At 41.4% G+C, this 280,562-nt stretch overlaps 9 protein-coding genes and 1 long non-coding RNA gene across 15 annotated transcripts; 6 read left to right on the top strand and 4 right to left on the bottom strand.

Moving 5' to 3' along the window:
- Positions 1 to 21,047: 21,047 nt before the first annotated feature.
- Positions 21,048 to 24,758, top strand: ADRB3 (adrenoceptor beta 3). The gene has a single exon (XM_039332956.1). It carries the CDS (start codon positions 21,080 to 21,082, stop codon positions 22,802 to 22,804), a length of 1,725 nt encoding a protein of 574 aa, XP_039188890.1. The 5' UTR covers positions 21,048 to 21,079; the 3' UTR covers positions 22,805 to 24,758.
- Positions 24,759 to 44,004: 19,246 nt separating this feature from the next.
- On the top strand, positions 44,005 to 51,935 carry LOC120303435 (nucleoplasmin-like). 2 transcript variants are annotated; one of them, XM_039332963.1, is made up of 6 exons: positions 44,005 to 44,071; positions 44,684 to 44,766; positions 46,386 to 46,505; positions 46,994 to 47,087; positions 49,803 to 49,915; positions 51,523 to 51,935. In XM_039332963.1, the coding sequence occupies exons 1-6, from the start codon at positions 44,005 to 44,007 to the stop codon at positions 51,547 to 51,549; spliced, it is 504 nt and encodes a 167-aa protein (XP_039188897.1). In that variant the 3' UTR covers positions 51,550 to 51,935. The 2 variants fall into 2 exon arrangements, 1 of the variants encoding a protein (XP_039188897.1); XR_005555461.1 differs by lacking the exons at positions 44,005 to 44,071; positions 44,684 to 44,766; positions 46,386 to 46,505; positions 46,994 to 47,087 and having other exon boundaries at positions 49,556 to 49,924; positions 51,523 to 51,544.
- A 2,208-nt stretch (positions 51,936 to 54,143) lies between these two features.
- Positions 54,144 to 69,733, top strand: GOT1L1 (glutamic-oxaloacetic transaminase 1 like 1). The gene is made up of 9 exons (XM_039332958.1): positions 54,144 to 54,278; positions 56,312 to 56,496; positions 57,588 to 57,711; positions 58,564 to 58,676; positions 59,863 to 59,955; positions 61,936 to 62,086; positions 65,083 to 65,248; positions 66,775 to 66,917; positions 69,390 to 69,733. The coding sequence occupies exons 1-9, from the start codon at positions 54,167 to 54,169 to the stop codon at positions 69,605 to 69,607; spliced, it is 1,305 nt and encodes a 434-aa protein (XP_039188892.1). The 5' UTR covers positions 54,144 to 54,166; the 3' UTR covers positions 69,608 to 69,733.
- Positions 69,734 to 82,305: 12,572 nt separating this feature from the next.
- On the top strand, positions 82,306 to 99,512 carry LOC120303434 (prolactin-releasing peptide receptor-like). Of its 3 annotated transcripts, none has more exons than XM_039332959.1 (4): positions 82,306 to 82,419; positions 85,424 to 86,479; positions 92,383 to 92,936; positions 99,332 to 99,512. In XM_039332959.1, the coding sequence occupies exons 2-4, from the start codon at positions 86,061 to 86,063 to the stop codon at positions 99,484 to 99,486; spliced, it is 1,128 nt and encodes a 375-aa protein (XP_039188893.1). In that variant the 5' UTR covers positions 82,306 to 82,419; positions 85,424 to 86,060; the 3' UTR covers positions 99,487 to 99,512. The 3 variants fall into 3 exon arrangements, with proteins under 3 accessions (XP_039188893.1, XP_039188896.1, XP_039188895.1); XM_039332962.1 differs by having other exon boundaries at positions 92,383 to 93,041; positions 99,332 to 99,464; XM_039332961.1 differs by lacking the exon at positions 99,332 to 99,512 and having other exon boundaries at positions 92,383 to 96,992.
- Positions 99,383 to 106,207, bottom strand: LOC120303436. The gene is made up of 3 exons (XR_005555462.1): positions 105,939 to 106,207; positions 102,417 to 102,484; positions 99,383 to 99,513 (listed from the first exon to the last, which is right to left on the bottom strand). It is a non-coding gene; the product is annotated as an uncharacterized LOC120303436 (long non-coding RNA).
- Positions 106,208 to 106,439: 232 nt separating this feature from the next.
- RAB11FIP1 (RAB11 family interacting protein 1) lies at positions 106,440 to 123,886 on the top strand. Of its 3 annotated transcripts, none has more exons than XM_039332946.1 (6): positions 106,440 to 106,957; positions 113,494 to 113,939; positions 114,236 to 115,067; positions 116,307 to 118,220; positions 118,758 to 118,863; positions 119,524 to 123,886. In XM_039332946.1, exons 1-6 carry the CDS (start codon positions 106,560 to 106,562, stop codon positions 119,740 to 119,742), a joined length of 3,915 nt encoding a protein of 1,304 aa, XP_039188880.1. In that variant the 5' UTR covers positions 106,440 to 106,559; the 3' UTR covers positions 119,743 to 123,886. The 3 variants fall into 3 exon arrangements, with proteins under 3 accessions (XP_039188880.1, XP_039188882.1, XP_039188881.1); XM_039332947.1 differs by lacking the exon at positions 106,440 to 106,957 and adding an exon at positions 109,456 to 111,428; XM_039332948.1 differs by lacking the exon at positions 116,307 to 118,220 and having other exon boundaries at positions 106,441 to 106,957.
- A 3,317-nt stretch (positions 123,887 to 127,203) lies between these two features.
- Positions 127,204 to 133,157, top strand: BRF2 (BRF2 RNA polymerase III transcription initiation factor subunit). The gene is made up of 5 exons (XM_039332950.1): positions 127,204 to 127,332; positions 128,426 to 128,588; positions 128,808 to 128,867; positions 129,414 to 129,735; positions 130,967 to 133,157. The coding sequence occupies exons 2-5, from the start codon at positions 128,435 to 128,437 to the stop codon at positions 131,664 to 131,666; spliced, it is 1,236 nt and encodes a 411-aa protein (XP_039188884.1). The 5' UTR covers positions 127,204 to 127,332; positions 128,426 to 128,434; the 3' UTR covers positions 131,667 to 133,157.
- ADGRA2 (adhesion G protein-coupled receptor A2) lies at positions 132,863 to 221,677 on the bottom strand. Its single transcript, XM_039332949.1, has 19 exons — positions 220,669 to 221,677; positions 190,874 to 190,945; positions 156,748 to 156,819; positions 155,934 to 156,005; positions 154,424 to 154,495; positions 153,905 to 154,068; positions 152,318 to 152,531; positions 150,485 to 150,649; positions 147,035 to 147,230; positions 145,984 to 146,133; positions 145,553 to 145,714; positions 144,676 to 144,882; positions 143,765 to 143,969; positions 142,711 to 142,919; positions 141,677 to 141,804; positions 141,247 to 141,370; positions 139,929 to 140,074; positions 139,341 to 139,430; positions 132,863 to 138,413 (listed from the first exon to the last, which is right to left on the bottom strand). The coding sequence occupies exons 1-19, from the start codon at positions 220,899 to 220,901 to the stop codon at positions 137,180 to 137,182; spliced, it is 3,915 nt and encodes a 1,304-aa protein (XP_039188883.1). The 5' UTR covers positions 220,902 to 221,677; the 3' UTR covers positions 132,863 to 137,179.
- Positions 221,678 to 229,313: 7,636 nt separating this feature from the next.
- Positions 229,314 to 237,517, bottom strand: LOC120303428 (pyridoxal phosphate binding protein). The gene is made up of 8 exons (XM_039332955.1): positions 237,357 to 237,517; positions 235,549 to 235,656; positions 234,759 to 234,794; positions 234,210 to 234,285; positions 233,172 to 233,306; positions 232,556 to 232,698; positions 232,357 to 232,455; positions 229,314 to 231,247 (listed from the first exon to the last, which is right to left on the bottom strand). The coding sequence occupies exons 1-8, from the start codon at positions 237,450 to 237,452 to the stop codon at positions 231,110 to 231,112; spliced, it is 831 nt and encodes a 276-aa protein (XP_039188889.1). The 5' UTR covers positions 237,453 to 237,517; the 3' UTR covers positions 229,314 to 231,109.
- Positions 237,518 to 240,069: 2,552 nt separating this feature from the next.
- Positions 240,070 to 263,074, bottom strand: ERLIN2 (ER lipid raft associated 2). Its single transcript, XM_039332945.1, has 12 exons — positions 262,974 to 263,074; positions 259,266 to 259,388; positions 258,398 to 258,479; positions 256,445 to 256,491; positions 254,187 to 254,248; positions 253,888 to 254,013; positions 252,609 to 252,682; positions 251,913 to 251,971; positions 251,165 to 251,256; positions 250,030 to 250,119; positions 246,331 to 246,410; positions 240,070 to 245,364 (listed from the first exon to the last, which is right to left on the bottom strand). The coding sequence occupies exons 2-12, from the start codon at positions 259,370 to 259,372 to the stop codon at positions 245,176 to 245,178; spliced, it is 1,008 nt and encodes a 335-aa protein (XP_039188879.1). The 5' UTR covers positions 259,373 to 259,388; positions 262,974 to 263,074; the 3' UTR covers positions 240,070 to 245,175.
- Between the last annotated feature and the right edge of the window lie 17,488 nt (positions 263,075 to 280,562).

Raw genomic sequence — 280,562 nt, 5'->3', positions numbered from 1 at the left:
CATTCCTGTACCTGCCTGCCTTTGCTATGAGCTAAACTTTTACAAGATTCCTTTTTCTTATAAATAAATGGGAAGCTACATTTTACAGATGAGCAAAGAAAGTTTGTAAAGCCATTAGCTTCTCACTTATAAAAGGTCAGTCCCTCAATGGGCCTGAAAGGACCAAAATGGATGCCATTCAGTGTGTATCCACAAGGGAAGGGAAGGTCTGATAGTAAAGAAATAGAGCTGAGAATTATGGGAAGCAAATAGCCTTTATTAGTATAGTTATGTTCTACGTCTGCAACATGCTGTCAACATTTCCAATACGTTCATGGTCAAGTGCTTTGCTCAAACCTGTTGCATAAAATTCAGACATCTTGAAGGCTAACTGTTGGTGCCCAATGTTTCTTAGAACTTGGCCTTCAGCACGGGAGTCAAAAACTGTCAGGGAATTGTGCAGTTGGTGTCCAAATGGAGTCAGAGACACTGACACAAACTTGTTGTTTTAAATAAATAAATATATTTTACAATTATATATACAGCAAACTAGTTAGTCGGGCAAACAGGAGCATCATCAGGTAAATCAACATAGCAGGAAGATCATGAGATAAATTTCATGAGGTAAATTTCAGATCACACAGGGCACATAAAGGAAAAAAGGGAAATTCCCTATCCACATCCATAGCAACCAATCACAGATCAGATTGCTTCGTGCAGAAGCCAGCACTCTGGTGTCAATCTGTTGTCAACTGTGCATTCTGGCTCATTACATAACCCCACTGCATAACCCCACTGCCCCAGCTACTAAATTTAAATATCTTAACAAAAACTTTCCTCGCATTCAACTTACCCTTCCCTATTGTTGCTTGCAGAAGTGCCTTGCAATCCGCATATTTGTAGACTTAGCCTCAAAGTTCCCAGCTGCCCCATGTTCTTATCTGCTGCTGTTTTTTTTCCCCGTGGAATTGTGTTTATCTTCATCAGGATTAAAAGAAGAACACATGCCAACTGGGGAGATTGGCTCAGGAGTCTGGGTCTGTCTCTGAATGCCCTTGGAAATATAAATGTTTTGGGGAAACTCTGCTAAAGATAGGCTGAGTTCATTCTTTGACAAAGGCTGGCACTTCTTGAAGCCAACTCTGTGTTACTGAAGAGGCAGATAAACAAATGTAGAGGAGACAAATTGAAACAAAATCCCAATACATCAACTACATGCGTATGCTGACACAGAGACACATTCCCATATTACATATGGTGTTCAAATGAACTTGGAAACTGCCTTGTCTTCATATCTCCATTATAGTAAGCGACATCCTTAGAGAGAGACTGTGGTTCAGAGGTAGTCCAGCATATGCTTGATGTGTAAAAAGTTGTTAATTCAAGCCTCAGCATCCCCAGGTGAAAGGGACCAGGTAACAGGATGCGCCCCTACAAGTAGTTTATGACTTACAACCATTTGTTTAGTGATCATTCAAAGTCATAAGGCAGATAGATGTCACCGTGGCTGGCTGAGGGATTCTGGGAGTTGACATCTACAAGTCTCGCCAGGTTTGTAAACTTCTGAATTAGAGTATCGTATTTTTAATTTCTGCTTTTTATTTTGGGCTTGTTAGCAGTCTCGAGCACATATCTGAACAGAGAGATGGGGCAACAAATCCTTGTGGGATATTTAAATCAGATTCTTTCATATCCTCTTCCTTTCTCACCATAGTGCATAACAAAAATCAGGAATGGCAAGAAAGGGGAAAAGATAGGAAACACTAGCACAGCAATTTTGGGGTAAACAGGCACACGAAACTCTGCTTGGACGTAAAGAGTTTTCCCCAAGGGTAGGGTTGAAGACAAAGCCAGGTCTACCATGTTCAAGTGCAACAGAAATACATGACGTTAATAGCTGTATGATTCCAGGACCTTAAGCAGTCTTCCCTCTTGGCAGCTGCAATAAGTGACTAACAACTTCTTGGCAATTGTGTAAACAGCTGCTGCCATGGCATCAGCCACAAGAAAGTACTCTGTGATGGAAGTACATTCTCAAGGAAATTCAGGGATTCTTGACATCTTGAGATAACTGCTTTGGCTGAGAAGAACAGAGAAGAGAAGCATTAGATCTGATGGGGTTACCTCATCACTGCATTGGTTTTGGTAAAAGGAGCTTTGCCCAGAGCTTGGATTCTGGGAATGAAGCACCTACTTGGCTAAATAATGACAACTCTTGATAACACTAAGAGGTGGAAATGCAAAAGTGGAAACATATGCAAGACTTGTGGCTTTCTAAAGCCTGTAGGATTCTGGGATTGCATCCAATGCCTTCTTCACTCCTAGTAGAAAAGCCTGTTAGGAGAAGCTCAATGATTTGTCTCTCCTAGACTAAAGAACATTGCTTAAGACCTAAGACTTTACAACAGAGCATTGTCAATGGATCCAGGCACATGTGCAGGGCACTGCTGGAGAGTGCAAAGATTCAATCGTAGGTGTAGGAGGAGGCACAAATCTTTATATTATTTCAGTGTGCTAATGCCAACTCATAAGTGAACATTTGAAGGTACTACGATGATTAATTTTCCATTCCAGTCAGAAGAAACCATTTTAAATTCTTATTATTTCCAAGGAAGTGGAAACATATGCAACCAGAAGTCCTGTGGAATCTTAAATACATACATATATAATAATAATAATAATAATAATAATAATAATAATAATAACAACAACAACAACAACAACAACAACAACAGCAACAACAACTTTCTGGTCACTTTGAATGTACACCAATAGGCATACATAAAAATGAAATTTCGTTGCATACAGCTCTCAAAGGGCCACCACCTTCGATACACATTCCTTGTATGTGGCCAGCTCAAGTTTCAGATCATCCATTTTAGTCTCTAGGGAGTGAACAATGCAAACAGGACAGATGGAAATGGAGCTCCGTGTGGATTAACCCTCAAATTAGCTTGTATTCCTGCATGACAACCTCGCCTCCTTTCCTTCTCCTGATCCTGTCTCTTCCACCCTTTCCTTAAAGAGGCCTTGCTTCTTTTCACCCCTGGAACACACTGCCGCCACCACCAACTCCTCCAAAAGCCTCTTTCCCTTCCTCTGGGCCTCATCCAGTCCTTTGCTCCATTAGCCCCGGGACCTCTTCTCCTCTGCGTCCTTTGGAAACACCCCTGATTTGCAATAGATCTTGCTGCTAGCAGAACAATTTCAAACAGCGCAAATGACTTTTAACAGTCTCACCAACAGTTCTGAAACAGCTAAAAACTCGCCATGCCAGCAAAGATTGTCGTTCATATGTTAGCTTAGTCCCACGTTGCTCAAACACATTAAAACCTTCCCAATCATGTGGCCTATATCCCTTATATCCTCCAAAACCTTTTCACCTTTGAGAGCCAATGCAGCTGCAACTGATCCAGGTGCCACCATCTTAGAAATACACACACACACACACACACATTGTGAATACCAGTCCACATTTGTCAGCTCTTCCAGATAGACTAGACAAGAAAACAGAACTATGAGTATTAATGCTACATTTATTTTAAGATAATAGTAATAGAATCTCGCAATCTGAAAATGTCTTTCCCCACCCGTTCTTTTCTCTTTCAAAGAACAAGGGAGAGCCAATGTTTCTGCACCCCCATTCCTGCTTTGCACTCAATTTTCTCTTATCAGACTGGTGTCTAGAATGCAGCCCTTCATCCTGTCTCCCAAGTTCATTCCCACAGCCCATTATAATGATCATCCTTGATTTTTCGTCTTTGTGCATCTAGTAATCTCGCTGCATTCATCAGATACTGGAATAATCTTCCTTGACTATTTCCTAACTGCAATCCACCAGTCCTAAAAGAAAACGTCTGTTTTCAATGAAATAATAATCCTTAAAAGCCTCTGTATCAACATGTGTATTTGAATCCATTATTTTTAGCTTTTTTTGCATGTTCACCAAGCATAATAAAATATCTCTTCCTGTTCTTTGCATTTCCAACATACACCTGGAATGTCTTTATGCATTATAGGTAATTTATCTGGCATCAGGTAGAGAACAGTGGAATAATTTCTCATTAGATCCAGTCCTGGATAAGATATTTGGCCCTGAAATTAGAATCAGTTATTGAGGGCATTATAATTAGGCTGAGACCAAGGTGTTAGGCGAAGAGTTCTCAGTTGCTGTCTCTAAACAGTCTAGCCCCATGACCTGCCCCTATAGGTCCCATCCCCTATTCTGCCATGCCCTGCTCCTCTTTCCCCAGCAGGAAGACCTGGCAACCTTCATTCTTCAGAGTTGCATTGTTCCTTCATATCTCAAACCGGAGATCAGCTCGCTAATACCCAATCTGTTTCCTTGCCAAGGTATTTCCTGCTGTTTTTCTGTATATCCCCTTGATGTTTGCCAGGGGCGGCTGATGGCATTGCTGTGGAGGGACTTCTTGGCGTGAGAAGATGCTTTCCCTCCAACCTCTTCAGACCCAGGGTGGGACTGTCCTCTTCTGCGCAAAGAGACTCAGGGTGGACAGTGACAGGCAACAAGGGGAAGTTCCTGCTTGCCAATGTGAAGTTATCTTCAGAACTTCCACCAATACTAACTGGGCTGTTAATGAAAAGCCAGCTTGCCCGAGACAGGAAAAAAATAAAGCAAGGAGAGGATAAACTTCCTTGCTTCCATAAACAGCAAGCAGAGATAGAGACGGGGAGGGAAGAGATTATATATCCTCTCTGTGGTGTGGCTGGAATGTGCTCCTTTGGGAACTAAGCTGTTGCCATCTCTTCAAAGACAGTGAATGGCCTCCACTGCCCTGCACTCATTTGGGTCCTGTTCTGGACACAGAACAAATGTCTGTGTTCCTTGAGTGTGCAAGGAAAGCCTTGTGCAAGGCTTTCTCGTGTGCCTTTATGCATCATGTGACATGGTTTGGCTCGATCCTAATCCTTCAATATAGAAAAAAATAATTTGGTTGCTAAGGATCATTGCAGCTGCCAAAAAGGCCAACACAGCACTAGGCTGCATTAACAGAAGGATAGAATCAAGATCATGTGAAGTATTAATACCACTTTACAATGCCTTGGTAAGGGCACACTTGGAATACTGCATCCCGTTTTGGTCACCACAATGTAAAAAAGATGTTGAGACGCTAGAAAGAGTACAGCGAAGAGCGACAAAGATGATTAGGGGACTGGAGGCTAAAGCATATAAGGAACGGCTGCTGGAATTGGGTGTGTCTAGTTTAATGAAGAGAAGAATGAGGGGGGACATGATAGCAATGTTTCAGTATCTCAGGGGCTGCCACAAAGAAGAGGGAGTCAAGCTATTCTCCAAAGCATTTGAAGGCAGGACAAGAACCAACAGAGGGAAACTAATCAAGGAGAGAAGCAATCTAGAACTAAGGAGAAACTTCCTGACAGTAGAACAATTAACCAGTGGAACAACCTGCCTCCAGAAGCGGTGAATGCTCCAATACTGGAAGTTTTTAAGAAGAGACTGGACAGCCATTTGTCTGAAATGCTATAGGGTTTCCTGCCTGAGCAGGGGGTTGGACTAGATAACCTCCAAGGTCCCTTCCAACTTTACTACTACTACTACTACTACTACTACTACTACTACTACTACTACTACTACTACTATTATTATTATTATTATTATTATTATTATTATTACACAGAAGCTTAGAAAATGTCAGATTCTAATAACAGAGAAGTACAGATAGTAATTGCAAGAAGTACAGTTGTGCTTGAAATTTAGGTCACTGAGCCAAATGATCATTAAGTAAATTATCCTGTGACCAGACCCAATTTTAAGACTGTTTTTACCATGGTCATGAAGTGAATCTCCATGATTGTTAAGTGAATCCAGTTTCCTCAACTGACCCATTAATTTAACACCAATAAATTCAGAAGGAATACCACTAGAAAAAATGGAAAGGATCACGCACCTCGGTTCTAATTTACATGAAAGCTGGGACAGGACCACTGAAGTAAAGATGAGGATAGAGAAAGCCCAAACAGCATTCTTCAAAATGAAAAAGGTCTTCTGCAGTCATGACATAAGCCTAAGACTGAAAATCAGGCTTGTCAGATGCTATATTTTTTCTATCCTGCTCTATGGAGTAGAGAGTTGGTCTCTGACAGAAGGCCATCTGAAGAGACTAGAAGCATTAGAAATGTGGATTTACAGGCGGCTGTTACGTATAAGCTGGGTTGACAAGATCAGAAATGAGGAGGTGATAAGCCTCCTGGGAAAGCCAAGGGAACTCATCAAAACAATTAAAAAACGAAAATTAGAATATTTTGGATATGTGATGCGACACCCAGAAAAATATGACATACTCCATTTAATCCTCCAGGGAAAGATTGAAGGCAAACGAGGTCCAGGCAGAAGAAGAACATTGTGGCTTCAAAATCTAAGGGACTGGTTTGGACAAAACTCAGCAGCATTTTTTCATGTGGCTGCTGATAAAAACAGGATCGCCAACATGATCACCAACGTCCGATAACGGATATGGCACAAGAAGAAGAAGAAGTAAGTTGTCAAAAACCAGCTGATAAAGTTGCAAGTCGCAATCATGTGATTGCAAAATGCTGCAACTGTTGTAAATACTAGCTAGTTGTTAGCTAACTGCCCAGTGCCCAAATTGCAGTCATATGACCATGGGGGTGACATGACAGTTGTAATGTTGAAGACAGGTTGTAAATGGCCTTTTTCTGAAGCCATTGTGACTTTGAACCATCCTTAAACGAACAAGCCAAAGACTACTTGTACTGCCCTTGTACAATGTCCAAGCCACTGTTTCTCAATCATTTTTGAAGTGCTCACGTCCCTAATAGATTCTTGACACTGGCCTATGACAAAGTCTTCTCGTAATCTGAGGAACATCAGATGAGATACTCCTTTGTGACTTGGCACAGAGTCATCTTAGATTAGGGGTCCCCAGCCCCCAATCCTTGGACCGGTACCGGGCTGTGGCATGCCAGCAACCAGTCCGCACAAACAAGCAAAGCCCCATCTGTGAGATGCAGGCAGCACACAAAACTACACACTCTCTGGTCCGCAGAAAAACCTCTCTCCACAGAACCGTCCCCTAGTGCCCAAAAGTTGGAGACCTCTGCCTTAGATGATTCAGAGAGGTAACACTGATGTGTTCCTATGTCACAATGGGATTACCCTTTAAATCTTGGCAAATGCATCTTAGCTCTAACTAGAAGTCCCAAAGCTAACTGATGCACATCAAGAATCTGCAGTAACTGGCAAGGCTCCTAGCCTAAGTCTAGAAGCAGGTTTTCTTTTAATCTAGGAGAGATTGGGCTATATGAAGGGGAAAATGCATCTCAGATGTGCTCACGGTGCTAGAATGGAATGAGATGGGTCACGGATAAGAAGAGAACAGAGCTGTTGCAGTCCCTTTTTTCTGCACAGGAAAAGAGAAGGGGGGAAAAAGTCTGTTCTTGGCCATCTTCCAAATGCATCGTCTTCATTCAAACATTTGTTGGTGACAAGTTGATGTGGATGATATCCAAATATCTTGGAGGTCCTGGCAGCCTCTATTCTAGCCTTTCAAAGAATAGAATGGCCTTCTCTTTGTGATGTCAGCATGATGAGGCACTTCAAAACCTCTGCCATGTTTACATTCCTCTCTGCTTGCCAGCCATGATAACATCCAAGCTGGCCCATTCTGCTAGTCAGCCAGCACTTGGCATGGAGATTAACAAATGCCCAAACAAACAAACGGAACCTGCTCTTGGGAAGCTCCCACCCATGAAGTCAGCCTCCACCTGAGCTGCCAAAAAAAATCTAAGGAAGCCAGACATCCTTACTGGAGGTGGGATGTTCCAGCAGATGCCACCAGCCCTTACTCCAGGCAGCAATTGCTTGTCTCGCTGGATACATTCCATCCAGAAATAGCATGGAGCAGTCTAGCTTGTCTTTATAAATGGAGTGGCAGAGGAGATAGAAGACAATAGCAAAAATACTCACTGCTATATCTCAAACACACGAAAAACTTCCTGTGTTGAATGTCTGCCCATTAATCTATTTGAGACACAAGTAAGTACCTTAGACATTCAAAAACTCTTTGGATGAAAGGTGGCTTGTTCTGTTTCATGCCACCTCACTTTTCTGTTAAGTCGTTCGAAGAGGTGGTCACATCTTTGTTCTACAGCACAGATACGTTTTTTTATGTATCTCACAACACTTGTGTGAAGTAGGTTAAGCTAAGAGAATGCAATTGGCATAAAATTATCTCGGGAGTTTCATAGTTGGGCAGAGTGACATCCAGCGAACATCCACAGACGTCAGTTCATGAAATTAATGTCTCTACTTGCTATGTCTAAGAGTCCCAAATAGGGAGTGGACCAGTTAAAAATAGTCCTGGCATGGGAAAGCTAATGGAGAAGGAAGGTCTCCTATCGCCACTACCACTATTGCATAAACAATTATTTCAGCAAAAAGTAAACAACTGAAGTCCTGTTATTCTCCTTTTCCTCACTTTGGGGCTTTAAAATCAAAGAAAGAACTTCCCCCACCCTTCTCTGCCAGTTCTATAGGAGGGGAGCAATTGTATTCTTTTTCTGGCATCTAGAATGTACTGGGACACAGGAATGTAACCAGAAGGAACAATAGCATTGCCCGTCTTCTTCTGTTCTTGGCTCCTGGCTGGAACAAGGAGGCATTTTTTGAGAGACAATCTTCCTCAACCTGGCACTCCCAGGCATTTAGAATATAGCTCTTATAATTTCTTCCATTGGTAACTTATCAGAGATGAAGAAACTAGATAAAACTCAGCTTCGCTTTGCTTTTCTCCTTCCTTCCTTCCTTCCTTCCTTCCTTCCTTCCTTCCTTCCTTCCTTCCTTCCTTCCTTCCTTCCTTCCTTCCTTCCTTCCTTCCTTTCTTTCTTTCTTTCTTTCTTTCTTTCTTTCTTTCTTTCTTTCTTTCTTTCTTTCTTGTATTTTATCAATGGATTGATTAATTATGTGCCATCAAGTTGCTTAGATAGATTTTTTTCCCCCTTGGTGATCCATCTCTAACTTGTTTTTTCAGGTCTCCTAATGATGCACTCATTGGCACTATGACTGAAAGTAAACTAGATATACACACAGGGTAACAAGGACCAGCATTTCTTACGATCCAGCAAGCACAGCCAAGTGCTGCTGCTTGCTGTCTTTTGTCTCATTAGTTCATCAGAAGCAGTATTATTCAAGGTTTTCCTTCTGTAATTAAGTCCACCTCTTTGTTGATATGTCACTGTTGATATAGCTCTATGTTTGGTGCTTTTAATGGCATTAGATAGAGGTCAGCTTGTAACAATGTTCCAGGGACATTCAGTATCCAGTGGGTTAAAACGTTGCACTCTTTTTTTTATCATTATTTTAATTTTAATGGGCTGATGGGGAAATGTGACAGATCATTCCAAACAACTTCAAAGGAAGATACAGAGAGGCCAACATGGAAACTATTCCTAAGGCCCAACTCATAAAGCCAGAACAATTATCATCAGCCCTTCCTCCAGAAACATTAAAGTAGAAGCTCAATGTCGGTGCCAAAATTCTAGATTTTGGTTGGCCTAAAGCCTGTTGACATCAGACCACATGGCATACCTAATCTCTCATCACCCATATAATTTATCAAACAGCCCAAGAGGATTTGCGGCTAAATTTGGAAATGGGTGTTTTGAAACAAGGAATCACAAACTGCTGTATTTTCTGAAGTCCAGCACATGTAGAAAGTCTTGAATTAAAGAAGTTTCAGAAGCTTCTGTGCTGGCCTGTTGCGTCCAGTGTTGAATTAACCTCTACTTACCATTTGAAGTATCGTTATACTGTGCATCAAACTATTTTCCTACTCCTTTTCGTAAAATCACTAGATAAACCAATGAAGAAAGAAAGAAAGAAAGAAAGAAAGAAAGAAAGAAAGAAAGAAAGAAAGAAAGAAAGAAAGAAAGGAAGGAAGGAAGGAAGGACGGAAGGAAGGAAGGACGGACCTTACTATCATGCCAATATCTTCAGCTATAGGGAGATGGACCTTATTTGGAGGAGGAGGAGGAGGAGGAGGAGGAGGAGGAGGAGGAGAAGAAGAAGGAGAAGGAGAAGGAGAAGGAGAATCCATTCAGTCATGTCCAACCCTTGACGATGCTCTGGGCCAGGTTTCTCCACATTTTCTGATCTTTGAGTTTTTCTATGCTCTGCCTGGTGTCAACTTTGATGGTGTTCAGCCATCATGTTCTTTGATGGCCTGGTTTCCTTTAATTGCTAACTTTTCTTAATGTAATTGGTTTCTCCATGAATTCCCTTGCATGACATAGCCAAAATAAATGAGATGCAGTTTTAAGATTTTCCCAGATATATTTATATGGTGCCAATTATTATCTCCCAGAAAGTGGTTCTCAACCTTTTCTTCAATAGGATCCCCTTTAAATATCTTCTGTGGCCACAGACTATGACCATACACCCCCCCCCCCAAGACTTAACTCAAGATTTAAATCATAACATTTCTTCAAGCCTTCGCGGATCCCCTGTGATGACATCGCAACCCCCCCAGGGGTTGGTGCACCATAGGTTGAGAACCACTGTCCCAGAAGTTTGTTCAAAATGAATCAAGATCAGAGGCTGGCATAATAGGGCACCTGCTCTGTTCTATCTCCCAGCTATATTGCATCTAATTTAGCCTCCAGACTCAACCTCATAGTGCCCAGAGCATTCCTGGGAATGAGCCAGCTAAGCTAAGCAATTAAAACGCAAACCCTGAAATATTTGGGATCTGACAAAGTTTGCTCTGTGCTTGATGAAACCAACCTTTTGACCGATCGCATGATTCAGATGGATATTTAAGGACCGAATCTAAAAGTGGTCCTGGGCAAGAATGAGACTGAGGAATATGGAACAATAGCCTAGAATGGGCTGCCTACGTTCCGACTCATAATAGCACAGCCATCACTTGACACTTGTCACTCACTTGTCACTCTGGTGGTGTTGAACTTACCTTTGATTCCCAGCAGGAATATTTTCCATTGCTTGTTCTGGCTTAGGGGCAGATGTGAGCAGTTTATTACTGTAAGTCTGAAGAAAGATTCTTTTAAATCACCTCTCACATCACAGCAATACTGAATCTTGATTGAAATTTGGCTTAAGAGTTTAATGGCACCATAACAAGCAATAACGAGATCATAGGCTAATGTGGTAGGCTTGAGAGACTGCTGTAGTGGAATTTTTAGGTTTCCAATATTTATATATGCATGTCTGTATTTATTTATTTACTTAAATCTATAGGTTCGCTGCACTGTCACCTCTGGGAAGCCACGCCCCTATTTATTTATTTAATTATTCATTATTTAATTTATTATTTATTACCTAGCATATGCCACTTGTGCATTGAGAGCCAGGGAGCCTACAATGTTACTACAGAGTAGTTTGGCTGTTTTGTTTGGTTGCTTCAGAAAACATAAAAAGACAAAGCACAAAGATAGTTATAATACAAATATTTATTTGTTTTATAAATATTTGTATTGCAAAGAAAACAAAAACCTCTGCATCAAAAGTGTTTAAAAATGACAAAAGAGAGAGAGAGAAAAAAATCAAAGGATAATACTTTTTTTAAAGACATGTTTTTACAATAACCTATTCTTAACCAAGTTTGGCGAAAAGTAATGGAGGATATAAAACAGGACTGTGGGACAAAAACTAAAATTTTCAGAGGTGACTCAGTATGATCTGGGGGTTAAGGCACCAGGCAAGAAACCAGGAGATTGTAAATTCTAATCCTGTTTTAGGCACGAAAGCCAACTGGATAATTTTGGATCAGTCCTCCCTTTCAACACAACAACACACAGAGTTCTTGGTCTTAACAAATCCGAACAATCAATCCATCTTTAGAAACTAAATGAGAGCACAAGAATGTTTTATATTTAAGAAAGGGGAAACATTGTAGATTTCTTTGGAAGGGAGAATGGTATACAGAAGAACAGAATTGGAAGGGACCCTGGAGGTCATCTAGTCCAACCCCCTGCACAGGCAGGAATCCCTATATCATTTCAGACAAACAGTTGTCCAATCTCTTCTTTAAAATTTCCAGTGTTAAGAGCATCCACAATTTCTGGAGGCAAGTTGTTCCACTGGTTAATTGTTCTCACTGTCAGGAAATTTCTCCTTAGTTCTAGGTTGCTTCTCTCCTTGATTAGTTTCCATCCGTTGCTTCTTGTCCTGCCTTCAGGTGCCTTGGAGAATAGCTTGACTCTCTCTTCTTTGTGGCAGCCACTTTGATATAGGAAGACCATTATGTCACCCCTACTCCTTCTTTTCGTTAAACTAGACATATCCAATTCCTGCAACTGCTCTTTGTAGGTATACAATATGTAGTGATACATTAATAGTAGCAATAAGGCAAGTTGTCAATGAATGTCCATTATGAGAGGAGAAAAAGAAAACTCTGTCATTGCTAAAGTCTACAGGTTGCTAACTCTGATGAATCAAAGTAATTCATTTTACAAATTCTGGGATTCTTCTGAATTTGGGATCAATGAAACCAGGATATTTCTGGTCTGAATTATCTGTTATAAAAAGCCTTGTTGTGCCCTTAATGCATCTCTGAATAAACGGTAACAGTTTTTGCTTTTTACTTTAATATGGATGATATGAACTCAAAGGAAACACGAAATCTATTTTGAATTTGAACTTTGCTGTAGGAGAACATTGTCTTTTAGCAGATGTTAACTTTAGGAGATTTTAGGACCATAATAGAGAAAGAAGTGGTTATGTTCCCTCTCTCTGGTTGGCTTGATTATTTTTGTTTCAGTTAACTTGCAAAGACTTAGTGTTTCATTTGATTGTAAGCCAAAAACGGATAATATTTTTGAAGCTAGTGGAGATATATTGAGAATCTCTCTCTCTCTCTCTCTCTCTCTCTCTCTCTCTCTCTCTCTCTCTCTCTCTCTCTCTGCGTGCGTGTGCGTGCGCATGTGCAAGTCTATCTGTCTTTCTCTTGGAATGGCATGGAGCTCTAATTTTGTTTTGTCTAAAATAAAATAAAATAAGCATGTTAGGTCTATAAGAGGATTAACCCAGCTTTGATACTGTTTACTTTTTAAAAAAAATAATTTTAAAAATATTTTGCTAAAATTCAGAAATCAGCTACTGAATTTCAGTGGAATGATATTAGACACTGGGAGCTGCAAAGCTATTGGACTTCTGTGGCCCTGACTTGTCCTAGGTAGGGGAGAAAAACCCAGCCAACTTGTGCTACCTTTGCCAGCCTTAGTGGTGCATTAAATGCCCTTGGAATGCATACATTTGTTAAATGAATGTCAGTCAGAAATTAGATTTGAATCTTCAACAGTCGGATTGTTCAGGCTGCTTTTCATCCTTGAGGAACTGCGTGCTGACTCTACCACTCAGCAACTATGGGTATTTATCTTTTTACAATTTACTTTAATCGTATGAAAACAATTGGAAAGTTGCAGACAGGACTTGTAGTTGGCTAAAATGACCTTATCACTAGAGTTACCCCAGTCTGAAAGGCAGGTGATATTTTATATGCCACCCATACCTAAAAATATCCAGTTCCTGGCCAGATGATCTTTAAACTCTGGGCAATCCAGCGTTGGAATTTTTCTACCCTAGATATATCAGGAGTACTTAATCTACTCAATTGTCATGTTGTGTAAGCACAACCTAGGCCTTCTTTTGGGATAACTTTATATTACTTCCCTAAATAGAATGTCTGAGATGACTCCAAGCATTATACAATATTAATTGGAACGCTGAAATGGACATCATGAAGATACTAGTCTATAGAAAGCCATTTCGGTATTGATGCTTGATCATTCTGAAAAATCATAAAACCATCTTTCTTCTTTCATCCTTCATTTCATGCACTTGTGCTAAAGGCAGCATGTGAGAGCTTATTTTTGACTTGGCCTGTTATACAAAATCAACCGTTGTCCAATCTAGGCTGTTGTGTTTGGAGAAATAATTGCTTAGTTTGATGTGTGACAAGGCCACACAGAGGTGGCTCAATTCCTACAGAATTTTTCATTTTATCTGAAAAATTTTCTTTTCTTTAGTTTCCATGTAAACTAAGGTTGTGCTGTAAATGTCTCTGCCTTTCCCCTTACCCCCATAACGTTCTCAATAAGGTCCTCTCTTTACAGTTTGCTTTATCGACGTTTCCCACGCTTTAGTTATATCTGAAGACCTTTTGAAGGAACTCTTCCCATGGGGTTTTTTTTAGGCCAGGAAGTGAGGGCAGCCAGGGAAGGTGCAGACTGATGGAGAAATGTGGAGCAGAAAAACAGCCAGCCAAAATAGTGAAATCAACTCACACACAAAAAAACCCCACACACACCCTACCAAAAGAAATTCTAAAGAATTCAAAACACGCTAAAGATTTGGCTGATATAGTCCTGGCAATAAAACTCCAGGATGGTCTTTGTGTGCCAATTTTGTTTTTCTTCAGTTTATTCTTTTAAAAATTATAACCTGTTAGCCGTTCTGGAAGTATTTTCAATGCGACCTTCTGACAAACAAAGTCAATGGGGAAGCCGGATTCACTTAACAACTATGTTGCTAACTTAACAACTGCAGTTTTCTTGCAGTGGCAAGAAAAGTCGTAAAATGAGGCAAAACTCACTTAACAAACCTCTCACTTAGCAACTGAAATTTTGGGGTCAATTGTGGTCATTCGTCAAGGATTATCTATACTACATTCATCCTCTAAGTAGGAGCTATGGTTTCCTCATGATATCCTCCAGATACATTGACCTGCAGACATAGCCTTTCCTTTCCTTTCCTTTCCTTTCCTTTCCTTTCCTTTCCTTTCCTTTCCTTTCCTTTCCTTTCCATTCCATTCCATTCCATTCCAGATACAGTAGTTATAGCTGAAAATTGTGCATGCCAAGGGTAATGCACCCAGAAGACTGAGCATTGGCTGTTCTAGAGATTAGACGCCATGCATTAAAAAAAAAAAAACGCTCAAAGTGCAACCAGCAAAATTAAAAAGGTCTGTTTTGGAAGAAGTAGGCCACAGAAATATGCAGGACAGGAATGTGAGTCCATTGTTTTGTTTGTGTTTTGTGCTGTCCTGGTGTCATGCATGTATTAACAAACAGAGCAATCAAAGAAGTGAGAAATTGTGCTTGGCAGAAGCCCATCTAAAGCAAACAAGTCCAATTCACAGGGTGCAGCCTATCATCTCTGGTGAAGGCTGTCTTCTGTTCTGGGAGTGAGAAAAGCCACAGAGAGTTGTATATTGCTATACATTCTGTAGATCTGTTTCCTTTATGCATCCTTTATTTTTTCTTGTTCTTTCTTCTCAGTCCTTCTTTTTTTGTCGTGCCTATCTCCTCTAATATTCCACTTCCCTAACCTACCTACCTACCTTCCTTCCTTCCTTCTCTTCTCTTCTCTTCTCTTCTCTTCTCTTCTCTTCTCTTCTCTTCTCTTCTCTTCTCTTCTTTTCTCTCTTTCTGATTGAAGTCCGGTGGAGAGCAGCTCAAGCACCCCACCAGTAATCTGTATTTATTCTGAGTAAATACATTGCAAATGGAGTGAATAAATGCTGCAAATAAATTCCTGGTTCCATATGGCCTTCAAGCAGGTCCATCACCTGCTTGAATCATACAATTGCATCTAGTTATGTATTCGATCACCATCAAGGATGACACTGGACTGTTCATAGAACAACTCAAAGAAGCAGTGCAAGATCGGAAGATGGGGAGAGACCTGGCCCATAGAATCGCCAAGAGTCAGACACAACTGAATGGATAACATCATCATCATCACCATCATCATGTATTTGATTACACTGGTTTGCTGCACAAGAACCATTATGGATTTTCCAAAAAACATCCTTACAGTATTTCATTTCCCCTTCTTTTCTCTTTGATGCTTAAGCAAGGCTTCTTTCTTTTTCTCAGCTGACTCTGTTCACAGACAGTATGGGAAAATATGTACAGCATTCCCAGTTTATTCATAATTATAAACAGAGACATTTCAGAGTTTTTGACTATCACCAAGGCCACCGTTCTACGTTTCCCACTTTGCTTGCAAATAACTCTCATTGAACTCCGTAAGGTTTACTTCCATGAAGAGGATCACAAAATCGAAGCAGACTTTTTGGGTTTTTAAAAATATCTTTACTTCCATAGCACTGCTGAACATGGAATTCAGAGGCTTTAGAACGATCCTGGACAAGGACAGAACATGTTGTCCCCATACAAAGAGAAGTACACATATATACAAAAACAGTTTCTCAAGGGGAAAAATGCTCCATCATGGGAAAATCAGATACAATAAATGCATAATGTTTATACAAGAGCTTGGATTGTGGTATTGGCTGCTTGCAAAATGGTAACACATAATAATACTAATATTACTAATAATATTACCAACAACAACAACAATAATAATAGTACTTTAACAGTTCTTAAATCCTTAGTTAGGACTTGAATTGTTAAACTTTTACCAGTCCGTGACTGTAAATCAAATTGAAGATTAAATCTTAAATAACTGTAGTAGTAGTAGTAGTAGTAGTTGTAGTAGTAGTAGTAATACATCAGAATAGAAATGTGCTATTGTTGTGCCAAAATGTGCCTTCCAATTCCAGAGTGAGGGGTTTTTTTCCCTCCCATGAAAGACACTTCTGTTTATTCACCTCATTTTCATGATGGCTTTGAATGTCTTCAGCTCATTTCTTAGAGCTTATTTTATTGTTGTAAGATTTCAGAATATGTCACCCCTGTCTTGCCTCTTCCATTATTTTCATTATCTGCCCTCTGTCTGGTTGTTTCTGTTTTTTAATGGAGAGAAGGAAGGAAGGGAGGAAAGGAAGGAAGGGAGGAAAGGAAGGAAGGAAGGAAGGAAGGAAGGAAGGAAGGATATATCCAAACAAAATTTTGAAAAAGTTTTAACTACCATTTTGCTTTTGAAATAATGACATTCAAAATCTTTTGGAGATTTTGGAGGCCAAAAATATTTTTTTAAAAAAATATAGACAACTTCATTAACAACAAAGTCATCCCACAACTAATGAAGAATAGATAAATAGATGGGTAGATAGATATTTGCCATCTCCTGTTTCTCTATTTGTTATGTCTTTAATGCAATGGCTCTGGAGAAATAAGGCCATTATAACACAGAAGCATTCCAAATAATTAGCAAAGCAAGGAGAAAAAGAAAATCTGTCAAACAAGTTTATTGGGCTGCATATTTCTGACTGCAGACGTTCCACTTGTAAAAACCATTTGAATTTAAGCAAAAGAGCTTTTGTGAGCCTCTAGCTTTAAAGCGAAATGTTATCGGTCTCACAAGGGAATGACAAACATTCATAGGGAAAAATCCCATCCAGGAAGAATGCATTGAATCTAGCCTCTGCTTAAGTGTTACTCTTATATTGTAGACCCATTAAATAAGTAATGGTCTCAAACAATAATAACACTTGGAAATTTCATTATTATTAGGTCATTCTTTTGCCAGCAGTTTAGAAAGCCTGTCGTTTATTTTGCTGATAATGCTTTTTCCCCGATTTAAACCCATCAACTCAACATACACTTAGAGGAGACTTTATAGAACAAATGCATAATACTACAATGTGAAGAGTCCAGAAAGCTTTAAGTGAATGGCTATATTTAGAAAATGTTTGACTGCTAAGCCTGTCCATTGAAAGAAAGCAATGGACAGAAAATATATTCATTATGGCCAGAATAAACAAATTTTGTGTGTCCACGTGCTTGCTTAAAAAAAGCATCCTCTCAAAGCAAAACTAAATGATAAGGGGGTCTGTGTACCCAGAGCTATGACGTGTCCTAATGAGCAATAAAAATATAATTTTGGAGATACAAAATAAGTTATTTCAGAGTTCAAGCAAAATTCATTTAAGGATAACTGAGAATACATTAATGAATCAGAATGGGGTTGTGCATATCTGAAAAGCCCATATTACAATTAATGCTATACCAGGATCTAGTTTTTTCAGGATTTTTGCCTCTCTGGAAAAGGGGGGTCTATTATTCTCGAGGTGCTTGAATATTTCTATCAAACTTCTCTTCATGGTGTTTTTGAGCTGATTTTCTGAAGGAGAAGGAGGGTGCTACAATTGCTGTTCCCGATCTTTCCATCACTCCAAAGTCTCCCTGGTTACCTACATTTTTTTCCCATGGCAGGATGTTCTCCATGAAATCTACTTCAAAAGTTTAATTAAAAAGTAAGATGCCAACTGTGGAGTGATGACCGTACAGAGAAAGTGATGACATTTTACACATCCCATGACTTTAATGAGAATTGGTAGAAAAACATGTAGGTGTTTGTTTGTTTGTCTTGCATTGCATTGCATTGGTTACAACCTTTGTGTTCAGTTTCTCCAAACTAGAGAGAGACTCAAAAGCTCCTACTGGTAGTTTTAATTATGGTGGAGAAAGACTGCAAGAGAAGTAGTTTCAAAGTCTTTGTTGACCAACAAGCAAATTCCTGCTACAGTATCTTATTCATTCATTCCTATATTTATTACAAACACATTTTCAAGTCTTCAGCTGCGATTAGCTACTGCGGTCATAAAAACATCGGAGCCTCCTGATGCTCTGGCATTCTCCAAGAACATAACATTTGTTCTGTAAAGATACCCTAACGAGCCTGGAATGCTTATCCTGCAACAGAGCATGAATCCCTCAGAATAAGCCTCTGCCCTTTATTTTCATGTCCTTATTTGATGATTCCTTTTCCAACCCGCCTTGTCCAGGAGCACTCGCAAACTTGTTAAAAGGAGTTGAGTCATGTTATTTGTAGATGTTCTTTCCAACTAATCTGGAGGTTTCCTGCCCTGACCCTCATCATGCATGAAACAAAAGAGCCTTGGGTCCACCATCAAAACATCTCAGTTTGCAAGAGCCAGGTCCTTCGTGCAAGTTGAGTTGTTGTTCAGTTGCTAAGTCATGCCGGAGACGCTTCATGACCCCATGGACCACATCACACCAGGGCCCCATGTCCTCCACTCTCTCCCACAGCCTGCTCAAACTCATGTTTGCTGCATTAATCTAACCATCTCATCCTCCACTGTCCCCTTCTCTCTTTCCCAGGATGAGGGTCTTTTCCAGTGATTCCTCTCTTCTCATTTGGTGGCCAAATTATCTGAGTTTCAGTATCTACCCTTCAAAGGACAGTCAGGGTTTATTTCCTTTAGGATTGGCAATCTTAGCAATCTCCTGAACTTTCTTTCTGTTAAAACCGGTCCACAGACAGCAGGCAGAGACCATACTAGACATTCATTTGAAGGTGTCACTGTTTCTCCACCAACCCTTCTAGAACAGGTTTCCTAAAACTGGTCCCCTCCAGTTTTGAGGGGACTACAGCTCCCGGAATTTCTTGCTGGAAAAGAAGGTGTTGGCATTTGCATTCCTAGCATTTCAGGATCATGCCAGGTTGAGCACCATCTGGAAAGTGTGGACCCAGTATGGAGATGGTCCTCTGCACCTTAATCCCATTTGAGATCAGGTTCCTTGTTCCTCACCCCCAAAAAATGTGATGAGGAGATGAAAGAATCTGTATTGGGACAGTTGTGTGCATCCACGGAGGGGAGAAAAGATCACATCTTCTTCTTTTCAGCAGGTGTGACCACTGACTGACCTTGGATCCCCTACGCTTAACATGAGGTTTAAGGGGGGGGTTGGGGGGGGTGGGGAGAAAAATGCAGCTGCCAAAAACTAAAGGTCTTTTCTCTGGATGTGTTCTAGCGACTAGGGACTAACCTGCATTCAACTGCTGCATTAGGACGTGACCGTAAGTTTGATTGTTTTGTTTTGGGACTGCACGGAAAAATTGGTTTCTCTCCCTAAGAGAAAAGGGGGGACAGGGCAAAGCTGCCCCCAGGGTGTTTTCATCTCCTACTACTCTATTGAACCCAGTGATTCTCCCTATTGCTTGGGTTTTGCGCATGGATTTGGGAGAAAAACAGAGCTTGCCAGCTCAACCAAGTCAGTTAAATCTGCAGCAGTGGCTGAACTCGTATAACATTTCTGCGCCTCGGCGCGGGGCGTAAACTGAGGATCAAGTTAGTCTGGTGCGATTATGCTTCGAGCACTGAATAAACTCAGCCAATGGTACCATTCAGTAGCCAGCAGAATCATGCGGGGCGTTCAGAGAGCCAGAGAAAGGAACTGCCCCCCCCCCGTCTTTGCTTGGTCACGGACAGGTGACCCCGGTGGAATCTCGCTGCAGCTTCGGTGGAATCTCCCCACGCATTGAAACTTCCGATTTTATCGGAAGGTGAGGAGGGGGGAGAAAGACAGAAAAAGGCAATTGATCCGGCGGGGGGGGGGGAGAGCAGAACGGGAGGGATGGCGCGGAGTTAGAGGTGACACCAGACGCTTCCAGCTAGTGCGGTAACTTGAGCTGGGGAAGCCGGTGGGCCTGAAGTGGGAAGTTCTGCGGGGATGCCCTGTTCACATCCCAGCCCTTAATGCCGCCGCATTTTCCACTGTACGAGAATCATGAAGGGCAAACGGTAGAAGGCCCTGGCACGGACACTTCCTTTTCTCCCCCCCCCACCCCCCAGTCAGTGCCATGCTCCCCACACCCAACCCTAAATGTGTTGGACGACCACTCCAAAAGGGAGCGGAGGAGAGACCACGAGGGCGGCCAAGCTACACCCTTCCACCTTCATCCCCAGCCCACCTGGCCTTTCATGGGAGCCGTCATCGAAGGCTGGCTTCGCGCTAATTGCGCGCCGAAGAGAGTCATAAGTACCCAAACGAATTTTCAGGGCTCGGGAAGATGGTTTTGCTGAGCGGCGGACCTCGGTTGCCAAAAGGCCGTGTGAAGGCTGCCGCTCTTCCTTCTCCCTCTCCCTCCACCCCCGTCCTTGGGAAGGTGTCGGGAAGCCCAGGGACCGAGGACTGTCGCGGGGCTTGGTGGAAGAAAGGGACGACCGCGGCCAATGTCATTGCTTTGGACGGCGCGGTGGGTTCAGATGGGCTGGAGAGGCTAAAGCGAGGCGTAACTTAGTTCTGCCATTGGACCTTCATCCTTCAGTCGCCCAGAAAAGTGAGCCTCAACCTTTAATGCCAAGGAAAGGGGGAGGCAGGGAGGGAGGGGGAGAAGAGTTCTGCAGACGGGGAGGGTACGGACGGGATGGGTCCATTCTTTGCCCAGGATGAAAGGGGCTTTGCACGGAGCAAGTCAAAAGCTCTGGCGAGGCTGCGAAGCCAGTGGCTTTCCTGCTGCGGAGGAGAGGACGGAGGCCAGGGAGACCCAGAGACCAACGCCCGCGTCCCGCCTCTGGGTCCTGCGCCTTTAAGAACTCCTCCTCTGAGCAGTGCCCACCGAGGGCAGGGCGGCGCTGTCCCTCCGAGGCGCCTTCAGTCTTCCCCCGAGCAGGGGCTGGGCTGCGGAGCCTTCAGCAGCGGCGGCGACGGCCGGGGGTCCCGTGCGCCTGGAGAGCGCACTCCCTTCCCGCGGAGGGCAGCTTTGGTGGACTCCAGGCGTCCAGAGGGCGGCAAGCCAGGTTCGTTCCCCTTCCAGCCTGCCCTCTCTGCCATGGCTCCCCCGTGGCCCCCCAACGAGACCTGGCCGGGGTCGGCGGAGCAAGCGGGGCTGGGGGGCAACGGCACCAATTGTTCTGGGACGGAAAGCAGCCTCAGCCGGCAGGGGGCGCTCGGAGCTGCCCTCAGCCTGGCGGTGCTGGTGACGGTGGCCGGCAACCTGCTGGTGGTGGTGGCCATTGCTAAGACCCCTCGCCTGCAGACCATGACCAACGTCTTCATCACTTCTCTAGCCTGCGCTGATCTCATCATGGGGCTTTTGGTGGTGCCTCCAGGGGCCACCCTGGTTCTGAGCGGCCACTGGTTGTATGGCACTATTGTCTGTGAGCTGTGGACCTCGCTGGATGTGCTGTGTGTGACGGCCAGCATCGAGACCCTGTGTGTCATTGCAGTGGACCGATACTTGGCTATCACAGCCCCACTGAAGTATGAGATGCTGATGACCAAGAGCCGAGCACGGGGTGTGGTCTGCCTGGTGTGGGCCGTGGCTGCCTTCATCTCCTTCTTGCCCATCATGAACCACTGGTGGCGGGATGTAGCTGACGAGGAAGCCTTGCGCTGTTACCAGGATCCTCAGTGCTGTGACTTTGTCACCAACAAGCCCTATGCCATCTTGTCTTCCATCATCTCTTTCTACGTGCCTCTGTTGGTCATGATTTTTGTCTATGCCCGGGTCTTTGCCATCGCTACCAGGCAACTTCATGTCATCGAAAAGGACAAGGGCAGGTTCCTTCAGGATGCATCCAAAGGCTTCCGCCGTAGGAGGCCCTCCCGTCTCCTGCTTGCCATCAAAGAGCACAAAGCCCTGAAGACTTTGGGCATCATCATTGGTGTCTTCACTCTCTGTTGGCTGCCCTTCTTTGTGGCCAACATCATCAAGGTCTTTGCAAGATCCTTTGTCCCTGACCCACTTTTCCGCTTCTTCAACTGGCTAGGCTACGTCAATTCAGCTTTCAACCCCATCATCTACTGCCGCAGTCCTGACTTCAGGTGTGCCTTCAGAAAACTCTTGTGTTGCCCTTGGAGATCGGATTCCCAGCTTCATGCTTTCTCCAAGGACCTGCAGAGATGCCTCCGTGCCTTCAGCTCCCGGGAGAGCAAGTCCATTGCTACAGTTTCCAGAGAGGAGGAAGAGGAAGAGGAGGAAGAGGAGGACTTGGGCACTGGTAGCACCAGCAGTGGCTCCAGTAACAGGACCGAGGAAACAAAGCATTTGTATCTGCCCAGCAACGGGCACAGTTGTACACAGCGTTTTCTGGGGGAAATCCAACTCCAAGGCACCCAGATCACTTTGTGTCCACAACTGGAAGAGTAGGTGTTGGGAATGGTAGTGGGGATGGAAAGAGAGTTGACTGGAGACTGAATGGCATCTGGGGAACAGGGAGAGTCCAAAATTGTTTTTGGAAGGGTCTACATTTCTTGCCCTCTAACGTGCTACGAGGAAACTGGAAGGGTTGTGAAGATGTGTCCTATCAGAATCCTTTACATAGTTGCTTGAAAGCAAGTCTGAGCTATTCTCACTGAAACTTGCTCTCTAGTAAGTGTGTTCAGAAGAGGATTTGTAACTACGGTAGTACATTAATGAGCAATGAATCCTGTGGTAGCTATTTCAGTTCCTGGACTGTGAACAAAGCTGATTATAACTCAGGTGTAAAACATGCCCTGTATGCTGGAGCCAGAATCAGGTGGCTGGTGATAGGACATCCTAGAGCAGGGGTCCTCAAACCTGGCCACTTTAAGACTTGTGGACTTCAACTCCCAGAATTCCCCAGCTGTCCTAGGGCTATCAGAACTGGGCTGCAGAATTCCAGATGCCTACTAGAGGCTGAAAAGAGATACAGAACACCCAACTCCTTGCTGCTATGCAGTGGGGTTTCTGTTTTATTTTTATTTCAGAGTTATGACAACACTAGTAAATCCTTCCTTTTGACCATTAACTGTCAGTCCTGATGATGCTGGCTTAGGCAGATAATCTAACCCACTATATAGTAGTTTTTGTTACTGTGTCTCTGTTGCGGCTGCAAACTTTGTTTGATTTCTTTTTCAGAAATGGACTGACAGTTTTCAGGCACTGAACTGGAGCTCATTCTTTAGTTTCTCCTTCTCTAGGTGAAATATTGAGCAGTTAGGAAGCCCATGTCCAGAAATGGCTGTCCCTCTTTGCTGGCTTCTGCAGAAAAATGTCCCAACAATTCAGAATCCAAATATCCTAACGGTAAAATATAGGGGCACCACCTTGCTCTGGCTTGAAGGCTGGGGTGTGGGGCATGTTAGAAGATGCACTTCTCCTTTCTTTGGTGTTAGATTGACATGCATTTTTGATTTAAGTGCTGGAATTTGCTAACATGCTAAGCACCATATCCAAGAGAAAGATGAATTTACCTCCACTTTGGTGGTGATCATTTTGGTGGACCATGAGAGCAGAAGGGTAAAGGAGAGTTGGGGGAATAGCTGGAGTGGGTTGAAGGAGACAGATGGCAGCAGATATGAAGGTTGGCATAAGGAACAGTTGTGCCAGGTACAAAGGATCAGGACTGTGTGTTAAGTTGCAATTCAGAAGATTTATTGCTCAAGCCTATGCACAATAATCTAGTCAACTAAAGTTCAGTGCTAAATTGGCACCAGATAAGAGTCAATGGAATTTAAGAGCGGTTTGGCTTGGATCATTTGTGGCAATGTAATGACTCAAAGCTGATGATGCGCTTAACTCCGACCCCTAGTTCCACCTGCTCTTCTCCTACCAGTTGGGGGAACAGCTGGAGTGGATTGGGGGAGGCAGATGGCAGCAGACCTGAAGACTGGCATACTTCAGCCTTCTGCAACTGCTATCCTCCAGATATATATATAAAGTTCTTTTTGTTACCATTGGGCTGCATTGCTAGTGACCCTGCCGTTTAAAAGCAATCCATTCATTTAACAGACTGAATCTTGAAAGGAAAACCTTATCAGAAGAACAGGGGGAATAATATTCTTTGTATTCATTTTATTACTAGCAACTGTCAACCTCCTATCAAGAGGTCAAGAGAGATGGTAGGATCAAATTTTAGTACACAATTCATATACTAGATTCCAAATGTCCCTTTTTTTCCCCAAAGGCAAAACCCCCAACAACTTAGGATATAAAAGGCAGCATGCCATCAGCTTTTATTTGTAATAATAATAAAGTTGGAAGGGACCTTGGAGGTCATTGAGTCCAACCCCCTGCTCAGGCAGGAAACCCTATACCATTTTGGACAAATGGCTGTACAGTCTCTTCTTAAAAACTTCCAGTGTTGGAGCATTCACCACTTCTGGAGGCAGGTTGTTCCACTGGTTAATTGTTCTAACAGTCAGGAAGTTTCTCCTTAGTTCTAGGTTGCTTCTCTCTTTAGTTAGTTTCCATTGGTTGCTTCTTGTCCTGCCTTCCAGAGCTTTGGAGAATAGCTTGACTCCCTCTTCTATGGGGCAGCCCCTGAGATATTGGAATACTGCTATCATGTCCCCCCTCGTCCTTCTCTTCATTAGACTAGACAGACCCAATTCCAGCAACCGTTCACTTCCCCCCTGCTAATTTGGGTGAATAGCCTTTCCCAGAGACAGGGACACGCAGCTTGTGAAATTCCCAGCAACCCAACAGCTTTGGAGGTTGGGGAAGGCTGGCTCTTGGTCCAGTGTCCCACAGGGATGATTGGGATCTGTGTCTTTCGGGAAGGAAGAATAGTTTGCCCATCTTTACAGATAACTAGTTGCGCTGTTCCTTCACCCCACTTTTGGGAGGCGGAGAAGTGACCTACCACGGCTGTCAGCCTTGGGCTTCTTTTCCATCTTCTTTCACTGCCTAAACCAGATTGGGAAGTAGAAAATCCAAGTTTTTCTGGCAACTTCTGTTCACAACAAGTCTGTCTGCTGCTATGGTGTTTCTCAAAGGCAGCTGCCGCTTAGCCCAGCCTAGCAGCCATTGGGCTCCTTGCATTTTGCCCCTTTTTCTGGATGGGCAAATGTTGCTCATTGAGTGGAAGACCAAATGTGTGTCTGTCTGCTTTTATTTCATGTGCAGAAGAAGAAGGTGGCTGAAGTTGCCTTCAACTATTGCAGTCTATGTGTTCTCATATTTGGTGTTCTAGCCAGCTACATGCCCTTTTTCAGGATACTCTAATCCCTTCTAGTTTTCCTTTGATTTTTTTCTGATTTGTTGTCCTTAGCATTCAATTAGCGTCCCACTATCGTTGCTTCCCCCTTTACTTGCTTGATAAATTTACAGCCAGCGACACGATACAACAGTCCAGAAGAAGAAGCTGCTTACAGAAAGAAAGTAGTGATGAGATTCTAGCAACCCTCTGTAAAAATGGAATAAAAATAAAGAGGGAAAAATGTAGAAGGTTAGCACTCTTAACAGCAAACCTGGAATCTACTCACTGCGATTGCAATTGAGCAAAACTTTGCTATAATCCTGGAAATTTCAGCAGAGACGTCAGCAAGTAAGAAAGAAATTTTAGTTTCAAACCTGGCTGCACCGTGAAGTAAAATATGATTTACCGATTTCAGTTGTGGAGTTGGAATAAATGCAAAAATGTCCTGCATGATGGATGTTTTGTATAAGCCTTTTTATGATCTTAAGCCAGCCTTTATACATAAAATGCATAAAAGAGATGTTATTATACCTCTCCTTGATCAGTACTGACATTGCTATTAAACATTGTCAACCCAGACTGCAATTTTTCAGAGGATCTTTGTTGACTTTAATATAACCTTTAAAGATTTGTGTTTCCCCCCCCCACAAACTTTGGTGCTCTACATATTTATTTATGTGCAGTTTTTGGCTACTGTTTTGGCTAGTTAAGGATCTACCTTTGTCTAAAAGGCAGCCTAATTCTTAATTAAATGATTCAGAAGCCAAATATGTAACATTTCAAACTAATTCCTGGAGGCATCCAGTTAGCTAAAACAACACTCAGGATAAAATGGATTTTCAAAGGAGCCTTTTTTTTTTTTTTTTTTTAAAAATGTTTTGCATCATAAGAATTTATACTGCCCATATTGACTAGATTTGCACATTACATTAGATTGTGGTTTACTGAACCATGGTTTGTCTGATAAGTCATGGTTGGTTGTGGCTGAATTCAAACTTGCTAAATTAAAGCCAAAAGCTTAATGTGATCTTAACAAAGGGCGCTAGAGTCCTTTTGTCTGCAGAAGCGTCTACGTTTTTCTTCGTTGGCTTTTCCTGCTCAGAGACTAAAAGTAAAATCCTCAAAAGTAGAACAGACTGAGCTAGGTGGAGGAGTGTGAACTGGGATAGATGTTTTTTCCTATCTTCTTCAGCTGGAGAATCCCACCATCCCCAACCAGGAGAGATCTGCCTGACCTAATGCAGTACAAATCTGCTCCATGTTCTGCATCTGAAGGCATCTTTCTGACAACCTTTCATCCTCTCTCTTCCTCACTAAGCAAAATTTGCCCTTTCCAGCATTTTTTTTTTCATTTGGTTTGGGTTCCAGTATGGATGTTTATAAAGGAAATTGAAGCCTGCACGAGTCATATCAGTTTTGCATTTCCTTCTGAAGTGTACATCTCTGCTCTATTCAAGTTCAATGGTGAATTTTATTAAAAATTGTCCATTTCCCCAGTTCAGATTTTATTAAATCTATAATGGCAGTAAGGTGAGTTATGTGTAGCATTTCATTTCATGCAACAATTGCCATCAAGTGACTATTTCTAGAAAATGTGACCGATCCAATAAACCATGGTTAACAAAACTCACATAGCATAGGGTATGCGTTCTGTCTACAAAGTGGTGTCTTCTTCCAGGTCTGTCCGTTTAGTCCAGTCTTGTATGTCACTTCATTGCAAGATTTCTTGAGGGTTCAGATTGAAGGGAATGTATCAAAATTAAGGAACTGGGCAGGCAAAAAAGATTCTCTACTAATTCTGCAAGTTAAATCACCACCATCCAAGATTAGATGTGTCCAAGTGATACAAAGATTCAGAGTTCTCTTAGGAGTAAACTGTAAATGTCATGCAGGAGACTTGAGTGTAGATTTACTTGATCGATAGTGCTGTTTCGCCACAAACTTAAGCATCTTACACGAGGGTCTCCCTCCATTTTTCATCCACACAACAGGAAGGCTGAGAAGAAAGTTGAGTTGAGAGTGACTAGCTCAAAACCAACCAGCCAATTTTCATGGCTGAGTGAAGATTTAAATCCAGATCTCCTTCACCCTATTCCAATACCTAAATTTCTGCATTTCACTGGTCCTGACAAATATATGAACAGTAGGCTCCCTGCTTTTTTTGTATATATTTGTGTATTTGGTAAATTCCCCCCACCTGTTGATCTTTTTTTCGTGCCAAACTTCACCATTTGGGAGTTTCTAATCTCACTGTACTTTAGTCCAATATATGAATCTTGCCAATGTAACTCAGAATGATGGGTGAATCAGAGTGTCATTATTGGTTTAATGTTTGCTCCACTCTTTTAAACTTGGTTTCTTTAGCCCCCAAGAGATTTTAATGCTGACTGTTGAATTATTCACACAGTGGCCGTGTTATTTTAATGTTACAGTTTGTTTTAAATGGTGTAATCTGTTTTCCTAATCTTGTTCTGGCCTAGTCTACCAAGTAACAGATGTGAGCTGAAGCCTCTTTATGGGAAAGTCAAACCTAAGTTGGAATGAAATTGCCTATGTTTCTCTGAAAAGAGCTTTCTTTTACAGTACTGTATTCCATGAAAATGTGTGTGGACTTCTCAAAGTATTTTCTTTAGATTCAAAATCACCCACTGTACCTTTAGCAAATGTGCTATTCCGTATCTTCTAAGACACGCACCCTATTATACAGTACATTACAGTACATTACAATATTTTTTTTAATTGAAAAGTTTTATAAAAGTTACACCCCAAAACCCACCCACCCCTAACCTCCCCTTTCCCTCCCCCACTTCCCAGAGCTGAGTACAGGGTTACAAATATAACAATCATACTCTAACTAACATTAACAACTATATAAATAACCAAGTCCATAATGCGCTTTAACTCCCCTTTAACATAAAGATAAACAAATTAAAAATAAACATAATAATATAAACAAGTTAATATCCTAATTATTAAACAATACAATATCCAAATTGTTAAACAATACTAATACTAAAAATAATAATAAAACTAATAAAAATTCCACTATAATAAACTATTAATAATAATAATACTCTAAAATTTACTCATAAACTAGATGGAACTTTTTAGTCCCATATTTATTCTGAATATAATCTATCCATCTTCTCCAGACCAAAATGTATCTTTCTTGTGAGTGATCCTTCAAATAAGCAGAAATCTTAGCCATTTCTGCTAAATTTGACACTTTAAGCATCCATTACAGTACATTACAATATTACTCCCTATAAATGTCTGGTGTATGATAGTTGAAAATAGCATTCCAAAGCCACTTGAAGTGCATTATCTGGAAACACCCAGCACTAAATGGCAGGTATGCAAAGCCTGTCCCCTAGTCCTCTGAGCTACAAGTGACACATATGTGAACTCCATGACACACATCATCAAGCATTTCCTCCTGGTGTAATAAAAGACTGAGATGCTTGTAGATTTTGCAACACTCTGATAATCATCTCATTTTTTTCTCTCTCTCTCTGAAGAAACAAATTAGGAGAAGGGGCTTGGGAGAGGAGGTGGGAGAAGGTCATGAAGTCAACCATGATCAGGTTCTGCCAAAAAGAATTAATAGTGAAGATAAACCAGGTCTTCCCATAAATGTAACAGTATTCAAGCAACAGCAGCAGCAACAACAAAGACACAGGAGGAAGGGAAACATAGAAAAAAGGAAGATGGAAAAAAGCAGACGGGATGGTGGTCAGGATCAAACTGTTTGAATAAAAGCATGTCAGGCAAATAATCCCCACACACTAAAGGTTAAAACTAGCAATTCTCAGAGTGTTTTAGTTTTAAGATAAACAAGCTAGTAACTTCATTTGCAAAATATGCCAAGTTAAATTCTTGAGTTTATTTTGGTACCTAAAATTCTCAGCTGATCCCTGAGAACTGAGGCAGTTAAGCCTGAGCTCAATTGTCCATATTCTGTAGCTTCCAGATTAGACTTCTTTAATCTGCTAAATGCAGAACAGTTTTGGATGACTGATCTTGGATTGCAATATATCTTTGGGACTGCAAAGTTAGACTAGGCATCATGATTATATTATCCTGGTGCTTCTCCAATTAAATTAGCTATTAAGAGTTCTGCCACAATGTGCACATTTTGTCATCAATGGTCTGGTTTGGAAGTCCCCTCCCCCTCAAATTATTCTTTAACTCAAATTTATTTTTTTACAAATGAGCAAAAGTATCTTGCAAGCCCAAAAAGTAGAGTTGTGTATACTTTGAAAAGGGTTTAGTAAAAAGTGATAAGATTTGTGGGGGCATGTTGCTTCTTTAGTATTTGTTAAAACAAGCCCTTCTTTTTTTCCAGGCTTCTGTGGAACTGAAAAAAAAGATGCTGCTGGTTTAATGAATCTGATCATTAAAACATCCTGTTTTTAATTCAACTGCTGCCTCTTTTTAATCTACTGAGAACATCTGCCTGAAATAATAGATTTTCCTGGCTTCCACGAAAAAGATGAATAATCAGAATGAATTATTGTAGTCACCACTTTAACTATGCACATCAAATAAAACTGGAGCTAATTTTTCTCTCATTTTTCTCCAGAAATCCAGCTGATAACATCCTTAGATGGGGAGGGAGAAGCAAAAATGGAACAACTGTGTAAAAGAAAAAGAGAGAGAGACAGGCAGACTGGAAAAAATTAACTTTTTTAAAAAAGCTGGAGTTTGACATATTTGAATGCCACTGTAAGCTTACATTCTTAGTGTGAAGTTTGGTTACTCCAAGAGAGTGTTGGAATACACAAAAACATTTCTTCCACCCAACAACACCTCATCCTTTCTGTAAAACACAGAGGCAGCATGTACACTGAAAATATCAAGACAGCTTTCTGTCTCCATGCTTGCACCAAGAATGTTATCTCTAAAGTTTATCCTGGTAATCTTGCTTACGCTCCCAAGATCCAGCTGCCATATTTGGAATTTGGAAGAGTAGCATCACTTTGGCCTGAAATTCTCTTGGTCCCTATTACACAATTCAGTCCTCCCCACCCCGCCTCCTTTCTAAATAGTCTGTGCCAGGTTCTTCCTGCCCTATTTAGGATAGAAAAAGAACCTCATTATTGCCTGTGCCTTTTTCTATTGTCCAAATAGTGCTGAATTTAAGCAACAGTTCAGAATCTTCCACTGGCAGAAAATGCTGACTTCTAGGTGTAGATGACCTCAAGAGTTTTGTAAAGTGTTTCAAAAAGCACAGGTCCCATATGGAGTCCATTGGTGTTTGGATCCAGTTCAAGGGATAGTTTGCAATGGAATTCCATCCTCATTCATCTTGAAGGAGGTGTTCAAGTCCCAGACAGTTTAAGGGTTTTCAAACACACTGAGACCCAAATATCTCCTTCAGTGTGAGCCACTAGTGGCTCTACTAAAGCTGTAGTTCTGGTCCTTGGAACACATGAGGACCACTTCCAGGAAGAAGCTTTCTGAAATACACATGGAAAGCTTTGCCTTCCAACTGCTGATATCCTTATTAGCCCATCCATCTCAATTCTAGCCAATGCATAGCTGGTATCCATGGGAAAGTCTTATTACGCACATAGAGACAGAGGTGGGGCTACTTTGACCTTTCAGATGTTCTTGAACAACTCTCAGCGTCCATCATCACTGGCTATGTTGGCTGCTATGAATCAAGATTTGGCAACGTTTGGAGAGCCACAGCTTCCTTCACAAAGTGATAAATCCTGTTTGTGGTGAGTTCAGGAAAGCATCAGCATGATCTGAGCTTTTGCTGGCCAATTGGAAATGGAAGAGCGAAGGACATGGAAGTGGAGATGGGCAGCCCACCTAGGACACAGTCAGCCGTGACTGATGAATAAATAACCATTGATAACTTGCAGGAAAAGAGGAGGACTTAGAGCCTGCACAAGGAGTAAGGCGTTTGAGAGATCGGCAGCTGACTTGGACCATAAGTGCAAGGCTTTTAGAACAGGATATTAAGCTTGGTATCTACTTATATTTGACCCCAGCACAGTTTTCCTGTGACAGCACCAATTCCCTTGTCCCCATAACAACCCTTGCCTGCACCCTAGTTCACAAATCATTAAGATGTTATTGGCTGTCCTGATATTAAAGCAAAATCTTCCCCTTATTCCTTGATGGTCAACATTTAACATGCTTTATCACACTTTAATTTGAAGATGAAGTAAGAGGATCCTAAGGAGTGTGATGTTCTTGGCAAATGTTAGGCTAGATCAGGGGTGTCAAACTGCCAGCCCGTGGGCTGGATGCATCATAGTAAAACCGCACCAAGCCCATTGCCAGCAATGGCAAAAAAGTTGCAATACGTCACAACACGTCACATGACATTGCGAGTTTGACACCCCTGGGCTAGATGGACCTGCTTCTCTGCTTGTTGGCCAGCTTTTCTTCCCTACATTGTTTCTTTCCATGCTCAATTTTTCTTTCTATCCTTTCTGCTTTTGACACCCACTTCTCCCCAGGCTTCCAAGGGGCAAGGAGAAGACAACACACTTTCCCTCTTTTACCTGTGAAGGAGGAAGGAGTCGGTTTGCACCTTTCCACACTACAACGTCCATGAAAATAATGAAAATAGTGCTTTCCCTCTTATCGTCAATTTCAATCCACCACTTCTTGAAGTGTAGATAGTCCTCATTCAGTGACAACCATTGGAACTGATAATTTGGTCATTAAGGAAGCAGTTGCTAAGCAAAGCCACAACTGTGCTTATGATCTTCCCTCAGCTTTCTTTTGCTTTTTGGACCCGTGAAGGTCAGAAATGTGAGGATTGGTCACAAAGTTACTTTTTCATCTTCATCCTAATTGGAAAAAAGGACTACTTGTAAGAATCTCTTTGCCCAAGAACTCAACAGTTTCAGTTTGCTGGTTCTACACAGAAGAATCCCCAGATCCAAGCTAGTTTCAGTCACGACAGGGTCTGCCCTCTTTCTCCCTGAGCCTGTTTCTTCCCTTCTGTTATCTTATTTTAACTTGGGAAATGCCCAAGTAGGGCAGACAAATGAGACAGGAAGAAGGTGGAAATGAGACGCACCCATTTCTGCTGCAAAGCCTTGATTGGTGGATCTTCTGGGGCTGCTGACAATTGACAGGGGACCACGGGAGAACCCGTGGGGAAAACCAAGGCAGTTGACTCAGAACCGATGCAACAGAATGTCAATCCTTTGAGGCAGACTACCGGAGATTAGGAAGCCAAAGTTGTGACTGCTAAAACAACTTTTATTACAAGATTACAGTAACAGAAACTAGTAGATCTGAGCATGATTCTCCCCCCTCCTTCCTTTCTTTTCACGATAGTAGAGAGGGTCAAGACTGAAACTCTTCCTCGAGTTACAATTTTGCTTTGGACTCACATTACTGTTTTCTAACTGTGGTCCTGGATGTAGTTCTTCCACCTGTTCCTCAAGGTTATTGCTGCTTCCCATTGCACAGAGGCAGGACAGAGATGGGATTTCCCCCCCCCCTCCATCATTATGATGGGAATGAGTGGATAATACATCAATTCAGTTTTGGGGAGATACCTTCAGGTGATTAGAAACAAGAGGAGTATGAGGGCGAAGGTTCGTTCTCCGAGCTTGTGGGTTGGTTTCTGAATGTTTCGTTACCAGGCTAGATAACATCTAGGTAACAAGAGGAGTATCTAATCTAGTTATTCCAAGGACAAAAAGGATTTCTTCAAGCTGCCCTTGCTGACTGATATCTAGTAGGGAAAAAATGTCCATTTTTTTCATTCAGGATCCTATCCCCATCGAAACAGCTAAGAAGGGTGTCCCCTTTCAGACTGGATGGATGACCACACACAATCCAGGGAGTGTCACTCACACAAAATGGCATGAGGGCTTGTCCACATAAATGTATTTCTTACGGGGATCTGATGACATATCTCAGCTAAATAAATTTCTCTCAGATAGAGCCAAAATTGTGAAATGCCTTTCCAAGAGGAATTACCTATCTTTGCCATGATGTGTCTTTCCAAAGGCAATCCTTCAGAATGTTCCTTCTCCTTGGAATTTTACTAATTGATTTACTAGATCCAAACACTCATGTCTGGCCTAGATGGAAAAGTGTCCTGAGGAGAAGGGAAAGCAGAGAAAAGTTGCTTAATTACTTCCCTTTCTCGCATTTATTCCACAAAACTATCCTCTTCAATTGCATGGTCTCTGCTCAGAAAAAGTATGCCATAAGTTCTTTTTTTTTTTTTTTTTTAACAGTGGAAAGGGAGCCAAGAAGGAACTTTTCCAACCAGAAAACATGCAGGAGAAAAAGGATTAAATCAGATTTCTTAATAAGCACAGAAAAGTTACTCCTCTGATTGTCTCTCTAGCTTATTAGGAACTGGCAGAACAGAAATAAGTTTGCTTCTTTTTAAATTTATTTACTAGGCTTTATATGCCATTCCTTTCCAGAGGAACTTTGAACATTTTATATTCTTTTCTTTTAAGAGGAACATTAATATAGTAAATCAATATAACAAAAGAGGAATAGAGTGGAGTGGAGTGGAATGGAATGGAATGGAATGGAATGGAATGGAATGGAATGGAATAGAATAGAATAGAATAGAATAGAATAGAATAGAATAGAATAGAATAGAATAGAATAGGGGATAGAATAGAATAGAATAGAATAGAATAGAATAGAATAGAAGAGAAGAGAAGAGAAGAGAAGAGAAGAGAAGAGAAGAGAAGAGAAGAGAAGAGAAGAGAGGAATAGAATAGCATAGAGTAGAATAGAATAGAATAGAATAGAAAATAGAAGAGAATAGGGAAGAGAAGAGAAGAGAAGAGAAGAGAAGAGAAGAGAAGAGAAGAGAATACTTTATTTGACCAGGTGTGATTAGACACACAAGGATTAGTCCCTTCAGTTTTCTTGACAAGATTTCTGAAGCAACTTACCTTTGCTGCCTTCTTCCTACACTGAGAGAGAAGGTCCGGCCCAAGGTCACCCAGCTGGCTTCATGCCTAAGTAAAACTAGAACTCACAGTCTCCTGGTTTCTAGGCAAATGCCTTAACCACTACCCAAACTGGCTCACTTTTTAAAAAAATTAATCTTAAATAATAGCGACATTTAACCGAACAACAGAATATAAATGAGAATAAGCAAATAAAATGCTGGGGAGAGATTGAGACTGGATTAACTGTTCTTCTTTCCCCCTTTTGTAGCTTCAGGTGCAGATTTTGGAATGAAAAGTAATAGGCCTTTCCTGGATATTTAGTCTTTATGGGTCCTTAACGAATGCCTGCCCTTTGTGGCCGAGGCTTCTGTTGACTTGTGCTCCTTTGGCATAATGCCTTTGGAGAACTGGATTTCTCCTTCCTTTGTTGGCTCCCCGATTCTGCGTCTCCACAGGTATGTCAACATTTAGCCAGAATGAGTTAAAGTCAAGTGTGGGTCACTTCTTCAATTGCTGTTTTTGGCTTGATTCGTTCACTTGTGAAAGGGAGAAAACAAGAAAACTTTGTTTCCGTCATCCACTGAGAAGCTCAGAAGAACCAGTTCTGCACACTTTCTGATTGATTCCTGACCTGTGTGCATATTTGCCTTCTTGAAACTTAAGCTTCAGATTGTTTATCACCGGGAGACTAATTTGCTGTGTTTGAGGCCCTTCAGACTTTGATAAAATGGCTAGTCAGTGGCAAACTTTCCCCACCCTACATGGAAATGATTTCTTTATTTCTCCTTTCATTCAGGGCAACCAAAGCTCTCCTGGGGTGGCCTCACTTCTTAACTTTTGGCTAAGCCTGTTTGGCTTCTCAGATAATACTCACTGATTTCACATTATTCTGAACATCTTTGGCTCTTCCGAAGGGGCAGGGGGAAGCAGCAACTCTTAGTCCCACTTCAACTCTTTTTCATGTTTCCAGTTGGGATCAGCTGCAGACCCTGTATATTCAGAAGAAGTGAACAGGGTAGGTGTCCTAGAGGTGGATCTGTTGATGTAAGGGGGACAGAAATATTATTTTGAATTCCCTGAATTTTCAGAGCTACCCTATTATTTATATTATGCCAATCCCATGCTAGCTACTATGCAGTCTTCCTGTAACCAAATCCTGCCCTCTCCTGAGCATTCAACGTTTCTGCCAGGTTTTAAGATGGAGCTGTCACTGAGAGTGTATAAGCCCTTTGTTAGTCATCTAATCACTACATGATTAGGTACTTGACAAGTATGAAACTGACTCAGGTATTTCAAAATGCACTTTAATGTCACCCTGGAATAAAGCACAGCAAAATAGAATTGGCATCCTCAAACTATCTCAGAGGTGCTTTTTCCAAAAGGCAATTGGACTTTCTTGGGTTTTTTCTTTCTTTCTTTGAAAATGTTTCACTTCCCATCCAAAAAGCTTCTTTGCTTCTCTTGGATGAGAAGTAAAATGTTTCCAAAGGGGGGGGGGGAGTGGAAGCAGGAAAGTCCAGTCACCTTTTAGGAAAACATCCTTGGGGAACTCCACGACATGGATGATTGAAAATCTCCATAGACATCCTCAAGATAGCTACAGGATTTAAGAGAGTTGAAAATGGTTGAGGATATTCTTGAAAACAGCTGCATCTCCCTGAGAAGGCAAATATAAACAAGGCAGAGATGAGGCACCATTTGTCCAACACTGGTCCTAGTTAGCATCTTTTAACCCAGACATGTCAAACACAAAGCCAGGGGGCCGGATGCAGCCCACAAAGTGGTTTCATGCGGCCCGCGAAGCCATCCTGGAAACAGTGAGGGAACGGCCCCCGCTGCCTTGGCCCTGGCCCAGGCCGGCCGGGAGCCAATGTACAATTTTGTGGTGGCCATCTATGCTGAAACGCATTCAGTCTTAGCTCCACAAGGCCGTCTGGAAACAGAGAGGAACCAGGAGAACCTTGAGCAGCAGCCTTGAGGAAGTGGGGCTGGGCTTGATGCCGCGGGTGCTCGAGGGCCAGGTTGGGCATTTGACCTCTGCTGCCCAGGGCTCCGGGCAGCCCACACCACCATCCAGTCCCCCCCCGCATGGCCTGAGAGGAACAGTGAAGCTCCTCCAGTGGACCATGCCTTGGCACTTGCCCCAGTCCCACCCCCTTCTGCCAGAGACCCTCAGATCTATCCCACTCCTGCCCAGGCCCCCACAGGCACCCTTGACGCGAACGATGTAGAGCTGGCCACACCTACCCAGTAGGCCACACCCACCCCATCCACACCCACCCAGTAGGCCACACCCACCTTGACCACACCCACCCAGCTCCCTGAGGGCAACCGCAATGCTGATGTGGCCCCCAATGAAATTGAGTTTGACAACCCTGTTTTAACTCTTTTTAAATTAGTTTGTAATATAAAATACAAAAAAATGCAAAAAAAAATTAGTGGGAAAGTAAGGGAGGGAGAAGGAAAGGAAAAGTGTGGGGAAAAGGGGAAAAGAAAGAAAAGGCCTTTGACTTCCAACTCCCTTTGGTGCGGTGGAATTAAAATAATAGCATCAAACCTCAGTTTTTTACTTTCACCTAGTTAATATAAAGTAGCCGGTTCTATAACAACAAACCTATCTAATCAGTAAAACCTCAAATCAAAGCTTCTTTTTTTTCCCACCTCAAGCATAAAGTCCAGAAGCCGTTGTCAAGTAGAAACTAAAGTAATTGTGTTTTTTTCTTTAATCAAAGCAGTCGATTTAGCCATCTCTGCTAGCTCCATCAACTTCTACAGCCATTCATCCATTGTAGTGTGGTCAATATCAAGGCGTGACGGGAAACTTAATTTAAGCAAGTGCCTTAGTCCAGCCACCCCAGGCAGCATTATTCCAAGATTCCAGGCAGCTTTCCTTTCTCCTGCTACCTGCAGACGCTAGAGATTGAACCTGGCATTTTCTGCATGACGAAATATGAGTTCCATCTGAGGCCACAGCTCTTCTTCTTCCCCTGCTTTGCTGGTAAAATAAAGAAAAGGGCAACTTTTTCAAGATTGCCTTTGATATGGCTTAACAGGAATCTGGAAACATATCTCTAAGAGTTCTTTTCCTTCTGGAATCAAATACATGGACAAAAGAATATCCCAAATTCTCAAGAAGAAAATAGAAAAGGAATTTTGTTGCCATTTTTTTTTCCTAGCATAGCTCCTTTGTCTTCAATACCCATATGTCTGGCAGAAGTTCAACCCGCATAGTGAGTGAATCTTGAAGTTTTTTTTTTAAAGGCCTCTCGTCCTTAGTAGTTGGATTTAGACCCCTGCAAATATCTTCATGTTCATGGATTAGCTTGCCTGTTGTTAAATGGACAATGCATTGCTGCCCAACCAACATGTCAAAGCACAATTCCTTCCTACAACTACCAGTCATAAATCACATTCTCCAATTAGTTTGAAATGCTGGCTTTCCACCCAGTTCTTCTATTCTGCCATTCCTTATCAGCTCTTATTGCAATATTGTATGTCTAACTCCCATCACAATCCTTCCCCTCCCCCTGTATCATCTAATGCTAAGAGTAAAGCAACAGAAAGAAAAAGGCTGCATCTCCATATGTTGTCAAAGCAAGAACATCCAATGTTAGCAGCGTTGACATCTGCTTCATTGAAAGTAGTTTGAGGGGTCCTTGGTGTGCTCTGAGCTTGGCGGCTTCCTTGCAAGAAAGCAATCTCAGAAAGCACCAAGAGCCCCTCATTTGAACCTTGAGCTGCAAATATTCTCCTTTAAAGAGTCGTTTGCACACCCATGTCCCTAAATGCAGAAGGTGCCAGATACAGTCTTCACCAAGTCCACTTAATGATTGGGTAATAATTTTGAAGAAAATCTCAGACTCTGGGAGTCTGGCCCCAATTGGGATCAACACTGGGTTGGAATCAAAAGTATTTTATTGTTCAGATCTGTTAATTTTTAAAGGGTAACAGGAAGCCATCTTGCTGCAAAGTAAAGCACCACCCTCAAATATAACCTGCATTTCTAACAGGGACTCCAGGCCCCTCAGTTAAATGAGTTACAACGACGCCTACTGAAGTATGACTGTGAATGCTCACCATGAACGTTTAATTTGAGCCATAAAAGAATCATTTGTTTTGACTGTTGGTCCAGGGACCATGAAGAAGTCAGTAATCTTCCAGACCAGCTCTGTTTCCTGTATGGATTATCTACCTCAAAAGCCAGAACTTTGAAGCCAGCTAAAGTAGAGCTTCACATCCTTTCCCCCATTTCCTTCCTTCTCCATTTTTAAGTGTTCATATATGTGTACATCTGGGGAACAATTACCCAGGATATTCTGTGTATATCTTAGGCAGCCCCCATTGTTTCTCCCCCCCCCCAATTTAATAAGTGGACAATCATGATGATCCAATGTGTGAAAATCCATTGTTTCATTGTGTTCAAGGTGGTTTATTGGCAATATTTTGCTTGTTGAAGACATTGGTCCCAACCAAGTTTCAGTGATGTCAAACTCCGAAAATAGAATTTCAGAAGTAGGTTCAGACTCTTGATTGATGATAAGCTATTATTTGGATGGTATGAAGTTTCCTTGGTTGTTTAAACCCAGCAAACTGTGGTTAATGAGGTCTTAGCAGATATACAACCCAGATGGTGACTTGGTTTACTCATTGCACAAAACTTGTACAATGTTGACATCATTATGGCTGTGTTCACACAACATGCTTGGGCATAGACTTTTGGTTCTGGAGCATAATTATTGGTCTTAGATAAAACACTAAGCCAAAATCAAATAACCATGTTTTGTTTTTACAAAAATGCTGGTGCAGCCTTGCAAATGGTCCTGGTTTATTTGTCCATCATGACTCCATTTAGCTCTAGCCAACATGGAGAGGAATGTAGTCCAAAATGTCCAGAAGGCATTTAATTAGCGAAAGCTATTGTAAAATAAGGCCAAAATAGCTCAGACATCAATATGTTTATGAAAGTTGTAGAGATAAGCAGTACAAATGAAGAACTACCAGCTCCTTCACTTTTGATTATATGGAACTGGGGTGATCACAAATTGAGGGCTGTGGCAGTCTCCAATAGTGGAATTTTTTTTCACCTGTTTTGTCTTTGTTTTTAAAGGATGCACTGAAGGTTGGGTGGACTGAAGAAGCTTCTTGGATGAAAAGTGAAACATCAAGGAAAAATCAAGAAAGTCCAGTTGCCTTTTGAAAGAACACATTTGAAACAACCGTGAAACAATTGAGAATCACTATAGCCGAATGTATAGGGCTGCATCTTCAGACATTTGCATCCTTAATAACAAAACAAAAATCTCACAGAACTTTAAAAACAAATTTATTAGGGCAAAGGCTTCTTTTAACACCATGGACAATATGGACAATGTAACAACACGGACTATCCATGACATGCAGCCCTTCAAATGATTATACACTTTCCTGACAAGCTAGATTTACTGCCGACAGCCAAAGCTTCAGTTGGTTGCCGACATCTGTCAAAAACAATTTATTTCATTTGTTGTTAAATCCTGGAATTGAAGCATGTTTTTCTATTTCAGCTTCATTTATAAAATCAGAACTAGTTTCTTTTAGTTTTCTCCTAAGTATAAAAAACAAAAAGATTTGCTGTATTTGGTTGACTTTAATTGGAAAAGGTGCTCTAGGTTGAAGACTCAATTACAAATCTCTTGCTGCCCTCTGCTGGACCGAGTTGTCATTCATGTTACTGGAAGAAAAAGATGCAATAGCTATTTTTTGTGTGTTCCCTCTGCAAATCCAAGAACGTGAAGAGTGGTTGAACATTTGAATTTTACTAACCCTTGACCTTGCAGCTGTGGTGAGCTATAATTTCCAGCACCCGGAGCCAGAATGAACTATAGTGACTTGTTGGGAACTGTAGTTTATTAATAACCAGAGAGTCAGAAGTGTTTTTTTCCTCTCCTTCCATTCAATTGTGTTCATTCCTGGAGACTTACCTGAACAATTCCATGTAGTTTTCTTGCAAAGTTTTTCAGAAGTAGTTTGCCATTACCTTCTTCCTAGGGCTTAAAAAATTGGTTGGCCTGAGGTCACTCAGATGGGGTTTTGTTCCAAACTCAAATATTCCTAGTTTCTAGTGATGCCTTAACCGCTACACCAAACTAGCTCTTATTCAGCCTAAAATATAAATGATTACCACCAAGAAACTTTTTAAACCTTCACATGTCTGACTTTACAGTGTTCACTCGTGTGTGCTCTGGTTTTCCAAACAAACACACCTAGGATTAACGTGTGAAAGTTAAAATGTCTACACCACATGCTGTATAAATCAGGGCCAGCTTGAAATATTAGATCAGAAAATCTCTCTTTCAATAAAAGGCACAGTTGCAGAGTAATCTAGAGCACTGGTTCACAGGAGAATAAAAAGCCTTCCCAGTAAAAACACACTCACTTTTTTTCTATCTTTCACCCACCCTTGAAATCATTGCCTTCTTCAAAAGAACAGGACACCTGATGACCGTAGATGTTTCTGAACTACACGGCATAGATCCTTCCCCAATTAGCTATGCCAGTTGAGATTCCCGGGAATTGCAGTTTAATAGCACCTGGGAAGTCATAGCTTTCCAACTGGGTGCAGAGAAACTTGCATGAAACGGCAAGCAGATGAGGCTCATCCTGACAATAATAGAGCTAGACTCTGGCAAACAGAGATTAACTTGTAAGCCAAGTGTGTTTTAAGCAGACACTTTCATTCATGCTACTGATTCTAAGTAAACAAGAGGAAGTAAAGTTACTCAGCTCTGTGGAGGGGGAATTTAAAGCTACAGGCCTCTAACACCTGGGGTGTGGCTCCACATCTTAGAACAGATAAAAGGTGGAGCATAAAATCCATTTGCATAAAGTTTTCAAGTTTTTAGTGCTCCGTTAATTCTGTAAGTAGCTTGCTATGGCTGATACATTGCGAAGTGTGTGGTTTTCTAAAATGCTGGATGTATGTTTGTTGTAGCTTGGTTTGTGTTTGGTGTCAATCCCGTCCAAAGAAGTTATTCTATGAGATAATACTAGGAGAATGTATTCAATGCACAATTTGGTGAAGAACTATGATTATATTTGTGTTTGGATTTGTTTAGCAATTCACGCCCTGTGTATGTTAAGAGTGACAGCATACATACAATTAACATCCTAAACTCATACTTGCTTAGGTTTAAAAGTGTCTTATTTTTCTGTACTGTGTGCCTAGACCTTAAGTAACTTTCTGTAAGATTTTGCTTGGTCTCAGCTGTGTTCATATGACATACTGAATCCATACTGAACATTTCCAATTAGTGTATATTGGAGAAACCCAGTTTCTGCACAGTTCGTAGTTCAGTGTGCGGTGTGAATCTAGAAAAAGGAGTTGAATACACTAAACGTTTAGTTGTAGGTTGTCATGCAAAATACAGAACATGATAGATTTTCTTCTTTTTTTGCACTTTTGCTGCAGTCTCCTTTAAGGAGGATTTTTTTTTTTTAAATTCTCCTCTGAAAACAGTTTAGAAAATAACCAGGCTGTGAAAAATAAGGTGAAAACTTTATCTCTGTAACTATGATATCCCTTTTATTTCAAAATATGGTAATATTCTACTAATAACCAAAATATAACCAAAATATTGGTTATTAGTAGAATATTAAGTATATGTCTAGTCACTTTAAGACACTCCTGTTCTTGTCAGTGCTACTCACTATTATAGTCTTGCAATACATTTAATTGGATTATTTGATTACCTCATTACTGAATTAACACAGCACCAGGATCACATAATATGCTTTGGTAGATGAAATCAGGCTGCATTTGGACAATATGTTAAGCTGGATTAGTGCTAATTTTGTGTAAGTGTGTGATTGTATCTTGACATGTTCTAAGTACTCAGTTATTTGATTCACAGTTCAGGGTGTTTTGAGAACCCATAAAGTGGGTGAATTCAGTACCATGCTTAATGGCATAGTGTGATTAGGTAACAAACTGATTCTTAAATATATGAACAGGATTGGTTTTGCACAACTTTCTGTCTCCCAGAAAGCCAAGTTTAAAACTAGAGCTGTTCAGCATTTTGTCTGAATGCAGCTACTAATCAACTGTGTAAACAGTTGTGATCCTTACTATACCCTTTTAAGATACACACTACTTTTAAGGTAGCAATTAGAAGCATTCAGTTTCTACTCCTCTGGTATTGATGTCTGTTTATGAATTAAAACAAGCAAGCAAACATCTAGTTAAAAGTGGTAGGGAGACACAGACTAGATTCATACTGATACAATGTGGTTTGCTGATTCTGGCTTAGAAACCCTTTGAATCCATTCATTGTCACAGAGAACATTTTCTGCTTTTATCCACTGTGATGAAGGCACCAAAGAATGGCTTATTGATGAACCAGGTTATACGAACCATGGTTCTTTGCCTCCAGATGACTTTCCTACAGCCAAGCTTTCCAATTTCACACAGGAGATGATGCAAGTGCATACTAGGGTCTTTAATTGTCAGCTCTCAGCCAGCGCTGCAGATTCACAATTACAATTTGCCAGTTGTTGGTCAAGCAATCATTGTGTAGCTATTAGGCAACAACCGGGAGGCTCACCACTCAATTTCTCACCACAAACCCAAACCCAAAGTAAATTGCAAAAACTCCTGCCTGCTTTCCCTTGGTGGCATACCTCCTGCCAAGTCAATTCTGTATGATAACCCCTTCACAGAGCCATGCCATCCATCCCCAGTGGGAGGCTGGTGAACTGGGCATTCTCTCCAGCAGCTGCAGAAACTGTCCTAAGAAAGTCTATTTTTGAGCAAGACAAGTTGTTTCCAAATGGAAGATTCCTATTAGCCTAAACCTCGGGCTATATAGCAGAAGACAGAAATGTCCTGGTAAGTGTCCAACAATGGCATTAATGGAATCACCAGAAGGCCCAGTGCCTTTTCTAAGTGGACTTGAATCTACATCTGATAATGTTTTGAATGCAGCATGTGAAGCTGATATTATAATACAGCTATTATTCTGCAAGAAGAATAAGCAGACCTGAAAATGGATTGAGTCTGCCTAATACATTGAAAATACGTGCTACGGATATGCAAAGCAGTGTTGCTCTGATGAGGCCCTCTCTCTTCCCGGTGGCTTGGGTGAGGGTCAGTCTGCCTCAATCAGCCTGTCACTTTGGTGAATAAGGCTTTTGAGCAAGCCAGGGACCTACTTTGCTCAAACTTCAAAGCATTTTGAAGAGGCACTTCAATCAAAGTCTTCAAAGATCTGTACACACTATTATTTGCACAAAAGAGCTTGGGGAATGAATAGGGTAAAAGTTGATAACATTAATTGACCTGTTTCTCTCCAGATATGTTGAGACTACAATTCTTTAAATTCTCCTGGATTTCTAAAAGCCGGACCTTCGACCTATCTGGAGGGCAACAGATTGGGAAAAACTCATCATGTTCTGATATTTTCAAATCTTCTCCTCCTCCTTCTCCTTGACATTGTTGGCCATTCTTATTCCAGATTCACCTAAACAAGATGGCCTCATTTTCCTCAAATTCAGATTCATCTTCTAATGAAGGAAATCATGTGTCTGTGTTTTGGGGTAAGATGTGTTGGGGGGCTAGTAAAATAAACATCCTTTTATTATTAAATCTTGGGTCTTTTTTTTAACGAATTGAGATTATTGGTAACCAAGCTGTTAGATTAGACTGGTCAAATCCCTTCCTGACTAATATCCATTTGGAGCATCTCAAATCATTGTAGATTACACTGTAGTAATGCAGCAAACAAATGCTGGTGAGTGCAATTTCTCACCTCTTCCCCCCCCAAAGAGATAAAGTAGATTGAATAATTTCATAATATCTCATATCTCCCTGTGGCAATTTGCAGAATTGTAAGAAATCTGGAAGACTGCAGAATATTGGAGAGAGATGTCCAATTACTGACTTCAGTCATCTCTTAACTAAGATGGAGGGCAAAACTCCATCTCTTAAAAAGAAGGGTTTCATGATTTTTTTTCTCTTCCTTTTTTGCGTGAGTGGGGGAAGAAAGAGGGGGAATCCACCAGATTGAGTAAAAAAAACTCAGGAAAACACGCAAAATACATTTTTAGCTTAGCTCAGGTATATAGCTTTTGGCAAATGTTATCCTTTTCTATTTTTTCTTTCTTTCTTTTTTTCTGTTTTCCATATGATTTACTGGTATTTCTGTATAGGTTGTGAATTGAATGCCACCACCCGGAGATGTGTCGTGAAAGAAGATGATGACTTATTAGAACACTTGGTATATTTGAGGACGGTGAGTTTCAGTAGAAAAGAATCTCTGTAGGTCAAGGTTGAAGTTGGTGCCCTCTGAGCTTGGATGTTTGCTTACAGCCATTTCATTACCTGACTAGGTAACGTCATCAGTGTTAATACCGTAGCTCTGGGATCAGATAAGCCCCCAAGTGGCCTCAAGAGCTCTCAAGAAGAGTACTAAGACCAGATGACAGCAAAGAAATATGATCCTTCCAACTCCCCCACCCCAATCCTGTCAGAACTAATCTCTCCACAGCCCCCACCATCCTACCAGAACCGATGAAGCTTCTTGGATGTCTATGGAGATTTTCAGTCTTCCAGTTCATTGTTGACCCAAAGGTGCTTTTTGAAAAGAACTGAAGAAGCTTCTTGGATGAGAAGCGAAAGGTCTTCAAGGAAAAGTAAATAAAGTCCAGTTGCCTTTTGAAAACACACCTTTGGGACTAGCTTCTTGGATGAGAAGTAAAACATCTTCCTTGAGAAAAAAACAGTCTGGTTGCCTTTTGAAAGAGCACTTTTGGGATAGCTAACCCTTGGATGACTGAGAATCTACCCAGTGACTGTGTTTTTTTTTTCTTCCTGTTTACATATGGATAATAAAAACAGCTGCAAGGAAGCAAGCTTGGAGAGCATCAAGATTTCCAACAGTAACTTTCCAATACTGATGCAACCTCTAGACATAATTGTTCACATTTTTTTGGAAAGCATTCTTTTTCATAAACTAATGTTGGGGAATATGTGCCCTTCTAGATTTTCATAGATACTAGTTCCTACCCTCTCTAACCAACATAGCCAATTGCCAAAAATGATGGGAGCTACAATCCAACAATGTTTGTGGGTGGCCCTACAATGCCTTAAACAATACCTCTGTTTAAAATGTTCCTTGTTCTACACATTCTGGAGAAGGGTATAGGCGCAGATGTTCAGGAAGGTTTGTGAAGGCTTTAGATCAGGGGTCTTCAAACTTGGCCTTTTTATGACTTGTGGACTTCAACTCCCAAAATTCCTCAGCCAGGCAGTTGAGTACAAAGAAGAGCAACAAAGATGATTAGGGGACTGGAGGCTAAAACATATAAGGAACAGTTGCTGGAATTGGGTATGTCTAGTTTAACGAAGAGATGGACAAGGAGGGACAATGATAGCAGTGTTCCAATATCTCAGGGGCTGCCCCAAAGAAGAGGGAGTCAAGCTATTCTCCAAGGCGCCTGAAAGCAGGACGAGAAGCAATGGATGGAAACTGATCAAGGAGAGAAGCAACTTAGAACTAAGGAGAAACTTCCTGACAGTTAGAGCAATTAACCAGTGGAATAACCTGCCTCCAGAAGCGGTGAATGCTCCAACACTGGAAGTTTTTAAGAAGAGACTGGACAGCCATTTGTCTGAAATGGTGTAGGGTTCCTGCCTGAGCAGGGGGTTGGACTCCAAGGTCTCTTCCAACTTTATTATTATTATTATTATTATTATTATTATTATTATTATTATTATTAAGTCCACAAGTCATAAAAGGGCCAAGTTTGAAGACCCCTGCTTTAGATTCAGCCCTGTATGAAGGTCAGTAAAGGATTCTATGTAAATACTCAGAAAAGGCCACTGATTGTTTTTTGTTTCTTACCGCTCAAGGTCGCCCTGGGTGAAGATGCTGATGATGAGACCCATGTGGTGGCTGTTGAATCAAGAAATATGGCCAGTGTTCCTGAGCCAGTACCGATTGTATCGTTGAAACATTCTGTCTTACCAATGGTAATGCACAGAGGCATGCAATGGGGGGGGGTGTTGTCTTATGCTATTTCTAATTTGTATTAAATAACCGATGCTATTTTAATTTATATCTGTGCATGCTTTACAAATGGTTCAGAAGTCTTCCTAACTAACAAATTGGACATGCCTGAGAGAGGTAATTTCCTAGGTATTCATATCTTAAAGTGCATTAGGAAGCTATCGACTAGGCAACATCTGATATAAAATTATTTGGATATGTCCTAGCTAATAATGTAGAGGAGTTGAATAGAGCAGAGCAGGGCAGGGCAGGGCAGGGCAGAACAGGGCAGAACAGAACAGAACACTTTATTGACCAAGTGTAATTGGACACCAAAGGAATTTGTCTCCAGTGCAGAAATTCTCAGTGTACATGCAAACATACAATATATTCATCCTACATGTATTGTAGGAGAATGAGAAGAGCAGCATTCTGAAACACGGCATCTGTTTTTTTAAAAAATATATTACAGGTTTGTCTTGAAGGCATTGAATTACTTCCCCCAGTTTCTTTTATCCTAAAATCAGGAATGGGTCCAGTATATCTCAACGGGCAGCACCTGATCTGTAAGTAGAAGCCATGGCTCTTAAATGCATGCATGAAAAGCAACTGGGAAGTAATGAGTAGATAATTAGACCAGGAGATGTGACCTGGAGTTGTATATAGAAATTCATTTGCCAAACCATCATGAGCTGTAGATAAATGAATCTATATACCTAGATAACAACCAGGAATTAATGGGGGGGTTTATTTCATGTAAAAAATATACAATATATGGGGAAAATATGTTTGTTTCTTCGGAAAGTATATGTAGCAGCAGCTAAAACACCATGCAATTCTTGCTATCAATGAATTATTGTTAAATGTAACATTGGCAGTAGCTCCATACTGCCTCCAGATACCAATAAAGGAATGGATTGGGAAATCAAAGTGTGATTGACATCATTGATATATGAATCTATGATGGCTTTTTAAAATCATACATATCAACCTTCCCCAACCTGAGTGATGCTCCTCAAGTGGAACAATCCATCATCACAAGAAAGTTATTATTCATGTTTTAGTCTAGACAAAAAAAAAAGGCTGGTAAGTATTCTATCAAGGGTTATTAACTGTAATTGTGTCGTGAAATATCACTATCTAGATGTTTGTTTTCTTATTTTAGAAAGAAAGCAGAGGTTTTCTTGGGGGGGGGGTGAGGGAAGAGAAGATTATCAGTTGAAGTGACAGGCAAGAGAAGAGGTGTCTAATCTTTTCCAAAGTTTGGGCTTTTTCAATTTTTTTTAAAAAAAACCTCTTTGTAAACTGCTTCTTCACCTTAACTGCCACAGACAAATAGAGGCGTGCTGAATTGATGAGTATGAAAGAATGATTAAAAATCCCCTATGTGGTCTAATTTCTTCAGCTAACTTTGATTTTTTTTTAAAGAGAGAGAAAAATGGAAAATGGAAAAATCATTATTTAATTTACTTTCTTGCAGGCATCTGTTGCTTTTTTTCTCTCTCCCTTCTTCAGGGAAGTGTAATATTTTATTCTTTATCCTGTTTACAAACCACTTTTAAACTTCCTATTGAAAGCAGTGCATAGCTAAACCAATAATCAAAAAGGTATTGAAACTTAATGTCTTTTATGGCTAAGGAAAATGACCTACATGCTCAGATTTTTAGTTATTAAATGTTAACAGCTGTACAAACTGTAATATTTAAAAGAATGAAAAAAATTAACAATTTTACAAGCAATACCCACATATCATACCATCCAGAAATCAATCTTTTTTCTCTTCCTCAACTGGTTTCAATTTATATGTTAATTTTTCCAACTTTACTTAGATCTCCATTTTAAGTACTCCATGATTTTGTTCTTATTGACTAATAATAAAAACATTAACAGCACCTTTGCACATTGGTATAAAAGAACAAGTTAGGTATATTTATACACTTATCTATAAAACAAAACAAAGTACTCTTGCATTTTTTAATCTGAATTTTTTAGTCTATTCAAAGAAGGTTAAAATATAAAATACCAAAATATTTTTTAAAAGAAAAAAAAAGACATACTATAAAGAAGACATTAAAAAAGTGTATTAAAAAGGAAAAAAAGACTAACACTCTTGCATTTTTATATATGGATTTACTGTAATATTTGGTCAACCGGAAATGTTGCTAGGTAAAGACAGACCGTGTATTAAAAATATAATGAAAAGAATTAAAACAATATTGAAGCTATTATTGAGAGATCCTGCTGTGCAAATAAAACCAAGAGTGGATTGAAAGGCATCCTAAACAATCCTTAAGATATGAGTCCAAAATAAATAGTTTAAAATTCAATTCGTGAAGCTTGATAGTCTTACACAGATTTATTCTTGGGCTTCAGTGTCTAATGTCTGAGGCTACTCCTATGAAGCAGAACCCAACGAAACATCCAATCAGAGTAATTTGGCCAATGACTACAAGCTCTGACCCATGTCTAGAAGTTGTAGGTGCTCCAACACTGGAGGTTTCTAAGAAGAGATTGGACAACCATTTATTAGGGGCCTGGAGGCTAAACCATATGCAGAACGGTTGCAGGAATTGGGTAAGTCTAGTCTAGTGAAAAGAAGGAATAGGGCTGACATGATAGCAGTGTTCCAATATTTGAGGGGCTGCCACAAAGAAGAGGAGGGTCAGCCTATTTTCCAAAGCACCAGGAGGCAAGACAAGAAACAATGGAAACTAATCAAGGAGAGAAGCAACCTGGAATTAAGGAGAAACTTTCTGACAGTGAGAACAATTAACCAGTGGAATGGCTTGCCTTCAGAAATTGTGGGTGCTCCATCACTTTTAAGAAGCGACTGGACAGCCACTTGTCTGGAATGGGATAGGGTCTCCTGCTTGAGCAAGGGGTTGGACTAGAAGACCTCCAAGGTCCCTTCCAGCAATGTTCTTCTGTTATTCTCTGCTTTCCATCCAGCATTGAAAAAAAAAAAGCAGCTTTTGCTGCCTTTGTGACATCACCTGCTGCTCTGGCTTCCATTCTGTTCTTCCTCCCTATGGATTCATTTTAACTGTCACAGAACTCTTGTTGGTGCTGAGGACAGTGGCTGAGCTAACAGGGGGGGATCAGAGGAGGATTTACCAGCTGCCTCCTTCAGCGCACCACTAGGCAAGCTTCTTCCAGACGTCTCTTGCTGGTGGTCCAAAGCTTTATTTGGGGTTCTAAGGGAAAGGAGGTGATGCTCTTCAAAGGGGCCCAGTGGTGGTGGATTTTATGTTTAGTACTGCCTTGCAATTCTTTCCTGCAAGTGGAGGATGACTCCGACTACGAGCCGACGGATGATGAAATTCCAGATGATGCTGATGTTGATGACAACAGCTTTGATGACGAAGAAGAACTACCAAGTCCGGAGATGCCAGCTGTGAGTTTGGTCAATTTTATGGATGATGGGTTTTTTCCCCCCATAGCTGGGGGTGGGTAGATGGATAACGTTTCTTACTTTTCCAGACTTTTCTACCACCTTAAAAAAAAAAAGAAAATCTAAACTCTTATCAGCCTGTATTATTCCCAGTCCAGAGTGATGTACGGGTAGTCCTTGACTTACAACAGTTCATTTAGTGACCGTTCAAAGTTACAATCGCACGGAAAAAAGGGGTTTAGGACCATTTTTCACTCTTATGACCTTTCCAGCATCCCCATGGTCACGTGATCAAAATTCAGATGCTTGGCAACTGATTCATACTTATGACTATTGCTGAGTCCCAAGGTCACGTGATCCCCTTTTGCAAACTTTTGACAAGCGAAATCAACGGGGAAGCCAAATTCACTTAACAACCGAGTTACTAACTTATCAACTGCCGTGTTTCACTTAACAACTGAAGCAAGAAAGGTTGTAAATTGGGGCAAAACCCACTGAACAAATGTCTCACTTAACAACAGAAATTTTAGGCTCAATTGTGGTCTTAAGTGGAGGATTACCTGTTTTTAAGATAGGCGGCTATATATGCATTTTTTAAAATAAATAAATCCTATTCCTTTGATATCTTAATGACTGCCTCCTGATGCTTGCAATTGCTTAACTGCTCTCCATCTGCATAAAGGACTCATCGCCGCCATCTCTCTAATTGGCCTTAGGGTGCTATTTAGTTCAGCATAGTAAACCATAAGGATATCATTGCAAACGGCAAGACAGGGCATCTTACATACTGATTGCTAATCAGGAGACAGAAAAAGTGCATGTAATTCCCCATATGCTAGTTGAAAGGAAAAGACAGAAGTTAGCGTAGCATAGAATATACAATATGGTGGCCATAGCCAGGCTCCCTATTTCTTCTGGCTTTAGGTTTTTGCTTAAAAATATGTTTTGGGTTAAAAACAATAGCGAATTCTCAGTAGCTTGCTGAGAAATAATAAATCGGTATTCAGCATCCTCTTTATTTCTAAAAAGGTCTTTAGATGTTGTGTGGGTTCCATAGGCTTTCTTAATAAATAAAGCTGGGGGTGGTTTTCAAGACCATTGCCAAAAAGCGTTCCTTTGCTTAAGGAAAAAAAACTAAGAAGGGTAGTAGATTTGGTCCCACTGGTTTAGCAGAATGCAACTGGGGGAGATAGGGACAATTGAATATAAACATGGATAAGCCATGTTCAGCATAGAAATGATTCTATGACCAAGGAAACAAATTTTCAAGATTAGTTTCAGATTTTCCTCTGGTAGAGCATGCTTTTTCCTTTGCTGTCTTCTTTGAGATGGAAAATGGATGTTCTTCTGTGTACAGACCATGAAGTTCCATTTGGATATAGGTAACATCCTAACTGAGACTCCAGCTTGATGTAGTATTAAGGCCTCAGGCTAGAATCTGGGAGACTGAGAGTTCTAGTCCTGCTTTATTTATTTTCATACTGCCTATATTATTTTTATCAATAATTCAAGGCACCAAACATGCCTAATTCTCCATCCTCCTCCTATTTTCTCCACAAGAACCCTGTAATGTGGGTTGTGTGAGTGACCTTTGGGTTTCTTCTCCACAGAAAGAGACATCGAATCAAATTTCCTAACTGCATCTGAAGGAGACCTGCCAAAGAATCGAGTTTGGATTGGTTCCTGCCAATGGATTATTCTAAAGAAGCCTGATTAAAAATGTATTGCAGTAAAAGCTGTTGTTTGCTTGTGGGTCTACCACAGTCTCCTTTTTGGATGGGTGGTTGGGAAAGGGAGATGCTAAAATTGTCACCAATGACCTGGGGTTTTTTTTTTTTTTAATAGTGTGACTCAAGCATATGTTATTTATCAGATTCAAGCAAGCATGCTGTGGAACTGGGTAACACTTTTCATTGTCCACATTCATGGACAATGGTGGTCATCATCAAGGTTGTGATGGGATAGAGGTCTAGGATCTCACTTGGCAAAATGGGTTGGACAGTCCTAATTGCAGCAGGACATGCTCAAGCTACAGATGATCAACCTATGTTATTTTAGATTATCTTCTGAGCGAATTGAAGGAAAACGTTTATAACTGAAATAAAAGGTGTCTTTAAAAAAAAATAAGTCCATGATTATATCCTTGTCAATTGCCAATGCTCCTCCTGTGCTATTGGTCTGAACAGATCCTAAGCACAGATCTAATATTTGGATAGGATATACTATATGATATAAGTTAAGTAAAGTTGCTACATTCTCAAGCATGGCTCCTAAACTCCAGTTGTCCAGCTCATGCAACTGGACCACACAGATTTTAGCAAGGTATCTTTAATGCTAGTTAGAGGTTAATACACAATGTTGGAAACTGCCAGAGAAAACTTGCTTGCTTGCTTGCTTGCTTGCTTGCTTCCTTCCTTCCTGCCTGCCTGCCTGCCTGCCTGCCTGCCTGCCTGCCTGCCTGCCTCCTTCCTTCCTTCCTTCCTTCCTTCCTTCCTTCCTTCCTTCCTTCCTTCCTTCCTTCCTTCCTTCCTTCCTTCCTTCCCTCCTCATCTCTTCTTGGAATGAGTTGAAATACTTCTTCCCATGATTCTATGCCAATAGGACCAAAGTGCCATTTAGGAGAAAACGTATCAATTTGTCTGCTACCTATTCATTGTTTGTCTATTCTTCTTCATCATTTCTCATCCAAAGCTAGGTTTATCCCAGGAATGCACAACCTGAGATTCTATAGGTAATTAAAAATGGTAATTAAACATCTTTCATTAGATCAAAAGGAATTTTCCCCCTTTTATTGATCCTAGCAGATTAAGAACCTTGTGGGATTAAAAGCCTAAAGTTCTGTTCCCACGTAACCTATTAAATACTTCTAAAAGCACATCTTTAATTTTGGCATATTCCAGAGATTGGCATTTAACTGGGTGCTGGCCACTTGATCATGGAGGCAAGAAACTGACATTTGTCCAATAAAAACTGTTAGTTTCATTATGAACAAATTATTAATTCCCATCTAACATTAAATCCATCTGCATTAGTAATATATTATGAACAGCATGTTGGTTTAAAACAGAAGAATTCTGAAAGTCCAATCTAATGTAGTCCAATCTATATTTTCATTGTGGTAGGGCGGTGATGGCGAACCTTTTAGAGACTGAGTGCCCAAACTGCAACCCAAAACCCACTTATGCATCGTCAAGTGCCGGGTGGATGTGTCCCATTGGCTGGGTGTGTCCCATTGGCTGGGTGTGGCCAATTGGATGGGCATTGCCAATTGGGTGGGCGTGGCTGCAGTGGTAACGGCAGACTGGGTGGGACTAAAAAGTTCAATCAATTCCAACTTTGCAAGATCTTTTTTTTTCCACGAGAAGTTGAAATTGACTGATTGATTGAACTTTTTTTTTTTTTTTTTGCACACGGCGGAGGCCTAAAGCAAAAAGGTTTTATAAAACCCAGCTGAAGGCCTAGGATTGGGGCGATGGCACGCGTGCCCACAGAGAAAGCTCTGAGTGCCGCCTCTGGCACCCGTGCCATAGGTTCGCCACCACTGTGGTAGGATGTCTGTAGCTTCATTTCTGCTTGCCAATGCTTTGGCTAGGGAATCACTTGAATTTGTCTTTCAAAATATGTCTTTCAAAAATGTGGAAGCTTCTCTGTCATTGGCTAATTATAAGCTTCTCATAAGCAGAGTGCTGGGTAGATATGATTTGGATTCCTCTTCCTCTAAGCATTTGGATCCAGCAGCTTTGAGAGTTTGTGATGTTGTAATCCCAGTCGCTTGTTAATGTGTCAGTTCTGAGAAGGTCATCAAAGGAGATGGAGCTTAAAGATGGTACTAAGGGATAATCCATGTCTTCCAAAGTATATGGGTTGGGCTCATACCAGCTTCTGTACCAAAAAGCAATTAAACCATGTGATGGTTGAACACAATTTGTGAACAAGGCATTGTTTTAAATCTAAAGCTAGTGCTTTGACATATGTGGAGCCAGGAGTATATACATGGTCTCTGGCATTGCCAGTCAGCCTTTTGGTACAAATGAATAAGTATATGTCCATTTTTGCAGGATAACATGACTGATAGCCATCTGATGCTGCTTCATCCTTCACTTAGTTCAGAATGTTGAAAGGCAAATATATTTGGTTTCCCAGGAAACGGTTGCCTTAGGAACTCTGCAAGCTATACTAGAACTTGATGGACCAGTTTTTCAACAGAACAATAGTCTGTCTGAAAAATCATCTTAGCCTTAGCTGAAGTGTGCTATGACAACTCTTTCTGTCTTCTTGGATGTTCCCTTGGCTACGGCAGTAGATTTTCCCTTAGATGTCTACAGGGAAGATCCCTCACCCCAAAAAGTGTGCCTTGGACATGCAGGTAAAACTAATTCTTTTTCAGACACGAATAGCCCTGTTTACATTGCATGCCAACTTGAAAGAAATCTCCATTGACAAACATGTATATGCTGCCCTCTTAGATACTGCAGTAACTGAGGTTTGTGGTTTACTGTATTGTCCAAATCTGAAGCAGCCCTATTTTGATTCTCTGATGTGGGAGATCAGGAGATAATAGTTCTGCCTTAGGCATAAAGCCAGCTGGGTGACCTTGAAAAAGTCACTTTCAGCCTTAGGAAGAAGAAGGTAAGAGCAAACCACTTCCAAAAAGTCTTGCCAAAAAACCTGCAGGAATTTGTTGAGAGAATTCCCAAGGCCCAGTATTGAGTAACACGTATCAGGATTTGTAATCCACAACAAGCTTTGATGGTAAGATTGGGTTTCCTGTGAGAAGAATTAATCAGGAGTGGTTTGCCTAAAGAAGCTGTAGGTATTCCATCACTGGAGGTTTTCAAGAAGAGATTGGACAACCATTTGTCTGAAATGGTATAGGGTATCCTGCTCAAGCAAAGGGTTAGACAAGAACAGGGGTAGGCAACCTTGGCTCTTCTGGGAGTTGAAGTCCACGAGTCATAAAAGAGCCAAGGTTGCCTAGAAGAACTCCAAGGTTCCTTCCAACCCTCTTATTTTATGTTCTATGTTCTATTTCAGATATTTTTTTTTAATCTCTAAACCAGACATGTCAAACACAAGGCCCGGGGGCTGGATGCAGCCCACAAAGTGGTTTCATGTGGCCCACGATGCCATCCTGGAAACAGTGAGGGAACGGCCCCCTCTGCCTTGGCCCTGGCCAGCCGGGAGCCAATGTACAATTTTGTGGTGGCCCTCTATGCTGAAACGCATTCAGCTCCATAAGCCCCCCCCCGCATGGCCTGAGAGGAACAGTGAGGCTCCTCCAGTGGACTATGCCTCGCCACTTGCCCTGGTCCCACCCCCTTCTGCCAGAGACCCTCAGATCTATCCCACTCCTGCCCAGGCAACCACAGGCATCCTTGACGCGAACGATGTAGAGCTGGCCACACCCACCCTAGGCCACACCCCTCCATCCATGCCCACCCAGTAGGCCACACCTACCCTGGCCACACCCACCCGACCCCCTGAGGGCAACCACAATGCTGATGCAGCCCTCAATGAAATTGAGTTTGACGCCCCTGCTCTAAACAGTACAGTCCCCCCACAAGTTGGAGTATTTCCCTGGGAAATCTTATGAGAATGGCAGTCTTTCAGAATCACGATGAGTATCCAACAAATGTTTAGCCTTTAGGATAGAACAGAAGGTATGAAGGCATGGGGACAGTGTTGTACTTCAGTGTCTGCAATAGACATCTTCACATCCAATGAAGAACATCGTATAGAACCAACATAGAAAACAGCAGATAAAATGAAAAAATACGAAGTACTAACTGAAATAGCAAAATGAGAATTTCAACCAGTAAAGACTATAACCTAGGTACTGAATAGATATCTGTGGGAAGGTCATTCAACTGAAAAAGCCCGTTTTGTGATCACATGAGATTAATATATATTTTTGACTTGCTGAAAACTGGTGTTTACTTCTGCAAAATGGTTGTAAAATCAGGCACGGTCACAGGGGGACCTCCTTAATGGCCAGCACTCCTCACAACCACAATTCTGGGTTCAGTTATGGTTATAAGTCAAGGACTGCCTGTATTCAGAGTCTGGTTAGGTGGATTCAGTCCAGTTTCCCTTAAGCTCTCAGAGAGATACAGATATTAATATCATATCATATATGCAGGGTTTTGGATGACATCCAGACTTGAAGGGGGAGAGTTCTCTATTTTTACACCGTGTAAATCCTGTGTGGCATTTCCAGCTAGTGACCATCAGGAGGCACCCACACTACCATTGTCATCCTTGTTATGAATCTTTAGATGCAAGGAGCCAGATGTTATTCTATGGAGTAGCCATGAGCCTTAGTATAAAAATAACAGTGTGTTGACAGTTTTCATCCCTAAAGCATTGGCAGTTATGTCTTAGTTATGTTGCTTCCCCTAGGATGCCACACTGATAATGCTGATGAAATCTGGATCCCACCAGTTGTAAAAAAAATTCTGTGGCAAATCCCTCAAGATCCCACTCTGGATCATGAATACATCAGAGAACTGGGCATCGTGGAGTTCACCAAAACAGCCATGGAACTGGTCATTGGCAAGAACAATCAGGCTGTCTTAGACAACAGGGTATGTGGATATTTATATGAGTATGGCCCTATGCCAGTGATGGCGAACCTTTTAGAGACCAAGTGCCCAAACTGCAACCCAAAACCCACTTATGCATCATTGAGTGCCGGGTGGCTATGGCCCATTGAGTGGGCGTGGCCCATTGGGTGGGCGTGGCTGCAGTGGTAATGGCAGACGGGGTGGGACTAAAAAGTTCAATCAATCAATATTCAATCAATCAAGATCTTTTTTTCCCACGAGAAGTTGAAATTGACTGATTGATTGAACCTTTTTTTTTGTGTACATGGTGACGGAGACCTAAAGCGAAAAGGTTTTATAAAACCCAGCTGAAGGCCTAGGACTGGGGCGACGGCGCGCATGCCCACAGAGAGGGCGCTGAGTGCCGCCTCTGGCACCCGTGCCATAGGTTTGCCACCACTGCCCTATGCTTAGGAGATAGAGATATGAAAGGAACAAATAGACATTTTCCCTTATTGATTACATTCAAAAGCTTCTATGGAGTCCCATTGGAAACAATGGTGCTGTAACATCTTTTTTCTTGTTCATTATGACAATTTATTTTGTTGCCATGGCAAGGGAGGAAAGAATGTTTAAGGCCATTAGCAGCTTGGGAATAATCATGCAAAAAATAAAATAAAGTGCTGTTGCTCTTGTCAAAGAAAGCTGTGATTTGGCCCAGATTTGAGAACCCTTTCTCCAATGAAAGAAAAAAGGGATGCTTAAATCTTGCAGAGGATTAATAAGCTGAGAAGTAATCACAAACACTAACCCATGCCTGTTGGCCTAGAACCAATTTTTAAATTGCCTGTTGAAATAGGGTAGCTAAATTCTTCTTCTGCCTTTCCTACTTTCTGCCTGCATTCAACTTTGATTCTAAGCAGTGATTTATTTAACCACGACTTATTAAACCCTCCTTAGTTGAGTTTGCATGACATGTTAGCTGGAGAATTCTGGGACTTAAAGTCCGTACATCTCAAAATTGCCCAGACTGAGAAACACTGGCCATGAAAATTAATCTTTTGAAATGTTGAGTTGACAATTCTATGTGCTTGTTTGATAAAAAAATAAAAATCTTCTTTTTCTCTAAACAGGCAGGTGGTGTTCACACAATAGGTGGGACAGGTGCTGTGTGGATCGGAGCTGAATTTTTGCACCGTTGGTATCGATTCAACCATTCAACTTCAGCAATTATATATATTGCTGAACCACAACTGGGTAGCTAGTATATATATATATATATATATATATATATAGTCTCTGTTTTGACCTAGTCTTACAGTTAAAACCATTAAAACCATTAAAGCCATTAGAAACATTGCTGGGAAAGAAAATCAGACATGACAACAACAAATCAAGGGATTGGAAGGTTATGTGGCCTTCATCTCCCATCTAGGTGGTCATAATATAACACAGTGGTTCTTACCCTTTTGTTCATCATGGACCTCCTCAAAATACCTTTTGTGGCCACAGACCTCCATGACTTAACTTGAGATTTAAATCATAACATTTCTTTAAATCTTTGCAGACCCCCTCTGATGACATCATGGCCCCCCAGGGGTCTGCCAGCTGCAAGTTGAGAACCACTGATATAGCAGAAATGATCTTATGCCTCTGATTAATGATGTACCTGTGTAGAACTACACATGAATGAGACTTGGTTTTATCATGAGGGCTTCACCCTAATAGCAATAAAATTCTTCCTGCCATAAAGTGGCACTCAAACCATGGGTTTGTGTTTTACAGCATTGGGAGATTGAGAACACACCTGTCACTTGTCCCCAGTCATCTCCTATTTCATAAACCACCACAACAACAATGAAGCTATTATACACCCTTGATTCATTTAGCGTAATGTTTTCATCTTGCCTATGAAATAGATCTCAATAGACTTAAATTGAGTTACCTGATGATTTTTAATTGAATATTGAATTTAAGACCTTCTGAAGGTAAATCATACACTCAATCACTGAATTATGAGTCTCATCTCATAATTTATTATGAGTGTGCTGTTTAATCCAAGTTAAAAAAAAATAATGTGACACAAAACGGGTGTCCCTGTCTTTGCAGGAACTCTTGGTTGCATATTCCACGTTGCTGGCTTTACAGATATTCGTTCTTACCATTACTGGGATCCCATCAAGCTGTCGGTTGACATGGAAATGTTTGTGGCAGAACTGCAGGTATCAGGAAGCAACAATTTACATGTCTTCTTAAAACAACAGAATCAGGGCCATACGTTCAGTTGCAGTTAAGATTTATTGCTCAATCCTATATACAAGTATCCAGTCAATTATTGTTCAGCATTAAACTGGCACTAGATACAAGGGTAGGAAAATCAGTTATGGAAGACTACAGAAATGGAAGACCACATTGATTCCTACAACGGAGGAATGGTTACAAAAACTGATGGAGCTAGCAGAGATCGCTAAACTGACTGTACTGATTTAAAAAAAAATACGAATACTTTTATTGCTATGTGGAAACTGCTTCTAGATTTTGTGCTTGAGGTGGGAAAAAACGGACATTCTGATTGTGGGCTTTACCAATTTGATAGATCTGATGTTATTGAAATGGCTAGTTTATATTATTTTGTAAAAATAAAAAGTTGAGGTTTGAAGTCGATACTCTATTGCATCAAAGGAAGTCGGAAGTCAATGCTTTTTTTTTCTTTTTTTCCTCTCCCTTACCTCACTTTTCCCTTCCTCATCTTTTCCGCTATTTACTTTGTAGTTCGATTGTATCGTATATTATAAACTAATAAAACTTTGTAAAAAAGAAAGAAAGAAAATCAGTTACAGATCCTTTGTTTACTTCTGAAACCAAATGGCTATCCTACCCCTCTCATTTTAGCCACAGTAGGTTTAGATGTTGCTTCCTCTATGAAAAAATAATGCATACTATTAATACTTTACCAAAAAAAAAAGGAAAAAAAAACAACTTTCGGGGAATAGTCATGGTTTTAAGAAAGTGGGAATTTGACCTATATCACATTAGATTATTTGTCAATTTTGCTACTTCAGTTGGTAAGAGTTAAAAAAGATTAACTTCTTCTCCATTACATACTGTCTTCCAACACTTTAATAGGCTATGCATGGATATGAATTTAGGAGAGTTTTCAGGAGAAAAAAAATGAACATGTCCCCTATCCTGGATCTATAATTGTGCCCCATTCTGTTATGCATCATGGAGGCAAATACTTGTGTATACTGTTTCTAGCATTTTAGAATCAACTGTGCTGTTTCCAAAACTGCTAGTAATTATGGTAAATAACCCTTTGCTTCCAGTTGTGTCTTAGAAGCCTTCTGCCCTACTGTCAAAGTCCTTGCCCACCAAAACTGATGGCTATTCTATTGAATGTCCTTGCAGAATGCCCAAGAGGGCTCCATTATATTCTTGCATGCTCCTGAAGAAATTGGTTTCAAGCCCTCTGAATGGAGAAGAGTTGCCTCAATTATGAAGGTAAGTGATACCTTCAGGAGATGTATGACTAGACAGGCCACAATATGTAGAGAGAAATACTTGCAAACGATATCATGCAAAATGACATCTGTTAACATAGTGGTTCTCAACCTTTTTAATGCCGCGACCCCCAACCGGTTGTAAGTCGAGGACCACTCAACCGGTCGTAAGTCAAGGACTACTCAACTGGTGCAGCACCGTTTGCAGAATGGGACTTTTGGCAGGCTCAGCAGGGCAGAGACAGCCTGGACAATTCCTATTGGCTTTTGAAAGCCAATAGAATTAGACTCTATTCAAGAGAGTCTATTCTATTGGCTTTCAAAAGCCAATAGAATAAAAGGGAGTAGCACAGCTAAGGAAAAGGGGGAAAAAATGGCGGACTGCGTTGTTTGGCGACCCCCGTGAAATGGTCGTTCGACCCCAAATGGGGTCCCGACCCACAGGTTGAGAACCACTGTGTTAACACCATGCCTGTGTGGCATTAAGACCTTGCTCTTGACTCGCAGTGAGTTAGCTTAGGCTGAACGGCAAGGCCTGTGAAGTTTAAGAACTTTCCGATTTAATTCCTCTGTGACGTGGCCACAGTGAGGATTCTTTTCTTTGACCGGCATTCAAATTATAACCGAATGATGTCTATAGAAAATATGTATGCACTGAACCTGAATCAGAACAATAGATACTACAGGTATTCATCAATTTATGACCACAATGGAGCCTGCCCATTAGAGACATACGTCATTATGGCTGTAAAATAATGAATGCAGAAGCCATAAAGTGAACTCTGTGGTCATTAATCAATCATCAGATACATTAAGTTAACCCATAATGTCAAGAGTGAAAATTTGGCAGCTACGTGCCTCTCTCTTTTCATCTTGTCATTAAAGTGGGGGGAGGTGTTGTTTTCGAATGGGTTAATTAGAGAAACAAAACCTTTCCAGATCTACAGAAGCTTGCTGTCAATCGACAATGTGGAAACCTTTCAAGGACATTCTAGCAGGTGTAAAGAAGATAGCAGATGGGTCTCATAGCAAAGAGAATTTGTTCACATGAGCTACATGGACATCTGGGGAGGGGGGTTGGCTAGGAATGTTATTGCTATATGCTATGGTTTGATGCCTTGGGATTTTAGAGTTAGTTTTACCTCGCCTTTACCAGGCCATGTATTCAATAAATAGTAAGTTTTTCAGAAATGAAAATAATCCTGGACTTTTATTTGGAGTCTTGAGCTGGAAGATGACACATAGTTGGCTATGGGGCATTTTTTTTGCCGCAAACCAGAAGTAAACACTAGTTTTCAGCACAAACATCATAAATCATGGCCCCAGGATTGCAGGATGCTGTAAATGGCCATATACACAGGCTAGTTGTTGAGTCTCCAAAATGCAGTCACATGTCCACATGGATGGGTGGCCATCAGAACTGGGTTACACGTACTTTTGGGATGGTTCATCATAATTTTCAAGCGATCACTAAGCAATGGCTCATAAGTCAAAGACTAATGCAAAAACATCCTTCTCTCATTTCCAGTGATTGAGATATCCTAGAAGAAAGTGACTGGGTTTATTTTCCTTTGAATGGAGTCACAGAGGACAGTTAAGTTGCCTCTGTGTCAGATCTCAGACATTATTCATGCATTGTTTTTAGACAATACACATACAAAATTACTTGATATACATATAATGGGTACTGTCAAAGACTTGATATACATATACTGGGTACTGTCAAAGTGAATGTTAGATGTACCTTTTTCCCCCTCTGTCAGCCCACGTAATTTCTGTACTTGATATCAAGGCTATAATCTCTGCTGTTTTGCTTGCAGAAGTTCCACAGCCTCAGTGAATAGCCATTTCTAAGCTAAACACAAGGCAGCATTGAGGCCAAATTGTACTATTAAACTCATTCGTCATAACAAATGAACTATATCTACAAGAAGACCTCTGCAGTCTTTCCCTTCCTTCTTCTTTTCCATTGTTTCCCCAGAGAAGGCATCTTTTCCCCTTTTTTGATGTCGCAGCTCAAGGACTGGCCTCAGGAGACCTGGACAGAGATGTTTGGGCAGTACGTCTGTTTGTAAACAAAGGTTTTGAGATGCTATGTGCTCAGTCCTTTTCTAAAAACTTTGGCTTATATGGTAAGTCTTTGCATTCTCGACCCTCTTTGCCACATGTCTGGCAACTGGGGCCCATTGAATGTTATTTGGGAATCCCTGCACAAATTGGAAGTACGCGTGCCTTAAAACCTGGTTTGGCAGCTGGCTTCTGGCCCCAGTGGGGACACTCTTTGCTGGTGTGAGGGTAAAAAGGCCTCGCCCCTTGTGCCATCCATCCCTTGGTCTTAGTTTTTTTGTACCTCTTTTACATTTGTAATTGTTTTTATAATGATCTTTTTACCATTTGTAACTTGCCCAGAGTCATCTTATCAGTGAGATGGGCAGCATATACATTTAATAAATAAATAATAAATGTGGGGTAGGAGCTAGCTAGCTCCAGCTTCTATCCATAGTGGCACAGTGGTTAAACTGCGGTATTGCAGACAAACTCTGCCCACTGCCTGGAGTTTGATCCTGACGGGGCTCAGAGTTGACTCAGCCTTCCATTCTTCCGAGATTGGTAAAATGAGGACCCAGATGGTTGGGGGCAATATGCAAATAATGCTTCTTCATTGCAAACCACACAGAGAGTGCTGTAAAGCACTTTGGGGTGGTATATAAACCTAAATGCTACTGCTATTGCTATAGCACATGCATCAATTATCTTTTCTTGAGTACATGAAGAAGTTGGATGCACTTCTGATTCTTCCCATTAGAAGAGTCCTAGATCTGATTCTAGAAGTGGCATATAGCTATGAAACAGCCAGTCATAATTTGTCTGCCCTTTTTGGAAGTAGTAACCATCAGCAAGTCCATCATTATGTGCCTTGATGCATAGGTATTGCAACCCAGATAAGGAAGATTATTTTTTCGGTGGCTAAACATATTTATCAGGAAAACATCTGAACTGCATTTTCAGTTTGTTTTCAACAGTGCACAGATACATAGTCGCACCAGTTTTCATCAAGATTACTTTCAAGCCCATTTCTGTATTTGCTGTCAACTATCTTCATTATTTTCTGCATGACTGGATATATTTGTCATTACCATCCACTTTAATCAGTACTTGTACAATCTCAAAGGTTCACTTTTACAGATCCTGATAGATCTCAAAATTACTACCTGACTAATGATAGCTCTCCAAAGTCTCAAGAAGAGTCATCAAGTTTCCATCATCTGTTCTCTTTCTTTAGAGTGATATAAAGAACGAATTTGAGCCTTGTATATTGAAAACACAGGGCCTGTGGCTAAAATATTATCTTTTCTGCCAAAATAGCCATGGAAATAATTGGATATCAATGCATAATTAATTTAAGTGCAGATGCATTCTGGTTCTTAAAATAAATGCTCTCTGAAAAAATATTATACAGTTTGTATGTCCAAACACTAGAGGTCTCTAAGTACAAGAAAAAAGAAATTATGTTCTTGAATTTTCAGGACTTAAATGTTCACCTTAAAGCTTAACTGTTCCTTTTTTGACAATAATTCCAAGCTTTCCTTTGCTATATTGATGCTCGGTGTCTAGATTATTTATGGTTTGGATTGTTTTATCCAAAGATAAAGACAAGACAAAGACTGTGAGCTATGGGTGCCATTCTAATGTGTCATAAGTTAGGCTTTACAAAATTGCTTTGTGATGTCAAAGAACAACTCATGTTACTTAATAGATTTAGAAAGCTTGTGGGCATGTCACAAACGCAAGTATTGATGGCCCAGTTCTTAGACCAGGAATTATTGATATATATTTTTTTAAATAGGACTTGTGCATCACACCTAGTGCTTCTCACACTAGTCTGGATATAGGGTGACTTGAGCATATCCAAAGCATTGTTTTCAAAGAGCTATTTGGACCCAGGTCTTTTTGGATGTTGTCCAATCCTCATATCACTATATCAATTTCCCCCTCAATGGACAACATGGCAAATGAAAAAGGCTGAACAATAATGAAACCTTCATTATTCCCATTAAACTCTTTTTATCTTTCCAAGCTATTTGGCTCAATTCCTCAATTCCTCCTTATAACAGGAAAGCAGAGGAGCTGTCCATCATAAAAAGAAATAGTCGTAAGCAAAGAGGTTGAATTAGGAAGGGAGCTGTCCAGCGAAAGAATCCAACAAGGACTTAGATATAAAGGTAGCCACAACAACAGCCACAGTAATGAAATCATTTGAAGCTGTTCTTATTATCACATCGTTTCCTAGAGCACATATTCTTGCTCCTGTCTCTTAAACAGGTTTGTATTGTGTTAAGGATAAATTTGTATTGTCAAGGATAAAAATGCAAGGCCTATCAAAAGGCATTGGTTCCTAGGAGAAAGGAGGAACATAGAACATAGAATAATCAGAGGCATTCCAGTCCAACCCCGTCTGAGCAGGAGACCCTATGCCACTTCAGACAAATGGCTGTCCAGTCTCTTTTTGAAAGCCTCCAGTGATGGAGCCTCCACAACTTCTGGAGAAGGTCTTACAATTAGAAGTTCAGTTATCATCTCTAGTAGGTTTCATGAAGTTACCTATCTAGACATTGATTTGTCTTACCAAAGTCTGATGGATTTAATGTCAAAAAACAGAGATAAGCTAGAAAATTTTCAGCCCCAAAATCAGACAGATCCTAGGCTAATTCAAAAATCTTCCTTGAACATCGGTTCACATCTCTGACAAGAGAAATCTGACTCTGATTCTCCTGGCATTTGTGAGGGGAGGATGAAAGAAAACAGCCCATCCATATCTCCTCATCATCTGGATTCATCTGGATTGGATGTCTCTGATTAATATATTATCCTCAAGGAAAGGTAAACTCCTCTCCAAGACCCCATCCCTAAAATAAGGTTTATGGGAACTCTTCTTTTAGTAATTGGTGAAGTATAGAAAGAGTGAATCAGAATAAGTTTCTGTATTTGATGGGATGACAAGAACCCTAATATTAAGAGGCTTGGGGGAGGAAGGAATATTTGGAGGAAACTAGTTTCATAGAAATACAGGCACAACTACAATATACTAAGTACTGCAGCATTGTGTCTCTTTGGCTATCTCATGCAGATGAACGTGTGGGGAACCTCATTGTGGTGACAACAGACAATCAAACCCTGATCCGAATCCACTCACAGATAGCTCAACTAATAGCCATGACATGGTTTGGACCCACCAGCTTGGGGGCACGGGTGATTACAATCGTATTGACCAGCCCTGCTCATTTCTATGAATGGTAAGAAGGAAGACAAGTAATCAGATAGCCTGAAGTTACATTAGCCATGAGATCATCTCTCTGTATTACCATCTTGGGACTATTATGATCCATCTGCTATAGTAAAGTATCCAAGAATATACTTTAAGATATAAACTTTTTGCTTTTTGAGGGAAGACAAAGAAAAAAGGCAATAAAGGCGTTCTTCAGATGGAGGTTCTGCCATCTTCAGTGTCCTCATCTAAATAAAACAAGAATAAGGATTCTTGAAAACACTTGGTGAGCTAGTACGGATAGGTCATTAGGATTGTATTCTGGTTCCATACAATTTAGTTTGGCCAACTGAGTGGCATTTGAATTCAATCTTCAAAATTCCCAACATTTCTATCCTGAAACTTCTAACTGACGAGTCGAGTGAAGCTTTGTTTTTTTATTGGAAGTAGAAGACAACGTAGTTACCTTGAACAGTGCTTATTAGCACAGTGTGACTCTCTGGCCATTGATGTATGTAGAAATGGTTTCTAGGAATGATTTCTTTGTACTGCCTTTAACCAATTATTTCTTCAATGTCTTTTAAAATTCTAGGAAGTTCTAAATTGCAGAACTGATGGTCAGTCATCTTTGTACGTGCATTTCAAAAGCACATAGTTATCTTTCCCAATGCAATGCCCTTTTGAATTATTTGACTATAGCTTCTAAAATTCCTGCTCAACAATGTCACTAATGAAGGCAAATATACATGTCCCAGGATAATGCTACAAAATCCTATTTAGTCGGTCATTGGGACCAGAGATTTACCCTTCCAAGCTTTCAGTCTTGTGCTGTAGCCCATCCTCTGGGAACTTCTCTCTAGCAGAATATGTGCTTGGGGCAGAGGTAGGCAACCAAGGCTCTTTTATGACTCGTGGACTTCAACTCCCAGAATTCCTGATTCCAGCATGGCTGGCTCAGGAATTCTGGGAGTTGAAGTCCACGAGTCATAAAAGAGCCAAGGTTGCCTACCCCTGGTTTGGGGCCTTTCTGTGAGTCGTATTTATGTGGTGCTTTCCTACTAGTTGATTGATATATTGATGGTTGGCGATTGTCAGCAAAAGGAAACAACAGCTAATCGCCATCTATCATCTATCTACCAATCAAGCAATAGGAAAGCACCATGCAAATACGACTCACAGAAAGGCCCAAAGCACATATTCTGCTGGAGAGAAGTTCCCGGAGGATGGGCTACAGCACAAGACTGAAAACTTGGAAGGTAAATCTCTGGTCCTGGTGACCGACCCAGATTCAGTTTTGCAGTAATGTCACTATCCGTTATTTACCAAGTCTATGGAGGATGTACATCAGCACATTAGCATGGCATCATGTTGAAGAAAGCTAATATGCCAGATCGATCCAGTATCATTTTAGAACTGCTCTTTTTGGCAATAACACACTCTTCCCAGCCTTGGTACGTTAACTAAATGCTGCATTAAGAGAGAAAACTCTTGATTTTAATTCAGTTCTATATAGGCATGATCAATTTTGTTTTTTCTGAACTCCAACCTCCTTAGGAAACAAAGTCTTCAGACACTAGTGAAGAGGATTATGTTGATTAGAGAAAAGTTGAAAGAGAAGTTGCGGCTTCTGGGAACACCCGGTTGCTGGGAGCATCTGACAAGGCAGTTGGGAGTCCATAGCTTTATTGGATTGAATTGTAAGTATTCAATGAATACTGTGACTAGTTTGTTGACAAACCAAGGATAGCTCTTCCTAACTACTGGCTGATGAAACCTCAACTGCTATATGGCTTCTTTTTTCATTTCTGCATCAAGGCATGTTGAAACTATGGAACTCCTTCATGATAAACTCAGTAGGAGTTAGGGAGAAAAGTGTTGCGCTTGGGAGACATTGGGTAAGTTTGGGCCACTCCCTATTTCTCAGTCCAAACTATAAATATTTTCCATGGAGGTCGTGAAAGTCAATGTTGATCCAATCAAAATCTTGGTTCAATCCAATTCAAGGATTGATGACAATTTGTAACTTTTGATTTTGAACAATTTGATTTTGGGAAAAAAAATCAGCTATTGCACATTTGCTAAAATCCCTTCCAAACGATCAGGTGGATTTGAAAAAAGACATTTTACAGATTCATGCAAACTTCCAGTTTGATTAACAAGGTTAATCTGATCTGAAAATTCACACAAATCAGCTTGGACTCCTATTTTTAAACTGAAGCTTTGCATCAAAAAATTATTTGTTTATTTGTTTATTTATTTATTTAATTATTTATAAGATTTATTAACCAGGTATCAAAAAAAAAAAATCAAAAAGCTTTTGGAAACAAATAGGGTTCCCCATATTTCCATGTGGTTACGGTGTAATTACTCACCCAGTTAATTAACTCTAGAACGGTTGATTGCATTCAGAGGGTGATGGGACAAGACAAATACTCCAAAGACCCTCTAAGTCAATGTTGGTGAACCTGTGGCATGGGTGCCAGAGGCGGCATTCAGAGCCCTCTCTGTGGGCACGAGCGCCGTCACCCCTGTCCTAGGCTTTCAGCTGGGTTTTATAAAACCTTTTTGCTTTAGGCCTCCACCACCGTGTGCAAAAAAAAAAAAAAAAGAGGTTCAATTTCAACTTCTCACGGGAAAAAAAAAGATCTTGCAAAGTTGGAATTGATTGATTGAACTTTTTAGTCCCACCCAGTCTGCCACTACCACCGCAGCCACGCCCAGCCAATAGGCCATGCCCACCCAATGGGCCACACCCACCCGGCACCCGACGATGCATAAGTGGGTTTTGGATTGCAGTTTGGGCACTCGGTCTAGGTTCACCATCACTGCTCTAAGTAAATGAATACATTTAATTTATTCATACTACATTTTGGCTACAAAAATTAGATGACTGTTGGAGGTTTCCATATCTCTTGGCTGAACATCTGGGGCCATTCAGGTTTTTGCAGTCCAAATCCGGTATGCCTACATTGATCCAGGAACGGGCATCCTTTCAATAGCCAGCAATGGATTTAATGCAGATTGCAAAAGCCGCAGTGGGCGTACGAATCATGCAAAAGGCTGAGTTATGAATGTGACTGGGATCTGGATGCTCTGCTCTTTTATTGCTCTAATTGCTCTTTGGGAAGGCAAATTGAAGTTTTTCTATAAAGTATGTTCTACCCATTGCAGGTTTTTTAAATTAGTTTTCTTGTGTTTGCCCTCCCCCCTCCTCTGAATGTTGGGAAAATCTGGCTGGTTTTGGCAGCTGTCTGGAGACGGCTTGGGATGTGGGCTGAAAAGGTGCCTCCGAGATCAAAATGCTTTCTCCTCTACTAAATAATGGAAGGGAGGTTAGCTAGAGGTCTCAAAGGTGCTTTTTTTCAAGAGGCAACTGATGTTTTAATTTGAAGGTTTCACTTCTCATCCAGGAAACTTCTTTAGCTCTGACTGGGTGGAGGGGAATGGATGGATTTATATCCCTTACAGGCAGCTGGTCATTTGCATTCTTTCCGAGAGTCATTGAGGCCACTTGGAGGTTTATCTGTGTCCTCAGGGACAAGATTCAGCAGTCCATCTGCATTAAAAGACCAAGGCCACTCTTTTGAAGACAGCAAAGTCCACATTTTGGACAGAGAAGACTGCTGGTTTGAGAGGGGGGGGGATGAAAGAGGCCATCTGTGTCAAAATTGAACCACTCTCTCTCAACAGAGGGGGAGGGATATGGCATCATCTATCTCCAGTCTACAACACAGTCCTTTCAGCAGTTCCAGAAGGCTCCACTCCCATTTGCATCACTCAGGTGACCCTGAGGACACAGATAAACCTCCAAGGGGCCTCAATGACTCCCTCAATGAATGCAACTGATCAATTATCTGCCAGGAATATAAATCCTTCCATCCCTCACCATCCAATCAGAGCTGAAGAAGCTTCTTGGATGAGAAGCGAAACATCTTCAAAGAAAAACGAGAAAGTCCAGTTGCCTCTTGAAAAAAGCACCTTTGGTAGAACCATGATCTGGATGACTGAGAATCTCCATCAGCAGATTTCCTAGATATTTGCCAGTCTTCCGGCATAAAATCCACCGCCACTCATGAAAACCAGATGCACACATTGTTCCTATTTAAGCTAAGTTTTTCTTCTTAGCTGGAGATCTCTCAAAGTGAAAAGCATTTCTTTTTCCCCGCCAGCTTCCCAAATGGAGTTCCTAGAGAAGCACAAACATATCTACCTTCTTGCCAATGGGCAGATCAACATTTGCAGCATTAACTCCAAGAACTTGGGCTATATCGCACAAAGCATCCACGAAGCCATCTTGGTCACCACCTGTCAAAATCCCAGCTACCTCCGCATGACGGCTGATCAAGAAGCCAAGAAGAGCTCTATAGATTTATCAGATTCTCCTTAAATCAAGAGTGTTCTAGTAAAACTGTATTTTGGAAACTCTTGACCTGGTCAATGTATATATGTTTCTTGAAACTGATCATAATCATGATCTCCAGTTTCCAGATGTTGTGTCTATGTACTCAGTAATCATTAAAATGATCTCTGACGTGAATCTTTGTGAAGTAGAGTGCTCCTTTGGAAAGACACCAAAGTCTACTTTTTCCAGTATATAACTGCTGTTTACTCTTTGTCCAAGAGATTGCTTTCTTCTCAGGCACATATACATGGAGTACATGCTCACTGACTGTCCTTCTGGTAGGATGTAGTTAGCTAAATCAATCTCCTTTCAGTTATAGGTTATTTTATTTTATTTTAGTTATAGGTAGAAAACTTACTGCACTAATCAATGTTCAGGTCAGATTACCTGTTCCCAGAAATGCTAACCTCCAACACAAAGAAGGGCAGAATCTGGAATTGAGTAATGTGGTTAGAGTCATATAAACAATCTCTTTCTTCTTTTAAAGGTTGGTTGAAGGAAGTTTCAATTGGAATTCAGTCCCCATAAGCTTTCTGTCAGATATAGTACAATATGTGTATACTGTATGAGACAGATAGTGGGTTCAGGTTAGGATTAGGGTTAGGGTTAGGGCAGGGGTAGGCAACCTTGGCTCTTTTATGACTGGTGGACTTCAATTCCCAGAATTCCTGAGCCAGCATGGGCTGGCTCAGGAATTCTGGGAGTTGAAGTCCATGAGTCATAAAAGAGCCAAGGTTGCCTACTTCTGGGTTAGGACATTCTCCAAATTGGTGCTTTCTAGATATTTGGAGATTACAGTTCCCCAAAATATTTGAAATGGGTCTCAGTTTCCAGCTCTAAATGTTTAGTTGGCATTTCTTGACCTTTAGCCAGACTTGTCTCTTTGGAATTGTGATTGGTTTGTGTTTGTTGGTTTTTAGGACTTATTTGAATCTGGTTGTGATGTGTGCTAGGATGGGTTAACTCAGTGGTATCTATGGTAACCGCACTGGGTTGTCCTTGATGCAGACACCCAGAAGGTTAATCAACAAAAAGGAGACAAACAAAGGACTGAAATTCATTATAGCAGGAAGCATGAGATGTCCAAGGAACTGTTCATGAAAGTGATAGCCATAAATGAAAAGCATTAAAGGCTCAGCTGAAAAAGGACAATATATACATGTTTTAACAATCAGGCATGAATTAATAGCTGGTTGGATAGTTTATTTTTAGTTTGCAAGGAAAAGAACTGACAAATCTTTATGGAACAAATTAGATGTGTTGTTCTAAGGAACATCCTTTTCTAAACAAAAAGTACAGAACATTGTCAAGAAAGCAGAGCAATATGCGTATTTCTACCAACCAAGTAAACGAAAAAAAATTGTTTGTTACATTTCTCCTTATTTTAAGAGAAGGGGTGGGAACCAGTAAACCAAAATGCAAAGAAACCAAGCAAAATACAAACTGTTATTCTCTCTGCAACCAAATGGGCATCAAATCTTGTCTTTGCAAATCTAAAACATTGTCCGTTCTCCAGACAGGAAACACAATTAGGTGAACTAATTCTACTTTATCGTAAGGCTACATTAATAGAATCTTGCAAGTCTGAAAGTAGAAACTTGCTGCTGCCATTTTTAAATGTTGAATCCATTAAGGTGGTCTTCTTAAGTATCTTCTTCTGATAGTTAAGCCTCTCTTCTCAGATTGTTTCCTAGACTCATCCCCCATCCCCCAAGGTCATGCACAACTTCCATTACAAGAGTGTTATAGGAATTTCACTTCAGTTGTGCCTGACTTTGTCAAAAGGGCTATGAATCTTGATGCTGATGTTCTCTAGATGAGGAAAAAAATCGATATTCGAACGACAGAAGAGTCTGCTCCAAGACTTTTTAAAATAATGGGCTTGCAGAAAATAACAGCGTCAGGTGGAAATGTATAATTTTGTCTAATAGCCAAAATGGGAGGGCAGGGGCAGGATGTTTCCAAAAAAAGCCATTTCTTATGAGTTCTTTGCATTTAGCATCTTATTTCTTCAAAAGAGAACTATGGCATTTTGTCCTCATATAAGTTATAAATGGATCAACAATGATTGTTTGAGATTTTTCAAGGCTATTGAAAGCTTCTGCTTGTGTAAAGAATAAGCCTGCTTTGAATAACTTTTGTTCGTTTATTCGTTTAACAATTCACATTAACAATGCATTTCTTTTCCATTGCACAATAATTAGTTAGATCCTGTCCCTTCTGCAGAGGTAGGTTTTCTATAACTGGTTCCTTCTAATGTGAAAGAAATGAGGGAGAAATGAAAGGGAACCCGTTTTAGGAAACAGAAGCAGCTGCTATGCTAGCTGGGGAATTCTGGGAGTTGAAGTCCATACATCTTAAAGTTGCCAAGCTTAAGAAACACTGTTCTAATTAGGCCAAGGAAGGGGATGTGGGAAGTCAGCCCCCCCCCCCAGAGAAGAAAATATTAAAAGGGCAGAAAAATGTATTTTCCTCAAAGGATCTTAAAGAGGCAGAAAAGCATGCCCAGTTTTCTTAATAGCCTCAAGTCTCCCTCTCCCAAGCAGAAACCAGCTCTGTAGAAATGCAGATGTATATAATCCAGGAAGGTTGGACCATCAGCTAGAAGATTAAGAAGACACCTAGAATCTACATACCCCACCCAAACTCTAAGATAGGGCATAATAGGATTAACCCACAGATACCAAAGGGCACACTCAGACTCATGTCAAAGTTCATGCCACAGGAACAACTTCAAACAAAAGGCTCCAGAGGGTATAAAAACCCACTCCCTACACATGCTTGCTCTTTTTTCTTCCAGAGCCATCTTCTTGTCTGGCTCTCCTCTTCAATAAACTGCAACCTTCTTTCTAAAGCAGTCGCTATGTTGTTTATTCCCGGCTTGGACTGAATCATGATGAAGACTTTTCCTTCAACAGGGATGGAGGAATTGTATTCACCTTCAGTCCTCTGCAGTTGCCTTCCCTGTTCACACAATCAGGATTGCACAGGAATGCCTTGTTTCGTTCTCACTAGAAGAAGCAATCTTTCTGGTTTGAAAAGTTGTAAGGATTTGTCCATCGTAGCTTAGTCAGGAACTAACAATTTGACAGGCCAATACTTAGCACACTGCACACCCTTCCAGTAATCATTACAATGGCCTTTTTGCTACTGGAGAACTGAAGAAATTCTTAGATGAGAAGTGAAATGTTTCCAAGGGGAAAAAAACAAACAAGAAAGTCCAGTTGCCTTTTGGAAAAGCATCTTTGGGACTACTGGAGACTTGAGCAAAAAACATCATGGGAGAAAGCAGTTGCAAACCACTCCCACAATTTTGAGACAGGTGCAGGAATTGAGTGAGACATGAAGTCACTGATACCCATTCTTGTGTTCTTGGTTCTTCCTTACAGATGTCTTTAGAAAAACTGGGTTTTGACCCTCTAAGGAAGCCAAAAATACGAAAGCAAGCAAGATAAAGATAATAAACGCAGAAATCTTCAGGGCCTGATTTGGATACTTCTCTAGTAGGTGCCTCCATAGCTGGCACCAGATGTGTATCTGACAATTAATTTTCTTCATGTCGTATTTTCTTCTCTCTTCGGTAGCAGTAACAAAAAAATAAAGCTATTTTTTGTAACCTTTCCTTTTGACTATTTGCCTCATTCTGAAGATAGGCAGTATCAAAATGACAGCAAATTAGATAATTTGCATACTTTATTCATCCTTCATTGAATTGAATTGCAATTAGACATAATTTACAATTATGCCTGGAGTTGAATTTTTTGCTTAGTGCAAAAAAATATAGCTTCTTCACAGCTCAACAGCAAAATTATACGGTATGCAGATGCTAAAACTTTATTGCAATTGCCCTTGATAATATCCAATATGGCTAACATACGCAGATCTTAGCATATGTTAGCCAAAAACAAGGAAAAACAGGGTTTTGCTCATTGTGGCTTCATTTCTCCTCCACTCCCCCACCTTATGATCAACACCATGGATGAAAATATCCACCCAGATGTGATTGAAGATGCAGATGCTTCAAAATTTCCCCAAATGCGCTCTTTGAATATGCATCGTTTATTTCAAACATTATTACAAAGAGTGCTGCTCACAGCCTTAAGAATATACCTTCCCGATGGCTAAATACATTATTGTGTTATAATTTCTTAAACATAGCACAGAGGGCTGCTTCACTTGCAAAGATAAGCCATAAACCAACACTAGTGAGAATACAGAATAACAGAGTTGAAAGGGACACTGAAGGTCTTCTGGTCCAACCCCCTGCTCAGGCAGGAGACCAGACAAGTGGCTGTCCCATCTCTTCTTAAAAGCCTCCAGTGATAGAGCACCCACAATTTCTGAAGGCAAACCGTTCCATTCGTTAATTGTTCTCACTGTTAGGATGTTTCTCCTTAGTTCTAGATTGCTTCTTGGAAACTAATCAAGGAGAGAAGCAACCTAAAACTAAGGAGAAACTTCTGAACTGAAACATCTACTGAATTGAAACAGAACAGACTTCATTAGGGGTTTGCATGATGTGTGAAACCCAGAGCTTACTTGGACCAGAAGCTTGAAGATCGTTAACCAAGTAGGAACCTCTAGCCTGGAAGATAATGGACAGACTGAAGGGAACGTGTCTATGTCCCTAAGCAAAAAGGGAATGGCCGAAGCAGCAGAAGGAATAACGAAGAAACCTTCATTACTCCCATGTGACATCTGTCATCTCGGTTGTTCATTGTGTTAGACGGTACAGAAAAACTTGACCATGTCATATGGAAGAGCTCTTGGTTATGTTGACTCTAGGAGAAGTAATCATTCTGCAGATAACAAAGAAATTAACTCTGAAAAACACGGCTGAAAGATCACACTGTCTTTTCTCCAGAAAACATTGTAGGAAAGATGAGAACCTTTGTATGGTATCCTCATAGTGCATTTTGCAGAGTCCATCATAGTTCACTGAAAATAAGGATAATTGCAAATATAAGAGGGAAGAGCCTTTGTATGTCCATTAAGGGATTCATTAACGCCATAACAAATGTATTGGGTAATGCCCATTGTGTTCACAATGAGATTAATTAAGCAAAGCTACTGCTGGGTCACTGTATTCAGAAACACACACTCTTATGCAGAAAGCTGCCTATAACCACTCCTTATTATTTGTGTAATAATCTAGTTCAGTTGGGCCTCTTCAAAATTATAAAAAAGGGTAAAGGGTTTTTAAAGCCTAGCTCAACCTTAGTGGTTCAATGAACACGTCTTTGTTTTGTTTTTTCTTGGCAGCACTATAGAAATGGGTTGCCATGCATGGAAAGCCAATATTCTAATCCTGAAGTATGAGTCTCACTGAAAAATTGGCACTCTCCCCATTCATCTGAGTAGGAACAGCAGCAGCTGAGTTAATCCAATATGGACATCTTTCCGTTCTGCTGTCCTCCAAGGGGCATTAGATTGTTTCAGGTGCTATTCACAAATGGATGTATTCTTTCAATTCCCTTAGTGCAGTCTTGACTTACTTAAGACTGATCAGCACTTTGATAGCCCATCTTGACTGACTGGGAACTGTTGCTGCCATCAACTTTCCATTACCTGGGACATTCAAATATGAAAGTGTAGGTGCTCCATCACTGGAAGTTTTCAAGAAGTGAAATATTATTTTATTGTATATATTATAATAGTGAGTTCATTGGTACACCAGTGAAGAATAATATGTATAAAGTCTAAGACAGAGTTTTCTCTTTTCTTTTTTAATTTGTATCTTTAGTTTGTATTTTTTAATTTTAGATTCTGTTTTTGTAAGCTTAAAGATTATTTTATTATAAAAAGAAAGATGTTTAAAAAAATAAAAAGTGAGATTAATAATTTGAGAGGAAAGCTCACTTTGTATTGAACATTCCTCTAGGTAAAAACAAACCATTAAAATTGAATTAAAAATGAACGTAGTTTGGATGTACCTGAGGCTTTCAAACAGAAATCTAGCAGGAAATGTTTTATATAAAGCATAATTTGAATGGAGACACAAATTTAGAGAGACTATACCAAGATAATAACAAATATTGTATGATTTTAAAGATATTAATTTGTGGATTTGACTAAACTCGGTCTTTGTACTTCCTGTACCACAGTAACAGTCTCTTTAGCTTCCCAGCTGCTCACAAAATAAGAGCAGAACACTGAAATGTCCACATCAAACAACTGAGAGATCAAAGTTAACGTACAGCATTATCTATGCTGCATAAATAATACTGAATATTTATCGAACGAATTCAATGAAATGCAGAAAAAGTCTCTCTTGGGTATTCAAGACAGCACTATTCAAATTAGCACCACCAAAAATGCAAATCAAGTGTGCATTTGGAAAGCTTATGACATCCGATGGGACTGCTATTTTTTCAAGTTAATTTGCATCTAGTTTCTCTTCCCAACTTTTTCAGATTGATCTGCCCAAACATGCCTCCAAGTCACATTCCCTACAACATGGAATTTAATTTCAATTAAATGCCTTAATGCTCAGCTAGGTGACAGCATCTACATCACCTTATCCAATGTTAAAAACCTAAGTAGAGATCTGATTGGAAACGTTTGGATATACATTATCCCATTATATGTGGGCAAGCATTGCTGAATAACATGGTCCAGCACCAGAGAGATCAGGAGATCCAGGCAGTTCAAATGAGTATAAAGTTGTATTGCAAGCTTAAGCTCTCTAAAAGAATCTGACCAACTAACAGTCAAGGGAAATAAGCAGGAGATAAGCGAGGCATTCATGGTGGACTGGACTTAGATATCTTGCAGGCACGTAGGGATTCGTGACTTATGACACGTTTGACCCATCCCTCAGGCTCATCTCATACAATCATAGTGTCTTTAGCCTATAGTTGTGTCTAATCAAACTCAGCTTATATAAGTGGACTTCTTGGATGATAGCATACTAGGATTGTAGGCTAAACTGAATAGTAAAAAAAAATAAAATAAAACCTAGATGAGGGATTTGGCAAACCATTTTCATCCAGATGCCAAGAAAACTACATTAAGTCCCACAGAATCGAGCTTGTAGGAGGCATAGCTTAACTTTCTTAATGGAATACATCTGGTATTTTTTTGCCTTTCTTCTTTCTGCCTTATCTCTTTAAAAAAAATTATATCTGCAATTAAATGCTGGGAAAGTAATATCCCCTCTTTTGCTCCTCCAGAATTTCTGAGTCAGTCTTTTTAACGACTTCCCAGAGGAATGAAATTAAATAACATCTATTTGTTTCTTTCTCACAAACCTATATTTTTTCTTCTGCCACAAAGATACTATTCACAGACCCCATTTAACCTGGCATGCAGGAGTCAGGTAGTGTTATTGAGATGACATTTCTCATCATCATCTGATGCCTACATACACTTCTGTTTCATCTCCTGATAACTAAGATGGAATTCACTGGAGTTAGAAGGCTTCTACATCAGCTTTTACTCTATCTTGCTCTGCCCACTTTATTTGTCTGTTTATTACTTTTATCTGTTGCATTTCTCCTAGAGATGCATTTTAAAAAGGCAACTGAACTGTTTTTCCTTGCAGACGTGTTGCTTCTCATCCAAGAATTTTCTTCAGTTCAGAACTGAAGAAGCTTCTTGAATGAGAAGTGAAACATCTTCAAGGGAAAACCAAGAAAGTCCAGTTGCCTTTTGAAAAAGCACCTTTGGAACAATAATGACCTGGATGATTGAGGATATCCATAGACATGTTGCATTTTTATTTTCCTCTTCAAGCAGTAAGAAAGCAAAAGGATTCCTACCTACAGTTATAGCAAGTATTCTAAGTTTAGTTTTGTACTGAATGTACATGGAATATTCTCCAAAGCCAATCTGCCTTTGCAATTAATCAAAGAATAAAAGACTCCTGACTGAATTACTGAAGTTCAAAAAATGGCTCCGTCTTCCTGACTGAAGACAATCATTCCACAATCTTATTCTCTCCAGTTGTATTAATTTTGTTAAGGCAGGTCACTGGCCATCTCCCAGCCAACAGACAGAGGGTCTTCTTTTGGGTCTTCCATTGTTAAAAAAGGATACCAAGAACTTGTTTGCAGTGATGGTGGAAAATAGCTTCTAGGTATACATCTAGGGCAAACCACTAGATGGAAGCACAGAGATACGACAAACTCTTTGTTGCCATCTAGTGGTCTTATGGAGTTTTTTTTAAAAAAAATCCCAGTCCTCCTTGCCTTCATACTGATGCAACTTGCTAGCCTTGTTCCAAGACTTTGATCCACCAGTTCCGCTATTTGTCACTGACAGTGACTTTTGCATGCAAGCTCTGGGCAGAACAGATGTGTTCTCCCCAATGTAGCCATGAGCTCTTCAAGTGATGACTAATGCTGGTATAAGGAGTTCCCATCTGCAAAGTGCCCCTTTGGCCCCAGCCCGCACTCCTTATGGTTCCCCCTGCAGCTCTCAGCCAATGCCTAGATAAAATCCCATTAAGAGGTAAAAATTTGTTCTGCTGTTTCACGGCAGGAAAGTAGGGGTGTTAATAACTGAGCACAAATTGACAGTCATTATTGTCCCCAACAGCAGGTGGGTAGAAAATCATTAAGATTTTGTGAATCTTTCTTCCTGGATGTAGCATTCCATCAGAACTGAAAAGTATATTCATTTTGCAAAATTTTATAAGCTCGAGCAATCAGATTCCGGTAACCTTTCTTTTATTACAAAAAGGAAGAAACAAAGTCTAAGGCTATTAAGTAGGGTGGTGCAACTAAGTAATTCATTTTCTTCTTTTGATTGCTTTCCATTTAAAATTAGCTTCACAGTCTAGCTTTGCACCCTTCGAGAAAGGGAACAAACGAAAGGGAAAGGATCACACAATATTGAATCTGCCTTTTTATTATTATATAGACTTTTCTGCACTGGAACTCACTTGCTCGGAGGCAGGTTCAACTTCAAAAGAAATACAGCTTGGAGAGGAAAAAAAAACCCTACTTGTTTGCAAACCACATATACGTAGTCCTTGACTTATGACCGTAATTGAGCATGAAATTACGATTGTAAGTCATGTTGGTATTTAAGTGAGTCATCACATGACCAATCCAATTTTCTGATTTTTTTTTTTTGTGTTGGTTTTTAAGCAAATGCTGCAGCCATTAATGAATATCAGTCATTAAGCAAACCCATTATCAGCAATGGGTGGGTTTTTTTTGCTCAAAACCAAAGGTAAACATGGATTTGGGGCAAAAGAATTCATAAATTATGATCATGTGACCACATGAACTTAGCCATAAATGCAGAGCATTGCTAAGCACCTAAAATGCAATCCCCATGAGAGTCTGAAGTTGGAACTTCAAATTTGGGTTATAAGTACCTTTTTTGGAGTCTCTCCTAACTTCAAATGTTTACTAAGTGACTGGTTGTTAAATGAGGACAACTTATATGCATCTGAGATAAAATAACTACTGCTAAATAGTTATGGGGGTTACAGAACTGTTTAATCTTTTGTTTGTTTGAGTCTGATAGCTTATCTAAAGCAACTTTCATAAGATATGGTTGTAATTGAGAGGTCCAATAGATACTATTCATGTCCCAAGAAAGTCCCCAATTCAATACTGGCATCTCCAAATGAAGAATTTAGATCCCAACCGACTTTGGCTGAACCTGAAAGAGCTAATCAGAATTACGTCTTGGTTAGAACTTTGGTGAGAGATTACAAGGATAGTATATTAGATGGATTCTGAAAAAAAGAAAGCAACAGCAAAACACTTCTGAGAAAGTAGCACTTCCATCTGCACGTAGCCACTATGAACCAATCTTTCCAAACTTGGGCACCCCCAAATGTTTTGGACCACAATTTTCATCTTCTCCAAAGACTTGAAGGCAGGACAAGAAGCAACGGATGGAAGCTAATCAAGGAGAGAACCAACCTAGAAACAAGGAGAAATTTCCTGACAGTGAGAACAATTGATCAGTGGAATAGCTTGCCTTCAGAAGTTGTGGCTGGGGGTTTTAAAGAAGAGATTGGACAACCACTTGTCTGAAATGGTGCAGGGTTTTCTGCTTGAGCAAGGGTTGGAATAGTTTCTGCACCAGACAAAGCCAAAGTCCGTTTTACAGATGAATAAAACAATCATGGCTAATTTAGTCAGCTTCTGCTTCAGATGTTTTTCCTTTTCTACCTGCTCTTCCGTTCCTCCCTTAGAATTGGCTATAGACTTAAATAAGAACTAGAACGGATCAGCAGTAAGTCAGGAAATTACAAACCATGCCTCCCCTTTCTCACATGACATGAAATTACAACTGCCTACAGTTTAATTGCAGAATTAAATAGAAGTTTAGTGTCCTAAAACAAGCCCATTTTTTTTACTGTCCCATTCACATATTCCCACCAAGCCCAAACCAAACCAATCACATTAAGATTTGGTGAACTATATGAACCCAGTACTGTATACTAACTGGTTGCTTATAGAACACATCATGGTGCTATTCCCACATTATGATGGAGATCCTTTTTGCTGGCATGAATATTCAACTGCTACTTGGAAATGGTACCACAATCCATTGGGATGAAGAAAGCTGGAGAAGGATGCATGCTTAATTACAGATACCATGCTGAAGAACTTTGCAGGGAAAGGAAGGGGGGAGGGATTAATTAACAAAATGGGCCACTTCGTTAAATTAGTCCCAATAAAGAGCATCTCTCAAGCACTTGGTACCCATGAAAGGTCTCAGGAAACATGTTGCATAAATTAAATTAAGTGCATCAGCACCCTTGACAGTTATTTCAACACATGAGAAAACTCAGAGTCTTCAGCCTTGATCCACTGATACAAAGTCAAGGTTAAGAGAAAACCAGAGTGATAAACACAAATTTCAACAGTTCTTCCAGTCTTGTTTTGCTTTCCTGCCGCTAAAGTCCACTGAAGCAACAGTTAAGGAAATATGAGGTGTAATCACGAGATTCTGCTGATGTTCACAGAGCTCAGTTTACTCTTGTGGCTGCGTATCACTTAGGATGAGCATCTGTCTAGAACAGAAGTACTGCTTGTCTGGAAAAAAAAAAAGCCAGATGGTAGCCTCACTAAAAATGAAGATTAATCTACACCTAATGAATACATATCTATTTCAGAATTAGAACTGAGAGGGATGCATTTGGCAATTTTGACTCTTGAAATGCTGGGATGATTTTCTGTAACCACCTTCTAGTGTTGGCATTCCCTTGGCCAACAGCTTCCAAAAGGGCAATTTCCACAACCTTTGTAGCAAAACCATCTTGTGGCACATTAAAGATCAACTCCTCATTAACCTTTCATGACTCACAGTCTGCTTTATCAGATGAAAGGTGCAAGTCCTTAGAAAGAAAGGTACACAGACACAATGAGGTTCTTTTGTTAATGCTCACACTCAGTAATTGTACCTCTCCCGTTTCCATTCATTCGTCTTTGTTCCCTGCTTTCTTTACACATCAGGGCTCTGCTTTAAAGACTTTCATGGAAACGATTGGTTCCATGCTTCTAAGCATGACTAAGTCCCAATTTAATCCCATTAGGCATGTTCACTTGTAATTCCATGCAGCAGACAGCTCTAATCCATCAGAGTTTATTTATACTAAATGTGTTTATCTTTCAGCTGCCACAAGGCTAGATTGGTTCCATTGTTTGATTCACCACAATTTGTGGAAGAAAAAAAAATCACCATGGCTAAATAGGCCATGCTCTACAAATCCCAAATGCTATGTTTCCTTAACCAACAAAAAAACAAGAGGCCAACTCTATTGCAATGTACTGAAAGTCCAAAATTGTCATCCAATGTTTAAATAGCATTGCCCTGAAAAGGTGGCCAGGGTGCATTGAAAATAGGATAAACATTAAATGAAAAAAATAATGAATTATCAAATTCACTCAACTAGGCTCTGTTCAGACAACAAGGTAGATGCTAAACCTTGTTGAACAAGCAAAGCCCCATCCACGGGATGCAGGCAGCACACAAAACCATGTACCCTCCGGTCCGCGGAAAAACCTCTCTCCAAGGAACCGGTCCCTGGTGCCCAAAAGGTTGGGGACCTCTGCCCTAGACAGCCAAACAATCTCAATGCATTTATTTTCAAACCCAAGAACGCTCTCTTAAGATCTTACTTGATCCCCAGATTTAAAATAAACCAAGGACATGGCTACAATATCGGGAGTGCAGAAATATTACCAACCAGTAGATGGCAGCAAAGATTTGATATTTCTTCTCTGCCTTTGTGGTCCTCTCCTGGTTATCCAGAGTTTTGCACCTCAGATATAGTTGTCCTACATGAGACCGAGGTCCAGGCAGAAGAAGAATATCATGGCTTCAAAATCTAAGGGACTGGTTTGGACAAAACTCAGCAGCACTTTTTTGTGCGGCTGCTGATAAAAATAGGATCGCCAACACTCGATAACGGATATGGCACAAGAAGAAGAAGAAGACATAAGAACCGTGAGCAAAACCAAAGCAAACGAAAATCAAAAAGTATTCCTTCATGCACAGAGAAAAATTAATTTATGAATAGGCTGCAGTTTGCATGGCCATAACTAATGGGTTATGTGAGCCAGGTCTCTTATTTTTGTTGCAACAAGTTAACACAATTCTGCTGGGGAAAAAAAAGTTAAAGCAAGAGTAACCAGCAGAGGGTAGTAGCAAGCTGAAAGCTATCATAGAACTTCAGCTACTAAGCTGAAATGTACATAGTTGGAAAATAGTATCTCAGGATGCAACCTGCACGTTCTTTCTCTCTTCCTGATATGCACACCTTCTGTTATTCCGATCCTTTGCTCGTGGCATCTTCAGTTTGCTTCCCATCCTGAATTATTATAAAGGTCAGTAAACATCTCATTGATATTTATATGTTGATCAGCTTGTTAGCCAAGTACTAACAAGAAGGGAATCTGTCTCAAAAGCATGGTGAAGATTTTAAGTCAGCTTTTGCAGGAGGATCTCTTTTTTTTTTTAGCATTTTGTTGGCAAAAGAATAAATTTCCGAAACATGATCCAGAAACGGCATTATTTCAAAAAAGAGAGAAGGAAAGGGAGAGAAGGAACATAAGCTAAAAGCAAGATTTTTGCTCGCATTCTGCTTTTTGGAGCATTTTTAGGAGTTTGGCTGGGCAGAACCTGAAAGGAAAGGAATCTTAATTAAAACAATAGGGCTTACCTTTGAGAAAAAGAACTTTAGCCTCTGTTGCAAGTTATATTTACTTAGAATTTAATTTACCAAGCAGAGGGAATGTATCTTCTAAGTACTCTTAGTAAGGGTTAAGCTTCAAAAGTGCTAATTCTTAATAGCCACTCCATTCCAGATACTCTGCTATATTTTATAGAACATATTCAGGAAATAAATCCGTGTCATTTATCAGGGGAAAAATATATTACCTTTCGGTGATAGCTCACTGGTGTAATTAACATTTTTATAGGTTTTTTCAATTACCTCCTTCCTGAAATTCTCTGTTAAGGTTGAAATCCTATTTTATTAAAAACTTACAGATACATTTCATACATTCATATAACCCCATTATGTATTTCAAATGTTTTGAATGTTGCATGATTAAGTGATATCAGTTCCCCTTGCCTAGATAAACAAAAGACTTCTAAACAAACCTAGAAAAGTAGACGCTTAAAATATATCCAGTCTAAGTATCTGCCTAATCTACAGTGTATTGTTAGACAATTTTAGAGAGTCAACTTTAGTGGACTTAAGATAGCAATAGCAATGGCTTTTTTTTTTTTTTTTTTGTCATAGAACGGAGTTCCGGCACCTTTTTGGGATGGAACTTTGTAGGGTAGGCAAGGTGGGTTGTATGACATGTGTGTTCGGCACTTTTTTTTTTTTACAAAAAAAGCACTGGCAATAGCACTTAGACTTATATAGCACTTCACAGTGCTTTACAGCCCTATCTAAGTGGTTTACAGAGTCAGCGTATTGCCCACAACAATCTGGGTCCTCATTTTACCAGCCTTGGAAGGATGGAAGGCTGAGTCAGCCTTGAGCCAATGAGATTCGAACAGAATCTGAAATGCTGCATTCACCACGGCTCTTGGACATTAAGATGACAATGTGTTTTATTTCATTAATGACTGTCAAAGGGGATCATTCAGTTCAGCAGCCTTCCCATTCATTCTGTGATGCAGATCTTTGTATATCGCAGGGTGACTAACCCACAAATTGTTGCTGAATCTAACTGTCCAGTCAACATGTATGGACTTCAATTTCCAGAATTCTGCAGACACCCTGTTTGGACTTCTGGGAGTTGAAATCCACACATCTTAAAGTTGCTAAGATTGAGAAATACTTTTTTTTTAATTGGAAAGTTATAAGGATATTTCTGAATACAGAAGGAATAATAAAACTGTAGTATAACGAACTACTTTAGATTTAATGTTTAATTTAAATATCCTAAACCCTACATTTTGGAAAGAAAACTCCAGCAGACCATTCAAATAGAGAACTACGATCTTCAGTCTGAAATACCTAGCCAGCTCTTAGTGGTTGCTGTCAGATAAAATGTGATATTCGTGGGTTTGTCATCAGTATCTCTATATTTCCTAGAGTCTGAGCAGATGGAGGAAGTTCATGAATTCCATAAAGAAAGAAATGCAGTATAATTTTACCTTGTTTTTCTGTACCTAGCTCCTATGTCTAATTACATTCCTTTATGCGGATTTCCTGTCACTAGAACAAACAGACCTGAACAGGTACAAAAAACTGATTTTAGAAAAAGGAACTCGATGGCACTGCCAAAGTTCTTCAAACATTTGTGCTCAGATGAAAAATTAACAAAAATCAAAAGCAGAGCTGAGAACCAACCATTGTAGAACACTTAGCATCTCCTCTAAACAGTGAAATTGGATGTCCCTGGGAATAGAAGTTGGATTGATTTATCTTCTTCTTGCCTTCTCCCAGCTGGTATCTTCTATTTACGGAAGAACAAAATTTAATTCATAGGGATTTTTCAGATAAATTGATCTAGTTTGCTCAAAAGGCTACATAAGGTTTGACTTTGGTTGACGTAGTTTCCATATAAAATCAGCAATTGATTCCACAAGCCATGATTAAACAAACAACAGTGCAGGGTTTGAGTTTGGTCGCTCTCTGGATTTCTCTAGCTCTCTAATGCTCGTGAATCTCTGAAGGAGATTCCAGGTCAGTAGTTTAGACACCCACATGACCTCTCTGAATTGCCCCCATCTGCTTCAGGATTCCAGGTGGATCTGTGACCGAGGTTCATAACAGCTCATGGCGGAGTATATTTCGTATTTCCATGGTCACATGGCCAGCATGATGTCACAGAGTACTTGTTACCTTCCCATCAAAGTGGTGCCTATTTATCTACTTGCATTTGCATGCTTTGGCAGGAGCGGAGGCAAGGACCACAGCTCACCCATTGTGCAGCACTTGGGTCTTGAACTTCGGCTGCTGGCTTTCCAGCCAACAAACTCAGTGTCTTAACCACTGTGCTGCCCTTATTTATTTGTATCCTGCCTTTATTATTTTTTTTACAAATGACTCAAGGCAGTGAACATATCCAACACACTTTCCTACTCCTATTTTCCTTTCTCCTATTTTTAGAAAAGCATTTGATTTATTTATTTATTTATTTATTTATTTATTTATTTATTTATTTATTTATTGCTGAATGTTTCAAGCACCCTCTCTTCGCAACACAGCTCTGTCAGCTCTGATCAGTGCAATTCGGGGCCTGGCATGCTGCTAACATATTTTTCAGTTTGTCAGTCTTTAGGGAAAGCTGTTTACCAGATTCCCTGTCATTCTAAATCTCTCCCTCCCTTTTCTTCTTCTTCTTCTTTTAAATTGCTGTTTTCAAGCATCCCTGCAGCAAAATCCTTCCCTTGAAAAAGTAAACAAGGAGGTTGTGATCTTGAGATGAAAGAGTAAAGTTACGGAGGAGCCTACAGAAGCTACTCAGAGGAAGAAGGGGACGGCGCTAAAAGGCAGGGGACGCCTAATGAGCTGAAAGGACTCAAAGGCCTTTGAAAGCATTTCCTTGGCGGCTTCCAAAGCAAGTCCTTCAGAAGATGGCCCATGAATACGGAAGTGCATCAGGACAGAAGGAATTTTCTGAAATATAGATAACTGAACCAGGCTAAAATCCAGCACCCATTGTATTTAATAGATATCTCGTTTTTCCATATCTGATTGGTGTGAAACAATGTCAAGGCTACTCTACCATCCAAGCTGATTTTGAGTGGCTTTTAGGACACATCTGCGTAATATTCTGTGGAACAGTAGAAAAGTGAACTGCTGTTATCTCTTCCTGGAATATTTTTCTTTCAACTTGTCAGCGTGGTCTACAGCCCATCCATATTTGAAGCAGAACCAATCCTGCTTAATTGTTGATCCCCAAGAAGGTCAACTACTTGCAGAGACAATGTGAGACGGAGCTCAAAGTGAACGCTGTCTATTCTACTTATGGTCAAATCCAGCTTCTACTGTGATTGACTCATGGAATCCACCAGCTATTGGGATACTGGCTTCTTTAATGGCAGTGGCTCTGGGGTAGCATTGAGGAACAGCTCCAATTTCAGCTCCCAGTTTACTAGTGTGGAACTTATCCAGTCTTTCAAACCTCTGATCATCCCCTGCTACACCTTGGTGGTGCTTGTCGGCATCTTTGGCAACTATCTTCTTCTTTATGTCATCTGCAAGACCAAGAAAATGCACAACGTCACCAACTTCTTCATTGGAAACTTGGCCTTCTCAGATATGTTGATGTGTGCAACCTGCATCCCCTTTACTCTGGCATATGCTTTCGACCCCCAGGGGTGGATCTTTGGGAAGTTCCTGTGTTACTTTGTGTTCCTGATGCAGCCCATGACCGTCTATGTGTCTGTTTTCACACTTACAGCCATTGCTGTGGACAGGTAACGAAATATTCCCTAGTAATCGAGAGTCTAATGCAGTATTTCTCAACCTTGGCAAGCTGGAAGATGTGTGGACGTCAAGTCCTAAAATTTAGGAAGTTGAAGCCCACACATCTTCAAGTTGCCAGGGTTAAGAAACACTGGTCTAAAGAGACTTGAGACCTCATACACTTCTCGCTGAATGTCCCATTGGGAATGTTAACCAGAGAATTAGATTCATTTGACCTGCTGTGCGTTTCCCTTATTTGGTTTTGGCCTAGTGTGTTGTGTGAATCTAAAGATTGGAATTTATTTGGTGAACCATGTTTAGGCAAATGATGCCTTAACACAACGTGCAAATCTAGGTTCTGTGTTAAGAGGAAGCCCTGCAGGTCAACGGTGAAATATATGATTGACAGAAGAGAAGACCTCTTATTCAGTCACTGAACTCCCTAGTTAAGTTGAAATGCAACTCACCTTGAGGTCATGCAGCTGGGATGTTTGTGTTACTCTTAAGCAGGCATGTCAAACTCTATCGGAGCTTTTTCACCATTGCCGGCAATGGGGTGGGCGCAGCTCCGGTATGATGAAACCGGCCTGCGGGCCGGCAGTTTGACACCCCTGCTCTTAAGGATTGAAGCTCTCCAGGAAGTTGATCAAGAGTTCCTCACTCTTCTCAAACCTACTCATAAATTGTGAGAATTGATCCTGGGATTTTCTGTCTGCCAAGAATGTACTTAACATTAGGTGTTGGTTCTTTCCTTAGGACAATATGATAGGTCAATGTTCTTTCTTATGTCCTATAAATGTCCTACTGTTTTCATTTCATTCCTGCCAGAAAGGAACTTATTATAGTTGGAGGAGATTAAACTGGTACTTCCTTCTTGTATTTCCGGCAAAGAGTTAAAAACACAGAGCATTTACTGGTTGATCGTCATTATCCTGTTGTCAGCTCTTTTCTACACCTCACTTATTATCCTTTCCTCTCCAACCTCTCATTATGTTTCTAACTTGTGGCCAACTGCTTTGGTAAATAAGTTAATTTTTACACCCTTTGTCCTCCATAGGTGGGCTGAGCGAGTGACTATAACCAGAGATTTAGATTCATTTGCTCGGCTCATCCTTTTCACAGCCTGGTCCAAGGAAGGATCACAGAGACAGCTGGTCTCTCACTGCAATGGGAATTGTCCTTGTTCTTCAATTAATAATGTGATATCTTATTATTTGCCACAGAGAAAGAAAACGCTGCCAGGGTCATCAAATGTAGCTGTTGCCTTTGGAGAGCCAGACAAACATAGAAACGGTTTGGAACTGGGAATGGGTGACGGAACATTTCCATAGCAACATAGTCCTTGCAAAGGTTGGAGATGCAGCTTGTTGTAACTCTGGCACTTCCTACCAATACATTGAGCAGCACATCTGAAAGGAGTGGGACGCATCCCAAAAAGTAGATAAGACCAAGACAAAAAAGTTGAAGCTGATGGGACTAAATAAATAGTTAAAATATAAAATAATAATTGCGTGTCTGGAAGCCACAATTCTAGGACAATCTTTGAAGGTTTCTGGAGAGTCTCTGCTTGGGCTTTTAAAGGGTTCATGGTCTCCTGGGCCAAGTTGCAAACAATATTGATTGAAAACAATGGGCCAGATTGTATAAGAGATTTATTGATATCTATAGCCCCTGCTGTAGGAAAATAAGGGCCAGCTCCTCAAACTTTCCAGGCTAACGTGTTTGTCACGTCCATAACAGGACAAAACTAGATTACATCTGATTCTTGGCCAGGCATTCCCCTGGATTTAATCCAGGTGCCCATATGTGCACCATGTTCCACTTCGGTTGGCCTTTGTAAGCGATACATGTGGTGGCTCAGTGAAATAGCAGATAAGAGAGAAAAGAAAATCTTACCCTTTTTTTAAAATAATTTTTTATTTTTCCAAACTCTCCCCCATTCATATACCATGATATTTATCAGATGTTAACATACATTCTTTTTACATTCATATATAAGATACTTTTAATAAAATAAAATGAATACATACACATGACTTTTGGTGTTGCTCGCCTGTTTCTCCTTTCACTGTATCCACACTCCTTCTTCTCTACCTTCTTTCTCCCTTTCTTCTCTTCCCTACTTCCCTCTTCTTTCTCTCCTCTCCTTCACCACTCTCCTCCCCTTTCTCCCCACTTATTTATTTATTTATTTATTTATGAGACTTATATACCGCTTTAAGTGCAAGCACTCTCTAAGCGGTGTACACCAGTAAGCAATGTATATATATATATATATTTACATTGCCCCCAACAATCTGGGTCCTCATTTTACCTACCCCGGAAGGAGGGAAGGCTGAGTCAACCTTGAGCCGGTGAGATTTGAACCGCTGACCTGCTGAACACAGTCAGCTAAAGTGGCCTGCAGTACTTCTCCTTTTCTCCTCCAACCTTCCTACTTCCTTCTCCCCTCCTCTACTCTTTTCTCTCTCCTCTCCTTTCTTCCCTCTCATCCCTCTTCAGATACAATTCAGGGGTAATGTACCCTCAGAAAATCTTACCTTTTTAATCTCCTTTTCCTTTAGAGAACTCAAGGCCGACAACTCCCCACGCTCTCCACTCTGTATCCATCAAAAGAATATATTCCATAAACAACTGTGGTTTGACTGCTCTTCAGATGGAGGAGCTTCTTCAGTAGAGGGCCTACAGAAAATAAAAGGGAAAATGTTGCTATATTGCTCACTGCCCATAGAGAAAATCCTCCATAACCAAATGAATGTTCTTTGAGTAGGGTCCCCCCTCCTCCAGTGTTCCCTCCATTCTCAAGGAGTGTCTTGCCATGGAGAATAGGTTCATAATTCGATATCAGAATGCAGACAGCGATCGTTCATGATTGATAGTTCCCATTCTCAAATAAGCTGTTGACTGCAGCACAAGAGGAACAAAATGCAATTTAGGGAAATAATTCTTTGTTGCTCTTGAAACGGTGGTGGGTACGTCAGTGAATATTCTTGATATCTGCGGATCATTCTTTAAAGCGGCAACGGATGACACCGGTTAGGATATACATACATTTTGGCGGACCTGAATTTTTGGTGATGTGTTTCCTCTGATTTGGGACTACCTTGCAGAGAAGGAAGCAAATTTTCCTTTAGCAAAGCCTCCCATGATGGAGCGTTTTCCCTTTTATTCCGATATTGTCGAAAGACATCCGCCAAGTATAAAATACCTGTTAAGCTTTGCAACCTTGGAAGAAAGTTAGAGAACCGGCAGTGACGGGGAACAGAGGCCATTAAGTGGGTTAGAAACTGGCAATGGGACAGCAACTCTCATGACCATGTCAGCTTCTGCCGACAGCTCACAGTGGGGAAACTGCCTTTATCTCAGAAAATCAGACTTTAGAAAAGAGTTGGCATATATTTTTTAAAGTCAGAGCTAGAGGAGGCCTTTGGTTTATTGGCAGGCTTTGAGAGAGACCAGGAAGAACCTGCTGTGTGTGGTATAATTGACTACCTGAAAAGATATACAAAGCCTCTGTGATTCATTCTTCCACAATATAGATTGTTCCCGTTATTTTATTCTGTGATAAGGATGCTGATGGGATAATTGGCGACTCCCAAGGATTGAGATCATTCGGGGATGTATTTTATCTTGGGACCTGCCTCTCTTATTTAATTAAACCCAACAGAAATAGAGCCGAGGTGGCGCAGCAGTTAGAGTGCAGTACTTCAGGCCACTTTAGCTGACTGTGTTCAGCAGGTCAGCGGTTCAAATCTCACCGGCTCAAGGTTGACTCAGCCTTCCATCCTTCCGGGGTAGGTAAAATGAGGACCCAGATTGTTGGGGGCAATGTAAATATATATATATATATACATTGCTTACTGGTGTACACCGCTTAGAGAGAGCTTGCACTTAAAAAAGCGGTATATAAGTCTCATAAATAAAATAAATAAATAAATAAAACATAAATTAAATCAAACCAAGAGGTAGAGAAGAATGCTGGATTAAATCCACATTAGGCACCTTGAAGGTTTTGCCGGCTTCTGTGGACCAGCCTGGAATTTTCTTCGGTTGATCATTATTGGTCTAGTCCAGGGATAGGCAACCTTGACTCTTTTATGACTCGTGGGCTTCAACTCCCAGAATTCCTGAGCTGGCATGGCTCAGCTTGGAAACCTCTCCCTTTCCCTCAGCATGCCTGGCTCAGGAATTCTGGGAGTTGAAGTCCACGAATCATAAAAGAGCCAAGGTTGCCTACCCCTGAGCTAGTCACTGGTAAGGTTGCACCTCTGAATACCATGAAAGAAAATTGAAAGACCATAGTTAAAACCCTGGACTTTGATGGCCTTTCCAGATAAAGATGTAGATCTTGAGAAGTATCGAAATGAGCATTTGTTAATCCCAAGGGCTTGCAAATGCAAGTTATTTTGATTATGTTCCTGACCCTGGTGGTATTATTGGGATGGGAAAATATTGTTCCAAAGCAGCAAATGCTTCTTTAAAAATTAAGCCCAAATATTGAACTTCCAGAGGAGCAGCAGTAAAACTTAGAATAATGCTGAAACAGAAAACAGGAAACACTGGCAATTTATTTTTGTGATGTGAGAAGACATTTGTGCCTAGACATGAACCTGAGGTGGGAGTGAGCACACAGTTGTTAGGCACCAATCAATATTTGTATTCACCAAAGCGCTAAGTGTTATGCTAGGAATAACAATGCACACTGATTGGAAAGACAACCGTTTGTTACAGAAGTAGTAAATTAAAAGTAAAAAAACTACAAATAAAATTAAAAAGATGTTGGGGAATAACAGTTGTTGTTCTATCTGCCCCAGGGATTGTGTTTGCTATTTTATTGATTACTGCGTATATTAAGATTACCGTGTCTTGAATAAGCACCGGGCACCTAGGAAAGTTCCTATTATGTGTATAATAAACATTATTATTAATCCTAATGCACAGAAAAATGACAACAGCGATAATGATGATGACCAGAAGAAACACGATTGCTTTTTATGCTGCATTTTCTTGCCTTAATTATTACTGGCCTTGAAATTTATCTTGGATGTTGTCCTCGGTTTTAATTTTTCTATTGTTTTAACATGTTTACATAATAATGTATTTTTTTTTCTAAAAGATTTGACAGCACCCTACGGAGCTGTGATTAGGATATGACTGAGAAGCCAAAAAGAATTCCATAAAAGAGCAGAAAAAAGAGCAAGAGAAGGGTCATGCTTGTTCTCTTTCTCCCTGCTGGATGAATGAGAACTAATCAAGGAAAGAACCAACCTAGAATTAAGGAGAAATGGCCTGACAGTTAGAACAATTAATCAGTGGAACAACCTACCTCCAGAGGTCGTGGGTGTTCCAACACTGGAGGCTGGACAACCATTTGTCTGAAATGGTATTGGGCAGTGGTGGCGAACCTATGGCACCTGTACCAGAGGGGGCACTCAGAACCCTCTCTCTGGGCACACACGCACACGCGCTGTCGCCCCAGCCCCACCTCCCCCCCACGGCCCCCTCCTCACCAGCAGCCCCCCTGGAGGAGAGTTGCCCCTGGGCAGAGCCCGCGCGGCGCAGCGCAGCCAAGGACATGGCAGCAGGCAGGAGGAACAAGAGTCCATCCTCTGTCCTGTCACGCAATGATGCTGTGGGGCGTGGGCGGAAGGCATGGCCATGGCACTGCTGGGCCACCTGGGCAATCGGAGGGCCATGGAGGTGGTGGGTGGCCCTGTGGGTGGTGGGGCGGGGCAGGCAGGGTGGGGGCAGAGCAGGCGGGGTAGGGGACGGGGCGGTTTTTGGGCACTCGGTTTCTAAAAGGTTCGCCATCACTGGTATAGGTTTTCCTGCTTAAGCAAAGAGTTGGATTAGAAGACCTACAAAGTCCTTTTCAACTCTGTTATCCTGTAACTCTGTCATTCTGCTCCCCCAGATATTATACCACTCTGCATCTCCTGAAGAAACGCATCTCATTTACGACATGTGTCTATGTCATTGGTGGGATCTGGCTGCTCTCGTGTGCCCTGGTAGCTCCCGCTGTTGCCCACACCTACCATGTGGAGTTCCAAAAGGAAGGCTTTGCCATCTGCGAGGAGTTCTGGATAGGAGAAGAGAGGGAGCACCTGGCCTATGCTTACAGCACCTTGATTATCACCTACATCCTGCCTCTTTCAGCCGTCTCACTCTCCTACAGCTGCATCACCATCAAGCTGAAGAACCGTGTCGTTCCGGGTCATCCGACACAAAGCCAGGCAGAGTTTGACCGCCTGAGAAGAAGGAAGATCTTCCGCCTCCTGGTGTTGGTGGTGGCTGCTTTTGCTGTCTGCTGGCTCCCCATTCATGTCTTCAACATCATCCGTGACATCGATATCAACCTCATCAACAAAGAATACTTCCTTCTGTTCCAACTGCTCTGCCACTGGTTTGCCATGAGCTCTTCCTGCTATAATCCTTTCCTTTATGCCTGGTTGCATGATCGCTTCCGAAGTGAGTTGAAAGAAATGTTCGCCTTCAAGAAGAAAATAATCCCCACCAATAATTGTGTGGCAGTCAGTGTTATGCTTTAGATATAGACTCAGTTTCCTGCAGCAAGTAAGTAAGGCAAAATCTCTCTTGAGTGGAGTTCAGCTGCTTAGGGCTTCGCAGAGATGTCCATGTAGTTTTCATATAGTAAAGGGTGTATGTGTGCATGTAGGAATAGATTGCTGTTTTGTGCATCAAATATTTTGAATTACAAATCCAGTTACCCCAAATCAGGAATGGCTAATGGTCAGGTGTCAGGCTAAGCCCAAGAATAATGAGGAGCAATTCAGTTCTTTATTTGCTTACAGTCAACAGACAGAATCTTGCCAAACTAAACCCTTACTATTCCCATCCTAACAGATATACCCTGGTAGATTCTAGAGAGTGGCTATTCTAACTCTCTTCCTCTGTCTTCTATCCAGCTTTGGGTTGTGCTGCCTTTTGTCTGGTCCCCCTTTATTATTAAAAATATTTCAGTAAAAATTATATTTAAAAAATGAAGACAGATCAACTGATTTAAAATATCCTTTGAACTGACAAAGGCAAAATACCAAATTTAAATCACTACAAAATAGGTCACGATTAAACTATTTTTTTAAAAATAAAACACATCTTTACCAAAAATTACACATGCCAAATTGAGCTCATAAGGGAGGGAAAACATTTTCTGTAATGCATATTTATTATCTAAAATGAATGAAAAAGGATGACTTTTCGAGAGCATTGTTTCCTCATATGCACATCTGCAAATTTTAATGGGCAGATTCATTAATCGACCCAACCATCAATAAATAATGTATTTATTTGGAAGCAAGTCCCGTTTTCAATGGGATTTATCCACAGACAAATTGGTCTAGAACATTTATAAAACTGTAACTTTTCAGGTTTTGCTGAATTGTAGCTCGTGGCACCCTTCACAATTGCCCCATGCAGCAAGAGCACTGTGTTCAAATCTGTCTAGCACATTTATAAAACTGTTTTCCTCTGGAAATTTGTTATTTTATGGTTCTAAAACCTCTTCCAGCTAGGGCCTGGAGAATTAATGGGGAATATAAAAGGGCTGATAGCAGATAGTCTGAGATAACTTTTCAGATTTTGCTGAATTGTAGCTCATGGCACCCTTCACCATTGCCCGATGCAGTGTAAGGGTGCTGTGTTCAGCCACACGTGCCATGTTGGCAAATCCTCTCTCCTATTACACAGCCACAGTACAAATGATGACACACAGTTTCTAGCGCACAAACTCCAATACGTCCTGTAACATTTATTTATTTCCTGATTGATTGCCCATCAAAAGCACTTTCCTGGGAGTGAACCACTCATCCTACCTCAATGTCCCTGCACTTACTTTCCATCAATACAGGAAGTCATTTATTAAAGCAACTCTTCTCTCTATAGCCAGATAAAAAGTCTTTTCCCTGCCTGTGCATTGATTAGCCTTTAAAAACAGAAAAAAATGACAATTTGTAACTGCTTTATTCCGTCAATGGCTTTCAATGCTAAGCTGATTTTAGCTACAGGATTGTGGATTTTTTTTTTTTTTACAAATACTCCCTCTGAAGCCTAATGTGAAAAAGACATATAAATGTTCTCAATCAGCTCGCACAATAACAGCTAACATTATCCTGTCCTAAAAAGCACTTACATTTTGCCCATCATGTTCCTTCTTGATAACATGGCAACTACTGGTTTCATCGTGTCATAATATTACTCACAAAACATCTTTATCTGAGGACAGAAGAATCTCCCAGACAGTACAATTCTTTCCTTCTGGAAACCAAGGTGACTGTTTTAAACAGCGGATTTTAAGTAAAATGAAAGAGCAACACGGAATGTAGATAGCTGTAATGTAGAAGAAGGTGCTATCTCAGGCTATCAGCTATCAGCACTTTTATATTCTCCATTAATTCTCCAGGCACTAGCTGGAACCACAAATATTTCCAACCATCCTTAACACGCTAATTTGCCCTCCTTCAAAAGTCTTTGAAAAGACTCCCCACTCCTACCCCACCTCAAGACTTCTAATATAATGCTGGTACAAAACCATTTCCCACCTTCTGCAAAGGAGGAATAATTTGATTTTCTCTCTGCTTTAGAACATCAGGACTATTCTTCTCAGGATCTAATTAGATTGCACCTTGTCTAAGCCTCTCACTCTAGAAGCGATTACAACATATTGAGCCCTAGGCTTTTGTTTGTTTGTATGTGTTTGTGTATACTTCCATTGCTACAGCACACAAGTCAGGAGGCATTAGGCAACACAGCTAGTGTAAGTCCAAACATTTGATACAGGAAACTAAGGTTAGGAACATAAAGAAAGGCGTTACACCAAGTCAGATTACCAGATGTCTATTATTTATCTGCATAGAATTGTGAGTGGCTGCAGTTCCTCTGTTTGGAGGCACATTAGAAAAAAAACACAGCCTGATTTTTTTTCTCAGCCCTTCACCTGCAAATGTTTCACAAAAGTGCAGCATTTTGCTTGAGTGCAGAGAAGAAAAGTACAAAGCCTTTTATATCCCACTAGTGCTTTTCTGAGAATTTATTTTGCCTTTTTCAAACATTCTCATTGAATGAAAATTAAATAACTTCCCCATTTTAAGGAAAAGAAAAAAGAAAATCGAGAAAAAAAATAAAATGTACTCTTAATAGAAACATAGAAAAATGATGACTGAAAAAGATCTAGTAGTAGTTCATTGTGTCTGCCCTTTGAGGGTTTTTTCCTTGCCATTGTTCTCTTTTTAATGAATTAATTTATTTTAATTAATATTTCTATTTTAATAAAATTAATTAAAAAATAATTATTAAATAAATTTAATTAGCCTGAGAATGCAGTATGAAATCAAACTTGGAAGAATTGGAATGTACCGTAAGTTTCAGCTTAACTAGATCATACTTTGCATTGTGGCACAATATACTTGTTTGGCTTTGACTTAGCAAGTTATGTGAAGTCAGACATTCATTATTTGTACTGTACATCTGGCTTAGCCTAGTGCATGACCCTGCCAACTATGGCTTGGTCAACCATGCGTAGTGTGACAAAACATGACTTAGCATGAAGCATGTACCCTATTGGGATCAGGTAGCAATGGAGGCAATTCAAGCTTTTTTATCTCCCCCCCCCCCGCCAGTACTATATCTGTTGTAATATTGAATTATTACATGCTTTGTCCTAAGTAACCAAAGCACCTCATGTCAAGAAGTATGATCAATGAGTTATAAATCAGCCAAGTGGAAACTAATTACTTTGTGGTGTCTGATGATACCGGATGGATGAGCTTTAAAAAGGACATGGCGTAAACACCATAACCATAGAAGCATGGCTAATTGTTTGCTTTGCAACATGGCAATCTTCTCCTATAATCTACCTGTCCTGGGTTAAGTGACAATTTCAGAGGTGATGCATACCCAAGGTATTGCTCAGGTGTCAGCTGTCCTTTGCTAGCTGCCGACAAACTCCAGACACAAAAGGAACAGGTGACTAGCAAACTTTAATGCAACGAAAAAGTCAGCACTGGGAGTGAATTGTTCCCAGTGCCTTATATACACATGCCCCGCCATCCAGCCCCACCCCAATCAGCAAGCCAGCATCCGGTTCGTATGGATAAAAGCCGTAGCTCAAGTTCCGCCTTTCCCCCCTTCAGATGCATCAGGAATGCTTAGACTTAAAAAATATAAGCTTCTGTTTGAATTCCTGAAATATGAACTTACCTTTCAAAAGCACATGACATTTGAATATTTAATATTTAAATGTGAATTTGGATAGATCAGGCACCCAACAAAATTCCTATTAGGAAACACCATTTTATTTTTAATTTTCCATTATAATTGTAATTTACCACATTGGTCTAGAGAACAGGTTGTGACTGGTTCACACATCACATTAAGTTTTGTTTAATCGTGGCTCATGGAATAAACCAAGGTCACCTAGGGCAGTGGTGGTGAACCTATGGCCCGGGTGCCAGAGGCGGCACTCTCTGTGGGCACACGTGCCGTTGCCCCAGCCTTGCCTCCCCCCATGATCCCCTCCTCTCCAGCAGTCCCTCTGAAGGAGAGTCGCCCTTGAGCGTGGCCCACACGGAGCAGCGCAGCCAAGGACATGGCAGCCAGGCAGCGTAGACAAGACTCTGCCTTCACACCCCATCATGAAGTTGATGCTGCAGGGCGTGGGCAGAGGGTGTGGCCACCATAGCACTGCTGGGCTGCCTGGGTGATCTGCAGCGGGCCCTGGAGGTGGTGAGTGGTCCTGTGGGCAGGTGGGGCAGGGGATGGGGGGCAGAGCTGGGGCAGGGCCAGTTTTTGGGCACTCAGTCTCTAAAAGGTTCGCCATCACTGACCTAGGTTAATACAAAATACTAAGCTCAAATTATGAATTTGTACAATGATAAACTTAGTACAAGGGAAGTTGCATGGCTAATAGTTCTCAGCTAAATCATTCTTCTTCATCTCGCAAACAAGCTAATTATGGCATAGTTTGATATCTGAAGTGAGAACTCAAATTACACTGATTGCAAAGTTCTCTGTGTTCTCCAGAAAAGTTCCTTCCTTCCTTCCTTCCTTCCTTCCTTCCTTCCTTCCTTCCTTCCTTCCTTCCTTCCTTCCTTCCTCTCTATTTTCATAGTACTTTTTTCTCTTTCCCGTCTTAAGTATTTGCTTTTGTTAATTTTTCTCTTTCTAATCTAAAAAAAAAAAAATCTGATCGTCATCTTAACAGAGATCTTAAACCTTCATACCTACGACCTTCTTCCAATTGAAGTCACAATGTATCTCCAGCAGTGTCATCCATTGCACTCTTTATAATTAACTATCCTACATAAAACACTGGTTTCTGGAGGGAAAGAGTCCTTTTCTGTTTGTCTGAAACACCACTCCTACAAAGGAAAGCCTAAGGCAGTACTGCAGGATCAATGCCTATCAGCAAGACTGCAGGTGGACTTCAAATGCTAAAGAAGCAACGGCAAGAGTTTTGTAGTCCTTGAAATCTAGAGATCTCTCCCCTCCCCTTTCCCCCCATCTGAAGAATTACAAAAGTTGTTAGCAAGTTAGGGAAGTTGATTCTGAGACAGCAGAGGGAATGAAGAGGGGAGGATCAAAGGAGCAAACGATTAATAAGAAAATCACCATTCACGGCCCACAGGATGATCTGGGAAACTATTTGAACTGTGATTTCTTCTGAGTCACACAATGAACTTAAGGACGCTCCTAACAATAGCATTTGATTGCCGAAATGAGTGTCAATCAAGCTTATTATGGAGCCTAGAAATACTGTAAAATAGTTTGAGGAGGGTGAATGGACATTACCACCAAAGGAGGCCATGAAGTGAGATGGTGCAACCTTTTTTTGGGATAGAACCCTCCATTCCACATGTAAATGCTGCCCCCAGAGATGAGCATTAGTAAATACATTAGAATCATCTGCTCTGTTGCTGTGTGAACCACTACCAAATAAATAAAGGAAGGCAGTAATGCTCACTTAACAACTGTCTTGCTTAACAGAAATTTGGAGCTCAGTTGTGGTCCTAAGTCGAGGACCACCTGGACTTTTAAAAAAGTTTTTTAAAAAGAAGGCTTAATGGTAGGAACTGGGAGCCCCCAAGGACACTGCCTGTATCCAGCTATACCTGATGTTGCAGTGTTTAATGGGAGAACAGAACTTGCCAAGAATACAAAAATACTATATTGGCCCAGCCAAACTTTACTCATTCATCCACCCAGCTCAGCTTTGCTTTTTACATCAGCACAACATTAAAAAATTGCTTTGCAATTTCTTGAGACTTTTCTTCTTGTGAAAGAAACTATAATGATACTGATGAGTCATCTCAGCAGATTCTTTAGAAGTCACCAGGTAGAACTAGATTTAATTGCATGTTACCTAAGCATTTCCGGGACTTTCCAGCTATGGCTCTGTTCTTCTTTCAGATCAATAACAAAGCTGTGTCTGAACTTCCCAGCTTGTCTGTTCTTTTAGCTTCTGCAGGTCGCCCACGTGCTCTTCACCAACACTTCTTAACACCGCCTTTGTTTATTCTGAATCACTTGCTCCATCCTCCACTTGCAAATAAGAATCAGTTAGTCCCTCTTCCTTGTTTTCAAACATTTAAAAACAAGATAAAAACTAATCTCACACGGGCCTGTTGTACATATTTAAGAACAACCACGTTGACACCATAGCTGAAATACCTCAAATCTATATTCTGTAAATTTGTGATTTGCCAGGAAATTATTGTAGGGAGGGTCTGCGTGGAATGGAACTGATGCAGACTTGTGTGAACTAGAACAAGTAAAACCTCTGTTGACCTGAACTTGGTTCTTGGTGACATATTTCCATAATGCAAAGATGGTTTATCTCTTTCTTCCAGTACATGTTTTTCAGCTTCCCAATAAGATCTGTAGAATTTGGATTTTCCGGAGGTCTCCCGTTATGAAAGAAGAGACGGAGGAGGAGAGATGGGTGGACTACAGTGAAGCAACAGTTTTCCAGGAAAGAGGAAGCACATTCCAGAAAGTGGGGTGATGAGCCAAGAGGCAGCACATCCTGCAGCTGGATAGGAGACAGAGGAAAAGAGTAAGGCTAGTCAGTCAGAAGGAGGAGGAGGAGGAGGAGGGGGGAGGTGGCGAAGGAGAAGGAGAAGGATTGTGGTACTATGGGCATGGGGTGGGAAAGTATTGGGAGCACTCTCCTCCCAGCCCAAGCAGAAGAAAAATGCTGTCCACTGGCATATGTAAATGCACTTTGAATAGGGCATTAACATCTTGGTTTTAGACTAGGTTATTGACCTAATACAGTGGTGGCACTCAGAGCCCTCTCTGTGGGCACGCGCGCCATGCCCCGGAGATGGCAACCGTCCCTCTTCAACCAGCCGCCCGCTAACTCACCAAGGTCCCACATGGGCAGATGCATCCCAGCACCCATGCGCTCGCTGGCCTTTGTGTGCGGGGGCCGATGGTGTAAGGCAGCAGCCGCCCCGGCCCCTGCCTCACCTTGCCCTGTGACAATGGCACCCCCGCCATGCCTTGCCTCGCCTCACCCACAGCACAAGCCTCTTGCCTACTGCCCCACCTGCCAGAGACCCCCGGATCGCCCCCAATCCCACCTGGCCCCTCACAGGTGTCCCTCCCCACGAGCAACATCAAGGTGATCATGCCCACTTTGGCCACACCCACCCAATCTGCCATGACCACCCCAGCCACACCCACCTGGCACCTGGTGATAAATAAGTGGGTTTTGGGTTGCAGTTTGGGCACTCGGTCTCTAAAAGGTTCGCCATCACTGACCTAATAGATCAATGGTAAAATTATCTGTATTGGTACTGGAGCTGCAGCCAAACTGGAACAAAGCAGCAGAGACCACTTAGAAAGTCTTAGAAAGAACAATTTTAAATGAAAAAGGGCGGTGGGCAAGGGATTGGGGGACATCATCATTTGTTCCTGCACCCAGGACATAGGGAATGACAGAGGTTTTCCCCTCACTGTTGCAATCATGTCTTGAGGTTGTTTTTTTGCCCAGGAGAAGAGATCATTTACCTTTAAGCTATACTTTTGGAAGAAAGGAGGACTCCCTCATAGAAAGGACAGAAAACAGTCAAATCACCGTTTACTAATCCATGCATGAATGAATATGTTTGCTCTCTCTTAAATCAAGGAGAACCACACCCTTTAATGTTATGAGTGTGTAAACACCGAAACTCCCTAGCACACTTTTAACCTGGTTGGCTGTTCTTTCCACCAGTTCCTCTTGAAAGAACAGGACCTCCTGCTTCAAAACGAGCAGGTACATAATAGGAGGTGGGGAGAAGCCATCAATACTGGCATTTACCTGCATTTGTCTTTTTTTTTTTTTTTGAAAGAAGCTGAGAGACTTGGCAAAATACATAAAGGTGATTGAGGGATAGAAGGAGTTGGCAAATCCCTTCCCCTCACCGAACCAAAAGAGTTTAAAGTTCTGGAACAGGAGTGTAAGTAAACCAACCTAAAATAGTACCACAATGCTGGCACCGTGACAGAGCCCAAAGTTCATACATACATACATCTCCTGGATTGCTGACTAAGCTATGGTTTGATTAACCAGTTTGCCAAATCGTCCCAAACTGACTAGGTTTTCCTGCTAGCTATATAAGTTAAGGTTTCAGGGTTACCTGTCCAGCTTCATTTCTGTGGCCTTCTGTGCAAAGCCACAATTGCAGGAAATTGCTCTTAGGAGTGAATAAAACAACAACTTGGTGGAGGGACAATAACTGTAGAACTTAAGTATATTAGTTTCTTCCAATCAATGAGTGTTTTGAAAAGCATCTTTCCTATCTGCCCATAAGTGGGGCTGATGCTGCCAGAAAGGAATTGCTAACATGCTTTTTTCATGATTCAGTCCTTTCTCCAGGATCTTTGTAAGTTCAGGTGCATAATCAGTTTGTGTCCATATCTGCCATCCTACAGATTTCACAGGCCTTTGTTAATAGTCGCCATCCTGCTGTAGCACCCTATCATTTCTCAGCTTTGACTAAGGGTAGGCTGTAGCAAAACTATAAGCACATCATTTAGGCATAAGAATCCTTTACAACAGCGGTCCCCAACCCCAGGTCCGTGGACCAGTACCGGGCCACAGCATGCCAGCAACCAGTCCGCACAAACAAGCAAAGCCCTATCCACAAGATACAAATAGCACACAAAACCACGCACTCTCCGGTCCATGGAACAACCTTGATGCCCAAAAGGTTGGGGACCTCTATTTTACAATATAAACTTTGCTGGGCAAAATGTGGACAGCCACAACCATGCCTTTTTCCACACTGTGTGGCAGAAATCAGCAGCAGATGGTCTGATCCAAATCTTTAGACATTACATTACATTAACTACTGTGAAATGTCCTCAAGCAAAGTCTTGTCTAAGTAATCCAGGTCGTGAGGAAGAATTTCCATTTAGCTGAAGAAAGCTCTGTATTCAACTTCATATATAAAAATCCTTTTACATTTACATATAGCAGTGACAGATTCAGAGCTATAAATAACTAGGCTTTGAGCTGAAAAGGATGATTAAATTTGCACTTCTGGGAAGACAGCTTTGACAACAGATTCTTATTTCCATCAAACATTGGGTTAATACTCAATCTCAATACAAAGGATTGCAACCACTTCAGCAGTAAGTGAAATTTAATATTAGTAACATTATGATATAAAACATTATAGCTCTAAGTCCTGTTAGTAAAATTTTGCTGTTGCTATTAAACTCTCCAATGGATAAATAAAACCAACCAATACAACAGAATGATGTAAAAAGACAAAGAAGCAGATTTACTGTTAAACTGTAGTCTAAGTATCTAACATGCCTGGTAAAAGTTCTTTGTTTTCTATTTTTTGTAATTAATATGGCCTCAGGAGGAAAATGAAGAAGATGACCGATGGTTCAAATAAAGCTGAATTTACATGTCATAATGTTTATTGATTTACTTACTGGAATACTCTGTTGCAATCAGACTGTTCTCAGCAGTTCGCATGCACCAGTGGAAATACAGTAAATATCTAAAATAAAAATATAAACAAAGTGACATAGTTCAGTCCCTGAAGCTCTCTGAAATAACCCTGAAATTTGAATCAGAAGTGTCAAAACTAAAGCAGATACTGTAAGTGTGAATAGAAACCCCTATGGGAAATGGGAAAAAAATGAAAAAATGAAAAAAAAAGTTGTGATTTACAGATTAGCTTTAATGATTAGACATTATAAAGAAGAATCATGATGTAATTTTAGAGAAAAAGATTAATAGCAATAGCACTAGTCCTTAGACTTATATACCGCTTCACAGTGCTTTAGAGCCTTAAAAGATTTACAGAGTCAGCCTATTGCCCTCAACAATCTGTGTCCTCATTTTACCAACCTCGGAAAGATGGAAGGTTGTCAACCTTGAGCAGGTCAGGATCGAACTCCAAACTGTGGGCAGAGTTAGCCTGTAATACTGCATTCTAACCACTGTGCTACCAGGATTAAAATATAATTGTCCTTATAACTGCTGTGAAGTATATCAGAAGCTACTTTTTTCTCTTTTTTTCATATTTTTTTTACTTTCTTTTCTTTTCTTGAATATTTAGCTTTCTTTCTGATTCCTTTCTGTTTTTCTTCCTTAGTTCGTATGACTTTGTATTTGTTTTTATCTTCCTTTTTAAAAGTTTGTGAAAATTGTATATTAAAAAAAATCAAAGCAGATAAGAATTCCTGCAATCACTTTGGAGGCAAGGAAGGCATGGCTTGAAAAGATTGAGAACAAGGATTTTGAATTGTTTTGAAACTAATAGAAAGGCAGCTCAAAGCCTGAAGGACAGGGCTGATATGGCCATGTTGGTGGCTACCTATGTGCCAATAACAGACCGTTGCATTCTGGACCAAGGGAAGCTTTCAAAGCATCTTAAAAGCCAAATCCATATGGAATAAATACATTGCAGTAGTCAGGTGGCTACAACCTTCATCTCCCCATCTAATAGTTGCTGGGTCTTGCGATCTCAAAGTCTCTGAAATGCTTCCTTAAATATGCCCTACCCAGAAACAACACTGAAGACTTCAAAGAACAAAGAGCAGCTGTATCTTCTTAGGTTATTACTTGATTCATCCCATCCAAACTATTGCAGCCTCCAGACATTGAGTTGCTGCATGTCCTTTACACCAGGGGTCCCCAACCCCCAATCCATGGACCGCCACCGGTCGAGGGCATGCCAGCAACTGGTCCACACAAAACAAGCAAAGCCCCATCCACAGGATGCAGGTAGCACACTAAACCACACACTCTCCGGTCTGTGAAAAAACCTCTCTCCATGGAACCAGTCTCTGGTGCCCAAAAGATTGAGGACCTCTCCTTTATACCCCAGAGTTATACAACAATATTTACTTTCAGGCAAATATACAGTCTTTTGCATGCTTCAACTTTATAAATGTAAAACATACTGGCCTTCAATGGTCAGTTGGTGACTTTTTGTCCCTAAGTTAGATTCCCTCATGTCAGCAAAATAGATTTTCAAATTTAATGCAATGGGTCGGAGACGACTTCGCAACTAACAACAACAAATAAAATGTTACATCTACTGTAATCATACGTCAGGGATCATAAAGACTAAGATTTTCTCAGTTCTTATTGGGCAAAATTTATCCTTAAATGCACAGGAATCGCTTATCAGAAAATCCTTTTTAACCGCTTATCTTATTTAAATGTCCCTTTTGGGATTGGGTAATGGGTTCATGTGTTGCTGTCCAAAGGGGGGGAGGGAAGTATTTATTTTGGAGTAATTTACCCAGGTTTGGGAAGCACTAAATTAACTTCTTAGATAGGCTTCTAAATGTCGCAATGCAGGGTGGAGTCTTTATGCATTAAGTCATTTCTAAAAAAGGAAATGCGAGACATTCAGGCTTGAATGCATTCAGATTGCCTATGGTGGAAAACTACACCCTTCTGAAGTGAAACTATTATTATTTAACTGCTAGCTTGTGGACAGGGCCATGTTTATTCACCCTCAGGAAGAAATGAACTCTGTATATACTCTAAGACAAATTGGCTCTTTAGTTTCACAAAAGAAATACCAGATATCCCCCCCCCTTTTTTTTTTTCCTGCTGTGAGTCTTCACTAACATAGAAATGACTAGTAAATCAGCAGAAATCCTTTCTCCAATATAAAGAAGCCATTCAAGGAACTTTAGTGTCAGAAGTTTTGCTAGCTTTTTTGAGCTACTTCAAAAACTCAGCCAGGAAATGGCAGGAAAGTCTAAAAAAAAAAACTACCTCTTTTCAGATCTTGCTCCCCAAACTAGTAGCTACGGCTGTCTAGGCATTATTTTATATGTTTGTCCCAATTTCTGGGCCTGTTAGCAGCATCCTTACATGCCACATTTACGGTTGCTGCTCAGTCATCCTGTGGTTTATTTGCCTGTAAGTTGAATGCAATGTATATGTTGTTGTTAGTTGTGAAGTCGTGTCTGACCCATCGCGACCCCATGGACAACGTTCCTCCAGGCCTTCCTGTCCTCTACCCTCTTCTGGAGTCCATTTAAGCTCACGCCTACTGCTTCAGTGACTCCATCCAGCCACCTCATTCTCTGGCATCCCCTTCTTCTGTTGCCCTCAATCTTTCCCAGCATTAGACTCTTCTCCAGGAAGTCCTTCCTTCTCATTAGGTGGCCAAAGTACTTGAGTTTCAACTTCAGGATCTGGCCTTCTAAAGAGCAGTCAGGGTTGATCTCCTCTAGGACTGACCGGTTGGATTGCCTTGTAGTCCAGGGGACTCGCAGGAGTCTTCTCCAGCACCATAGTTCAAAGGCCTCAATTCTTTGGCGCTCAGCCTTTCTTATGGTCCAAATTTCAGTATAATCCATATACTGCACTTATAAACTCAATTTGTGCCCCAGAATAAAAACCAAACCAAACCCTAAGCAACAGCGATTTATCCAGCAAACAATTACAGACAGGGGAATCCAAGGTGAAAATATAGACCTATGTTTAATAGGTTATAGACACGCCAATTTTCTTAATAAAAAGCAATGGAAAGCCATGAATTTGGCAGAATCTGCTATATGTATGGTGACTATTCATTTTTTATTACAGAGGACAGTCTTTTTATATCAGGAAGGTGTCCTTTAGATGTCTTTATTTTTCCAAAACATACTTTGGTCCTTTTGGGCATTTAACTTACACTGTACAAATGGTACCATTTAAGGAATGGGCATTTACATTCTTGTGAAAAATATGGAAATAGAATAGCACTGATGTGACCTAGGTTTGGTAATGAAACACCTGCAAGAAAACCACCTAGCTCAGAGAGCACCAAGGACCCCTCTAATAAATTAGTCTTTTAAAGTACAAATTTACTTATTGAATTTTAGGTATTTTTTTTATTGGAGCAGGCGTTTTTGTAAAGTTGTCCCTTGGCCTTGCTCTCGAATTTTCCTTTCTAAAGCAAAGTTATAACCACAAACAATTCTTTTTATATCCTTACAAACCTCTTTAGCTTTGTCCCTTTTCAGCTGAGTCCTTTATTTTTTTTTCCCCCAACAAGCTTTTATTTGCACCGCAGCTATGTGCAAATAAAGGCAGAGCAACCGACGGCCTTCCGCATATTTTGCACTAGCCCCGCTGCCGTCCTCGCAATGGGAATGGCTCCAAACCAAAACCACAAAAGGAGGCACCGGATTAAACCAGGGGTAGGCAACCTTGGCTCTTTTATGACTCGTGGACTTCAACTCCCAGAATCCCTGAGTCAGCCATGCTGGTTCAGGAATTCTGGGAGTTGAAGTCTACGAGTCATAAAAGAGCCAAGGTGGCCTACCTCTGGGATAAACAAACTCCAGCTTCCCCCCACCCACAAAACTAGGCTGGAGGCCACGCCCCTTGTTCCTTGGCAGATCTCGCGAGATCCGCGCTCGAGGCTCTCCCCTTCAAGCGTTTTCTTTCCTCCTTTCGGAAGGGGGCGGGGCGTGGCGCTCTCGCGAGACTAGGCACCAGACTGCTTGGCGTCGCCTCGGTGCCGGTTGCTCAGTCTTGGTCGCGCGAAGAGGAGGAGAAGGAGGCGGAGCCGCCGCCGGTCTGACGGATGCGCTGCTGAGGCGGACGGAGCCACCGCTATGTCGCTGCCGGACTCCCCGAGCTCCCCGGCCCCGCGCTGGGCCCCGACGCACGTCCAAGTGACGGTCCTCCAGGCGCGGGGGCTGCGATCCAAAGCCAAGGGCGGCGGCGGAGGAGGAAGCAGCGATGCCTACGCCGTCATGGCCTTGGGCAAGGAGAAGTTCGCCACCTCGGTGGCCGAGCGCTGCCTCGGCTCGCCCGTGTGGCGGGAGGAGGCCACCTTCGAGCTGCCCTCGCTGCCCCGGCGGGGCCTAGGCGGGGCCGGCGGGCCTGGGCCCAACGCCGTGCTGCAGCTGACCGTGCTCCACCGCGCGCTGCTCGGCCTCGACAAGTTCTTGGGCCGCGCCGAGATCGGCCTCGGAGAGCTGCAGGGCGAAGGCGGCCGCCGCAGCACCCGGTGAGCGAGCGAGCGGGGAGAGCCTCCAGGCTCAGGGGCAGTCTACCTGCGCGGGGAGGAAGAAAGAGCAGGGCAGGGGATGCGCCTGTCGGGGCCCCAAGCTCGTTTTTCACTAGGACTTCCCTGAGAAAAAGCAGAGAAATGTGAAAGAATATCTATCTATCTATCTATCTATCTATCTATCTATCTATCTATCTATCTATCTATCTATCTTTCCCCCTTCCCACGGCGAAACATCTGAAGATCTAATTGTCAATTTTCTAGACATCTGTCAATGAGATCTCTAATGCTGTATATAGTTATGTTTTAAATGTGGGCTATGCCCGTGTTCACTTTGAGAGGAAGCAACTAAATTTCATTTTTAATGTGTGTCATGGTGCCCACAGGAAAAAAATGACAATAAAGGTTATCTAATCTAATATCTGGAGATCTAATTGTCTAAATAATTGCACATTAGATGTGTGGTAGGCGTCAAATGGAGCCTCCACCTTCAGGGGCAGTGTATATGTGTATACCTGAAATGAAGGGGAATACTGGCTGAAATTGGCCCAATGGGACAAGAGGGGATGTTTTTGGAGTAGGACCTGTTTGTATGTTTTGTGTGTTGTGAGAACCCACCCATTTGGGTGGTTCATGATGAGGTGTATTGCGTGAGCCCCTCAAAAAGTTGAATAGGAAATGGGAACCCAGATAGCGTTCCTTTATTAGGAGAATAAAATGTTATTTTAAAGGCCATGTTCATATTTAACATAAACGTTTTGGATAGGCCAGCTCAGCAATTTTTTAGTTTAGTTTTGTGCTTTCGGTTAAAATAGTCATTTGAATTAAATGGAGGGGTGGAATAGTTCTGCTGGATACAATTAGAGGCTAGCCAGCACACTTTAGTTTGTGCTTTTAATACAGACTTTTAATTAAAAGGAAAGCCTATTTTTTTAAAAATAACATCCTGTTTTCAAGTACTGTACTTTATTTTTTATTTATTTTATTAAGAAAATTTACGTGGCCACCCAAGTTACTCATCATGGTGACTCCATTCAGCTTATAGAAATAAACCCCAATACAAAACCGAATAATACTTCCAAGAAATGCCCAAGGAAGGTATAAAATGATCAACTCTTGTTTTTATTTTTCACTCAGCAGCTAATACTCAGTACATCATATTGGTTCTGTTTAATAGATGTTGATCTGCTAATAGTTAAAGATAAACCTATCCTGTATAAATGCAGTTGCATTCCTTTTACGTTTTTCAAAGTAAATATTCATCTTTGTGAGTAAAATTGGCTTTCAATACTGTAAACAAAAGCTGTCCTTTAAGAATCTAATAGATTTCAGTAAAATAAGATATATTTGTGTGTCTTCTGGAGCGAAGGATGAATTTGCTTGATTATGAAAAACTAAATGGAGAATGTTTACATTTGTAAATTTGGGGACGATGGTGAAATAAAAAGCTTCATTTTTAAATTACAACTTGAACTGAAAAAGAATTGTGAACCGGCAGAAAATATGGTAATATAGAATATTGGTATAAAAATTAAGTTAGAAATATTGATGGCTGAAGATGGGTAGAATCCAGTAATTTGATGAAATACCAGTGAATGTTGAATGTTTGGAGATTAACTTTTTTCCCCAAACTCCAGTGTTAATTTAAATAACATACTTTTAATAGGTTGAACTACCAGTACTAGTAATGTGAGACTGAGGGTTAGAGGGAAAGAGAGGTAAATAATCCAAAGGAAAGCGATTAAGGTACCAATAACTAGGAGTTATTGAAAAAGAATGAAGACTTCAATTTCAGTCCAAAATGTAGGGCTATTTAACCAGGGGTAGGTAACCTTGGCTACGCTGGCTGAGCAATTCTGGGAGTTGAAGTCCACAAGTCATAAAAGAGCCAGGGTTGCCTACCCCTAGGATAGACATTTATCTTTGGAACAAAATACTGGAATCTAAAATTCTACAGTTAATGCAAGGTTTCAGCGGGTGTGTCCTTTCGATCAGGATGAGAATGTTTTCAAATGTTTATATGGCAATTTGTAAACTCATGTTGGGTGTGTTCCTTTTATAAAACGTGCATCATAAGATCCGGGCAGGTGAAGTATCTATATTCAGTAGCTGCTAGGAATGAGTCAGAATTTTCTGTATATCCTTATAGTCATTTACTGACATTAGATTTTAGCAGCCCCACAAAACAGTCTACTTGATTCTGTAACAAGAATTTGAATGTTGCTAGTTTAGAGAGAAGTTGGAAAAGTGAGTTTACATATATACCTATTGCTCTATCCACCTTGTGATACAAGAAACATGTGAATACCATCAGAAAAACACTTGTAAACAGAATATATATATATATATATATATATATATATATATATATATATATATATATATATTCTTAAAATTATTTCCTCCCATAGGTAGTTTTTCATACATTAAAAATCATTGTCTATTCTTTCTGGTGAGAATGTGCTTTGAAAGTAAATGTGCATTGTTATGTGAAATATAACTCCATCATATGCTACTTGTTCCTCTGTAGGAGCAAAGTTGCTTTGGGATGGTAGATAAACTTCTATAAATAGAAGTTCTTTGTACAGACTTCAAGCTGGAAGTGGTAGTAAGATGAATCGCTTGCATCTTCATTATTGAAAGTCGTATTTATAGTACTTCCCCTAATTTTTACATATGTTTTTATGATTGTTTAAATGTCGTAAAGGAGGCTATTTGTGTTTATTTTAAAATGGCTTCTGTGGAATAATGCAAAGAGCTTCCAGATTCATAGCTGCTAGTCTGTTAAAATTTCTTGTATGTTTCAGTAATAATAGTTGAGCACCATATTCACATTCACCCTTGAATAAAACCATCTGATTAAAATAAAGATATACGTGCATGGTAGCTAATTGATGTATCACTGTTTTCTTTTGGAGTACAAAAAATGATATTTTAGAACAAAATAACATGATCCTTTTCTTTAGTCGGCATGTTTTTAGGCGGATCTCATACTTCAGTGTTAGGAATGTAAATTACAATATATTATGATAACATTATTTTCTTAAAATCTGTTATAGTTGATAAATGGCAGCTCTCTTGTAAAGGCTGAACTATAACAAGTCTAGCAGGCTTACCAAGTTTGCCCTGACAGTCTCAAATTCTTTGTACAACCATGATAAGCATCCAGAGAATGTTTGAAGGAAAGGCCCTGTTCATAACTTTCTTAAGACAATAAGCAGCACAATGTCAGCTAAGCCCTTGGATTGGTTTTATAGGGGAAAACCAGATCTGGGTGATCTCCTTAAATTTTACTGATTTAATCACCTTTACATCTGCAATTGATTGACTATAATGCCATCATGTATTCTAAATCTGTTGGTATCTTTCCATTTGAAAATTATATCCTTTTACAGAGCCTTTTACCAAGGGGGTGATTTTTGATGTACAGTAGTACTTTTCCTATGGGATGGCAAATACACACCCATGTGCAGGTAATGGTCATGGTTTGAACTAAGGAATATCCCACTTAGAACCATATCACTTAGGAAAGGGTCCCCAACCCCTGGTCCGTGGACCAGCATTGGACTGTGGCATGCGCAAACAAGCAAAGCCCCATCCGTAGGATGCAGGCAGTACATGAAACCACGCCCCCTCTGGTCCACGAAAAAAACTCCCTGGATCCGGTCCCTGACGCTCAAAAGATTGGGGACCTCTGACTTAGGTGACCTAGTTGAAGAGCATTTGCCCCATCTCATCTGCCGTTCAGAGGGAGGCAGGAAGGAATGTGGAAGATCAGTTGCTTTATATCTGGTGCCTTTTCTCATTCTATTCCTCTGTTTCGTTCTTTTCTCCAGACTTGGTATGTAAACTTTTAATGCATGCAATTTTTTCTTATAATAATATGGGAATGTTTCAAATGAAAGGAGAAATTGCATGAACACAGGTAGTCCTTGAGTTGCAAGCCTTAGTTTAACAACCAAAGTTACTGTGGCACTTGAAAAAGTGACTTAATGACCTGTCTCCCCACATACGACCGTCACAACCATGGCCGTGTGATCAAAATTTGGGCTCTTGCGGCTGGTATTATTTCCAGGGCATCACCGGGTCACGTGATTGCCATTTGTGACCCTCTCAGCCAGCTTTCGACAAGCAAAATCAAAGGAGGAGCCAGATTTGTTTAATGATCGAATGATTCCCTTGACAGCCGCAATGATTTGCTTAACAACAGTGGCAAAAAAAAAAAAAATCTCATAAAATTGGGTGTAACTCAACCACCTTGGCAGTGGAAAGTCTGGTCCCAATTGTCGTAAGTCAAGGACTACCTGTAAATAGATTCCTCTTTCTGCTTCTAAAATCTTTTTTTCTGGTAATAACTTTCTTCTTTTCTTTCTTTCTAGTCATGCTATCTCCTAAGCTGTATCCAGTTCCATTCAAGACTATACTACAGTACTTGTCTTGGTTCATGTTGTACCTGTGAGGGAACCAAAAGGTTAGAGAAACCAAGATGGCTTGCATCTTAGGCTTCAGTAGAGAAGCAGTTCATTCTTTCAAAATATATTTCCTTATGTCTAGCAGTGCTGGCATTTCAGCATCTTAAGGAGAGAGTTTGGGAAACAGCCAAATCCTTACGGTGTTTTTTATATTGTTGCAATTTAAAATGACAGAACTGTTGTATAACAAGAAACACACCGACAGAATAGGGGGAACTAGAAAAAAAGTTTCAAGTTCCTATTAAAAGCAAAACGTTTCTCCAATTATATTCCTGTATCTTAAGAGTGAAAGCTCCCACTTTTCTTAGCAGCAGATAAATCTACATCTTCAGTTTAGGTAAGGCTCATCCTGTTTAAGTACCTCAATTTTCCTTTCTACCCACTATAAAAAATTCTCTGGGTGTATTATACTTTCATAAGGGTGTTTTAAATTCTTACAGAAACGTGTTCCTCTTTTGCTAAACAGTTTGAAAATCTCCTTAAATGGGAATTACAAAACTAATTACTATCTATGGCAGGGGTGTCAAACTCAGTTTCATTGAGGGCCACATCAGCATTGCGGTTGCCCTCGGGGGGGCGGGGGTGTGTGGCCAGGGTGGGTGCGGCCTACTGGGTGGGCATGGAGTGGGTGTGGCCTATTAGGTGGGCATGGCCAGCTCTACCTCGTTCGCGTCATGGGGGCCTGGGCAGGAGTGGGACAGATCTGAGGGTCTCTGACAGAAGGGGGTGGGACCAGGGCAAGTGCCAAGGCATGGTCCAATGGAGGAGCCTCACCATTCCTCTTAGGCCATGTTGGGGGGGCTGGATGGTGGTGCGGGCTGCCCGGAGCCCTGGGCAGCAGAGGTCAAATGCCCAGCCTGGCCCGCAGCACCAAGCCCAGCCCCACTTCCCTAAGGGGGCGCCTAGCTGCACTTACCTCCTCCTCAAGGCTGCTGCTGCTGTGCTTGCTCTCCTTAGCCAGGTTGCTCATGATGGGTACGAGGGCGAAGTCAGAGGGAGGCCCATTCCCTCTCCATGGGAGGAGACCCGGCTTTGTATCCAAAGCTTCCTTAGCAATAGGATGGGAGACCCCCAGGATAGGCCAGGAGAAGGGGGCACGGGGATGGTGAAAGGGCAGCAGGGCAGGACTACGGTAGGACTTCCCTCAGACCTTCCCTCTCCTTTCCTTTCTTCCTAAGTACAGAGTGGTGGGAAAATATTTGAGATGAGGGGGGGAGAAAAGCAGGCAAGAAACACAGCCAAGGCCAAGGCAGCGGGTGCCGTTCCCTCACTGTTTCCAGGATGGCTTTGCGGGCCACATGAAACCACTTTGCGGGCTGCATCCGGACCCCGGGCCTTGGATTTGACATGTCTGATCAATAGACATATACATAAATGGATGAATAACATGATGCACTTAAATTCACACTAAATTAATATGAACATCATTTGGGAATAAAGAGCAGGAATTTTCAAGGTTTTCTTTGCCTCATAGTTCAGAAGGGTCTACGACAACTTACCACAGCCAACTCTCCATGCGACAATTTGATGCGGGAGAAGAGTTACATAATATTGAAAAAATAGTGGAATAGAAACATTAAAGAAAGGATTCCAAAGGAGGGATAAAATGAAATCTGGCTATCAAAACTTGAAATAATGGTTTAACTATTTTAAATAATCCAACTGAGTTGTTGAATGGTCCTGCGGCGAGTTGGCCATAGGGAATTGTCTGTGGCAAGTGGGCTGTGGGGAATTGCCTGCAATGAGTTTTCCCATTCCCGTTCAGAACTACCCACCCTTCTAAGATATGTAAGCATAGAGACCCTTTTTTTATATATATTTGTACCCTAGTTTTAAAGTAAAAAGCTATAACTATTAAGTATTTTGAGAATAATGTAGTACATTGGAGGAATAAATACTTTTATGATTCCCCCCCCCTCTTTTTTACATTAACCTTTGCTGGATCATTTCATACCCATAGAACATTTGATTCTTTTTTTTATTTGAGGTAGAACTCTGCAGCAAGCGTGTTGGAATTCGTGTCTTCATGTTCCTAATTCCTGATTTCACTTTCCATGTACATAGATGGTACAAGCTTCACTCCAAACCAGGGAAGAAGGAAAAAGAGCGGGGCGAGATTGAGGTGGATATCCAGTTCATGAGGAGCAACATGACAGCTAGCATGTTTGACCTGTCCATGAAGGATAAGCCCCGGACTCCCTTTGGCAAGCTGAAAAAAAAATTAAAAGGAAAACGGGGCAATGGATTGCCAGACACAGCTTCAGCAATTATTCCTAGCATTACTCACTCTCCAGCCGACAGTGAAGAAGAGTCAAATGAGAAGAAGAAGAAATCAAAGTTCAAGACACTGTTCTCTAAGCCTGGTTTGCATAAAAGCAATATTTCCCAGTCCATGTCTGTGCTACCCACACTCCAGCCTGTTTCGGAGAGGGTTCGACTTCGACCTGCTGACTTTCAGTCACAATGGAGTGATGATGATGATGATGACACTTTGACAACGGTCTCTGAGAGTGAGTAGCCTCTTCGTTAAGAGAAGCGGTTTCACAAACTCTTCTGAGGGCTGTCTAACTTTGAGACACCGTATATTTTCTTTTTTGATTAAAATTGATTTTCCCCCTGTCTTTGAGAGAATGGAGCTGTCATGAAGCTCTGTAGTATATGTCATTGGTTATTTTAAGTCTGCTTTCAGTAACCCCAAAACCATAAATACATTGTTTCTAAAAATCCTCAATTTGTATAGAGACGTTCTTTCAGAAATTATTTGCTTACCAAATGCTGATAGCAGTGTTATTTTTTTTCTTTTCAGAGCCCCCTGCAAGCAGAACCAACAATAATGTGCTTGGTCCCCCTTCTGCCATGACCCACAAGAGAACCGGTAGTGGAGACTCCAAGCAATTAAACCAAATAATGGCCGGCAGCGCTAAGAAGGATATGCATTCTTTATTTGGTCTCAGATCCAAAAATGATCCGGTTTCCAGGTCCAATTTGTGTATCAATGGCAGCCACGTTTACATGGAAGAAAATGAACCAAAGAGCGACCTCGTCGCCAAAGAAGGCGCTCCATCTTCTCCTCAGACATCCCAGCGAAAACGCCTCTTTCTCTCTCAGGAAAACCTGTCTCTCGAACGCGACAAGGAGCTTGAAAACCCTCCCAGGTTGGCCCTTGATAAGTTGCCCTCTGGGTCGTCGTCGTTGGAAACCTTTAAAGCCATGACTCTGCCATCGTACAAATTGCTTGCTGGTGGGGATTCGATGGAAAACAACACTCCGTTTGTTTCAGACACTCCGAAAGAAACCAAGGAGATCAAAAAACCGGAGAACAAGAAGTCCGGCTTGCTGTCTCTCGTGACAGGGAAAAAAGAAACCAAAACCAGCGAGGAGATGGGCAACGTTGAGAGTTCCCTGAAGGCGAAGGAAGCGAAGCGTAATGAAAAAGAATTGGCCAGAAAAGAGACCAACCCTTTTGAGCTCCCCGTGAATGGCAGAAGGGGCCACGGCCCAGCTAAGAGTAGCGCTGCAGATGCTGTGATTGCAAAGACATCAACAAACCCTTTCAGTGAGAACACTGTGGAAGGGGAGAAACCAGAAAAAAATGCCGCTTCGGTGAAACCTTCTCAGACGAAACATGTCAAGCCCAGGTTTGTAAAAAAAAATGCTTAGCTTTCTGCTAATGTAAAGATGATTTCATCACCATCATCTTACTTGTCAAGGCTGCCCACTTTAGAACACTGGGTAGCTTACAACATTGGACTGCACAGTGAACAGTTAAAAACATAATATCAAAACATAACAACCCCCACAAAAAAAAAGCAACCTTAACAAACAAGCCTACAAGGGGTTCCACAGTCTCACCTATTCAGAGTTACATGATGCCCAGAGTCTCTTTGGCAAGTGAGATGGGCAGCATATAAATTTTATACATAAAAAAGCAACTTCAGGCCTTCCAGAACCCCAGGAGGAGAGTGCGTGCCATAGATATCTCGAGTGGGGTGGGATCAAGGATGCCGTTTCAAAGGTCACAAACATATTAGCATATAATACATTTAATAAGATTGATCTTTTAGCTGGGACAGGTCTAAATTTCAGGGTGTATCTGATCTGGGTATTTAGCAGTTAGATCATTCTGCAGGTGACCTGCATGGTGCTCTGTATTCTTAGAAAAAGGAGAGTAACATATGGCCTGTGCAAGCTACCTTATTGTTGTTGTTTTTTTAAGGAAAGAAAGCAAAATAGTTGCTATTCTTGTCCTCAGGGTAGAAATGTTCCTCATAGAGGTTCTACAGCTGGAACACGAAGGGAATTGGAAGAATTATTTGAAAACTAGGCTGTTTTATGTTGTATAAGCTGATTAGATTTGCAAAGTAGTTCACATGTCCCAAACTAAATGTTTAATCAAAGTACGTCACTATAGATACTGAGGAATATTGATAGTGACTCAGGTTCATTGTTTTAATTTGGTGATATATATTATATATGTGATAACTATGTCTTGTAACTTTGACTTTGTACTAACTATATTTTAGAGACAGAGAAAGTGCGACTATCAAAAACTGCTGTGCTTTCTAACTTTTGTGTCTTTGCTGCTTTATATATTTGAGGGCTTTGCTGCTCGTGCAGGCTATTTAATCCACTGGGTTTAACAAAAATGTAATACTTTATAGACAGATTTTCTAAGATGCAGTTTATCGCTTTTCCATTTACAGTATTAAAAAATATCACAGCACAAAAGTATGCTTGGGTGCTTCCACTAAAGTCCTATATCCCTCCTTATTACTAACATTCAGCAGCTTCTCTAAACCTCTTCTCTAAAATGTATCTGCTTGTCTCGGGTTGCATCTGCAACTGACATGCAGGTTTTATTTTGTCCCTTCTTACAGACTGGGCGTGTCTTCAGAGGATGAAACCAAAGCCACCTCTTTTCCTCCTGTTCCTCTTCCTCCTACTTGCTATCCTTCAAATAATGAAAATAACCCTTTTACTTCTAAATTGGATGCAGAACAGAAAACTCAGGAAGCTGGTCGGTTTGCTAGCTCAAAGAATGTTTCTGTTAATAATCCATTCACTGCAAAATGGATGCAGGATTCTAGAGACTTGGTATGCTCTGCAGTTTCTGTCTCTCTTCCTTCAGCTTCTGGCCCTGAAAATAATCCTTTCAGTCCTAAATGGGAACAAGAATCTCAGGCGCAGGAGATGGAAAGCTCTTCCTTATTCGCTGTACACTCTGCAGCTTCCATTACTGAAACTCATACTATTCCTTCTCAGCTTTCTAAAGTTGACGATCCTGTTGTAGTCAAAGTAGGACAGGAATCTGAAAGAATTAAAAGTCCTCCCACATCTATAAGTTCTATATCTGTAGCTGAAAACATTGATAATTCCAAGTACCCTGATGATGTTTCTTCAGAAAAGTTTCAAAATGAAAACTTAACTAATCAGTCAGATGCTATATCCAACTTCTCTGGCTCTCTAGCTGAGAGTCCTCCACCACAGTCTTCTGACCTAGTTAGAGTGAACCCAAAAGCCCCATATGATGACAAAGTGCATATAGTACTGCCTTTTAAAGAAAACAATGGGATGAAAAAGTCAGTAGACTTTGCCCTTGATGAATCGAAAGAGGATGTAATAATTAGTCCTAATGACTGTGCAGATGAAGATTCACTTGAGGTAAATGAAAATAAAGAAGCACTAAATCCATTTGAAAAGAATAGCAGCCAGGTAATTGAATTAAATGCAGAAAATAGTTGTGGCTCTAAGCCTGATGAAGAAGACACAATTTCTGTCCATACTAGTGGGAACCCCTTAGAGAAGGAAGTTGAATCTAAAATGGAGCCACCAGTACCAGTGGCAAGAGTCCTCATTCCTCTGCAAACTGAAATGGCAATTCCTGAGCCGAGTTACAAAACACACTCTGTACCACCAAAACCAGCACCAAGAAATGCTTTGAAAGTGAAAAAGCGTGCACCTCTAACTGATGAATTAAAAGAAGATGTGTCAAGCCATGCATCCGTTTTCAAAGAGATTTCTCCAGACAGTTCAATCTTTAGTGAAAAGCCAAGCCATATTTGCTCATTAACTTCAGAAATGGCTGTCCTTCCTCGTGGATACGATAGTGGTAATACGGATCCATCTCAAAGTATTAAGAATGACTCTAACCACATCATGAGAGCATCACTTGGGATTTCAGGTCCTGGAGAGCTGAATGTAACTCTTCCTGTTATTCCAGAAGTAGCTTCAGATGATGAGCAATTAGGGGATTATCAGCAGAATCCTGAAAGTATGGCACTAAGTGAAGCTTTGTCAAGAAATGAAGATGGCTTTGTGAACTTGTGGTCTTCTGTCGAGAGGACAGATCTGACATCAACTAAGAAAGCTATTGGAGAGACTGTATCAGGTCTCATGCAAATGAGTAATTTTGGCAATTCATCCAACAGATTGTTGCAGGATCCAACCCACAATGTATTGGATGCAGAAGTACATAAAAACCCAAATCGTCACCTTACAGGCATAGAAAAGAAGTGTGGAGAATACTCAAACAAAAAGAGGCAAGAAGATTGTCCCGAGTCTTCTGCTGAGCCTGTTTCTCTTTACCCTCTGTTTGATTCTTCTCAATCTTGCTCTGTTAGCTCTTTCCAGTCTGATTCTTATGGCTTTAATAAAGCAGAATCTCCCCAAAAAGCTACAGCGGAAGAATTGGATGCCAAAGTGGAAAGCTCTGGCAAGAAGAAGCTGCTTCAGGCACGGGTTTCACCCTCTGAAACACATCCCAATCCTGGTGGAAATTCTGCCAAACTCAGGTGAGAAGACAAGCAAGATGGGTGTTGGGGGTCCAATATAAAAAAGCATTAGCTGCTGTTGCATCTTTGATATCTCTCTTCTTGGTGGGAAGGTGGAAGAGCCAACTTTATTTATAATTTTAATAAATGAAATGAGGAAATAATAAATTACGGGGATCTACTCCGTACAAGGCTAGAGCTTCACATGTCCTGGCTTTCTGGGTATTTTGTAATGTATTTCTCAGCCTATCTAATTTATTATGAAAATAGAATAGTAAAAGGGAAAAATTCGGCATAAATTCCTTGGAAGAAGGATAGAACATAAAATGTATTAAGTAAACCTTTAGTCTTATTTGAGCGTGTTATTTAATACACTGTTTTGACTTGTAGTTCCACCATATGGTGATGCCAGCCATATAAAAGTGTCTTAAATTTGAAGGTGAAAAGTAAGAGGTAAAGAAAAAAGTGACTTTGCAGAATTCAGGTGCGCAGTGCTTTTTGTTACACCCAGAGTAGATCTGTTATGTTGTTCACTGTAAATGTTATCTCTAATTTTAGACTTCATCCTGTGAAGCCAATGAATGCTACAACTAAGCAACCATCTGCAAAAATCTTGAGCATAAATGCTAGGATGCTGGATAATCAAACTGAAATCAATTTGAAGGTACTTAAGGCATTTTTTAAATTCTGGGTAGTCTCTGGCTCTGTAATTTCTGTTAATCCTCACTGTTGAGTAAATGAAAATTGAGCATTAGAAGAGGGGCCCATACCTATTTTAAAGCACAATATAATACGGTTGAAGGACAGTATAATCCCTTTTAAAATATGACTGGGGAATGTATGAATTGCATATGTTGAAAACTTGAAACTCTTCTAAAGGCTTTCAGCATAGGATATTTTGGTGTAGGATTATACAGTGGTTATTGACTGTGTGTATGAAGTTTGTAGTGGTTTGATTTTCTACAGAAATTAGACCTTGGTTTTCTCAGCTGAGACTATGGCATTGGATGATTTACATGTGATGTGTCAAGACATTTCTCTTGATTTTTACTGGTTTGAGCAGCAACAACCAGAGGTGGGCTTAGAAAAGCTTAAAATCTTCATCTCCATAAATGTCCTTACTTGCTAATGCTGCACTTTTACATTTTTGTGATTTTTTTTTTTAAAGCGGTTGCTTTTAAGCATCACTGAAGCATTTTTTGAAGTGCATGCTCGATCCCTGAAGCTAAAAGTCTGGGCTGCTTTCTTATTTTGGAATCTATTAATGACAACTCTTTCTATTGACATGACTTTTTCTCTCCCCCCCCCTTTCTTTTTCCTACAGAAATATGATCGTTCAGATCCTGCCTGTGCTTATGCTCAGTTAACTCATGATGAACTGATCCAACTGGTGTTGAAACAAAAAGATATTCTTGCCAAGCAAGATGTCCATGTACGAGAGCTGGAAGACTATATAGATAACTTGCTTGTTAGAGTCATGGAAGAAACCCCCAACATTCTTCGGATTGAAGTCCACCCCAGAAAGAAAGCTGGAAAGATGTAAAATGACACCTCAACCTGTATGAAGAATTTTCTTAGTCCAACTTGACTAAGAGAATGTGAAATGAAATATTACTTTAGCAAAACAAAGGTTATTTATTTCTTTGGGTAAAATTGGTGTCTTGTCTTCGAGACTGGTTAGATATAATCCAGAAATGACAATCTTTCTTCAGATACTCTTCTAGTACAATGCACATATTTTGCTTCTCTGTTTATGAATAAAAGTATGACTTATGAAATTTCAAGAGAGCTATATTATTCTACTGTGAATAATACTGTACCTGAAGCATTTATACAGAATTTTATGTAAAGTTGAAAAATATTAGTCAGTTTTCAAATTTCTGTGGGTCATACTAAGTTTTTGTGCAATATATACAATATTATCCTAAGCAATTTCATGCTAATTCGCTGAAAACACTGGAATATCATCAAGTCCCTCATTTTAATTAATTAGCTGGGAAATGAAGATATTACTGGAAAACTGGATCCCTTTGAAAACCAGCATTGTGACTTTCACAGGTTCTTATCAATTGGAGCTTGTGCTGTGGATGTTTACAGTGGATTGTGTACTGAGTTATTTGCATTATTCATTTGGGAACCATAGGTAAAAAAATTGCATAGTAACGGCTGGTGAACAAACATTGCTTGCTTGTGTTGTCTACATTGAAATGATATGTGAATAAGAGTATGCAAAACATTCAGCACTAAGTTTTATAATCTCTAATTGTGACTGGTTTGGGGTCCATTTTATTTGATTTGGATTGGGATAAACTGGCTGATAGCACTAGAGCACCATAGCTAGTCACTCAGTTGTAGATGATGATTTCTAAATAGAGATTAAAGCAGGGATAAGTAACCTTGGTTTTAAAAAGAACAAAACTCCAGGAGAAGTACTAAGTTGCTTATTCCTCTGTGATTTTAGGAATGTGGATGAAACTGGAATGTTCCCAGACTTTTAAAAGTTTGAAAGTACATATTCACACAATTCTTAATTGGCCATGAATATTGACTGAGCTTGCTTTTTAGTCACTTCTTCTTTGTTCAGAAATTGATGTGTTTTTCTTCCTTCCCTTTCACTCAATAAAATGTTTCCAAAATGTCTTCCTATTTGCGAACACCTACACAAAAGTTCCTCCAACAAAGTTATTTTCAGAAAATCTTCTAAGAAAATTGGTGTACTTAAGTCTTTTTAGAATAACAGTCTACTTAGACTAGTACAATTACTTTTGTCAGGAAGGGTCAGACAGTTTTGGGGGGGATTCTGGAAGTCTCTCGTGTTCTTCCAGATTCTGTATTCTTCAGAAATATAATTGCTTGTGATGGTTATTATGGATGAAAATCGTCTCAAAATTGTAGATGTTCAGAATCCGCAACTGATGAGCCAAGCAGTTAGAAATCTTAGGTATTTTTTGTTAAGGTGAAGAAAAGGCATTCTTTCTCATCAGATGCCAAGGCAAATGTATCTGCACATCTTGAACACCTTTTTCCTTTTCTATGCAGTGAAAAGTTGGGATAAATTTTGATCCTTTTCTGGAATTGCTAAGCAAAGCCTCCTTGTAAATTCCAAGCATTTATTTGCTGTGCTCAGAGCTGTATATGCAATATTGACAGTTAACTCAAGTTTTCCTTTCTCTTTAAGAATATCTATGTTTGAAATGAACAAACTTGAATATCTGATAAGTTGCTCAAATCTGATAATTTTCATTGATACTTAAATTCCATTTTATTTGATCAAGAAAACTAAACAGGATGGTATTGATGTGAGAGAGTGAAGAAGAGAGTCAACATGCTCTCCAGTAGCAATTTTTTACATTGAGGCATTTGTTTTGGAAATACTTGGTTTGAGCTTGGCCAGAGTGTTATGCTGGTAGTCTTGTGTTTCCGATGTAAAGGTTTTGAATTGTCAGGCTTTTCCACAGCTAACTTCTCTTTCCCCAGAGTAGAGAAATGTAGCCTGATCTATTTGTTGCAGTAATTGCTGGAATACATGGGAGGTCTACATTACCTTTCCACAATAAATAGCCTATATTATTTCTGATAAAGACTAATTGGAAACATTCACGTTTTCAGCATACAATTCATGCAGGGTTTATATAAAATAGATCAAACTTCCTTTTTCCTGTGAAAATAATAGCATGTGGTGAAACGGGAAGAATAAATACAGTACTTTTAAATCTTGCTGACTTTTTAAATGGAAGGTTAAAGACGTTTTTAATCTAAAGCAGGACAGTGGATACCTTGGTCTTGGACTATGGGTGAACTGTGCCTTCAAGGAAAGAATGCGTACTCCAGATCTAGAAATATTTTATTCTGGATCTAGTAAGAAAACCGCATTTTCTATCGTATGTTAAAACTTACCTTGAACTGGGCATCTTTTTATGATTTACCACAAAACCTTAGAATGTAGAAAATACATATAGAGATTAACAAGGTACTTTGCAGAGTTAACACAAATCTATCCACATTTATGTTCTAGCCACTCATAACTACTACTGATTCAAAATTGTTAGCAATCACAGCTAGCTGATTAAATGTAGGTACCTGCAGCAATCCAAGGATTGTTTAGCGACATTGAAGAATTAACTTAATCATTTGCTACAGCTGTTGTTTATTATCTTCCTATGCACTTTAATGAGGGATCTGTTTGGCACTGAACAATTCTTCATCCCTCTTATTATACTTAGTCACCACACTGGATTACAATATAAGTTTGTGAGCTGAATTTATTAACTAGCATATTTGCCAGTATATAATCTGGCAATCACCAAAGAACAGAATAGCTTAGGTGGCTACAGTACTCATGTTTTGAGAAGAGGTGTAGTTTGTATTACTTACGTTACCAATGCATTCATAATCTAATTACATAGGTTAAGGTTTGGTATGAAATGAGTAATATATTTGAATGTCAGATTCTGAGGCAGGAGTAGATCATACTCTCTGTTGTTGCCATAAACATGAGTGTGAAATCTGTGGAGTAGATGTGTCTGCCTCTTCCTATGCAGTATAGTTCAAATCTGAGGAACTATAAAACAAGCTTTCTTTTTGCTTCGTTTGTTGAGTTAGAAGAAGCATTTTGGACTTTTCCACGGAAAAGAATAGTGATCTGGCATATTGAAGGCGGTACAATATTGTGAAATTGCTGGTACTGAAATGTGTAACAATACATATTTTATAGGTAGACATATTTTATAGGTAGAAAACATTTTGGAGGGTATTTTAAAGTCTAGCTATTTCCCTCTGCTGGTTGTTAGCATAATGCTGTATGCTTTTATGAAAAGGCATGCAGGAATTTGTATTACATGTCTGATTCCAGAATATCAAATAGCTGCTTTAATACCATACTCCCTAAGAATAACTTTCTGAAATTGACTGAAATTGTAAACATGTCCGCTAATAAAATGGCAAGTAGCAAAACAAAAAAGAAACAAAACTTGTGCTGGGCAAATTTTGAGCAGATTGAGAAAATCCAAATTTAGAATCCTTTTATTTTTGTTAATTTTAAATTTTAAAATTAATTTTAATTTCAAAAACAGTTAATTTTAATATAAGTTCCAGTAAGCTAGCATTGTTATTGGTCATTCTTGTTGAAAATTATGGGAATTGCAATCTCAGTTAAGAGCGTGCTAAACTTTCCAACCTGAAACAGTTGCAGTTCCAATAATTGGAAAAGTCCATTTTGTGTTTGGAATGTTCCATGATAACCTTTTGTACAAGGCTGATCTCAACATAGGACACAAAGAACACTAAATTGGGGGAAGATAGTTTTAAGTCATAGCTGTATGTATTTAACGGGTTTTAAGTGGGGCAGTTTCACATGTTGTGTAATATATAATGAAGGAGTTACAACGGGGCCCAGTTGTTGCCAACTTTGTCTTTGTGCATTATATATCACTCAATATATAATGTAGAAATAACAGTGCCTTAAAATCAGTATTTTACTGAACGATTTAAAAATAATCAGTTTATGTAAATTCTTGAGTTTTAATAAAATGGTTATGCAATGAATAGTTTGTCTCCCTCTGTATATTTAATGTAGAAGGATTTGAATGTTTGTTTACGCTTTGTTACAATTGGTACATTGCCTGATGGTTTTTATACAAAGACCTTCAGCCTTATGAAATGTTAAAATAAAGTTATTTAAAGTTAAACGAATATGTGTCCTTTGTTATATATTTTATATGTTGATAGGCTCAAGAATGAATAAGCATGACTGTTTAGTGCACGGGTGTCAAACTCGCCACGTCACGTGTCGCGACATATCGGCGATGGGGTGGGCGCGGCTTCGGTATGATGAAACCAGCCCGTGAGCTGGCAGTTTGACACCCCTGTTTAGTGAATATCTGTTTTAAAAGCTTATATCCATCCAATCCATTGGTTAAGCATAAGCTTCTTCATACAACTGATAGGAGTGTTTATGAAGGCAGTTTTATGAATGTGATAGAGATTAGCAAATGAGGGAAGTAGAGCAGGTGTGAAAGTAAATAGAATACTTAACTAATGGTTTATTACTAAGTGGGAGTAAGATGTACTGTGTCTTTCATTTTCAATGCATTTTTGAATATAATAAAAGTTTATGGGGAAGTACTGTACTTTTATATGCTGATGTTTTTAGATGTGCAAATGCTGATCAATGTCGTTAAATGTCTTTTTTTTTTTTTTAGCATTTTGTAAAATGTTTCCTGCCTGAAAAGGAATGGTGTGATCACACACACACACACACACACACACACACACACACACACACACACACACCAAAATAGGAATGAAGTTTTAGGTCGTGGTTATTGATTTTAATAGAATGTAAATTCTGCCTAATCCTGTATTACATACCAATATTTTAATAACCAATGACATCTCTTATTACACTACAAACCTAATATAGAAATGATTGAAAATAAGATTAGGGATGCGGATGATCAAAATCATCCTGATTTGATAATATTGAGAATATTTCTTTTTCTAATTTCCTCTGCTTTTACATATTTGGTGAGACTGAAATTTCAAGCTATTTACATGCATATTTCAAAATCTATTTTAATCTGTTAACAGAACAATTCGGATTTGAAGAACGTCAAAAGTTTTAGCGATGTCATTTTTTAAAAAAAAAGTTGAGATTTTTTACAATTTGACAATAGGGCTAGTTCTAAATGATTGCATGAAAAGTAGTTCCAGTTTTAAAAAATCCTGCAGTTAAACTCTTAACAACATCCTGATACAAATGTGCTTTTTTAAAAAAAATTCTGAAGCACCATATCAAAAATAGGCTCTTTGCTGTAAAGATTCCCTGCTAGAATAGGCTGAGCCCAATTTGGAAATAATTGCAATGCTAAGTCACTGCACAGGAAGGAACTGAACTATCTGAGCAAACAGTATACCCTGAATTACAGAAGTACTTGTTTTAGTACTATGACACTATAAACATTTCACATGATAGTTTGTTTTTCTAGAGATAGCAACAGTGTTGTTTCTTATTTGCAACGTCTAAAATATCTAGCTGAACTGTTGCTTATGTTCCAAAGGTTGACATACACATTTTAAAATATACTAAGCATTTGTTATGAATTTTGTGGTTTGAGTGCATTAAGACATAAGATAATCCTTTAGTTATTGCTCTTTTTTTTTTTTTTGCATTTTATAAAATGTTCCCTGCCTGAAAGGGAATGGTGTGATCACACACACACACACATACATATATGTACATACATACATTTATCAAAATAGGAATGAAATTTTAGGTCATGGTTATTGATTTTAATAGGATGGCCCTTTGCTTCTATAGTTTTGTCCCTATAATATTAAGGCTCGGGAAAACAAATACACACTTTGCTCAAATCAGATTTATTTATTGTTTACTGTTGGTGTAATCAGAAGTTGGCGCGTTAATCTTTCATACATTTCTGGACTCTACTATGCACTATTAGAGCCAGTTTGCTGTGCTATAGGGGTTAAGGCTAGAGGCTAGAAACCAGAAGAAGTAAATTCTACTCTCATCTCAGGAACAGCTAGTTGGGTGCCCAGTCAAGTGCACTCAGCCGTAAGAAGGAGGCAATGACAAACCACTTCAAAAAATAAAATAAAAAAAAAAATTACTAAGAAAGCTGCCGGGATTAGTCTGCATGGCAAGAGTCAACATTGACTCAAAACAACAAAACAAAATCCCCACATGACTATTAAGGTTATACTACTGCAAAGTTTGTATTTTGTATAGGCAAATTCAGTTTTTGATCATTTTGTTCCCTAAATGGGATTGTATGATCCCCTTTTCGGTGAGATTAATGGCTGGGGATTGGAAACTCAGATTTTATCTTCTGACAGTGCCATGGGGGAATATCAATTAGTCACCTGGGTCATCTGGGTAATCACATACATATACACAGAATATCCATGTTCCATTTCAGTTTTCAAGCAAGTAATACATAATTGCTTGTAATTCTAAGGCTTTAGCTAACCTGGAAAATGACAACATTTTAATCCTAAAGCACGCAATCCTCACTGTACCTTAAAGAGCAATATCCCCGTAAGGAATTATTTGATTTATTTTATTCTGCTGAATGATTTGTTGCAGCTACCCACTCCTGTAATGCATTGCAATATCAGGGATACATATATTTCAGCAAAGTACAGTCCTGAGGTGCTAAACATCTATCCAGTTTGTTCTACCCAGCCAATAGCAATTGACATGATAGCAACTTTATCTAGCACTTGCTACTTTTTACAGATGGGGAGAATTTAATTGAAATAAGAAACCTCTTTATGGTAACTGCACCAGACCTTAAAATCAACTCTGTATAATACATGTACAATCCAGAACACTTACCTTCATGGCTGGTTAGCAAATTTGTTGATGCAACATTACCTTAACATGGTTTAACAAATTAACCCTGGTTAACCTTGAATTCAAGTTTGAATGTTTGTTTATCCTGGTGAATATGGCAAAAATCCAATTAGACTCTTTTACATACTGACCCAATAAAACATTTTTTTTCTCAGAAGGAAACGTTTTATAGAGGATGGTTAACGAGGAAGGTGTTACTGATTTATAAAGATGACACAGTATTGATTATTGTCATAATGGATATCACATTATTTATGTATTAAATTTCGGACACCCAACTGCATAATATCTCTGCTCCTGGCATAGAACAGGTTCCAACGCAAAAAAAGAAGTCCCGACCTCTGAGAAGGAAGTTAAACTGAATAATAGTAATAATCATAGAAGAGGAGGATGCGCTCCTGCCCATCAGGTATCCTTCACTTCGAATAAAAGACATAGCAGGTCCCCAGAGTTTTTCTCGAATTTATCTAGAAAGAGAAAGTAAACAGCCGCTTCAGCGCTTACCCGGAACTTTTTTTCCTTTACTCTTTGTTTCTCTTCGGAAACTATTAAACGGTGATCACTTTGCCGCTGGCTGGATACTGAGTGCGCCGAAAAAGGCGTGTTCCTTCGAAAGGTTTCCCCCAGCGCTTCTGTTTCCTGTTTGAGGAAAAGAAAATAAAACGATTCAGTCCTCGGAGGGAGGGCGAAGTGGAGTTGTTTCTTTTAGGCATACGGCCGTGGGAGGATAGCCCCCCTCGTCCTCTGACTCGCAGTAAGGTACGCGAATGCCCTACAGCGGCTGCTATAGGCTGCGCTCGGTGTGGAGACTCCCAACTCCCTTAATCCCCAGCGCTCCCGGAACCATATTGGTTATGAAAGGGGGTGGGTGGGTTGCACGGTGTGGGTCTTCGAACAAGCATCTTGATGGGTTCTGGCTTAATTAAAAACCGTAGACCCATGCCCAGGCAGCCCCAGCGATCTCTGTGGGGTGATGGTGGTTTTTGTTTTGATTGCAAAACGGTTTTCGGTCCGCTTAACTCTGGCCCGGGTTTCCTCTTTTCCTGCTACTAGTGATGAAATCTCATGTGTACAAAAGGTTTTAAATTTCTAAGGAGAAATTTCCTGACATTTAGAACAATTCATCAGCGGAACAACCTGCCTCCAGAAATTGTGAATGCTCCAACACTGGAAGTTTTTAAGAAGAGATTGGACAACCATTTGTCTGAAATCATACAGGGTTTCCTGCCTGAGCAGGGGGTTGGACTAGAAGACCTCCAAGGTCCCTTCCAACGCTGTTATTCTGTTTTACCCAATACAGAAATTGGGGTGTGGAGGTTTTTAAGAAGAGACTGGACAGCCATTTGTCCGGCATGGTATAGACTAGACTAGAGTCTCCTGCTTGAGCAGGAGGTTGGACTAGAAGACCTCCACAATCCCTTCTAACCCTATTATCATATATTCTAGTAGTGTTATACCAATATATCATGAATGCATTAGAAGATATCCTTGCTGGGATTAGATTGTGCTCAATTGATGCACAAAACTCATGAAAGAGACAGCTTGCTGAGAAGCATACAGTGCATTGCCAGAATTCAAAGGTGGACAGAATGGTTCAGCACTGATACACATGTGTTTGCTAAAATCATAATAACTGATTGTATTTTGAGGTATGCCCATCCAATAGGTCAAGCTTACCTTTTCCTAACTAGCAAGTTAATTTCTTATGATTATTTCAAATATATAAATTAGACAGATAGATGGAGGCGGATTTATGTTGATCATATGGAATATGGAAAAAGTTATGCAGCAAACATATTAATCAAATCCTAATATTTTTTCAGTCATCAGTTTAAAATAATTCTGTTCTCAGGCTACTAAAATGTCCACTCAGAAGAAGTGTCCAGATTGTGGCTCCTTGGAAATTGTGGAAGATTCCCACTATACTCAGAACCAGTTGGTGTGTGCAGATTGTGGCTTTATTCTAACTGAAGGACTTCTCACAACTACGTATGCTGATGAAGAACATTTACAAGGTGAATCAAAAAATAAAGTGGAACTAAAACTCCTGGGATTATAAGGTTTATTTTGGATACCTGTGATCTACATAGATAAAGACATCCCTTGTGGCCTTTTATAAACTTCAAACTTTTAAACATTGAACATTAAAAATGTTTGAGTTTTAAATAATTGTTTGGGGAAATGTGATATTCTTTTTGTCATTTTCTCTTTCTAATTTTTTTTTGTCTTTTCAGAAGTGACATATTCACGAAGTACTGGTCAAAGTGACCAGCTGAGCCGCTGCTTGCAGCGAGGTAAATGTTTAATATTACCAGTCAACACTTGGTGCATTGTAAAAATTACTGTATTTCCCATTTGTGAAGTTGTAGTTCCTCTCTAAAAGCAAAATCATTTTATATTTTAAATTACCTGCATCCTTTGTTAGGGGCAGGGCTGATTTCCCATTTCAGTTTTTGGAAGAACTCATTAAATCCCTGGTAGATAATTTTGGGCTGGTACCAGGTTTCTGCCAGATAGGTAGGCTTTAAATTGTCTATATAAAATTACACAATTATAAAATTGTCTATATAAAAATGGGAAAGTCATTACTACAGCAGTTCTAATGTATAGGTAGTCCTCGATTTACGACCACAGTTGAGCCCAGAATTTATGTTGCTAGTTGATGTATTGCAACTAAAAAAGGGTTGACTCTGGCAATTACTTATTTTCTGAAGCAAGAAGTTGGTGTCAAATAAGAGTGGTCCTTCAAAAACTACAGCCCCAGCCAATATTGCGAGAAATATCTGGAGGGCCATGGTATGGACATTTTTCTTAAGTATCTGCATTGCCTTCTTCCATAGGAATCAGACGGGTTCGGGATCTCTGCAAAGTTCTCCGACTTCCTCCTCTGTTTGAAGATACAGCCGTGTCTTATTATCAACAGGCAATCAAATGCCCCTGCTTTGCTTTGGTCAGTTTGGAGAAGAAGGAGATAATTATAGGTTGCTGTGTTTTCGTGACCTGTAGACAGCACAACTGGCCCTTGACAATGGGCACTGTCTCCTTGCTGCTTTATGCAGACAAGGAATTGTTTGCCAGAACCTACCTGCGGTTTTTGAAGGAATTGGCACTGGATGTACCAACTCTGAGCTTGATCGATCTTGTGAAAACACACCTCAACAGGTAAGCTTTTTTTTTTAAAAAAAATATTCTTTTCTTATAAACGTCTGAGCCATTGATGTGCAGTTTGTTGAAGACCTATGGATGGAATGAATTCTTATTATTTTAGGCTTCAGTATATTGGTCCTAAGAGAATTCTATAGATTGGAAGTGCAGTATAGACACTTTGCTGAAGCTAGATAGGACTGAGTAAGATTGATGCTTACTCAGAAATGATTGTAGTCAACTTGGAAGTTTTCTCAGAGTTGCGGAGATCCTAGATACTTTCACAGAGCTCAGCTAGATCTTCTTATCAGACCTGCCTCAGCTTAGTAAGAACGATACTTAACTCCGTTTATTGAGAAAAGTATAATTTACTAGAAGTCAAGTGCAATACAGTAATTACTTAGAGGCTCAGGCTGAGGCAGGTCTGAGAGTTTTGCTAAACCTGTCTGCTTTCTGAAAATGTTTTGCACATGTAGTCCTCCTGGCTGGTTGTGTTATTCCTAATATAAGATTCAAACTTAGGTTTCAGATAGGGTTAGAGTTATAGGCTTAGGGTTATTACCTAATAGTTAATCTGAGAATCTTCAGCTTTTAATTGTCTTGTGCATCTTTGAATACAATCTCATATTTGCCTGATTTGGGCAAATCATTATGTTTATTTTATTTTATTTTATTTATTGCTTGCTAAACACGATCTCAAGAATTAAAGTAGTAAAGCAGCTCTAGCGGTGATCTAAATACTGTTTAAAATGGGAGTGACTTTCTTGCTTTAAAAGGAAGGACAAATATCATGAAATCTCTGATGACAGGGCGTTAGCAGGCAAAGCCTGGATTTCCTTAATCAGATTAAATTCATGGATTTTTTTTTAGATAATTTCCTCAGATTATATAAATTTACTGGTTTTAATTTAATTGTAAATAACAAATAATATATCATTTTGCTTTTGGGGCATTTGTATTTTGTAGCTGGCCTAGTTAGGAAATACATTTCTACTATTATGTGGGAGAAGAGAATGGATTATTTTTAGGATGAATCTTGCCCTTTACTACTCTTTAAATATATATGCTACATTATTTGGGCCATGTGTTAAATCAGTCAAAATATTTTAATTAAATATATTAAATGACTAAATATTGCAACTCTTAAATATTGCAATGTAATATTTCCAAGACTGTATAAAATTAAAGCCAAAACACGGGCTGTACTGATAGGCTTTTCCATGCCCCCCATTTATTTTGTTCCTTTCAGCTTTAAGCTTTTCCAGGAATCATCCGACATCCCAGCCAAATTTCTGGAAGATAAGGAGAAGCTGTTGGCAAGGACAATCCAGATAGTGGAGCTTGCCAGCGAGACATGGCTGGTGACTGGTCGGCACCCCATCCCCATTGTGATGGCAGCAGCCTTTTTGGCCTGGCAGTCTTTGCGACCTGTTGACCGTCTCGCTTGCACCCTTACAAAGTTCTGCAAGCTTGCTGGCATGGACATGCCACGGCCAGCCCCACAAAGACTGAAGGAACTGCATAACATCCTCCTTCAGATGGCCTCTCAGCTGGGTTGGCTGCGAGGGCTCAAAGTGGACCGGAGGACTGTGTCGAAATACATTGGAGACTTGCTGCAACATCGCCGTGTGCTTCTACGGGCGGCTTTCCGTACGGTGGATACCACCGAAGACTGTGAGGCTGAGAACTCCACCGCACCGCCAGACCAGCAGCCTATGAAAGCAACCGCGGCTTTGACAGGAGAGGATTCCATTGCTGGGAAGAAGCGGATGCCGTTGCTTCCGCCTTGTATCCTGTACCCAGCAAAGAAGCCTCGAGCCAGCAATCCAGACCCTGAAGGCCCAACCATCACAGGGGAAGAGCCCATTTTAGACAGTGAGATTGAACAATACATCCGGACTCCAGAAGAAAGAGAACTGTTTAGCAAAATGCAGGTTCGCCTATGCTAGTGAAGGTATTTAGTGAGTCTTAAAAGCCTGCAGTCAATGACAACAGGGGTTGGGTTCCTTATAGTCCGTAGTTCCAGAGGAATTTCTCTCCTGAAATTAGACGAAGTCTTCTTGTTCAGATCATGATCTTTAAGAAAATAACCAGCTCATATTTTAATAGGCATTGGTTGGGATTTCCTAGATCCACAGTGTAAGCGATGTAGAAGGAAGCAGATTGGGGAAAACAGTGATAGAATATGAGTTGTAAAATCTTTTGCTAGATGTTGAAAGAAATGTTAGACTGCTCTTTGGCCTAGATGTGTGTTGGTTAAATGAACACCAATACGCTTCTACCACTTTTTCCAGTCCTGGACATCAGAAATATTTGGATTTAATCTTACTATATTGAAGTGTAATGATCTGCATCAGATACGCTCCTGGTTTATTTTGCCTCTTCTGTTTTGAATTGGAGCATTCTTCTTTTCAGTCCAAACACTGCTTTGCGTGTTGTTTTAGAGGTTTCCCATATGGGTCTGGTAACACTGAAGGTAAACATTCATTTAGCATTCAATGGATTAAGTGGACTTGGGCTCTGCAGCCACTGACTGATTTTGAAAGTGATTCCATAAGTAGTGTAGAAAAGGGCATATTGCAATAATTCCCATATCTGGTCATCTGGGGGGGGGGCACACAAGAGGAATAAGGTTGTGCATGCTATGATGTCATGCAAATAGGTTAATTGTCCTATGTATAAATGGGATGAAATTGGCATATCCCTTTAAATCTTATGTGTGAAACTCCACTTATGTTTTTTTCTCCTTGCTATTTGGCTAGTACCTACAACCTTTTGTATTTGACTTCAGCTATATATATTAAAAAGTTACAATAAAAGGGTTTGAGAAGAATTAGCCCAATTGAGATGATAAACACCTTTTGAATGGGTGCACAAGTTGGGCTTTTCCAGCCCTCCTGAATAGGTAGGTGGGAAAGCCATTTATTAAGAGTGTGGTGGAGATTTGCCCCCTATCCCCAGTGTCCGAGATGAGCAATTTAGTTGCTTGAATGGCTGTTCAATTCACACATCCTTTAAGTGTTGGGTAAGTGAGTCCCATTGCTTGGAATCAGTATACAAGTTTGATTTATGACTGCTCAAATATTAAAGTGTGTGGGTTGAGATGGCAAAGCATGGGTGGAACATAAGAGCAATACCTGCTTCATTTGGATATTGCAGTTCTTTTAATATATTAAACAAGAAATATCTGCTAAAAACAGTTCATTTGTATAAAATGCAAACACAACAAAAATGTATTAAACGCTTTCTTTGGCACGGCTGTCTCTCAAAGAGCTCTGGTTTTGATTTGTCATTTGCACAAAATGTAAACCAACAAAAAGAAAGGGTACTTATACAAAGATTTGCCCAATAATAATATTTCATTCTAGCAAGCATATATAACAAGTCCAGCATTGCCAATATCATGTGGGTTGCAATATTGCCCTATAAAATAGTTAAGGCTCTATTAAACATCATACATATGAAAACCAAGAAAGATGGGAGAAAATGACCTTTTTCAAATAAGGAGGATTAAGTGCTTTTCTGGCTTTTCATGGCTATTGCTTTCCGGAAGTCTTAGGCAATTTCAAGGTTGGCCTGGCTTGTGAAACCACACAGCCTCTGCAGTTCTGTGGAGGTAGGTTTTATGGAGTAGGTTTTCTTCTTTCTGGCGAGGAGGACTGTGAAACCTATCCCTTCTGCCCTCTGCACAGAGCAAAGGGTTTCTCTTTTAAACAGGCAAGGTACACATCAGTTTAAATGAGTTAATTAAAAATTATGGCACAGTAAAAATAAAATCAACACATAGACACACACCTGGACAAAGAAGACATTTGTGGTATTTTTTTGCATAGAATGATTGAAGGGAAATTTACCATCTTGGATCAAAATGCTATTACAAGCGCTGCCCTTTGGGGCAGAAGTATTCACTGTTGATAGCTTATTTCAATCCTGGAAATAATACTAAATCAATTACTGTGACTGTTGCGAGGGAGGTTTCTGGGAGTTGCAAGAATCATGGCCAAAGCCAAGATTTTCCACTGGAATGGAAAAACTCCAAGGAATGTTGGGTGCTGTGACCTTGGTCTTGCTGGACTCTCCTTCAAATAAGGAATTTTGCATTCCTCCAATATTCTGTTCTAAACAGCAGCCTCCTACTGTTATAATCTTAGTTCATAAATCCAATGCAAAAAGTTAATTATGCCTGTCTCTGTAAACAAAACAAGGCAACGGTCTTAAAGAACTTAGGGATTTAAGCCAACATCTTCCCTCAGACCTAGCAAAAATTTGTAGCACGTTTCCTTGCTACATCCTTCATAAACATGGGTGTGTTATTTGTAAGATGCCAGCCTTTTCCTTTTGATTGTCCACAAAATGTTCCTTGCTGTTTTGTTGGCTAGCACACAAGATAATTGCACAATGTACTCTGAAGAGTTTGTTTTAAAGGCACAACATACATTTCTCTCCTCTTTTTACCCCAGTTGGGTAACATGCATTCTTCCAAAAACTTGGAAGTTCAGCAGTTTATCAGCAGTTTTGTTGTTGTTGTTCCTTTTAATTCCAATAAACTGATGTTATCGCTTTGACATGGATAAAAAACCCTCCACTGAGTGCATTGTGTAAACAAATATGATATGCCCCATTTCATAGGCCAAATCCTTTTTATGCTATCATGAACTTTAGAACCTAATTTATTTTTTTAAAAAAGGCACCAACTACTTATGTGGGAAGCTTTCCTTGTTTGTAGTTATATTCACGCAACACACTTAACCTCATAATTGAAATAATCGAGTTTATGGATTTTGCAGTACATTAACAATAAGAAAATAACTGAAATCAGCATTAATGGGTGTGTGCATCCTGCTGCATTTGAGAAATTTAAAAAAAAAACGGAGGGAACACAAGAGATGGGGGTTATTTGAATAGGAAATCTTGAAGTTGTTGAGGAAGATGTTTATAGGCACATCGGTGCTATGAATTCCATGTTGAAGTTCCTGAAGCAAAGATATGATTCTTAGAAGAAAATAATCTTCTTCTAGTTTGTGGCGTCTTTTTTTTCTTTCCTCAGTTGGTAACATTACAGATGCAGTGCTACATAACTACTTGGAACTGTCATCAATCAGACAAGGAAATCCTGTTTTTTTCCCCCTCTTCAAGTGAGTTTTTCATATCTACAGGAGGGATTATTATGGAATGTGGCACATGGTACGTAAGCAGTGCCCCTATGCTGTTGGGCACAGAAAAATTAAATGCCAGCAAACAGAATAATAAGCTTGATTCTTTCCAGTATTTCTGGAAACTGCCTTCGAGAAAGAATCACAATGCCTTCATTCAGCTCATTTTCGACACAACAGATTCAATCATCCTTCAATCTGAGGATTGCTGCACAATTCTGTGAAACGGTTACTGTATTACAAAGAGGACTTTTTTTTTAACGTTTGTCACATATACATATAGATTAAGGGAATGTCCCCAAGGTGCTTAAAAACAATATTTTGTAGCTTCCCAAATCCTTAAAGGATTAATGTCATTCAAGCCTCTGAGGCTTTTTTCTTGGCAATTTTCACTCTATTCTAAAGTTTCATAATGAGTTACTTTATTATTATTATTATTTCTGTTGGCTGCATGCATATGCTTTCCTTCGTATAATGTGGGGTTATGGGCTTTCTGTAAAAAATATGATTAAGTAAACGTAATCAGTTTTAATAAAAAGATTGATGGGCAAAAAAACCCCTCTTATTTCTGAAGCAAGAAGCACACTGCTTTACTTTTAAGGCAGAGGAAAATCTCTCTTACAAGAAAGAGAATCCATATGTTAAGATGCGGGCTCTCCTTTGCAGTTTTTATAACTGCCCATAATAAATCGGTTGCCATTTCTAATCTATTAATACACCCCACACTTTTATAAGCGCTGGGCTTTGCTTAATCCTAGGCAAGAATAATAAAAATGTGTTTGACTTTTTTTCAATGGCTCCATCTTACTAGTTAAACAGTGCAGCAGCCTCGTGTATTTCAGAGGCTTCTCTATGTGGCATGTTAGCTGCATCGTGCCTGTAGTGAGGCTTCATGGGACACCATTTTCCACACAGCTGTCAAACAGGCCTGAGGGCTTCCAACTTTGAACTTGAGGAGTGACTCAACTCCCAATCACAGAAAAGGATAGAATTATCTGAGCATTTGTTCAGTCAGTTCCCCGCCTAACATTCAAAGCTGGAAGTAAGCCTTCAGGCCTGTTTAGCAGCTGTATGGCAAATGTGTACCAAGAACCTTGGCCAGGGGTCTTCAAACTCAGACCTTTTATGACTTGTGGATTTCAACTCTCAGAATTCCTCAGCCAGCGTGCCTGGGAGTTGACGTCCACAAGTCATAAAAGGGCCGAGTTTGAAGACCCCTGCCCTTGGCGATGAGAAGCCAAACTAGTAATCTATTCCAATTCAGTTCCACAGCTGGTAACTTGAAAGGTGGCCTTGTTGATACCTTCTGCTTGAAAGTGCTATTAAAAAGATTTTATACAAAATATGTCAAGCTCAGAATAGCTGTTCTGACCTTACCTGAAATAATTTGCTCCAGAAGTGTTTCAACTCTGAAACTTCTCTTTTGAATGGAAAAACTCTTGTAGAGCAGCATTCTGGTAAAATCTGAACAAGCCACTCCAACTGTTCTGAGCTCTAGATATTTTGCACATCTCTACTGTTAAGTATCTTTGGGCAATGATGCCCAGCAAATCATATTCTCCCCAAGTCTCTTTCTTAAGAAAGACTAAAGAAGACCAAGGATTGTCACCTAAGCATGCACCTTTGGACAATTAATAGTGCACTTCTTTCTACCGTGTGGCTTTTTCCTTGACAACTCTACAATCATTCATTAGATTTATCCAAAACAAAACTAGATATGTGTATAGCTTTGAATGACTGGGAAGAGCTTCCCTCGTCTCACACAACATGAGTTATTTTGCATAAAGCATGTAGAGACTTTCCATTGGATAGCAAATTTGCCTATACATATGTACACAGCGTATTAGAAGTTTAGCTTATAGATCACTGTCTTCCTTTTTTTTTTGTACGTTATACAAAAATATCAAGGATCTAAAGGGACACGAAAGAGGGAGACCACACAATCACAAGAACAGATGATTGTCTCGCGCTTTGCAACTTTGGCACCTTGGGTGATTGTGGCTTTCTGCCCATTCTCTGGAGGAAGATGTTCCCTGGCACAAAGAACAGCAACTTCACCTGATATATAGTGAAATGTGCTGTGATTCCCACGGGAGGTCAGAACAGTCTCCCTATTCCATCTGCTCAGGAAGACCAGCAGAGAGCATGGTTCTTGCCTCCCCGTCTCATATTATCTAAGCCTTTGTAGTACGTAAAAATATTATCTTCGCTTGAGTCTGGTGGGCTGTGGCCACAAGGGTAGCCTGCAGCTTCCTACCTGAGTTGGTATTGCTCTAAGATCCCAGCTGCAGAGGTTCTTGGACCCTTTCCTACACTGCTGTCTCACTCTTCCAGAGACCTGTTTTCATACCGCTTGCATTGTCCGCGCCACTGAGGTTGATGTCATACTTGCTGCCCTTCAGGACCCCATTCTGATTGGCTGCATTGAGCGGGAAGGAGCGCCTCTTAGTCTCTCTTTCTACGGAGGGGTTGGCCTGATGCTTAAGGTTGTCTCTGCTGGCGCTTCTCCTCTGGCCTCTCCCAAAATCTGCAGGCTGGGGGCCACCACCGCTGCCATCACTCAAGTCCGACTGCGTCAGGGTGGATTCCAGAGTCACAACTTTCCCTTGGTTCTGATTGTTCAAAGGGCTATTCCGGCTGCTTTGGTAACTCTCTGAATGACTGTTCTGAAGGCTCCCACTCTCGCTAGTAGGATGCTCTGAGGAAGGTCCCCGCATTGCCTTCAGGCGCTGATGCTTCCCTTCTCGATAGAGTTTAGTTCTGCTTTTATGGTACCTGGTGCGCCCATGGAGATTGTTCGTATACCTGGTTGAAGGGGTGCTCTTACTGTTGGAAGGCTCTGCCTCCTCAAAGCAGGCAGTTGTTACTGGGTTACTGTCTGGCTGGGCAAGGGCCACTTGCAAATTGTTGAGCTTGCAGGGCCCTGGGGCTGAAATTGTGCTGGTTGGGGAGGATGAAGACTTAATGGACTGAGCTACTTCTGGATTGCAGCCAATGAAGACCTGTGAGCCACCCTCAACCCCCGCTCCAGTGTGCCCATAAGCCTGCATAGGTAAAGCATTCCTGTAAGATGGGCAACAAGTAAACCATGAATTCTGTACGTCTTTGCGCCGGGCACAGTGGTAGATAAAGATGAAAAATCCTAAGGCTCCAGCAGTGACTCCGTAGAGGCAACTGAAGACAACCTTCAGGAGGAACCAGTGCTGAGATACTGCCATTGCTCCAAAGGTCCATAGAGTGAGGTATAGGAAATGGGTGATGATAAGGGCCCAGAGTTGCATCCCCAGGGAATACACACCATCAATATCAGCAGTGTGGGGGCTGGAATTCAGGGTGACTGAAAGCGACCCTGAATCGGTCAACAGGTTGCTACTGCCTCCGAAGCGTTGCCTTGTTTCCAAGGGCTTGGGTATTTCTTTGGGATCCTGCGCTCCGCATTGCAGACTGACTCCGGCACATAGGAAGTAAATCCAGGTGATGAGCAGAATGAAAGCTGCAGGCACATAGAATGCTCCAATGCTTGGTCGGCAAGCCAGCCAGCAGCTGGGTGGAGAAAGAAAAGGTTGGCCAAATTATGAATGGCTGCTAAGCAGTTAACAGCTTCGCTGCTGTTTTTTGTGACAAACATACAATCTAAGGTCTAGGACCATTCGTTGTGGCCAACTCACCACGGGACAAGATTTACACTAATATTGAAGAAATGTTGGGATAGAATCATTAAAGAAAGGATGCCAAAGGAGGGACAAAATGAAATATGAATGACAAAAATTAAAATAATGTTTTAATTGTTTTAAATTATTAAATTGAATTGTTGAATTGTCCCATGGTGAATTGGCCGTGGCAAGTTGTCCATGATGAATTGATCGTGATGAGTTTTGTCCCATTCCATACAATCTCTTGGTTATCTTGACTTTAAGGCAGCTAAAGGGAGACTCTGGAAACTACAGATATGCAGGAGAGGGGACATCTATTTGTGTCTTACAGCTAAAAATATTTCAACTGTCTCTATTCAGATAACCTGTAGAATAGAATGCTTGTTAGTGCATACCTTGTTCTTTCTGAGATGTGGTAAGGTGGTGCTTGAAGGATATTAGGCAGGATTTATGGGGCAAGGAAGTGGGAACATCTTTAATCCCCAAGAGATTGTTAAAAACTTGAAAACAGCAATATATATATATATATATATATATATATATATATATATATATATATATATGCGCAAGTAGATATAGTGGTAGATATAGTGGACCAGCAGTGAGGTGGATGGACTCAATTATAGTGGCAGTGAATACACTGATGGAAGATATGAAGGACTAGGTTGGGGATAGATCATCCTGAAGAAGATCTATCTTTATGGCTGTTAAAAGTCAATACCAACTTGATGACTCATAATTAATGTTCAAGTAGGATCACAATCTTGATATCTTAGGATGCAAATTGGAAATGATACCTTAGGATGCAAATACTTACTATGAGTCCTGATCTCCATAATTGTCAATACGAACTGCCGCTGTAATCCCACAGATGATCAAGGGGATCCCCCCAGCAATCAGGTAGAACCTGGAAAGAAAACCAGAAAACACCATGCAGAATTCATCCTGTGAATTAGAGAGAGTCAGGTGTCTATTGGAGATACAAGAACTAAACTCTAAACTGGATGCAATAATCACAGATTAGGCTCATATAGCATATTGATCTTGAATTAACAAGCAACTTTTGTTTCTACATAACCTTCCTTGCATTTTGCATGAATATTCAACTGGTCCTATTTCCTTGTATTTTTGGTATGAGTTGAGTATGTAAACCATCATAGAAAATTTTGCCAGTTTTATTCTTGTATATTTTGTTCATTTAAGTGCTAATTTTCTCATTTCCTGCCCAGAATCTTAGAATGATTTATAAGGTTTGAGGGGAAAAAAGAAACTGTTATCCCAACAGCATAACAACCTGATTCAAGGAATCAAACAATGATTAAGTTCCCACCACCCAGAGGGTCACTATCTACCGCAACCTTCAGGTGTCTTCCAACAAGTCCTATAGTTCCCACTTCCTTAATACCGTAGCATTGGGCGAGGGGCAGGCTGAGTTGGTTCCCCTTCCTGCTGTTGGGGTGCCTTCCAGATGGATGCCTTGTAGATCACGCGTGCCATCACTGCCATCCACAGAAGAGTAGACAAGGAAGAATAATGGAGAATGATGCCAACCTGGGGATGTGGAGAACAGTCATATTGGAAGTCAATAAGAGTTGCTACAACTTCCAGTACTTCATTTGTGGGATTGTCTATCCCTATACGTCTGAGGAGATATCAATATTATTCAAAGAGTGAGCAAATTAAAAAAAAAAAACTTTTAGATGGGTTTTAGATGTTCCTTAAACTAGGACCATCTGCTTGATGGGTATGGGAATCTCAAAACTCTTGGAGGGTCATCAGTTTCCCAATTTTGCCTCAATGGTAAAGTAGCTAAGGGCTTGTGTGTGGATTTGCCTTCAAATTAGCATCCTCAGCTGCCTGGCAATGTATCTTTTGTAAATTTGGGCTGATCTCTCAAGAAGGTAATCCTGTTAAAGAGTGAAACAGTTTCATAATGGGGATGGTGGTTTTCAGGGTGGAGCATCTGTTCATTTGTTCCTTACCAAACAAATAGGTGGCAACATCTAGGTGGATCTAGAGCAGTGGTTCTCAACCTGTGGGTCGGGACCCCATTTGGGGTCGAATGACCATTTCACGGGGGTTGCTAAACAACGCAGTCCGCCATTTTTTTTCCCCTGTTCCTTAGCTGTGCTACTCCCTTTTATTCTATTGGCTTTTGAAAGCCAATAGAATAGACTCTCTTGAATAGAGTCTAATTCTATTGGCTTTCAAAAGCCAATAGGAATTGTCCAGGCTGTCTCTGCCCTGCTGAGCCCGCCAAAAGTCCCATTCTGCAAATGGTGCTGCACCAGTTGAGTAGTCCTCGACTTACGACCGGTTGAGTAGTCCTTGACTTATGACCGGTTGAGGGTCACGGCATTAAAAAGGTTGAGAACCAAGAGATAGTTAGAAAGACAATCGAAGTGGCCAAAGTGTCCCAAAGATGCTTTTTCCAAAAGGCAACTGAGTCAACCTTGAGCCGGTGAGACTTGAACTGCCGAACTACTGGCAGCCTGCAGTCAACAAAAGTAGCCTGCAATACTGCATTCTAACCACTGCACCACCTCGGCTCATGATGAAGAGGCTGGACTAGTTCCATGTTGCAAAGGGAACACTGGTGTGGTCTTGAAGCCATTTTTAGCAACTTCTCAGTGTTCCTTGTGTGTGAAGAAAAGCTCTCAGTGATGTGTCATCTGGCAAAACCTATCAGCCCGCATTAATCATATCCTGCCCTCATAACTCACAGCTTGGCAGACGGCTACGTAGTTGGTGAGAGTGATGCCACCTGCAAACACAGCTGACGTCATGGCGATGTGAAAGCAGAGATTGAGCAGCATATGCCAGCACTTCTGTGCAATATGAATGGTGCTGGGGGGGAAAAAAAAAACAGGGATAAGAAAATTAAGAGATCAAGCAGTAAAGCTTTGCAGGCAAGGGCCTTATAGTCAAGTAAAGGTATCTCTGTTTGAAAGATAAGCAGGTGATGAGAAAGCCCTGAGTTTGACTCTGGTAGGGTGGTGGAGCTGTTATTCAAAGCAGAAAAAACTGGGCTAGTGTTATCACCAAGAAAAAACTGGGAAGTGAGATCTTCTGGAGACATGCTACTGTAGCTACCTGCTCAGCAGTAGGGAGGAGAATTTCAGGCAGCCCCAACCTTCAACTCTAAAAACTCACCTGTGGTTGATGATGTAGATGATGATGGTGGTAAACAGGCACAGGAGCAGGAGAGCTGTGCAACTGTAAATTACAGGATGTAGCACCTCAGTGGGACTCGGTGAGTCATGCGGGAAGTTGCTCAGTTCCTGTATTTGAGAATATGTTTTATTAGTGCATAATATGGGAGGAGGACAGCTTCTATCAAAATCATTCCACGTGCAGCTGAAAGGCGTTATCTGGCCAATGAGCTTTAGCCATTCACTCTGTCTCCGTTGAATCATATGGTTGTTACTTGCGGGAGAATGGGAGGACACAAGTGGTGTCTAATCATTTTGAGATACTGAAAAAAAAGCGTTGCCAATTATAAGGGGCAATGCTCACCTCTGTTTTAAAGCCATTGAGCCAGCACTGTTGGAAAACATTTCTGTGGTCACGTGGCCAGCACGATGTCACAGAGCACTTTTAGCTTCCCATTGAAATGGTACCTATTTATCTACTTGCATCTGCATGCTTTTGAACTGCTAGGTTGGCAGGAGCTGGGGCGAGGATGGGAGCTCACCCCGTCATGTGGAGCTCAGGTCTCAAACCTGGACTGCTGGCTTTCCAGCCAACCAGCCCAACATCTCAACCACTGAGATAATGAAGGAAATGCAAAATATAACTCTAGTAAATAATATTACCATAACAATAATATATGCTAAGTCTTTATAAGTGTCCGTGGAGTAGGAAGGTTAAAACAGGTTTAAACGACTTGGCCTGTTCCAAATAATTGGGGACTACATTTCCTTTTAGCTCTACCCACTTTGACCAGGAGCAAAAGAAACTGGGAGCTCTGGAGGTTATCTACCCTAGGTTGGGAACGAAGGAAGCTACACGCCATTAGGCATGAAGGTGGGAAACTGCCTGCAAGATCTTTAAGGAATGCATATAAAAAGGGGAAGTGGTTTTTCTTGCTTTGCTGGAAGAGAATTTGGCAAAAGTTTATGTGACGTAACCAAGGGCTAAACAAAAAGGTAATAGATCAGAGTGCCATACGCCATCTCCTGCCTTACCATCAGCACAGCAGTGTTGCTGAGATGTCGGCAGCTCACAGTCGTGAAGTTGGTTTCCTGAAGGATCAGCTGGCAACCTTCTGCTCTCCAGCCACCATAACCACCCAGAATGTCAAAGTCCCAGAAAGCGGCTGTGCGATCTGTGCCCTTGTCCAAATGCCGCAACGATATGATGACTGGCTCGGTGAGATTGCTTACGCCACAGCCATCTGAGGGGAGGCAGAACCAGGGGTTTAATCAAAATGCAGTTAATTTAAGTGCTCAGAACTCACTTCAGTAGGTGCTTGTTTGCTCAAATAGGGTTTCCCTAGCTGGGTTAGGAGATCTTTTTTCAGGATCAGGACCCTTTCCTCACAGCCTAAGAGTTGCTTAAATAAATTCCACAGAGCTACTGCTCAGACAAGGGAAAGCAAATCATGTTTGAGTCTTCTGATTAACAACGACAACCATATAAAGCGCCAGCCGTTAGCGTCAACTTTATTTCCAAGGATGTCACACACAAGCCGTAGGGTATTGTAGAAAAATGGAAAATGACGATGCTTATGTGTTCTTCATTAGGAAGTGTGTCTACAAGGATGGAAAAGAGCATTCTAAGGGAGTGGGAATATCTCCACCTTGGTGGACCTTTGGGGGGTCCCAAAGGTGTTTTTCCAAAAGGCAACTGGATTTTCTTGGGTTTTTTTTTTTCCTTGACAACGTTTTGCTTCTCATCCAGGAAACTTCATCAGTTCTGAAGAATGAAATGTTGTCAAGGAAAAAAACCCAAGAAAGTCCAGTTGCCTTTCGGAAAAACACCTTTGCGACAACCGTGACATGGATGATTGAGAATTTCCACAGACATTCACCTTCTGGTGGACAAGAATTCCAGACCGGCCTCACTAACTCTGACCGTTGATTTGTTCCCAGGCAATCCATCCCACAACAGCTGTCTTATGAGCATCTCCATGCCCTGGTCCCAAGTTTCCCAATGAAACTGCCAGCCGCACGGTTCCTCCGTGCACTGGGGGTAGGGTCTCTCCTGTCCTTCTCTGCCACAGCAACCGGGGTCTCTTACCTGTGCTTGCATAGATCACTGGGGTGGCCACGCTGCGTCGCTTGCCATCATCGGCGAGGTGTGAAGAATTTCCAGTGCTGCAGAAAAGTTTCCCATTGCGGAACACCAGGAACTGAAGCTTACACCTGATGGGCACAGGCTGGTGGGGAGCTGGTGGGGAGAAGAGGCCCAGAGGCAGCTGAATGGAGGCCAGAGCAATGCTGTTCTAATGAGAAGAGGAATGAAGAAAGCTAAAGATGGGGCCAAGCCAAACTCTTGCAGCCCTTCCCATAGTTAACCCCCATCTCCTCTCCATCCCAAAAGGGCTAGAGACACACACAGTCAAAACACACTGACACACCCAAACAAAATGAATAACAGAATAGAGTTGAAAGGAAAGAGTTGGTTCTAGTCCAACCCCCTGCAGGAGACCCTATATACCATTGTGGACAAATGGCTGTCCAATCTCTTCTTTAAAACCTCCAGTGATGGAGCATCCACAACCTCTGGAGGTAGACTGTTCCATTGGTTGTATTGTTCTCACTGTCAGGAAATTTCTTCTTAGTTTTGGGTTGCTTCTCTCTTTGGTTAGTTTCCAGCAATTGCTTCTTGTCTTGCCTTCTGGTGCTTTGGAGAATAGGTTGACTTCCTCCTCCTCATCCTCTTACTCCGTCACCTCTCCAATGATTGAGATATGTCAATGAGTTTATCGGACATGTCTATAATGTTTTCCAGGCTGCTCTGGTTCTTATGCCTTCCATTCTGATATGAAAAACCTAGCAATATATGGAGCTTGCCTAAATGGAAAAGCTACATGCCATTTCCTCAATTTAAGCCCCATCATCACCTATTGCTATGCCAGAGATAAGAAGTACCTCCTCCATCCTATTACATTCATCCACCAGAAACCTTTCTTCTCCATCCCATCTCACCTTGATGTGGAAACTGGCCAAGGAGATGTTTGGTCGGCCTGTAGCACAACGGAACTTCAGCTGCTGGTCTGACAAGGATTCAGAAAACTGCTCCTGTCGCAGAGAACGGCTACCGAGATTCTCGCGCTTCTGAAAAGCCATGCAGCTCATGCCCAGGTAACTTTCTGGCATGATAAGGTAGGCTTCAAAGGCGATGTTCCTGGAGTTCTGCATAAACAAAGGCAAGAGCTTTGTGAAACCAAACTAGCCTTCTAGATACAGCCAATCCCATATGGGTCATCTATACTACATCAGCCATTCACTTTTTGTCTTAGTCTGAAGTCTCTAGTTTTTTATACCTGCTATCCAGGTTCCTGGACAGATGGACTTTCCTGTGGTAATTTTGTGGGATGTCTTCCCCATATTTGCTGCCCTGATTATGGGCTCTTCTGACAGAAGCAACGACATAAAATCCTCTCCTTCTTTAAGATCTCCTAATAACTTTTACACTGTGGTTGTGTGCTCCTCTGAGATACTACGGAGAGTTTAAAGCAATAGGAACATCGAGGAACCAGACAAGGAACCAAAGGGAGAGAAGGCACAATCATCAGCAAGGAGGACATTTCAGGATGCTTGAGTCTCAACAGCTGTCCAAGAACACCAGCAGCTTCTTGTATATGTTAGTCTCAGCCAACTCATAATCCTTCCCACGGTATAATAATTCTCCTATTTCACCTGTGTTTGTTTTTATTCTTGATTTCTAATTCCTTGCCCCCTCAAAAAACTCCATGTATCTGTAATTTGCATTTTTGGCAGTACCCCACACCTAAGCTTCAGGCTTAGCCTTTTACTCTGCCATTCCTCCCAGCTCACCCACTAGGAGAGCTTGGATCCTTACCACAGCCATATGCTGAGAGTTGGTGCTGATAGCATAAGTCGCAATCTTCTCCAAGGAGTGCACTATGCTGGTACAAGCTTTTTCTTCAATCTGGGCCATCCACAGAACATGGTCATCCACCAGCATCATGTTACTTGCCATCTCCACAATGACGTCGGTCAGCTGGGTGAAAGCAATTTGGGATATAAGAAATCATTGAACATTTCATTCCAGATCAAAGATGTGCTTGTTAGGCCACCTTGTTAGGATTAGTAAAATATAGATGCTAAGATCGTATGGTGGCCACAGACTGCCCATCTTTACTTTAGACTTTCTACATGTTGAGCGTATTTAGCAAAAAATGGAATGTAGACACTCCTTTTCTTTCCTCACCATCATGAATGTGGGAAAATGAGCATATGAGAGTTGGGTCCAAAGGTAAATGCACGTACCTGTTTGATCTGGTCTACGTAACCAGTGAACTTTTCAATCATCTGAGACACATAGATGACATCCATCATATCTGAGAAGTTTGCAGCTTCAGCTGTGTAGACCCGCAACTGGTGGGCTAAGGTTAGTGCATTTGAGGCATTGATGGGCATCTGTCAGCAGATAAATGGAGATAAATGTCAAAGCAGTCTAAGCTCCCTTCCCCACCCCCAAATATCTGACAATGCTTAATTTACAAAATGGGGAGATAGCTGGCTTAAAGCCTGCTTAGCTGCAGGGTTAAGTTTTCCGTCAGTTCTCCAATCTCAATGAAGTAGAATATAAAAGGAAAGAGTCACCACTTTTGAGAGAAGGACTGAGATCTGCCAATGCAGATGCCACCCTGTGAGTGTTCAAAGGATGTAGTCAAAGTGAAGTAATGACGATGATCAGGCCAGCCCAGTCAAGTGTGGTCTGCTATAATTTGGAGGGCTGCAAGAAAGGGGCTCATGCACCCTGTGGTGTCATGTGGACCACATTGTACAGGCGGATGGACAAATAGGAGACATGGAATCTGTTGGGATTTCACTCTTGGTTAAAGAGGATTACATGGTGAGAAAGAGACATACCCAAAAAATAATACAATGTGGAAAGCTATGGCGTTAAACAATGAAGTATAGGGGAAGCTATCTAGAGAAGTTGTGACTTAATAGTACTGCTAAACATGTAAAAAAAAAAAAATCACAGAAAGGAGTAAGTGGGTTAATGCAGTGCTGACATGGACCAGATGGATTTCTAAATCTCAGGTAGGTTAAGAGTAAATTCATACATAGCCAGCAGTGGAAAGGGCTCTCCACGTGCTTCAAAGCGTTCACTTTGTCATTTTGTTTTGTATCCCATGAGCCACTCCAGAAAACAATCTCCTTCTTGGAATGAACCAGCAAGTCTTGGACAAAACTTGTGGACATTTCTAGCTGCACTTTCTGAGTTGGTCTGCCTACCGTAGTAGCTGCGAAATGCTCAGAGTTAACCAGATGGAAACAAAGAGGAATGAGCCCTTATTGTCCTACTCACCAGCACAAAGGTGTAGAGCACACGGGTGATATCATTGGTATACAAGCAGTGTGAATAGTCCCCTTCCTCCCAGCGGCCTGTGCGGTCACAGTGCCTCCATGCCTGCTTTTCATGGCCAGAGACTGCATTCCCAGAAGTGAAGGGATACTGGAGGCAGGATTGATAAGCAGTGATGCCAGCCAAGGTCCGGGGCCACCTAGCACCAAAGAGGAGAAGACCACTTATGTCCATCTAATCTAATGCTGAGGTTAGATAGATCCCAGAAAAAATGGCTTATGGAATCAACCAAGGGAAAGTGAAGGAATTATGGAGGGTGGCATTAGAAGGCTGGAAAGTAGGGATAAGGTGGGGGGGAGGGTGCAACTTTAAAGATAATAAGGCTCTAACATGTGTGTGTGGGGGGAAATTCCATTGCTTCAGCTTAGGGCTGGGAAACATAGGAAGATGTCAAATGCCAATTATTTTATGGAGTGATTTATTTGCCTCTTGGAACACTCTCCTTGGCTCAGCAGCTTCAACATCTGGATCGGAGGATTTTGAGGCCGCTTCCCTCTCATGCCAGCAGTAACAGCTGGATGAATTGAGCAAAGGCAAATGGAGATCAGAGACCCTCCCCCACCGTGGATGCCACCTGTCAAAGCAAATTTATTTCTTGTCCCACAGCTCAAGCAAGTTTTACATTTGGTAGGGAAAGAAGACCTTAGCACAGTGGTTGGCAACCTTTTCTTCACCCTGGATCTTCTTTAAATACATTTTGTGACCACAGATCATGGCCACAGACCCCCAAGACTTAATTCAAGATTTAAACATTTTTAAGCATGTCTTTAAGCCTTCATGACCCCCTGTAATGACATTGCACCTGCCCCCAGGGATCCACGGACCACAGATTGAGAACTCTGCCTTAGCACTAACGATCAAATCAGATCAAATGAAAAGCAGATCACTAGTTCTCTCCCTTCATCCTCTAAGAATAATCTTTCCTCCAGCAACCCCTTCCCCCCCCCCACAAAAAAGAAAAGAGCATTTGAATATATTGGCCAGCAGCTCATGAATCTTATGATGTAACTGACGAACAAGCTAGCACAAATCAGACACATAATTCCTTAGCTGTTTGGAAGCCAACACTTGGGGGGGGAGGGGTATGGGAGCTGTGCTGCTGATTGATGTAGCAGGGGAAGGGGTTTTTCTCCCACAATATGTTTATAATAAGCACCAAGACCCTTAAGGAGCATCTCTCCCATTCTCAAATGAGGCAAGAAGGACTTTTGGAGTTGGGGAGAGAATATTTTCATGTGGAAGCTTAGAGCAAGGAGCTGTGATTTTAATTTTACAAAACAGGTTCCCCCAAACCACGGCAGTAGCACCCCGAGGCTAACAAGAGCAGATCAATATATTCGGCCTTCTTGATGGGACTTTTGGCATGCAGTGGTTCAGTTAAAAGGTTTGCCAAGCTCTTGGAATCTTGTTTTTTTTTCCCCCTCTGGAATTGTGAAAGGTAAGGTAAGGTTAGGTAAGGAAAGGAAAGGAAAGGAAAGAGAAAGAGAAAGGAAGGATAGCGTAAGGATAGGGAAGGGAAGGGAAAGGAAAGAAAATATAAATATGCCATCCCTCCACCATTGTATGGAATCCTCACACACACACCCTTTCCGTAGTAAAATAAAACGCAATAAAATAAAATCCAGAAGTTGATTCCTAACCATCTCTTTATTCATCTGGCATTCAATCAGGTTCCCGCCAGGGATTTCCTGAAAAGGAGGAATCTTGCAAAAAAACCAGCTCTTGTGTGCAACAGACCAGGCCTTTGGTCCCCACTGGGATACCCGATTGGGCCACAGATGGGGAAGATCTTCCCACCCTCCACTAGTCTGCTGCTGCTGCAGCAGCTGCTTTTCCCAAGTCTAATCCCAGGCTCTATCCTGCTCATGCAGGCTACGGATGGAAGGAAGGGGGGGGGGAGTTAGAAGACAGGCCCGCTGTTAATTTAAGCCACATTGACTGCACAGTAATTTATATTCCATCAAGACCCCGCCAAGGTTACAGCCGACTCCATGGGCCTTTTTTCTCGTGCCAGAAAAATTCCAACACCTCCTGTTTCTGGAGCCTGTCTGCACTGCCAGAGCGGGCCTCTCAGATGGCCTCCCTTGCAACAGATGCTTAATCATTCCCAGGCTTCAATTGCCAGCGAGATCCCAAATCCCTCGCTGACTTTGCCTTCCCTGGGAGGGGTGGGGGAGCTTTTTTGGCAATAGGATTCAGACAATCCATCAGCAGCTGCTCCTCTAGCCCAGCCCTTGTCCAGCAGGGTTGAAAAGACAGCAGAAGCTCAAAGGAAGCAGCTTCACCTTCCCGTCTTCTCAGTTAAAGAGTGACGGGGGTCTCTCCTACGATGGCAACAAATGCTCTGCTCCTTTTGGAGTTGGTTTCCTGGGAAAAGCCAACTTCGGCTTCGTGGGAGATGCTGGTGAAGGGGTGGCTCCTTCCGATTCCGGCCTTTGCCTGCAATTCTACTGCCAATGCACAAGAGGGCAGAGATGGCAAAAGAGAAGGAGATTCCCTTGAGTTGACGCAAGCAATTTTTGCTAGAAGGATGCCATAAGTAGGCTGGTCCAGATTGAGGTAGCTCTGCTTTCACGACGACGTGCTTCAACTCATGCAGAGATGCTGCTCTACCTTGGCTAAGCTGCTTTCCCAATTGAAAACACTTTATGGCCATGTCAAAGTGCCTCTTTGAACCCATGGCCTCTTTCAAATATTTGCACATAGCCCCAGAGACATAACTCCTTGTACGTGACAGAGGAGGGGAAAAAGTTTACGGTCATCCTTGTTTTTCAGCAAAGTTCTCCATGTGTATAAAACTACAAGCCAAAACTCTTTAGAGTTTGTATGGCTCTTTGTTCTATCTTTTCCTCATTGATCATTTTTCCATGGCTGCAACTAATTAGGAAAAATTGGATTTGCCAGACTCAAGTGTACTGGCTGTTCCCCAGATATTCAGCTTTGGGTTGTTTTTTTTTTTAAATTTCTTGGCTGCGACTCACACTCTTGTTTCGTAAACCTCGAATCTTTCACTCGTTTATCTGTTAGGGGTCCCCAACCCCTGGTCAATGAACCAACACCGGGCCAGAGATATGCCAGAAACGTAAGCCCCAACTGTGGAATGCAGGCAGCACGAAACCTCTCTCCAGGGAACTGGTCTCTGGTGCCCAAAAAGTTGGGGACCGCTGATGTAAGTTATCATTGATTTCAAATGTCCACCCTGTTTTTCTTTAAAAGTTGATTCTCCAGCAACTGAACACATAAAGGGATAGAGCAAAACGAAACCATTCCCTGTTGAGACAATTTCTTCCCACATTGGCCCATGCTAAATGAGTAGAATTCTGGACCAGTCTGGGGAACCCAGATGGTCGGTTCTGCTCGCGATAATAGCTTCTGCCACACTTTGACCCCTACCTGAAGTCTCCACGGTTATTGGTAACCCGCTCCGGTGGGCAGTACGAGGCTGAGGTCTCCAGCACAACGATCTCCACCTTCTTGCTAACGTTGCCCTGGGCAGTGGAGATGGTGCATTCCCATTCACCACTAGCCGAGACATGGATGTTGGACAGGATGAGCTCACTGCAAACAGAGAGTGCTTTTAGAAGAGTACATGGGCTGACAGTCAACCCATGTTGACCAATCCATATTTCCTCTCATTACATCACAGTCTTTACACACAGAATTAGCAATATATAATTGCTGGGAACTGAAGCAGGAACTTTGGAAGAGGTGTGAACATGCCCACTGCATCTCTTAGTGCCTCCTGAAGTACTGCCTTTCTCTAGGCTTACAGGGAGCCACATAATCCCAGGAATATACGCATTTGATTTAGAAGGCATCAACAGATCCTACTGCATGGCTAATTAAAATGCCTACTTTCCTATCATGGTTGTGCAGGAGAAGGCATGGTTACTTTAAGGAGGTGATGAGACCTGTGGAAAGCATGCATCCATCTTTTCCAAAACATTTTTTATATTCTTGATCCAACAGAATCCTATTCTATATCCCATCCTAACAGAAAAGTTTTCAGAGTTTGATACAGAACAGATTTATTAGCAGCATTCAAGTAAGATTAATTAATTAATTAATTAATTATAATGTCATACAGATCACCCAAACCTACAGGTATTTCCTTTGTAATGCCCTATAGAGGTCTTTAAACATGGGGGAGGGTATACAGTATTTATTGGGGGGGTTGGAAGTGACCAGAGAGAATTCCAAAGTGAAGCCAAAGACAGAAATCTACTAAGTTATTTTCCCGTTAATAGATTTATTTACTGCCTTCTGGGTGAGTAGGATAAAAAGAACTACATACATATTTAAACATAAAAGAATAATGCATTCAAATATCTGCAAATGCCTGAAGGAATAAGCTTTGAAAAGATAGCTGTGTTGGCACTGGGCAAATCAGTTTGGGTGGGAATTCCAGAACAGAGTGCCACCACCAAGAAGGCAGCCACCAGTCTTCTTTCCAGGATCTTTTGCTTGGAATCAAGTCAAACCCAACTACAAAAAAGTGAGCTAAATGGTTATATGTCCATCCCTGAAGTTATTGCTTATGTGTGAATCAACAAGACATTCTTTCTAAACCTTAGTTCTTACTGGTATTAGTCAAAATCAATTCACCCAATGACTGTGTTGGTGGAAATCAACCTGCCCAATGCTAGACCAAAGACTGGAAACAACCAGGAAACAACTTTTCCCTCTTTGACCCACCCAGCTCATCCTCTAGCTCAGACATATCAAACACAAGGCCCGGGGGCTGGATACGGCCCGCGAAGTGGTTTCATGTGGCCCGCGAAGCCATCCTGGAAACAGTGAGGGAACAGCCCCCACTGCCTTGGCCCTGGCCCAGGCCGGCCGGGAGCCCATGTACAATTTTGTGGTGGCTATCTATGCTGAAATGCATTCAGTCTTAGCTCCACAAGGCCATCTGGAAACAGCGAGGAACCGCCCCTGCCGCATCGGCCTTGCCCCCTGGGTGCATGCTGGGGAGGTGTCACCCTTTGTGAGGAATGAAGAAATGGACCATGCCTCCTGCCAGAGACCCTCAGATCTGTCCCACTCCTGCCCAGGCCCCTACAGGCCCCCTTGACGTGAACGATGTAGAGCTGGCCATGCCCCCCCAGCAGGCCACACCCACTCCATCCACGCCCACCCAGTAGGCGCCCCCCCACCCTCCCCAGGGCAATTGGAATGCTGATGCAGCCCTCAATGAAATTGAGTTTGACACCCCTGCCCTAGTACCTTGTGATTAAAGTGCAATCGTGAACGAGGCTGTCCTCTAAGATGATGCCGCTAGGTTCATCTTCTTGTACCAGTGCATGGTTGTGATACCAGAGGATGTGTGTGCTGTTGTCCAGATAGGTGGCTGAACACTGGAAAGGGAGTCGGTCTCCTTGGAAGACAACTTGCCTCAGGGAGGGGATTAGCTGATGAGTGTGCAGCTCTGGGGATCCTTCTGTGGGTAAAAGAGAGAGAGAGAGAGAGAGAGAGAGAAGACCTTACTTAGGCTTTAGAGAAAGGGAGAGAAGAAAGCCTAAATCAGTGGTGTCCTGGACCGTCTCCCTGAAAGCTTCCTATCAAAAGGCCCACTTGGTCAGCAGTCAAAGTCAGTTATGCTCAACCCTTCAAAGAAAAGAAATCAATACATCCAGAAGGAGATACCCAGAACGCTTGTTTATATGTCTACTTGGATTTTTTCTAAGATTTTTTTTTAAATCCTGCTTTTATTATTTCATTAATTCAATGTTCATATGGTTACTGCGCTTAAAAAGGAAAAAGAAAAAGAAAGAAAAGTTGCTAAATTCTAAAGGTAAAAGGTAAAAAAGTAAAGGAGTTCCCGCATATTTTACTCCGCTCGTCATGGCCAACTATGTTCAGTGCTCGTCTTTGTCTCAAGGCCATTGAGCCAGCGCTGTCCGAAGACATCTCCACGGAGCAGTGTTACCTTCCCACCAAAGTGGTACCTTTTCATCTACTTGCATGTGCATACTTTCAAACTGCTAGGTTGGCACCAGCGGGGGTGAGGACGGGAGCTCACCCTGTCGTGTGGAGCTCAGGTCTCAAACCTGGGCTGCCGGCTTGCCAGCCAACGAGCCCAGCATCTTAACCACTGAGCTATCACGCCACCAAATTCTGCATGAAGTCAACATGAAACTGTACGCTGAATGACAGAATGTGTACAGACTGGCCCAAGGATCACACGTTTCCAAAGCTGCCTCTCTGCTTTGCTGCTACACTACTCCACGTCTGCCAAATTTTTGCAAGGTATCTGGGGATTGTACTTTACAGCACTGCTCATCTGAGTGAGATTCTGCTGCTTTTAAGAGCTGCCAGCAAGGAAAAACATCTTTCCATCATGGATGGTGAAGGAGAGCCAGCTACTCAGGCTATACTGTGGGAAAGAAGAGCCATATTGAGGACACCCATCAGCTGAGAGAAGATGACCTCAGGAATTTTTCCCTGCAAGCATCCTAGAGGAATCATGTTGCTTTGCTTGACGTGGGGGCTGGGGGTGAGGTTTTTGGTAAACCACTCTGAAGTTCCCTTGGGATTACAAACTGAAGTAGACACGCTTTACATGTTGAGCTCTCATCTTTCAGTAATCAAACCTGAGAAGATTATCAATTGCAGAGGTTTGCAGCTGACCACCACTCCCTTCATCCCTTCATGGATAACCCATGCTAAGCGGTACTAGCATGCCAACCATCTGTTGAATGAAGGATGGAGTAGAAGAAGGGAGGTATCCCTGAAGGAGAAAGTAGCATTGGACTACTGAACAAATCTCCTGTGCACACCAAGCAAACTCACTCACTCAGGAGGGTGCCTCACCACAGCGCAGTTGACTCTCTCTGATGTTTCGTAGTAGCTTCCCGTGCAAGTGGCTGGGGTAGACACACACCGTCTTATCAGATACCTGGACAAAATGGCTTTTGGACCAGGCTAGGACCCAGCGCAAATGGCAATCACAGGTCAGATATTCATTGGCAAAGTCACTGGAGAACAAGAGAAATACAAATTGAAGAAGAAGTGCCGGTGAGGAATATTTAGACAGGAAAGAGCAGAAAGAGATGCCTGTCCACCCCTGGAGAACAAAAAATAAAATTTAAAAAAATTCTAGAAAGTTCTAGCATCTTGAGGTAGCACAGTGAACATGGAGGAACCTTGTCCATAGCTGGGTGATGGCTTGGTCTATTCTCCCCAGAAGGCTTCGAAGAGGAAGACAATGTGTCTGAGCATGGCTTTCCATGCAGACTCAGAGGTCCCACCAACCCCAGCATTAATCACTTCAAAAAGTTAACTGCTTCCTCTCTGCTGTTTCCTTTGACCAACAAAAGGAAAAATACTTACAGAACTTTCAGAGACAGCAACTCATCAAAGACTCCACTATGGAGGGTGGCAAAGATATTTCCTGATATGTTCCTGTCAAAGAGATGATAGCAAAACAAGATAAAACTTATGGGATCAGACCAAGAGGTCAACCTAAGTTCAGATTCATCGTGCTTCAGAGAAGTCTTTAGATGGTAGGAATCTTATCCTCTTTGCAACTCGTACTTAGAGAGAAAAACATCCTTTCTCTGAATATCACAGCTCCACAGAGCCCTCAAAGCAAATGATGGTATATATTTTTTTACTAATTAAAGTCAATTACCCTCACTTCATCTTTTGGCTATGGATTCCATAAATTTACTGTGAACAAAGGAATGCAATAGAGGGTTTAATTTATTTTGGGGGGAGGCAAGAACAGAAGCCATGGCAGGAGACCATACAGCATAAACACGTCCGATTGTTGTTGCTGTTTCTGACTGGAGTTCTCTCCTACAGAATCTATTAGGAGCTTGCAAAGAAGAACAGCACCAACCCAAGACCATCTGCTCTAGGGATGAGAATGTCTATCTGAGCCTCCCTAGGTTGCTCACTCCTATAACAGCTGGCTATAATACAAAACAGAATTACTGCATATAATGCCTGAGCTTCCTACTTTTCTTATTCCCTTCCTATCCCTTGTCCCTCTTGTACCATTTCTTCCTTAATTAGTAAGCCCAAAGACAGGGACTTCTGTCTTTTATTGTTCTGTAAGTTCCTCTAGGAACTTTTCACAGAACGTATAGGTATAAAAGCTAAAAGAAATGACTATAAAATAACCAAGAGATTTGCTGGATCAGACCAAAGGGCCATCTCATCCAGCACCTTCCTGTCCTCTCCAATTGCCAGCAAGCAATCTAAGACAGCCCCAGAAACCCAGGACAGATGTCAGAGCAATAAACCTCTTTCTACTCTTTCCCACAGTAACCCACTGCTTTTATCTTAAGGGTGAATCATCACTATGACTAATAGCTGTAGATACTGTAACTAAGTTTAAGAATTTATCTAAAGAACATCAATAAGTAAAAGTTGCCAAAAGTATTCAATGTTTTTTTTTTTTTTAACTGAAAGACCTAATGAGACTGCAACTGTTGGTATGGGTGGTTGGGTTCATAAATCCATAGATCGCAATCTGAAGTATTTCTTATAAACCCCTCAGCCTCCCCTTTCAAATCTGAGGACTCCTTTACAAAATAAGTTGAAAAGGAATAATGAAAGAAGAGCAAAACCATCATGCTTGGCCTCTGTGCTCAAGCAGCATTCTTTGAACCAGTCTTCTCCAACCAGAACAGTTTTCAGTTATGTGGACTTCAGCCATCAGAACTGTCAATCTTGGCCCTTGCCAAGTGGGAATTCTGGAAGGTGACCTTCACAGCTTTGGGGAGGATCCAGATTTCGGAAGACAGAGGTGAGAAATGAGGGTTTCCTGTTTCCAACACATGTACAGAGGCTCACAATCAAACCATACCTTCACCCATTGCCACTGAATACTCACAGACGGATAAGGCTGGGCAGTCCCCGGAAGAGGCCAAAGTTGAGGCAGCCAATACGGTTGTTGGAGAGATCCCTGTGCAGGAATGAGAAAAAGGGAGAGCCATAGACAACCGTGAACAGTCATGGATATTAAGAGTATACTAGGTTTCTCTTTATGGGACATTTTAAAGTTGGCATAGGATAGTCTGAGCTGGGCTGAAACACTTTGTACATCTTGAATTGTGTACTGAGCACATCTAAATGTCAGCATCTAGTTCTTCATTAATCTCAAAAAACTATGCAGAATCAGCATAGTTGGGAGACCATTAGGAATGTTGAGATGATAGTCTAGAGTGAAAAGTAATAACACAAATCTCAACAACAAAACATGGCCAATCATTTTAGTATTGTTGACAAAACAACTGCATGGACATATCCATGAAATCACCAGAACCTTTTTTAAAAAAAAGTGCACTCGAATGAGGATAACCAGCTAGGACCAGCGGAGAATTAAAGGATAGATTTGTTTTGTTTTTTTTTCAAGTATGCTTTGCAATTACTTTTGGGAAAATAAACACCCAGCTCAGAAGATGGTGACCACATGCGTCTTTGTTGAAATTATCAGGAAACTGACACTTATAGTAAACAGTCAGGCATTATGAGTTATGGACAGATTACAGATTACTTAAAGTTTTTGAAATGGCTCTGGGCTTGGAGGTTAAGCAATTGGGGGTGGGGAATATGGGATTCATATGTAAGTATAAAAGGTATGTTGCAGAATAAAGAATCAAGAGCAGGAAATTAGCTGTTCCAGAGAAGTTGAAAAGATTACTTACAAGCGTTTCAGGCCATGAAGACCCAGAAAAGCTCCAGGCTGAATGGTGCTAATCAAATTGTTCTTTAGGTCCCTGGGAAAACAGGAAAAAAGAAACATAAGATGTTACACTGAAGAATGGGTGAATTTTGTTCTGGATGGATCCTTGAGGATAAGGGTTGAAACTTTCTTAAGGCTACTACTCTCTCTATTCTCTTTATAGCAATCAATATTTATTCAGTTCACGCTCACCAAAATTTAAAAGAACAAAACCCAGAGTGAAACAAATAAATACAATAATACACTAAAAACTAGCAAGATAAATTGCCTGGGATTTGTTGAGAAATTGATAATCGAGCCATATTTTTTTTCAGTTCTTATTTTCACCACGGAGAAAGGAAAACAGTTAAGAAAAGTCCTGCTGGATTTTATTCAGTTTCCCCAAATGAATTCCTTCCAGAAGGGTTTCACAACCATAACTGACTTATTTGGGTCAGGCACAAAACAACAAGGACCTTTTTAGAAGATTGAAAAACTTTCATGGACTTTTTTGCTGAAAGTGAAGGGATAATTTAGGGGCTAATTAAGGGGCCGGAGGGATTTTTGTACTATAAAGGAAGAAGGTTAGGCCTAGGTTGCTAATTTCTGTTGCAAAGGAGATTGGAAAGTCGCTTATTTTTCTGACTTTTGTTCTATTAGTTCAGTGGTTCTCAACCTGTGGGTCGGGACCCCATTTGGGGTCGAACGACCATTTCACGGGGGTCGCCAAACAAGGCTGTCTGCCATTTCCCCCCCCCTTTTCTTTGGCCACGCCCCTGGCACCCGGTGATGTATAAGTGGTTGGGGGTCACCACAACATGGGGAACTGTATTATGGGGTCGCGGCATTAGAAAGGTTGAGAACCACTGTATTAGTTGTTCTACTTTTTTCCTTCTCTTTATTACTCTTTCTTCTCTTTTTTTTTCTTTTCAATTTGTCTGTTATTGCTTGAAGCACATCCTTCATAAAAATTATATATTGCACAACAACAAAAAAGGAATTATTTTCTTGCCCATTTCTGGTAACATCACAGGAAGATGAACTGTTGTCCAAGAATACTAGGTATTTACTTATCTTTTGGATAAGTCCAGCTAATCCCTTGGATGTTCTTCCTCAGCAGAACTAACTTCCTCATTGTTTGAAACCCACTGATGGATTCCCATCTTCTGAAGATAAGTTTTTCTTGTCTCATAGAGTCCAAAGGCTCCCTCTAACCTTAACCTCACATCAAAGAAAGTTTTATAGCTGTTAGAAGGTTTGTTATTGTTCTGCAATTCATTAAGGATCACCATCAGGACTTCCCTTGTAATTGTAACTTCTTCCGACTCTCAGCTTATGCTACGCACTAAGAAAACAACAGTGCATACTCACACAAACAAGCCCACCCATACTTCATGACTTCTTGCCAAAAAGACTAGGACAGCAGCAATATCCTCTGTTCCGCAGAAAAAGAAAACAGCTCTTCTCATCTACAAGCTTTGGGTGCTGCCTGTAAATTTTCCTAAACGCTTCATACTTTCCAGGTATCAAATCCAGGTGACCAGGCTAAAATGAAGTTGAACTCTGAGAGAGGTCACACTTAGAATATTGCATCCAGTTTTGATCACCATATTATACTGTACACACTGGGAAGAGTGCAGAAAAGAGCAACAAAGATTATTAGGGAGCTGGAGGCTAAAACATGAAGAATGGTTGCAGGAATTGTCTAGTGAAAAGAAAGATTAGAGGTGACATGATAGCCATGTTCTAATATTTGAGGGGCTCCCACAAACAAGAGGGGGTCAACCTATATTCCAAAGCACCAGAAGGCAAGACAAGAAACTAATGGATGGAAACTAATCAAGGAGAGAAGCAACCTGGAATTAAGGAGAAATTTCCTAAAGGTGAAAACAATTAAACCAGGGAAATGGCTTGCCTTCAGAAGTAATGGGTGCTCCATCACTGGAGGCTTTTAAAAAGAGACTGGACAGCCACTGGTCTGGAATGGTATAGGATCTCCTGCTTGAGCAGGAGGTTGGACTAGAAGATCTCCAAGGTCCCTTCCAACGCTGTTATTCTATTAGATTCAGGAGAGATAAAATTAAGTTTTTCCTACAGCCCAGAGACGCCTTTTCTAGGATCAGGGAAAATGCCAATTCAAAATTATTTCCCTTCCCTGTTATGCCACAGAGCGTGCAATTTGCAATCTACTATCACTCCACTCCCAGCCAATTTTGCTGTGCTTCCTATGGAAACAAGCAGCAATTTCTTCCCATTTAGTGGGAACTGCCCTTTCCTTCTGTACCCATGGGTACTGTGATACATACACCCATCTCCCATCCTCTCCATCTGCTTTCAAGTAAAGCTTTCTCTCTCACCCTTCCCATCCAATGGCTGGGTGTTCTTATTTCATCGTTGGGGAAAGCAAACATGACAAAGGGGTGTTTTATTTATTTATTTAGTGCATGGCATAGAGTACCTGGATAACAGTGGTAAGAATATACAGTATAAAAGGAGCCCCTGATACTATGGTACACGTATGAGGGGGATAGGTAGTCAATTTTGTAAAGCATGAGGAATTCAAGAAGTCATAAATAAGTTATAGGTTATGCTTTGAAGTACATTGGTTCATGAGAATGGAATAAGTGTTCCATTTATTAGTATCTAGGCCATTTATCCAATTAAGTGCAGTATTTGTTAGTTGCAGACATCTGCTTTTCCTCTGTATAAGCTTTCAGATAGCAGCTATTCATTATATGATCCAGTGTCTGGCGAGGAGCAGCACAGTCACATTTAGGGGAAGAGGACGGTGGTGGTGGTGATGGTGATGGTGGTAGTAGTAGTAGTAGTAGTAGTAGTAGTAGAAGAAGAAGAAGAAGAAGAAGAAGAAGAAGAAGAAGAAGAAGAAGAAGAAGAAGAAGAAGAAGAAGAAGAAGAAGAAGAAGAAGATAGTAATTATCCATTCAGTCCTGTCTGACTCTTGGCGATTCTCTGTGTCAGGTCTCTCCATGTCATCTGATCTTGCACTACTTCTTTGAGTTTTTCCATGCTCTGGTTGGTGTCAGCTTTGATAGTGTGCAGCCACCATGTTCTTTGAAGTCTAGTTTTCTTCAGTGGAGGATACTCTGCCCCATTTACATAGAGAATCTTGATAGATGCAATGCAAGATACGAATCCTAGTCAGAGTTTTCCAGCGTTAGTGGGTGGCATCAAAACCTGCTAATTTTTGTGTTGGGTCAGGTATATATTTTCCTAACAAAGGAAGAAGAAGGATGGAGTAGAGCAGAGCTGGATGAGAACGGGATGCTCTTTCACTAGAAACAAGTATGACCAATGAGGGACCATCTGGAACAAAGCTACTGGGATGAATATTAGGGGTAAGGCAGAAGGTTTGATGGAATGGCCACAATTAACATATGGAAATCACTTCCACAGGATCTTGGGCTCAGCAGCAACTTGGAAGGCTTGAAAAAGCATGTAAACAAATGCTTGATATATAACACTATTTATTGCTCTCCAAGCTTCCTTTTGGCTGAGAGATTCCAGAAGATTCCATGCCATGAATGCCTTTGTCATTGTAAATCAGGAACCATTCCTTTCAACCTTATCAAGATCTGTAACACAAATTTATTACATCTTCCTTAACCTTGCCCAAGCCGTACACACTTTTTTATCTCAATTATCTTTTAGCTGATCTGAATGATTTATTATAGGAAAGTCATCAAGCTCTGTTTAATAGTCAGCAAGATCTGGCAAGACCTCACTAGGAACAGTTTTGGTTTGATTAAACATGCTCAAAGTTTAATAATAATAATTGTTAATTCTCCTGTTCAACTTTAGGAATAGAATAGAATAGAATAGAATAGAATAGAATAGAATAGAATAGAATAGAATAGAATAGAATACAATACAATACAATACAATACAATAACAGAATTGGAAGAGATCTTGGAGGTCTTCTATTCCAACCCTCTGCTCAGGCAGGAAACCCTATACCATTTCAGACAAATGGTTGTCCAGTCTCTGTTTAAAAACTTCCAGTGTTGGAGCATTCACAACTTCTGGAGGCAAGTTGTGCCACAGATTAATTGTTCTAGCTGTCAGGAAATTCACTGTCCAGAAGTGATGAATGATCCAACATGGAAGTTTTTAAGCAGAGATTGTACAACCATTTGTCTGAAATAGTATAGGGCTTCCTGTCTGAGCAGGGGGTTGGACTAGATGACCTCCAAGATCCCTTCCAATTCTGTTATTCTATTCTATTCTATTCTATTCTATTCTATTCTATTCTATTCTATTCCATTCATAATATATTACAATTAGTGGTGGATTGTTGGTGTAATCAAAGTCTGCTTAATTTCACAAGCAAAATTTAGCTATATTTAAAGAAATCACATTGTATTGATCTGATAACAGCAATTGTACGTAGGAAAGGTTAACAAATAATTATTATTCATCGCAGAGTCAGCCAAATATTCAGACTGGATTTTAACCCTAATCCCAACCCTTCCCAATCACTTGGGATAGGCAGTTGTGGCTGTTTGATGGTGTTAAATAACAAATATAACAATTGGTATTATTATTGTTGGAGAAGGAGAAAGAGTCTGTCAAATAAAGAAATCTGCCATGTTTGTCTTTCCATGTGAACACAAACATGGAGATGTTGACGAATCTTATATGGAAAAAGATATGAAGCAGATTTTCCAAGTTTTTGGAAAAGTTGACTCAATTTTTACACATAGAACAAAGAAGCCTAAATATTCATGTTCTTGCTGCAGATTCCAATAAAAGCAAAAAAGCAGGATGCCATATAAACACTGTAAGGGAGGGTCTCAGAGGTTTAGGAAAACCTCCACATTTTTCTATCTTAAAACTGTTTTTAGAAATCAAAATTTGGGGGAGGGGTGGAGGTGGGAAACATACATTGAAATATGAACTCATTTGCATAGTAACTACGTGTTGCTTGAGAAAAAAGGCAAATGAAAGAGCAACAGTACTTCATGGGGTAGAGTTTTTGCGTTGTATACGTTGCTTGGTTAAGCCAGCAAATTCATAAAATGCTGCAAAGGTTTGCTCTGGGAAAAAGCCGCTGACCAAATCCTTGCCATCTGTATTCTTTATGGCAGGGGTCCCCAACGCCCAGTCTGTGGACTGGTACTGGGCCGCAGCATGCCAGCAACCGGTCCGCACAAACAAGGAAAGCCCCATCCACGAGATGCAGGCAGCACACAAAACCACGCCCCCTCCGGTCCGTGGAAAAACCTCTCTCCACAGAACCGGTCCCTGGTGCTCAGAAGGTTGGAGACCTCTGGCTTATGGAAATGATGTATATACCACATTGAAGACTATGTTCAGTCAGCCTTTCTCCTCCTACTCCTTCGCTCCCAGCTTTGGCAGAAGGGCTGGTTCTTGCCCTGCCAATTTTGCAATTCTGAAATGGGCTGGTGATAAGATCAGGCTTTTCAAGTCTTGCGGACACGAAGTTATTGCTATTCTCTCCTCTTTCCTTTTCTCTGTTTGCCACCCGCCCCGTTCTTACCCCCCCCCCCATACTCTGCAGGCTCTCGAGAAAGAAGGGACGAGTGCAGACCACATTGCCTGCAGCTGTTCCTCTAAATCATAAAATTGAACAGAACAAAAGCAACCAGCGAACCCACCCTCCTAATCCCAAGGGGACAGCTGGACTTGGGAATGAGGAGTTCCAAACCAAAAAAAAACCCCCACTTCTTCAAGTGCTGCCTGAGATGTACACATGCACGACACACCAGCCACCAACACGTGTACCCAGCGGGTTACCTCTTCCTGACAGCATTTTTGCAAACAAGAATAGGTGCCCTTGCAACTTTCTAGTTCTCGAAAAAGGAAGGAATAGGGGGCAGGTTCCCAAACTGTGTCCTTAAGCCCCTGACTGCTCTTCATCGGTCATGCTATTTTATAGCATACTCTACCTCCCATGAGACAGAATGGACAGGGGAAGAGAGCGCACCTCCACTTCTCCTGTCTATGGCAATTCTCAGTCCTCCAGGTTATGGCTGAAAATGTTTCAGAACTGAAGAAGCTTCTAGGACAGTGGTTCTCAACCTTTTTAATGCCGCGCCCCCCAACCGGTCGTAAGTCGAGGACTACTCAACTGGTGCAGCACCGTTTGCAGAATGGGACTTTTGGTGGGCTCAGCAGGGCAGAGACATTAGACTCTATTCTAATGTCTCTGAATTAGACTCTATTCAAGAGAGTCTATTCTATTGGCTTTCAAAAGCCAATAGAATAAAAGGGAGTAGCAAGGCTAAGGAAAAGGGGAAAAAAATGGCGGACTGCGTTGTTTGGCAACCCCCGTGAAATGGTCATTCGACCCCAAATGGGGTCCCGACCCACAGGTTGAGAACCACTGATCTACGATGAGAAGTGTAACCTTTTAAAGGAAAAACCAAGAAAGTCCAGTTGCCTTTTGAAAAGCACCTTTGGGACTCCACCTCTCCTCCAAATTTAGGTTTCAGACAAGAGTTTCATGGACAAAAAAAAATAAAAATAAAAATAAAAAATCCAGCAGAGCAAATGTAGTTACAATACCTCCCATGGCAATTTAGAGGCTGAGAACTACAATTCCCAGCAGTAAGGCCAAGGGTGAGTGATTCTGGGAGTTGTAGTAGCCCTGGGACATCTGAAGTGTCTCCTCTCTGCTCAGCCAGAAAACTGGGCAAATAAAGGCAAGCAAGTGGCCTCTGCTCGGCCTGGATTTATTCACTGGATCTTTGCAAAGACAAAATTGGGAGTCAGAGGAGGAGGGTTAGAAGGAGACCATGTGTCCTGTCTTTTGAATCAAGGATGGAATAAAAATGTTTCAAAAAAATCAGATTTGTTTCCGTTTTGGCATCGGTTCTTTCCAGCCCTGACTATGAGCCATATATGGCCTGTCTTTAAATGAAATTTGATTTCGGAGAACTCATAAACAAAGAGAAACAAAGCCTGCATGGCTGGCACCCTCGACCTGAGGAGGCAGCTGTCCAACTGTGAGGAGGAGATAAGTTGTATCACATACACACACACACACACACACACACATACACACACACACACAGTGTGTGTGAGAGAGGGGGGGGGGAAATGGCAAGAAATAAAAGCAGTTGACTTTAAACATTCCTTATGTTCTGGGGCCAGTGCTAGTGATGGATCACGGATGTGTGTAGGAACCTAGTTAAGTGTATCTTCTAAGTTCAAATTCTTGGTCCATTTAGCCTGACTTTGCTGGCATTGGCCGCTAGCAGCTCTCTAAGCTTTTAGGCACAAATTATTTTGGGAAAAGCTGAGATCTGAATTTGGATCTGTCTATAGAGCAGATATGCCACTCCTAAACTATAACCCTTTCTTGTCATTGTTCAGTTGTTTTGCCCCAGTTTCTGAGATCTAATGCAGCTTGCAAGATGTGTAAGAGGACAGCCAAAATGTCGGTTCTTCTCTTGTCTATGTGTCAGGTTGCTCTTTGGCTAGAAAAAGGACACCTACCAGCCAATAGAAAAATATAAGACCTTGAAAAACAATCTTTGATTCTTGCTCTTGCTTCTGGCCTGGATTACTGCAATATGTCAGTTTCATCTATACAGTTTAGCTGAGCCAGAAAGTTTGAGTAAATCTACTTGGCTAGGATGGATTATAGCAATGTCTGGATCTAGATAGCTTAATCTCCACAAATATGGGCTTTTCCAAGAGAGGTGGACTTCGACACAAGGACAGTTCCAAGGTTGAATCTCTGATAAAAGCATATTGGATGAGTGCCTTTTCTATAGCAAGTAGGAAACTTGGCGTCTCCCAACTAATTCAGCAGAATAAAGGTCCTGTGATAGGTGCCCAAAGTAAGCTGTCTTGGAACGCTGGAATTCCAGTAGCTGCCTAACTATGCTAAGCATTGCTGCATCTACAGAAACATCTCAACGGAGAAGCCCAATTCATTATTATAAGTTGAACTGTAGATCACAGTACTCTTGCTCTATGTCAGGGGTCTTCAAACTTGGCCCTTTTATGACTTGTGGACTTCAACTGCCTGGCTGAGGAATTCTGGGAGTTGAAGTCCACAAGTCATAAAAGGGCCAAGTTTGAAGACCCCTGCTCTATGCGCTAACAGGATAAGGGCAGAGCAGAGCCATCAGAAATGAATAACTGGTGTAAATCTTTAGAGCAAAGCTCTTTCTTCATCGGAAGATGTCTTTGAAACATGTGATAAATCAGAATGAAGGGCCCTTGTTAATGCCCTTACAAAGGGTTTTTGTCTGGTGCCCAGTTTGGAGGAAGCTCAAACATTTATCAACTCCCTTTCACAAAATATCATGGCAGGCTGCTGTGGAATTGCTGGAGACAATAGACACCATAGTCATAGAGGAGGTGCAAATGACTTTTCACATAGGGCTTGCAGGTAGTAGTAGTAGTAGTAGTAGTAGTAGTAGTAGTAGTAGTAGTAGGAGGAGGAGGAGGAGGAGGAGGAGGAGGAGGAAGAGGAGGAGATCCAATATATCTAGTACAATTGTTCCTATTGTTCATATAGTCCAAATGGAAAAGTCAACACAGGATACACATAGCAATAGGATTCAGAAATCCTCCAACTTTTCAAAAATTCTGGTCAAATTATTGGGGGGGGGGAATCTTAAGAGTTTTTAAATTCCACAAACAATCCAAAGTTACCAAGTGCACAAGACAGAGCAATGAAATTTGGGTGAATGTGAGATGGAATGGCACACATCTGCTAGAACCTCAAAAATCATCACTTACCTGTGATATTTGACTGATTTATTCTCTTTTCCCAATCTTTTTGGTTTTACTTTCCCCTTTAATCATTACTATTATAATTACACTGACTAGTTCACACAACCATGCAGTGGTTGGTTTAATCAGAATTATAATAATAATAATTACCTGGCTTTACACAACATGGTAGATACCATGATTAGATGCATGTATATCATACTAAGCTAAAACCAACTCAACCATATTTAGGCTTATTCGGAATCCAACTTTAAGTTTGCTATGGGAAACAGTCTAACACCCATACCCAAATGGAAAAATGCTAACTATGTCCAATGTGATATTGTTCTAAGGTTGCTGGCTTGAAGAAAACCACCACACTCTAAGGTCTAAGGTCACTGGCAATTAAACGGCAGCTGGCTGGCCAGGAAAAAAAATGACTTTTCTTGCTTCAGGATTGTTAATGGGTGACGATTTCATCCAAACAAAAAAATGGTGCGGGGGTGGAGTCAGCAAATCTATGCATCAACAAGCAACAAACCAAAAAAAAAAGGAACCACTTTTTGCAAAGTCTGGCTGCTAAATTTATAGCATGCATCTGGAAAGAGCAGCTGGAAATGGGATCTGTGAACTCAATGGGCAGAGGAAGGAAAAGCCTCTACATTTCACAAGAAGGCAAGAGAGGAAAGCTCTGAATGTGAGTGTGCATGCACAAACACAAATGGTTTATTTTTCTGGTGATGGGAGGGGGGGCAAATGGCACAAGCCCACCTGTGTTTTGAATAAGTTATTCATCTCTTTCAAGGGGCGGCATCTAAGAAGGGAAACTTGAACATAAGCAGAAGTTTACCCCTTTTAATGGCAGCAACACTTTCTCTCGTTCTCAGAGAGGCTAAAGACATGTTCCTAAAGCATTTCTCACAATGATAGCCCTCATACATAGCTTTGACCTATGACTCCCTCTACTCCAGGCCCCAAAACACTTCATCACCTGAATGAGAAAACTGCCTAGCCCTGGTATAAGCATTTAAGCATTTTTTGACAACTCAAAGCCTTTAGTCTTTGAAGCCTCTAGGTTTTACACAGATCATATCCAAGCATATTTTTAAATAAATAATCCCTGTTATATTTTTGCTATAATTTCCTGCACATATATTATAGAAACGTCCAACCGAATAAAAACAATGCAAATATTGAACAGAAAAAGAATAGAGAAAAATAGTAAGAAAGTGAAAAAGAAATAGAAGGGGGAAAAAAAGAGAGAAATGTAATAAAATGGCTTCCAATCTTCTTAACAGCAGTTATAAGCACATTTATACTTTTAAGGTTTATATCTTATTTTCCTTCTTTCCATAATTTACCCTAATTGTTAAATCCACAAATCACTAGTTCATTTTTTTTTCAGCAAGGCGTGTGTGTGCACACACCTAGGAAGACATACACATATTCCTGCATTTTCTTTTTCACCTCCTGCCTATGTTTCCCTTACGTTTGAGTAAGGAACAACACCAGAATCAGAAGAGAACATTGATCCTTCAAAAACTAATGAACGTTAGCTGCACAATTTGCAACTTCCTTTCACTTCTGTTCACTTAGGCAAAACTGTTTGAGGAGGCAAGCTCATTAATTAAGAAAGCTGAAGGCTAAATGAGGAGTTTAGCTATCTGAAAGCCAAGATTTCACTTTAGATGTAATGTTAAGCTGTTGTTAAACTTCCTTGAACCTTCCTTCCAAAGGTATCTTAACTGATCTTATGATGATGTCCTTGCAAGGTAGGTCAATGTTATTTTTCAGCCAAAGAGGTTAAATGCATTAAAGAGAAGAGGAGCAGATGCTGAGAGATTTTACTTCTGCTAAAATCCCATCACTTGTATGGCTTTGCAATGCCTGTCATCAGTCGCAATGATCAGACCAGTTACTAAATTTTCATCTGGAACAAAAGACAACGTGGTTGTGTCTTCTCCGTTCTTACAAAACCTGGATTCGCATGAATGTCGGAAATAGGCAGAATGCTTAACGAAATCCAAGAAACCCATCACTGGATTCCTGCCAAATTTTTCCAACTTTTGCCTCCCACCACCCAGAGAAAAGTAATATCATCAAGGAAAAAAAAAGGAAGAGGTTGTGTCCTTCTGTAATTTTGGCTCTGCATCCTGCTTTATCCCTCTTCATTTCCTTCCATTTCTGCCAAACAGCTGCTGCTTTTCACGACACACAGCATTGTGAAAGCAGTGATTTGTAGCTCATTTATAAAAACAAGCCAATCTCCCCAAATACAAACATTTATTTCTCAGTATTTGGTGGGACTAAGCTAAGATAGCAGACCTTTTCAACTTAAACTGTTGACACTAGCCAGTGCAAAACCTATGGTAAATTATGAGCAAAAGTTAGGTTTAAGGCAAGTTTATTGTGCAAAGTCAAGGACAGTTTTTCAAATGATCTGAGTATGGTGGTGCAGAAAAAGAGAGACCAAGTTGGGGGGAAAAAATGTTACAATATTACATTTCGTAATAGCTGGAATATAATTCTGCATTTGGTTATTAGCCATTAGTTTATTTTCCCATGCAAAAATGACAGTGCTTCTGGACAGTAACCATATACTGAATCCTGGCTGATTCAGGACAATATAGGATTACTATATAACAAAACAAAACAAAAATATAACAAAAATGTTGGTGTCCCACAGGAACCCCCAAGCTTTGCTGCAGAACATGGGAACAACAAGTTTAAGAGAGCATTTCCTCAGTCAAAAAGTAACTTCTATAGCACATTCAGTCATGATGCTAGATGCCAGTTTGAAAAAGTCTAGAAAATGGGGGCAAGAGTAACCATTTTAGAAGAAACAGAGCTATGGGTACTATACTATAATATTTTGCTGTAGTGTCCTCCGCAGCCTCTATCATTGATAGTTCAAATAGCAGTATGAGCAGGGTTAACAATAAGCAAGTTATCCTTCCTCTGTTCTATTGATCTAAATCGCACATATGTGAGTATCAGATGAAGCAGTCCAAGATCTAAACCCAAGAATTCATAACTCAGGGCTAGTAGAAAAATAGAGTGATTTTCAAAAGAAATGGTGGATTCGTCCAACTTCAAAAGTTCAGGCTGAGTATCCCAAAGGTGCTGTTTCAGGAGGCAACTGGACTTTCTTGTTTTTCTTTGAAGACATTTCGCTTCTCATCCAAGAAGCTTCTTCAGCTCTGACTGGATGGTGGGGAATGGAAGAATTTATATTCCTTGCAGATAGCTGGTCATTTGCATTCTACGTCAGGCTGGGTAGTGTTCTCCTCACATCTGACTCTATGGCTTAGTGAGATGTATTGAGAAATTGCTGCTAATGTCTACTATAGCCCAAAACAGAAAGTGTTGCTTCTGGAAGTTGCTGTGCTATGTAGGAGACATGATGTGATTCACATGTGGAAAGCCACATCTGTATTGTCAGAGTGCAAGCATATGTGATGCCAATATAGGAGCTTACTGGCTTTTGTCTGGTTAATCAAGCAAAGCTTACATTTGTAGTATATATGGAGTAAGCTGAAGTCTGAAAGCAAAAAGGACCCATTGCAGACTCTTATCACTTTCTCATATCCTCTTTTTTTCCCTTTTACTCATAACCTTTTAGAGAAAGGATCCATAAATCTCACTAAAATTTTAAAATGGATTACTTGCTTTTAAAATGAAGTCCCAAGCCCTCCGCAGGCTACATGTTATGCACCCTTGCTTTATGCATTTATTGGTTGCCTTAAACCAGATGTTTGAAACTTCAACTCTTATTTGCCCTAATGAACCTAGGAAATGGTTGAGACACTCTTGTCCAAAACATCTGAAAAGCACAAGCTGCCTTCCTTGAAGGTGATGACTTCCCTCAAGCAGCCATTTGCCATGTTTCATTTCAAGTCGCTGGATATTCTAGATGTTCCTCACAGGCAGAGACAATTTCTATTATCTGTTATAATGCTACAGGAGAACGGGAGAGCATGACCAGATCTGAGGTCTCCTAAAAAAGATGTAGTTGGTGTGTTAGTCCAAGAAGAGAAAAGGGATAATTCTGACTATCAGGTGCATTTGAGAAGTCCACCAAAAAGAACAACAGCTGTCATTCACTCTTGTGCTCTAACAGCAGGTGATTAAAAGATGTTGCCTTTGATACAGGTAACAGTGTGCAGTCATCAGACCTGCAGACCACGGATAGTTTTGTCCCCCATGAACTTGTCCAGTTCTTTTTAACAACCATCTATGTTGATGGCAATCACATCTGAGAACCGTGAGTCGTATGTCCTTTTGTGAAAATGGGTACTTCACGTTCTTGGTGTCTGAGAGAGGAAAAAAAAGTCTACATTTTTCATGTGATGAATTGTCACATGAAAGAATTATCTTTTATTTCTTTTAAAGAAATTATCATTTCTTTATCTTATTTCACTGCATCTATAGAAGAGCATGCTGAGCTGGAAAGTGCGGTTAAATGTGTCATCAGTTTGGAGTCATTGCATTGTCACAAGAGACCCAAGTCCAGCTCCCCCCCATGAATTCCATTGACACTTATCTAGTACCAATTAAACTCTGGCCATTAGTTAACTAGGTTCTTGTACAAAGCTAGCAATAATAAGCTCTTCTGTGCTTTGAGTTCAATGAATGCTTCTAGTTATTTGCACCCAACAGATTTTCTTCTTTCCCAAGAGAAAAAAAGTCTTCAACACCACCATTTTTTCTTGTACAGAGAAGATGACTGAGTCCTTTTTGTATATTGTTTCTTTTTTCCTGGGTGACACAACATTCTTTTTTTTTTTTTACTCTGGTGATCAGAACTGCACACACAAAAAAAGAGGAGGGTATGAATTTGAAAACTCATTAATGGACGTAAATGAAGAACTGCTGGTTTGAAAAAAAAAGAGAAATACATTTCTAAGGTTAGGATAATTTATGAAATCAGACAGCTCACCTTGCATTTGGGAAGAGAATAAAGACGCTTCCTCTGAGACTCTTCATTTCTGGGTCAAGCTTATAAGGGTTGGGAAGGATCTCCATGTGAAATCCACATGAGAAAATTATGCGTAAGAAAGGAGCTCTAGCAATTGGCCTATCGTGTAGCCCATTGAAACGTGTCACTTAAAAGGATGAAAACTGGTTCACATGACTGGTGTGGTTAACCAGCTATCCTCTACTCCAGGGGTCTCCAAATCTGGCAGCTTTAAGTCTTGTGGACTTCAACTCCTCTGCCAGCCATGCTGGGGAATTCTGGAAGTTGAAGTCCACTAGTCTTAAAGTTTCCAAGTCTGGAGATCCCTGCTTCACTCTGTTGCCTGATTAAGTTAATCCTCAACTCTCTTGACTTTTAGGATAGACTCTTCTTGATTGCAATCACGAAAGCCTTGATTTCCAAACAGGGGAGCTTAGATGAAAGGAGTTCCCTTCTCAAAACATCCAGTTGCAAGGGAAAATGTTTTCAGCACATGTTCTGGGGAAATCTAGCAACAAGTAGCTTATACCAGCTAGGCCAGGAACCAACCCACAAAGCCCACATAACTCCCCTGCCCAGAACAAAGACTGTCCTGTTTTCCATAGCTGAAAAATAATTTCCTTTGGAACAGGGAGGCCCCAGCACTCCATACCCACTGTGTTTTCTGATGAGGTTAGATGGTGGACTTCTTTCTCCTTGCTTAAAGGCCCTCTTTGTGTCCTGGAATGGGGGTGGAGAGCATTAGTTCATCACATTATCAGGGTTGTGGCTATCAGCGAGGAATCCCCCTTTTAACAGCAGGTGTTTTTTTCTCCAGCACTTGCTTGGAAGAAAAAATATCTAACCATGGCTGGTTTCACAGAGGCTGCTAAACGCTTTAGCCACCCTAACAGTATTTTATAAATTGAGATTCCATGTTTCTTGAGAGACAAGAAGTTCTGAGATGGATTGTCCTGGGCCCAGTCAGCAGTTCTGCGTTCAGACTATTCCTTGATCAGGTCTCCTTCTGTCTCTTTTTTCATAGTGGAAGAGGCCTACTAGATGAGAATAGGGATTTATTAAGAGCAGTCGCCATCCCAGGTGAAGAAATAAGCATCTCTGGTAAACAGAAATGTTTACACTGTACAAAACAGAGGCTGTTTCTATTTCCTAATAAGGATGAGCTACAAGTGAAGAGGCTTGCTTACAACATCTCCCCTTGGGATTTAACCAGAGATGGAAAGGGCCTAGCGCAGGGATAGGCAACCTTGGCTCTTTTATGACTCGTGGACTTCAACTCCCAGAATTCCTGAGCCAGCATTGAAGAGCCAAGGTTGTCTATCCCTGGCCTAGCGGAAGGTGCAAACTTAATTTTTAAGCCACACTTGTTCTCAGGAAGTCTTTAAAAGCAGTCTCCCAAAGAAAGATAGATGATTCCACTGTTTGTCCTTGTAGACTATGCCTTCAGAACGTGCCTGATGATTTTGATTCCCGTTTGTTATCTAGGCTTTACGTGAAGCGTGGGTTGGTCCTTCAGCAAAACCTGATATCGTAAGTAAAACGTAAGCTGAAAGCAAACGCCGATATTATTTCAAAAAGAATGAGTAAAATAACAACAGCAACAATAAAAAAGAATCATTTGTTTACAGCTTCATAGAGCACATATTAACACAGTAATAATGGCCAGGTATAGAGGGTGGTGCTGAAGGAACAGCTCCTTCTCACCTGGGCAAGGTTTGGATAGGTACAATGTATACAAGCCAAAGAGTAAGGCAAATTCAAGAACTACAAGAGTTTGTGTGTGTGTGTGCATGCAGGCACGTTAGAGACAAGCACTTTATATGTAACTGATGATGAACAATAAATTGAAATAGAAATAATCCACTACTTTTAAACCAGTGGATACATGCCATATTATAACTCAGCCATTCCACTGGTTAATTGTTCTATCTGTTAGGAAATTCCTCCTTAGTTCTAGGTTGCTTCTCTCCTTGATTAGTTTTCATCCATTGTTTCTTGTCCTGCCTTCAGGTGCTTTGGAAAATAGGTTGACACCCCTCTTCTTAGTGGCAACCCCTAAAATATTGGTGCACTGCTATTGTGTCATCCCTATTCCTTCTTTTCACTAGACTTGACATACCCAATTCCTGCAACCGTTCGTAAGTTTTAGCCTCCAGCCCTCTAATTCTGTAACTATCCAGACATCAATCATTGTTAAGTCTAGAGGTAACTCCAGCTATCTTCTCCCTCCAAAGCTGTTCAAAATAAATGCAATCTTTAGCTCTATCTGGTTCCTTCCACACTGGGCTTGGATGAGCCCATTTCTGCTATGGACCCGCTGGGACGGGACAAGCGTGAACCTTCCCACCAGGAGTTAATACATTTGCAACCTTCCCTCGCAAGGAAAGCCTATTGGCAATGAGCTCCCACAATGGGCTTGGACTCAACAAATTTGGACAGAAACCAGAGATTTCCATTGTCTGAACATCATCAGCTCATGATACTATGAACTCCAACTGCCTTGATCCCATGGGAGATCAATGTCTGTGGGATTTTTAACTCTAACATTCCACCAGCATAAATAAGGGAAAGCAAAATTGCAGAACCAATGGGGCACATTCTGTTGAGCTCCGTCCTTGTGGGAATTATGGAGAGGCCACTGCAGGCACTGGGAATGAGGACTTGATAACAACTGCCATTCCTAGATCAGCTGCAGATGAATGCACGCAGCTGCCATCTCCACAACTGGCATGCTGACAGGGGAATTCTGGGAGCTGTAGTCCACAGATTGCCAAGTTTGGAGAGCCCCAAAGTAGAGTTGTGTAGAAGAAAACATTCCTGCCCTTATTTCCTATCAGTTCTTGTTTAGTTGGAGGAAAGAGTATTTCCTTTTTAAATGTCTTGCATAGTGAATGCTGCAGTGAAGTTCTCTGGGATGGAATACAACATCCTTGCACCAATTTAATGACCGAGTGGCTAAAATGTACAATGAGGATACTTTGGCTTTCCTTGTTCTTCCTCCAGTGGTCTGCAACTGCACCTCTTTGGGGGTGGTTTTTTTTTTTTTTTTAAAGTGATTGTTAAAAGCAGTGGGGAAAAAATGCTTATGAAAACAATACCAAACAGTTGTGATATTCTCTGCCCCCTTTACTACTGATCAACTTTACCTGGTAGAAAACTACCAGGAGAAATGTGAAAAAGATGAAAAGTGTTATATCTTCAAATTCCTTAGGAAGAAGTGGAAGAACATAAGCTTCTTTCAAATGGGATGAAAACTTTTTGAAAAAAAAAAAAAAAAAGAACTGCATGGTGTAATTTGGCAGGTCATTAAAATGATCTACACCTTGTGAAAATACAAGGAACAGATTGCCCAGAAAATGTTCATGTACATATGATCCTTCCACATGGAGCCAGTTCATTCTGATCTTCCTTATCCATTCATTTTCCCAAGATCATCATCTGCACAGGAATGCATTTTATAGAGCAATATAAATGATTTAAAACGATGTTTTCCTGAGTTTTGATTCCCCACCCCCAGGGTAGTGAAGCTAACTATTTCCTCTCAGCTTAGACTGTGCCTCTCTGTCTTCACCTCTGTTTATATGACATTTTCATTCATAAGCAAAAGCCAAAAAAAGGGGGGGGAGAAGAGGGGAGGGAACGATAAAGCTCTGGCATCCAGCTTATTTCGTATAAGTGGCTTTTGGAAATAAATGCTCCCCAGATGCAAAAGCGACCCCACCCACCACCAAATTATAATGCATCGTGAACTAAGTGAACAAGCAATTATAATTCTAAAAGCCAGAATACTAAAAATGCACGTAAGCTAAAACGCTCACTGAAGCATTCCTCAGAAATAGTAAATAAACTGCTGGAATGCTAAATGTATGTTCAACGTATAAACAAAAGGAAAATGCTTACATTCTATTCTATACTTTCTTCTTTTTTTTACTGCTAAGAAATGTTCAGGAATGAATGAATTCTCTGTGGTGCAGCTCTCCATCAACCAAGCTTTCCATTTTGATTTCTTTTCTTTAAAAAAAAAAAAAAAAGAATCCCCAAGGATTCTTTGAGAGACCAAAAGGTTTCACTGGCAGCATCTATATGTTCCTATATATTAAACGCTACTAGTGAAAGGCTAGCCAGGAACAAGGCATTTTAACATTTATCTTCTGCTGGAGGTTATCAGAGGTTTTGGGTGGACAGAATGGACTGTTGACAATGTTGTGTGCTCTCCAACTGCAAGAGGTTTCTGAGGTTTGCAGGGTCACAACTAATAATCACCTATTAGCTCATCCTTAACACCATTTCTTTGAAACCCAAGTACTTTGGCCACCTAATGAGAAGGAAGGACTCACTGGAGAAGAGGCTAATGCTGGGAAAGATTGAGGGCAAGAGAAGAAGGGGATGACAGAGAAGGAGGTGGCTGGATGGAGTCACTGAAGCAGTAGGCGTGAGCTTCAGTGGACTCCAGAAGATGGTAGAGGACAGGAAGGCCTGGAGGAACGTTGTCCATGGGGTCGCGATGGGTCAGACACAACTTCGCAACTAACAACACCACCACCATTTCTTCATGAAACATTTATCCGTGACTAGGACAGGATAGAGAATGAGGTGGCTGGATGGAATCACTGAAGCAGTAGGTGTGAGCTTAAATCAGGTTTGCTGGCTGAGGAATTCTGGGAGTTGAAGTCCACAAGTCTTAAAGTTGCCAAGGTTGAGAACCCCTGGCTTAAATGGACTCCAGAAGAGGGTAGAGGACAGGAAGGCCTGGAGGAACATTGTCCATGGGGTCGCGATGGGTCGGACATGACTTCGCAACTAACAACAACAACATCATTTCTTCATGAAACATTTACCCGTGACTAGGACAGGATAGTCCTTGACTTACAACTTTTCATTGGGGGAACCATTCAAAGTTACAATGGCACTGAAAAAAGTGCTGCAATGGTGGTAAATGTGAAAAGCGGTCCCAAGTCACTTTTTTCAATGCTGTTGTAACTTTGAATGGTCACTAAATAAACTGATGTAAGTCGAGGACCACCTGTATGGAAAAATCTACATACAGCACACTGGGTGGGGGGGTGGGGGAGAAGAGAGACTCAGAAAAATACCTGATCTGGGCTAGATCTTGGTGTGCCCTCTTGGAGGCTTCCTGTGTTGCAGCTATCCTATAAACCAGAAGTTCACCATTTCTGAACTACACAACATTATCCTAAGAGGTCATCTGAACATACAGACTGAGACAATATTAAAGGCACAGAGAGAACCACATCTCCTTTTAGCATCTCATTCTAGAAAACCACTGGAAATCCTGACCAGTTGTCTAGAAGACCTTCTGACAGGAAAAGGGCAAACAGACTGAAACATATTTGGAGAATTCATGAGTTCCTTTGATTGGGAATTCTTTTGATTGACCCTCTTGGATATTGTTTTAGGCTCAGCACTGTCTACAAAGAGGTCACCAGAAGTTGACCGCCAGGATGAACTAGAAATGTTTTTTCACCTGCTGCTGCTTTGCTGGGCATAGACTCTCTTCACCCATATTTTGTCACAGAGCACTACTCCAACTAACCATCTGCATTAATAGATAGATGGATGGATGTGTTTATAAAGAAACTCCAGCCTCTCCAGTCTTCTGATTTTTGTTATGTATGGAAAACCTGCTCCCTTAATCCGAGGCTGTTTGTTTGGAGAAGAGATAAAGGGAGTGCAACTTAGGCATTTCTCTTCCCAATAAAACACCAAGGACACATTAGCAAACATGTCTTCATGATGACTTTCACCCAGCCAGAGCTGCCAGTCTCTGTTTACAGAGGGTGGGATCCATTCAGCAGGAAAGCAACTTTGGTTTCAAATTCTGTGTAAGCTTGACTTCAGCTCCTCGCCTGCCCACAGGAAAGGAATGACTTCAGCATTCACTTGCCTGGGCCACTGGCTCTCCTTTCCCCTCTCCAGTTTCCACCTAAGAGGCCTAAAGCAACAAAATAAGACACAGTGATAGGAATGCACTTCTCTGCAATTAATTGTACCCATTTTTATGCCAGTTTGGCGCCTCTTTACAAGAAAAAAAATAAAGAAAGATACTAAAGGTGCATAACAAGGTACCGATATATGGATGCTTCAATCCATAATTAATGAACTTCTACCACTTATAATGACGAAACTTCTGGCATGGATTATTCCATACTGTACATCTCTACAGTATGGAATAATATTGTAGGAATTAAGTTGGAATTAAGATTGTAGGAATTAAGTTGGAATTAAGATTGCCGGGAGAAATATCAACAACCTAAGATATGCAGATGATACCACTCTAATGGCAGAAAGTGAAGAGGAACTAAAGAGCCTCTTGATGCGGGTGAAGAAGGAAAGTGCAAAAGTTGGCTTGAAACTCAACATTAAGAAAACCAAAATCATGGCATCTGGCCCTCTCAATTCCTGACAAATAGATGGGGAAGAAATGGAGGTAGTGACAGATTTTATTTTTCTGGGCTCCAAGATCACCTCAGATGGGGACTGCAGCCAAGAAATTAAAAGACGCTTGCTCCTGGGGAGAAAAGCTATGGCAAATCTAGACAGCATACTAAAAAGCAGAGACATCACCTTGCCAACAAAAGTCCAGGCCATGGTTTTCCCAGTTGCAATGTATGGCTGTGAAAGTTGGACCATAAGAAAGGCTGAGCGCCAAAGAATTGAGTCCTTTCAACTATGGTGCTGGAGAAGACTCCTGCGAGTCCCTTGGACTGCAAGGCGTTCAAACCGGTCAGTCCGAGAAGAGATCAACCCTGACTGCTCTTTAGAAGGCCAGATCCTGAAGTTGAAACTCAAATACTTTGGCCACCTAATGAGAAGGAAGGACTCACTGGAGAAGGGCCTAATGCTGGGAAAGATTGAGGGCAATAGAAGAATGGGACGACAGAGAATGAGATGGCTGGATGGAGGCACTGAAGCAGTAGGCGTGAACTTAAATGGACTCCAGAAGATGGTAGAGGACAGGAAGACCTGGAGGAACATTGTCCATGGGGTCGCGATGGGTCGGACATGACTTCGCAATTAACAACAACACATCTCTACTTAATAATATGGCAAATAATGCCAAGAAAGGAGAATTGTGGCAGTGGGAACACACGCCCCAAACCTTTGAACTGCAAATCATAACTGGAAGTCTGTCCACAATTCTTCTTCTACGTATTCATTCCAATTTAGCTCCCCTCTTCCGCCTCCTCAATCCTAAAATGGCCAATTGATTAAAATAAAAATCAGTTATGGGGATCGTAGAGATATACAGATTTTAAAAACCCACCTATCCATGTTTCAGGCACTTTAGAGCCAACTCATTTCTAGTCACACATACTGTAATTGTTATTGAGTGTATCTGTACTGGGACAGCTGGTTACTATCAGCCGACACATATTTACAAGTTCAGTGTGAGAGTTCACAGTTGTCACTTTCCATCAAAATTAACCCCGTAAATTACTCAGAAGGCCTTTGCAAATTTCTTAAACTCTATTTCCTTCCCAGGCAAAAAGCAGAGGTTAAAATGCCCTTTGATCCTAGTTGTGTTGGGCATTATGAGCAAAGAAACCCCTGGGATACATTATGCTTCTTCTTTTAGTTGCAACAAAAGAAAACGTAAAGGAATAAATTTCTCCGCTAATCAAGGAAAACATAATCAAATATGAATGGTATTGATTCTGGGCAAGTATTATAAATATTAAAGCTAATGGTAATGACCATCTTCTGCAAAATTAGGGCTATGCTGCAAATTCCTTCTTCTTTTTTTTGGTTAATCATTCTTCAGTTAGAAGGAAAATATGGGTTGCCAACTTTTTCACACAACAAATGAAAACTGTTCTGGAATTGTAATTGGTAGATTATTGGATTCTGGTATATACCTTAATTCAGTGATTCTCAACATTTTCTTCATCACAGACCCCCTTTAAATATCCTTTGTAGCCACAGACCATGGCCACAGACCACCAAGATTTTAACTCAAGATTTAAACGACAGTGTGAATCCCCAAAGGGACCACAGGCTGCCTTTGTGAAAAGGTAAGTGAGTCTTTTCAGCAATGTGCTGTTTTCCTGGATTTCCACTTTTCAGGTAAATCCCAGGAGAAGACAATAACAGGAAGCTCTTCCCATGATCCCCACCTCCTCCCATCAGAAAATAAGGGAAGCCGGAATGAAAAGATCCGTGAGTGACAAAACCAAACATACAAGCACATCCTGCATTTTTGCAATAATAAACTCCAGAACACCAACCAAAGAAATGTGAAGATAGTGTCCAGAGCTTCCCCCTGCAAATGAGATACAAAAAAAGAAGCTTTTTTTTCCCCAAGGGAAGAAAAATTTCAGGAATTAACAAGTTTTGGCTGAATATGAAGAAAACTAACAACCAATTCTAAGTATGTTTGATCTGATTAAGCTTCAGTACTCAGATTTTTCTTCAATAAGGTTTAACTGAGGGGTAGAATGCCTTGCTCTAGTCCAGATTTTCCTGTTCAATTTCTTGGTGACTAGAGATTATCCTCAGCTTAACATATAAGGAACGGTTGCTGGAATTGGGTTCGTCTAGTTTAATGAAGAGAAGGATGAGGGGGGACATGATAGCAAGTCTTCCAATATCTCAGGGGTTGCCCCAAAGAAGAGGCAGTCAAGCTTTTCTCTAAAGCCCCTGAAGGCAGGACAAGAAGCAATGGATGGAAACTAATCAAGGAGAGAAGTAACCTAAAACTAAGGAGAAACTTCCTGACAGTTAGAACAATTAACCAGTGGAACAACCTGTCTCCAGAAGCGGTAAATGCTCCAAAAGTGGAAGTTTTTAAGAAGAGACTGGACAGCCATTTGTCTGAAATGGTATAGGGTTTCCTGCCTGAGCAGGGGGTTGGACTTGATGACCTCCAAGGTCCCTTCCAACATTATTATTATTATGGATCATCGCATAGTCAGCCAGATGTTCAGACTGGATTTGGCATTTTGTCTACCTATCAAGTTGTTACTATTATTATTATTATTATTAACAATAGTTCATTTGTAACAAGCAAAGTCAATGGGGAAGTTAGATTCACTTAACAACCGAGTTACTAACTTAACTGCAGTGATTCGCTTAAAAACTGGGGCGAGAAAGGTCATAAAGTGGGATCGAATTCACTTAACAAATGTCTTGCTTAGCAACAGAAATTTTGGGCTCATTTATGCTTGTAAGCCGAGGACTAGCTGTATTTGCTCATGGATGTATTTTTTTAAAAGTTTATCTCCTGCCTTCTTCAAAAAATGACTAAATAGTTTCTGTGATTCTACATCGTGCTCCCTGTTTGGAAGACCATACCCCTTTCAAATGTCACTTAAAAAAAAAAAAAAGAATTAAACCAACAAACAGTAAGAGTAGAAACAGATGACCAACTAACAACATCCCAACCACTTGCAAAAGGCAGCCTCTAACTATAGGTTAAAAGGGTCCATAGATTTCAGCCATGCATTAAAGCTGAACGTGATTATGGTTTTACAGCCTCTCAGAAACGGGGGAAGGATCTCTGCTTAAGGAAACTGTTTGCTTATTTAGCAGTTGGTGGGGGAAATTCAGTATTGAATGTCTCAGTATCCCCAATAACAATCTGCATTGCAAAAGGCATGCATTTGTAATCAAAGGACTGGATCCAAACTTAAGAGCAAACCCTGTGCAACCAAGGTGGTTTAAAAGAGTTCCAACGAATTTTTGTAGTCTGTTTTAAATGTGCATTAACAGGCGGATAGAATCGAGATCACGTGAAGCAATAGCACCGCTTTATAAAGCCTTAGTAAGACAACACCTGGAATACTGCATCCAGTTTTGGTCCCCACATTATAAAAACAACTTTATTATGTCGTGACTGCAGAAGACCCTTTTCATTTTGAAGAATGCTGTTTGGGCTTTCTCTATCCTTGTCTTTACTTCAGTGGTCATGTCCCAGCTTTCATGTAAATTAGAACCGAGGTGCGTGATCCTTTCCACTTTTTCTAGTGGTATTCCTTCTGAATTTATTGGTGGTAAATTAACCAGTTGTTTGCTGATGACCATGATCTTGGTTTTTGAGGTGTTAAGCTTCAAGCCGTATTTTTCAGATATTTCTGTTAATCTTACAGCCTCCTTTTTTTTCCTTCCAGGGTTCTTAGTCCATTGAAGTCCAGGAAATCCAGGAAATAAGACTAAAATAATTCTTGGGATGAAGTTTTTACTGGTTGAATTTTCAAGAAGGAATAGTAAAATGACTCAAAAAAAAAATAATAGCAGTCTGCTTCTATTGTCACGTTTCCTTTCCAAGAACACACTGGAACAAGAATGCAAAACAAAACCAATTCCTCGGACGATTTCAAATGTTTTTTCTAATTATAAGATACACTATACTTTTTGATATTGATATAGATATGCATGCAGCTATAAAAACTGAACTGGGAGAAAAAGCCTTCGCCAGGAGCAGAATCTGCAGCTTCTTCTGTACTAGGGCAATGAATGAAGTTCCTTCTCAGACACACAGGACTCAGTGAGACCCTGTTCAGCACGCAAAAAGAGATTTGGTCTGGAAAGCTGACTTGAAGGCGTACAGCAATTATTGAGAGAACAAGCGGGTTAATGTTTCGAAAGATGTAATTAGCAAACAGGAAATGCCATTTACTTTGCAGTGAAACAGAACTTGTTCTGGCTGAAGTGATCCCAGACTTGGGTGTGGGATCATGCAACTTAAAACCAGATTTCACTGTTAAACAAACAGGGATTTGCATGTTTGAAACCCTGTGTCTGGTTATCTGGTTGATGACTTCAAGAGCAGGTAAAAAGAAAGAACTCTCTACATTTCAAAAAGCACGTTGGGATTAGCCTTCCAGGAGCAAATGGCCACGGCATGTCCCAAATAAGAGATAGTCCTTGACTTCACAAGTAGGGCCAGCATTTCTGTTGCTAAGCAAAGCAGTTGTTAAGTCAGCCATGATTGGTTTTTATGACCCGTTTGCCATGGTTGTTAAGTGAATCACTGCAATTGTTATGTGACTCATGCAGTCATTATATGAATCTGGCTTCCCCCATTGGCTGTGCTTGTCAGAAGTGAGTTGGGAAGGTCAAAATGGCGATCACATGACCCCATCATGAATACATACTGGTTGCCAAGCACCCGTATTTTTGATCCTATGGGGATGGTCCAGAAATTGTCAGTAGGAAGACCTCTCATAAGTTTCTTTTTTTTTAAAATGCCTTTGTAACTTTGAATGGTGGCTAAATGAATGATTGTTAAGTCAAAGACTACTTGCTCAGGAGTATCCAGTAGAAGAATTCCATGTAGGGGGGGGGATGACAACATCCCAAAGAAAAAGTCCCAGTGTGGGAATTCCATCACAAGCTCTGGGATTTCGTTGAAGCATGGAAAGACAGGGAAATTATATACCACTGGAAGGATGGCTGCACAAAGGGAGGGCATTCCCACATAACATTTGACCTGCTTATGCCTAAATAAATGCCCAGAATCCATACCGTACCAAAAGAATTTCACTGAAACTCTCTTCTTGAAATGATATGATAAGGCAGAGGTCCTCAACCTTGGCAACTTTAAGACCTGTGGACTTCAACTCCCAGAATTCCCCAATTCTGGGAGTTGAACCACAGGTCTTAAAGTTGCCAAGACTGGGGACCCCTGTGATAAGGGACAGTCTCGTTGACCCAACTGAATAAAGACTTGATGGGGGGGAATGCACAACCGAATGGTTTTCGTTTGGCACTCTGTGCTCGCAACTACTCCATGCTTTGCCCAGTTTTTGTGGAAAGGGAAACGCAACCAGTGCACACAGGAGGCCAACGCCAGTACACATTTTTGCTCCACAGAGGAGCAATTCTTCCATATTGCAAACATTAAGTGCCTTCAAGCTATTGCAAACGACTCAGTTGACTGAGCCGAGAAACAAGGGACCACACGACGCCAAACCTACACTTCATTCCAGCCTGAAGGGCTTGTTGACTTTGGCCTTTTCTCTGTGTATTTTAGTTCTATTCTCCTCCATCACAGCAGATGGCCAAACACCACGGGATGTTTGCTCTGAAAAGCCCTAAGGGGTAGAAGGGAGCAACTTGGCTTGATGGACTCACTAGTTTCCCAAAATGAACATCTCCCTTCTCTCTCTCTCACACGCACACACACACACTAGTCTCTATGGTGCTCTACTAAAAATATATTATGCTTCCTTTGAGCCAAATTGACTGAGCTCCCCCCAAAAAACAAAACAAAACAAAAAAAACTAATGCAAAGCCATGAACCCACCAGCAGAATCATTGACAGATTTTTTTTTTATGGCAGTGAGATCTATTCTCATGACTCTCACATGTTCTATTAAGCTGCCCTCAAATCTATATGGGTGGCTATATTAAGTTTGCCTAACGCATAAACATGTTGAGCTAGTTTAAGTATTCTGCACTATCAGGCCAAATCTGGGCCTCTGATAATTGTGATTTGTGTTGTCAAGGGTGGGAGGAGAGGACAGGATTTCCTACAGCTTTCAAGCAAAAGACAAAAGGGAAGACCTTGGAGATCAGTGTGTATAAATATACACAGGTCTTGACTACCAAAGACATCCAGACTAATGCTACAGGCTGTATCCTTGATGCTAATTTTAGATCCTGGGCTTCTAGACAGGATGTAATAGAACAGGTGTGCCACAGCTGGAGAACCCAAAAAAACCCACCAACCCGTTTTTCTAAGCCAGTCTGCAGATCTTGTCCTAATCGTATCACTGAATATTAACTGTATATCAATTTCTTTGATTTTATGTGCCGTCACTCCTTTTCATTTTGTCTTTGGCAGGAGATGCAACTTTTTCTCCAAACCCTTGGGAGAAGGGGAAGATGGAAAGGAAACGTGATTCAGTGTTCTAACCTGCGCCAAAAAAATATTTGACATCCTGGGAATACATGCCTTAGAAAATTGTTCTGATCCATGCCAATATTAGAGGGATCACAGCAAAACTATAATGAAGCAGGACAGAGGTTCCTACATAAGGCCAAGTTTGAGTGTTTCCATTTTTTTTAAAAAAAGCATGTTATGTGTCATTAGGAATTATATGAAAAGTCTAGTTTTTTGTCTCACATTACAAATGAACCTGTGGATGCCACAAGTATAAATGTTACATTCTAATACCCTAGGAATGTGAGCAACAGAGCCAAATAGAAGAGGGTGCTCCAAAGCTTTCCTTTGGAACAAAACCTGGTCAATTATTCTCCATGTGTTGGTTGTATCAGGCTTAACCTCACATGAAATAATCATATAGCTAAAGGGCAAAGCATCCAAAGGTGATCCAAAACATCAACATGTTTGCAATATTTGACATACCCGTTCAAATGAAATCCAGATATTGAAAAATGTGGTTTATAAAATGAGATGAGAGGACAGTAATTCTGTGACCTACTCAATGCCCAATTAAACACAAGGTTTTCCAGGCAATGTTTAACACTGAAATAAGTTTGGAGTTTTATTTTAGGGAATGGACATGATCCAGAATGGGTATTATTGGGGGGGGAAGGCCCTGTTTAGACATATGTGTAATCTGTGTGCTTTGTATGTTGTATAAGAAGACAAACTCCAATGAGTTTTTCTGGGAGTACTGGACACAACACACCATCACTAGTTTGAGTCTAGACAAATGGCAATTCCAGGATTTTATCCATAAAAGAATCATTTCTTCTCTCCTATGAAAGTGACATATGGGTAGTCCTTGACTTACAACAGTTCATTTAGTGATAGTTATAGTTACAATGGCACTGAAAAAGTGTCCTATGACTGTTTTTCACACTTATAGTCATATTTATGACAGTTGCAGTGTCCCAGGATCATGTGATCCCCTTTTGCAACCTTCTTACCAGCAATGTCAATGAGGAACCCAGATTCACTTAACAATGGTGTTACGAACTTAACAACTGAAATGATTCACTGTGGCAAAAAGGTCGTAAAATGGGGCAAAATTGACTTAACAAATGATTCACTTAGCAGTAGAAATGGGGGGCCCATTTGTGGTCCTAAGTTGAGGACCACCTGTAATTGACATCCCAATATTTAAATCAGGGGTCTTCAAACTTGGCCCTTTTATGACTTGGACTTCAACTCCCAAAATTCCTCAGCCAAGCACGCGTGCCTGGCTGAGGAATTCTGGGAGTTGAAGTCCACAAGTCATAAAAGGGCCAAGTTTGAAGACCCCTGATTTAAAAGCTGTTAAGTGATAAAACTGGGTGTCTCATCTGCATCAGGTCTTTCTGAAGAAAAATCTACTCTATGCTTTAGTCCAAGAGGTCAACTAGGACCTGAAAAACACCACTATTCTTCTAAGCCTCCTTCCCTCAGACGATTCCCTGGGAGATGAGAACTCAATCTGGAGAAAGGTCACACATCATATACAATGCTCATTGCTCCAAGACAAGGTGCGACCACAATGCATGGCTGGTAAACAGAAATTCCCTCTTTTGTCTGGGTCAGAGGTCCAAGGCCTAGCTTAGGTCCCTGGTGCAAGAGACAGAATTCCCATCCCCTGGCTGCTTGTTAAGGCCAAGCAGAGCGGGTTAACGGGCTGTGGCCTTGTCAAAAGTGTCTGGGATACAAAGCCGTCATCTCAATTGGCAGTAATTGACCCTCCTTGCTATTACGAGAGACCCTGGGCTGAGCAATAAATGAATAAGCTCCAGGACACAGCCTGAAGTGAGGTGCTATAGTGTTGTTGTTGTTGTTTTTTAAGAACAAGTAATGTTCTTTCCCAAAGATGCTTTTTCAAAAGGCAACTGGGCTTCTTCTTTTCTTGAAGACGTTTCATTTCTCATCCAAGAAGCTTCTTCAGTTGAGTACTGAAGAGGCTTCTTGGATGAGAAGCGAAATGTCTTCAAAGAAAAACAAAGTCCAGTTGCCTTTTGAAAAAGCATCTTTGGGACAGCCCTGACCTGGATGACTGAGAATCTCCATAGGCAAGTGATGACCTTTGTTGTCAAGAGAAAGTGGTTTTCATTTCTGTAACATATACTGCACAGATAGTACAAGAACACTTGTTCTCCCGTCTCATTAAGCAGGAAGATGGGAAAAAATCTGCTGGAAATTCCTTCACACGTTACATAGGAGTAGGGTTTGGCCAGAGAAAGGAAGGTTATACACAAACAAGCAAGTTTTCCACCCAGGTTTCAGTGATAGATTCCTTGTCTGTCCTCTCACCCACAATCAAGTCATTCATTCATTAATTTGTTCATTCATGCATTCATCAAATTTATGTGGCCACCCACCTCACACAAAGTGACTCTGGGTGGCGTACAATAAAACCAACAATTAAAGCAATATACAAAAGCCACTTAAAACAATTACGCATACATTTTAAAATAAGGTGTTATGAATGAGGCGAGGTAGAACATCAGCTCTTCAACTTCAGAAGAAACCCAGTGCTTTTTGAAGTTCTACTTCCTAGTTCCTGGGGGGGGGGGGAGACAGAGGGCTAGAAGCAGGGACCAGCTTGATGTCCATGAACCCTGAAGAAGGCCTGAGTTTCACTTCCTGCCATATATCCATCTGCCCATTACAACTTGGCCGGCACCCCCTTTTCCTAACCTTCTCCTCTCTCATCACTTCCTTCTTAATTGCTTTGGGAAATCAGACACGTGACTATCTAAAGAGGTCACGTAAGGCTGTTTAGTCTACAGTCTGAATCAGGGAGGCAGAAGTTGTGGGTTGCCATTAGTGCAATAAAATGGGAAAATTACTAAATATACATAGTTTATATTAACTACTTTTAATTGTAGGGTGCTTAATATATATATATAGAGAGAGAATTAAATCCAACTGTGGGTTTATCCTGGTCTTTCCCACTTCTATTTCCAGGTCTGAAACTGTTGCCATCCTCTTCCCCCTTTCTAAATTTACTTAATTGTACCACGAGTTACAGAATGCCCAAAGACACATATTCTTCTTAGGATGATTAAGAAATATTGCGGTGTGGGGGCAAATAAATGATGCATCCATTGACTTAGTATTATTTATTCCATTCTGTATAATGTTAATTATCCTGAAAAAGAACAGTGGGATTGACATATGTGTATGCCTTCATCCTGGGAAATCTCTTCAGTTTATGCATTAATCATTCTCTCCAAACTTTCCCTCTGCAGCTGTAACACACATAGATACACACACACACACACATACACACACACACCAGAAGTAATTACTCATTGTGGCTTCTGCCATTCTGCCCTCTACCACACCCCAGAACTTCACCATCATCCTATCCAAGCCACAGTCAAGGGTGGGGATGGGTAGCGTCAGATGTAATAGCAATACCTTTTGATTGACAGCATTGGTCGCCCAGCATAATTTGAACATTCCAGAGGTGACCATGAGGTTAATGCAATCTGGAGCAGACTGGGATGGGGTGGGCTGCTTGTTCAGGACTCCCTAATCAATGAAACTTTAAAGAGATTTTTGTGTGCCCAGGGGTCCAATCCAATTAAGATACACTTTTTTAGACTGGAAGAAGAAGAATTGCAATAACCATAAGAAGATGACATTGGAGAAGGGGATGCAAAGGGTCAAGTTCAAGCATTGCCTAAGCAAATACAAAACTCGATGGGAGCCGCATGAACATTGGGGTGGGGACTTATTTCCCTTCCATTTAGCAACGTCAGGGAAGAAGTTAACAGAGAGTTCCAAATTGCTAAGACTTTCCTTTGGAAGTCCAGGAAAGTCAGAAACTCTTAACAACTACCCTCCTCCGGAGCAAGCAGCTTCCCTGTTGGGCAAGCTGTAATCCCTTGCCATTAATGAGCGCTTTGTTCCAGCCTCAGGGGATGCAGATAACCCTGTATAGCAAAGATGAAAAAGAAAAGGAGGAGTAGGAGATGGAAGGAACATTAAATAAACTCTCAGCTCCACAGTTTTAGCACAGCAAAGGGGTCCCTGTCCTTAGGGGTATTCCCATGTAGACCACAAACCAGGAATTTCAGTGCAATTATATCAAGCAATTTCTTCTCCCCGTCTGGATTTTTCCCTTTCTCTTTTTGTCTATGTGATAAATATACTGAATCTTGAGTGTGTGTGTGTGTGTGTGTGTGTGTGTGTGTGAGAGAGAGAGAGAGAGAGAGAGAGAGAGAGAGAGAGAGAGAGAGAGAGAGAGAGAGAGAGAGAGAATATCAATGTATTTTATGCATCTCCTCTGGGCAAGTTCATCCTTTCTTCTTGCTTCTCAATATCCCAAGTTCAGACTTCAATCTCTGCTGGCACTTACTAACCCGACCCTACTATTAGACATAGAAATACCTGTGTGTCCCTATCCCTTTTTTTTAATCACAGGGGCTATGATCTGCTAATAACAATAGCAATAGCACTTAGACTTATACAGCTTCATAGTGCTTTACAGCCCTCTCTAAGTGGTTTACAGAATCAGCTTATGGAAACTACCCACTCCACTTGCAATCATCACGTGCACATGTCCATGCAAAGTTCCCAAATGCAAACAGACCTAACTAGAATTGCAATTCTGGTGACATATAATTCAGTGCATAAAGACAGTTCCTGCTTTAGTTCATACATGGGAGCAAAATTCTTAGCTGTGAAAATAGTTTGCTCATTATTCATAAGGATGTGCCCTAACAAATAAGCTGTTGTGGAACTGATTTGACTAACCTTGATGTACATGTAATAAATGGAAAGATATCGTTATAGGTAGGTGTTGATTTATTTGATTCTAGTCTAAGACTCCTATAAAGTTTGTTGCTGTTGGCTTCCACCCATTCAGAATCTTAAAATGTACACACACATAAAACAAAGTAAGTTCCTGAGCAGCATTCAGATATTTATTTTTCATTTTCCTATATATCTTTCATTGGTCTCTTTCCTAGTCATGTCTCTTTTGCAAATGTTCATTTCTAAATTTCATTTATTTCTTAGGCCCACATTAAGCTGCAAATCAGGCAAAACATAAAAATAAAAGCTTTCTTTCAAGGATCTCAGCTATCACCTTACAGAGGCAAATACATATTATCACGAAGTGAGCGTTGTACAATATTTTTAATCTAAAGTGCCATGTTTTAAACCTAGCCAATAAATAAACATCATACACATGCAGAGAAGTGAAGATCCAAAAAGGATAATCACCCTCCAATCAATTCATTTCTCCAATCAGAGTCAGAACTAGTCATTCTGTGCCTGATCTGATATTTGAAGGATCCCTTTTCCAATATCAATGAATATTCATTCCCCCAGCACATTTAACCCTGAACCCAAAAAAAGGCTGCACTTTCAGCCCTCATTAAGCAGTATAATAAGCCACAGTCCTACATTTGCCAGTGGGGAAACTCAGCCTAAACTCGGCATCTCCAAACAAAACCTCTTCGGTGTGAGTTCTCCTTTCTCACCCATCCCAAACATGCCTAAGCAAAGATTAAACCCACGTTTGGAGATAGAGGAGGAGAAGTAGATGGTAAATCTCTTCCTGTGGAAAGCCTGAACCAAAGAGATGCCATTCAAATTCAGATAAGAAAGCTGACTTTGTTGGTCTGAGAAAATTGCTTTTCATGATCGGCCTCCTTTTAAAACTCTTTGTCTAGTTCATTTGGAGGGTTCCTGGGCCTCTCAAGAGGAAAACAGAAGTTGATATGATCTGGAACTGAACTTCCTTCTCTTCTCCTTTTTTTTTTCCGTATAGGGGAGGAGGGAGGACCCTAAAGAGAACTGCTGTAGGAAAAGGAGAGAAGCAGTAAGCTGCAGCTGCAGCTGTAACTATAGAATTGCAGAAGATAGCCTTTCTCCATCGGTGAGCACATAGAATGAACAACATTAGATGATTCTAACTGATGTCGTGGGCCATCAAAAATTGCATGTATATATTTAAAAATTGAGTGGCGTAGTGGTCTAGAGGTGAAGATGCTTGCTTCCCACTTGGAAAGCTTGAGAGTTCAGTCCTAGGCAGCAGCAGATGTTTCTCTATCAGGACACAAGGAGAAAACATCTGCTGTGAACTTGGAATGGGTGTCAGGAAGGGCATCTGGCCAGTAAATGCTCAGCTCCATTCAGTTGCCCCGACTCCACCCCAAATAAAGGGATTAAAGGGTCATAAAAAGGTATGACGCATAAACATAAGCCTATTTTTTTTAAAAAATCAAGATTTTGAGAAAACTATACAAGGAAATAGAAACATTTTAAGAGTGTGCATGTATAAATTATGTACATTATAGATAGCAGCGTTCTTCAATCTTTAGGTCAAAGTTGCTATCAGAATCTTTGCACCTATATTTAACATGAATATTAGGCAATATCTCACACAATTTGTAAGGCCCTTTTAAAAATGATCATTATATAAACCTTAGAGAATGAATAGGGAAAGGTCCCCTTTTCAAAAAAAGAAAAAAAAACCCATGACTTATATCTGCCTTTCCTTCAGAAGTTTAGTTTCTAACAATAAAGGTCCACGCTCTGTTTTTTTTTTTTTAAAAAAAAATACAATCTGGCATGGTTTTCCCCCCAAATTTCCTAGAGTCAACTGTGGCAAATCTCCTCTGTAACATTAAAGGTGCAGCTAAATCCTTTGAATGAAAGGATGATCCACGAAAGCTGAGAATAGCTTCCAGGAGAAGTAATTTAGATAAGGGATTTAATTTAGGACAGCTGGGAAAAGTAGCTTTTTGAAAGATCATTTGTGGTCTAGGAGTATCTTATTTAGGATCTGCTGGTAGATCCATAAATACCAAAGATGCTTGAAATCTCTGTCTGCTGGGGTTAAATTATCCATCTTCTGATCATCTTCACTGTTTTTCTCTGTATATCTGCTCCCATCTTTCTTACAACGCTGTGTCCAAGATACTCAAAAAGACATCTGACCAGTGCAGAATACAGTGGAACGATAACTTCCCGGGATCTAAAACTGTATTTCTTCTAATGCAACTTATAATTATTTTTTTACTGATTAATTAAACATGCCTGTGATTCAATACTATTATTCTGGGCTACCTGTATATAATTCTCGCCCAAGAATTATGCTACAGTTAGTTTTTCTAAAAAGTTCAATAAAACAAGAGGCAGAAAACCCTTCTCCTGATTCTAGTGTTCTTAACTGTGGACAAAGTAGAAAGACACAACAGGACCTACATGCAGTGGTCAATAAGGCACAACAAACACAAATAAAGACCAGCAGATCCACCAATAAACAAGTACTAGAATCATAGCAGACAATGAACATCTGCAGTTATAGTTCAATTGTATTTTGTTTTTCCTTTAATCCGAAACTCTAAACCCTTCTAAACACTTTGTCTTCCAGTTCCTATGGCCATACGAGACTTCCACACATAGATACATAGGCACAGGTGTGTGCATACATGTGTCCACACCCACTCCAAGTTCGCTTTCACTACAGTCTAGTCACTAATTCCTGAGATCATCACTGATAGTGCAGAAGTTTAAAAAAACAAAGTAGCAAGAATTCGTACTTACAGCTTTTCAAGAACACGGAGTCCCCAAAAAGTGCTGTTCTTCAGGGTTGTTATTTTGTTATTGCTCAAAATCCTGGAGAAAGAGAGAAAGGTGTTATGTAGTTTGTGTTGTCCATGCATGCAGGCTTAAAGAAGCAGGAGAGAGGTGTGGTCCTCATTGATGGATTCATCATGGTAATTCTGGAATAAATAAACTGGCTAAACATTCATACAGAACTCCAGATCCTCCTTTTTGTAGCGCAGAAAACCTTTTTAAGTACAACTTCCCCCAAATCAGCCTTGCAGCTTCCGGTCAAATTCCAAAACAGGTCATGCTCATAGTTTAGAATAGCCTAAGTTGTACACTTCTCCCAGAAAGAGGGGGAGATCAGTATGTAATTATTATTATTGCTTTGTCATACAGTCAGCCAGATGTTCAGATGGGATTTGCAGTTTTATCCACCTATTGAGTGCTTCCCAAGAACCTGGGATAGGCAGATGTGGATGTGTGAAGATATTAAGAGGCATCGTTGCAGGATATAAGCTGTTCCGAGTAAAGCTACTTTTTACAACTGACTGGTGGTGATCGTCTCAATGATGATGGTGTTCAAGCGGTGCTCCAGATGTTTTAGGATTGCACCTAAAGTGCCTATTACTATTGTTACTCCCTTTGCTTTCTTTTGCCATAGTCGTTCTATGTCTATCTGCAGGTCTTTGTATTTTATAATTATTATTACGTATTTGACATGGTCCTCTGCCTTTTGCATAATGGCCCAATTGCTCCCTCCCCCTTCCACATGTTAATGGTAAGGTTAAATGTGGCTCATTTCTACCTTAGTCAGGTTTTAACGGAAAGATAGCAAGGCCTAACTCAAACTGTCAGTTCTTTGAAAGCACAATTTGCATAATGCTTCTCAGACATTATAGGGTTTGCTTTTACATCAGCTCCACTGGGTAATAGTAACATTTACAAATGGGGAACCGAGGCCAGGTGTCAATGCTTTTTCCGTGGCTGAAGGAAAACGAGAAGAAAGGCCTTATCTAAACTGTACCAGCTGGTTAATGGAATTTTTTATACATATATCTCATCTCTCCCTTCATCTGAATCCATTATTTTACTCTGCGCCATTCCTGGCTGGGAATGTCTGTGGTGTGGCTGAGAGATGCGGTTAGATTTTCATCACTGCTATTCTTACCAGGATGACATAAGCTCGGAAAGCCAGGCAAAATGGAAGTAACAAAGGCGTAATCTAATAAATGGAATAATAAACATTGCAAAACAAACAGATGTAAACTAAAAAGTACACAACTGAAAAGATAAACAAACCAACGCCAAAGGAACAGAATTGGAAGAAGGGAAAGAAATCTGAAACCTACCTGCTTATGAAAGGGTTGTGTGCGTAGACACAAATGTATATATACACACACACACACTTTCTTATATGCACATATGCATGATCTTAAAGAAAAATAAAAACCTTTTTGATATCCACATTCAATATTTCTGTCTAGAACATGCGGAGAAAAGTCATTTGTCAGGAAAAACAGCTCCGTGTTTGATTCATTCAGATGAGATCTGCATAGTTAGTTTTGCACAAATAATAAGGCATTTTTTTCATCCTGATCTAATTGACATAAGCAAGAGTTCACAGGGGATAATCAGTAGTTCTAGGCAACATAAGTGTGTGTTTTCAAAAGCTGGTTGGCCAGTCCAGTAACAGCTTGGAAGCCCACTGAAATATTAACAAGAATACATTTTCTCAAAACAGGAACCAAAGTCAGTTTTTGTTCTCAAACAGAACAAGGAATCGCAGAATCAAATCAATTGTAAGGTATATCTTTTATCCATATATTTGTCTATTCCCCTCCCAAAGATGTAGCTGCTCCTAGGGTAATGCTCTCTATGCATCTCCCTTTTGTGATGCTCATTTTCAGCATGGACAAGCCAAAGTTTGCAGCCTCTGGATTAGGACCTCCCACATAACGGCCTGCAAACCCCCACTATTCAGCACCATTTGTCAAGAGACTTGGTCCATCTCTTCCCATTGTATGGGAGTCTAGTTCAAGTACCCCCTAAAGTCAGGGTTTTTGACTAGCACTAGGCAGCTTGCTGTCAGAGTAAACAGTTGGGAAGATCACAAAAAAAAACAGCCCTCTTTTGACCTCCTCTCAAAGCAAGCAGAAAACTTGCCAACCGAAAGGAGCCAGGAAAAAAAAAATATAAAAGAAAAGGAACACCCATCAATTCTTCCAACTCTCATTAAAAAGCTTTTCTAATGAGCAATTAGCCCTGGCAAGCATGCCTTGTGCTAAGAGGGCCACCAAACAGCTGCAGAGCTTTTGATAGCTTGACCTCACCATCCACTTCAGATTCTTCTTTTCGTGGAAACTTTAAGCTGAATGGGCCTTGTAGCAGCCACGTTTCCCAAACAACTGCTGCTAACATCTGCACAAAAATATTTCATTTTTCTTAAGGTTTTCTTCCCTGTGCAACAAATAGAAGTGGCATTCTGTGTTGTCCTGCCTTTTCTTCCAAATGCTCAAGAATTTCTTTTACATTTCTCCTTGTGCTGTTTTCTGAATTGACTTCCTGACTTGACAATGATAAAGTCAAAATGACATTGGAAAGTAGTTCTCAAGGAGGCCGTGATAAATTGTGCAGGGACTTTATTTTTCTCAGGTCCACCATTTTTCCATCAGTGCCCAAGTTTCTATCAGCCCAACTTTATACTATTGTGATTTGTAAATGCTTCTAATTATTTAAATCACTTTCGTATAGAACAGAGGTGGGCAACTAGGGCTGGCTCAGGAATTCTGGAAGTTGAAGTCCACAGATTGTAAAGGGGCCCTAGTTGCCCACCCCTGATATGGAAGCATCACAATAGGCTGGCTGTGAGATGCTTTTGACAGTTTCTTTCTTTCTTTCTAATGCATTTAATTTTGTTTTCAAATTTGTTGCAGCCTGCCCGGAAAGGTTTTGCTTGAAATGCAGCAGAGAACCAATTTGAATGTGAAATATACATAATATGAGATATGGGATCTCTGCATGCACATATACAAATTGTCCTTGATGCATGACTGTTAACTGAGCCCAACATTTCTGTTGCTTAGTGAGACCTTTGTTAAGTGATGTTTGCCCCATTTTACGACCTTTCTTTTCACAGTTGCTAAGTGAATCCTGCTTCCCCCTTGACTTTGCTTGTCAGAAAGTCATGGAAGTGATCTCATGACCATGAGACACTGCAACCATAGTGTTATTGTTATCAATAACAAGAAGAAAAAGAAGAAGAATAGGAAGAGGAAGAAGAAGAAGAGGAGGAGGAGGAGGAGGAGGAAAAAAATACGAAATATCGCGACCTGGCCATCGAAACTGCGCGATTATGGATGAAATGTGTAACAGTGGTACCCATTGTCATCAGAGCACTGGGAACTATGTCCAAAAATCTTGCAAAATACATCAAGAATCTGCAGCTTCCTGCAATAACTCCAGCAATGTTACAAAAAAACTGCGCTACTCAGAACATCTTATATTTCAAGGAGGTACCTGGTTGACACCTAGGTTGCTGGTAGCAACCCGTGTCAACCATCAGCGCCAGCCAATTTGAATGTTCAGTTGACTGAGGTTCATGTTTAATGAATAAAAGACAGTAATAATAATAATGTTTGGTTCATTATTTTGCAAGGCAACTCTTTGTTGCATTGTTTTCCCTAACACATCTTTACCTTGGCTGGGAATTTCAAGAGAAAAAGCATGTACCTCTGGAATCTTCTTCTCCATTTGAAGAAAAGCGAACCGCGAAGTACAAACCCCAGCATTAACGCTGCATCCCTCAGAGTTCAATACTCCTTTCTTTTTTTTTTTTTACTTCCATCTGGAAAGGGCAGAGACTAGGTTGTTTTCATGATTTGTTTATTGTTCCTACCTTCTCTCAAAAATGTTCTCTCTTTTTTCCCACACTACTTTCTCTACATACATCTCATCACTCTTTCCTGCCATTTAAACCTTGAGGTGGGAGGTCACAGTCATACCATATGTTAAATAAACAGTGGTAAGCCTCAGAAATTCAAAATATTATGCAGTTACAGAATTCATTATTTATTTATGGATTTGTTTTCTAACCTGCCTTTCATTTAGGAGCTTAAGATGGTCTAGAGCAGGGGTAGGCAACCTTGGCTCTTTTATGACTCGTGGACTTCAACTCCCAGAATTCCTGAGCCAGCATGGCTCAGCTTGGAAACCTCTCCCTTTTCCCTCAGCATGGCTGGCTCAGGAATTCTGGGAGTTGAAGCCCACGAGTCATAAAAGAGCCAAGGTTGCCTACCCCTGCTCTAGAGAATGCTCCAACAATTCTGTGAGGTAGATTGCACTGGAAGACTATGAACTGGCCCAAAGTTAGCCAGTGAACTCTAAAGACTAAAATATGGGAGGAATTAAAACCTGGGTGTCTCTGTTCTTAGTCCAACATCTTAACTAGTAGAGCATCCAACTCCATATAACATTTGTAACTATTATATCATGCCACGATACCATTTTTGTTTTTCATTGACAGACTGCATGTTTAGTTTTTCAGATGAAAGTCACCCAGTTGAAATAGACACTACTTGAAGGAAGATTTGAGTAAGATTTTCTTTGGTTTCAAATACTGAAGGTGTCAACTTGAAAAACATCTTCCCTATGTTCCAGACCACCAATGAATAATGGCTGTGTTGTAGATCTATAAAAATTCAATACCTGGCATGGCCCTCAGAAGTTGCCACTGAAGGCAAATCGGATCATCTTTTAGGGAGTGTGGTAATATGAGAAGTTAAGCTCAGCTTTAGATATGAATTCTCTGGTAACCCATTTTGATGGCTGCACAAAGCCGAACACAACTTAAAGGGTGGTCCTGGGGCAGCTGGCAGAAGAAGGCATCCTGTTTGGCAAGTTCCCTGGAATTTCCGGCCTGAACAATAGGAAAGTTGAGCCTCCACTTTTTCCTATTTGTTTTGTTAATAATTTCCTCTGGCCCTGAACCTTGTGTCTTAAAGATTTCCATGTGTGTGACACTAAGGGTGCCATACCTGATTAAAAGCAAGCATTCTATCACTGAGTCATTCTAAGCTGAAGCATGAAACAAGCCAGTCCCTTGAAGCTCTTGGTCTTCCTTCAATCTTTTTTCCTTGATCTGAACTGGAAGTTGAGGAAGAAAGCCCAAAGCCGTATTAAAGCAAAAACTTTACCAGACTTTATGAATGCTCACAAAAACAACATGGAAGCTTTTTCAGGCTTCCAAGAAATCTCTGTGCAAGAGCTTAGCTCAAAAAATGCCAACCTTTTAAGGTCAAGCCAAAGAGGGACCCTACTTCCACTGCCTTAGTAAACAGCAACCCCACCTTTGGTGAAAAGGTGAGTCACATTCTAAAGCCCAGAACTTTGTCCAAAGGCATGGAAGTGGGAGGGAGGGCTCCTAAGAGGGAATAGAGGATTTACTTCTTGTTTAGATACTGGGGATCATCCAAGTTCCTGCCATAAAAACCAGACAGCCTCCCTAAAAAAGGGAATGGAGCCGGTTGGACAAGATGCAATCTTGTAATTCTGTCTGATCTGCCTCCAGGGTCAGGAAAAAGAATCTGCCGCTCAATAGTTTGGCAAGAAAATTCTGGACCTTTTCTTTTCTTTGCTAAGCCAGCATCAGTTCAAACTCAGATTGTCCCCATCTCTCCTTGCCAAGGATGTCATTTGGAGAAATGATCCAGGCTAATTTTTCATCCGTCCGTTGATTCGGGAAAGCGAGAAATGCAGTTTTCAGAGGCTGGACTGGATCTCTCTTGAATCAAGGCTCAACCTCAAGATATTGCCACAATAAAAACTTCAACTTCTCTTACTAGATTACAGAAAGCTGAATTTCGGGTGGCCAATTCTTGACTGTTGATTGTTATGATCATCTGTGATCTCTGGCCTGGTACAGGGAGAACGTGGGTGTGGGAGGAAAAAGAGAAGGAAGGATGGTGGTGTGTTCAAAAGTGACCAATTATGATCCTTGTAATGGGCAGAAGGAAGTACTTTGAGGAGCAAGACGGAGAGGCATAACCAAGACAATGGTCAGACAAAAGACATCTGCATCCCAAGGCAGAAATGTAATTTGAGAAAGTGTCTCAGAGTTGATCTTCCCTAGTTCCCATGATAATAAAGATAAGGAGGGGGAAAGTGTATTCAGACCTGCAAGAAACTGTTAAAATAACCTTATAATAAAAGTAGAACTTGCTTGTATTTATTTGGTTTCCATGTTTGGCCTATCTTGGAGAGCTGACAGTCTTACTCAGTATGAGGGAATGTAGCCATTGCCCCGAAGGGGGAAAAAAATTATCCTTGCTCCAGGTTTAAAAAATTAATTGCTTGTGTTGATAAATAAATCATTAATTGACTTAGTGATTAATTGAGCAATCAGTCAGTTCAGTCAGCAACACCCAGGCCTAACTTGCAGAATGCCCTCCATCCCAGAGTTCAGAGTGGCACTGTGTTTTTCTTCCCCCTTTCAAACAGAATGACATGTTTATTTAATGGCGCTTTCTTTGGTTTAACTTAAATAAACATACATTGGAACTTGGGCCATTTTAGAGACATTGTCCTAAACAGCTTGTGTTTTTTTTACTTGGTTTTTTTATTTTTCAAACTACCAATTATCTTGACCGCTTTCATTGTTCTTTGCAACAGAGACTCTTTTTCACTGGCGTTTCATTAACCTTGAATCGCTCTGAGGGGCTTATGGCTAAGCAGCGGAATTAGGACACAAAATCAAATATTGTCAATAGGCAAAATGAAAGACCAAAGACGGGGTTGGATAGAATTGCCCTCAAGCTTCCCATTTTTATGTTTTGACTCCATGTCCCATTACCCAGATAGATGAAGAGATCCTTGCAACTGGCAGCATTTACTCTGGCAATAAACAAACATCCCCAAGCAAAAATTATAAGGCCAATGAGTCAAGTAGGGTTAGAAGTGGAGATAACTGGGAGATGAAACCAATAGGGGAAGATATTTTGCATAGAAGTAAAAGAAGCAGGTTTCAAAGAGCTAAGAGGCACGTTTTTTACACCTAGGTAGGAAAAACCAAAGGTACAAGGACAGATTAGGTGAAATCTGGCTCAAAAAAAGTAACTGTGAGAGGGATCTTGTAGTCCTAGTGGATGATCACTTAAACATGAGCCAGCAGCGTGTGGCAGTAGCCAAAACAGCGAATACAATCCTTGGTTGTATGAACAGAGGCATAGATTCAAAATTACGTGAAGTATTAATACAGCTTTATAAATCCTTAGTAAGACCACACCGGAAATACTGCATCCAGTTTTGGTTACATTACAAAAAAAAAAAAGATGTTGAGACTTTAGAAAAAGTGCAAAGAAGAGCAACTAAGATGATTAAGGGCCTGGAGACAAAAACATATGAAGAACGGTTGCAGGAATTGGGTATATGGCAAGTCTAGAGAAAAGGACTAGGGGGTGACATTACAGCAGTATTCCAGTATTTGAGGGGCTGGCACAAAGAGGAGGGGGTCAATTTATTTTCCAAAGCATCAGAAGGCAAAACAAGAAACAATGGATGGAAGCTAATCAAGGAGAGAAGCAACCTGGAATTAAGTAGAAACTTCCTAACAGTGAGGACAATTAAGCAGTGGAACAGCTTGCCTTCAGCAATTAGTGCTTCATCACTGGAGGTTTTTAAGAAAAGTCTGGACAGCTACTTATCTGAAATGGTATAGGGTCTCCTGCTTGAGCAGGGGGTTGGACTAGAAGACCTCCAAGATCCCTTCCAGCTCTATTCTGATTGAAAACTCTTCTGGGCCTGTATAAAATCGTGTTTGGCATGTTGGTATGTCTTTCCAGCATCTGTTAAGAGTTGCTGTTTGACAAAACTCTTGCATCCACACATAGAAAAATAGAAAGTCTGTGTTCATTTGTTTAAAGGGGAAATCAGGTTAATAAAAGAAACATGGAATCAAAAAGATTGCAGGCACTAAGAGAACTATCCACTTCCAAGCCACCTAAAACAATTAAGGAGCGCCAGCCTCGTTTTCAGAAGAGATTCAGATCCATCAGATGCACTTTCAGTTGGCACTCCAAGTTGAGCAAGGAAGGAAGGGAGAATGCAAACCCATCGGATTTTGCTCACTAAAGGTCTACATGGCAAGATCCTGTCTTTACCTCTTAGCGAAAGAGGATACAGCTCTGCACTTCCTTCCCAGCGATTCCATGGGCCCCTCCACCCATCCTCTGGCATTGTAGGCAGGACAATGAAGAGGACACAAAGGGCAAAGGGAGAGAAACATTCCTGGTTCTATTCTTTTTTTTATTGCTTCACAAATATGTGGGTTTCTTCTTCTGACCAAGGGATTATCTGCTCCACAAGTAAAGAAATAAGGGTTTTTTTTTTCCAATCTGAAGACCGAAACTCTTCAATTGGAGGCATGTTGTTTTCCTGGTTGGCATTTTTGCATCCCTATTTTTTGGGGAAGGACTCTTGAATTCCACAGTGGAGGAGGCTCCACCCAAGATATTGTTCAGACTTTCCAATGGAAAACCAGTGGAACAGCTTGCCATCAGAAGTGGTGGGTGCTTCTTCACCGAAGTTTTTTTTAAAGAAGAGACTGGACAGTCACTTATCTGAAATAATATAGGGTCTTCTGCTTGAGCAGGGGGTTGGACTAGAAGACCTAGATAGAAGGTCCCTTCCAGCTCTATTCTGATTGATTCAATGATCGGATGGAGCACTGAAGGTAGAAAGGAAGGTCAATTAAATGATAATTCCTGAAAATTGTATTTGGAGGTTTTGTACGCATTCCCCTTTATTGTGCCACTGACTTCAATGGACAGATATAAAAGGATTGACTTAGGAACCAGTGAAAAGGAAGAGGGTAGAGGACCTCAAATAAACAGCTACAGTAGCTACAAAGTGTGTGTGTGTGTGTGTGTGTGTGTGTGTGTGTGTGTGTGTGTGTGTGTCTATCCCAACCAGTGGAACAGCTTACCCCCAGAAATTGTGGTTGCTCCATCACTGGAAATTTTCAAGAAGAGATTGGACAATCACCTGTCTGAGATGATATAGGTTCTCCTGCTTGAGCAGGGGGCTGGACTAGAAGACCTCAAAGGTTCCTTCCAGCTCTATTCTGTTCTGTTCTATTCTATTCTATTCTATTCTATTCTATTCTATTCTATTCTATTCTATTCTATTCCCTATTCTATTCTATTCCATTTTCTATTCTATTCTATTCTATTCTATTCTATTCTATTCTATTCTATTCTATTCTATTCTATTCTATTCTATTCTATTCTATTCTAATTTTCTAGAGGATTCGTAGGACCACAGTTCAGTGATAAAGCACATACTTTGCATTAAAAGGACCAAAGTTCAGTCCTTGGCATAAACCTCAGAAAAACTCCCATCTGAAACCCTGGAGACTTAACTAGAAAGACCAGTCATCAATGTAATGTAATTTCCTCTAGCAGGAATGAGATCTGATTGTGCAAGAAGCATTATGGCCGAGGAATTAATGGTCCCAGAAGTGATGCTGAAGAATCATCAGGAACAATTACAAATAAAAGACTATAAATCTTGTCTTTCCAGGCATGCCTTAATCAGAACTTGGAGCTTAGCAGCAGACTTCTCCAAGTAAAACTGGAGAAGTTTATTGTAGGTCATAAAGAAGCCATAAATCCACAGATGTTTTCCTGAAAGTATGGGGAAATCAGAGTCTATATAGAAGTATGTGCTCCAGGAATTAATTTCTGGGCTTTTTCCTTCCATCTCCTCTTAAGGAATCAAGAGACATCTGATCTATGTTGACATAATGGTGCTTTCTGGCCCCAGATCTGCTAATATTTGATTCACTGGCTTCATTTCACATATATTACATAGGATTATTTGCAGCTGCAATCAAACGGACCCTGTAGTGCGTGCCTAGTTTGATAGATATACATATGGATCATCAAGCATAAAAATTAGATTGGAACAGCTACACTGCCATAAAAAACATGGAGCTATTAAAGGAAAAGGAGGTCCCCATCAATTCAATCTAAAGATCTGGCAAAGGAGAGGAATCTATATATCTCATCCTATCCTTAAATCAGGGATCCCCAACCCCTGGTCCGTGGACCAGTTCTAGGCCACAGCATGCCAGCAACCGGTCTGCACAAACAAGCAAAGCCCCATCTGTGGGGTGTAGGCAGCACACAAAACCACGCACCCTCTGGTCCACAGAAAAAACCTCTCTGCATGGAACTGGTCCCTGGTGTCCAAAAGGTTGGGGACCTCTGCTGTAAGTAACATTTCTATAGCTACTTGTTTTTTCTTCCTAACATTTTTCCAGGCAAGTGCAGGGTCCCTTTTTTTTTTTTTCAGATCAACAGGCTGTTGATCCAGTGGTTGCAACAAGAATTGACTAGTCACAGATTGTTGCTTGAGCTTGACATCATGAGCCGTGAGAGATTGCAAGGCCCAAAATCACTTGGCCAGCTTTTATGTCAAAGGCAGGTCTTGAACTCATAGTCTCCTGGTTGCTAGCCTGGTGTCTTAACCACTAGACCAAACTGGATCTACTTCTATACTACTATGAATTAAAACATAATAATGTCAGGAGACCCAAACCATGGGATGCTCAGATCCTATCACTAAGACTTTTAGCTAACATATTACACCTTCTTCGGCTATTGAGCCTGTGATTTATATTACAGTAGTGTCCATTTCTAATACACATTTGAGCATTTGGGGAGTCCTTAGGAGACCAGTCTGGGGAAACTGGATGGAATGGTTTTAAATACTGGCAGAATTTAGCTTAATTTAAATACTGGAGGAAGATTGCAAGAACACGAGCAAATGGTAAGACAAGAAGACCCAAACTCATTGGTAGTCTCACATTGAAATGAACAAGGACACACCGTCAATTTCGCAGCTTCTAAGATGGTTGGCCATGCAAGGTACAAAGATAGATAGGGAAATGACTGAAGCCTGGGAAATGGGCCCCGTTAACAGGAGTGCTGGTTTACCTCCAGCTTGTCAGGTACTTAGAAGTTGAGGGCTTGGCAGCACAAGGAAACAACAGCCAATCGCCAGCCATCAACACACCAGTCAACCAATGGGAAGGCATCATATAAACACGAGTCACAGAACAGCGCAAAGCACATATTCCATTCGAGAGAAGTTCCCTAAGATGGGCTCCAGCATGATCCAAATGCTCAGAAGAGTAAATTTCTGGTCCTGGCAACTGACCCAAATTCGATCTTAAATACGGGCTGTTTCATTCCCCATCCCATCCCAAATATATCCTAGCAGGAAATCTTTTTCCGCAACGTTGGCTTGGAGCTGTCTGCCCAACTATCAAGCTCTCTGCCCTGATTCAGTCATCACCTAAGCAGTTTTATTCCTATTTTTCACGTGAGCCAAAACTGAATCTTCCCAGACAACCCCTCTCCATACCTTGTCATTACCGATTACTCATTAGGTTAAAAATAAGCAACAGAAGGAAGGGGTGAAGAGGCACTAGAAAGGGGGAAAAAATACTGTATATATTCTTGCAGATATGAAGAGCCACGGATAAAGCGATCCTCAAAATTATTACGTTTTAATTTCCACAATTGGCTTATGGTGGTGCATTTTTCACCGCAATTATTACGTTTTAATTTCCACAATTGGCTTATGGTGGTGCATTTTTCACCGCATTTCAGTTAAATGTTTGAAGGCAGGCTTATATGTGAGTATACTTGGATACTTTAAAAAAAAGTAGTATGTGCAGGTAGTCCTTGATTTATGATTACAATTAAGCCCCAAATTTACGTTACTAAGTGAGAAATTTGTTAAGTGAGCTTTGCCCCATTTTAGGACTTTTCTTGCCACAGTTGTTAACGGAATCACTGCAGTTGTTAAATTAGTAACACAGTTGTTAAGTGAATCTGGCTTCCCCATTGAATTTGCTTGACAGAAGATTGCAAAAGGGGATCCCCCAACCCTGGGACATTGCAACCGTCATAAATGTGAGTCAGTTGTCAAGCATCCGAATATACATCACTTGACCATGGGGATGCTGCAGTGGTCATAAGTGTGACAAACGGTCTTAAGTCACTTTTTTCAGTGCCACTGTAAGTAAACGTTTAGTAAATGGTTACGCTAAATCAGGGGTAGGCAACCTTGGCTCTTTTATGACTCGTGGACCTCAACTCCCAGAATTCCTGAGCCAGCCATGTTGAGGGGAAAGGAAGAGGTTTCCAAGCTGAGCCATGCTGGCTCAGGAATTCTGGGAGTCGAAGTCCAGGAGTCATAAAAGAGCCAAGGTTGCCTACCCCTGCACTAAATGAACAGTTGTAAATCAAGGACTGCTTGTATATTCACAAATAAGCCCATCCTGCAGACAAGCTGATCTCAACTTCTTGGCTAAATCAGGGGTAGGCAACCTTGGCTTTTATAACTCGTGGACTTCAACTCCCAGAATTCCTGAGCCAGCCATGCTGAGGGAAAAGGGAGAGGTTTCCAAGCTGAGCCATGCTGGCTCAGGAATTCTGGGAGTTGAAGTTCACGAGTCATAAAAGAGCCAAGGTTGCCTACCCCTGCACTAAATGAACAGTTGTAAGTCAAGGACTGCTTGTATATTCACAAATAAGCCCATCCTGCAGACAAGCTGATCTCAACTTCTTGGGTATATTTTTGAATCTAAAATTCTCAGCTTTTCCGCAAGTATATATGGCAAAAAAAACCCCAGGTATTTACCTGTCTATATTTCTTCTTCCATCCATTACTATTTTAGGGTGAGAATGAAAACTGCAATTGATGAAGCTTTATTTATTGTGCTAGGAAGAATGTTGGGCATCTTGCGATCAGGCCAAAATGTTGGTAATCTTGCCCAGCATATCTCAAGAGATACATTAGATTAGACTCCAAATGGAGACTCGGGCACTTCATTATTGCAACCACAACTTTTTTTCAGTTCGGCTTCTCCGTGTTCTGTTATTAGAAGTTTAAAAAAAAAGTAAGAAATTATGATCCCGAAGATCTCTTCAGCCACAAAGCCCTCTTGTGATTCCAGGTTTTTTCTCCCTTTCCACCACTGAGTGCAACCCTTGTTTTTAAAATAGCTCATCTTGGTTTGGGATAGGAGACTGTTTGGGCTTCGGTGGAAACCGATGCCCGCAGATTCTGGGGTGTACAGATTAAGTTAGCTAATAATAACTTGTCTGAAATGCACAGCCCCAAACACTTTAAGATGGAAAACCTCACTAGGATTCTTGCTCAAGAAGTGGTTAAAAATGAAATCTTTCCCTTGGTCAGCTTGTTTTGTCTTGCTCAGCCTTCCTCCTTAGGACAGCCACATTACTAGCCCTCATCATCTAGGCAGATGCTTAGCCTTTCCAAAATGAATAGGACAAGAAAATTTTGCTGATGATGTTACCTAGTTTGGTAATGAAAAGTTCAGAAATTATATTGAAACAAGCTTGGAGAACAAACCACAGCCAAAACCTTTCCAAAATACGTTTGCTGCTGCAAAAAGGAAATGAGGAGGGCTTTAATCTAGAAGAAGAGCTCGAAGCTGAGACATCAAAAGCCATCAGGGATGCTCAGAATCCGTTGTATGCCAACGAGCAAGCAAGAAGCCATCTCCAATAGAATGTCCTATCAGATACTTCAGGATTGGTATTAACCATCCTCATCTTTGCCTAGTGGACTGTGGGAAAAGATAACCCTCAAACAACATACGAACTCAGAAGGAAAGAAGAAAATCCCCAGAAGATTCTAAAGCTGAGAAGCATCATCAAACTACAGTTCAGCCAAATCAAGGATCAGTGGGCTTCCTCTGGTAAATATCTATGGAGGTTCTCATTCATCCAGATCATGGTTGTCCCCAGGGCGCTTTAATTTTAAAGGCAGCTGGACTTGCTGATTTTTCTTTAAGACGTTTTGCTTCTCATTCAAGAAGCTCCTTCAGTTCCAACTAACTTGATTTCCCCATTAGAACTGAAGAAGCCTCTTGGATGAGAAGTGAGACGTCTTAAAAGAAAAAAAAATCAGTGTCTTAAAGAAAAACCAGCAAGTCCAGTTGCTTTTAAAATAAATGCACCTCTGGGACATTCCCCTAGTAGTAGATTAGAAGAGTGACCTTTTGGGCACCAGGGACCAGTTCCGTGAAAAGAAGTTTTTCCCTGGACCCCTGGCGTGGTTTCGCGTGCTGCCTGCATCCCGCCGATGGGGCTTTGCTTGTTTGCACAGCCCGATTTCTGGCATGCCAAGGATTGGTGCCAGTCCATGGACTGGGGGTTGGGGACCCCTGGATTAGAAAATAGAACAGTAGTTTGGAAGGGACCTTGGAGGTCTTCTAGTCTAATACCCTTCTCAAGCAGGAGACCCTATACCATTCTGGGCAAATGGCTGCCCAAACCTCTTCTTGAAAACCTCCAGTGATGGAGCACCACAACTTCTGCAGGCAAGCCATTAGACTGGATTTGGTCAGAGCCACTAAACCACGGGTCGGCAACCTGCAGCTCCGGAGCCGCATAGGGTTCTTTGAGCCTTCCCCTGTGGCTCCCAGCCTCCTCTGCCATTTGCAAAGAGAGAGACAGAGAGAGGCACTTGCACTTCTCTCTCTCTCTCTCTCTCTCTCTCTCTCTCTCTCTCTTTCTCTCTCTCTCTCTTTGTATGTGTGTGTAAAAAAGAGAGTGGTCTCACCCTGTTCGACCAGCCGACAAGCTTACTGGGCAGGGCTCCTGCTTTGGCTTCGTCTCTGCAGGAAGCAGGAAGGGCAGGAGAGAGCTAGCTAGCCGAGCTATGCTGACTCAGGAATTCTGGGAGTTGAAGTCCATGAGTCATAAAAGAGCCAAGGTTGCCTACCCCTGAGCTTGTTGGAGAACAGCTTGAAGCCAGCTTGCCAGGTGAGTAGAAGATCGGAGAGAGGGAGAGAGGGGAGTGAGAGAGAGAAAGAGAGAGAGAGAGAGAGAGAGGAAAGAGAGGGAGAGGAGAGAGAGAGACAGAGAGAGACCCTTTTGACATCTAAAATGAAGATAACACTGCATATATCCTTTTTTACCTTTATGATAGATAGATAGATAGAGAGAGAGAGAGAGAGAGAGAGAGAGAGAGAGAGAGAGAGAGCTTTTTTTCTAAAAAAAAAAAAAAAAAGGTGCCGGAACTCACACACGTCATACAACCCACCTTGCCTACCCTACAAGGTTCCATCCAAAAAAGGTGCTGGAACTCCATTCTGGGTGTTCTATGAGAAAAAAAGCCCTGGCTATAGATATAGATACACACACCTATAATAAAGGTAAAAAAGGATATGTGCAGTGTTATCTTCCTTTTAGATATCAAAAGGGTTTTGTGGCTCCCAGTGTTTTGTTTTCGGTGGGGAAGTGGGTCCAAGCGGCTCTTTGAGTGTTTTGGGTTGCCTAACCCTGCACTAAACGGTGCTGGTGCAAGCATTGCTGCCCACCTTGAGCCCATCCCTCGCAAGCAACACACAATCTTCACACTGAGTCACCTCCCATTTCCAGCAGCTTGAAACTAATGCCACTTAATTGCTAGGCACACAATCTCCCAGGGCCCTACTGCCAGCCTTCTAGGAATGACCGCCAGCCTATCGTGCAGCCGAGCTCATTTGCTAGGGAATGTTCCTTCTTTCTTTAATCTCAAACGAGGAGCTGAAAGGAAAACACACGATTATTTTCTCAAGCATGCTGGAATCCACTTGAATAAATAACAGTTCCAGAAATGGGGCTGCTAAAACAATAAACTTCCTCGGAGCTGACCCCAAAAAGCGATGGGGGTGGAGGGAATGCCTTCCCTCTGTCAGGAAGCAGGATGGAGAAGGGCAGGAAACCCCCACCCCTAAAGTTGATTTCTACCAACTTGCCACCCCTGACAGCAGAATATGGAGCTGGAAGCAGAAGAAAAAGAAGGGGGGGGCTTCTCTTACAGCAGAATAGGAAGCTGAACGCAGAAAAAAGAGAGAGACAGAGAGAAGAAAGAGAGAGAGAGAAACACACATACACAGAGAAGCTTCTCTTACAGCAGAATATGGAGCTGAAAGCAGAAGAAAAAGAAGGGGGGGCTTCTCTTACAGCAGAATAGGAAGCTGAACGCAGAAAAAAGAGAGAGACAGAGAGAGAGGAAAGAGAAAGAGAGAAACACACATACACAGAGAAGCTTCTCTTACAGCAGAATAGGAAGCTGAACGCAGAAGAAAGGAGAGAGAGAGAGAGAGAGAGAGAGAGAGAGAGAGAGAGAGAGAGAGAGAGAGAAGCTTCTCTTACAGCAGAGCTGAAAGCAAAAAGAGGGAAAAGAGAGGGAGGGGGCTTCTCTTTTTCAGCTCTATCTGTTGTTGTTGTTGTTGTTAAACCTCCAATAATTAAAAGCACATGCTTAAAGACTAACAGACAGAGTTCTGCATGTGGCGAGGAGCCTGGCCGATCCTGCCATCAAAACTATTTGGGAAAGATTTCGGATGTGGTGGACTTGTTACAATTCTAACCATTTTAAAAATAAAAGCTTTACTTGATGGGATCTCTTGAAATTCCCAGCCTCACACCTTTAGTATTCAGATCTGGATAAAGAAGATATTCTTGGTAGAAACTTTGGTCTCTTGGAAAATACACTTTATTTATTTAGCACTTTATGCTACATGAGGTTATTCATGCAACTAGCCTAGAACCAGCCTAGAACTTCCTGCCTTTGATAGACAATATGCCCCACAAGTCACAATCTGTAATATTTACCATCACATCTTATCTATACTTTTTTAAAGAAAGATGTCACACATTGGAATTAAAGTCTTCTGCTACATATGAAGCATGTATGATCCTTGCACCAAAAGAAAAATATCCAGGAACATTTGCTTTAGGACAAGCTGACAGAAAGAAGGAACTGGAGTTATTTTGTCTCTACTGAGATTAAACAAAATTTCTGTATGAAGATGCATTTGTAGGAAGCCAGTTAAGTGTTTGCTTAAGGAGGAGTATAATTTAGTAACTACATCCAACTTACTCTCAATAAAGATACATGTGCCGCCTCCTATCCCATTTGCCTTTTCTCTTTTTTTTAACTTTAATTTTCAGCAGATCACAAGTGTTGGCCAAAGTGTTGGCTATCTTGTAACAGGAAAAGGAAGTTTTGTGATCAGCATAAAGGCTGCCCAATTCATATTGGGCAAATCTTGTTTCTGATGCAAGATAGAAGAACTACAAATCTTTGTAGACCTTGAGAGAGGGGGGGAGGGAGAGAGAGAGAGAGAGAGTTATTATTAATAGTAAGCTACTACTCTTCTGGACATGCCGAACTACATTTTCCAAAATTCCCTGAGTTTTAAAGATGACTAAAGTATCACAAGCATCTGGATGAAGAGGGCAGTTCCATAAATAGGAGAATGAAGTTCTACAGAAAGTTTGCTGTGGATCTATCTCCATGGAGGTTTGAAGCCTCTGTGGTAAATTCAAATGTTCTGGTTGCTTCAAAATACTTCTTTGTGGTCTTAGGGACATGATGTAGAAGTACAAATAATGTGCTTGAAAAGATTTCCATTACATGTTTTTTTTAAAAAAAAAAACTGCGGAAAAGTATTGAATGTTAGAAATGGAAGAAACAAATAAAATTAATGAAAATGTAACAAATAGACAAATATTCATTAACTGCCTAATCCATTAAATTGAGCAGTTAAAATGAATAGAAAACCCATTCCTTCCTTCCTTCCTTCCTCCCTCCCTCTTTCTTTCTTTTTTCTTTCTTTCTTTCTTTCTTTCTTTCTTTCTTTCTTTCTTTCTTTCTTTCTTTTTCTTTTTTTCTTTCTTCCTCTACCCCAAGGCAATAATTGTAGAAAATACATGCAATCATCCATAAAACTTTTTAGGCAGGCTAAAATTTATTCTGCTATAATTCAGTATTGCTTTTAGTAAAGGCTAAACAAAGACATTGGAACGGAAAATGGTGAATCCACCAAAATTACCATGTTAGTATGTTTTTTTTTCTTTATAATCTAAACACCATTGAAATATACTATACCAATTTTCTCGTGCCAAGCATTCCAATAAAGACTATTTCTAGGAAAGTTGGGAACTGCTTGAAAGTAACATTAAAATCACAGTGTATGTCCTTAAAAACAAAGTTGTTTACGTGTGTCTATGTGTGTGCGTCATACTGTTTACTTTTGATGGACAGTTTATAAAATGTTATAAGGCATGTAAAATCAACACAGTGCATATTTATAGTTACTTTTTACTGAATCCTAGTTAGCAAACTTGCTACACCAGATCTCATTTGTGGAACAATGAGTTTGAGATTGATTTGAGGAAACTCAACTACATTATGTTTCTGACAGTTTTAAGCGTATCAACTGGAACAGAATCAGGAAGGGTATAATAGCCAAATAGAGACTGAGATTTTGCGTTCTTAAATTTATCCAGTGTAAAAAGTGCGTGGCTCATCCAGCATGCAAAAGCACATTCTAAATAATTGTGGACTCCTTCTCCCACTAAATCTTAAGCCACAGTTGACTAACCACAATAGCTGAATTCGTACAATACGCTAAGCCCAAATCCAATCACATTATTAATTAATAATAATAATTAAGAGCCGAGGTGGCGCAGCAGTTAGAGTGCAGTACTGCAGGCCACTTTAGCTGACTGTGTTCAGCAGGTCAGCGGTTCAAATCTCACCAGCTCAGCCTTCCATCCTTCTGGGGTAGGTAAAATGAGGACCCAGATTGTTGGGGGCAATGTAAATATATATATATATATACATTGCTTACTGGTGTACACCGCTTAGAGAGTGCTTGCACTTAAAGTGGTATATAAGTCTCGTAAATAAATAAACTCTTTAACCAGCCTTGCCCAATATTCACATGAAACAAACTAATGTTTAATGTATTGAAACCAAGGCACTGGAAATGTTGATTTTATTCTTCCCTTTCTTCTCAAAATATTCAGAGAAAGAGTTTGCAGAGTTTCATCATGGACTAACCACAGCTTGTTATGCTAGCCAAAACCAAACCAACTGCTGCTACAATGTTTTCTGGAAACAAGCCAGCTCCCAAACAATGTGTTCACTAATCCAGGGTCTGGAAAACCCTCCAGATGCTTTGGACAATAGCCCTCAACGTGACTCAAAAGTTGTTCAAGTCACTTACACCCTCTAGCTCCGTGGTGGCGAAGCTATGGCACGGGTGCCAGAGGCGGCACTCAGAGCCCTCTCTGTGGCACGCGCACCGTTGCCCCAGTCCTAGGCCTTCAGCTGGGTTTTATAAAACCTTTTCACTTTAGGCCTCCGCCACCATGTGCAAAAAAAAAAAGGTTTAATTAATTTCAACTTCTCGGGGGGGGGGGAAAGATCTTGCAAAGTTGGAATTGATTGGTTGAACTTTTCAGTCCCACCCAGTCTGCCGTTACCACCACAGCCCCGCCCACCCAATGGGCCACGCCCACCCGGCACCCGACAATACATAAGTGGGTTTTGGGTTGCAGTTTAGGCACTCGGTCTCTAAAAGGATCGCCATTACTGCTCTAGCTTGAACCACACATGAAAGGGATAAAGTCATTTTCATAGCTGGTTCCCATAACTTACTGAAGAAGGGAGAAAAGTAATACAAGTCCCTTATCTTTCTTGGACCTAAAATTACATCACAATGATGATAACAACAAACATAATAATTCCTGCTGCAATCCAACACCTTCTTTCCTATTTGCACACCTATATATTTCCTTCACTGGGATGCTGGGGAAGGGAAAAACATACAGAATTATCATTATAAGTGTGAAGCACCAGGGAAATCAGGAGATCCAGGCTATAAAGATTTATTGGAAGCCTAAGCTTTCTACAAGAATCTGAACCGTTAACCGTCAAGGGAAATTAGCAGGGGCTAAGAAAGGAATTCAAGGTGGGTTGGACTTAGATCTCTTACAGCACGAAGGGACTCATGACTGATGACATAAAAATAGAGATAAAAAAAAAACTTGGTCGTAAATAACTCTAGGGAGGTTTGTCATAACTTTGAACAGTCACTAAGCCATTAGTCATAAGCCAATGATTATCTGTAGTTTGCTCAGTGATTTTGTTTAATAATGTTTAACTTAAATAATTAATTGTAATTAATCACTTTTGTTCTCTGTATAAAGATTACTAATTTTGGAACGTTAGAATTAAGATTATTAATTTTGGAACTAACCTAAAATTAAGGAGAAATTTCCTGACAGTGAAAACAATTAATCAGTGGAACAGCTTACTGCACTTCCGGAAGTTGTAGGTGCTCCATCACTGGAGTTTTTAAGAGATTGGACAGCTATTTGTATGAAATGGAGAGAGAGAGAGAGAGAGAGAGAGACTGGTCCAAAGTCACTGAGCCACCGTTCATACCTAAGGAGGGTCTAGCACCAGTGGTGGGATTCAACCAGTTTGCACACTTCGGCAGCACTGGTAACTAATTTTTTTGTTGCCCAGGCCCAGACTGGACTTCCGGAAGTGGCATCCACACAGAGAACCGGTTGTTCACATATTTGAATCCCACCACTGGCAACAACCCTGCAAAGTGGGCTGGGCTGAAAGTGACTGACCCAAGGTCATCCAGTTGGCTTTGTGCCTAAAGCAGGACTAGAACTCACAGTCTCCTGGTGATTGGCCCAAAGTCACCCAGCTAGCTTTCATGGCTAAGGCGGAACTAGAACTCACAGTCTCCTGGTTTCTAGCCTGGCACCTTAACTACTAGACCAACTAGCTGTATGCTGATGAGAGTGAATTATCTGCTCCCTCTCCTCAATCAAAAATTAAGTGGGGAACAGAGGAATAACCAGACTTGTAAAGGAATAAACAATGAGAATAGAACGTTGGAAGCATGTCAAGGAGACACTAGGCAGAAAGAAAAGTTTGGAGCAGGAAAATAAATTGTAGCAAAAAGGTCAGAAAAATTGGGAGAGAAGCCATACACTGCAATTTTATATATGTCTTTTTTTTCCAACCTCTACATTTGTACCCCTCAGAAAATATGTGATTTTTCTGAGCCATCATGCTACAGGCAGAAATCAGGCCAGCTCAAAATTTCCACATCTGGAAAAAGTTTGAACTCATTCATGAGAGAGAATATGGCTGGTTCTGACCTTAGACAGCTATCTGTCTCTTGTTAGGAATACCGTACTTTTTCCATCAAGCTATTAGCACAGAGGTCAGCCAGGAAAGGAGAGGATTAAAATCTTGTTAATGAATGCCAAGATAGATCCTGCCAGCTCAGCACAATTGGAGCAACAGAGACTGCTGGCTACCTGTATGCTGTGGAGGTTAAAATGCTGGCCTATAAACGAAGGTGTCCTGATTTTAAACTCCAACTTAGCTAGCTTTGGGTAATCTTTGTCACAGCCTAAGCCACATCATACGGTTGTTTTGTAGATAAAATTGGAGGGAAGTGTATTATGTGTGCCTCCTTGAGCATTTCATGGCATATGCAGCAGAAACAGTTGCTAGGAGCTGTGGTGGCACAGTGGTTAAAGTGCAATGTTGCAGGCTAACTCTTCCTATAGCTAGGAGTTCGATCCTGACCAGCTCAAGGTTGACTTAACCTTCCATCCTTCCAAGGTCGGTAAAATGAGATCCAGATTGTTGGGGGCAATATGCTGACTCTGTAAGTCACTTACAGAGGGCTGTAAAGCACTATGAAGTGGTATCCCAGTCTAAGTGCTATTGCTAGATGTCAAAACCAGTGTACCAGCATTTTGAATAGCATTAGAAAAAGGCTGCTGAGTGACTGAATCAGCATACTTAGCTTTTTTGCAATAATAAAACTCAGAGCCTAAATAAGCCTAAAATTATTTTAGGAAATAATCTCATCTTGTAGTCAAGAAAAGACACCAAAACTCTAGTTCACGGGTCCCCAATCTCTGGGCTGCAGCCCACCGGTGGGCCGTGAGGTGTTTGCAACCGGGACACGGAAACAGCCAGCGAGAGCACACGTGCGTGTACCCGCTTGCACGCACAGCGAGCAAGGATGTGCATGCATACTCCATTTGCATGAGCGGTGGACACACGTGAATGCCACTCATGCAAATGGAGCTGTGTGTACGTGCGCACTTGCTGCCACTCGCGCGGAACCATCCCCTCTTCCCCCCCTCCACAAAGCTTTGAATTCTTCTTCAGTGACATCCCCAAAAATCTGATGCACCCTATGCTTTCAAGCTGATGTAGAAAATGCACCAAGACTATTGTATAGATTTTGAAACTGGCTTACAACAATGGATACCTCATTCCACCAATTCTACCCCCCAAAACCAAGAGAAATTTGTAAATTGTACTCCTACCCATTTTGTGTGCTTATTTTTGTCCAAAAAGTTAACGATGACTCCTGACCCACAGGGATGGTGAAGGAATTTAATCTGTGCAAATTCCCATACAAGCTGATTTGACTTGTGCTTCCTGAACTAAAATACCGACCCAAATGTGGTTATCTGATGACTTTTAAAATTCCTGAACATTCTGCTCATGTTCTAACACAGCTTGAGTTTAATGCAGCTTACTTCTTTCTGATATGGAAAAGAATTTTGTGCAGTGCCAAAAGCGTCTCTTGCGTTTTTTTCCCTGGCTGTTCTCCTTTGATTGGAAGAAAAGGAAGGGTGTGTGTCTGCGTGTTTTCAGAAGAGAAATAGAGGTTGGATCTTCATGACCTTGTTTAGTTATTGGATAGATCAGTGGTGGCGAGCCAATGGCACGCGTGCCAGAGGTGGCACTCAGAGCCCTCTCTATGGGCACGTGTGCCATGCCCCGGAGATGGCAACCGTCCTCTTCAACCGGCCGCCCACTAACTCCCCGAGGTCCCACATGGCTGGATGAATCCCAGCACCCATGCGCTCGCTGGCCTCTGTGTGCGGGGGCCGATAGTGTCAGGCAGCAGCCACCCTGGCCCCTGCCTCGCCTGGCTCTGCGACAATGGCACCCCCGCCCCACCCTGCCTCATCTTGCCTCGCCTCACCCCACAGGACGAGCCTCCTGCCCACCACCCCATCCACCAGAGACCCCCTGGATCTCCCCCAACCCTGCCCAGCCCCCACAGGCATCTCTCCCCAGGAGCAACATGGAGCTGGCCACGTCCACCCTGGCCACACCAACCCATCTGCCATGACCACCGTAGCCACGCCCATCCAGTGGACCACACCCACTCAGCGGGCCATACCCACCCAGCACCCGGCGATATATAAGTGGATTTTGGGTTGCAGTTTAGGCACTCTGTCTCTAAAAGGTTCAGCATCACTGAGATAGATAAATAAAATATGGCAATTTCATAATAATGCTTCTCCCTCCTGCCTCCTTGACCTCCTATACTTCCATTAAACCCAAAGCAATAACACAGTTTTCAGGTGGAAAAACGTGAACAGCCAGAGAAGCTGGAGGCTGAGAGGATGCAACAGAAAACACGCCCAGGAATGGTATCCTTTGCCACTTTACAAGAGTCAGTCCCAAACCATCTTGAACAGAAATTAAAAAGTCTTTCTCCACCATCCTGCAAATGAGACAAAAAAACAAAACAAAACCCCAAGAACAACTACAAAATAAAACAAAGGGGGGAAACTTGAAAAATTGCAAGGCAAATTCTGGAGTAGTAATACAGTCTTAAAGCTAAACAGCTTTTTTGTTTGTGAAAAGGTGACCTGCTAGCCCCCAATATTTGCGGGGCTACCACAAAGAAGAGGAGGGTCAACCTATTTTTTCCAAAGCACCCTAAGGCAAGACAAGAAACAATGGGTGGAAACTAATCAAGGAGAGAAGCAACCAAATTTTATGACAGGGAGAACAAGTCATCCTTGGAATGGCTTGCCTTCAGAAGCTGTGAGTGTTCCATTGCTGGAGGTTTTTAAGACGAGACAGGGCAGCCAACTTGTCTGGAATGGTATAGGAGCAGTGGGTTGGACTAGAAGACCTCCAGAGTCCCTTCCATCACTGTCGTTCTGTAACTCATCTGCAGAAATGCTCCTTGACGAGCTAAACTTTCCCCAACAGTTTGGAAGGACTTTCTGCTGGAAAGATGCAATGAAAAAGAAGGACCTGAAGCAACAAAGAACCAGAAGCAGAGCTGAACTTGACCGTCTGAAGGGGGAGTCCACTGTGCTTTCTAAGCGCTATGTTCCAGGCCGGGGGTCTCCAACCCTCGATCTGTGGACCAGCACTGGTCCACACCATGCCAGAAACTAGTCCGTGCAAACAAGCAAAGCCCCATCCGTGGGATGCAGGCAGCACGCAAAACCCCTGGCTCTTCCAGTTCATGGAAAAACCTCTCTCCACAGGGTCAATGGTGCCCAAAAGGTTGGGGGGGGGCACTGCTCCAGGCCATGCAACCTTGTGCAGAAACAATGGCAAGGGTTGAGCTGCAGCCCTATTCTTAAGCAAGCTTTACATCACATCTGGCACGGAGAGCCTTCTTTATTTCAGGAAGATATTGCTGGATGTCCCGTTGAGCCAGGATCCAATTTTACAGACTCCGTGACAACATTCCACTATATAAGTTGGAGCCTTGTTTGAATCCTGCGGCCTCATTAGCAAGCTGCAAGAAATTCAGGAATGTCTCTCTCTCTCTACCCCCCCCCCCCTTTCCAAGTTTTGCTCCTGAATGTATTAACTTTCCATGCATCAAGCTGAGTTTGCCGTCTGGTGCCAGAAGTCAGCTGTGATGTTTCCCTTAAAGGTTAGAAATGCACTGAAAATAAGCCCACAAGGGGGGGACTTGCTGGCATAAGCTCTCTTTCCTCCATGAAAAGAAAATTGGCACAACGGTTTGCGTTTTATGAAAAGAGGCTTGCCTGCCCCTCCCCGGCCTTCCCTTTTTTTTTTTTTTTTGCAAAAAGCAGAATCGTGTTCTTTGGACTTGGATTATACACAATCCTCAGATTTCAAAAAGGGAGGGAGCCAACCCATAAAAGTGTCATCTTTAAGCACAGTGCAAGAGCTTCAGGCACAGCTCTGGGATAGCGCAAGGCTCCATTATTAAACGTTTAAAATGCAATGGTTGACCTTTCCTCTCGTTCCAACCCAAGATGGTTAGGCCAGTGATGGCGAACCTTTTAGAGACCGAGTGCCCAAACAGCAACCCAAAGCCCACTTATGTATCATTGGGTGCTGGGTGGGTGTGGCCCATTGGCTGGGTGTGGCCCATTGGCTGGGCGTGGCTGTGGTGGTAACGGCAGACTGGGTGGGACTAAAAAGTTCAATCAATCAATTCCAACTTTGCGAGATCTTTTTTTTTTCCCCCAGAAGTTGAAATTGATTGAACCTTTTTTTTTTTTTTTTTTTGCACACAGCAGCAGGGGCCTAAAGCGAAAAGGTTTCATAAAACCCAGCTGAAGGCCTAGGACTGGGGTGATGGTGCGCGTGCCCACAGAGAGGGCTCTGCGTGCCACCTCTGGCACCCGTGCCACAGGTTTGCCACCACTGGGTTAGGCTGACATTGAAACTGTAACACAGGTTGTCCTCGACTTACAAGCACAACCGTGCCCCAAAATTTCCATGGCTAAGCAAGACATGGTTAAGTGAGCTTTGCCCCCATTTTACGACCTTTCTTGCCACCGGTTGTTAAGTGAACCTGTGTAGTTTTTAAGTTAGTAACACGGTCGCGAAGTGAATCCGGCTTCCCCATTGACTTTGCTGGTCACGTGATCTCAAAAGAGAATCATGTGACACCTCCCCCCCCAGGGACACTGCAACAGTCATAAGTACATGCCAGTTGCCCAGCGTCCGAATTTTGATCATGTGACCATGGATATGCTATAATGGTCATAAGCGTGCAAAGTGGGCATAAGTCATTCGTCTTCTGTGCCATTGTAACGTAGAACGGTCACTAAACGAAAAAAAGACTATCGGTAGTGAATTGTAGTAGCAAACAAGGAGAGAGTTTGGGGAGCCGAACAAGACCGTTCAGAAATGGGGGACATTTACATCCAGTCTTAGGATCGCCACTTCTATTATACATTAAGGGGAAAAAATCCACTTACAGAATGCCTGTTATTTATCAAAATGGGATCATCCAAAGGGTTAACAGCACATAGTGGGGATTTGCCTCACACCCCAAAAAAGTGAACATGGGGAAAAAAAATATAAAGAAAAAATATATACTATAAAGAAATATAAATATACAGAAATGTCAAGGGGTGGATGGGTAGAGAGGGAGCTACATTTCCTTTAACTGGGAGTGGTATAAAATAATTAAGACATCACACTGCGACTGGGGAGTTTCACATTAACTCTTAGCCACATCAGATGGCTGAAATAACTCTCATTGTCCCTCAAAATTCTGTGCTGAGCTTTACCTAATAGGACAGAGACTGTCCAATGAGCTAGGACAGTGGTGGCGAACCTATGGCACGGATGCCAGAGGCAGCACGCAGAGCCCTATCTGTGGGCACGCACACCGTCGCCCCAGTCCTAGGCCTTCAGCCGGGTTTTATAAAACCTTTTTGCTTTAGGCCTCCACCGCTGTGTGCAAAAAAAAAAAAAAAGAGGTTCAATCAATCAATTTCAACTTCTGGGGGGGGGGGAAAGATCTTGCAAAGTTGGAATTGATTGATTGAACTTTTTAGTCCCACCCAGTCTGCCGTTACCACCACAGCCATGCCCACCCAATGGGCGACACCCACCCGGCACCCGACAATGCATAAGTGCGTTTGGGATTGCAGTTTGGGCACCCGGTCTGTAAAAGGTTCGCCATCACTGAGCTAGGATTAGCTCATGTGCAGACTGCTATATATATATATATATCCTACATTTGTGAACATTTGTCCATTGATATATTTCCTTAATTTATTCTGAGACTGCATGCTTCTATCAGAGCTGGCCCGTTCCACTCAGTAACTCCTGCAAGTTATAATCAACTCAAAAATAAATTCTCTGCACATTATATTAAAGATAAACAGTAGAGACACCATAAAACGGTAAAAATCATCTCAGCATCCAAGCCTATGTATCATCAAAGAATGACTCAGGATATGGCTCATCCTCTTCAAAACCTGCCAGCAAAATCAAATTACTTTTACGGGCAGAAGGCTAAGTTACATATATCTAGATATTTAAAAAATGTGTTTTTAAACTTTTCTCAGAGAAGATCAGACTACAGGGTTGGAACTGGACCCAAACTTCAGCAAAGCACATATGGAACTGTGTCAGAATATCTCTGAATACATGCAGAGTCCTCTGTTCCTGAGAGGTGGGTACTGCATGCCAGTTTAGATTAAGAAATTGCACTCCAATTTCCATCAATCAAAGCCAGCATAATCAACAGAGAGAAATGCAGAGTTGGAGCTGAATAACATCTGGAAGGCCACATTTTGCCAACTCTGGATCAATGGAAAAAGCATCCAGGATGCTAACCTTTTCCTTTCACAGACCAACCATTAAATACAATGAAGAAGGACTAGGGGGGACATGATAGCAGGATTCCAGTATTTGAGTACAAAGAAGAAGGGGTCAACCTCTTCTCCAAAGCACTAGAAGGCAAGGCAAGCAACAATGGATGGAAAGTAATCAAGGAGAGAAGCAACCTGGAATTAAGTAGAAACTTCCTAACAGTGAGAACAATCAACCAATGGAACAGCTTGCCTTCAGACATTGTGGGTTCTTCATCACTGAAGGTTTTTAAGAGAATGGACAGCCATTCGTCTCAAATTGTATAGGTCTCCTATACAATTTGAGCAGGGGGTTAGACTAGAAGACCTCCAAGGTCTCTTCCAGCTCTAGTCTGAGTGAAGTTGGCATGCCCCAGCCAACTTACACCAGCCCCTTCAAGTTGTATTTTATTTTCCTTCTAATTTATTAATTAATACATTGAGAGCAAAATCTAATACAGTTGGAACACATAATGAGAAATAAGAGCTTTCAAGAATTAAGAAAAGATATTTAAAATTGTGTTGCTGATTGCTGTAATATTGAGCAATATTATATATCACCTATATATATACGCTCATATCTGTAATTCTCATAATGAACTGAAAAGATATTTAACGTTTTACCATTTCCCTAGCCTAGCCAGTTTTGTTTTTCTTAAATTCTTTCATGCAAACCAGGGCTACAATGTTTCCAGTTCTATTAAGCCAACTCATTCATGACAAGCAATCATTGTAACCTTTCTCAGGCTAGAAACTTGTTTCACTCAGCCCAGATGTCTCCCCTCCAGACCTCAGACCCCCACAGCCACACACACACCCCACACACACTTTGCAACGTGCAGCAATCCAGTGCCTTTTGGCACATGCGTAGAGTAACAATCTGCCAAACACTGTTCATTTGCTGTACTGGGAAAATATCTCTGAGAAACACATTCACAATGGCATTAGTGTTTTTGATTAGAGAAAAACAACAGCAATATCCACATTTATGGCTGAGTGGAAACCCCTTATACAGTAGACGTTTTGCATAAAACTGAGAGAAAATGAACTTATGGTTTGTGATTCTGCTGAGTAGGAAAAAATACTGGATTATAGAAAAGAGTGAGCTTTCTTTGGTAGCCATAAAGAGACTTTTGTGATTGTACTTATATTTGCTGCAAAGGAAATCAGACACTTCTATTTCTTTCTATATTTTCCTGCACTTTTGCTTTTTTTCTCTTAGTCTTTCTTTTTGCATTGCTTTTTATTTACTTATGCTGGTTTTTATGACTTATAAGAAACTTTCAATAAAAATGTAAAAGATCGCAGCATTGGTGGATTAGATTGACTTCCAAAGATGCACAAAATAGCCTAAGTGGGCAGATTTTAGACGCCTGCGCAGAACTCAGGGGCAGCAGCCAACCGTTGAATGGAATGGAAAATGAAAGCATGCAAATCGGGACTAATTATGTTAACTCTTCAAATAGGGGTGCCTCCGCTTACTTCGACTTCTTCAGGGACAGATTCCCCTTCTCACTCAAATCTTCAGCCAGGCTGGGGATAAATGTCTAGGATTCACAGAACCGAATTCCCTCTTCCCCTTCAACACTGCAAAGCTGGCCAGCTGCATTTTAATGTGAAGACACGTGTACAGCCTTCCGTAGGGCCACCCCCCTCCCCAATTCAAACTCCTTAACATCTGCGCTTAAGGCAGAGCTTGACACATGGGATAAAACGGCATCGAAGTCATAAATACTCGAGTCCATTTCTAAGCTGAGGCGATCTCCAGCGGTTTTGGACTACAACTCCCATGAGCTTACAGTGGGTTTCCAAGTCCTAGGAAAGAGACGGGGCTTTCTTGCACACAAGCGGATTACTTAAGGGACAGTTTGGCACAATTTATTAAGCCCTAAATCTATTCTAGAATCTTCTAGCATTGATCCAAATCAAGACCCCCTACGTGTCACGCAGCGTATTAGCCAAGCAAAGCGCATTAGGACTATTGTGTTAGATCGGCCGATTCCCACAACCAGCGGGATGCGGCGCCCGTGTTAACGTGCCGGGCAAATCTAACCAAGGTGCCTTTCTGCAGGCTGCATCCTGCGTCTCTAGCAACTAATCCACTGAGCGGGGAATGAGCCTTGTACGACGGCCACTAGCAGCGGCTCTCGCGATCCGAGTCCGGCGCGCTGTCCGTCGGCGCGGGGCCGGTGGCTCTGCTGAAAACCGCCCCCTCCCCACCCCTTCGAGTCCCGGCTTTGCAGAACAGGGAAGCTGCGGCCCATAAGCCTCTGGGCACGTGCAGAGCGCGCAAACCGCTTCGAGGGCTGCAAAGCGCGGGGGTTAGGCTCAGCTTGCGCGGGTAACCTCTGAGCGCGCGCAGAGTGCAGAGCGCAAAATAGGCCGCCCCACCCCGCCCCCTAGCCTTTTCCCACCCAACCATCCCCTGCCGCCCAGCCCCCCCCCCAGTTCCCAAGCCTGGCCCGCGCGACTCACAGAGTGACGGTGTCGTTGGGCAGCAAACGCGGCGCCGGCGGCTCCCTCAGCTCCTCGCCGCTGCAGCTGACCCGCTTCCTGGCCGGGGCCAGCCCCTTCGGCCTCTCGCCCACGCACTTGCAGCCGCGCAGCTGGAGGGGGCAACTGCGCGCCCCGCCCGCGCCCCCCAGCGCGGCCAGCAGGAGCAGGGCGCCGGTCCAGAGCATCCTCGACGGCGCAGGCTGCCGGCCCATCCTCAGCCCATCCTCGCCCGCTGGCCGCGCAGCCTTCGCCGTCCGCAGCGCCCCGGGGACCCGGGCAGGTCGGGCGGAGGCGGCTCCCAGGGGCCCCTCAGGCTGGCCCCGAAGGCAGCCCCGGCCGAGCCGCTTCGCCTGCCCGGAGCTGGGCTGTGCCCGCCGGGGCTGCGCCTTGCATGGCCGGGCGGGAGCGTCGCGCGCGCGCGGGACGAGGATGTCCGGCAGCCGGAGCTGCTCGGCGAGGGTTGGATCTGGCGGCTGGGGCTGCCGTCAGACGGGTCCCTCCCCTCGATCGCCCGCCTGGCCGGCCCGGGGCTCGGCCACGGCCGGGCCCTAGCGCCTCCCGCTTCGGCGCTGGCTCTCGGCCCTGGAGCCGCGGAGGGCGTGCGGGCTCGGGTGGGAAGCGGAGCCCCGGAGGGGTGGGGAGGTTAACGGCGGAGAGTCGAGAAGTCCCCCCTCGGCTGGATCCTCGGGAGTTTTTGCCCAGCGGTTGAGGCTGCCTCCCCGTCGCTTGCTTGAACGGCGCTTGTCTTTCGCGATCTGGCCTTGAGCGCAGCTCCGGGAAGAGAAATTGGAAAGAGCCTTCGGGACTGGCTGAGGGAAGATTCCCCCCCCCCTCCACGAGATGCCCTCCGAAGGGGCTGGCCTGACTCGCACGTGGGTCTTCTTCGGATTTAGCTGTGGGTTCTGGGCTAGGCTCTGTGGTGGATTTTGGTTGCTGGTCCCCTAGCTCAGATATGTCAAACACAAGGCAGGGGGGTGATGCACCCCATGAAGTGGTTTCATGTGGCCCGCGAAGCCATCCTGGAAACAGGGAGGGAACGGCCCCCTCTGCCTTGGCCCTGGCCCAGGCCGGCCGGGAGCCAATGTACAATTTTGTGGTGGCCCTCTGTGCTAAAACACATTCAGTCTTAGCTCCACAAGGCCATCTGGAAACAGCCAGGAACCAGCCCCTGCCGTGTTGGCCCTGCCCTCTCGGTGCATGCTGGAGAGGTGTCACCCTTTGTGAGGAATGAAGAAATGCACCATGCCTTGGCGCTTGCCTCAGTTCCCCCCCCCCTTCTGCCAGAGACCCTCAGATCTGTCCCACTCCTGCCCAGGCCCCCACAGGCACCCTTGACACGAATGATGTAGAACTGGCTACGCCCACCCAGTAGGCCACACCCGCTCCATCCACGCCCACCCAGTAGGCAGCACCCACTCTGGCCACACCCACCCGGCCCCCCAAGGGCAACAACAATGCTGATGTGGCCCTCAGTGAAATTGAGTTTGACACCCCTGCCCTAGCTGGTGGGCAAATAAGATAGCAGCAGTAGCGCTAGATTTATATACCGCTTCACAGTGCTTTACAGCCCCAGAATAGTGACCTTCTCCAGTTCATTTGAATGACATGAGTTGGAAGTGACAACAGTGGAACCTAAACACTGTTATGCACATATTATTGCGGGAGTTTTGATGGATCACAATCCACCCGACTTAGAAGTACAACCAGGTGGGTCAGTGGTGAAACTCAGTTAGATGCTTATGTCCCATAAACTGTTCGAAACACAGTCTAACCCAAAGTAACAGATCTGTGCCCTTTCCTGTCTAAATGACCTCACGAGGAATTATTTTTATTTATGTATTTGTATCCTGTCTTTATTATTTGTTCTACAAATGACTCAAGGCGGTGAACCTACCAAACACATCTTCCTCCTCCTATTTTCCCCATGACAACACCCCTGCCAGGGGGCTGAATGAGAGCGACTGGCCCAAAGTCCCCCAGCTGGCTTTCATGGCTAAGGAGGGACTTGAACTCACAATCTCCTTCTTTGTAGCCTGATACTTTAAACCAGTGGTTCTCAACCTTTCTAATGCCGTGACCCCATAATACAGTTCCCCATGTTGTGGTGACCCCCAAGTGGGTGTGGCCACCAATAAGAGGGAGTACGACAGCTAGGGAAAAGGGAACAAAATGGTGGACAGCATGGTTTGGCGACCCCCATGAAATGGTCGTTCGACCCCAAATGGGGTCCCGACCCACAGGTTGAGAACCACTGCTTTAAACACTAGACCAAACTGTTCTTACAAGTCAAGTCTGACCTTTCCTGGCTCCGGATCCTAGATGTTGGTTCGGACAGGCTATCTCCCAAATGTCCACACATCCCCCACCCCAAACCATCCAGACTCCACTCAGCTGCACTGTTTCCTTTAAGTCTCAAAACAAGTCAACCTTCCACAGATCTGAAGTAGATGGAAGTATGAAATCTGAGAGCCACGTCTTAGTTCAAACACAGCTTCCCAAAGGGGCATATATAGACCGGATTGCTTTCAACTCCTTCCAAATGCTCTCCTGTCTGTCCCAGGGAAACACAATTCCAGGCCTTCGGAACCGTTCTTTGATGAAGGTAAACAGAAAGGTGACCTAACCTGATGCTGTCATAACATCTGTCAACCCAATTACCAAGGGCTTGCCTTGCTCCAAGCTAAGCTGGTCAGAAACCATGCTGGGTGTATTCACATACCAAGTTCCGCTCCCGGAAAAGACGGCAACGAGGACTGTGCTGTGCCATGCAGGGGAATTAATCATTTGTAATTGGGTTACTTTGCCTGGGGGGAGGGGGGAATCACCCCATCTTTCCAGATACACGCAGTCCTTGACTTACATCAGTTCACTTAGTGGCCATTCAAAGTTACAACGGCGCTGAAAAAAAGTACCTTGTGACCGTTTTTCACGTTTATAACCTTTGCAGCATCTCTGTGGCCATGTGATCAAAATTCAGAGGCTTAGCAATTGGCTCACACTTACGACGGTCGCAGTGTCTCGGGGTCATGGGCTCCCCTCTTGCGACCTTCTGACAAGCAAAGTGAAGGAGGGGGAAAGGCGGATTCATTTAGCAACTGTGTTACTAATTTAAACGAAGGCAATGATCCACTTAACAGCTGTGGCAGGGAAAGTCGTAAAATGGGGCGAAAGACCCTTGACAAATGTTTCCGCTTAGCCACATAAATTTTGGGCTCAGCTGTGGTCCTGTCTGAAGGCAGGACAAGAAGCAACGGAGGGAAACTAACCAAAGAGAGAAGCAACCTAGAACTAAGGAGAAACTTCCTGACAGTTAGAACAATTAACCAGTGGAACCACCTGCCTCCAGAAGTTGTGAATGCTCCAACACTGGAAGTTTTTAAGAAGAGACTGGACAGCCATTTGTCCGAAATGGTTTAGGGTTTCCTACCTGAGCAGGGGGTTGGACTAGATGACCTCCAAGATCCATTATTATTATTATTATTATTATTATTATTATTATTATTATTATCCTCTGCAGGGAGAAACTTTGTGGCATAAGGTTTCTCCCTGCCATTAAACACACCACCTAAATCTAGAGCAGCGGTTCTCAACCTGTGGGTCGCGACCCCATTTGGGGTCGAATGACCATTTCACGGGGGTCGCCAAACAACGCGATCCGCCATTTTTTTTCTCAGCTGGCGACACCGCGCATGGGGGCACTGCGCATGGGGACGCCGCCACGCATGCACGGCATGCATGGGGGTGCCGCCGCGCACGGGGGCGCCGCCACGCATGCGCGGCGTGTCCTTATGACCGGGGTCACCGGTATAAAAAGTTTGAGAACCACTGATCTAGAGAAAAAGGGCTTGCAATTCCTAACCAAAACACACTGATGGAAAGGGAACCCTCTCTGCTAATAGATTTGCAACGTAAAAAAAGAGAAGAAAATGAAAGGGAAGGGGAGGTACAAATATGAATGGCAACAGCTGTCCTGTCCCTGGGTGATGGATGGGGCCAGACCCGATTTTCCCCTTGCTCCGATTCTCTGGAAAGCAGAAAGTACAGCCTCACAGTGGCCTCTTGGCATTTATCATCTGCCTGAGGGGACAAGAGTGCCCCCCCCCCCCGCAATACCAGATTTCCTTTTTGCTTTGGGAGGGGAGGAGTATTCTGTTACGTGAGCCCCTATTTACTAGTAGTTGGAAATAGCACTGCCCGAGCACAGGTTTTGACTGTCCCTGTGAGAATTACAGCCCAAATCCTTCTAACTTACCGCCAATAAAAACAGCTTCAGCGTGGCTTTCCTAGAGGAAATCTAATAGCTACTGAATAAACAGTTTCTCTATTTCCATGCCGAAGGCAGACAAAGTACTTTCTTGAAACCTGAAGAAATTAAACTCCCAAGGAATTTTTCTCGGTCTAATCCAACAACTGGAATAATCACTTTTTTTTTTGTTTCCTGGATGTGGTCAAAAGCAGAGAGGTTGAGATTCTCTCTCTATATTCCTCTCTCTCCTTGAAGCAATCTTTTCTTTCTTTCTTTCTTTCTTTCTTTCTTTCTTTCTTTCTTTCTTTTTCTTTCTTCCTTCCTTCTTTCTCATTCTTTCTTTTTCTTTCTCTTCCTTTTCTTTCTTTTTCTCTTTTCTTTCTCTCTCCTTTCTCAAAAGCAAGAGGGTGAAACTCTCCCTATATATTCCTCTCTTCAAAACAATTGCTATCTGTCTATCTAATTTCAAAAACAGAGACTCTCTATATTCTTTCTCAAAACAATTGTGTTTATTTATTTACTTATATTAATACTAATACTAAAGTTGGAAGAGACCTTGGAGGTCATCAAGTCCAACCCCCTGCTCAGGCAGGAAACCCTGTACCATTTCAGACAAAGGGCTGTCCAGTCTCTTCTTAAAAACTTCCAGTGTTGGAGCATTCACCGCTTCTGGAGGCAGGTTGTTCCACTGGTTAATTGTTCTAACTGTCAGGAAGTTTCTCCTTAGTTCTAGGTTGCTTCTCTCCTTGATTAGTTTCCATCCGTTGCTTCTTGTCCTGCCTTCAGGAGCTTTGGAGAATATATGGAGAACTTCTGTTGATGCAATCTAGGACTGCATTAGTTTTTTTGGCTGCTTCAATAGAACTCTTGTTTTGGTAATGCAAGGATGATCCATTTGAGGACTTCTGGATATTTTGAAATACAAATCTCACAAACCCATTCTGGATGGAGCTGTAGTTCAGAACATCCGGAGGGCAACATGTCGCCTGCCTCTAACACAGTGGTTCTCAACCTTTTTAATGCCGCGACCCCCAACCGGTCGTCAGTCGAGGACTACTCAACCGGTCGTAAGTCGAGGACTACTCAACTGGTGCAGCACCGTTTGCAGAATGGGACTTTTGGCGGGCTCAGCAGGGCAGAGACAGCCTGGACAATTCCTATTGGCTTTCAAGAGTGTCTATTCTATTGGCTTTCAAAAGCCAATAGAATAAAAGGGAGTAGCACAGCTAAGGAAAAGGGGAAAAAATGGCGGACTGCGTTGTTTGGCGACCCCCATGAAATGGTCGTTCGACCACAAATGGGGTCCCGACCCACAGGTTGAGAACCACTGGTCTAACATAATAGTTATGGTGTCCAATTAACATCCATGACCTGGGTTCAGATTCCTACTTTACTATGAACTTCGCCGGAGACTAATGGATCCACCAATCTAGCTCACTGGGTTGTTATAAAAAATAAAGCAGGGAATGGGATCTCTACAGAACTATTACTTCCAATTCAGTAACCTATTGCTCTCAATATACCAACAAATGCATCATTCCACAGCTGCAAGAAGGATGTTGCTTTGAAAATCCAATATTTCTACTCAGAATAGAGCTGGAAGGAACCTTGGAGTTCTTCTAGTCCAACCCTCTGTTCAAGCAAGAGATCCTACACCATTTCAGACAAGTGACTGTTCAGTTTCTTCTTAAAAACCTCCAGTGATGAAGCATCCACAATTTCTGAAGGCAAGCTGTTCCACTGGTTAATTGTTCTCATTGTTAGGAAGTTTCTCCTTAATTTCAGATTGCTTCTCTCCCTGATTAGTTTCCATCCATTGTTTCTTGCCTTGCCCTTTAATGCTTTGGAAAATAAGTTGACCCCCTCTTCTTTGTGGCAGCCCCTCAAATACTGGAATACTGCTATCATGTCATCCTTAGCCCTTTTCCTAGATTGGCCATGCCCAGTTCCTGCAACCATTCTTTGTTATGCTTTAGTCTCCAGGTCTTTAATCATCTTAGTTGCTGTTCCCTGCACTTTTTCCAAAGTCTCAACATTTCTTTTTGTAACATGGTGAGCAAATCTGCACGTAGTATTCCAGGTGTAGTCTTACTAAGGTTTTATAAATTGGAACTAATACTTCACGTGATTTTGATTCTGTGCCTCTGTTTATAAGATATTTGAAGAATACCTTCATGGTTTTTAGCTTTCCAGTTTTTGTTGTTAGTTGCGAAGTCGTGTCCGACCCATCGCAACCCCATGGACAATGTTCCTCCAGGCCTTCCTGTCCTCTACCATCTTCTGGAGTCCATTTAAGTTCACGCCTGCTGCTTCAGTGACTCCATCCAGCCACCTCATTCTCTGTCGTCTCCTTCTTCTATTGCCTTCCATCTTTCCCAGCATTAGACTTTTCTCCAGTGAGTCCTTCCTTCTCATTAGGTGGCCAAAGTACTTGAGTTTCAATTTCAGGGTCTGGCCTTCTAAAGAGCAGTCAGGGTTGATCTCCTCTAGCATTTAGGGCATTTGTGGTAAAGCAAATTCCCTAATATACCAGTTTGGGATGTTAAAAGTGTTTATCACTGATAAACAGTCTACACAGTGAACAACAAACACTTTTTTAAAAAAGCAAACCCGAAATTAAATTTTCTGACACACTTCCACTTCCTGAAGCAGAAACACAAGGTTGACCATAAAGAACTCTGCATTCTTGCTCTTTGAGAATGAACAAATGGTGCCACCTACAGTCTCATTCTAATTTCCCAGGATTTTTATACACATGCACGCAAGAGCACACCACACAAGAATACAAGCATACACATGTTCTCCTTTGAAATCTGGAGAAGAATGGGAAAGTATCACCGTTCAATTTGAAGTTCTAAGGACGATTGCTTTCTTACAAAGAAATTTCAAAAAGGAAAGAACTCTTGAGCTTAACAGCTTGATTTCTTGAGAGATTGTGCAGGCGGTCCTTGACTTACAACTATTCTTTTAGCAACTGTTTGAAATTGCATCAGCCCTGGAAAAAAGTGTCTTACCACTTGTCCTCATACTTACAACCCTCTCCAATGGTTACGTGATCAAAATTTGGGGGCTTGGCGACCGGTATGTATGTACGTCCATCATTTGCGATCTTCCCAGCCAGCTTCCAAAAAGCAAAATCAATGGGGGAAGTTGGGTTCACTTAACAACCAAATGATTCACTTCAACAACGGCAGCAATTTCCTTCAAGGTCGTCAACTTGAGCATCACTCACTTAAATCACTTCCTTGCTTAATAGTGGAAATTCTGATCCCAACTGGGGTCATTAAGTTGAGGACTATGTGTACTTTGCTCCCACACTAAAAACCTGTGGGGCAGGTGGATGCATTATTTGTGAGCTTCTGAACCTTGTATAACCTGCCCACACTCACACAATATATGTGGCGAGCCCAGGACACCACTTTAGGGGATGGACAGTGAAGTTAAGGAGAAAACGCAAGGTTTAAGGCACCCTATTGCTCCTTCGTTATTTTTCACTCAAGGTCTTAGAGGTATGACCTCAAAGGTCTATGAAAAGGATGCTTGCAAGCCATCTTTTTGCACCGGTCTTAACAGCGCCAGGCACCTGAAGATCCATTACTTTTTCTTGGCACTCTTCAAAAGTGCCACCTGCTTGCACACCTTCTCCATGTCAACCCAGCTTGGTCCTGTCACTGGAGCAACACGCAACCCCCAGATTCCCCCCTTAGTCCAGTAATAGACTTTCTGAACAGTTACACTGTTCTCACCAGACACCAAAACGAAACGTTCTTGTGGCAAGAAAAGTCCGAGCTGATGCATGTGACTCTCTGCTCGAAGCATCCACACCAACACAGGACGGAAAACGGAAAAATATATATATCTTTAATAGCTTAGTAATCAGCACGGTATTTTGATTCGCAACTAGTTTTATTCTTAAGACAAAGAAAAGAGCTCAGGGACCGGGACAGGTCAGTTTGGATTGCATTTAGCATTGTACCTGTGCTGTAAAAGACTGGCTAGAAGTATGTTCTGTACCTTGCAGCTATATATTAGAACCAGACAACCCTGTTGGGTCACCATTTGAGAGATATTTCTTTCCCTAAACACAGAAACAGAATGACCATGAGGGAGTGGCAGTGGGAGCATCAGTGATATTTGACATCCTGCTGGCTTCTCCATTGACTTTCCTTGTAGGAAGCTCGCAGGGAGCACTGGAAATAACGATGTGATTGCAGTTGTCCACAGCAGCACTGAAGGGGCCACAATTTTGTCAAACTTCAATCCCCTGGGAATCCTGGATCCTGGATACATTCTGTAAGATAGCCTGCTGGAGGTACGTGGACTCAAAAAACTGTCACCCTATGAACGTTTCGCCCAATTGAAGTTTACAAACGGTCAATCAGATGTGAGAGCTTTAATGGCACATAAATGGCATCCAAGATGTGAACAATCAAGTGACTCCCAAAATTACAAATGAAGGAAACTGGCTTTTACCTGGATAAAGAATCTCATCTGATAAGTCCAACATATTCTACAATTGCTACTGGGCGTTGAAAATGTCAAGTAGAATTCAGACCCATAATCTGCTACCCTTTTATTTAGGGGTGCTGGGGTTAAATCTGGAGCCTTCTACGAGTCAAGCATGTGTTTTATAGGACAATGGGCTCAAAGATACATCATTAAATTATCCCAGAGATGCACAGCGCTAGAAGCATTTTGTTACAAAGGAAAAAAGCAGAGATTTTTTTTTTTAAATTAACACATATTTCTGCCAAGATCACTTACAGCGTGAGGCCAGGCTTTCAAGTAGATTGTCAACATGTGAGTTACAAAACAGATTCCACTGTAAACATTTTCACCAACTTGCAGAAGGAAGGCTGAATATTCTGATGGATCTTTAGCAGTGCTTTCTGTTTCAACAAGATTTTGGTCAAGGTGTACTTTTTAAAGATGCGGGGTGGGTGGGTGGTGTACAATGTATATACAGAGGGGGGATACAACCCGTCACCATTTACTAACTCTCCAGACCCCAAAGCTGGAAAGACTGGGCTTTGCATTAAAATGCAGAAATTCCATAGCTTGTCCGGGAAAACCATTCTTTGCATACGTGCCACTTCCAATCTTGCAATTCCATCTCTGTCTCATCTTGTGTGCGTGTGCACGCAGACGCACAAGTGAGCAAATCATGGCTGGCTGCAAGATCTTGCTTGGCCTTCGGTTAGGCAGACACTGAAAGCTGCTTCATTCTGCAGCTGCACAGCCTTTCCTATGGAATGATGATAACGAGGGGGGAGGTTTCGCACCGAGCCCCCCCTCCCTCTATTTGCCACGTGAGGTAGGTTGGCCCCATTTCTCATATAGGGATCAGGCACAGCACGGTTAAGAGATCACCCTGCACGTTGGCAGTAGAGCCAGCGGGTTTCTTGGCATTTTACAAGCAGAGTCATCCTGCTTCCTTATCATAATCGCTCCAAATTTTACTCGATCCAAATAAAGAAAGAAAGAAAAAAAACCAGGACTACATTATAGAGCAAATAGTACAGCAAACAGCTAGTCATCAGTGTCGGCAGTGGTAATAATCGGAGAACAATATCAGCTGCAATCTCTTCCAACAAATCTCAGATCCAGGGATAGGTTTGATGTTCACTGGGATCCCTATCTATCGTTCCCCTGTTGGGACTACTCAGCACACCATCCAATCTGAGCCTGTTTTCTGAAATGCTACAGGAAAGATTAAAGACAGCAAAGGTGTGTTGATTCACACGAAACGCAGAAGTTGACTCATACAAGCTTTTGAGAGTGGGAGGGTGGGGAATAACCTTTCCCTAAGGCAACCTTGCTTCAAAGGGAAGCAAACCAGAACCTCTGATTACAAATGCATCATGGTCACTCCTGGAAATGGGTGTTCTGCCCAGACCTAGTCGGGCTGAAGTCAAAAAGTTATCCAGTGTAGTTATTTAAAGTCACTGCAGTTAAAGTACCGAAGTCAATCACAAGTGCTGCTGCTTTGTTTTGTTTTTTCTATAAATGCAACCTCAATGGATATACAAGAATAAAGGTACAGGTGCTGAAGTCCTTGTCACCCCTGCCATGTACCTGCTAGTGCTCCACTGTCATCAGGACAAAGAAAGAGTCGAGGGCCTGGCTATCCAAGCAGATTCTCTCCAACAGAGGGAATCCCTTGGGCCTCTGCTACTAGTTCTCCTTCAGAGTCAAATTCTCCAATCTGTCTTTGACCTCCTTATGGGTTTTGTCGCTAGTGGGCTTGTTAGGGTAGCTGCGTTCTCCGAAGATTGTGCTTCCGATTCTGACATTGGTAGATCCAACTTCAATCTGGGCAGAGTTAAAAGTGAGAGAAAGAACTACTTTCAGGAGCGGCATACATGACACGAACTGAAGGAACCTCCTTCTCCTTAGCTAGGAATATGGAGCAAGAACAGGGATCCTCAACCTTGACAAGTCAGAAGTCTGGGTTCTGAAGTACACCTATCATTTGCTAGGGGGCAGAAACATTGGTTTTAGGCAACTAGTGGAATAGAACTGCCTCACAGGTCCCACTGATCAAATGGCAATAGCAGCAAACACCTAAGCCAATCAAAACGAATGAATCAAAACTCTTGAATCCATACAAGTTGATTTATAGAAACAGATCTAATGCATCTAGCCAGTACTTTACAGCAGTTACCCACTAAGATCTCAGAACTTTCTATCTAGGCCTTCTAATAGGAGATGCCTATTAATCTTCTGAATATGAAGATTTGCTGTCTTTGAACTATGCCTCCCTCTAATCTAGCCTGGTGAAGACAAGCCATAATGGAAGCCACCATAATTTAGGTTCTGAGGTAAATCACATGCTTTACATCCCTCCCCCAAAAAAACATCCAAGTTCAGTTGATAACAGTTCTGGGTAAAAAGGTCCAGCAGTTGGTGCTTGGCTTGTCCTTGAATAAATCCACAGACAAAGAACTTGCTACTGTTTAGATCAGGGGTGTCAAACTGCCAGCCCACGGGCCGGATGCATCACGAGGAAATCGCACCCAACCCAGTGCCGGCAAAGGGGAAAAAGCTCCGATACGTTGCACGATGTCACGTGACATCGCGGGTTTGACATGTCTGGTCTAGATCCACTAGTCCACTGTTTAACTATTCCTTAGATAACAGTGGAGTAGATAAACCATTCCACTTAGCTGGAAATAAGTTCATTCATTTATAGCTTGACACATTAGGAAGGTATTAGGTTAGGAAAGATGATCTAGACCAGGGGTAGGCAACCTTGGCTCTTTTATGACTCATGGACTTCAACTCCCAGAATTCCTGAGCCAGCTATGCTGGCAGCCAAGGTTGCCTACCCCTGATCTAGACCCTTCAGTAGCTTCCTTCAATGGGCGAGATGGCAACATCAAAAGGTTTCTTATAATCTTTGGTGAAAGTGACAGACTTACTGCATGTTGAAAGTCTGTAGACATCCCCATGCTCAACTCAATCTTTTCAATAGGGATATTGAGCTTTTCACACAATTCTTGACGCAGAGATATTAACAGCTGGAGAAAGAGGTAGGGGAGTGGAAAAAGAACATAGGTCAATCTCTTCCTTAAAAGCCAAGGTTTTCCTACCAGTATTATCTCTCAAAATTTCACCCACCTGGAAGTCGGGATTGGGACCCTTACTGAGATCGTGCCCAAAGCTTCCAATTGTCATCAAGCCAACAAATTCTAGGTTGGGACATTTCTGAAGGATGTGTTCCACCGTTGTGATCAGTTCCCCAGGCGGAAGCCCATGTTTACCTATAACAGAGAACATATCATTGCACTTTCTGTGGATGAAGTCCTTTACAGGAAGACACCCCTGGCGAACTGTAGATGCATTTCACAATTATGGCACGATTCTTTGTCCAAGACTAACGAAATCATAAATTCTATTTCTCCATACTCATGGAGAAATGACATTGGGACCATTTGCTGGCCATTTAGCTACTTTAGCGCAACTGGTGTGGTATTTGTAAAGGGAAGCCCATAAGTTAAGTTGTTGGGGTGTAGGTTTTCCAAGTGGTTTCAAATCCAAACATTGTAAGGTCTTTTACAGATATCCTGCCAAACTGCAAAGTGTCGATATCACTCTTCTCCACCCACTGAATGTGTGCATCACAAGTTCTCAAAAATGAGCTTCTTGACTTTATACTCAAACGGAAAAACCAGCCAAAACCTTAGCATGACTCAGTCATGTTCGTGTGTGGAAGTACAACACCTCGTCTACTTACTCGTTTCTCCACTGGTGTTTACTTGCACCATGATCTTTAACTTTTCAGAAGAGTTCTTTTTTTGCCAAGTACTGTTCACCTTATCCGCCAGTTTAATGGAGTCCACTGTTTCCACCATAAAGAGGTTTGGCACCACTGAAACAAATAAAAAAGGGTCTTAGCAAATATCATTTGTGATATGCACTAGATCAGGGGTAGGCAACCTTGGCTCTTTTATGACTCGCAGACTTCAACTCCCAGAATTCCTGAGCTAGCATGGCTCAGCATGGAAACCTCTCCCTTTCCCCTCAGCATGGCTGGCTCAGGAATTCTGGGAGTTGAAGTCCGCAAGTCATAAAAGAGCCAAGGTTGCCTACTCCTGCACTAGACCAATGTTTCTCAATCGTGGCAACTTTAAGACGTGTGGACTTCAACTTCCAAAATTCTACAACCAACCATGCTGCTGAAAAACTTACTTTATTATTCCGAAATTCAACAGTAAGTGGTTAATAAGTTATGAAAAATGAAGAGGGTTTGCTCCCGCTGATACTTAAAATATATCAATTAGATTAGTGAATTGGCTGCATGTTTGTTCCATGCCTGTTCATGATTCTATTCATTTTCCCATGACCTCCGTTTTCTTGCCTCAATTCTAGAAATCCCTTGGATAGACCTGTCATATTAGTCATTTATTAAGCACCATTTACATAGATGACACAAAATAATTAAATACAATAAAGCATCCATTCTTAAAATTGGAAGACATTCACAGAATAAAGGAGAGAGTGGCCTGTTCCTTGCCCAGTACAATCTGATCACAAACGTCCTATGCTTTATTTAACCCCCTCCCCTCATTCAGATAATTTATAAACAGTCACTTAATAGTGATGGGTGGTACATAAATTCAACTAAAAAATAAATATATACATCATAATCTGAAATTCCAAAGCAAAGTGAGACATTCATTTAACTTGAACATATCACATCAAGCCTTTCTTGCTATAGTAAATTTTTCCCTACCCAGTCTCCTAAATCAGTACTAAAAGCAAATATAATTACCGATTAGCTTGTTGACATTACTCTTCTGCAGATGGCCAATAAAATGCCATTTAATCTCCGGACATGAAGAAAGAATCTAAGATAGAGACAAGGAAATGTGACATTCTGGCTTGAAACTAAATGGCATTATTTTATATTTATCCATCAAAACTGCTATATAGAGATACATAGGATTAAAAGTCATCAAACAATTCCGATTTTCAAACAAAGGCACAAATGTCAACCAACTTCTTTAAAAAAATGGATATTCTTGTTATTCATGCATGTTTAACTTTACCTAATTACTGTTGCTAATAACCCTGACGAGTTTCCAGAGCATTCCAGATGAGAAAATTGTTTCAAATTACTAGGGCTCTCAAAGACAAAGAACTACGTCGTTCAAACTAGTCTCTTATTTAGACCTAGACCAAGTTGCAAAATTTAAATAGAGAGGAATCTTCTGCAGAACAAATGAGTGGCCAATTTATTCCAACAATGATATGTTCTATACTGCTCAGAATACTGACCACTTGAAATTTTTATCTAAGAAATACACAGACCCCTACTTACACTGGAATCTGATGCCTTTTCTAATAATTCTTGAACCTATAGAAAATAAAAAACATCCAATTAAGATTTCAAAGTTTACTTTCATTTACTTCATGCAGGCTGTCATAATTGACATTGCAAGAAAAAAAAGGATTAGGAAAAGTTACAGGAAAGAGAAGAAACTTCTGCCCAAACTGTGCAGTGTCACCACCTGCTTATTTGTCCTGAATAAACATTACTATCTTTGTACATATACATTCAACAGAAGTGTGGTGCCCTACCCTATTTGCTTAAATACATTTATTAGGGTTATAAAAACAAATTAACTTTGCATATATATCAACACCACTATTTAGTGGTAGATAAATCATATAATGAAAGATACACATACATTTCCTATGTGTATCAACACTACTAGGTAAATCACAAAATGAAAGATTATATAAAGATCTCTGATCCATCTGCAGCATAAGAAGATTCTCATAGCTGTTGGAAAGTACTCATATCTATTTTAACTGCTTTTACAACCTCAACCTTTTTCAGAAAAGGTTGCATTCTTCTGAAAGATACAGTGAATGAGCATATGTATATACTTCAAGCAGCTGAAAAATAAGAGAGTCCCAGCAACCTTACTTGAAACAATTCAGGGATCTCATGTTAGCACGTTTAACTTTCTTTGCTTCAGGAACGTGTAGCCTGATTTAACATTAACTGGCAAGTTCCAAGTCAAATTGATGGAGAATCAATTAGGCTGGGCATCCGGGAGGCTCCTTTCCTGTCTTTCGACCTTAAGATTAAGCCAGGTACTCACATAGTTTTCTCCAAAGCTACGCTGCCCATGGTTGTAAGCCTCAATGACCATTTCTGCTGGTTTGGTTTTACTGACAGCCACTAAACGAGGTGGCGTGGTAGGTAAGGTCTGTATTTGCAAAGAAAAAGAAGAAGATGATGATTAAGTCTATACAAGTTTTCTCACAGCTTGATAAGTGGGATGTGGAAAGCAATCACTAAAGACCCATCAACATATCAAGCAAACAAAAGGAGGGCAACCTGGTTCCTCTTCATATATTGTGCTTCACAATAAAGCACAAGCTTTATTCATTGGCATTCATGTTGTCCATGGATTTTGACAGACACAATCCAAGAGACATGGAGAGGACAAGTTTACATATTCCTGGAATGAGGCAAATTTATTATTTATTAGATTTACATAGCTACCCATCTCTGGGCATACAATAAGCAACCAGTTAATTTAAACAACAGTTAATCACAAATAATACAAATAAAATTAAAACACGGGAGAACAGACCAGTATTTTACACACAGCCCATCTTATGGGCTCCCCCATCTCTAGGATTTCTCAAGCCTGCTGGATACAAACAGGTTGTCAAGGATTTCCTTTATTCACTTTATCTAATTGCAGGGATGAATAACACGTGAACATCACAGTTTTATTTCACCTTAAAAGAATGCATTAAAATCCAAATGGACGCTTTCATAGGCAAAAGGATTTTGCATCTTTACATGACTCAACCCTTTCACTTGGGACAAGTCCGACTACACACCATGCAATCTATTATTGGAGAGTTCAGTTTGGGATTAAAAACTCAGGAGATGCCTGGGAGCTCCTTTTCCTACTAACAAATTGAACTAAAAGGCAAAAGCTTTTGAGAACTGTTGTTCGCTTCATCAGATGCACAGAATGGCTAGGCGGATATTAGATTTAAATTGGAATGAATTGGGGGGAAAAGGCAGCAAGAAGGCAGGTTGGCTACCTTCTCTGCCCATCACCTGATTTAACTCTGACCTCAGCCTACCCATTCTCCACGCAGCTAATCAATTCATAATAATACACCTATCAACTTATTTACTTCTATTATCGCGTCTTTTACGCATTCTATTGAAAGCTAAGGATAATATACTTTAAAGCATTTTTATGGTGTGCCATTGAATACCTTCTGTTTTGTGGCAAACATGCAGCTAAGAATAACACCTAATAATAATAATAATAATAAACTTTATTATGGTTGTAGACCAGCAATAGCCATCACGTTTTACAATATATTAAATAATAATAATAATAAAAATAGTACTAACATTAATAGTAAATAATAACATCCTAATAACACCTATTATTAGCTTTTTGTTTTGCTTTTAAATTTAGATTGTGCATTTTTATCTATTGTATTGCAAGCCCTCTGGCGCCCCGCCAAAGTCAGAGGGGCGGCGATCCAAAGCGGATAAATAAATAAAGATATTATATTTGCAATGACGTCCTTCTCTCCACCCGCCCCGGGATGAAGGCAGTTGCGTCTACAAAAAAGGGGGAAAAAAGCCTTTTGAAAAATCAGATTTTTTTTCCGCCTTTCGCTGCCCGAGGAGCTCCAGAGGCGCGGGGACTACGCCTCCCAGCCAGGGCGGCCTCTGAAGAATATGGGAGTTGTAGTCCCCAAGCCCCGGAAGGCGTCCGTCGGCGCTCCGCGGGCAGTCCGGCCACTCCGGCCGCGGAAGAGCCCGAAGGACCCCGCGCGAAGTCCGAGCGCAGAGCCGTTCAGCGATGCCCGTGCCGAGCGTGGGCCCCGGCGGGCCTTGTCCTCCACCCCAGCCCCGGGACAGCACCTGAGGCCTCCGGGCCGCCGCCTGCTGCACTTGCTCCCGGACCGCCCGGAGCATCTGCGGCAGGCCTTCCCCAGCAGCCATGCCGGTTCTCCACATTCCTCGCCGGGCCTCCTCGTCTTCTTCCTCTGCGCGCAGCCCCCGCCGGGATCCCACCCCCCTCCCGCCTGCGCCAGCTTCCGCCACACACACGGGAGCCAATCGCCGCTCGAGGCCGCGCTCGCCTGGCCCGCGGGATTGGGAGGAGAGGCCGGAAAGAGGCGGGGCTAGCACAGCTGACGGGGCCCTCGTCGTCGGCCATTTTGGAAAGGTCGGGAAGGGCGAAGCGGGGAAAGGAAGAGGGAGCCGTGGAGGCTGGGGCACGCATGCGCACCACTAGCAGGTGCCGAGAAAGCTGGAGAGGCGCGTGGGATGCTTGTGCCGAAGAGACGGGCGGGCGAGTGGGTGGAGAACACGTGTGCACGAGGAGCGCCGCACCTGGCGGGGTTGTGAGGAGGATTCAGGTTGACGGTTGCAGTCCGGGTCCTAGTGTCAAATCCTTATTGCAACACAGGGTTGCAATCCATCTTCACCTTCCCTAATATAATATGATGATAATAACTTTATTGTCACTTTGAATGTACACCAATCGGCATACATCAAAATGAAATTTCGTTGCATGCAGCTCTCAAAGAGTCACCACCTCCGATATACACTCCTTGTTTGTGGCCAGCTCAAGTTTCAGGGCATCCATTTTAATCTCTAGGAAGCGAACGATGTCAAACAGGACAGATGGAAATGGAGCTTCGGTGTGGATTAGCCCTCAAATTAGCTTGTATTCCTGCACCACAACCTCGCCTCCTTTCCTTTTTCTGATCCTGACTCTTCCATCTTTTCCTTAAAGGGTGCACAAGTGATGGTGGTGATGATGATGAGGATGATAGAGTTGGAAGGGAGCTTGGGAGGTCATCAATCCAACCCCCTGCTCAGGCAGGAAATCCTACCACTTCAAACAAATGGTTGTCATCTCTTCTTAAAATCTTCCAGTGTTGGGGCATTCATAGCTTCTGGAGGCAGGTTGTTCCATTGATGAATTGTTCTAACTGTCAGAAAATTTCTCCTTAGTTCTAGGTTGCTTCTCTCTTTGGTTAATTTCCATCCGTTGCTTCTTGTCCTGCCTTCAGGTGTTTTGGAGAAGAGCTTGACTGCCTCTTTGTGGCAGCCCCTGAGATATTGGAAGACTGCTATCACGTCCCCCATCACCCTTCTCTTCATTAAACTAGATATACCCAATTCCAGCAGCCGTTCCTTATATGCTTTAGCCTCCAGTCCCCTAATGATCTTTGTTGCTCTTCTCTGTATCTTTCTAGAGTCCCAACATCTTTTTTATATCGTAGTGACCAAAATTGGATGCAGTATTCCAAGTGTTGCCTTACCAAGGCATTGTAAAGTGGTATTAACACTTCATGTGATCTTGATTCTATCCGTTAATGCACCCTAGCACTGTGTTGGCTTTTTTGGATGCTGCTGCACACAGCTGGCTCCTATTTAAGTGATTGTCCACTAGGACTCCGAGATCCCTCTCACAGTTATTACTATTGAGCAAGGTATCAGCTATACTGTACCTGTGCATTTGGTTTTTCTTGCCTAAATGTAAAACCTTACTTTTTTCACCAGTGAAAGATGGCAGCAGGTGTGCTTGCCTCTGGGATGCATGAAGTTCCCTAGTCACCTTCCCCATTTTCCAGGTTTGCTGCAAATACACAGCCAGGTTTTCCCCCTTGGGAGTTTGCTAATTTATTTCTAGAAACCTTTTGGTTTCCCTATGCTTACCCTGATCTTGCTTTCCTCCTTTCTGTTTCTACCTTGGCTCATTTCTGGATGGCTCATTGCTTGAGCCCCAAGAATGGTCTACACTAGTTGACACCAACAGGGTGGCTTGTGCACGCTTGTTTGGACACCCATCTTCCCCATTGATCAGAGAGAGAAGCTGAAAGCTATCCTTGGAATCCAATGTATCTGAAAATGCAAGATTTTCATTTTAGGAAGAGGGAAGAATAGTGTGTGAGGGGGAAGAGGTCTGGGAAGAACGGGGCAGATATTATCATTAAAGATTCCACCCAACCCCCCCATATTTGTAGGGCCACTAGACTGATTGGGACAACTTGCTCAGCTGTAATGCTTTTGGTTTCCGCCGCCAACTGTTTCATTTAATAAACCATTGTTAAATAAATCACAGCATCACACACACAGCATTGTTAAATAAATTCAGCTGACACCACCACCTACCCAACCTTTTTCACCAAGTATGGACTACCTTTCCCATCTGTACTTGCCAATAAGGAACACACAGTGCTTGCTTTTCTCCAGGACATTTATAAAATAAAGAGTTACAATGCAATAGTGAAACACATGTTTCAACCTTGTAAAGGCATAAATGATTTATGCCTGAAGTTTAAAAAGATGAAAGATCTCTGATAATCAAGTTCTAGTGAACCCCGCAGGAGTGCTTGGCAGAACAGCTCCATAAAATGTCTCAATTTAAAATAAGACCTTTTTTTTGTATGTGTTTCTTGTGCTCAGGAAATGTTTCCAAGATACTATCCAATTCTTAGATTCTTCAACTATTTTTGTGCCTCCCTCCCACCAACATTATTTCAAACCCCAGCATACGTGCAGCAATTCCTTATTTTTCACTCTGAAAAGAGATTCCCTAAACACACACATTAAGGTGTACTTATTCTAAAAGCAAAGAACATTTTTATTGAGTCATTACAATAAATATCAAAATGTACCGGCAGTTTAATACACAATTTTCTAAGGAAACAATCGAACAGATTAGAAGCACAGCAGCATGGTGGAACAGCAGATGTCCCAAAAGCCAGCAACAATGATTGCCTCCTTCCGTGGAGAGCTCATTTGAAGTGTAAAAGTCCTTTTTCACATCCTTGCATACAGGAAATAAGCGTTATTTTGTTCAATGGTGATAAAAAAAGGAAATAGAAAAATTAGTTGCTCAAAACCTGAAGAGTGAGCAGTGGAGAAAGGCTCGTTTTAACAAAGCAGTTCTCTCTTGCGCGCACATTCTTTTACATAGACGGAACACAAAAATCAATATTTCTAGTATTTAATGGGTTGGACAGAATATAATTATCAGGAGAAATCATGCACATCTTAATTACGGAATGCTGCCTTTTTTTTTAAAATTGAACAGAACTTTAAAGTTCCATTTAGTTAGTCCATATAGTTAAAAAATCCTAAAGATTTATTCTAAGCCATGTTTTTATACATCAGTGTCATATAAAAAGTCACATAATATACTTTGGCTTTGCTGGAATTTAGTATTTACTAGTTTAAAAAAGTGTGTGTGTGAGAGAGAAGGGGGGGAGAGAGAGAGAGAGAAAGGGAAAGAGAGAGATATCCTAATCTTTTATACATGAAGAAAAAAAATCAAATGCCACTGCTCCCGTAAATCTTACGTGAATGCTTATTAACTTTATATTCTAGTGCACGCATCATTGAGTCTGCAAACTTTAATAGGAAGAAAGCTCGAAAAATAGTACCTTTCTTCTATTGGAAGATTGGACATAATTCAGGCAATGAAATCCAACTGTACAATTCAGAAATTAAGACATCGTTACAGACCCATTTTAGTGCCTAAGCTATTTTACCATACCATTTCTGAACTATTAGTTTCTAACTTTCTGTACTTTCAATTGACAAGGAAAAACCTGTGACGTCCACATGAAAAACCTGCTGCTGGAAGGTCAAATGGTAACTGAGGATGGACACCGGGCAGTGTATAATAAATAGAAGCACATCTATGAAGAGAAATACATTTTCTAATATACCTCCTCCAGCCCAGTCAAATTCCCTGTGGTATACACCTTCCGTGACCTCCAGATGTGTCGCACCTCTGTTTCCTAACACCTGGAGACTATCAGAATGAGGAAAAGTAATGTTGTATTGCATATTTCAGTGTCAAAACCTTGGCTTGGGTGCCTTAAGGTCCCAATATTTTCAGAATTAATTTGATATAGCCTCAGATTGGGTTCATCCTTAAAAAAATAATTCCTTCTTCTGTTTCGTCCTAGTGAGAAACGGGATTTTTTGAAGAATAGAGGAATACATTACAAAGCCACATGTTAAAAGGATCTAATGTTTTATGACTTGCATTTATCAGACATGGAAGAATGCCAAGTTACTTTATAAGGTCCGAAATGGTCTTTAAATCAGAATAGTAAAAAAAACCTACACTCCTGATGTTATTGCAGTTCTAGGGGCTTCAACAAGCAGCCCCAATTCAGAACAATGCACTGTGAGAAAGCCTGTGGCACATTTAATGGGTTTCTCCCCATGAATTTGGGGGTAATGACATATAACTCTTGCAAGCCTTTATTCGTGCACAACAAAAGAAGTCACACAAAAAGAAGTACACTTCATGCTTTTGCTCTGCTTTCCCTACAGTCTATATTGTATTGTACATAAGCACTATTTAATTCAGCTGCACAGTAAAGGCCCAATTCTAACACAAAATGGGACACCGGTGTCTCATCTATCCCGTCAATTGAAGGGTGAGGGTTCACATGATTGAATGCACCTGTATTAAAAATGTATTCCCCAGAAAGCTAGTATCTCAAGAATACCAACCAATCAGATACACACGTAAGGTATTGTTATATTTAATTGACCTGGCCAATTGTGTGACCTCTCTAGTGCTGGCAATTTTAAGTATAACACAACCCAAATATAAGTCTTATCGCCTCCATAAAAACTCATATAATGCAAAGGTTATTCATAGGATAAAGCAGTTTCCTTGGATTAATAATTAAGGGTATCTTAGCACTGTCATGCTGGCTACTAAGATTCTTTTTTTTCCAGTTTTAGTGGAACAGGCAGATGTTCTCCATACAGCTTCCTTTGTTCCAGAAGAAATCTGAATGTTACATTAGCTCAGCTTTACACAATGTGGAAAAAAGCAACTGCAGGTGGAGAAATACGCTAAGGCAGGGGTGTCCAACCTTGGCAATGTTAAGACTTGTGGACTACAACTCCCAGAAACTCCAGCCAGGGTGGCTGGCTGATGAATTCTGGGAGCTGAAGTCCACAGGTCTTAAAAAGTTGCCAAGGCTGGACAGCCCTGGGCTAAGGAAAAAACACATGTGAAATTTAAGGCACATCTGGCAAAGCGCCTGAGACTCCTTTAGTTTGCAGGCCATGGATTCTAAATAGCGGTCCCCGTTTTGTAAAGAGGCTCGCCTCAATCTCGCTTGCATGTTGAGAAAAAAGAAATGTTAATGTGGAAACACCTCTCTCCCAAAGTCATACTTCAAGAACCAAGGACTATAATCAGACTGATAACAATTTCCTATGAAGATTCAAAACCAGCATGCCATAAAGATCATCCTCTCAATTAGCTGATGGAACAGAGGGACAGAACAAGAGGGATTTTTCACTAGCATATTCCGAGAAAGGTGCAGGACATCTTAGCTGAAGACAACTGAAAATTGACCAGGTTGTTTGGGGAAAAAAAATAGAAAAGGAAAGAGAACAAGAAGCAATCAGAAAGTTTTTTTTTTTACTTGGTCTTTGTCCAGCATAGGCAAAGCATACTTTAAAAAGGACCTAGGAAAGCTTGCATTCCTAACACATTATGGAACAGGCACAAAAGATGATTTAGCAAGAGGGCTTATTCAAGCCTTGTGGCTACTGGGCACTGACCTTACAGTGGGAAGCACTGATTAGACTTAAGATGACAAAAGTCTTTTGAGTATCATCACTTAAGAGGTCTGGAGTTCTTGGTTCTGCCAGTTTCAAGATATTATAGCCCTACTTGCTACAGCTTAAAAGAAGGAAAATATATGCTACTGATACACCAGCTATTCAATCAGTAAACGTTGATCAGTGATTTTTTTTTAAATGGTTCCCCTACTACAAGCAGAAAAAAAAAGGGGCCTTTGTTACAGACTGTTTGGATTACAAATAGGATTTCAGGCCTAGAAGGATTCTTACCCCAAATACAAGAATTTTGGGATTAAAGCAGAATATTTTATATCACTTTGTCTCAACCTTTACAACTTTCAAGACATGTAGACTTCAACTCCCAGAATTCCACAACCAGCCATCATGGCTGGCTGGGGATTCAGGGAGTTGAAGTCCACACATCTTAGTTGGTAAGACTGAGAAACACTAGCCCATGCAAGATAAATATTTAGCACAGGCCAACAAGAAGAATGAAAAAGTCCTTCTGTTTCCGGGGGGGGGGGGACAGAAAGTTCTCTCAATCTGTTTTTTGGAGCAAGCCATTTCTAGGAACACATGCAACACGCCCCCCCCCCCCATTCTTAATGGAAATATACACACCTAACAGAATAAGAGCACCATCTGAGACATCACTAAATTCCTGCTTGCTGGATTGGCCCCAGGGGGAAAAAAAAGTGTTAAGAATTGGTTCCCAAACTATTTCACCTCCTTGTGGATCACTTCAAAGGGCAGCCTTCTAGAATATAGCAATGCTGGATGTGTGCATTTTATCCATAAAGCAGTGGCACAGGAGAGACCCCGATGCTGCACAATTGGAGACTAGTCAAGCCAGAAGGCATCCCTATCTGATGAGACTTGATCAATCTGATCTGGGTTCTGCAAAGGGGCTGCCAATTACCCGGTGAACCACAATGATATGGCTAGTAGATTGTGTTAAGATCATTGAATCAGTAGTTACCCAGGTCCATTCCAGACCGTCTGCTGAAAACCAGAATCACATTAAGCTTCTCTACCGATTCCCTCTATGAATTGCGTCTTATTATAGAAGAAACTTCCAGACAGATGACAAGCCCTTCTCCAGGAAAAGCTGCCTTTAATGTAAGGGCAAAAGAAACATCTCACCTGACGTTTGTCCTAGGACTGTCCCAACCAATTTCTACAAGGTGGAAAGGTGGACCTTGGATCTAGATGTGCTTTGCAGCTCTTGAAATAAGCACCAATCGACATATCTTTAGTTAATGTTTAATGCTCCAAGTTTCCATGCCAAGGCTTTTAATCTGTAGTGTTTTTTTTTTTTAAAAAAATCAAAATTAGCACCTTTATTTTTGAAGGAATAGGCTGCCACTGACTACTGGTGAAATCCAATGACTGGAGACTACGCTCATGAATGCAAATAATTCAACATGCAGAGATGATCTGCTCATAAACATATTGTCCCAAAAAATATTAGCCTACTGAACCGTATGCCCTTCAGAAGATTTGGGACTGTAACTCACAGACTTCCCGGTCAACTTCCCCAGCAACTTACATTCTGGGGAGTTGGCAGTTCCAAGACTTTTAGAAGGAATAAGGTTGGGCTATATCAAGACTAATTTTCCAACACCAAACGAGAGAGCGAGTCCTTTTTTCAATTCTCCAAATTTGTTTTTGTTTTTTTTCCCTACGGGGTGGACCTATAGTATACGTACAAGTATAAGGGGATCGTTGAGTTTCTCACATGAAAAGGTTTCTCTTGCTCCAAAAATAAATCTGAGCCTGCTTTATCTAATTGAAGTGGAGGCAGAGTCAATCATGGGGAAACCGCCTCTTCTTTTAGCATGATTCACTGTTGCTCTCTCCATCGGCACAAAGATCAATAAGGCAGTGTATCTTGACCGCTAAGAAAGATGAAGTCAGGAGTCTGTTGCAGTGCTTCTTCAGGCTGTCTTTTCAGAACAGAAAGAGTGTTTTTTTTCCCCTAGTCCAATGGGCTCAATGGTTCCCCACTCCCTGGAAGATAGAGACCGCACATCAAATGCCCAAAAGCCAGTTTGGATGGCTTCAGACAGGGGTTGTGCTGCCCTTCTGTCTGTTCCGGACTTCACAAATCTTCCCCTGTTTCCAGCCAATTTTCAACTTTTAGCTCCTCTGCCTGTCCTTCAGAAAACTTAGTGGGAGTCGCACCGTGGTCCATAAACATGTTGGGTATATCTTTGCCAAAGTAGATTTTGCTATTGGAGGCAATCGCTTTGTATTTCATTAATTGCAAGTATTCCGGCGTCAGTTTTAGCTGCAAGGAGAGAGAAAGAGAGGAAACCCACAGTCCAGTTATGAAAAAGAGCTTTCAAGACTTCTGCTCAGTCTTTGGATTTAATTATCAACAGTGTGGCTTATAATACTTCAAAAACAGACCCCCCCACACACACAAATGTGCAAGATAAAGCTAAAAGAAGACTGGTTAGTTGATTCAGCCACTGCCTTGCTGTGTTGTATAAATAGGCTACTGCATTGAGCCGTAATAATAGTTTATTTGTTTGAATATAGCACAATATCCAGAAACACTCTGCACAAATGAGGCTACCCAGTGGCTTGTGTTCTTTGCAACTGTGGTGATGTGCAGACAACATATATATATATATATATACCTGCCCTTTGTGTCCTGATCATTGTACACTTGTGTACCTCATGGCAGCGTGACAGAACGCAATTAATGTTGCTAGTTTCTGGCTAAGATCTGTTTAATTTGTATATGTTTTAAATTTTATGTCATATAGTAAGTGTGCCTTATTTTGACTGTGATGCTTCTGACACAAATAAACAAACAAGCACAATATCTGTACATGGGGGAAACATAGCTATTAATCTACCTTTGGGATTTAGCACGTTGTGTAAATATCTTACGTATCTTATAATATCTCAGTGCTGCGGCTATAACTATCATGTAGGGGCCACGTGAGAGAAACATCTACTTCTGTGTCCAGGAGGAAAAAGAAAGCCTAGCATGGTTTGCCAGCCACAAACTGGTCCATAAATAAGTAACTAGAAAAGTCAGTGGTTACCAAGTAATCAGGAACATCTTTTTAAATCAATAAGGTTTTTGGAGTCATACACATTCCATCAACAACCTGAGGATGGAGGCGCTCAGACAAGGGCACAAGTGCAGTGAGAATAAAGATCAAAACAACTTTAAAGCTTCTGCAGTTGCAGCATCAATAAACTGAGCTCCAGGCCACTGAAGCACGGCTGAATCTCTCACCTTGTTGGCTTCGGCTACCTTCATGGCGGTGTAACATTCAGCATCCGCTTTCGCTTTTTCTCTAGCGAGGAATGCGGCATCTGCAAAAAGCAGGGAGGTGGGTGAATAAGACTTCCAAACACGGAGAAGTCTCAAGAGACCCTGAAAATATGTGAAAATTAAAATTAAAGGAGGAGGAGAAGGCATTTTCTAGAAGAAGAAATGCTGATTCCTATCTTCAGATTGGAGTCATTCATTCTCTTTAGCACAATCTTGCTCAGAACAACACGAAGCAAAAGGTTACAGCCAACCGTCAAGAGGACAATCTGGAGGAGGAAATGGAGCACAGCAGTTTTCCTTAATATGATACCCTGCAGGTATTCTGGATATCACCACAGCCAGTAGTGTGAAGGGCACCAGGTTAGGCAAAGCGAGAAGGCGGGATCACCCTGGCACGGCCAAGATTTCTTCCACTCAGCTTATGGATCAGTGACAAAAAGACATCTGAACAGTGCGGTTAGGCTCCAGTTAAAAACTCAAAACTTTTCTACAGATAAATCAAGATGCTTTTCAGAATCAAGTGGAACAGATATAATTTATACCAGTGGTTCTCAATCTTTTTAATGCCGCAACCCCCAAACGGTCGTAAGTCAAGGACTACTCAACCGGTCGTAAGTCGAGGACTACTCAACTGGTGCAGCACCGTTTGCAGAATGGGACTTTTGGTGGGCTCAGCAGGGCAGAGACAGCCTGGACAATTCCTACTGGCTTTTGAAAGCCAATAGAATTAGACTCTATTCAAGAGAGTCTATTCTATTGGCTTTCAAAAGCCAATAGAATAAAAGGGAGGAGCACAGCTAAGGAAAAGGGGGAAAAATGGCGGACTGCGTTGTTTGGCGACCCCCGTGAAATGGTCATTCGACCCCAAATGGGGTCCCGACCCACAGGTTGAGAACCACTGATTTAGACTGTTTCTAGTTTCTGAGCAAAAGGTCCAATTCCCTCCCCCCAAAACACACACACACACATGAGTCAGTGAGGTAGAGATAGCTGGAATTAGATCCGGGAGATGAGAATTCAATTCCCTACAAAACACACGGCTGAACGACAGCACTGATGGAAAAGTACACAGAATTCTGATTCTGCCTACGCTGACAGCCCGTGTCATCCTCCGCTTCCTACTTCCACTGAAATGTTTTTGTTCCACGCCAAGCATAATCTGTTGCATAACCTTCCACCCCCAGGAAAACAAACCAATAAAAAAGGGTTGCAGCGCTTTGACAGTTTGCAAAGCTGTTATTCTAAGAGGGAGAATTTCCAAGTTTAGAAAGTAACCACTAAATACGACCAAAACCGAGCCCAACATTTACGCTGGTACTGAAAAAAAAAGGGACTTAAGACTTTTTCACACTTACGACCTTTGCAGCATCCTCACAGTCAAAATTCAGATGCTGGGCAATGGGCTCATATTTGTGACGGCGGCAATGTCCCGGGGTCATATGATCACCTTTTGTGACTTCCTGACAAGCCAGGTCAATGGGGAAGTCTGTACTCATGCTGTTTTGACACCCACCCGTCCATTAAGACATCCATTTCTGTTCTTATACCAATGCACCAATCCAACAGCCCGAAGGGTGTGCAATTCAAAAGCAGGGGTCTTCAAACTTGGCCCTTTTATGACTTGTGGACTTCAACTCCCAGAATTCTGGGAGTTGAAGTCCACAAGTCATAAAAGGGCCAAGTTTGAAGACCCCTGCAGTAAAGTATCCAATTGCCAGAGCAGTTACATGAGTCTCAACAAAGCCCCAAGTTTGCTACTTAGGATACAGCTGGATGTCCTGTCTTCTCTCCTTCAATCGCTTAGGATACAGCTGGATCGTTTCAAAGGCCTGGCACTCAGCAACACAGTCTAGATGTAAAAGCAAGCTATTAGCCCTCTGCCAGGACCTGCCTAATGAGGCGCTGCTGATCTGTAAGCCACTAATTAGCTCCTTGGGGACATGCTGCAATGCTTGACAAGCTTCTTAATGAACCTAGCTTAGCAAACTGGTGCTTAGAGGAGCTTTTTCCCTGCTCCAGCAGCTTATTCCCCAAAAGGATCAACCAACGGGCCATCCTCAGGTCAGCATCTCCTTCTTACAAGGCCAGTTTGAAGGCTTTGGCTCGGTGACACAACAGATGCTTTATAGGCAAAGCGCCCTGGTTCAATCCTGGCTTGTGATGCAGAGAAAAACCCGGGTTGGTGGAGATGTCACCTGGGCGTCTTGTGATCCAGATGCCAATCTCCTAAACCAGTGATGGCGAACCTTTTAGAGACCGAGTGCCCAAACTGCAACCCAAAACCCACTTATGCATCGTCGGGTGCCGGGTGGGTGTGGCCCATTGGGTGGATGTGGCCCATTGGGTGGATGTAGCTGCGGTGGTAACGGCAGACTGGGTGGGACTAAAAAGTTCAATCAATCAATTCCAACTTTGCAAGATCTTTTTTTTCCCCGTGAGAAGTTGAAATTGACTGATTGATTGAACTTTTTTTTTTTTGTACATGGCTGCAGAGGCCTAAAGCGAAAAGGTTTTATAAAACCCAGCTGCAGGCCTAGGACTGGGGCGACGGCGCGTGTGCCCACAGAGAGGGCTCTGAGTGCCGCCTCTGGCACCCGTGCCGTAGGTTCGCCACCACTGGCCTAGAACTTCAGCTAATTTCAAAGTCTGTGCACAAGGGGCAGGTGGGATTGTTTTTTTTTTTTTTAAGGCCTGCAGGTTGGGGAAGTGAAGAGAAATTATTGGAAAAAGGAGGGGTAGCCAATTCATTCTGCCTCATTTGTGGCACGGATAGGACGCTGAGTTGACAAGCAGCAAGTCCACGTTCGAAACGCAAATGCTAACATGGGATGGGGTGAGTTCCCATCATTCCCTCCAGCTCCTGCCGACCTTACAGTTCAAAAATGTGCATTCACAAGTAGATAAATAGGTATCACTTTGGTTGGGCACATTAACAGGGACATGAAAGGAGCCCTCAATTGGGCATCCCCTGGGCAAACAGTGATGTCACCGACTCATCCTTTCAACCTGGAAACGGCCCAGTGCCTCTGACACAAGCGCAATGCAATTTGTTGCTCAAATCTGCCTACTGCACAGCCTTCAATGGAAGTTAGGAGAAACTTCCATTGGTAACAAGCAATGGTTAACAGCCAGTTTTCTGTTTCTTTGTTTAATAGCAGTTCAAAAAGGAGGATTTAGAAGTGATGAGTAGCCTTTGCTGGAAGTTTTTAAGAAAAGCTGAATTGTAATGGATTCTTTAATTTGGATTTCTGCACTAAGCAGGGGTTAGAACTCAACAGTCTAAATACTGTCCTTCCCACTCCATGATTCTATGATTTACCTCCTTATGGCTTAATAAAAACTGGAATAAGGAAGGAAAAGATTCTTCCAAAGCCAGTGAAACGGGGAGAGGCTCCTACAGCTGAAGACAGAAGAATGTGATTAAACAGAAGCAAGTCACAAGATGCTGCTACTTCAGATTTTCACCACAGACGCTACCGATTCACCCAAAACAGGATCATCTTCATTAACATCATCAAGATTTTTTTTGGAATTTGCTTGTTCTGTCTGAAAACTGCATTCATCTCCTTCCTAGATTTCTGGTCATCTTCAAACAGGGAACATTATTGGGGAGTTAAAATCATCAGACAGGACGGACACTTCTAAAACACCGCTGCTTACCTTCAATCTCAGATATCCTCTTCTCCGTTTCTTTTTCCATTACCTTCTGCCCGTACGTTATCTCAGCCACCTGCGCAATTTTTTCTGCCTCTGCGTAGGAGAGAAAACACTCCCAATTATAGGAGGCAGCAATGATGGTCAATGAAACTAGAATTTCCCAGAGCAGAGGCGCTACATTCATTGTATGGGTGTTTTCCCCAAAGGCTTCTTAGAAATGATGACTTGTAAAGCTTTTCAGGAGTTTTTTTTTCTTCTTCTTTTTGGCAAGGAGGTTTTTTTTCATATTTTAAATTAGGATTTCTCTGCTGATCTCTAATGAAGATTAACTACCCTAGAGTTAAGTTTGTCCCCCGTCATTTCACAAACTACCTGAGTATTTTTATTCTCAGAGAATTCGCAGCCTGCAATCTAAAATTATTTTGAGCTCATATCCAGTTTGGATTCGATTCAGTGGGAAGAATACTCCCTTATTTATTATATGCACAATGTAGACAGCATACTAAAAAGCAGAGACAACACCCTGCCAACAAAAGTACGTATAGTCAAGGCCATGGTTTTCCCAGTTGCAATGAATGGCTGTGAAAGTTGGACCATAAGAAAGCTGAGCGACAAAGAATTGAGGCTTTTGAACTATGGTGCTGGAGAAGACTCCTGCGAGTCCCCTGGACTGCAAGGCGATCAAACCGGTCAGTCCTAGAAGAGATCAACCCCAACTGCTCTTTAGAAGGCCAGATCCTGAAGTTGAAACTCAAATACTTTGGCCACCTAATGAGAAGGAAGGACTCACTGGAGAAGAGCCTGATGCTGGGAAAGATGGAGGGCAAGAGAAGAAGGGGATGCCAGAGAATGAGGTGGCTGGATGGAGTCACTGAAGCAGCAGGCGTGAGCTTAAATGGACTCCAGAAGATGGTAGAGGACTGGAAGGCCTTGAGGAACGTTGCCCATGGGGTCGCGATGGGTCGGACACGACTTCGCAACTAGCAACAACAATACTTCTTAACCTCTGATTTTGACCTCCCTCTTTACTCTTTTGGAAAATGCAGTCCACACAGACAAAAACAGGAAATACCACCTCTTATGTTCTGCATAATTCTACAAGAATAGTCAGACATGATCGCAAGAACTGCACACCAACCAATGAGAGCCTTTTTGCGCTCCGTTTCAGCCTCTTTCTCCACAACTTTCTGCTTCTGGGCTGCAATCAACAGTTTTGTCTTTTCACTCTCCCTAGAGGGGACCAAGACAGGCTTTAGCTAAAGGATTAAAATGACTTCCACAACAAAAGGCAACTTTCAAGTTACTGAATGGATTAGAATACAGACGTATATGCACAAATAATAAGCACAAGAGATTCTACAGATGGCTCAAACTGAACATTCATTCATTCATTCATTCATTCATTCATTCATTCAATTTCTATAGTAGCCCATCTCAGTCAATGAGTCTGGGTGGCTTACAATTAAAAAATATATATTACAATTAAAAATATTAAAACATTTTAAAACACTAAATAGGCATACGGGCAAGATACTTGGCTAGTCAGCAATACAGCCAGTAAACGGGGCCCTTAACGCAGTGGCCCCCAACCTTTTGGGCACCAGGGACCGGTGCCGTGGAAAGAGTTTTTTTCCATGGACTGGAGGGGGCATGGTTTCACATGCTGCCTGCATCCCGTGGATAGGGCTTCACTTGTTTGCACGGCCCGGTGCTGAACCATGGACCGGGATTGGAGACCCCGGCCTTAATACACGCAGTACGTAAAACAGCCTGAGAAGTGTGTGTTTTTCTGTGTACCATTTGACTGTAACTCTATAATCCTATAGGGTGTGTGCAATGCACGCACACATGCAGCCACTATAAAGAAGAGAATTCCAGAAACTTACATGAGCTCATAATTTCTCCGAATTGCTTCTGGGATGTTTGGCTTTGTAACTCGGACTGCCTGATTGAACAGAAAAAGTGAGGATTATGAGGAAAGACTCTCAAAATGACAATATTAAGAACCACACAACTGACTGTTCAAAAGGGAAGAGGGACGGCATCCTGAATCTGTGAACAGGAAACTAGTGTGATTGAAGCAGGAAAGGAAACAACAGCTATCAGGTTGGGCAGAGCTTATAAGAGCTTTCAATAACTCCTTTAGATGAGCACCAAACTTTTTATAATCTTATGATCTATTCAGGCAAATAAAATTAAGCATGGAAGTTGCCTACAGACGGTCAAGTTGCCTAGAACCTGAGACGCTTCCCTTGGGAAGAAAGATTACAATCCAGAACCAATCTAGAACCAAGATTTGGTGGAATCTCTGAACTTCAAAAGGGACAACATCAAGGTTAGTTTGCAATTCTGTCCTCTGTCCCAGCAATTCTCAAACTCTCTTTCAGGGAGTCCATAAAGTCAACTGAATAATAAATATTTTAATTTTTCTCCATTTTAATAACTAAATATTGCTAGGTCTATTGGGGTCCTCAATCATTTTTAGGAATCTGAAGGGGTCCTGAAACCAAAATGTTTGAGAACTTTATCAAGTTTTGCACAAAAATGTTGTTCTTGGGGTACATTCCAGCGTTTTTTGTTACCTGTATGATGAGTCCTGGAGCCATAGATGTCAGATCTTGTTGGAGAGCCAGTTTTAGGTTTTCATCAATCTGATCTAGGAAGGGATAAAGCAAACAGAGCATGAAACAAGAAATTGGGAACAAGCCCATCAGCCCTGTTGGTTCTTTGCTGATATACCTGCATGTGCAAACAGAAGGAATAAAGAGTAGGAAAGCAGTTGCACATGCTCGCCCATTTACAGCAAAGGCAATATTGCTGCAATCATGTTAAAAACAGGAGAGAATAGGACACATGGATGAGAAGGGACTTATTCCCTGGAAAAAATTATAGGTTATTGCAAGGGTCTTCAAACCTGGTTCTTTTATGAATTATGGACTTCAACTCCCAGAATTCCTTAGCCAGCGTGCTTGGCTGAGGAATTCTGGGAGTTGAAGTCCACAAGTCATAAAAGGGCCAGGTTTGAAGACCCCTGGGTTATTGAGACAGTGGCTGCTTTAGAAGCAGAACGCCTCACTTTCAATCCCAACCCCTTTTATGCTGAACTTCCAGCAATATTAGCCATGAGGGTGAATGGTGAGGAATGCTGGGACTTAATAATTCAGCAATATTTTAAGGATATCGAGAAGTAAGGAGATTATAATCTTTGACCAAACATTGATATAATCAATACACTTTCCAATATTCCTTTGCTGCTAAATAGTTGCAGAGGTTAACGTTAAGGAAATGGTGCCAATTTTCACTCCTGCCTCATCAACTAGACCTGCCAAAATTTAGTGATTATAAAACACTAACGTACAAAAACACTGTTTGTTTTCAACGGACTGATTTGCCTTCTGAAACAAGATGAGGGTAGATTAATGAAGAATATGTAATGTACTATTATGTGCTAGTTCTGGGTTCAAATGAAATGATGGATCACACATGGCAACATTTAATTACTTCCACTGAGACTGGCTAAAAGCACCATTAATTTCTTGATTGATAGATTTTGTGTCATCAAATCGGTCTCTGCTCTTAGCACCCACATAGATTTTCTCTGTCCCTAACCTGGTCTTTTGAGTTTTTCAATGCTGCCATTAATGTTAGGAAAGTAAAAATCTATTGCTGTGGATTGAGTGATTTAACAAATATGTAAACCCATAAATGCTCTCAAATGATGGGAAAGAGAAAGGAAGACAGCTTAATGAAATTCACAAACCTAACTCTTAAATTCCTTCCATTCTAGAGAAATTGTAACCCAACAGTTCTCTTAAGATATTTTAATTCAAGTGTTGTGCACGTCCTGCTGAACACACTCACCAAACAATTCAATATAAACTTCCTGAAGTGTGTGAACACTGCAAAACTGGTTCAGCTCATGGTGGATCTTGTTGAAGATGAGAGCCTTATCATAATCTGCAGTATAGTTCTTCACTATATCGTAGACTAAGGAGAGAGGAAAGAGGGTGTTAAAAAACAAACCCCTAATTTTATTTCCTTGGTATGAAATGATCAAGTGATTTATCTTTCTTCCAGCACAACGGGTGCAGCCAGTTCTCATAATACCTGGGATCCCAAATCCAGCTCTGAGGAGAAAGAGGTTGGCAGCGATAACTCACCCGCACTTTGGATCAGGAAGTTCACAACCTCAATCCTGTCAAAATAAATCATCACTCCTCCACTGCAAAAGAAAAGAAAAAGAAAAATCAACTGGGAGAGAGAGGTGAGCATCTGCTGGGATGGGTCACTTGGAAGGGAAGATGTGGAGAGCTGTGCTAATCTCTCTTGGCAAAAAAACCAAACCAGGAGTTTGGTAACACCTTTCCTGACTAACACTTTCTATTAGAAGGCGTTAAGTTTTTCTCACGTAAGCTGACACCTTTTAATAAAATGCATTAGTTGGGAAAAGGTGCTACCAGACTCCTGATTGAAAGAATAAGGTGTCAAAAGGTAGCTCAGAAACTGAACTCCACCTGCCCCCAAACACCTGCAGTGGTGCTTTTGTTAAAAAGGGTAGCAATTTTAGATTGATTGATGCACGTTAAGGGCACTGCAAGAGGCTTTCCTGTGGATAAGTAAAAGGGAAAATTGCCATCTTGTGGCAGAAGAAGAGCATTCTTCGGACTGATAGAATGAAATCGGGCCTCTCATGTGCATGGGAAAAACAAAGAAACCTTTATTTACTACCAATAGTAATAGTGCCTTGGGTGCAATCCCAAAACAGTTGGAGCACCACTTGAATACCACTGGCAGTGACAAATTCACCCTTAAAATGGCAAAAGGCAGCTTTGCTTGGAACAGCCTAATATCCCGTGACAGTATCTTTAACACCATCAAGTGACAACCTGCCTATCCCAGGTCCTTGGGAAGGACTCGACAGGTGGACAGGTAGCTCTGTGACAAGCCATAATGATAATAATTTAAAAAATTGCACTGAAATAAGATGCCCACATTAGAATTCTGCTCAAAGACTTACAACATCAGGATTGGAAAAAGGGAAGAGTCTGCATTTTCCCTACATGACATATAAATAAGGGGTGAAACTGGAACTGAAATTGATGCTCTCTGAACTTGGTTGTTTTCTTGCAGATGTTTCATGATGTTACCAAATTGGGGTAATGAAACATCTGCAAGAAAGCAAGCAAGCTCAGAAAGAACCGTGGATCCCTTATTTCAACCCTGAGCTACTAATATTCTCCTCCATCGAAAACAGAAATAAAAGAAATGATTACATTAATTAGTCAAGCTACATAATTTGGGGTTGTTTTTTTTCCCCAGTGAAATAATTGCAGCTTTGAATGCCAAACATCCTAGCTCCAGGTTTCAAGACCGACAAACCTACTTTAGCTGAGCCATCTTTAAATACAGAGCCCTAGGCTTAGTTCCATCTCTGACCTTCTAGCCCTATCTTGCCTTTATTATTTTTATAAGTAACTAAAGGCAGCGAACATAGCTACTCCTTCCTCTTCCTATTTTCTCCGCAACAACGATCTTGTGAGGTGAATGGGGCTGAGAGAGATTGACTGGTCCAAAGTCACCCAGCTGGTTTTCGTGTCTAAGGCAGGACCTGGTTTTTAGCCTCATGTCTTGATCCCTAGACCAGGGGTAGGCAACCTTGGCTCTTTTATGACTCGTGGACTTCAACTCCCAGAATTCCTGAGCCAGTTTGGCTCAGCTTGGAAACCTTTCCCTTTCCTCTCAGCATGGCTGGCTCAGGAATTCTGGGAGTTGAAGTCCACGAATCATAAAAGAGCCAAGGTTGCCTACCCCCTGCACTCCTAACATTACTCTGCATTGATATTGGGGGGAATTGCAGAAATGCACTCCTGGTGTATAAAAGATGCTTTAATATTAGGGATTCCTTCTTTGGTGCACTTAATTTCTGTATTGCATTGGCTGCTTTAAGACCCGTGACTTCAACTCCCAGAATTCCTGAGCCAGCATGAGGGAAACTTTGGCCCCTTCATGACTCGTGGACTTCAACTCTCAGAATTCCTGAACTAGCATGGCTCAGCTTGGAAACCTCTCCCTTTCCCCTCAGCATGGCTGGCTCAGGAATTCTGGGAGTTGAAGTCCATGAGTCATAAAAGAGCCAAGGTTGCCTACCCCTGCCCTAGACCAAACTGGTAGGTCCATAGAAAGCCGAATACAGGATCATAGATGCAAGATGATTCTGTTTCCCATTTGCATCATCTTATCTGAAATCAGCAAAAATAACAGCACCATACTTTCCGACCCATCTATACACAAGAGGGAAGCACTAATCCAAGTTAGATTTTCCAGATTTATGTAGGTTAAAGCCTCCCTGCAACTGTGGAGAAGATAAAAGCAAAGAGTTGGCAGATTCACGGATGGATGTGTGTGTGTCCAACCTCACCTTGTGCCACATGGAACATTCTTTACTTCATCTGTTTGTAAGGTGGTCTAGAAAGCAGAAAGAAAGATGATTATTAAGCAACTTCTGTGACAAGAAAAAAAAACCTTTTTTCTGGAACGGGGATGGGCCAAATTTGGCAGCCGACAGTCCCATAATCTTTCGGGGGGGGGGGGGATAAACAGTGGCAGGAAACCAGGTAATGTTGCATCAAGGAGGTCACAACTGTGAAGAGATCCATCTTTTTACTTTTCTCCTTGACTTGGAGGAAGATGTTTAAATTGTTGTGCTACAACTTATTATTTACCGGTGCCAAATTACGTTTCTTGTCCCAGCGGAGCAGAAGAATAATATTGGGGAGTGCAGAGCTCCATGGGCTGCAAAAAGAGGCCCTGGGGCTACCCATCTTTGCACAGGGGTTTGTATAGCATTGGTCAGTCTCTTTGGCTCACCTCAGGTAAATGCATCTAGCTCTATCTGACTATCTTAGCCCCATCTTCTCGGCAAGTTATCTGAGCCAAAAACAGACTGGCCATTCCAAAAGTTGCTGAACACTACTTCAAGACAAATACATTCAATGTGCTGATTGAGCAGGTCTTGAAGATAATCTCTTTCCCCTATTGTGAAAAAGTGGACAGTCTTGTTTGAAAACAGGTTTAAGGCCCATTTAGATAAGAAAAAAAGGAAAGAATGTGAAGGAGTGGGGGGGGGGACTGTGGCCCATGCAAAGAACAACTTCATTTGCAGATCTGCATAGGCTCATTACAAAATTCAGACATAAAATTCCCTTTAACAACCCAGCATGCCACTGAAAGGCTTAATAAAACATAGCAGAAAAGAAACAAAACAAACATATTATGGGACAATAAAATAATAAAGGGCAGTTAAGATCTAAGTCAATCTGGGAAGTAGATAATAGGAAAGAAAAATAAATAAACTTTATTGCCAAATAACAGTGTCCCACACACGAAATCAGCTTTTCCACTGGAGTGACAAAAGAATTAAACAAATTGGAGTATATAAATAATGTTTGTGTCCCAAGCTCGCATATGTCTTGTTGGATTTATATGGATTATGTGTTATTATTGTAAACCGTTTGAGATGGATGGCTATATAAGTTTGATTAATAAATAAATGTGGAGTTTATAGCTTGCTAAGCTAATGAATGATGGTTACTGCAAACCAGAATTCCTGGTCATGGAAAGCAACTGGAAATCAAAACTGTAAGTATTCTAATTTTCCTCTCAAGATAAGCTAGGATCAGCCAGTTTCAGACTAAGCTACGATTATCACGAATGGGGAATTGAGATCCAAGATTACATTACAAATTTAAGCATGGACACAATTTCTCTTCATGCCACATTCCATTTTTATTCTACTTTAACCCCCTTAAGCATTTCCCACATTCTTTTCCTTACTCAAACAACCTTTAACAGAAAACCTGGACTCTGAACCATGGGGTGTGGCAAGCTTCTTTCCTTCCTCCTTTCCCAACAGTTACTACAGAACAGTTCCTGAAGCTTGCATCCATGATACACAAAGGGCATCAGAGGGTTACATATTAATTAACAAAAGATGCAGTTAGGAACAGCTTCCATGTGACAGTTACAAGATATAAATGTAAATCTGGCTTCAATCTCTTGATAATCTCTGGATGATACCGAATTTAAGTTTCCTTCTAGATCTCTATACTTTAGTAACAACATATTGAATCACGTATTTAAATTTTCCAATCAGTTAGGAGTTGATTTGCTTCGTCCCAACAAAATACAAACAATTGTGAATATTGAGCTAAGTAAAATATACATTGGACTGAAGTGACACCTCCTATTGTCGAGATTAGAATCTACCAAGAAATGTCTATTATAAGGGAGCATTCAAAACTGCTCTGGCACAACTAATAAGAAATCTGTGTGCTTCTCCCCCATAAGATAATTATATATAAAGACAAGATACCTGTACTGATTTATAGGAAGTTATGAAGTGGAGCATTAGATGGAAACCAGGTCCACTTGTAGATGTCAGGAGTGCTCCTCCTCTGTTGGGGAGAAAGGCATATATTTAAATCAGACAGTGTTCTGCTTCTTTGACCAGAATTTCAGCTTTTTGACACCCTCAACAACCAGTTCCAGATTAGGTAGTGCATTAACAAACTCAAAGCTTGCTTCCTCACCATCACATTTTGCCTGCATCCTTTTATCAAAACTTTATTTACAACATTTATATGGCATCCTACAACACTGAAGATCTTTGCACAGCTCAGCATAAATGCAATTACGCTGAGCTTGCAACAACCTCACAATCAGAGCCAGACTTTTCAATCTAACTACTCAAGTTATTTATGAAAGAAGGTGGTCTTTTCCAGTAGCAAAAGACCATAAGTGTCCCAAGCTAACCACTCGGCAGCTGCTATTTGGAAACATGTACAGGCAAATCTCAGTAAACATACTCAGAACGAGATGCATTGCACACAGTCCTCAAATGGTCTGGGACACGGGTGTCAAACTTGCTGCGTCACATGATGTGTCGCAACTTTTTTTTGCATTGCCGGAGCTGGGGTGGGTACAGCCTCCGCATGATGCAACCAGCCCATGGGCCGGCAGTTTGACACCCCTGGTCTAGGAGAAGCAAATTTTTGCATCTGTGACATTCAACTTAAAGAACGCTCTCCTAACAAAAGTCATGCACAGCACCAGACTGAAAGAGAAGGAAAAAAATCCACATTTGGCTTTATTCAATCTCGCAATACTTATTTCTTAGCACACACGCAACAGCACACACACACACACAAAAAGCACAGCTCCTTCCAAGCATCTGCCCTTACCTGTAGTAAACACCAATATGCCCTTCTTCAATCTTGTGTATTGCAGAAAAAAGAGCAGCTGCCATTAGGCTAGCAGCCAAAGCTGCAATGGCACCTAACTGAGTCATCCCTGAGAAAACAATCCTGAGAAAGGTAAAAAAAAAAAAAAAAAAAGGAGCGAAATAAGCACTTGTGTGAATCTGTGCAAGACACCACTTCTCTGCTTTGGGGACAGGCTGTTCTGTCTCATGTTATCGTTAATCTTACATGATCGGATCATATAATGCTTTCCTTGCATGTTTGGATCAAAGTCCACACACCCAGCATACTGTTTCCATCAATAGGCAGCCGTTTGTTCTCTGAAAGAACTGGAAATTGGGTTACATATTTACTTTTAGTGTTCGATGACCAACTGTATTGCCATGGAATATTCAGATTGTTTCACGTCATAGCTCGAAGATATGTTAACCTGTATTTCTTATTAAATTTGATTAAAGTACTGTGACCTCCTACAAACCTCAGCTGCTTTTTAGGGTGGCAGGAACAAATTTTCAGGCCTCTTGGCAACAGGAATCAATTTCACAACTATCAGTGGTTATGGGCCCAATAAAATCTCATAAACTAGAAAGTGAATAAACCAAATTTCTTTTCACACCAGCTTTACTCTTCTCTCCAACAGAGAGCATTATTTGTCTAATTTGCCAAATTTACCAACACCAAGTTATTGGAAAGCATATATCCTTAGATGTTTTCCCAACTACAGCATTCGTGTGAAATAAAAATGTGATCAGAAGAGAACTGTAAGAATTGGGCTGCTGATTGTAACTTTTGCTATGTAGGACCTGATGCTGAACATTCAAATAGTGCCACAGACATTTTATTAATATTAAACACAATCCACTGGTAAACCTCTCCAGCACAGACCCTAAGGAAATCTGTGGCTGGTGCCAACAGCACCATATTCTTCATGCAGAAATTAAGACTTTCCTGTGTCTCTAAAAGATAGGACTAGAATCACAATGTGGAAACAAGAATTTGGCTAAAGTCTTTACAGGAAGTGTAAGAAATTTCCAACTGTATTATAGATTATCACAAGTGATAGGTTCTCCTTTTCAATATTAAAGCAGAGATTGTTATATGCCAGTGATAATGAGGTTTAAGCCTCAAAAACTTGATTCTAATGAAATATACTGGTTTGCAATTCCCAGAATTCCCAATTTCTAGGCAGCGCTAGGTCAGGCAATAGTATTGATGCTTTATCCCAGGGGTGTCAAACTGTCAGCTCACTGGCCAGATGCATCATGCCGAAACCATACCCACCCCAGCTCCGGCAATGGGGAAAAAGTTGCGACCCAGTGCGACATGTCACGTGAGTTTGACACCCCTGCTTTATCTTGATGAACCAGAGAATTGGACTAAATTACCCCATTGTCCTGTCCCATTCTAAGATTCATGGACCATGCTTACATTTTTCCTATCAGTGTGGCCCAAATTCTGATGGGTAGTATGCTTGCTTTGTGATGTTGTGTTGTGTTTAAAGAAATTAGGTTGCAAAGAGCAAACAACCTCGAAATGCTAATGTTTGCCTCTCATTCAAAATCCTCAGAAGCCTTCCAAGTGACTCACAAAAGTGCCCAAGTTGCCAGTTCTTTGAATTGTCAACCATTGCTACCGGTAGTCGTAAGGACGCCAAGCAGGAAGAACTTAGCATGTCTTTTCAATGCTTGTAGTTCATGCTTCTCTCAGCTTGCCAAACAGCTCTTTAGACAACCAAGAAGAGCTTAATCTGCAAGTACGCCCATGATTTGTGGCATATCCCAATGGCAGGAAATGCACATTAATCAATTTCTGTAGGCTGCAACTATATTAAGTCAATGGTATTCCTTATTACCCAATTCTAAAATTTTCACAACTGGAAAACAAATGCAGTGCCCATCAGCTTCATGAATAAAGTTCCAATAGAAGAGAATGAGGCAAGTTGCAAAAATCACTAAGCTCATGATTTTTAAACAATAAGCTGTGACTGCTAAATAATGATGGTTTATATGCATGAACTAAGCTTGATTACTTAACAACTGAACCAACTATAACTTGTTCAGCAAGTCCTAGCCTGGCATAGTGAAGTCAGGTATACTATTAACTTAGTCTCCTGACAAACTTAAATGAGCTTTTTAAAAAGTTCACCTAGCACCTTTATCTATCTGTAAATGATTTTCTCTTCTTCCCACCTTACCTAATCCTTTAGAACAGCAGTGTCCAACCTTGGCAACTTTAAGACTTGTATACTTCAACTCCTAGAATTCCTCAGCCAGCAATGTTTTAAAGTTGCCAAGATGGGCCACTCCTGCTTTAGAAAGACAACTGTTTCATCCTTTGGGACTTTGCTGTATTTTCTTCCCCAACCTTCATTTTCTTTGGATTACAAAGATAAGGTTTTATTGGACCGGATCTATTGACAAACATATAAAAATACACAAAAGAGTCCTTTACGTTAAGTAACCATGGAGCTCACACATTTACTTTAAGCCCAGCCAACAAATCTCACAAGATTGTTCTGAGGAAATTCCCAAAGGAAGACACCTCCCCCTCACCAACTATCCGAGCTCTCCAGATATGAAAACTGTACTTAAGTAAATGAGAGATGAGCTACATAATAATAGAGGAAAATGCTGTTGAAATTGTTCCACTAAAGAAAAAAGGCAACAGACTTTTCCCTCAGGAGCCCAGAAGGGCCACCTGAAAGTTTCTGTAAGAGGTTTTACAACATCCTGGAAGGCAACCAGACCTGGGAAAGCTGAGCTTGAATGAAATGTGCCTTAAGCGGAGGCCAAAATTTGCAGCTAAAAACTGGGACGTTCTATTATTATTATTGTTAATTGGACAGCCATTTGTCCGAAACGGTATAGGGTTGCCTGCCTGAGCAGGGGTTGGACTAGACGACCTCCAAGGTCCCTTCCAACTATTATTATTATTACTACTACTACTACTATTACGGATCATCGCACAGTTAGCCAGATGTTCAGACTGGATTTGGCATTTTGTCTACCTATCGAGTCCTTTCCCAGGACCTGGGATAGGCAGATGTGGATGTTTTATGGTATTACAGATATCATCGCAGGATGGAAGCAGATCCTAGCAAGGCCGCCTTTTGCAATTGACTAATGGCGAATTTGTCAATGCCAATGGTGTTCAAGTGGTGCTCCAGTTGTTTTGGGATTGCACCCAAGGAGCCTATGACTATTGGTACTACCCTTGCTTGCTTTTGCCACAGTCTTTCTATTTCTATGTCTTTGTATTTTGTTATCTTCTCCAGTTCTTTCTCGTCTATTCTGCTATCTCCAGGCACTGCCACGTCCACTATCCAGACTTTTTTGTCATTATTATTATTATTATTACTATTATTGGATTATTTTTCCCCCTAGCTTGAAGCCCATGCTTTCCATAGAGCATCAATAAAAACAATCCTCCGTATATATTATTTTCTGCCCAATGAAAAGAAACGGGACGCTCTCCGGGCCCATCGAAAAGGGGCGAGAGGAGCGAGAAGGCGGCCTGGCCAAAGCACCCGGTTGGGGAGGGAGGTGGAGATAGTAATGAGAGACTCCCTACAGCGGAGCCCAGCCGGGAGCACCGCCGAGAGGGAGGAGAGGGGAACGAGGCGCCGCCGGCCTAGCAGGAAAAAGACAGCCAGGCGGATTGCGGCGCTTCGCAGCCCTTTGGCACACTTACGGCCGCCCGCGCCTCCTGCTGCTATGGCCGTCCTTGGCTTCCGGGTCAGTCGCGCGCCTGACGTCATCTCCCTGAGCCGCCGCCAATGTTCAGTGTTCGCCCCGCCCCTTGGCGTGCCGCCGCCGCTGCCTTCTTTTTCTTTTTCTTCTTCATCTTCTCTCCGACAGAGGGCGCGAGAGCCCTTGGAGCCGTTCCTTCGCCGCCGGCTCCAGTTCCTTCTTCAGCGTGTTAACCCGGAACGTCGGAATGGTGGTTACCCAAGTCGGCGTTGAACTCAGCAGCGGGGCAGGCAGACGCGTTTCCCAGAACGCAGCCTCCTCTGTGATAAAGAAGGGTGGAGGTTGTGTGATTCGAAACGTGGGAGAAGATGCTGTGGCTTACGTGGGTCACGTCTGGCTGGCTGGCTGGCTGACTGACTTCCTTTTTGAATTGGCAGCCCGCGCTTGGATGAAGACGTTCAGCGATACTTTTTAAGAGGTAAGAGAAAAATATTACACGATCTAGGTTGGGATGATACCTTATTGCACGAAGACAGTAGCAAATCATGACTATGGCCATCGTGTTTCAGTCACTTAACTGGCCTGGTAGGGTTTTGCACCACATGTAGTTGAATAAATGATGACTGTTGTTAAATAATTGATAAAGTAATGATGATTGAGTTCATATCTCAGATTAAGCCATAAACCATGAATTACAAACAACAGGACTTGGATACCCTCTGCACAAAACGGTCTGTTTCATTTTACCTTAACATGTCGTCATTTTTAAATTATACTAATACATTTATACCTATAAACCCAACCAGTTTTGATATATTTAGTATAACCCAGTTAAGCTGGCTATAGTTGGACATGTGTGAATAAGATAATTAAAGATCCAATCAGGGTGATAGTCAATAACTTGAATGTATGTATTCCATAATAAGTTAATCAAAGAATGACTTTGCAACTCTTGACACAGTTAGAAACATCTGGAAAGTTTATTTCTTACTCTCAGTCCTGATCTGGTTTGGTAAAAAAACTGAAGAGATTCCCTTTCCTTAGAATTTTACCTTTGGTGTGCAGATTAGCAGTTACTATAGTTTGCCATGGTTTCAGAATCAGCAAACTCTGCTTAATGCTGGCCTACTTCAAACTGCTTCCGGGGTTTCAGAAGTTTGTGTGCTAATCTTAGTTTGCGAATCCACCAGCAAATTAAAACCACTAAAAAAAGGGAATAGAAAACAATGTGTAAGCTTTTACATTATTCCCAGTTCTATAAATCTGATGCGCCAAATTACTGTAACTTCTGAAAAGACTATCCAGAAGCATAAGGAGAAAAACTCATCTAAAATGTCAGCGAAGGAGAATAATTTCATCTCTGCTTTATAGCGATCTCTTTATGTATATGTATAGAGCAAGCCTGTCCAAAGAATTCTGGGCCAATTTATAAAACCAAGTAACGAAATATCGGCAATATTTGTCAATCCAAATGCTCAGCTCCAAAACAAACCTTAAAAGGGTGTTTTGGATGAAATACACACAGCATTAAGTTTTTAAACACTTGCCTAGATTTAAAGCCTTGGTAAAATACACTAAATCTTTTAAGGTTTTTAATGAATTTAGCAGGTGTTTCATAAATCAGAGCTTGGCTCGGCTCTTTCTTCTTTTAATAGCAGTAAACTAGGAAATTGCTGCGAGCTGACGTAAAAAGGCATTCTCGTAACAGTGAAAGCAAACAAAGTTTTTGAACAAGAAAACTGGCCTATCTGGAACTGACTCTGGTGACAGTAAATCAGAATCCAACTGTGGATCTATAGTTAACAATATCAAGATGTAACCAGGTAGAATGGTAAATGCATTAGAAGGTTAAAGAATCATTAACACCAACAGCTCGGCCATGGAAGAAACTCGAGAAACTGCTATAGTTACGGGAACTTTGTTGTATTTCTTTTTGTAGCCTGGCCAAATCTATTTAGATTCAAACTTGGCAGAAGTGAAAACTTGGGTCACTGTCCCTTCATAGGGGCAGTGAGAAGCTTACGCGATGGAGATTATTCCTAACTTGTCAGCTTTCTCAGCTGGACCAGACAGGAAACAGACCAGATGAACTAATTCCATTTTATTCTGAGGCTCTGTTAACAGAATCTTGCAAGTCTGAAAGCACAGATCTCTGCTTCCATCTCTTTCTGCAGCCTGATAAGTTAGGGGGGATCCCTTCTCAGTTTCTTTCTTTGCCTGTTATGCAGCTGTGGGGTCCCCCAATTATCCGACTGTTCCCTAAGCAGCATCTTTATCCCCCATTTCCCAAGGTCCTTCCCACAGTTTACTAAGTTATTCTTTCCTTAGTTGGGATTTGTTGAAGAGCTGATAATTGGCTGGATTCATACAACATGCAGGATGCATGACATAGTTTATCAGATCTCACTCTCATTGTGGTGTCCGGACAGTTCTTGAGGTGGGTTCAAGTATGTACAAACAATAGAACTGAAATTACATTTAAATAAAATGTTATGTTTGACACCTGGCATACAAGCTTAGCACTTACTTTGTATAAAAAAGCATCAGAATCCCTCTAGCTTACTCATGTAAAGAAGCCAGTCTGCACATCAGGGCAACCATGTTTATAATGAGCACTACTACATATGAATATGCATGTATATGCAATAAAGAGGTCGTCTTTACTTCAAAGTGATATGAAATGCTGCATGAGCCAGCTTCTTCTTCTTCTTCTTCTTTTTTTTTTTTTTTACGAAGTTTTATTGAATTTACAGTTAGAAACAAAAAAGACACATTGGACATGATACAACTTCCCTGGTTTGAACAATATTATTGGTATTACCTTGTAAAAAATAAAAAATAAAAAGTTTCTTTACATTGTAACAAAGTGAGCATTCTTTCAATAATATACATTGTGGTTAAATAACTTTTAATTCTATCTTATATAAAGAATACTGGTATAAAGATTTCTAAATTATCAACTTAATCATCAACATTCATCCCAGCATGCCTCTTTAAATCTAGCCATTTATACATTTCATTCCAAATTTCGAAATAGTCTGTTTCAGTTTTATTTTTGAGCTCTAATGTTAACCTATCCATTTCAGCAGCAGGATAGGATTTTATTTATTACTTCTTCAGTAGGGGTTTTTTTTCCCCTTCCATTTCTGAGCGCAGGCTAGTCTCGCTGCAGTTACAATGTGCAATAATAAATATAAAGATCCTTTGCTGAATTTATCCTTGGTAATCCCTAATAAAAAGGTTTCTGGTTTTAATTCAGATTTTAATGATAATATCTCTTCCAACCAATTTTTTATCAGATGCCAAAGTTCTTGAGCTTTTGGGCATTCCCACCACATGTGGTAGTAAGTCCCTGGTGATTCTCTACATTTCCAATATATCGATGAGGATTTTTTGTCCATTTATGCTAATCTTGTAGGAGGAAGATGCCACCTGTAGAACATCTTATATCGATTTTCTTTAGAGCCAGCTTCTTTTTGATTTGGAAGAAAGCTGTCACTCACTCACCAACCTTTTCACAAAATCCCCCTAAGTCATTTAAAAAAAAAAAAGAGTTGGGATGGGGGCAAGGATAAAGTAAATTAAAGCAGATTAAAAAGAAGTCCTCTTGAGTCTTCCCTTCCTGTCAATAATTTCCTTTCAGCTCCACTTGATCCCGGTTAGCATGACTATACGCAAAAATCAGGCCCCCGTAAAGCGTGCTCATCTTAGAGGCGCTTTACCAGCAGCGTATTAAATAATTATTAGGCACAGCTATTAGCAAAGATTAGAAGTGCCTCATCTCTTCCTTCCAGTAAAACGTCGTCCCAGCCCGTTAGAACTGAAAAGCAGAAAATAAAATAAAAAAAACTTCCAGAGATGGAAAGGCTTTCGTTCTTTGCACTTCACTTTGCCAGAAAACAGTGGAGGGAACTGATCCTGATCTTAGTGCCAGCCAAGTTGCCAGCTGTGCCCTCTTCCAGGACATTCCGTGCTAGTTCCCGCTGCTGGTTTTTCAGCCGTAGCAACTATGGAGAATTGAAAGGAAGTCCAAGCGCACAGGATTCTCTGTGCAATTTTGTACATCGGGTTGCCGATGTCTGACCTTGGAGATGTGTGTGTTCTACAAGTTTTCTTTTGCAATAGTGGCGAATATCTACAAGTTTTCTTTTCCTGGCGTGGAGTGTTCTCTAAGTCTGCTGTTAGGTTTTCGGTTCACAAGTGCCGGAAAATTGGCCATGTGGAGATAGGAACTACACAAAAGCGCCACGTGCCCTAAAATGGCCTTAAAGCAATTAAAAATACAAAGAAACAACGAAGCCTCCTTGAGATCAAGCTCGACTATTTAAGATCTACGTGGCTTAACAATATGAGAGTTGCTTCTTATATTGCCTTCTTGGGGAATTTTTTTTTCAAGTTCCTCTTTAGCTCATCGCTCTGGATTTCCTGCTCTTCTTTTTGAGGTCAGCTAAAATCAACCACCTGGGCCAAAAGAGCCCCCCCCCAAATAATCCTGGCAGTGCCCCTGTGTGCCCTACACCTACTTTGCATCACCCCCTACCTCACCCTAGAAAACTGCCTACTTGGGATCTCTTGGTTAGTCCCAAGTAATTTCCAGCGCGTTCCGTTGGCTTGTTCCGTTGTTGAAAAGAATATGTTTTGCCAACCTCTCTTCTTTTTCCTCCATGCCAGTGCAGTTCCCCCCAAATTATGATGTAATTCTGGAATGTCAATCCTGTTTTTGGGGCTTTCTCCAAGGAAAACCCACTGGGTTTTTAGCTGTCTCTTGTGACTTGGGGGAGTGGGACCATACGATCCCTAAGAAGGCAGCAAAGGTGGAGAAAACTGGGGAGGGCAACTCCCCATCCTGGCTGGAGAATCCTTAGACGAGAAAATAGCAAACCAGTTACTACCAGGAGGAGAAACCTGAGACAGAAACCGAGCGGGAACTTGGAGCTCTGCAGGTGTCCTGGGTGGGGAAGTGCCCAGAGTCAGAACACCCTGATCAAAGCTATTGTGCTGACAGAATAGATTAGTATCCGAAGGAGAAGCTTCAGGCAAAACCTGATGGGAGTGACAGTAGGGATTAAAGCTAGAAAATAACCTGATCCAGAGGAGTGACTCAGATCAGCATTGTTTGACAGGGAGAAGGTTTCAGGGTTGAAGGGCTGATCCTGTCAAAGATGGCTGAGTGGAAAGAGCCTAAAGCTTCCAGCATATCTCCCCCACCGGTGTTCCCCTGTCTGCAGGTACAGGTGGAGTACCTTGTCAACAGGTAAATAAGCAACTGAGTTAAGAGCAGTTCATTCTTTCTCAACCCGGATTGATTCAGTGTCATGGTATGACCTCTCTCCCACCTTTTGATGAGTCAGGCACCTTCAAAGCAGCTACGGTTTTTAACCCACTAAGCTGCCCCAGCTGGATTTGATAATTAGAGTATTGGAATATTTATCTGTTTACGTTTAGGTGGAACTGTGCGTGTGTGTGTGGGGACGTATACAAGAACTGAAAATTTTAACCAAATGCTGCTTAAGAGCGATTGGCTTGAGAGGTGTCTCTGTGTGCCTGCACATGCTTAATTTCCTAAGAACAAAGAACGTAGAATAGAATATTCCTTCTTGGCCAAGTGTGATTGGACACACGAGGAATTCGTCTCTGGTGCAGAAGCTCTCAGCCTATATACACAAGCCAAAAAGTGATAAATCATAAGATAAATCATAAATCATAAGATACAACCAACAGCTGATAGTCATTAGATACCAATAGGAAAACACTGTGAGAAGGATAATAGTAATACAGCCCTACTACAAAATACGTTTAAATTAAAATATGTTTAATTGAAGAAATGTCCCAGTTTGTTTTTACAAATGGAAAAAAAAAAAAGAGATGGGGATAGTGTTTGCAAAATAAGGAATAACATAAAATTCTCAAGAATGGGCCATGGCTGAAACCATTAGGCAGAAGGAAGCACAATTTTTGGGTGAGGACCGAAAGTGATGCCGGTTACCCTAAATAAATAAATAAATAACCAACACTAGATGAACTTTTCACAACTTTTCCTCTCCTGTGAGAGAGGCTTCTGCCTTTTTACCTTCTTGGAGAAATTGGAACACAATCCGCCATTTCTGGAGATGCTGTTGAGTTCTAGTGCTAGCTTGCCTGTTTTATATTCTACAATTTTCCATCCTCCTGAAGCCTGCTTGGCAAAGGAGCCTGGAAAAAGAAAGCTTCTCGAGACAAATTCTCTCCCTTGGGGTAGAATACAAATTGGGAAACCAAGGAAAGTGCTGATTATGCAATGGCAGTTCTTTATAGAGCAGCATTTTTTACCTGCTCTAATCTGAAAAGTCTGAGTGCACAACATAGGAACCATTACAAAATCAAAATAAACATAGAAAATTATGGGGTAGGAATGACAATAAAAGGAAATCCATATTTATTTAGCGTATGGCATATCACAGGTGGACCAGCCATATAGATTAACATTTCAACTAGACTAGTAGAACTGAATACAATATAAATGCTAAAAAGATCTATAAATCCATAATGGCAATCTCTTACTCTTATATGTGTGTATCGCTGTGAGAGATCTTTTACCAGGGAATTCCTCAGAGTTCTCTTTCTTCTACTTTTATTCTTAAGCATCCTTCTTTATCTACTCTTACTGATTCTTCTTATCTAGAAGTAAGCAGCAGAGCACCCACGGATAGCATAGTGCCCCCAGGTGTCTTTCGATGATCATCAGACTCTAGTTATTTAAAACGTTTTGTCAAAAAAAAAAAAAAAAAAAACATGTAAGGAAGCTGACAAACCACTAGCCTCATCACATTTCATCATCACATTTAATTACAGGATAATATTTCGACCCTTAGTTTAGATGGGGAATATTCTGGAGGCTTTAGTAGATGGTTACTGTGATGCTCGTAATTGTGAAGGTCCCTTTTTTCAGTGCTGTTGTAAATCTGATTGATTGCTAAATGAATGGTTGTAAGTCGAGAACTACCTGTACAAGAACAACATTCCACAACAGCCTCGACTTTTTTCCCCTTCTTCCAGAATGTGGGAACAGATAGCAATTAGCTTGGGTTAAATGTTACAAAAACGAGAAAGAACAGCTAGGAGAGAGAACAGATCAAACTTCAGCCATGGATAGTTAGGATGTTTCTATATAATCTATCAAAGCATGCCTCTGTTGAATTTTGGCTTAATGTGAAGTACCCCTGCTGTCAACAGAATGATATTCCATCTGTGTGTAATAACTTTAAATCCCCCTGGGCAGATCTCCTGGCTGTAGCCCATAGCTAGCATGCTGATAAGGCCTGGTTAAATGCTTTAAACTGTCATCATGAGAGACCAATTCCTCTCCTTCGACCTCTTTTCCCTGGACTTTGTGTATGCTAAGCCCACGGCAGGGATTAATCCTGCTGTTGCCCACGGCATGACCAAGCAAAGACTCTATTAATAATTCACCGAAGAAAAGATCTATAGATGGAAATGATGTCCTGGCAGAATTCATAAAACCATAAATAAAGAAAACCTGGATGGCCTTTGCGACAGAGAAGAATGCTTGGGATAGGAAAACGGAGGAAAAATGCTCGTTGGCTGAGTTTTGTATTTGTTCACTTAAAGATCTGCTTATTTTAGCCAACTGGGCCCAAGTTGCATCTTAGCTGATGACAGCCCCTTGCTGGCTTTGGCTGGGCTCAGAAAGTCAGCAGGACTGGGCCCAGTTTGATGGCAGAACCTTGAGGCTGCAAGCTAGATGGGGATGCTGAAAACACATCCTGGAAGAAAGCCATTGGCATCTTGATGCCAAGACGTCATCAAGAGTTAAGCTCAAGTAGAGCCTGAACGGTCAAAGCATCTCTCAAATGCCTCTTTCAGTGTGCTTGGAGGCCAAACAGAGGGCTCGACCCCTGATCGCCTCCTTACACAACACGTTCATATGACGTGACTAATATGTGCTCGGTGTGTTGAAGCATATTACCTTCCAGACACCCCACCTTCATATTTGGTAGTCATGCTATTTGTCATGCTAATCACCGTTCTGGTTGCGGCAATTTTTTCTGGAATGGTGGATGCCTCTGAACAAGTGGATTTTCCAAACTTGAACCGTGGGCAGGATGGCAAGTTCCAGCCAACAATGTTCTTTGACGAAAACAAATACTTGTTTGCGCCATTTATAACTGAGGTGAGAATACCACTAGATTTACTTCTGCTAGACCAGAGTTTGCCAACTTTAAGACATATGGACGTCAGCTACCAGAATTCTCTCAGCCAGCTGCTGGCTGGGAGAGTTCTGGGAGTTGAAATCCATGTGTCTTAAAGTTGCCAAGAAACACTAGTCCAGAGCGAATCTTTTACTGTTTTGATTCCACCCACATTTATTACTTTTTAAATGAGGCACTTGCTGTGCCATTAATTATTGGTTTGGGCATTACAGTTTCCGTTGAACTAGATTGAGCTAGATTAACACAGATTAAAACCCAAACCTGCTTTGCCATTTTGCAAAATGGAAACAAAAGGACACTTCTGCTTTTCTACTTCATTGTCAGGGTGCTTAAGGATTTCTTTTGGGTGTGTTATTGAGCTAATTCTATTACCCAGGCATGGGGGGGGGGGAAGAAGATGCTGTTATCATTATTCTTGTTACTCTTATTTTCCATCACTTTTCAGTTTTTTAGCTACCCTGAAAAAGCTCCCCAGGAAGAGTTCTCTAGTGGTATCTTCTCTTAAGAATGGAAGTGTGAGAAACCCAGAAGCTGTAGGCCTCTGGGAAAGAAGATAAAAGGTAAAAAGAAAAGTGTAAGCTTCCTCTGTCCAGTTGTTTCTGACTCTAGGGGGTGGTGCTCATTTCCATTTTTTAGCCAGGGGAGCCAGCGTTGTCCAAAGACATTTCCGTGGTCACATGACCAGCTTGACTGTATGCCGAGGCACATGGAACGCTGTTGCCTTCCCACCAAAGTGGTACCTATTTATCTACTCACATTTGCATGCTTTCGTGCAAATGTGCTAGGTGAGCAAACTGCTAGGTTTCTAAAAAAAATCCCTAGGTTTTGTAAAAACTGCTAGGCTGAGAAAGAAGATTGTGTACTAAATCACCGAACGGAACGTTCACACGTACACATCAGCCACCTTGTGACCAAATAGGTGAAAGGCATTCTTCTCAGGAGGGCTGCAACAAGGAACTGCAAAAATGAATCCTCTTTCAATAAATAGACTTGGTGGAGAAAGAAAAACACACGAGGATTTTTCAGCACAGATCCCACTCTGAAAGACCTTCCCTAGATCAAGAAAGAACATTTGTGGCACAGTTGGAACATAACATGGAGTATAAGTAAAAATCCATGGTTTTCTTTCTATGGTTGGGAATAGCAGGCACAGATTATCTGGTTGCTTGTTTGTTGACCTACAGCCCTATCGGGCCTCCCACCCTGTTCTCAAGATGTGAGATTCATAGCATGTTAGGGTATCAATTCCAAACTCATTTCTCCCTCATTTCTCCCAACATGGCCCTACTGTATTTCTCCATAAAGGAAGCAGCGGAAAGCATGAGGGGTGTGGAAGAACCTCAAGTATTTGAAAAAGTGCACATATTCTTTAGAAACCAAAAAGGGTCAAGAATGGGGTTTGACCTTGACTATGTACACTTGCAGAGTAGGCAGCGCTGATGTTTGCTCAAGTAGGAGAAACTCCAGGTAGGGAAAAAGTAAATTTTTGGGAAGAGTTGGTGTCAGGCTCTAAAAATCCCAAGAAAGACACATTGAGATTCTACTAAACAGAAGCCTTCATTGTTCCTTACCTGTAGACAGAATCTTGCCAAACTAAAGCAGACTAGTTGCACCATAAGACACACTCTGGGAACTATTAGGGAAGAGACTGTCTTCACCCTCTGTCTCTCACACAAACTGTCTAAACTAATTGTCTCTTACTCCTCTGGAATGTAGTCCTTCCCTCCTGGGAATCTGGACAATATTCCATCACAGTTGAAGAGTGTAAGCAGGCACACTCTTTGCTATTATATTCAACATGTCCTGTTTACAGGTTTTACATGGGCATATCTATCACTAATCCAACCATTATATGCTGATAGAATGTTAAGTATTTGGATCAAAAAATAAGAGAGCCTTAATGAGAGAAGAATATGCACATGGGCTTTTCAAATAAAGCAGGTTTACCGTATTTTTTTTTCAACCCCCCCCCCAGATCATTTCCTAAATTATTCTAAAATTCAGAGTAAACATCCCCATCAGTGTCAGCTGATTGTCTGGATGGAAACAGACATAAATACAAGTCAAATATGGATAGATCTTATTATGGCTAGGGAAAAATAATAATTCTGCGATTCATAAATAAAACGTTCTTGTTTCCAGCTTTGGTTTTCTTTGGCATGTATGAACCGACACCTAGGAAGGCAGTTAAGTCCCCTCTTTGTTACATCCAACACAGTTCTGTCTGCTAAAAAAAAAAAAAAATATAGAAAGACTATTGTTCCATTGGAAAAGATGGCGAATCTTAACCCCAAGGACATTTTTGTTTTTTGTTTTAAAAAGACATCACTGGAGAAGGAAAAAACACAACCAATTAAATCTCTCAAACATTATTTACAGATGATGGTGCCAACTTGTGTTCGGGTAGATCCAAGTTCATTAGATGTCAGCATTAACAATACTGCACTTGGCAATCAAGACACAACTCAGGCTGTTAGTCATTAATCACCATCTGACAGGCCTGAAGCAGAAACACAGAAAATGGCTCACACGTGTCTCATCCCCCAGTAACTCTCCCTGCTGCTGTGACGGCTCTCGCTCAGGCCACTGACTTACTGCTTTTCAGCAATGCAGCCCGGGTGATAAGGCGCTTATTTTGTTCTGTTTATATTTATGGGAACTAAAAGGATATGGGCTTGTGTCCATGCAATGTGCACGCAATCAATGCAAGATTTGTTTACAACAATACACAGGTTTATTGCACGTGCCCAGAAAAGTTGTCACGTCAGCATATTTATCTATTTTTGCAGAGATGTAGCCCCAGGTTGAAACTAGAGGCAGTACAAGTAACCTTTGGAAATTCTCCACCAATTTAGGAGCAAATAAATTACAGGGAGGATTCCTTTTTTCCTCTGAATTTCTCCAGGGGATGGAGCAATTCTCCCTTGCTCTCTCAAGAGCGGGATTTATTTTTTAACGGCGTAAATCATTGTTTCTCAACCTCACAACTTTAAGGCATATGGATTTCAACGCATTGAATTCTGGGAGTTGAAGTTCACACCTCTTTAAAGTTGCCACGTTTGAGAAAGGCCATGCGTGAGTAATCCAAAGATCCTGAAATGAAAAGTCAGCTCCAAAGAGGGGACTGGAAAGGAATTCAGCATGTCCTCCAATTTTTTTAAAAAGTTTTCTTTCCCTGAAAAAGGAGCCTCCCTCCACCTCACCTCATTTAAAATATAACATGATTGGGGTGCTCCTGGGTGGAATTTATCTTGGTGAAATTTTATTGTTGGAATTGGGGTAAAGTTTCAGTGTTTGATCGTGTTTGATTTCTCAGTCAATGATCCCCCCCCCCAGCATTTCCTATTTCTTAGTCTGAAAAATGTGGGAAAAAAGAGACATATTCACAAATATCATGTAGCTGCTAAAGCCAATGTTGGGGGGGGGGGAGTTTCCTGTGAAGTTTTCACTTTTTTTCACTTTTCTAGGTGGAGGAGGGAGAAACTTGTTTTCACCAAGTCAGAGAATGGTTTAAAAATGGTTTAAAAATGACCGTGCCAAGGCATGGTCCACTGGAGGAGCCTCACCGCCTGCTGAAACCCCTCCGCCAGAGCCCATCAAGCTGGATATGTGAAGAAAGCGAGGGCCATTTGCTGGCCACTTCCAGGCAACGGTGCATTTCTTCATTCCTCACAAAGGATGACACCTCCCCAGCATGTACCCAGGGCGCGGGGCCGACGTGGCAGGGGCTGGTTCCTCGCTGTTTCCAGACGGTCTTGTGGAGCTAAGATTGAATGCGTTTCAGCATAGATGGCCACCACAAAATTGTACATTGCCTCCTGGCCGACCTGGGCCAGGGCCAAGGCAGAGGGGACCGTTTCCTCACTGTTTCCAGAATGGATTCGCGGGCCACATGAAATCACTTCGCGGGCTGCATCTGGCCCCCGGGCCTTGTGTTTCACATGTCTGCTCTAACCAATAAACCCAACTGGCTTAAGTATTACCCACTGCTAAGTGATGTCCATCAGAGAAACCTCCCTTCCCAAGGAGTCTTCTGGTGGGAAGATGAGTGGAATATGTCAGATCTTGGCTTGGACTGCAGCGTCTTATGAGACGGGCCAAACCCCCAGGATGCTGGGTGGAAGTCCTCCTGGATGAACCCAGCCTTTAGAAAGGAAAACGGGGGTCTGACTTGGGAATTTGCGATGGGAAATTTATCCGGAGCCTTTTTCTTTTACTTAATCTTCCAGACGCCAGCCCAGTGGACAACTGCCAACGTGCCAGGTCATCTTGTCCGTAAATAAAGGGAGCAATGTTTCCAGCCCCAGAATCCCATTTATAATGGGAAAATGATTAATGGCCTGGCGAAACCACAATTCATCCAGGGACAGAAAGTGTGCTTGCTTCCAAAAAAGAAAAAGAAAACAAAAAAAAAAAAAAAAAAAACCCAACCCCAACCACATTTGCGAACGAGTGCTTGGAGGAGGTTTGTGTGGGTGAGGGGGAAGCTGGAGGCGATCGGAACTCATCAATACCCTGGGATTTTTGACTTTCAGACACTAGATGAATAAACTGCAAGAAATACATAAAAGAAAGGAAGCTGCAAGCTGTTAAAACAGAAGCACGCTAACATTGGTTAAAAGAGGTTGTGGGATGCAGAAAGAAGGGGTGGGCAACCTTGGCTCTTTTATGATTTGTGGACTTCAACTCCCAGAATTCCTGAACCAGCCATGCTGGCTCAGGAATTCTGGGAGTTGAATCCACAAGTCATAAAAGAGTCAAGGTTGTCTACCCCTGTACTAGACCTTTGAGGCACATCCTGCAAGGATGACCTGTGGGAATTCATTCTCAGGGTGAGGTGGTACGTCTTTTACTGGACAGTTCTGAACCCCCATCTTTTCTCTTTCCAGCATCCTTTTTCCCAAGCGCCCCTAGAACTTGGAGTAGACCATCTGCAGAAGACCATTGAGACCAAATCCGGGGCTATAACTACTTCCCCATGGTGTAACATCCTACTCTGCCACAGACCTGGGACAGGAAGGAGAGCAATTTTCATGAAACCACACTTGTTAATGTGGATTCCTTAGTGTTGTCTGAACTTGGTTGTTTGCTCGCAGATGTGTCATTACCTGACTAAGTAACATTACCAGTGTTAATGAGTGTGGGATTTGCTCTCTGTTTACCTATAGTATCTTGTCTTGCCTGTGTGAGTGGGAGTGCGGGTTTTCTCCTTGGTAGGTCCTTGATTAGGGTATTGTGTGTTGCTTGATTGTCTAGTGTTAATTCCTGCTTATCTGGGAGTTGGCTGCTGGAGAGGATGTGTTCTAGTCTTTTTGTTTTCTCCTTCTTCTTCTTTTTAATTGTCTCTTTTGAATGGCGTGTAAATGTGGTTTATCTTGTTATGTCTGCTAATGGCTGATTTGTCTGAGTGCCAAGCTTGCAGGAATTCCCTGCTGTGTTTGGGTTGAGCTTGGCCTAGGATGCTCAGTTTCCCAACTGAAACTATGGTTTCATCTGTCTGCTCTAATGAAGCAAATCCCCACACTCACTAGCACTGAGGACATTACCTAGTCAGGTAGTGAAACGTCTGCAAGCAAGCGATCAACTTCAGAGAGTGTCAAGGACTTCACAGTTGAACCCTGAGCTATATATATTCTCTTCTGTTGTTCTTCCTTATAATAAAAAATTTATGATCAGTTACATAAAAAACTAGGTTTGGCTTCCCCTCCAGTTTAAATGGAGACCTGCTTTCCCAGCACCACCAGTCTTGTTAACATTTGTTTAGGCCATGACAGCTGAGGAAACTGTGAGAGAAACAAAAAATCTTCACCTGGATGGAGTACAAGTCAAAGACAGTCGTTTACCTGCAGTTGCATCACTTCCACTTTCATATTCTTTTGAGAGCTGAATAACTCCTCTTGTCGGTCTTTTGAGTGGCCGAACTGAGAGAAAGCAGGAGCTGATTAATCTGGAAATGCATAAAGAGAGTTTTCCAGCAGGACTGCTGACTTTAATCCAAGCAGCTGTGTTCTTTCACTTTGGCATCTAAACCCATTGTGTAAGTTCTGGCTTAAAGGAGGCCAGTGGTATATATTTGTCATTGCCTAAGAAATAATGAGAAAGGGAAGGGGAAGGAGAAAGGGGGTCACCCCCTTGCTTAATCAGACTGGCGAAAGCTACAAAATGGCTGTTGGAACTGGGAAAGAATAAAATGAGACAGACCAAAGCAGAGCTGAAAGCTAAAACAAAGGGAGAGTGAAAAAGTCACAGCCAGCGAGGGATGCCTACAGCATGCTAAAGAGTGTAGGTTCCCTTTTGGATATCAAGGAAAAGTCCAGGGTCCAAGTTAAATATTGGTGAAAAAGGGAAACATGGCTATCAGTCTTGTAAAAATTAAAAACAAAAACGTTAGTAGCCAGATCTAATATCACGGTGTGCTGGTGCAAGAAAAATTAAGAGCTGTCTTTCTCCTGCAGCTAAGTGATGTTTTTTTATGTTGGTGCTGTGTGTGTGTGTGTGTAAGCAGAATGCTTAGTTTCTTCTTACCAAAGGTAACTCGGTCACCGATTAAATACCGGTTTTAAATACAACAAGCTAAGTAGATGAAGGTTGAAAAGTCTCTGTTTTTTTTGTTTTTTTTAAAAATGCTACTTTTGGTATTTTGTTTAACTAAAACCACACGGAATGTATCCAATCAAAAGATCAGGATGGTGGAAGGTATGAAGCATTTAGCATTGCCTGACAATGACATCCTGCTGATGAAAATGTTCTTCTCACCTCCAATAATTTGTCTCACTCCCTAAAACGTAGCCAAAATGAAACACCCAAGAATTAAAAAAAAAAAATGGCTAAGAAATTCCTTGCCAAATTGGGTATTGGCACAGCAGATGTAATAATAGTGCACATAAATGAGAGAGAGAAAGAAAAAGAAAGAGATAAAGAAAAAAAGAAAGAAAAAGAAAGAAAGAAAGAAAGAAAGAAAGAATAAGAAAAAAAGGAAAAGAAAGAAAGAAAAAGAAAGAAAGAAAGAAAGAAAGAAAGAAAGAAAGAAAGAAAGAAAGAAAGAAAAGAAAGAAAGGGCATACCGGTATATTATACCTTCTCTCACCTGGACCAGCCAACTAGTTGCATTTCTCCAGATCATCTCTTCCAATAAATCAGAATTCCAGAACTCTTTCAACTTTGCAAGCTGATCTCTTCTAATAATGAAGAGAATGAAAAATTCTGTCCTTCTGGAACCCACCAGAGCAATAAATCTCCAAAGTACAAACACACCCCAGATTTCCAAGTGCATTTCTTTTTCCCAATATTGTTTTAGCAGAGTAACCCTGCTGCAATAAACTCAGCCGGGGACAAAAGAAGGCAGCTGGAGTCAAAATGCCTAGGAGAAACTAACCTGTGGACCTGTCTGTCGGCTGGCTTCATGTGTTTGTTTCCTTGGGTGTGCTAAGATTAATAGTACAGCCAACATCGCTCTCCAGTTTCCCGTGTTTTCATAACCTGCAAAAGAGGCTTCTTCTTTTTAACCTTTATTCTCAAGGTGGTTGAGTAGTTCTTTTGAATTTCCCTGAAGGAGTTTTTAAGTTTGTTTTATTGTTGGACAAGATGAAGTGCACTAAGGCTGGGAGTGTTCTTTTGGACTTCACACCTTAGGATCATGTTGAACCTTCGGCTGCTGCCTGTACGTCAGGCTGTAAGTTCCTCTGAATCGGGACCTACCCCGTGCAAATTTTTGGACATGCTGCTTGGCTCTCTCTCTCTCCTCATCGCCACCCCAGCAGCACATGAGGCAAAGGAGCTGCCTCAGAGAAGAACTTTGCAAGAGCATGTCCACGCTCATTAAGGACCAGGCCAAACAATACCTAAAGTGGCAGTAATGGCAATTTCAGAGTTGTTGCTCATTAATCACTCTCTGTCAATCTTGGCAGGGCCAGTCAGCTATCTGGGGAAAAGAAGTGCCCGAGGGACATTTGTTTCTTTGCGTGACTGTCTAAATGTGGCCACAAGACATTTCCCACCCATAAGGCTAGCTAAAATGGGTTCAAACATCTCACCCCTATGCTGGAAATGTAAAACAGCAATAGGTTCATACTACCATATGTGGTGGGAATGCCCAAAGTATTGGAACAGGACACGAAACTGGTTGAGGGATATATTAACACTGGACTTAGTGTTAAAACCTGAACTCTTGTTGTTGGGAATAACGACAGAAAAATATGACAAGGGAACAATCTACCTGCTGCTACACATCCTGACTGCAGCTGGGCTTGCTTTAGCGCAAAAATGGAAGAGCAAGGAAATTCCCACAGAGGAAGAGTTAATACATAAAATATTAGCATGTGCGGAAATGGACAGGCTCACAATGATTAAAAGACAAATGTGGATCAGTTTATTATGAAACCTGGGATAAATTTTACCGCTGGAGGAATTTGAAGAGGATGGTCGGGATTAAAAATGAATGTTAAAATAGAAATACATGTTATTTTAGAACACGTATACAAAACTTAGATGTATATGTAGCGATGAAGAATTGATTGTAAAAAGTGGAATAATCTGATAAGAATGTATATACTGGAATGTCACGTCAAATCCAATGTTTGTTTGTTTTTAACTGTATTATAAATAAAATTTGTAAAAAAAAAACGTGGCCACAAGAAAAAGGATGTGGTCAATCTGCAGGAAGCTTTGGAGTTCAGGTAGCCCTTGACTTAACAACCGTTCATTTTAATAACCACTCAACGTTACAACGGCACTGAAAAAAGTGAATGACTTTTGCAGCATCTCCATGGTCACGTGATCCAAATTCAGCGGCTTGGCAACTAACTCATATTTTATGATGGTTGCAGTGTCCCAGGGTCACGTGATCAGCGTTTACGAACTTCTGACAAAGTCAGCTGGGAAGCCAGATTCATTTAACTAGTGTGTTTGCTAACTTAACAACTGCAGTGACTCACTTAACAACCGAGGCAGGAAAGGTTGCAAAATGGGGCAAAAGTCACTTCTGTTAGCCACGGAAATTTTGAGCTCAGCTGTAGCCATAGGTCAAGGAGTGTCTGTATATTCCCCACTCTTTGGATTCTGGAAACCTCTGAGCAGAGGAGAGACATAGGCGGCCCTCATCAATAGCCCCCAAAGCCAGGATTTCTGAACGTTTATATCATTTGCAGAAATTCAGTACGTCTAGTTTAATGAAAAGAAGGACGAGGGGGGACATGATAGCAGTGTTCCAATATCTCAGGGGTTGCCACAAAGAAGAGGGAGTCAAGCTGTTCTCCAAAGCACCTGAAGGCAGGACAAGAAGCAACGGATGGAAACTAATCAAGGAGAGAAGCAACCTAGAACTAACTGACAGAACAATTAACCAGTGGAACAACCTGCCTCCAGAAGTTGTGAATGCTCCA

The sequence above is a fragment of the Crotalus tigris genome, unplaced genomic scaffold (genome assembly GCF_016545835.1).
Source record: "Crotalus tigris isolate CLP2741 ecotype Arizona unplaced genomic scaffold, ASM1654583v1 scf7180000024470.1849372, whole genome shotgun sequence".
Taxonomy (NCBI): Eukaryota; Metazoa; Chordata; class Lepidosauria; order Squamata; family Viperidae; genus Crotalus; species Crotalus tigris.
The sequence above is the reverse complement of the archived record's forward strand: the minus strand, read 5'-3'. Positions and strand labels throughout refer to the sequence as shown.

Excerpts from the sequence above, each read along its gene's own strand:
- ADRB3 (XM_039332956.1), top strand. The coding sequence starts at position 21,080 with ATGGGTCCATTCTTTGCCCAGGATGAAAGGGGCTTTGCACGGAGCAAG.
- LOC120303435 (XM_039332963.1), top strand. The coding sequence starts at position 44,005 with ATGGCCTCATTTTCCTCAAATTCAGATTCATCTTCTAATGAAGGAAAT. Across the intron at positions 44,072-44,683 it reads TCATGTGTCTGTGTTTTGGG|GTTGTGAATTGAATGCCACC; the intron begins GTAAGATGTGTT and ends ATTTCTGTATAG. Across the intron at positions 49,916-51,522 it reads CAAGTCCGGAGATGCCAGCT|AAAGAGACATCGAATCAAAT; the intron begins GTGAGTTTGGTC and ends TCTTCTCCACAG.
- GOT1L1 (XM_039332958.1), top strand. The coding sequence starts at position 54,167 with ATGACAACTCTTTCTGTCTTCTTGGATGTTCCCTTGGCTACGGCAGTA. Across the intron at positions 59,956-61,935 it reads GAGTTGCCTCAATTATGAAG|AGAAGGCATCTTTTCCCCTT; the intron begins GTAAGTGATACC and ends TTGTTTCCCCAG. Across the intron at positions 66,918-69,389 it reads TAGCTTTATTGGATTGAATT|CTTCCCAAATGGAGTTCCTA; the intron begins GTAAGTATTCAA and ends TTTCCCCGCCAG.
- LOC120303434 (XM_039332959.1), top strand. The coding sequence starts at position 86,061 with ATGGAATCCACCAGCTATTGGGATACTGGCTTCTTTAATGGCAGTGGC. Across the intron at positions 86,480-92,382 it reads ACAGCCATTGCTGTGGACAG|ATATTATACCACTCTGCATC; the intron begins GTAACGAAATAT and ends CTGCTCCCCCAG. Across the intron at positions 92,937-99,331 it reads GTTGCATGATCGCTTCCGAA|TACATGTTTTTCAGCTTCCC; the intron begins GTGAGTTGAAAG and ends TCTTTCTTCCAG.
- RAB11FIP1 (XM_039332946.1), top strand. The coding sequence starts at position 106,560 with ATGTCGCTGCCGGACTCCCCGAGCTCCCCGGCCCCGCGCTGGGCCCCG. Across the intron at positions 115,068-116,306 it reads ACGAAACATGTCAAGCCCAG|ACTGGGCGTGTCTTCAGAGG; the intron begins GTTTGTAAAAAA and ends CCCTTCTTACAG. Across the intron at positions 118,221-118,757 it reads GGAAATTCTGCCAAACTCAG|ACTTCATCCTGTGAAGCCAA; the intron begins GTGAGAAGACAA and ends CTCTAATTTTAG.
- BRF2 (XM_039332950.1), top strand. The coding sequence starts at position 128,435 with ATGTCCACTCAGAAGAAGTGTCCAGATTGTGGCTCCTTGGAAATTGTG. Across the intron at positions 128,589-128,807 it reads TGATGAAGAACATTTACAAG|AAGTGACATATTCACGAAGT; the intron begins GTGAATCAAAAA and ends TTGTCTTTTCAG. Across the intron at positions 129,736-130,966 it reads GTGAAAACACACCTCAACAG|CTTTAAGCTTTTCCAGGAAT; the intron begins GTAAGCTTTTTT and ends TGTTCCTTTCAG.
- ADGRA2 (XM_039332949.1), bottom strand. The coding sequence starts at position 220,901 with ATGGGCCGGCAGCCTGCGCCGTCGAGGATGCTCTGGACCGGCGCCCTG. Across the intron at positions 152,532-153,904 it reads AGAGAGTCAACTGCGCTGTG|AAGGATCCCCAGAGCTGCAC; the intron begins GTGAGGCACCCT and ends TTTTACCCACAG. Across the intron at positions 140,075-141,246 it reads ACGTAGCCGTCTGCCAAGCT|GTTGGCATCATTCTCCATTA; the intron begins GTGAGTTATGAG and ends CCACATCCCCAG.
- LOC120303428 (XM_039332955.1), bottom strand. The coding sequence starts at position 237,452 with ATGTGGAGAACCGGCATGGCTGCTGGGGAAGGCCTGCCGCAGATGCTC. Across the intron at positions 234,286-234,758 it reads AAAAGGCATCAGATTCCAGT|ATTCTTTCTTCATGTCCGGA; the intron begins GTAAGTAGGGGT and ends TCTCTATCTTAG. Across the intron at positions 232,456-232,555 it reads GTCCCAATCCCGACTTCCAG|CTGTTAATATCTCTGCGTCA; the intron begins GTGGGTGAAATT and ends CTCTTTCTCCAG.
- ERLIN2 (XM_039332945.1), bottom strand. The coding sequence starts at position 259,372 with ATGACTCAGTTAGGTGCCATTGCAGCTTTGGCTGCTAGCCTAATGGCA. Across the intron at positions 252,683-253,887 it reads AGTTTATATTGAATTGTTTG|ATCAGATTGATGAAAACCTA; the intron begins GTGAGTGTGTTC and ends ATCCCTTCCTAG. Across the intron at positions 246,411-250,029 it reads GAGGATATCTGAGATTGAAG|ATGCCGCATTCCTCGCTAGA; the intron begins GTAAGCAGCGGT and ends TGCTTTTTGCAG.